The following is a 245,205-nucleotide window of genomic DNA, read 5'->3' on the forward strand; positions in this document are numbered from 1 at the left end:
GCCCTGGCCGGGAATCGAACCCGGGTCCCCCGCAGGCCAGGCCGACGCTCTACCGCTGAGCCAACCGGCCAGGGCCTGTATTAAACATGAACAGGTAGGGAGCTCAGTGGCAGACCACATGCTCTCAGAATGGAAACAAGTCCATTCACAAGTGCAATATGAATAATCAGCTTACCAGTGATCTAGTATGTGGTACTTTTAAAATCTTAATAGAAAAGATGAAAACTGTAAGGATTAAATCTGAGTTGATCAATTTTACCTAGTGTTAGTATCCCGGAAGAACAGAATGAGACTGTGCAATAAACAGTTGGGGGGGGGGGCAATAAACGGTTCGTAAGTAATCACTGCCACTTCTGCTGAACACCAAGCCCAGCTCTCAGGAGTCAAGGGCTGAGCCTCACTCTCTGGTGTCCTCCTTTATAAAGTAGAATGCAAAGTAGTCCCTTACCTCCATCAGTTGTCAGAGAGCTGCATTTCAAAGCTCCTTTTGGTTTCTGATTATGCAGAAGAGGGAGAATACAAGACAGAAGAAACACTCCAGGGACAGAAAGAGGAGTGGCAGATGTCAAGAGCCTCTTTAAGCAGAAATATTTAAAGTGAAAGAGACTAGGAAATGACCAAAATACTTGAAGTCTTCACAAAAACTAAATAGTATAGTAAAGCATCACAAACATTGTTGAAATGTTACTGGATTTTGTTAACACTGTCCCAGAATATACAGTGCAAGTAAATTCAACTAACAGAAGTAATCTTAGGAGTGAAGAAAAGATAAGACCTTGTACTTTCATTTATTCACTTTGTATGTAGACATTAGCCAACGAGCCTTTTGGAGAGCTGAGGAACAAAGCCACTCTACCCCCTGGAAGGCTATGTGTCCATCTCATTTATGGCCATCATACTGAGCATTTTGAGGTTCCATCTTTGAGTCCGAGCCAATTGATTTGATTCCAGCACCAGAGCCTTTATCACTTATCAGTGAATCAAAATTTCTATTAATGTTTATGTTTAAAACTCTTACACAGTTAGACTCTGTAAAAAAAATGACATGGCAAAAACCTATAATCTATTTGAACTAAAACCTGACTAGTGAATAGTTTTAGTGACTCATAGAATTTGGAGGAATTTGAGAATGGGAGGTTTCTTCTGGTTGTATATGAAGATTTATTTATTTATTTATTTATTTAGACAGAGAGAGTGACAGAGAGAGGGACAAACAGGGACAAACAGGGACAGACAGGAAGGTAGAGAGATGAGAAGCATCAACTTCTTGCTGCAGCTTCTTAGTTGTTCATTGATTTCTTTCTCATATGTGCCTTGAACCAGGAAGGGGGTGTCTACAGCAGAGTAAGTGACCCTTGCTCAAGCCAGCAACCTTGGGCTCAAGCCAGTGACCTTGGGCTTCAAGCCAACAACCTTGGGCTCAAGCCAGTGACCATGGGGTCATGTCCATGATCCCATGCTCAAGCCAGCAACCCTGTGCTCAAGCTGGATGAGCCCACACTCAAGTCAGTAACTTCGGGGTTTCGAACCTGGATCCTCTGCATCCCAGTCCAACACTCTATCCACTGCACCACCACCTGATCAAGCTGAGATTTCTTTTATTTTAAACAACATGATTATATCACTTAGATCATTCCTCCCCTTCATCCCTTTAGTATCCAGATTTCCTGTCACAAAATAGCCATAACAGCACTTTAGATTTTATTTAGGTATTTGATAAGCATTTTTTGAGTACTCATTTCATCCAATCTTTGATTTCTGAGTATTCACAGTCTGCTAAGGAATATGGGATAAATAGATTATGTCTATACAAAATGATGGAGATAAAAACACTATGCTATCTTAGCCCAGGAGAGGGAAGACTTCCCAGACCACAGATAGGATAGAATAAATGAGAATTACCCAAGTAAGAAAGGGAAGAAGAGTCTTTTGAGTCATAAGAAGCAGCATCTACAAGACATTAGAATTAAGTTCACAGAACTCTTGGGTACTTTGTTGCTAATTTAGCAAAGCCAGATCATAGCTGAGGGAGCAGGGACACGGTGAGTCAAAGGGTAGTGGCAAGAATAGCACTTCATTTATTGTTTTTTAAAAAATGGGTCATTAGGCCCTGGCCGGTTGGCTCAGTGGTAGAGCATCGGCCTGGCGTGCGGAAGTCCCGGGTTCAATTCCCGGCCAGGGCACACAGGAGAAGCGCCCATCTGTTTCTCCACTCCTCCCCCTCTCCTTCCTCTCTGTCTCTTTCTTCCCCTCCTGCAGCCAAGGCTACATTGGAGCAAAGATGGCCCGGGCGCTGGGGATGGCTCCATGGCCTCTGCCTCAGGCGCTAGAGTGGCTCTGGTCGCAACAGAGCGACGCCCCGGATGGGCAGAGCATCGCCCCCTGGTGGGCGTGCCAGGTGGATCCCGGTCGGGCGCTTGCGGGAGTCTGTCTGACTGCCTCTCCGTTTCCAGCTTCAGAAAAATACCAAAAAAAAAAAAAAAAGTCATTAAAACAATTTGTTGTTGTTTTTAAAAAAGGACTGAATAAAAAATATCAGATGTTTTATATGCAGTAAGGTTAAGTATTGGTATGTGAATGTGTTGTTTTATAGTTATACATATATGTGTATGTGTGTGTACTGGGTCATGATGTAAATTGTATTTCTTACTGTGGAATATGGTCCAAAAAGTTTGGAAATCACCACTTATACTATAGAGTATTTTATTTATAGTACGATATGAAGAGCTTTTAGGTATCCTGTTTTTATTACATGGCCCTGTGTCCATTTTTTTTTTTTTTCTTTTCATTTTTCTGAAGCTGGAAACAGGGAGAGACAGACAGACTCCTGCATGCACCCGACCAGGATCCACCCGGCACGCCCACCAGGGGGCGACACTCTGCCCACCAGGGGGCGATGCTCTGCCCATCCTGGGTGTCGCCATGTTGCGACCAGAGCCACTCTAGCACCTGAGGCAGAGGCCACAGAGCCATCCCCAGCGCCCGGGCCATCTTTGCTTGGCTGCGGGAGGGGAAGAGAGAGACAGAGAGGAAAGCACGGCGGAGGGGTGGAGAAGCAAATGGGCGCTTCTCCTGTGTGCCCTGGCCGGGAATCGAACCCGGGTCCTCCGCACGCTAGGCCAACGCTCTACCGCTGAGCCAACCGGCCAGGGCTCCCTGTGTCCATTTTTTATTTGTCGTTTACTCATTCTTCAAATATTTATCAAGTGCATATTTTATGCCCCATACTATAAAACTCCCTGAAAAGAGCACACAGTCTACGGGAGACAGACAATTAAAGAGTTAAGAATATCTACTGTTTATCACAATCCTCAAAGTATGTTTTGTGAACCACCTACTTTGTAGTTCCTAGGGAGAAATGTTTATTAAAACACAGGTAATGAATGGGTTGAGCACCAGACCTAGTGAATCAGAATCTTGGGGTGGGGCCCAGAGTCTTGCATTTTTAATTAGAGGTCCTCAAAAAAGTCTTACATTCAGTTTGAAAGAGATTCATTTTTTTTATTTTTTAAATTAAATTTATTGAGGATAACACTGGTTAATAATGTTATATAAATTTTTTTGTGTGACAGAGACAGAGAGAGACAGAGAGAGGGACAGACAGACAAGAAGGGAGAGAAATGAGAAACATCAATTCTTTGTTGTGGCACCTTAGTTGTTCATTGATTGCTTTCTCATATGTGCCTTGACCAGGGGGCTACTGCAGATGGAGTGGCCCCTTGCTCAAGCCAATGACCTTGGGGTTTTGAACCTGGGTCCTCCACATCCCAGTCCGATGCTCTATCTACTGTACCACCGCCTGATTAGGCTAACGTTATGTAAATTTTAAGATTAATTTTTTGAGTGCAGGCTGAAAGCCCATACTGTGTTCAGTGCATTGTGCTCAGCCACAGAGTCTTCATTTAGTTCTTTCAAGGACCCAACACTCTTGCTACTTAGAGCAGGGGTAGTCAACTTTTTTATACCTACCACCCACTTTTGTATCTCTGTTAGTAGTAAAATTTTCTAACCACCCACCACTTCCACAGTAATGGTGATTTATAAAGTAGGGAAGTAACTTTACTTTATAAAATTTATAAAGCAGAGTTACAGCATATAATAATAGTTACTTGCCCTGGCCGGTTGGCTCAGCGGTAGAGCGTCGGCCTAGCGTGCGGAGGACCCGGGTTCGATTCCTGGCCAGGGCACATAGGAGAAGCGCCCATTTGCTTCTCCACCCCTCCGCCGCGCCTTCCTCTCTGTCTCTCTCTTCCCCTCCCGCAGCCAAGGCTCCATTGGAGCAAAGATGGCCCGGGCGCTGGGGATGGCTCTGTGGCCTCTGCCCCAGGCGCTAGAGTGGCTCTGGTCGCAACATGGCGACACCCAGGAGGGTCGCAACATGGCGACGCCCAGGATGGGCAGAGCATCGCCCCCTGGTGGGCAGAGCGTCGCCCCCTGGTGGGCGTGCCGGGTGGATCCCGGTCGGGCGCATGCGGGAGTCTGTCTGACTGTCTCTCCCTGTTTCCAGCTTCAGAAAAAAAAAAAAAAAAAGTTACTTACCAAGTACTTTATGTCGGATTTTCGCTAAGTTTGGCAGAATAAATCTTTATAAAACAACTTACTATAGTTAAATCTATCTTTTTATTTATACTTTGGTAGCTCCACTACTACCCACCATGAAAGCTGGAATGCCCACTAGTGGGTGGTAGAGACCAGGTTGACTACCACTGGCTTAGAGCCTTCCCACATACTTCCCCAGTCTGGAGTTTTCTCACTCTTCTCTGGCCAATTTTAACCTGTTTAACAGGTGTTAGTTTAAATGGCATTTCCTTAGGAAGTGTTCCCTGATTCCTTAGGCTTGAGTTGGGGCTTTTGTTATATGCTCCCTTATGGCAGATATGCAACGGTTCTTTCCCTTCAAAAAAGTACTGTTAAGGAGTAAGGTCAACTGACAGGCTTCCGCTGTTGACGCCTTCATTTTCACCTCAGCTTTTGAGGGGAGGTTATGCTCTTCTCTGATGGCCCCAGCTGGTGGTGGTATAAGAACGTGACTTTTTTTTTGCCCTTTGTGTGAGTCCTATAATGCACAATCTTTACTCCAGAGCTCCCTGTTGGGCTGGCAAAGACTTTGACAGATCTGTGCTGTGTTCTTCATGGCTCCCCTGCCCTATCCGGCACCCTCCTTCTTCCTTTCGTAGGTCTTATTCCACAGTAAACCTTTTGCTTTCCTGACTCCATCTCAGCATCTACTTTTTGAATGATTCAACTGCCACATTTGTATTGGTATGCCTGGGAGACAAGGCTGAAGGGGGAAGGTGTGAAACCATGCTGTAGAGCATGGGTCGGGAAACTTTTTGGCTGAGAGAGCCATGAACGCCACATATTTTAAAATGTAATTCTGTGAGAGCCATACAACGACCCGTGTACATTAGGCATTATCCAATAAAAATTTGGTGTTGTCCCGGAGGACAGCTGTGATTGGCTTTAGCCACCTGCAACCATGAACATGAGCGGTAGGAAATGAATGGATTGTAATACATGAGAATGTTTTATATATATATATATTTTAGAATGTTTTATATTTTTAACGTTATATTTTTTTTTATTAAAGATTTGTCTGCGAGCCAGATGCAGCCATCAAAAGAGCCACATCTGGCTTGCGAGCCATAGGTTTCCAACCCCTGCTGTAGAGGTAAGCAAAGCTAGAACATGCAGGGTGTTATAGGCCATGCTAAGTATTTTTTACTTTACCATTAAAGCAGTCAGAAGTTACCACATGATTTTAGGCAAGTTTTGGAGGAGAGAGGAAAATGATCAATGTAAATTTAGAGAGACCAGTCTGGCTGTTTAGTGTAGGAAGGGCTGGAGGACTGTGACACTGAAGACAAGGAGATCAAAAGGCAGGCTATTACTTGGAGTGTAAGAAGAGGAGATGGTGGCTTGGACTAAAATGAATCAGAGACAATGAAGATTTGAGAGAATCAACCAACCAAACCAAACCAACAAAAAACCCTAAGTTGGTTCAATTTATAGACCAATTTTGGAGTAATTGGCATCTTAACAATATTAAGTCTTCTGATCCATGAACATGATATATGTCTTCATTTTCTTTTCTTTTCTTTCTTTTTTTTTTTTTTTTTTTTTTTTGACAGAGAGAGAGAGAGAGTCAGAGACAGGGGTAGATAGGGACAGACAGACAGGAAGGGAGAGGGATGAGAACCATCAATTCTTTGTTGCAGCACCTTAGTTGTTCATTGATTGCTTTCTCTTCCATGCCTTGACTGTGGGGCTACAGCAGACTGAGTAACGCTTTGCTCAAGCCAAGGAACTTGGGCTCAGGCTTGTGAGCTTTGCTCAAACCAGATGAGCCAGCGCTCAAGCGGTGACCTTGGGGTTTCAAACCTAGGTCCTCCGTGTCCCAGTCCAATGCTCCCCTGTGCCTCCTCCTGGTCAGGCTATGTCTTCATTTTCTTAAAGTCTTTTTGACTTTCTCTTAGAAATGTATTGTAGTTCTCAGTGTATAGGTTTTGCACATACTTTGTTAAATTTATACACAAATACATTATGGTTTTTGATGCTTTTAAAAATTGAGTCATTCCCTGGCCGGTTGGCTCAGTGGTAGAGCGTCGGCCTGGCGTGCAGAAGTCCCGGGTTCGATTCCTGGCCAGGGCACACAGGAGAAGTGCCCATCTGCTTCTCCACCCCTCCCCCTCTCCTTCCTCTCTGTCTCTCTCTTCCCCTCCCCCAGCGAGACTCCATTGGAGCAAAGATGGCCCGGGCGCTGGGGATGGCTCCTTGGCCTCTGCTCCAGGCGCTAGAGTGGCTCTGGTCGTGACAGAGCGACGCCCTGGAGGGCGTGCCAGGTGGATCCCGGTCGGGCGCATGCGGGAGTCTGTCTGACTGTCTCTCCCCGTTTCCAGCTTCAGGAAAAAAAAAAATTGAGTCATTTTAATATCATTTTTTTAAGTGAAAGGAGGGGAGATAGTGAGACAGACTCCTCCCTGCGCCCCAACTGGGATCCACCTGGCAATCCCTGTCTGAGGCCAATGCTTGAATCAACTAAGCTATCCTCAGCACTTGAGTCTGATACTCAGAACAACCGAGCTATCCTCAGCACCTGGGGTTGATGCTCAAACCAATTGAACCACTGGCTATGAGAAGGGAAGAGAGAAAGAAGGGGGAAAAAAGGGGGAAGAGAAGCAGATGGTTGTTTCTTATGTGTGCCCTGACCAGGGAATGAACCGGGGACATTCACATGCCAGGCTAATACTCTATCCACTAAGCCAACTGACCAGGGCCTTAATATCATTTTCTAATTATTCACTTTCCTTTCATTCATGGAGTTGATCTGATATTCTGAGGAACTGTGGGATTTATACTATGGGATTGTTTCAGGATCCTGCGCTGTCCCAGTTTTAGGAAGATGGTCTGGAGATTGGTTACTCCCTAGCCAGCAAGCCATTCTTTTATCATATTGCATAAAATTGGGTCATCAGAATGGCGCTGATGTGATGTTTTGGGTGGAGAGAATTGTTTGACAGGGGCCCTATAAAAAACTGTTTCCAGTACCCTGAACGTTTTAGGGTCAGCCCTGATGAGGGGTATGGATGCCCCCCTTTGAGGAGGAGAGACACAGCATATCAGGGGAGTTCTCTTCTCTTCTACATGATATCATTTATTCTGGCAAAAAGTACTATGCTCTGTATCTCTCTGAGCCCTGAGAGAAAGGTAGTTCACTAGGTTTCCCTGCCACTACCACCAACAAAGCCTCTGAAATGGGTTATTGTAGTAAAATAATTTATTTCAAAGTTACACTGTATCCGTGGTTTAAAAAAAAACAAACCCCTTCTTTCTACTTCAGTACACATGATAGTGTGACCAAAATGTATTTCAGAGAAATCAATTCCTTAACCCTGCAGTATATAGTCTGTTGCACCCTACTTATATATCTAAAGTATGGTCGGGTCCAATTGAGTCTTATGACTTCTCACTGGAATTTGGAGACTTTTGAAGTCTGTGAAGTTGTGTGAAGTTGAGATAGGAAGCATTATGAAAAGCTAATGTGAATGTTCTGTTTATTCGTTGCTTTTATATAATTTATTCATGCTGTTTTAGGCTAGCAAAACTATTCCAATGTTATTTTAGTATTTCTAATTAACCATAGTGAACATCACTGATGTGTGGCGGGGCCTCTCAACTGAAGGATGCCTTTATGCTGAAATCAGCACCACCCTGGCAGCAAAGGAAGAATTCTAAGCCTATTCTTCTGCTCTGATGAGTAGCTTTCTGGATTCTTACCTGCTTTTGTTCCTGGGAGGAAAGAGGTAGTGATTTTCTTTTTCTAGGTCTGAATATGTTTTCAACCTATATTTTATTTTATAATTTAAAATTTTTCGATTGGAGTTGACATACAATATCATATTAATTTCAAGTTTACAGCATAGTGGTTAGATTATGTTACATTTATGTAACTTACAAAGTGATCCTCCCAATAAGTCTAGTACCCACCTGACACCATACGTAGTAATTACAATATTACTGACTATATTCCCTACTTCAAATTATATTTTAAAATGTTGATTCTTACTGAACTTGTGGCCTAAAAAGCAACTATATTTGATATAATGACAAAGTAACTAGCTGGCTAGGTATTTTCTTTTTAATTTAATTTTTATTCATTGATTTTAGAGGGAGAGAGAGAAATATCATTTTGTTGTTCCACTTGTTTATGCATTCGTTGGTTGCTTCTTGTACATGCCCTGACTGGGGATCAAACCGGCAACCTTGGAGTATTGGGACGACACTCTAACCAACTGAACTACCGAGCTGGTGCTGGTATTTTCTAGTAAGGAACCCTGATCTACTCATGGTCAGCATTCCACTAATCATATGGGTAACAGGTTGAAAGGACATCTGCATGGATAAAAGTGAGAGAGTTATGGTTTGAACTTAAGAAAGATAACTAATTCACAATTTAATTTTAAATAGAGGTGGGAAGCTGTATAATATGGTTTGAGGGCCCAGAAAAGATACATTGTGAAATCTGTGAATCATCGTATATAACACAAGCCAAAAAGAAGGTAAGAACATACTCAATTCACAGATTCTAGATGCACTTTTTATAGTAAAATTTTTTGATATGTTCTTTGGTGAATATGTCCACTTTTCCTTCTTCAGGCTTCTCACTTTGGCCCAAGAAGAATAAGGAGCTTACCGTAAATACATGATCATTCTTAGAAATTTCACTTGATTTATGTGAATTGATTATGTTTCTAATGCTGCTTTTCCCATAGTACTATTTCTTCATTTCTGTTTGGGCCTAAAACACCTGATATTTATCACTAAGAATGACTTCCAGTAAATCATTTTTTTATATATAAATAAATTTTTATTAATGTTAATGGGGTGACATCAATAAATCAGGGTACATATATTCAAAGAAAACATGTCCAGGTTATCTGGTCATTCAATTATGTTGCATACCCATCACCCAAAGTCAGATTGTCCTCCGTCACCTTCTATCTAGTTTTTTTGGTGCCCCTCCCCCTCCCCTCCCCCTCTCGCTCCTTTCACCTCCCACCCCCTGTAACCACCACACTCCTGTCCATGTCTCTTAGTCTGTCTCTTAGTCTCATTTTTATGTCCCACCAATGTATGGAATCCTGCAGTTCTTGTTTTTTTCTGATTTACTTATTTCACTCCGTATAGTGTTATCAAGATCCCACCATTTTGTTGTAAATGATCCAATGTCATCATTTCTTATGGCTGAATATAATAGTATACCATGGTGTATATGTGCCACATCTTCTTTATCCAGTCTTCTATTTTTTTTTTACAGTGATTAAAGCCTTTAAGCAAACTCTTGGCCAGTACAGCAAGAATCCATAAAAGAGTAGTGTCCTTAACATGTTCACCAAGTCCAAATTGGCACCATCACCATTCCAAATCCCTGAAAATGCAACCCAACCCCAGTTCAGTCTGTTAGGAGCTGTCACAAGGAGCAGGAGTCAAGAAAAGTCCACATGGCACTAGAATTGTTTTCACAATTCTCTACTTTGCAGCTCACATCCAAGTCCCAATGACCGCTGCTTCTAGCTGGTAATGATTCAGGTAGACTGGAAAAGCCATCTGCAGCATGTGTGGAGATGGAGCTTCTGTTCTTCTCTGCCTGGAGAGATGAGACCAAGTTGCTTTTCCCTGGAGCTCTGCGACTGTGGCATGGTAAAGAGAACCTTGGGATACACTAAGCTGGGTGGCAAAGGTAGATTCATAATAGAAGGTGGCAAAAGGGGGAAAGAGAGCTCTAAACTAGGAGTAGGTCCCAGCCTGAAATATGAGTGGGGCATTGAGGTAGGAGGAATAAAGGAAACACTCTATATTAAACAAAGCAGCAGAAATTAGGACTATCAACACCCACAACAGAGATCTTCAAGGGAAGAATAAAAAACCTGACTATTCAGGCAATACAGCCAGTATTCATAAAAGAGTAGTGTCCTTAACATGTTCTTGGCCAATACAGCAAAAACCCATAAAAGAGTAGTGTCCTTAACATGTCCACCATAATTAAGTGGCCCTTGTGCAAATGAGATCAGTTTACCTGCTTCTTGGAAGAAATACCCTAGACTTGTCCACAGTGTCGTAGATGGGGCCAATGGCCTTCAGTGGCAAACCCCAGCATTCTGGGCAAGGTTAGGTCATAGGTTGCTGGAGCAGGGCTGGAAGAGACTGAACCCTCCCTTAGAGGAGCGAGGGGGAAACCTACCTTCCAGTGTCCCTTTTTCCTCACAGCAAAGGCATGTAAGTCTGGCAGGCTTTAGCTCAATGACCTTCCTTTCCACTATTGAAGCAGGACCCAGATGGCATCCTAATGAGACCCCTTTGGGGCGTTGGAGCCTTTAAGGGCATATTCTAAAAGCTGGTAGTTCACCTGATCTCTATTGGGCTTTTTCTGCCTCTTGGTATCTTAAAAGCCATGCTCAGAAGGTCTCGCTGAGGGGTTTGAGGATCCCCATCCGCCTATATAAACCTTTTCCATATATCTGGAGCTATTTGGAAAAAGACAAAACAGTGTTATTAGCTGGATCAAATAAAAGAAGGTAGAAGTTTGCAGGAGAAAAAGATTTGGTGTCTCCTGTTCATCAGCATTCAAAAGAAATTTAAACATTTTAAAGTAAAAAGCATGATATGGTAGACCCGTAGGAGTTCCAGGATATGACTACCCCCTTTTAAATTTTTTTAAATTGACCTTAAAATATTAGCTGGGTACACTTTAATAATACCTTGACTTTAAGGATTGTAAGAAATACACATAATTCGAAAGGTTTGACAAAATACAGCAAATGCTTTTGCTCTATATGCAGGAGCATTGTCAGTTTAACCAGTTTAGGAAATCCAATAATAGAACAATGCATACAGACAATGAGCTCATGCTTAGCAGCCTCTCCTGTTCTGACAGAGGTTACTATAAATCCAAAATAGGTATCCACTGTAACGTGGACATAGGACTGTTTGCCAAATGAAGGTATATGAGTAGCATCCATTTGCCAAAGTTGTCCTGGTAGGGGTCCTTGAGGGTTAACTCCAAATGAAGGGGCAGATTGTAGTATAGGACCCCTTGGACAGGATTTCCCAATCTGCTGTGCTGCTTCCTGAGAAAGTTGAAACTGTTTACACAGGGCTGCAGCGTTCTGGTGATGAATAGTATGAGACTGAATTGCTCGATCTGTCATGGTTGCTCCAAATAATTTTCTTTTGGGTAGCTTGATCAACAAGGGCATTCCCTTGTGCTAAAGCTCCAGGGAGTATGGAGTGAGCTCGAGTATGTCCTATAAAACATGGAGCTCTATGTTGACATACAAGTCTTTGAAGAAGGAGGAACTGCTGAAATAGTTCATCAGCATTTGTCCCTAAGACAGCAGTCTTTATAGTGGAAACACCATAAGTAAATATTTGCTGTCTGTATATAGATTAAAGGAGGAATATGGCAGATGAAAAGCCATGATAATGGCATATAATTCTAGTCTTTGAGCTGATTTTAAGTTGACAGTTTCAGTATAAAGTTGTCCATTGATTTGCAAGAGCGATTTGCCATTTAGTGGAAGTTTCCCAGAGCCATTGTTGTTGATCCTTTGAAAAAAGGAACAAAATAATTTTGAGGCTCAAAACCTATAAGCTGTAAGGGTCACCTATGCCCCTTGATAATCCAGGAGGCAACAAGATCAAAATATGTAAGTGTATTCCATGGGGTATTAGATGGTTCAATGTGCCCAAGCTGTAGCTGCTCTTGTACCAATTGAGCAGCTGCCCTAAGTTTCTTCTGAGAAAGGAGCCATTGGTCTACCCATACAGGATTATCTGATTTCCAAGTAATTGGGTCTGCACAATGCATTATTGAGATAGCAGGAGCTACCAAGGCCCCTATGCTAAATTTTGATATCCTAATCCACACCTTCTGGTATTGGGTGCCACTTCTATGGGAGTGAGAATTCCTTGCTGTTCTTTCCCTAGTCCCTTGGTGGGCAAAAATCCCCGATCAAACATCTGAGTACTGACTAAACCATTAAGACTGACAAGCAATGCTCCCATATTTTTCAAAACATCTCTACTCCACAAATTAACTGGCCATCCAGAGAGCACATAAGGCTTAAAAAATCCAGAATGACCTTCTTAATCTTCCCAATGTAGAAAACTAGAACTTTGTTGAGGGGATTTACTCTGCCCTATACCTTGTAATTCTGTGGCTGCTGCATGAGTGGGCCAGGAAGGAGGCCAATGTAGCTTAGCAATAACAGGTACATCACCTCCAGTATCTAAAAGTTCTTTAAATTTATGCCCATGTATTGTTAGTTCCATTTCAGGGCATTCCTGACCTATTTTTTAAAATCCAATTGGCAAAATCAGAGGAGCCAAATCACAAATTTTCTTGGGGCCCCTTTTGCAGGATGTGGCCTGAGAAGCAGAATTAGCATCCTTATACTATTCTTCTAACTGCCTGAATTAGCCGTGAGACAAATTCTTTTTTTTTTGGATTAATTTTAATGGGGTGACATTGATAAAATTGTCTTCTGTCACCTCCAGTGAATCTTAATAGCTGTATTTTCTTTAAACACCTTTCCCAAAAATTTCAGCCATTAGTTCAAAATCAGAATATTCTTCCTACATGGGGCAACTGAGACAAATGAAAACCTATTAGGTTCTCTTTTCCCAAATAAACTTCATGTCTCCTTATATTAGCAACATTAAAAATGTCACATTGGTGGCCCTGGCCAGTTGGCTCAGTGGTAGAGTGTCAGCCTGGCGTGCAGGAGTCCCAGGTTCAATTCCCAGCCAGGGCACACAGGAGAAGCGCCCGTCTGCTTCTCCACCCCTCCCCCTCTCCTTCCTCTCTGTCTCTCTCTTTCCCTCCCGCAGCCAAGGCTCCATTGGAGCAAAGTTTGCCCAGGCGCTGAGGATGGCTCTGTGGCCTCTGCCTCAGGCACTAGAATGGCTCTGATTGCGGCAGAGCAATGCCCCAAGATGGGCAGAGCATCGCCCCCTGGTGGGCATGCCGGGTGGATCCTGGTCAGGCACATGCGGGAGTCTGACTGCCTCCCCATTTCCAGCTTCGGAAAAAATACAAAAAAAAAAATATCACATTGGCTTGACCTGTTGTGGTGCAGTGGATAAAGCATCAACCTGGAACGCTAAGGTTGGTGGTGCAAGACCCCGGGCTTGCTGGTCAAGGTACACACAAGAAGCATCTATGAGTTGATGCTTCCATCTCCTCTGCCCCACCTTTCTCTCTCTCTCTCTCTCTCTCTCTCTCTCTCTCTCTCTCCTCTCTCTAAAATCAATAAATAAAATCTTTAAAACGTAACTCTAATTGAGAGCAGCATCTTCTTTCTTCCTTTGGATATTGTCTCCCTCCTGTGAACTATAATAAATCTCTTGCCTAAGCACTAAACAATACTAATGAAAACAATTTAAAAAGTCATATTGACTTGGGCCTGACCAGGCGGTGGCGCAGTGGATAGAGCGTCGGACTGGGATGCAGAAGGACCCAGGTTCGAGACCCCAAGGTCGCCAGCTTGAGCGCGGGCTCATCTTGTTTGAGCAAAAGCTCACCAGCTTGGACCCAAGGTCGCTGGCTTGAGCAAGGGGTTTCTCAGTCTGCTGAAGGCCCACAGTAAAGGCACATATGAGAAAGCAATCAATGAACAACTAAGGTGTCACAATAAAAAACTGATGATTGATGCTTCTCATCTCTCTCCGTTCCTGTCTGTCTGTCCCTATCTATCCCTCTCTCTGACTCTCTTTCTGTCTCTGTTAAAAAAATAAATAAAAAAAGTTAACTCAGAACATACTCCAAAAGCATATTCATATAGTAAAAAAAAAAAGAAAGTCATATTGACTTGGGAGTGTGTGACCTAATACTTGTGGGGACAGCTGGCAAGAGTGAGTACCATGTGTTAGTGACACTGAGCAATAGCTTTGTGCTGCCTACCTGTTTCTGCTAATGACTGCAGCCCAGAAGGAAGAACCAGAGAGGAGATCTTCCTGAGTGGTAATAAGCCTCTCTTTTTCCTCTTATAGCGGGGTAGGCAATGTCTAAGGCCATGACTTTTTTATTTTAAATTTCTTTCATTTTTTAGCCACTTTTGAGTTCAAAAGTGATTGACATACAAAAAGCTGTGCATTTTTAATGTATACAACTTGATGAGTTTGGAGATAAGTATCCATCCACAAAACCATCACCACAATTTATGTCATACTCACCATATCCATCATCTCCAAAGGCAGGACTCTGTGGAAACTAACCTTGTTTTGCTTGAAAACCTGGCAATAACCAGCACAGTTGGTCAGAGTGTTGTCCTGATATGCCAAGGTTGTGAGATCAATCCCAGGTTAGGGCACATATAAGAATCAACCAATGAATACATAAATAAGTGGAACAATGGAACAACAAACTGATATTTCTCTCTCTCTTTTCCTCTCTCTCTAAAAAAAAAAAAATCAGGTAAAAAAACAAACCTCATAATAACTCGCCTGGGGACAGATACCTTGTAAGGGGATGTCTATCTGTAAGAACAATCACAGTCATGCTTGGTTGCCACTAGAACCATGAGTAGGGTCAAATTTCAGTCTGCTCTAGGGAGTCTAGCATACAATATGACTCGGAAAGGTGTACCTAATACATTAAATGAATTATTACAAGGTTTAAGTGTTATATGTAGTATTAGTAGAAATATGTGTCAGAACAGATTGTAAATGCTAAATATAACTAGATAATGTCACTGATATGGAGTTGCTTGCTAGAGATTCCAGATTTACTGTGTTATTGTGCAAATGGAGCTTAATGGGTTGGATGAATAAATTTTTGACTCATTGGTGGCCTGTGTCTAATGAGGGATAAGATACTAGGGCTTCACTGGCATAAGGTAAAGAAGGGAATCCAAAGACCGAAGGAGATAGGAAGGCTAGAGTGGGTATGCCATGTGCAGACTGCACACTCATCCCCCACTTTAATACCTGAAGAGGCCTGGAAGGCACTCCTATCACTAAGGTATTGAAAAATACATTAGTGAGAAAGGAATACTAAGGCATTGAAAAACACATTCGAGAGGTCTGTGGTTGCTTTCCTTTGTGGGAAACGTGTGACCATGCAAGATGCTGCCATTGAGATGAACCCCCTGATTTCACTAGCTATAATGGGATCCCAAATAGCAGAGGTCAAGTGGCAGCACTTAACCATGAAAGACAAGGTGTGGGTATTTACTGTAAAGGGCAGCAGGGTTGTATCAGTAATAAGAATGCTTTGGCCCTTAGGGACCTTTGGTTGTGGCTAATTGATCATGATGTCCCTTGTAGTGAAATAGATGAACAGCCAGGTCTGTGTCTGATGGTCAAAACCCTGATTTGAGTTACCACAATAAAGAATCATCCTCTTGCTCAGTTTCTAGACTCAAATCAGTTCACGAACGTGGAGTCCTTGATTGAATGGGAGGCTTCTTTCCCTGGAGGAATGATCCTGAGCATTACTGCGTGAGCACATCGTAAATCTTCTTCCAGGCCTCGTCAAAGGTACCTTCACCCATTTGCAAAAGTGGCTGTGCACTGGAAAAAAAAAATCCAGATCTTTCAGGTATTAGTGCACGCTGCCTCTGAATTGAAACTAATTACTGGGGATCCAAAATGACACTGTATCTCACAGTGGTGGCTATTGTTGGTAGATGATAGATGGAGTCTTAGCCTAAGTTAAGGTGGGACCTGTTTGGTCCACAGAAACATCCTATGCTTATTTCCCTAGTTCTCGAATATCTAATTGGGGTAAACATATTTATGAGAGTCGTTGTTGTAGAAAGGCTGGCTAACCTTCTCTACCAAAATAGCAATATTGCATCTCTGTAGGTATTGCAGATATTAATGCTACCACCAAAGACCTAAAACATGCTGGGATACAGATAACTATCACATCTACATTTAACATACTTGTTTAACCTCTCCAGAAGTTGACTGGATATTAAGAGTGACTGTGATTTATCAGGTTAGGAGACAATACCATGAAAGGATGGGAATCTGTCTTATAGCATGCAGTATATACTTTGAAATAGAGACCGTTATACGGTGCTGTCTCCTCTATAACCAGAATTTGGAAATCAAGGGGTGGAAGTGAGGGTGGCTCCTCTCACAATTAATGCTTAATAACCAACTCACAGGAGTTTTTGCTTCCTCTTTCAACTACTTTGAGGTCAGCAGGTTTGGAGATATTTGTTTCTTACAGAGACTACAACAGTAGTTCCACTGAATTAGAACGTGAAACTCTATTTAGCTATTTGGGCTTCTTATGTCACTGAACCAGCAGAAAGATAAAAGAATTAAGATAAAAGAATTGGATCATTACTCACTGATTACCTTGGGCACATCAAGTTGTTGCTACACAGTGGAGCAAAAAGAATGATTCTGGAACCAGAGGATTCCCTGGGCTACTCTTAATACTTCTACAACTAAAATAAAGGTTATGAAAATCTACAGCAAATAAATAAATAAATAAATAAATAAATAAAGGCAGGACTATGGAGGACTCTTCCAGAATGAAGGTTCAGATCACCCTACTACATAAAAGACCAGAATAATTAAGTGTGGTTAGTGGAAGAAGGAAGTCGATGGCATCATGACCAATTATCAAAATGAGGACTGTAGAAGCTTTGTCTATTTTCTCTTCACTTACTGTGTATGTATTTATTTGCATATTTAACTTTTTTATTCTCTTCTCTCATTATTTTTCTATACAAAATGCTGAAGGTTAACTTTACAATTGTGTCTTTAGGTAGCAGAATAGTCAGTGAGACTGTGACTGAATTTGAAGAGTAATTAATATAGCCAATGATGAATATAGTGACTGTTTAGATTATGTTTCTCCACATTTGGTGGAGAGGTTGAGAATTTCACTTTTACAAAGACTAGCTATGGCCTGACCAGGCGGTGGCGCAGCGGATAGAGCATCGGACTGGGATGCGGAAGACCCAGGTTCGAGACCCTGAGGTTGCCAGCTTGAGCGTGGGCTCATCTGGCTTAAGCAAAAAGCTCACCAGCTTGGACCCAAGGTCACTGGCTCGAGCAAGGGGTTACTTGGTCTGCTGTAGCCCCCCCAGTCAAGGCACATATGAGAAAGCAATCAATAAACAACTAAGGTGTCGCAACGAAAAACTGATGATTGATGCTTCTCATCTCTCTCCGTTTCTGTCTGTCTGTCTCTATTTATCTGTCTCGCTGACTCTCTGTGTCCTTGTTAAAAAAAAAAAAAGACTAGCTATGTCTCATTAGGTAGAAAAATAGATTTTTTTTATTGTTGTATGGAAGTTTGAGTGTAGAAGGGTACATATGAAAGCCAAAACTATACAGTTATTAATTTATTGTATCTCAGATCTAAATGTAATATTTTTTGTCCCATTTTTTATACTGGACCCTGTAAATATTTCTATCTTGCCAGTTGGCTTGATATTAGCCTTTATCAATAGAGAGTTTTGGAAGGACATTGCGATGCTATAAGATAAAGATACTTCATTTCCTAATTCCAGTGAGCTGGTTTTTTCCCCCCAATTGATTGATTTTAGAGAAACAGGGAGAGGAAGGAGATGGGGTGGGGAGAGAAAGAGAGAGAGAGAGAAGCATTCATTTGTTGTTCCACTGGTTTGGGGTTCATTGGTTGCTTCATGTATATGCCCTGACCGGGGATTGAACTTGCAACCTTGGTGTTATAAGACAACGCTTTAACCGACTGAACTACCCGGACAGGGCCACAGTGAGCTGTTTTTTGACAACATGATAGATGCCTGGTGTAGTGTTAATCTCAGCAGTTCTCATGGATCAGCTGTGACCGGCATTCCATTTTTTTTTTTTTTTTTTTTTTTTTTTTTTTTTTTTTTTTTTTTTTTTTACAGAGGCAGAGATAGACAGGGACAGACAGACAGGAACAGAGAGAGATGAGAAGCATCAATCATCAGTTTCTCGTTGCGCGTTGCGACTTCTTAGTTGTTCATTGATTGCTTTCTCACACGTGCCCTGACCGTGGGCCTTCAGCAGACCGAGTAACCCCCTGCTGGAGCCAGCGACCTTGGGTCCAAGCTGGCGAGCTCTTTGCTCAAGCCAGATGAGCCCGCGCGCGACCTCTGGGGTCTCGAACCTGGGTACTTCCGCATCCCAGTCCGACGCTCTATCCACTGCGCCACCGCCTGGTCAGGCCCATATTTTTCTTACACCCAGCAGGCTGCTCTGACTGGTCAGCTACAACCAACCTGTACCCCACCCCAAGTTTATCAACCACCCAGTAATATAGTTCTACAGAGCATATCTAGCCTGCTTGCATAATTTAGCAAGTTTCTCTTCCATCTATTGGGCCATTCCTGTGAACCAGCTCTGATGGACCACCTGCAGTAAATTCCTTCACGACTTGCAGGCCTCTTGTTTCTGTGGCAGCCACACTCGTTCTGGAAAGGTCTGAATCTTAGCTCAGGAGTGGGACTCTTAGATCTTTGTTCTTTTCTTGTCCATTCTTTCTCAGCCTTAGAGATAGTAACTATTTTTGTACCTGTGACTTGTGCCTTAAGTCCTCTTTTACCCTTTTATTGTATTAGTTAACCTTTCACTAGTTAACAATTGTTTATGTTAAATTTTCTCTGTTCTAATTTTTTTTATTTTTTTTTATTTATTTTTATTTTTTTATTGCTCTCACTGGATGACTCAGTTGGTTGAAGCATTGTCCTGATGTGCAGAGGTTGTGGGTTGGATCCCCAGTCAGGGCACATACAGGAACAGACTGATGTTTCTGTCTTTCTCTCTCTAAAAGAAACTTTTTTTTAAAAGAGAGAAGAAAGGTGAGAGACAAAGACAGAGAGAGAGAAACATTGATTTGTTGTTCCACTTATCATGCTGTTATTGGTTAATTCTTATATGTGCCCTGACTGGGGATCCAACCTGCAACCTCAGCATGTCTAAATGATGCTCCAACCAACTGAGCCACGGCCTAAGTTTTTCTTGTTCTAATCACTAGTGTGTCTTCCGTTTCCCTGATGGTCCCTGACAGATAAAAAGTTGAATTCTTGTGCCCATATTAGCAGCTTGAAATGGAATTTCTGAGTCTTAGTCCTTTAATGTAAGATTTTAAATTGTTTGCATCTATTATCATAACTGATGTTTGTTTCTATTTTAGATACCTTGTTTTATGTGTATGTTTCTTATGCTTCCTTGACATTTCCTTTATTTAGTTTTTGGTCCTCTTATTAAATTGAACGTTCTATTCAAAAGGATAATTGGAACAGAGACAATGTACTTAGACTGATTTTTTATTCACTACTTAATTCTTTTTTTATGATTTTATTTATTGATTTTACAGACAGAGGAGGGGTGGGAAGGAATGAGAAGTATCAACTCAGAGTTGCTTCACTTTAGTTGTTCATTGCTTGCTTGTTGTATGTGCCTCAACCAGGCAAGCCCACAGATTTGAACCGGTGACCTCAGCATTCCAGGTTGATGCTCTATTCATTGCACCACCACAAGCCAGGCTCGGTGCTTAATTCTTTGTTCTTAACCTAGAAAGAACTCTGGACTAAGCACATAGGTTTAAATAATATATGCCATTTACCAATGATGTAACTTTGGGCTAGTCATTTAACTTCTAAATCAGTTTCCTCACCTGTAAAATATATATAAAAAAATTTAGGCATGATGGGTTAGCTCAGTTGGTTAAGAGCGTCCTCCCAAAAAAACAGTTTGCAGGTTCCATCTCCGGTCAGGGCACACTCGGGGAGCAACCAGTGAATGCATGACTGAATGGAACAACACATGAATGCTTCCCTTCCCTCTTCCTCCTCCCCCCTCTTTCCCTTCCTCTCTCTGTCTCTAAAAGAAAAATTAAGCCCTGGCTGGATAACTTATAGCTGCAGGTATAGGAAAAGTCTGTGTTGACTGTAAATTTTTTTTTTTTGACAGAGACAGGGAGAGGGACAGAGAGAGGGACAGATAGAAACAGACAGACAGGGGAAGCATCAAGTCTTTATTGCAGCATCTTAGTTGTTCATTGATTGCTTTCTCATATGTGCCTTGACGAGGGTGAGGGTGTGGGGTAGGGAGCTGCTGCAGAGTGAGTGACCCCTTGCTCAAGCCAGTGACCTTTGGGCTCAATCCAGTAACCATGGGGTTATGTCTATGATCCCACACTCAAGCTGTTGAGCCTGCGCTTAAGCTGGCAACCTCTGGGTATCTAGCCTGGGTCCTCTACTTCCCAGGCTGATGCTCTATCCACTGTGCCACCACCTGGTCAGGCTGTGTAGACTTTCTTAACATATGGGATATAAAAGAAATGCCCATCAGCCTGGCGTGCAGGAGTCTCAGGTTCGATTCCTGGCCAGGGCACACAGGAGAGGCGCCCATCTGGTTCTCCACCCCTCCCCCTCTCCTTCCTCTCCGTCTCTCTATTCCCCTCCTGCAGCCAAGGCTCCATTGGAGCAAAGTTGGCCCAGGCGCTGAGGATGGCTCTGTGGCCTCTGCCTCAGGCACTAGAATGGCTCTGATTGTGGCAGAGCAACGCCCCAAGATGGGCAGAGCATCGCCCCCTGGTGGGCGTGCAGGGTGGATCCTGGTCGGGCGCATGCGGGAGTCTGTCTGACTGCCTCCCCCATTTCCAACTTCAGAGAAATACAAAAAAAAAAAAAAAAAGCCACAAATTCCAAAGATTCCACCACCATTGCCAACTTTAAGAAGAAAGACTGATTATAGTAGCTATAGTGACGGTTACTTTTCTCTCATTGCAAGAAAGATCCTACTGAGGATCAACCAACTTAAATGCAAAATGATTAGGGATAGCAGTTACATTGGTAGTCCAAAGCAGGAACACAGCTACAGACTCTACAGGGGCTTTTGGCTGAATGATCAGAGGAAAAATAAAGAGCCTGACCGGCTGGTGGCAAAGTCAATAGAGCATCAGCCCAGGAAGCTGAAGACCCAGGTTGGAAGCCCCAAGGTTGCCGGCTTGAGCGCATGCTCACCAGCTTGAGTGTGGGGTCACCGGCTTGATGGTGGGATCATAGACATGACCCCATGGTTGCTGACTTGAGCCCAAGATTGCTGGCTTGAGCAAGGGGTCACAAGCTCGGCTGGAGCCTCCTGATCAAGGCACATATGAGAAAGCAATCAATGAACAACTAATGTGCTGCAACTATGAGTTGATACTTCTCATCTCTCTTTCCTTCTTGTCTGTTTGTCCCCCTCTCTCTCTCTTTCTTAAAAAAAAGAATAAAGAAATTTGAGATCTAAATTATTTGGTTCATAATCATACATGCCGAAGGGAAGAGATAAGAAACAGCAAGAAGAAGCTAGAATCCTTTTCCTGCACAAAAGATTCTGGATTTTTGCTTTTGATATGATCTCTCCTTTCTTTCTTTTTCATCCCTGAGATCTCTCCTTGACCTGCATTCTGTTTTCACTTGATGGACAGATTCTCAGGCTGCCCTCACAGCAAACAGAGCTCTCACTATAACATAGATAACAAAGATATTTGAGGAAGCAATGACATTACAAGCCTATGAACTTGAAGTGAAGAGGTGAAAACTTGGTATAGTACTTTTTGAATGATGTTGATTCTCATCTTAGAGGCCTCCTGGGTTGGTTTCTAAACAACAGTCCCTAATATAGCACTATTCAAATTGCAGTGGAATCTTATTTTATTATTACTCTTTTTTCTTAGAGAGAGAGGAAGAAAAATCAATTCGTTGTTCCACTTATTATGCATTTATTGGTTGATTTTGGTATGTGCCTTGACTGGGGATCAAACCTACAACCTTAGTGTATTAGGATGATGCTCTAACCAACTGGGCTCCTTGGCCAGGGCCTGCAGTGGAATTTTAAATCACAATGTGGTTGAAATTGTGTAAGTGTTGCTGCAAAGCAGAGTAAATTAAAGTTAACTATATTCTTTGAGGTATCAAAACCATATTTTTCACAGCATGTTTTAGAAGCAGTATATTGTGATTAAGGGCTAAGGTTTGGAGTCAGACATATGGTTTTGAATTTAATTTTGTGTGATCTTGGGCAGGTCAACAGACTCTTCACACCTTAGTTTTCTCATCTGAATAGCTGAAATGTTGTTGAACCCACAGGGTTAATAAAGTTGATTGACGAGATAATATAGTGAATGATTAGTATACTGTGGGGCACATAGAAAGTGCTCAAAATTAGAGACCTCTATGTAGTGCTGTGTCTCTACCAGGAAGAAGACATAGGTCCCAAAACCAAGGAATAGAAATAGGAGTGGCACCACTTATCAATCCCAATGACCTCTGAGGAATTTTGTGCTTCCTGTCTCCACAATACTAGGTTCGGCAGAGCTAAAGGTTCTGGTCCGTTATACCACAAATTACAGCTCCTACCAGAGACTGTGCACTGAGAGTAGCAGGTGAGAAGAGGATCCACCATACTGGCAGGAATCATTGACCCATTAGCAGAAGGAGGTAGTGTTCCTTTTACACAGTGGGTCAGGGAGGAACACACATAGAACCCAAGAGATCCACTTGAGTACTTCCTGGTACCCTCTTATCCCACTGTAACTGTGAACAGACATGTGAAACAATCCTGGCCTGAGACAGGTATGGATACTAAGGGCTCAGAACTCTAAGAACTGAAGGTCACACCAAGCAAGCTTGAAGACTTGCCTGCCGTGTGCTAGCTGAGGTTAAGAGGAATTCAGAATAGATAGTGGAGGAAGAAGAAGAGGAATACTAGTCATGGCCCCAAGACCAATGGTAGCAATGAGGGCCCTAGTTCACCCCACCAACCTTCCATTTCTTAGGTTCCCCTCAGAAGTAATGGAGAAGTAAATCTGTGAAGTACAAGGGTAAACTGTGGTATCCATAAAAATGCTCTTCTCAGATCTCTGGCTGTGGGGAACATACTTTATTGACCATCTCAAAAGTTGTGCTCTAAAATCCATTACTGCATTCACCCAGAGGCCACAGGTTGCTCCTCTGACCAAGTACAGAAGGGGGTGCTAAGGCAGGCCTTTTCCTGGGAGATGCAGGACTCCTCTGAAGGGTGACTTTGGTTTTGCCTAAATTTTTTAGAACTGCACTGCAGTCGAAGACTCTTTCTTCTATTCAACCTTCTTTCCTTTATCTGTGTTGAGGTCTGATGGCTCTCATAGTCTTCCCTAGATCCCAGCTCCTGCTCCATGTTCCCAGTCAAACATAACCTCTAATAAATCTCTTGGCCGTCTAGTCTTTCTTGACTAACACACTTCCCAAATGTCTATCAAAGAGAGATGGGGTAAACAGCATTTAGTACATTTATATAATGGAATACTACTCAGGATTAAAATAAAACAAATGACTGATACATGTAAATAACATAGATGACTCTTAAAAACATGCTTAGTGAAAAAAGCTAGACATAAAAAAAATCCATACTATATGAGTCCATTTAAATGAATAATGTGCATCTCTGGGGAAATGGATATTGATTAGAAAGAGGTACAAGGGAACTTTCTGGAATGACAGAAATGTTCTGAATTTTAATGTGTGTGGTGGCCTCATGAATGTGTACATATGTAAAAAATCATTAAGTTGTACACTTAAGATTTGGGCATTTTAATGCATGTAAATTATACCTCAATAAAGAAAAAATAATAAAGGAGATTTATTGGCTCATGTAACTAGTTGTTGATAGGCATAGAGGGCTTCAAGTTGGTTTCATTCAGCTGTTCAAAAATGCTATCAGAAATCTAGTTATTTTATATTTTTTCTATATGCCTTCTGATGTGTCAGCTTCAACTCAAGCCAGGCTTACCTTTATATTCGTAATATGTTGCCAACAATCTCTTTTTCTGTATCAGAGCACTAAGAGAAAGCTTCTATAAGCTCTCTTAAAAAGAGTAAGGATATTTCTTTCCTGAAAGTTGCTAGCAAGTCACAAATCTTATTGGCCTAATGGGTTATACTCATTCCTGAACCAGTCCCTATGGCCAGGGAAATGCCATATACTGATTGACTTACACCTGCCTATTCCTGAATGAATCACTTTAGAATGATGTATGGGGTTATTCCAATTGATTAGACAAGTTGGGGCTTACCCTTGGAGATAAATGCCTCTAATTTTATGGCTGTTCTCTACTATAAGAAATATGGCAGAGATGGATAATAGGTCCAATTAACTCAATATTGTTTTAATCATGGTTTTTCTTTTTCAAATATCTTGCCCTAACCCCATTTCATTCAGTATTTAATATATACCCAATTAAAGTTAACATTATCAGCTAGCTACATTTTAGAAGCCAAAGCTATCTTCTACATTTTGAAGTGGAAACCAGAATAAATTCCACTGTTAAATAAATAATTTTAGGTTGCATACAGTTTGCTTGCCAGATGATGCCTGAATCCTCATCTCTGGGTCTCACTCTATCCCTCATCCTCATCTTATCACTAATTTTTGTTCCATTCCTGGGGGGGGGGGGCTGAGGATGTTTCACAAATATAATTTTAGAGATTTGTTTTCAAGGTTGGCTGAAAATTTCCTGACATCAAAAGAGGTGTTGTAAACTGTCATGTAATCTTCCTGGTCATTGATTTTGGAATTCATATTTTCACGCTTGACATTGCAATGCTGTAAAAGAAGTACCGTTTGACTACCACAGTCTCTTTGAAATGGGTCAATTCTCTCATCAGAGGAAAGAGATCAGAGTAATACAGGCCTAGAGACACTGCCCATATGGTCCCTTGGTGAGAATTAGAGAAAGGCACCCAAATACGATCCTTTAGGTGTAAGGTTGGGCAAATGAAGTGCAGGTTGGATTCCAGCCTCTCTGCCCCTATGTCTGGATGTTCTATGCCCTCTAGGACTTTACCACTTCCTTCTCACATGTTGCCCCAGGTTCTATCCTTTGCTTCTAGGCTTATTCTCTTCCCCATTGATCCTGCATATTTCTGTCTGATTAATTTTCTTAAAATACTGTATTTTATCATGTTATTTTGCTCAAAACAGCTTCCTTTTGCCAACCTAAGAGAATTCAGATTCCTTAAGTTAGAGTGTTAAAGCTTTTCACAATGTCTCTCAAGTCTTCTTTACAGTCTTTTCCTGTTACTTCTCGCCACAATCTTTGTGTTCCAATTAACCTTGAGTACTTGCTGTTCCCAACCACATTTTACATATTCCCAGAAGTCTTATATAGTATGTCCTACCATCTGTGTTTATATATTTATATGTTTATTTGTTTAATGTTTGTTTCCTAAACTGGATTATAAGCTCCCCACTGTATGTTGACTTTAATATTTAAAGCATTAGAACAATTACATGAACGTCAACAAACCAGTATTATTTTAATCTGAACAAATGTTTAGGCTAATCTTGAAAAGAGTTGGCAGATGTCAACAACGACCTCACAACCCACAGTATTTACTGCACACAAGCCACATATTAACAAGGCCTTACTTGGGTCTCATTATTATTCTGCTTGTTCTTATCACAAGTCACCACTGCTTTTCCTTTTCCTTCTCATCTTTCTTCCTTTTCTTTGCCTTCCTCTTGTTCTTGCCCTCTTTTTTCCCTCCCTCTTTCTTTAACTTTTATTATTTGACTATAGCCAATGGAATGGTTCTCATGCTTCACTGAGAAATCTAACTGCCAATTCCCTTTATTACTCAATCTCATAGCCCATTTCCGGCCAAATTTGAGTCTTTGTCCAGGAGAAAATATATGGTTACTTTGATTCTATCAAAATCCTTTGGCTCCTGGGTGATACAACTATAGTATTGAAAGGACATGTCACTGGACTTAGAATTCAACAACATAGACTGGAGTTCTGGTTCTGATACTCATTTTCTAGTGACCTTGATTAAAGCCACAACTCTTCTGAGCCTTTCTTCATAGGTAAAAATGGGGAAAAAGGTGCTAGTCAATTAGGGATGTATAGTAGAGTGACTAAGCAGCATTTAGGGACCAAATGAAATTAGTATTCTTGGTCAGCGCAATTCAGTGAATTTTCTTTAGCAATGCTTTATTTCCTAGCTGGAAACTGTAAAGCACTGCATTGTTTTTTTTTTTTTTTTTTTTTTTGTATTTTTCTGAAACTGGAAACGGGGAGAGACAGCCAGACAGACTCCCGCATGCGCCCGTCCGGGATCCACTCGGCACGCCCAACAGGGGCGACGCTCCGCCCAACAGGGGGCGATGCTCTGCCACGATCAGAGCCACTCCAGCGCCCAGGGCAGAGGCCAAGGAGCCATCCCCAGCGCCCGGACCATCCCCGCTCCAATGGAGCCCCGGCTGTGGGAGGGGAAGAGAGAGACAGAGAGGAAGGGGGGGGGTGTTGAAGCAAATGGGCGCTTCTCCTATGTGCCCCGGCAGGGAATCGAACCCGGGTCCCCCACACGCCAGGCCGACGCTCTACTGCTGAGCCAACCGGCCAGAGCCGCACTGCATTGCTTTTTAAGTATCATTATTATTAGATGCCCTTGCCTCCTTACTTCTTGCAGGTTTCTCTGTGTCAATTTCTAGTCCCAGTTTAGGCCCATTTATGTTTTTTCCCCTGTTCTTTTTTTTTTTAATTTACGAGATATTTTTTAAAATTTATTATTAATTTTAATGGGGTGACATTGATAAATCAGAGTACATATGTTCAGAGAAAACATCTCCAGGTCATTTTGACATTTGATTATGTTGCATACCCATCACCCAAAGTCAAATTGTCTTTCGTCACCTTCTATCTGGTTTTCTTTGTGCCCCTCCCCTCTCCTCCCCCCCTTTTTCCTCCATTCTTTTTTTTATTTTTTTATTTTATTTTATTTTTTTACAGGGACAGAGAGAGAGAGTCAGATAGAGGGATAGATAGGGACAGACAGATAGGAACACAGATGAGAAGCATCAATCATTAGTTTTTCGTTGCGACACCGTAGTTGTTCATTGATTGCTTTCTCATATGTGCCATGACCGCGGGCCTTCAGCAGACTGAGTAACCCCTCGCTCGAGCCAGTGACCTTGGGTCCATGCTAGTGAGCTTTTTTGCTCAAGCCAGATGAGCCCATGCTCAAGCTGGCTATCCTGGGGTATCGAACCTGGGTCCTTCCGCATCCCAGTCCAATGCTCTATCCACTGCGCCACCGCCTGGTCAGGCTTTTCCTCCATCCTTAATGCTCAGAGTATCTTAAACAATCTAGTATCCTTCACTATGTTTAACTTATAATGCCTCACAGTTTATTTGTTTCTTTAAAAATGGCAAATATAGGCCCTGGCCGGTTGGCTCAGCGGTAGAGCATCGGCCTAGCGTGCGGAGGACCCGGGTTCGATTCCCGGCCAGGGCACATAGGAGAAGCGCCCATTTGCTTCTCCACCCCTCCGCCGCACCTTCCTCTCTGTCTCTCTCTTCCCCTCCCGCAGCCAAGGCTCCATTGGAGCAAAGATGGCCCGGGCGCTGGGGATGGCTCTGTGGCCTCTGCCCCAGGCGCTAGAGTGGCTCTGGTCGCAACATGGCGACACCCAGAAGGGTCACAACATGGCGACGCCCAGGATGGGCAGAGCATCGCCCCCTGGTGGGCAGAGCGTCGCCCCCTGGTGGGTGTACCGGGTGGATCCCGGTCGGGCGCATGCGGGAGTCTGTCTGACTGTCTCTCCCTGTTTCCAGCTTCAGAAAAATGCAAAAAAAAAAAAAAAAAAAAAAAAAGTAAAAAAAAAAAATAAAAAAAAAAATAAAAATGGCAAATATACCAGAAAACACAAAGTGTAGATTCATAGTCTATCAAAAAAAAAATCACCCTGCTACTGTGAGTACAAGGTAGATATTAATAAATATTCATTATATCAGTTTTTAGTATGAATAGGGTAGAAGTACTTTATTCAGGAAAATATTTTATGGGTGTTTTTTTTTTTTTTTTAATTAAAAAATATATTTTTAGCCTGACCAGGTGGTGGCGCAGTGGATAGAGTGTCGAACAGGGAAGCAGAGGACCCAGGTTCAAAACCCTGAGGTCATTACCTTGAGTGCGAGCTCATCCAGCTTGAGCACAGGGTTGCTGGTTTGAGTGTGGGATCATGGACATGACCCCATGGTTGCTGGCTTGAGCAAGGGGTCACTCGCTCTGCTGTAGCCCCCCACCTCCCGCACCCCCATCAAGGTACATTTGAGAAAGCAATCAATGAACAACTAAGGTGACACAACAAAGAATTGATGCTTCTCATCTCTTTCCCTTCCTGTCTGTTTGTTCCTATCTGTCCCTCTTTCTGTCTCTGTCTCTGTCCATATATATATATATATATATATATACACACACACACACACACACACACACACACACACACACACACATATTTAAATTTATTGTGTTGACATGGTTTCAAGTGTTCCACTCAATATAACAATATAACACCCTGTACACATTGCATTGTGCCCCCTATGCCCCATGCAAAGTCTCTTTCCAGCCCCATTTCACCCCCTTAGGTCCCCATCTGCCTACCTCCACCCACCCTTTCCCTTTGGCTGTTGCTACTCTGTTATCTGTATCTATGTGTTATGTATATATAATTTTGGCTAATCCCTTCACCTTCTTTGATCCCGTCCCCTCTTCACCCTTTCCTCTGACAACTATCCATCTGTTTCCTGTGACCCTGCTTGTTTCTATTTTGTTCTTCAGTTTATTGTGTTCATTAGATTCCACATATAAGTGAGATCATATGGTATTTGTCTTTCTCTTCCTGGTTTATTTCACTTAGCATAATAATCTCCAGGTCCATCCATGCTGTCTCAAAAGGTAAGATTTCTTTCTTTTTTATGGCTGTGTAATATTCCATTATGTAAATGTACCAGTTTTTTTTTTTTATCCACTTGTCCACTGAGGGACACTAGCACTGTTTCCAAATCTTGGCTATTGCAAACAAGGCTGCAATGAACGTTGCATATCTTCTCTTGAATTAGTGTTTTGGGATTCTTAGGATAAATTCCTAGATTCAGGGAAATATTTGTTTTTCCTACTGTGATCTGAATTGAGGCCACTAAAAACTTACAAGCAAAGTATTAGAATAGGTACCTAACAGGTTTCTGTGTGTGTGTGTGTGTGTGTGTGTGTGTGTGTGTGTGTGACAGAGACAAAGAGAGACAGAGAGAGGGACAGATAGAGAGGGAGAGACATGAGGAGCATCAATTCTTCATTGCAGCACCTTAGTTGTTTATTGATTGCTTTCTCACAGACCGAGTGACCCTTGTTCTAGTGAGCAACCTGGGGCTCAAGCTGGTGAGCCTTACTCAAACCAGATGAGCCGGCGCTCAAGCTGGCGACCTCAGGGTTTCGAACCTGGGTCCTCTGCGTCCCAGTCCTTTGCTCTATCCACTGCGCCACTGCTTGGTCAGGCCTAAGAGGTTTCTGTATCTCCTATTTCTCCCCTTTATAATAGGTTCTCCACATCACAGCCAGATCATTCATTTATTCATTCATGAAATATTTATAAAGGATTTATTATGTGCTAAGTACAAAGCACAGATTAATTTGGGCAAAGATATGAAAAAGTTATATTCAGTGTTACAATGCTATCTAGATGTCTAACAATTTTCACTGTGTTGGTTACCCATTGCCCATATCATATATTCAACTTTAAATTCCTTAACATGTTATTTAAGATTATCAATAATTTGGCTTTAGAAGACCCTCTGATCTTTATTTACCACTCTTTATAACCAGATTTATTTTTATTTTTTTAACCAGATTTATTTTTAACAATTTCATGAAAATGTTTTGTTTTTCAGCTTTTGGGTTTTTGCTGAAGTTGTTCAACCCAATTAAAATTCCCTCCTTAAGCTTTTGACCTATTTGAGTCCTACTCATGCTCCAAGATCTAGAGGAAGTAGTTTTCTCTCATAATTTCTACTCAAAGTGATCTTTCTTTTAATTCTCAAAGTAATTACTGTTCCTTCAAGTCACTTGACAATCCTCTGAAGCTATTGCTTATTTTTGTATTATTCTAGTCTGTTATTTAGCTTTTCATATGTTTCATCTTAATCTTGCCAACAAGGTGTTAAACTACCAAAGGTGAGATTGTTTCTTATTTAATGGTGTTTAAAATATCTAGTAATCACTAGGTCACAAAATAAATGAGGATAACAAAATATTTAGATCTTTTAAAAAAGATTCGTAAAGAAGACCCATATAAATGAAGACATATAGTTTATTTATGAAGACTCAATTATAAAGGTATTAGTTGCCCCTCAATTAATCTATAAATTTAATGTAATTTCAAGAAAAGTCCTTGCAGGGCAGAGAATAAATTATAGTGAAGAAAATAGACTAAAAAAAAAAAAGAGATCCTCACTCTGATAAAATTTATAATCAGTTGGGCAGTCTGACATTACACAAATACACAAAAATATGTGTGCAACTTGTTACAAATAACAGGAAGGTGTAAAAGGCTGAGTCGAATAAGGAAAAACCCCCGAAAGACTTAATTTAGATTAGGGACAGGGGATCAGAGAATGCTATAAAAAATCAGGCAAACTGTTCGTTTCCTAGGCTGTAAGCTGCTGAACCCTCCAGAGCCCTAGGAGGGTGCAGCGCTATGGAAGTTGAGATCTCGGCGCCCCACTGTCCAGTCAGGGGCTGCTGCGTCTCTGCTCGACTCTGCAGGCGACTGCCGACTGTATTCTACATCGCTGTGGCGCGGGGGAAGTTTTCATTTGAACTTTCCGATTTTTCCCTAGTCTCCTTCTAACACCTTTCTGCCAGATCTTCCGCTCGGCTGTGACAGCCTCCGGTTCCTAACCACAGGAACCTGATTTTGAGTTTTCTTTCTCCCTGTGCCCGCAAGCCAGAACTTCGGGAAGGCGGCTCCACGGATGGCTGGCGGCTCGGCCATTTCACTTGGCTAGACAGTGCACCCCTCTCTGCCCGGGCGGCAGGTGGGCTGAAGGCATGCGAACTGGCAAGGGTGCCCGGCGCTCCTCGCCCCTAAGTGGCCGTGGGCCTCACGCCAGCGCTCGGCGCGCGTTCCGGGCCGTCTGCGCCTGGCGCACGCCGCCGCCCTGCGCTCGCCCCCGCCCCTTCTCGCGCTCGCGGCGGCCCGGACAGCGCGCGCCGCCTCACGCTAGTCTCCGGCCAACCCCGTCGGCCTCCGCGGCGCGTGCACCGGACCGGCCCAGGAACCCCACTCTGGCCGGCCGGCCCGCAGGCTTGCTCGCCCCGCCCCCCGCCCCGGCTTCGCAGCTGGGCGCTTGCGCGGGGCGCGTGGCCGTGGCCGGGGTCTCCGCCGCAGTCGGTGCCGCCGCGGCCGCCTCAGTCAGTCAGTCAGTCAGTCCCCAGCAATGGCGGAAGGAGGTGAGCGAGAGGAGCAGTTCTCGCCGCCGCCAGTCTCTCCGGCCAAGCGCCTGTGCTCGTGGCCCAGCCCGCGGGCTCACCACCCCCGCGGTTCGCCCGAGGCGGCCAGCGGCGGGGTGGGGGGTGTCGGCGGTAGCTGCTTGCCCGCCGGGGCCCGCCCCCACCTGCAGCCCGAGTCCTTGCTGGACTGCGCCGCCAAGACGGTGGCGGAAAAGTGGGCGTACGAGCGGGTGGAGGAGCGCTTCGAGCGGATCCCGGAGCCCGTGCAGCGCCGCATCGTCTACTGGTCCTTCCCGCGGAATGAGCGGGAGATCTGCATGTACTCCAGCTTCCAGTACCGGGGCGGCCCCGGCGCCGGCGCGGCTGGCTGCGCCGCCGGGACTTCGCTGGCCGAGGAGGGTTCGTCACCTCCCCCCGGGGCCGCCGCTCCGGCCGGCTCCGCCCCCGGGACCGCCACGGCGGGGGCGACCCCCGGGCTGGGCGCTGGGGCCGCGGCGGCCGGCGAGGGGCTGCCGTTCCGCCGGGGCATCCGTCTGCTGGACAGCGGCTCCGTGGAGAATGTGCTGCAAGTCGGTAGGTGCTCGCCCGGCTCTGCTCTGGTCCCTGGCCTCTTCTTCCGCAGGTGCCTCCTCTCTGCCGGAGCGGTGGCCGATACCCCGGCTTCCTGCCCAACTCCAGTTTCCCTGCCCAAGGACAAACTACCCACGTAAAAACTTTTCTCAACGTTTCGTTCAGGTCTGCTGCTGCTCTTTCCCCACTGGTCCTCTCCGAGCCCCATTACATTTTGTTTGAAAAGCGAATAGGGCTCTGTTTTACTTTTCATTCTACACCTACACTAAAGGCAAATGCCTTTTTGGATGTAATAATTTCGGGAATGTGTTTTTCTAATTTAAGTTTAGAGAGAAAAGAATTGTTAGTGAATCTGGAGCAAGCTAGCCTTAATAGGGAATGTTTGAGGGACAGGCTGTCAAAGGCAGTCTATAGCCTTAGCAGATTGAAGCTGGTGTAATTAACTTTAAAATTGGAAAAAAAAAAATCAACAAAATAGCGCATTTCAGGCAGTTTAAATTTTTTTGCTTTAATATTTTTTTTCTCCTGGACCAGTGATACTTGGGAATCTGGGCTGCGGACTTAACAATAACCGAAGATGGAAATGTGACAGCTTCGCTTCTCTACACCCCCAACCCAAGGAATAAAAGCTATACAGTCTGGAGTGGGGGTGGGGTCTGTCTTCTTGTCACACTGGGGTAAATCAAAAGCTGGTTACATTCGGCTTTTCAAATGCTTCTAATTTAAGAAGTCTTCATATTTGCTTTTTGTTTTATCTTTTTTATTGTGGGAAAATAAAAAATGATTTCTTTTTCTTTTACTCCTCCAGACCTTCTAATCAGTTTGTTAATCTTGTTAAATATACAAATCAGTAGTTCTGATTTGTGGAATGGTTAGGGAGGAAGGGGGAAAAATGACATTGTTTAACATTGACTTGCTATGTGGAAAATTAAAGCATTGTTGTTTTTTATTATAGCATTTTGGAAGTGCATGTTATCTTCATGCATTCTATTGTACATTATATGCTCGTATTTACTGAAAAAAATACTGATTTTTGAAAGGAGTTGGAGAGAGGTTATTTTTAGAATTAAGAACAGGAACACACACACTCTGCAAACATCTAGTTTTCTTCTCCCCAGGTAAAGCTAATGTATTTGATTTATTTTTCCCTTTAAAGATTAGTACATTGTGGTGTCTCATATAAAGTAATCTATTTCTAGTTATTGAGACTTAGTTAATCCTGTGTTTCTTTTTAAAACAACAGTAGAATACAATTTGTTTTGCAGATGTGAAATGTAAATTTATCTAAATCTATCCTCTGTCAGAATACGAGTGGATTGAGTTTTATTTGAAAAAGGCTAGTCTTTTGTGTATTTGTGTGTTTTTGAAAGAATGAATTGAATAATCGGATAATTAAGATGTACAGCTTTAATGCAAATACCAAAAACATGAAAATGAATATAGTCATTTCTCTGTTAGTCTGTAAACTTTATTCTTTGTATAAGCAAAGATCAGTTAACTTTTAAGGTTATTTTGTAGTATTTTAAATTGAAAAGTGCCAATTTAAGTGTAGCTCTATAGTAAGAGATGGGTTTGAAAGAATTTTCAAACTTGAGGTGGCAAATGAGGGAGAGGAAAGGTTTTAAAGAGGTGTATATTTTGAAAGTGATGATAGGGTCAGGTTCCAAATGAAATCAGATTTTGTGGGTGGTCAGGTCATGTTTCCATCAGGTACTTTTATTATAGAAGAGTTAGCATGCTTATTGGGGGTGATGAACTTTTGTATGATAGTTTCGGAGACTGAAGAAAAGACATAAGGTTCTCATTTTGGATTTCATAGATGAAGGTAGGTAGGAGAATGAATTAATCACTTTTAGGTATGTAATGCTATTTGAGTTGTATAATCTTTATTCTGTCAATTTATGCTAGTGAGTGAGGAAGAAAAGGATATGCCATTCTGTATCATTATGAATTCTGTATCTGGCATGAACCACCACCGTTTTTTTTTTTGGTTGTTGTTGTTTTGATTGATTTTAGAGAGAGGAGGAGGGGAGTGGGGGAGGAGCATTCATTTGTTATTCACTTAGTTTTGTGTTTATTAGTCACTTTCTGTATGTACCCTGACCAGAATTGAACCCACAATCTCAGTGTTCCCAGACCACACTCTATCCCACTGAACTAATGGACCAGGGCCATGAACACCTTTTAATATGTAAAATTGAAGACTCATCCCTCACTTCTTATGCTTTGGGACTTAATCTAGAAGCTAGGTTTTATAAAATTATTGCCAAAAGTTAAGTGAGAAAGTAATTTAGAAAGCAACATAATTATCATGTTCTTCAGTTTATATCTTCACTTCAAACTCAATTTAATTACTAAATGGTGCTAATTAAGAATTCTACATTATTTCCTTGCTGTTTCCAAGGCATAGTTACAACCTCAGAATTGGGAAGTAAGTGAAGGCTGATGCTTTGGGAAGGAAGAGAAGAATTTCTCTAACATTTTATTTATTTATTTATTTATTTATTTATTATTTTTATTGAGAGAGACAGAGACAGACAGAAGGGAGAGAGATGAGAAGCATAAACTTGTAGCTGTGGCACACTAGTTGTTCACTGATTACTTTCTCATACATGCCTTGACCTGGGGGCTCCCCCTGAGCCAGTGACCGCGTGCATAAGCCAGTGATTTTGGGCTCAAGCCAGCAACCATGGGGTCATGTTTATGATCCTACACTCAAGCTGTCATCTCTATGCTCAAGCTGGTGAGCCCGCGCTTCAGCTGGTGACCTTGGGTTTTCAAACTTGGGTCCTCAGCATCTCAGACCGACACTCTATCCACTATGCCACTGTCTAGTCAGGCTCTAGCAACATTCTTTTAAAGAAAAGATTCCTTTTAAAGGGGATTTAAGTGAAGGAAACAAAAACACCTTAAAATAAAAATAAATAAGGCCCTGGCTGATTGGCTGTTGGGCAGATAAGTTATTTTTTCTCACTCTTATTGTTAAAGATGGCCACTGCCCTCATGTGGTATAGCTAATTGCCCTTCTTGCTTGGGAAGGGGTTTGGTTATGCTAATGTGTACTGGAGGAGAGGGTTGTCCCACGGAAAAGTTTTAAAAGGAGCTAGGAGGCCATTTTGGGGAGAGTGATCACATTCTTGTAGAGAGGAAGAGCCTATGTTGTAGCAGTGCAGGGAGGCCATGTGGAGGAGGCAGCCAAAATGGTGGAATGGTGAAGGAGAAGCCAGTTTGTGCAAGAGAAAGAGATGGGAGCAGAGGTGAATAAGACTGGTGAGGTGGAAGCCTTTGATTCTAGGAAAACTCTGACGAGTCAGTGGCTTTGGGAGCCCTGAATGGAAAGGGAAGTGTTTTCCTGCTATCTGTTTTTACTTGCTTGCCAAGTGTGAGTCTAGAATAAAGGAAAATGGACCACCAGTTCTTGGCTCCACTGTTTCTTTACGATTTCTCCAAATTAAATGCAAACCTGTGTTGGCCAGGTAGCTGTGATGGTGGCCACGGCTACTGGCCCTACCGTTGGCTCAGTGGTAGAGCATCTGCCCGGCATGTGGAAGTACTAGGTTTGATTCCTGGTCAGTGAACACAGGAGAGCCCCCATCTGCTTTTCCACCCCTCCCCCTCTCCTTCCTCTCTGTCTCTCTCTTCCCCTCCCACAGCCAAGGCTCCATTGGAGAAAAGTTGGCCCGGGTGCTGAGGATGGCTCTATGGCCTCCACCTCAGGCACTAGAATGGCTCCGGCCACAGTGGAGCAACACCCAAGATGGGCAGAGCATCGCCCCCTGGTGGGCAGAGCTTCGCCCCTGGTGGGCGTGCCGGGTGGATCCCGGTGGGGCGCATGCGGGAGTCTGTCTGACTGTCTCTCCCTGTTTCCAGCTTCAGAAAAATGAAAAAAAAAAAACAAAACTTAATGTGGGGAAAATTACTTAATTTATATGTAAGATACTCAGACACAGAAGGCAGTTGCAAACCTTTAAGGGGTAAGTGGTAACATTTTTTAGGGTGGAAACTTACCAGGTTTTAAAATTATATATTTCTTTTAAGCAATGAATTCTCTACCTCTGCCTCCTTACTAGTACATCACACATAACTTTTAGTAAATGTTTGTTGAATAGTGAATGTTAAATATCAGACATGTCAGTGTAATATAACTAAAAAAAAAGAGGAGCTTAATTTTTAATATGAACGTGGTATTAGAAGATATGAAGAAAACTCAGTGCATATAATGAACTGGTAGCATTAAGTGGTATGATTGTTACAGTGCGTGTGTCATTTACGTTGAACATCTGTTTTGTGGGAAGAATAATTTATCAGTTTCTTTAAATGAGAGCTTTAGGTGAATTCTTATTATAAATTTTTTATTTATTGATTAAAAAAATTTTTTTTTACAGGGACAGAGAGAGAGACAGAGAGGGATAGATAGGGACAGACAGACAGGCAAGAACGGAGAGATGAGAAGCATCAGTTACCAGTTTTTCATTGCAACACCTTAGTTGTTCATTGATTGCTTTCTAATATGTGTCTTGACCATGGGCCTTCAGCAGACCAAGTATCCCCTTGCTCAGGCCAGCGACCTTGGGTCCAAGCTGGTGAGCTTTTGCTCAAACCAGATGAGCCCGCACTCAAATTGGTGACCTTGGGGTCTCGAACCTGGGACATCCGCATCCCAGTCCGACGCTCTATCCACTGCACCACCGCCTGGTTAGGCTAGGTGAATTCTTATTAAAGGTGATTTTCTCAAGGATAGAGCTTTACATTTTTTTATTATTTATTTATTTTTAGAGAGAGACAGACAGGAAGGAAGAGATAAAAGAAGCATCAACTTGTAGTTGTGGCACTTTAATTGTTCATTGATTGCTTTCTCATATGTGCCTTGACCAGTGGGCTCCAGCTGAGCCAGTGACCTTTGCTCAAGCCAGCGACCTTGGGTTCAAGCCAGCGACCTTTGGGCTCAAGCCAGCGACCATGGGATCATTGTTTTATGATCCCACACTCAAACCTGCAAACTCGTACTCAAGCTGGTGAGCCCATGCTCAAGCTGGCAACCTCGGGGTTTTGAACCTGGTTCCTCAGCATCCTAGGTAGATGCTCTATCCATTGCACCACCCCCAGGTCAGGCTTCATATATCTCTTTTTATTTTTTTGTTTTTATTATTTAAAAAAGTTTTTAGAGGGATAGAAGAGAAAGAGAGAGATGAAAAGCATCAACTTGTAGTTGTTTCACTTTAGCTTTTATTATTATTATTATTGCTTGCTTTTCTAATGTGCCTTGATGGAGGAAGAGTGGAGGCTCAAACCAAGCCAGTGACCCCTTGCTCAAGCCAGCGAACTTCGGCTTAAGCCAGTGACCTTTGGGCTTAAGACAGTGACCTTTGGGCTTAAGCCAGCAACCTTGGGATCATGTTGATGAACCCGCTCTCAAGTCAGTGACCTTGTGCTCAAGCTGGTGAACTTGCATTCAAGCTGGCAACCTCAGGGCTTCAAACCTGGGACCTCAGTGTCCCAGGTCAGTGCTCTATCCACTGTGTCACCACTGGTCAGGCTAAAACAACAGAAATTTATGTTCTTATGTTCTGGAGGCTAGAAGTCTGAAATCAAAGTATCTTCAGGGTCATGCTACTTCTGAAACCTATAGGGAACCCTTCCTTGCCTCTGTGACATCTGGTGGTTTGCCAGCAGTCTTTGGCATTCCTTGGCATACAACTGCATAACTCCAATCTTTGCTTTTGTTGTCATAGGACAGTGGTCGGCAAACTCATTAGTCAACAGAACCAAATATCAACAGTACAATGATAGAAATTTCTTTTGAGAGCCAAATTTTTTAAACTTAAACTATATAGGTAGGTACATTCCTTATCGAGGTAGCACCTGCACGTGATATTTTGTGGAAGAGCCACAATCAAGGGGCCAAAGAGCTTCATGTGGCTCGTGAGCCGCAGTTTGCCAACCAGGGCCATAGGGCGTTCTTCCTGGGTGTCTCTGTCTTTACATAGCCATTTTATAAGGACAGTAGTGATATAGATTAGGGGCCCACCCTACTCTAGAATGACCTCATTTTAACTAATTTCATATACCACGACCCTATTTCCAAATAAACTCACAGTCTGAAGTATAGCTAGTGCTCGACTTATGACCACGATTGGTTCCGACAGACCAGTCGTAACACGATTTGGTTGTAAGTTGAGTAGGCTATATGTACAGTACTGTGAAATGTTATAAAAATCTTTAAGTCATATTTTATCATAATTTTCTTTCATTATTGTTATATATCAATTTTCTTTGTTCATTTTATGCCATTTGTATCATCTCTACACCATTTTGTTTCTTTTTTTTTTTTTTTTGTATTTTTCTGAAGCTGGAAACAGGGAGAGATAGTCAGACAGACTCCCGCATGCGCCTGACCGGGATCCACCCACCAGGGGGTGACACTCTGCCCACCAGGGGGCAATGCTCTGCCCCTCCAGGGCGTCGCTCTGTTGCGACCAGAGCCACTATAGCGCCTGGGCAGAGGCAAAGGAGCCATCCCCAGCACCCGGGCCATCTTTGCTCTAATGGAGCCTTGACTGCGGGAGGGGAAGAGAGAGACAGAGAGGAAGAAGAGGGGGAGGGGTGGAGAAGCAGATGGGCGCTTCTCCTGTGTGCCCTAGCCGGGAATCGAACCCAGGACTTCTGCACGCCAGGCCGATGCTCTACCACTGAGCCAACCGGCCAGGGCCTGTTTCTTATTTTTACATTCGTCAGGTTTAAGTAAAACACTGCATTACCAGTACAACTGGTTTAATATTTGCAAAGACAATTTCCTCTTGGTAGACATCTTGGGAGGGGTTTGATGAAAAATATCCAAGACACAAAACACAAATTGTTGTACCGAGTTTGGGATAACAGTTGAAATGGTGCATGCGGAGATGGTAGAGCTGCCGGAAGCTGGTCCGCACTGTCGTATGCCCAGCTGGGCAACGCTTGCGCTGCCAGACACGGAGCAGTCGTGGCTAGCGATTTTGGTCATAAAGTCGAATGGTCATAAGTTGCATAGGTAGTAAGTCTATCAGTATTTGTACTGGGGGTTAGGATTTCAACATACCAATTTTTGGGGGAACACAATTCAACTTATAAGAGCTTCTCATATTTGTTTTTGTTGCATAACAGAGCTTCATGTGAATTAAAATTTTTTTTACATTGGATAAAGCTTAAATTTAGAAATTAGCGTATTTATTTAATTAGGTAAGTATTATTTCAATTTAATTCCATTTGTGATTTTTTTAAAAAATGTTTATTAATTTTACAGAGAAAGAGAGACAGAGACAGATACATTGATCTGTTTTTTATATACCCTGACCAGGAATCAAACTGGCAATCTTTGTGTTTTGGGATAGCGGAGCTATCCATCCAGGGCTGCATGATTAATTATTTATTTTTAATACAGATGGAAAATTTTGACAAATAATTAGTTATTTAAAAGTTAAACTTGTTATTCTGGTTTATAATTTTTATAAAAAATGATAACTAAAAAAAATGATAACTGCAATCTAGCACTCACACATGGATGAACAGATTACTGTGGAATTTTTTTCATGCATACCATTTATAACTCATCTTTAGAAATAGGTAACCCTGAAAGCATATGAACCATATTTTACTCTGTTTCTAAACCCCAAGTTATATAGTTTAGGTTTAGGGTTTTTTAAAATATTTTATTTATTGATTTTATAGAGAGAGGAGAGAGATAGGCAGGGGAGTGAGAAGTATCAACTCAGAGCTGCTTCACTTTTGTTGTTCATTGATTGCTTGTAGTATGTGCCTTGATCAGGCAAGCCCAAGGCTTTGAACCAACAACCTCAGCATTCCAGGTCAATACTGTATCTACTGTACCACCAAAGGCCAGGCTAGAATTAAAGTTTTTATTGATAAAGACTATTATCCATTCCAGATTACTTTTATGTGAGTTTTCTACCTTGTGGTTTATTTCTTTCCTAATATAGGGGTCATGCCTTTGGCCACTTTTAGCCTATCATCAAGATAGTTCAGCAAAATCAGCATAACGAAGTGGAACAACTGAGTGGAACAACGAGTTAATGATTCTCTCTCTTTCCTTCTACCTCTCCCTCTCCCTCTCCCTGACCCTCTCCCTCTCCTCATTTCTCTCTCTGTCCCTCTCCCTGTCCCTCTTCCCATCCCTCTCCCTGTCCCTCTTCCCATCCCTCTCCCTGTCCTTCTCTCTGTCCCTCTCCCCGTCCCTCTCCCTGTCTCTCTCCCTGTCCCTTTCCCTCATCCTGCCCCTCTCCTTGTCCATCTCCCACTCTCCTACTCCCTTCTCCTTCGTCCCTCTTTGAAATCATTGTGAAAAAAATTTTAAATCAACTCATTTTAACATTAGTGTTATCACTATATTATTATATGCTAAATTACTCTGATACTTTTATTATAATGTGAAGCCAACTGATTCATTTTTGGTTCTTAATATTGAGAAAAATTTAGTCTCCCTTTTAGAATGTATAATGTGATATGCCCTATGTTTGTGCTCAGTAAATGTTTATTGAATGAATGAGATTTAACTTTTTTATATTTATGTAGTATGAGCATATCTTTTTATTGATTTGTATGTAACTGGAGCCTAGGAGATATACTGGCATTTTGTAATTTCTGGATATTCTGCTTTTTAAAACATTACATAGATTTAAACAGTACCCTTGAAGCTTATTTATTAACTGGTTGATTCATTCATTGAACATTTAGTCACTTGTTTAGTGTAAGGCTTAGTAAATAATTGTTTACTTGTTTTTGGTAGACTTCATTCCAAAATATGTTGTGTTTTCCTACCTTAGTCTATAAATGCAAATTGGACACTAAAGCCTAAGTTTCTAAGACCTACATCTTTGTGTAGGTTGGTTATTAACTGAGTGGGTATTTGACTCTTAAGAGATTCTCTGAAACCTGTTTTTGTGAGATTTTCTATATAGTACATATTTTGGTCATTTGCTTATCTCTCATTATAATGGAGTGATGAATGTGGAATGCAGGGCAGTATAACATTGTTACTTCTTTAAAATAGACAATTGATTCCTGATTGGTGGTGGTGCAGTGGGTAGAGTGTTGAGCTGGGATGCTGAAGTCTCAGGTTTGAAACTCTGAGGTTGCTGGCTTGAATGTGGATTTGCCAGCTTGAGCACGGGGTGACAGGCTTGAATGTGGTATCATCGACATGATCCCATGGTTGCTGGCTTGAGATCAGAGGTTGCTGGCTTGAACAGGAGGTCACTGGCTCAGCTGGAGACCCCCCCCCCCCGTCAAGGCATATATGAGAAGCAATCAATGAATCAATGAACAAATAAAGTGCCTCAGTTGATGCTTCTCATCTCTCTCCCTTTCTCATTCTCTTTGCTAACCACCCCCCCAAATAGACTATTGCTGACCAGTGGTGGTGCATTGAATGTTGGCCCATGACACTGAGGGCCCCAGTTTGAAATCCCAAGGTCACTGACTAGAGCACTGTCTCGACTTAAGTGCAGGCTTGCCAGCTTGAGCTCAGGCTTCCCAACTTGTGCATGGGGTCACTGGCTTGAGTTCAGGATCATTGACATGATCCCAAGATTGCTGGCTTGAGCCTAAGGTCACTGGCTTGGCTTGAGGACCCCTGGTCAAGGCATGTATGAGAAGCCATCAAAAACAACTAACATGAAGCAACGAGGAATTGATGCTTTTCTTGTCTTTCCTTTTCCCCCTTTCTGTCTCTAAAAAAAAAGGATTAAGTCAAAAGATAAAGTACCCTTCTTTCTAGGGATTTTCTTGCCTTAAGAACAGTTGTTTGTTTATGCCTGACCAGGTGCTGGTGCAGTGAATAGAGCATCGCACTGGGATGTGGAGGACCCAGATTCAAAACCCCGAGGTTGCCAGCTCGAGCATGGGCTTATCTGGTTTGAGCAAGGCTCACCAGCTTGAGCCCAAGGTCACTGGCTTGAGCAAGGGGTCACTCTGTCTGCTGTAGCAATCAGTGAACAACTAAGGAGCCACAACAAAGAATTGATGCTTCTCATCTTTCTCCCTTCCTGTCTGTCTGTCCTCATCTGTCTCTGTCTGTCCCTCTCTCTATCTGACTCTGTCACCAAAAACAAACAAACAAAAACAGTTGTTTGTGGCCCTGGCCTGTTGTCTCTGTGGTAGAATGTCGGCCTGGCATGTGGATATCCTGGGTTTGATTCATGGTCAGGGCACACAGGAGAAGTGACCATCTGCTTCTCCACCTCTGCCCCTCTCCCTTCTCTCTCTATCTCTCTTCCCCTCATGCAGCCATGACTTGGTGGAAACAAGTTGGCCCTGGGTGGTGAGGATGGCTCCATGGCCTTGCCTCAGGCACTAAAATAGCTCTGTGGCCAAGCAGCAGAACAACAGCCTCAGATGGACAGAACATTGTCCCGTAGGGGGCTTGCCAGGTGAATTCTGGTTGGGGCATGTGTGGAGTCTGTCTTTCTATCTCCCCACTTCTCACTTAAGAAAAATAAAAAAAAACCCAAAACAGTTGTTTGTATACTTATCATGTAGTGTGAAGGGAAATGCAAATTAAAACTCAATAAATAGGCCTTGGCTAGTTGGCTCAGTGGTAGAGCGTTGGCTGGTATGTGGATGTCCCAGGTTCGATTCCTGGTCAGGGCACATAGGAGAAACGACCATCTGCTTTTCCATCCCTCTTCCTCCCTCTTCTCTCTCTCTCTCTTCTCCACCCACAGCCATGGTTCAATTGGTTTGAGCACATTGGCCCTGGGCAATGAAGATGGATTCATGGAGCCTTCCCATCAGGTGCTAAAAATAGGTCAGTTGGGAGCATGTCCCCAGGTGGGCAGAGCATCGGCTCCAGATGGGGGATGCAACCAGGTTGCATCCTGGTTGGGATGCATTGTGTGAGTTTGTCTCTCTGTCTCCCTTCCTCTCACTTTGAAAAGAAGAAGAAAAAAAAAACTCAATAAGTTGAGTGGCTAAAAATAAAAGACAGATAGTACCAAGTGTTAGCAAGGATGTGAAACACCTAGCACTTTATTACCTTGCTGGTGGGACTGCAAAATCATACAGCAGCCACTTTGGAAAACAATTGTTTATAAAGTTAACCATACACTGAATCATAAGATTCAGTAACTCTATTCCTAGGTATTTAGAGAAAAGAAAATGTGTTCATATAAACACTTGTAAGAGCAGCTTTATTCAGAGTAGTTTTTTTAAAAAAAATTTTTTTAAGACTTCATTCATTTTAGTGAGAGAAGAGAGAGAGAGGAAGAAGAGAGAGAGAGAAAGGGGGAGGGAGGAGCAGGAAGCATCAACTCCCATATGTGCCTTGACCAGGCAAGCCCAGGATTTCAAACTGGTGACCTTAGCATTCCAGGTTGACACTTTACTCACTGCGTCACCACAGATCAGGCTTATTTAGACTAGTTCTAAACTGGAAACAACCCAAATGCCTATCAAATGGATGAATAGATAAGAAATTGTTTTGTAGCCATACAATGGAATATAAAGCAATTTAAAGAACAAACTATTGATCATTTAGCAACATGGATGAATCTCAAAAGTATTATGTTAAAAAAAACAACAAAGCCGCACAAAAAAGGAGTACAAAACAATTCCATATATATGAAAGTTTAGAAAGCCCAAAGCTGTAGTGCCAGAAAGTAGATCAGGGTTTGGTAGAGGAGAGGGAAGTAGGTCATGAGAAACTTTTTTAGCTGATAGAAATATTCTATATTATGATTATGGTAGTGATTTCACAACTGTATTCATTTGTCAAAACTTACTGAATTGTACTCATAAAATTGGTAAATTTTACTGAATATAAATTAAATTCAAAAATTTGATTTTAAAGGAAGGAATAGTAGGTTTCAATCTTGGTTTCACCTTAAAGTCGCCTGGGGAAATTTTTAAAAAGACCATGCCCAGGACTCACCTCAAATGAATTAAATTAGAATGTTAAGACTGGGACCGAACTTCAGAATTTTGAATGTTTTAAATTTTATTGATTTTAGAGACAGAGGAAGGGAGGGAGAGAGAGAGAGAGAGAGAGAGAGGAACATCAATCTGTTCCTGTATATGTCCTGACTGGCGATCAAACTGGCAACCTCTACCTGTCAGGATGATGCTCTAACCAACAGCTATCTGGCCAGGGCTGAACTTCAGAATTTTAGAAAAGTTTCTAGGTAGTTTTATGTGCAGCCAAGTTTGAAAAACACTGCTGTAGAAAAATAATCACCTTTATCATCAACATTTTAAAACTTAGTGTCTGCAATCAAAGAATTATGAAATATTTGTTACACAGATGCTATAATGTCATGTCAACTTTCTTTTCTACTTCAGTGTATTCTTTTTTACCTATCTTTAGGTTTATTAATGGATCTCAGGAAAATTATTCTTTTCCACTTAAATCATGTCTGTGATTAGGAAAGGTCTTATACACAAGTATGTAAATTCTTTGCTTTGTCACAATCAAAATACACTTGTATAAATGTGATACCAACATATTTTCTTCATGTTTACTCATTCATTCATTTGTAAAACGTAAATTTAATATTTGGATGTATTGTGAAAATTAGAACATAATTTCTGTATTTAAGGAGTGTACATGCTAGTATAGGAGATACATAAAAATAGCATTTAACACCATATTTTGTAATAATGGACGTAGTTACTTTGGAGACAGAGTAGGAAGAGATTAACTGGAGAAATGGTGACAGCTGGATATATTGTTCTGTTTTCATGTAATTATAAATATTAAAATATGTCTAATATTTAAAAAGATTGAAGACACTATTTTATTGCTTACAAGTTAACCCTTTATGAAATTTCTTCTGTGTTGACATGTCTATGCCCTATAATACTCTAGTCTAGATCTTAGTTGGTTGAAAGGACTACTGTTGGCAGGCAGGAGTATGACAAAAATATTACCATCAGATATTTTTACTTTTTTCTCAGAATAAGTGTTTTTACAGATTTGTCTTTAGAATAGCTTTATTATCTCTTATAATGCTTTTGAAAATTATTGCTTCTTTTGATATAGATATATGATAGAGCTAATCAGCAAAATATTATAGATTTTGCCTATTCAGTCATTATCTTGTGGTCTATAAGCAACAGGGAAATGTTATATCTTTGAAAGCCTTGGCGATATTTATATAATTTTTTCCGTATCTGTTCATTATTTTATTGATTGGAAGCCGATGGCATTAATATATTCAGGAAAAAACAGTCTAGTTTTATTTTGCTGAGATCTCTCAACACCTGACAAATAGACATGACTGGCAAGCATCATCAACATACATTGATGTTAACAATATAAAATATTTCTCCATGTTATGGTTCCCTATGGTGAAAAATAATCTTGCTAATCTTTTCTCTCACTTAATATTTTATTATTGTACTCTTTACTATCATATATATTTTCATATATCTACCATTTTTATTATCACTAATATAATATAGTATAATATAATCACATACATGCAAGTACTGTGCAACAGGTAGTCTCAGAATTCTGGTTCCTCAGTATGTCTCAGTTTCCTCAATTGTAAATTGACAGAATAATGGTACCAATGGTAATTACTTACTTTTTTTTTAATTTTGAGAAAAAGAGAGGGTAAGAGAAGTGAGAATCATCAACTCGTAGTTGCTTTCACTGTAGTTGTACGTTGAGCTTCTCATATCTGCCTTGAATGGAGCTGTGCCAGTGTTCCTTTGGTCAAGCCAGAAACCTTGGGCTTTTCATGCCAGTAACCTTTTGAGCTCAAGCTAATGAGCTTTGGGATCATGTGGATGGTTTCTCCGATTCAAGCCAGCAGGCTTGGGTTTTTGAACCAGTGACCTCAGTGTTCTGAGTTGACACTTGATCTCACTGTGCCACCACTGGTCAGGCACCAAAGGTAGTTTTGAGAATAAATTATTGTCAAATATTTAGGACAGTGCCTAGCATTTGTTAGGTACTATGTAAATATTTTCTATTATTGTACCAAAATTGTTGAAAGTATTATGTATTTGTTACCTTCTTCAATCTTCTCCCCACCTCTGAAGCCTTTTCAGTATGACTTGTGCTCTCACTATATTAAAATTGAACTCTTAAAGGTCACAAGTGATCTCATAATCGCCAAACACAGTATCCTTTTTCTAGTCCTCATCCTTCATAACCTCTGTATAGAATTTTCTGTAGTCTGCTGCACCTTCCTATTGAAATGCATCTTCCTAGATTTTTGTTTTACTTAACCTTTTTGGTTTTATTTCTACCTTTCTTCTTTATTCTCTTACCCCACAAAAGTAGGATGTGCCTTCTTGCCCAACTTTCTAATTTAGCAATCTCATTTATTTCTTTCTATAGCTTCAATTACTGTTTTATTAACATAAGATAGCATCATATAATATAGTGGTTTAAATTTTGTTTATAGCAACTTTGTTCCTTTTTTTTTTTTTAGAGCAAGAGAGGTAGATACACAGGAAGGGAAAGAGATGAGATCATCAACTTGTAGTTGCAGCACTTTAGTTGTTCATTGATTGCTTCTCATATGTGCCTTGACTGGGGGGGCTTGAGCTGAAGTAGTGACTTCTTGCTCAAGCAAGCAACCTTGGGCTTAAGCCAGTGACCATGGGATCATGTCAGTGATCCCACACTCAAGCCAGCGACCCAGCGCTCAAGCCATCGACCTCTGGGTTTTGAACCTGGGACCTCAGCATCCAGATCGTTGCTCTATCCACTGTGCCACCACAGTCAGGCTCTGTTCATTTCTAAGTGAAATCCTAAATGATATTCCAGTATTTGCAGCAGAAAAATTTGAGTTGTTTTGGGAGTAAGGGTAAGTCCAGGACTCTATCATCTTGACCTGTTTTTTTTATTTTGAATCCCTGATACACTTCCAAATAATCTTATTTGGGATTTGAAGTCAGAAGATCTGCCTTAATTTCTCATCTGTAAAAGTATGAGGATTTTTGTGAGATTCAAAATAAACTAATATATGTGAAAGTACTTTATAAATGTCACCATACAATATAATTGTTAAGTCTGCATCATTCTTTCTCCCTCTGGAATTCAAGATCAACATGTATATTTGCCTACTAGATATTTCTAAATGGATACCTTACTGGCCACTCAAAATCAACATGCTGTTAAGGGATTGATGTCCAGAATATATAAAGAACTTTTACAACTAAATAACAAAAAACAACGTGATTAAAAAATGGGAAAAGGTCCTGAATAAACAATTCTACAAAAAAGATGTGCAACCCAGGCCAGGTAACTCAATTGGTTAAGCATTGTCCTAATGTGCCAAGGTTGTGGGTTCAATCCCTGGTTAGGGCATGTAAAAGAGTCAACCAAGGAATGCATAGATAAGTGGAACAACAAACTGATGTTTCTCTCTCAAATCAATAAATAAAAATTAAAGAAAAAAGAAAATATACAAATGGACAGTAACCAAATGCAAAGATGCTTAACATCATTTATTATTAGAGAAATGCAACTAGAAACCACAATGGGACACTACTTCATACACATTAATTAGGATGGCTTTTATAAAAAACAACAACACCAACCAGGAAAATAACAGCTGTTAGTGAAGAGATGGAGAAATTGGAACCCTCATGCATTGCTAGTAGGAATATAAAAAAATGGTGCTGCTGCTGTGGAAAATTGTATGGCAGTTCCTCAAAATATTAAACATAAAGTTACTGTATGATCTAACAATTCCAATCCTTAGGATATAACTAAAACAATCGAAAGTAGAAACTCAAACAGATACCTGTATACCTGTGTTTATAGAAGCATTAGTCATGAGAGCCAAAAGGTGGAAACAGTACAAGTGTCCATCAACAGATAAAATGTGGTATATACATACAATGGAATATTATTCAGCCTTAAAAAGGAAGGAAATTCTGATATGTGCTACAACGAGGATGGACCCTGAAGACATTATATTAAGTGAAATAAGCCAGATATAAAAGGGAAAGAATTATATTATTCTATTTGTATGAGCTACCTAGAATAGGCAAATTCATAACGAAAGTAAAACAGAGATTACTGGGGCAGAGGAGAGAGGGGAATGGAGAGATATTTAATAGGTATACAGAGTTTTATATGGGTTGATGAAAAAGGTCTGGAGATGGGTAGTGGTGATGATTGTACAACATTGCAAATATAGTTAATGGTACAGAACTGTACACTTAAAATGGTTCAGTGATAAGTCTTATGTATATTTTGCCACAATAATTTTTTTTTAAAAAAAGGCTGCTTGTTGTATGATTTCATATATGTTAAATGTCCATAATAGGAAAATCCTAGAGACAGATAGTGGTTTCCATGGGCTGGAGGTAGGGAAAGTAATTGCTAATGGGTGTGCAGTTTTCTTTTTTTCCTTTTTTTTTTGTGTGACAGAGACAGAAAGAGACACAGAGGGGGACAGATAGGGACAGACATACAGGAAGTGAGAGAGATGAGAAGCATCAGTTTTTCGTTGTGTCACCTTAGTTGTTCATTGATTGCCTCCTCATATGTGCCTTGACTGAGGGACTACAGCAGAGCAAGTGACCCCTAGCTCAAGCCAGCGACCTTGGCCTCAAGCAAGTGACCTTTGGGCTCAAGCAAGCGACCTTTGGGCTCAAGCCAGTGACCATGGGGTCATGTCTGTGATCCGACGCTCAAGCCCATGACCCCACGCTTAAGTTGGATGAGCCTGTGCTCAAGCCGGTGACCTTGGGGTTTCAAACCTGGGTCCTCTGTATCTCAGTTTGACACTATCCACTGCGCCACTGTCTGGTCGGCTGGGGTTTTCTTTTGAGTAATGAAATGTTATAAAATTAGTGATGTTGCACAAATAGGTAAGTATACTAAATATTACTGAATTGTATACTCTGAGTGAATTTTATGAGATATGAATTATATCACAATAAAGTTGATATTAAAAGAGGAAGTATTCCAAATAGAGAAAAAAAACCTTCAAAGACATTCTGTTTATTAGGGAATGAGGTCTAAATTCCTAAGCCTTGTTTTTGGAGACCTGGGTTCAAATTCCTATTCTGTCACTTTCTTGCTGTATAACCTGGGATGACAAATTACTTAATCTCTCTATGCCTCAGTTTCTTCTTCTGTAAAATGGAGACACAGTACCACCTCAGAACGTTTATATAATAAAGTGAGAGAATGTATTCAAAGTCAGCTTGGGCCTGACCGGGCGGTGGCGCAGTGGATAGAGCGTCAGACTGGGATGTGGAGGACCCAGGTTCGGGACCTGGAGGTCGCCAGCTTTAGCATGGGCTTATCTGGTTTGAGCAAAGCTCACCAGCTTGGACCCAAGGTCTGCTGTAGCCTCAGGGTCAAGGCACATATGAGAAAGCAATCAATGAACAACTAAAAGTGCCACAACGAAAAACTGATCATTGATTCTTCTCATCTCTCTGTGTTCCTGTCTATCCCTATCTATCCCTCTCTCTGACTCTGTAAAAAGAAAAACAAAGCTTGGAATTTCTTATACATTGTATGATTACTAAGAATATTAGTTCTATTTCTTTTCTCCTTCCCTGCCTCTTATCAGTCTATACATTTGTTGTTAAAAGTGCTATTTCCTTATCTACTTAGCTGAAATTAAAAACTTTCCACTTTAGGATTAAAAAACTTTGGTACATATATACTATGGAATACTACTCAGCCATAAGAAATGATGACATCGGATCATTTACAATAACATGGATGGACCTTGATAACATTATACGGAGTGAAATAAGTAAATCAGAAAAAAAACTGAGATGAATCCATACATAGAAGGGACATAAAAATGAGACTCAGAGACATGAACAAGAATGTGATGGCAACAGGGGCGGGGGGGTTGGGGGAGGGGGGAGGGGGTGAAGAAGGAGAGAGGGGTTAGGGGATGGGAGGGGCATAAAGAAAACCAGATAGAAGGTGACAGAAGACAATTTAACTTTGCAGGAGGGGTATACAGCACAATCAAATGTCAAAATAATCTAGAGATATTTTCTCTCAACATATGTACCCTGATTTATCAATGTCACTGCATTAAATTTAATAAAAAATATTAATATTAAAAAAATAATAATAATAATACATCATGATCAAGTGGGATTCATCCCAGAATCTCAAGGATGGTTCAACATACGTAAAACGGTTAACGTAATACACCATATCAACAAAACAAAGAACAAAAACCACATGATCTTATCAATAGATGCAGAAAAGGCTTTTGATAAAATACAACACAATTTTATGTTTAAGACTCTCAACAAAATGGGTATAGAAGGAAAATATCTCAACATGATAAAGGCCAATTATGATAAACCATCAGCTAACATCATATTAAATGGCACTAAACTGAAGGCTTTCCCCCTTAAATCAGGAACAAGACAGGGTTGTCCACTTTCTCCACTCTTATTTAATGTGGTACTAGCGGTTCTAGCCAGAGCAATCAGACAAGACAAAGAAATAAAAGGCATCCATATCGAAAAAGAAGAAGTAAAGGTATCACTTTTTGCAGATGATATGATCCTATACATCGAAAATCCCAAAGAATCCACAAAAAGACTACTAGAAACAATAAACCAATACAGTAAGGTCGCAGGATACAAAATTATCATACAGAAGTCAATAGCCTTTCTATATGCCAACAATGAAACATTTGAGCACGAACTCAAAAGAACAATCCTCTTCATGATTGCAACAAAAAAAATAAAACTTAGAATAAAAAAAAAAACAAAAAAAACTTTCCACTTTAGTCCTATACATTATTCTGCAATTGTTTATTGAGTACCTATTATATGCTAGGCTCTGGTCCAGCCACTGGAGATGTGGCAGTGAATAAAGCAAAGTTCCTGCTTTCATGGAGTATACATTTTAATGAGGGGAGGACAGACAGCACTTTCCACTTTCAGCTTGTGTTATAATTATTTATCACAGGTTATTATCTTCCCTTCCAGTCTGCAAATGCTTACAGGTCAAGGACTGTGTCCTACAACATATTCAGCATCTAGCATAATATCTAGTAGGATTCATAATGGAGGTTTTTTTTCCTTTTTCTTTTTTTAGGTGAGAGGGGGGGAAATAGTGAGGCAGACTCCCACATGTTCCCAGACCAGGTGGATGTAAATACACCACACAACCCCATCTGGGGTTGATGCTCCAATACTGAGCTATTTTTAGCACCTGAGGCTGGACACACTCAGACCAGTGGAACTATCCTCAGTGCCTGGGGTCACATTTGAACCAATCAAGCTACTGGCTGCAAGAGGGGAAGAGGGAAAGAAGGGGGAGAGGAAGGGAGAGAGAAGCAGATGTTTGCTTTCCCTGTGTACCATGACTGGGAATTGATCTTGGGATGTCCATGTGCCAGGCTGACGCTCTATCCACTGAGCCACTGGCCAGGGCCTCATAATAGAGTTTTAAAAAGGTCTTTGTTTAATTGAATTGAAAACATTGTCTTTTCCTTTGTTGTGATTTTCATAATGGTGATTCCCAGCACTGGATGTTTTACACCTTACTCAAGTCACTTGTGGAACTTTGGTAAAATATAGATCCTGGGGTTTCACTCTTGAAATTCTAGTTAAGTAAGGTTGGAATGGGGCTTAGGAAGTTGTATTTAAAATTTTTTTATTTTTCAATTGTAGTCAAAAACTGTATTTTTGCCCTGGCTGGTTGGCTCAGCGGTAGAGCGTCGGCCTAGCGTGCGGAGGACCCAGGTTCGATTCCCGAACAGGGCACACAGGAGAAGCGCCCATTTGCTTCTCCACCCCTCTGCTGCGCCTTCCTCTCTGTCTCTCTCTTCCCCTCCCGCAGCCAAGGCTCCATTGGAGCAAAGATGGCCTGGGCGCTGGGGATGGCTCTGTGACCTCTGCCTCAGGCACTAGAGTGGCTCTGGTCCCAACATGGCGACGCCCAGGATGGGCAGAGCATCGCCCCTGGTGGGCGTGCCGGGTGGATCCCGGTCGGGCGCATGCGGGAGTCTGTCTGACTGTCTCTCCCTGTTTCCAGCTTCAGAAAAATGCAAAAAAAAAAAAAACAAAACCAAAAAAACCCCCTGTATTTTTGACAAAGTCTCCAGGTATAAATGTTTGGGAACCACTGCTTCATAGCACTTAAGCACAGTGGTTTACATAGAATGTGTTTGGTAAATGTTGGTTGAATTGGTTTATTTATATACTAGTTTGTTCCAAACCAGATTTGAAACTTGTGGGTCAAACTGAATTAAATGGAAAGATTGGATTCAGAAAAGAGTTATATGAAAAAATCATTAAGCTCAGCAATCCTACAATTTGCTGATATTAGGAAAATCTCTCATATCTATCCTTTGTTTTTAAACGCTAGTTCTTAATATAGTTTATTCAAAATAATTCTCTACATTTTAATAGGTTCATCGTTTTTGAAAAAGCATTGGAAACCCCTAAAAAGATTTACATCTCCATGAAGAGAAAGGGAGAATGGGTTGTGACATGTAGAAATTTAGTTTAACTTGTATTGTTTGAATTATTTTATGGTGAGGACCTATTTATATATTTCTATATAACAATATAATTAAAATAAGTTGAAAGACAGTATGCTTTATTCATTTGCATTTTGGGGGGGTCAACGTTATTTGTTTTTTAAGTTAACATGGGTTAGAGAGATGTCATCTTACCTTTTATAAACCTGATTTAGGTCACGGGTTCTTAACCTGGGATCACTAAATGACTTTTAGCGATAGATGAACTTCTGAAATTATTTTCAGATTTTACAAAAACATATGGACATTTTTGAGAGAGAACAGCCCATAACTATTATTTTATACTCAAAAGGATTCATGACTCAAATAAGTTTAAGAACCACTAATGTATACAAAAGAATCTCCTGTATTTGTTAAAAATTCTTCAATTAATTCCTCTATTGCCTTTGAGCCTTGATGTATATAATATGGATGAATGCATTAACCTTTCTTATTTACTCATTTTCAGGTTATGAATTGAATGTTACTTTATTTTCTTTTTTTTTTTTTTTCTTTTTTTTTTTTTACGGAGACAGAGAGAGAGAGTCAGAGAGAGCGATAGACAGGGACAGACAGACAGGAACGGAGAGAGATGAGAAGCATCAATCATTAGTTTTTCGTTGCGCATTGCGACACCTTAGCTGTTCATTGATTGCTTTCTCATATGTGCCTTGACCGTGGGCCTTCAGCAGACCAAGTGACCCCTTTGCTCGAGCCAGCGACCTTGGGTCCAAGCTGGTGAGCTTCTGCTCAAACCAGATGAGCTCGTGCTCAAGCTGGCGACCTCGAGTTCTCGAACCTGGGTCCTCGGCATCCCAGTCCGACGCTCTATCCACTGCGCCACCACCTGGTCAGGCAATGTTACTTTATTTTCTTAAAGGTTAACACAGATCTACTATTTGCTACTTCTACTAGTTGAATATTTCAGTTTTGGCATCTCTAATATATTCGTCCTATCTGCTATTTATCTAAATGCTACTGTATAAGTTGCTTTTTTTGTTTGTTTCAACAGAACAATGGTTTGACATTATTGTGCCATAAGCAGCTGAGCTTTAATCATTTGCCCTAGCTGGATTAAAGTAATGTCTTATGAGGTTCCTGAAGAGAGTAGGTCATAGCTACGTTTTTTATTGCATCCTCCTATGGAATCAGGTTTTTTAGGTTATGTTCCCTGGGAAATAGACTCTGAGATGGAGATTTGTTTGCAGAGGTTTATTGAGGAATAACACTTGTAATGGAGTGAGGGAAGCAAGATTGGGAGGGCAGAGAGAATGATGCAGGTGCAACAGTGATTTGAGTCAATTCTTTTTGGAACTCTGGAGCTAGGATGATACTTCAGAGTTTTCTGGAGTTAGATGTGGGCTGACCTGAGGGGGAGGCAGCATAACCTTGGGTGGAGCATTTTCTTTCTGTGGTAGAGATGGAGATGAACTCACATTTCTCCTTCCCAGCTGCAGAAAGTGCTTTCAGCAGAGAGCAGCTGTCTGCTGGTTTAGCATTTGCCTCCACTACAGAGAGCTGCCTCACCTGAGGTCACAGTCTTCTAGGGGCAGCTTGCAAGTAGCTGAGCAAGGTGCAGGTATAAAGCTCCAATTATTTCAGACTAACATGGGACTCTGACAGACGATACTTGCTTCAGAGAGCTATACTTGGTAGTTAGGCCTGTGTTGCAGTTTGACTTTTTCATCTTTTCTGTCCTGCTTCTGTTACCTTTCCTTCACAGGTGTTGATTTCTAAATAAGTACCTTGGATCCCAAAGTCCATTTCAGTGTCCGCTCAACCCATGATACTTTCGTTGATGGCAGTTTGTGGAGGAAGGCAGTTGTGAGTTGCTAGGAGCTAGCTTTCCTGGCAGTTAGAGGGACGAATGCCTTGATCCTTAAGAGGGAGTATCTGGTCGCTGCAGTCCTTGTGCAGCTTGGATTCATTGTAAATTCACTCCATGTGAGAGCAACTCACCCAGCATTCTGTTTTGTCACTTTTTCTGGGGATTTGCAAGAGTAAGATTAGTGGGCAAATTACAACTTTTGCCACTACAGCTAGTCTTCAGATCACAATTGATAACTCTTCTAATCTTCATTCTAGATTCCTGGCCAGAATCTCTACTTGTCTAGGTAGCTTACAAAATGTGACTGTCATGAGCCTAGTTACTATGCCCTTTTTAGGCCATGGCCACTGTATTTGTTCATTTACTGTTAACATTGAACAGGGGAGTACCAAGTCATGCTCCAGTGATAACCTGGGTGCTAAATATCATACATTTCCTGATGTTACTTTTCTTTGTGTTGGTGAATCCACCTTATGTCATAACCACCATATGTTGCTAAGGTAGCATATTATGCAACATTAAAATCAGGCCTATTATGTAGACTTTAAAGATTAAGAAAAATTGTTGAAATCTGCTTTATTAAAGTTTCTTTGATACATTATCTGGATGCTAATCACAGAGGTTTGTAGTTTTTACCTCTTGTGTTGTTTCTTGCAAATATTAATATCAAGATGTTTGCAGTTATTTAACCAAAATCTTTTGTTTTATTTTTAGAGTTTTGTAGTTTTATTTAGAATTTTATTTGGTAGTGAGTTTTTTAGTACCTACACCACATTACCTATTCACTTAGAGATTAGAATTGAAAAATGGAGGGTGTTGGTTTTAACTTACTGCAGTTTTATAGCCATCTGATAAATACGTCATTTGATAAATACGTCATTTGACAAACAAGACAATTTACCATTGCTGGAAGGTGTTAATAAGGAAGCTACCTTTCCTTCGCTTTGAGCCCAAGGCTGCCTGATAAGGCCTTGAAAACTGGAGTGTCAGCGGTGTCCCTGAAGTGTCTTAGTATTTTGGAATTGAGGGCTCTCACGGCAAGCTTTCTCTCTTTTCTTTTTTTTTCCTCAGCAATTTAGTAAAATATAATTAATATACCAGACCACCTACCCATTTAAAGTGTACAGTTAAATGGTTTTTAGTATATTCACAGATATGGGCAGCTATCACCAGTCAGTTTTAGAATATTTTTGTCATCTCAGAAGAAACCCTGTGCCTTTGAATATCACTCCTAATCCTCCCTTTCCCTCTAGCATGTATGCCACCACGAATTTCTGTCTCTGTGCCTATTCTGGACATTTTATATAAATGGAGTCATGTAGTATGTAGTCATTCGAGACTGGTTTCTTTCATTTAGCATAATGTTTTCAAGGTTCATCTATATTGTAGCGTGTATCAGTACTTCATTCCTTTTTATGGCTGAACAATAATCCATTATATGGCTCTACTGCATTTTGTTTATTCATTAGTTGTTGGACTTTTGAGTTGTTTCCTTTTGGTTATGATTAATGCTACCATGCAATCCCATACAAGCTTTTGTGTGGACATATCTTTTTATTTCCTTTGGGAATAGAATTGTTGGGTCATGTGATAACTCTAACTTTTTGAGGAACTGCCAAACTGTTTTCCAAAGTAGCTGCACCATTTTGCAATCTAACAGCAATGTATGAGGGTTCCAATTTTTTATCCTTGTCAACATTTGTTACCTATCAATCTTTTTTATTATTGCCATCCTACTGAAGGTGAAGTGATATTTCATTGTTGTTGGTTTTTATTTCCAGTTCCTTAATGACTGATGATGTTGAGCATCTTTTCATGTGCTAATTGTTAATTTGCATACCTTCTTTGGAGAAATGACTATTCAGAGCCTTTGCCCATTTTTAAATTGGGTTATTTGTCTTTTTATTGTTTAGTTGTAAGAGTTCTTTGAGATACTAGTCCCTTATCTGATATATGATTTACAAACATAATATCCCATTTTGTGGGTTGTCTTTTCACTTTATTTTATTTATTTAGTTTTTTTTTTTTTTTCTGAAGCTGGAAACGGGGAGAGACAGTCAGACAGACTCCCGCATGCGCCTGACCGGGATCCACCTGGCACGCCCACCAGGGGTGACGCTCTGCCCACCAGGGGGCGATGTTCTGCTGCTACCAGAGCCACTCTAGTGCCCGGGGCAGAGGCCAAGGAGCCATCCCCAGCGCCCGGGCCATCTTTGCTCCAATGGAGCCTTGGCTGCGGGAGGGAAAGAGAGAGACAGAGAGGAAGGCGGGGGTGGAGAAGCAAATGGGCACCTCTCCTATGTGCCCTGGCCGGGAATCGAACCCGGGTCCCCCGCACGCCAGGCCGACGCTCCACCACTGAGCCAACTGGCCAGGGCCTATTTATTTAGTTTTTTGAGAGAGGCAGGGAGAGAGAAAGAGAGAGAGGCAGGGAGAGAGAGAGAGAGAGAGAGAGAGAGAGAGAGAGAGAGAGACAGGAACATTGAGCTGTTCCTGTATGTGCCTTGACCAGGGAATCCAACCAGCAACCTCGGTACTCCAGGACAACACTCCAACCAACTGAGCTATCCAGCCAGGGCTTAATATTTATTGATTTATTTTATTTTATTTTTTTAAAAGAGATACAAAGAGAAGAAGGGAGAGGGAGAGCGGGAAGGGAAACATTTGTTGTTCCACTCAGATGTGCATTTTTTGGTTGCTTTCTGTATGTGTCCTGACTGGGGATCAAACCTGCAATCTTGTTCTGAGATGACATTCTTTACGGACTGAGCTCCCAGGCCACAACCTGTTTATCTTATATTTTAAATTTACAAAGTTATTTGAATAAGAATTATTTTCAGCCTAGCCTGTGGTGGTGCAGTGGATAAAGTGTCAACCTAGAATGTTGAGGTCGCCGGGATGACAAGTGATCAATGAACAGCTAAAGTGAAGCAACTATGAGTTGATACTTCTTGTTTCTTCTTCCCTCTTTTTCCTTTCTCTGTAAAATCAATAAATAAAAAAGTTTTTTTTGAAAGAATCATTTTTTAATGTTTTGTATTTGATATTCATTTTAAACATGAAATTATTAATAGTGCAAACATGTAACACATCATTCATTTTAAATAACACTTTGTAATTCCTTATTCAAATTATTAGCTAAATTTTGAATTCTTTTTTTTTTTCTGTGACAGACAGAGAGAGGAACAGATAAGGACAGATAGGAAGGGAGAGTTGTTCATTGGTTGCTTTTTCATATGTGCCTTGACCCCGGGAGGGCTAAAGCAGAGAGAGTGACCCTTTGCTCAGGCCAGCAACCTTGGGCTTCAAGCTAACAACCTTTGGGCTTGAGCTAACGACCTTTGGGCTCAAGTCAGCGACCATGGGGCCATGTCTATGATCCCACACTCAAGCCAGTGACCCTGCGCTCAAGCAGGTGACCTTAGGGTTTCAAAACTGGGTCCTCTGCATCCCAGTCCAACACCCTATCCACTGTGCCACTGCCTGGTTAGATAGGGACAGACAGACGGGAATGGAGAGAGATGAGAAGCATCAATCATCAGTTGTGACACCTTAGTTGTTCATCGACTGCCCTCTCATATGTGCCTTGACCGCGGGCCTTCAGCAGACTGAGTGACCCCTTGCTCAAGCCAGTGACCTTGAGTCCAAGCTGGTGAGCCCTGCTCAAACCAGATGAACCCGCGCTCAAGCTGGCAACCTTGGGGTCTCGAACCTGGGTCCTCCACATCCCAGTTCAAAACTCTATCCACTGCGCCACCGCCGGGTCAGGCTTGAGTTCTTTTAAAAACAATTATATATTTCTTGGTTGTATAAACTTACAGTCTTCTAATTTTAAAAACTTTGTAAATATTGGCATTTAATGTTATCTCACTTTTTGCATAACAATGGCAACACAATAATATTACTAGCTGATACATAGTGAGCATTTGCTATGTACGAGCACTGTGCTAAGTATTTAATGTTTTAACTTACTTAATTCTTGCAACAATCTTTTGAGGTATGTACTGCTGTTATACCAATTTTACAGATGAGGAAACAATGCCCACCTAAGCAAATTGTCACACAGCTAGTTAAGTGGTAGGTGGCAGAGCAAAAGTTAAAACACAGGCAATCTGGTGCCTGTGTCCAAGATCTTAATCATTAGGCTATATTCCAATTATGCATAGTGAAAAATAAACAACTTAAGTCTAAAAGAGTGATTTAAAAGGGTAAAAAAATAAGTTAAATGAAGAGGTTATATAGTGAAATTGCTTCCTTTTCTGTCCATAAATTAAAAAATTTGGACATAAGTTTTGTGGTAGCATGTGACAAATTTTTATTGCCTTTAATAACACCCACTCTTGCCTCCTACACTATTATCACATATTTAATGCACAGACTTAAAAAATACTAGATGATACTATTTCTAGACCTATTATGTATGCATATAAGATGAACTTTTTCTTCAGTAGTACAAAGAGGTTTAAATTGGTGATGTTTATAATTTTAACACAGGGAAAGAATCTGCTTTGCAGTAAAGATAGAAAAACCAAACAGATTATAAATGAGGAATATGCATGACCTATGGTGGCACAGTGGTAAAGTATTGACCTGGAATGCTGAGGTCGCCAGTTGGAGACCCTGGGCTTGCCTGGTCAAGGTACATATGAAAAGCAACTACTACTATACAAGTTGATGCTTCCTGCTCAACCCCACCTTCTCTCTCTCCCCTCTCTCTAAAATAAATAAATAAAATAAAATAGTATAAATAGGGGCCGTGGCCGGTAGGCTCAGTGGTGGGCGTGGGCTCAGTGTATGGAAGTCCCAGGTTCAATTCCCGGCTATGGCACACAGGAGAAGCGCCCATCTGCTTCTCCACTCTTTTCCTTCCCCTCTCTCTCTTTCCCTCCCGCAGCCAAGGCTCCATTGGAGCAAAGTTGGCCTGGATGCTGAGGATGGCTCCATGCCTCCGCCTCAGGTGCTAGAATGGCTCCTGTTGCAGCAGAGCAGTGGCCCAGATGGGCAGAGCATTGCCCCCTGGTGGGCTGGGTGGATCTTGGTTGGGTGCATACAGGAGTCTGTCTCTCTGCTTCCCTGCTTCTCACTTCGGAAAAATACCAAAAAAAAGTATAAATAGGGAATATATTATTGATTTTATTCACCTGATCTTTATTTGCCCATAGCAATTTAGATAGTTTCAGTTTCCCTTATGTTATAGAATTTGTTAGAAAGTAGTAGATTTTAAACAAAGGAAGAAAAGAGACAGTACATTTGGAAGTTTTACTAAGGAGTGGTTTATAAAGCTCCTTTTAAGAATGATTTGCATAATGCCTGACCAGGCAGTGGTGCAGTGGATAGAGCATTGGCCTGGAATGCTGAGGATCCAGGTTGGAAACCCTGAGGTCGCAGGCTTGAGGATGGGCTCACCAGCTTTAGTGTGGATTCACTGGCTTGAGCTTGGGGTTGTAGACATGATTCCGTGATTGCTGGCTTGAATCCAAAGGTTGCTAGCTTGAAGCCCAAGGTCACTGGCTTGAGCCCAAGGTTTCTGGCTTGAGCAAAGGGTCACTGGCTTGGCTGGAACCCCTGGTCAAGGCCTACATGAGAAAGCAATCAATGAACAACTAAAGTGCCACAACTGTGAGTTGATGCTTCTAACCTCTCTCACTTCTCCTCATCTCTCAAAAAAAAAAAAAAAAAAAAAAAGAAAAGAAAAGAAAAGAAAGAAAGAAAAGAATGATTTGTATGATGGTTGTAATCTGAATAGGTAGTTCATTTGGTAAATCCTTTAAATCCTATGATCCTAGAGGTTCTGGAACAATTGTTAGGACATGCTGTTGAAGAAAAGGGTGTGCAGCAATTTCTGTAACTCCTTTTATGGAAGGATATTTTCCCTAAAGTTCAGCTGCAGGAGGTAATGTATCTGAAGTGCTTGTTAAATTATCAAGTTCTATATTGATATTAGTAATAACTTGTGTAAGAACATATATAGTAAATATGTTGCAGAACTGTAATTTTTTTTTTCAATTTTCTAAATAGTAAACTATTCCTTTTTTTAAGAACATATTGTGTTCAGTTCAGCTCATCTCACTAAGAATATTTTTGTAGTACTAATTTGGCACTGGGTTCTTTAGTTATTATAATGTTGTTTATAACATATATGCGATTTGTTATAACTGATTTTGGTATATATCTCCTTTGGGCAAATTAACTTTCTTTTTTTTTTAAGATCTTATTTATTTATTTATTTTTAGCAAGAGAGAGAGAGAGGCATACAGAGAGACAGGGACAGACAAGCAGGAAGGGAGAAAGATGAGAAGCATCAACTCATAGTTGCAGCACCTAGTTGTTCATTGATTGCTTTTTCATATGTGCCTTGACAGGGGTTGGGGGTTGGAGGGTGGCACCAGCTGAGCCAGTAACCTTGGTCTTCAAGCCAGCAACCTTTGAACTCAACTATGAACTCAACGATCATGATGTTGTGTCTATGATCCCACACTCAAGCTAGTGAGCCCACACTCAAGCTGGTGAGATGTGCTCAACTCAGATGCACCTGTGCTCTACTCATGACCCTGGGGTTTCGAACATAGATCCTCTGCATCCCAGGCTGATGCTTTATCGACTGAGTCACCGCCTGATCAGACCCTTAAGATTTTACTTATTGATTGTCAGAGAGAGGGGAGAGGGGCTAAGGGTAGGAGTGGGAAGCATCGACTTATAGTAGTTGCTTCTCATATGTGCCTTCACTGGCAACCTCAGCATTTTAAATTGATGCTTTATTCACTGAGTCACCACAGGTCAGGAGGCAGATTAACTTTTTTTTTTTAGAGGAAAGTACAACTCTTAATATTTGCTCAACACAAATATGATCAAAACAAAGTCTAGAGTAAGTTTCTAATCACTATGTTTTTACACCTGAAGCTAATATAATACTGTATGCCAACTGTAATTGAAAAATAAATTTAAAAAACTTTTAAATAATCCCAAAGAATAACACATTTGGGGTTATACTTTGGATCATTTTTCCTTTATTTTGAAAATTACATGTGATGTGAGTACACATCTATAGGCATTCTTATAATTTGTTTTTTTTGTTTTTTAATTTAATTTTATTTTATTTATTCATTTTAGAAAGGACAGAGATAGAGAGAGATAGAGAGAGACAGAGAGAGAAAAGAGGGAGGAGCAGGAAGCATCAACTCTCATATGTGCCTTGACCAGGCAAGCCCAGGGTTTCGAACCGGCGACCTCAGCATTTCCAGATCGACGCTTTATCCACTGCGCCACCACAGGTCAGGCCTATAATCTGAATAGATTTTTCTTTGCATTTTGGATATGGATTTGAGAATATTTCAGGAAGAATTTTTAGGCTGAAAAATCCATATAATGAAAATTATAATTTAAAATAGCAGGGGAGTGAAAAAGGTAAATTGTTACTTGAATAGCCTTATTACATCTCAGATATTTTTTACTTTTTAAAAATTTTATAGAAACACTTCTAATTCCAAGTAATTGTGTAAAAATTTTGCTGAAATAATTGATCAGTTGGTTGTATTTCTTTTAAAATATATTTGTTAGCCCTGGCCGGTTGGCTCAGCAGTAGAGCGTCGGCCTGGCGTGCAGGGGACCCGGGTTCGATTCCCGGCCAGGGCACATAGGAGAAGCGCCCATTTGCTTCTCCACCTCCCCCTTCCTCTCTGTCTCTCTCTCTTCCCCTCCCGCAGCCAAGGCTCCATTGGAGCAAAGATGGCCCGGGCGCTGGGGATGGCTCCTTGGCCTCGGCCCCAGACGTTAGAGTGGCTCTGGTCGCAGCAGAGCGACGCCCGGGAGGGGCAGAGCATCGCCCCCTGGTGGGCAGAGCATCGCCCCTGGTGGGAGTGCTGGGTGGATCCTGGTCGGGCGCATGCGGGAGTCTGTCTGACTCTCTCTCCCCGTTTCCAGCTTCAGAAAAATACAAAAAATAATAATAATAAAATAAAATATATTGGTTAAATTATTCATAATTAAGAAAAAATGGTTACAGTGAAAAATGATATTTAATGCAGGCCCGATCTGTATGGCGCTTTGCATAAAGTATCGACTTGGAATGCTGAGGTCACTGGTTTGAAACCCTGGCCTTTCCTGGTCAAGGCACATATGGGCATTGATGCTTCCTGCTCCTCCCCCTCTTCTCTCTCTCTCTCTAAAAATGAATAAATAATATTAAAAAATATATTTAATGCAGTATTCTCTTTGCCCTTCCTTGATAGTATAGGATAATGTTCATTCTCACAAAGCCCCTTGTATTATGCTTTATTTCTTTATAATTATACTTTTGTGCTTTTGGATTCTTATGAGGTTATGGAATATAATAATATGACCTTCAATTTTATAGAAATAGACTGAACTGTATCTGAAAGAAGTGTTATCATCAGCAGAGTTCCAGTAAGAGAGGCTTTTATACAGTTAATAGGCTGTGAAACTGTTCAGTGGACTTTAGTTTTATAGACAGTATTTGTTTTAAATTAATTTTTATCAGATACATGCCATGGTAGACAATTCAAACTCAATTGACTTTCTGACCTTAGAACAAGAAATACTGTTCTAATACAGTGTAAACTAATTCTTTCTATATAAATTTAACTTTTTCAATCTTAGTTGCTGTGGTGTAGTCCTAGAGCTTCTTAAAAGGTATTATACAGAGGAAGGTACTGGGTGTTTTATTAATTGTTAAAAAGCTTGATTTTAGGAAATTAAAAATGTATATGGAGGAACATGAACCATTCTGAAAGCCAATATGTAGTATTTGTCCCATTAGCCGACTTTTTCAATAACTGATGTAACTGTTAATTGTTTAAATAAATCCTTGTGTTGAAATTTCTCAGTTCTACAGTATTAAATTTCTTTTTTTTTAAAAAACTGCATCTAAAGTAGATGTGAAAATATGTGATTTCTAAAAATAGATTGCTGTATTGTGAGGTAAATGTAAACTACTACTGTACAGGGCTAAATATTGGTAATTCTCCAATCATTTTTAATTTAATAAGTTATATCAGGGTCTTTGAGTATATAATGTGTCTTTCTAAAATTAAAACTTCTAATTTATGTAGTTACCTGTTATTAGAACCTCAATATTTACTTCCCAAATGTGATTCAGTGTTTTTGTGTGTAGGAGGGATTATGATCAAGCCCATTACTGTTGATGATTCAAAAGAATTATTTTCTACGCTAACTTAAATAGCTTGTGGTTTCTTAAAAATTACATGCCCATTAATTACAACAATACAATAAAAGTTCAGAAAAAAAAGGTAAAAGTCATCTGAACATCTTTCCAGACAGCTTTCTCAGAGTATGGGCACAGAGAATATGCATACAATTTTATATATGGTAAATAGGCTCATATATTATGTGAAGTCTTTTCGAGATGTTTGGGAACTTTTAATTCTAAAATAAAATAAGATTGTTTACATATACACACATGTATACACACACATAGATATTGCTGAGTTTTAGTATTTCATAGGCTAAGAGAACAATTTTCATGTTTTTTTAAAATCTCATGGCACATATAAACTAATTACTAAAATTATACAGCACATTAAAAATATGTATTATATTTTTTGTCTATTTGACCAAAAAAGATAGGTATAATTTTGATTCATTCATACCAAATGGCTATTGTGTTGACTATTGTCAGTTTTTTATTCGATAATTTAAGGGAAAAGAGGTTAGTGCTCCTGAGTAAATTTTCTTTTTTTCTTTTTTTAATTTTTTTTATTTTTTATTTTTATTTTTTTAGAGAGGATAGAGAGACAGAGAGAAGGGGGAGGAGCTGGAAGCATCAACTCCCATATGTGCCTTGACCAGGCAGGGCTTTGAACCAGCAACCTCAGCGTTTCCAGGTTGACGCTTTACCCACTGCGCCACCACAGGTCAGGCCCCTGAGTAAATTTTCAAGTATTGAATATTTTAAAAGTTCTTGAAAATTGCTGGTTTATAGGCATATTTGTGGAGAGATTAAAAACTGATAGTGCTTCTACTATACAATAGGTTTTAATAAATGTGTTTTAGTGCATACTGTGCATTAAATTTGGTGATTTGGGAAATGTTAAAGTATTCAGATCCTACCATCTAATACAGATTATGAGTATCATGAAGTTTTCTCATTTATTTGTTCATATATAATATGAGTTAAATTATTTGAGATTGTATATTAAACTTGTTTGTGGGCTGGACTGTGATAGGCAATTAGGGATATAAAGATAGAATGATTTAGATTTTGTTGACAGTAGGAAGCTCTTGGAGGTACCTGATTACAACTAGTGAAACTATGAAATATATTAGGAAATTTAATCTGGCAGTTCTCTGTCATTTGAGTTAAATAAAAAAATGACAATATAGTCTGGTGATAATAACATGGCCCTTAGAATTAAAGATATGAGGGTTCAAATTTCAACTGTATCACTTACCAGCTCCTTGGTATTGATTAAGTTGCTTATTTCCTTTAAGCAACATCTTTGTCTCTAATATGGGTTGTAATACCTACCTCTAAGAATTGTTGTAAAGACATTTAATAAGAGGTTACTATATATATATGCCAGGCTCTTTGCTAAATGTTTACATGAATTATCTCATTTATATGAGATTTTATGTTTCATAATCTTGTATGGTTGGATTTTGAGTAGAGGAATTCTTCAGATGATGTAGGGTTGGGGAAATGAATGTGAGAAGGACATTCCAAGTAGAAGGAATTAGAATTTGAGCTTGCAAATGTAAAAGGACGTATTTGAGACATGAGTGTCTGTGAAGGGAGATAGGAGTTGAAAGTTGGATTGGGGAGAATAAAGAATGAACATATTGGGTTGGGGAATAAGTTCGTAGCGTTTTTATATTTTATTTTACAACGATTTGTTTGCTGTTTGGCAAAGGGTAAGTATTCATTCGATAAAACTCTTTCTGCTCTACAAAACTATGTTAATTGTATTTTTGAGTTATTTAATTTTTTATTAGTTTTGAGGCTTAGAAATGGAATACCCAGAAGGCAAAAATCAACATTTTCGACACCTGCTCTTCTTTGCTTTTCATCGAGGTCAAAAAGCTGCCTAAGCAGCCCGGGACATTTGCGACATGTATGGAGAAGGTGTTATAGGCGAGTCTACAGCACAGAAATGGTTTGCAAAGTTCAAAAATGGTGACTTTGCCCTGGCCGGTTGGCTCAGCAGTAGAGCGTCGGCCTAGCGTGCGGAGGACCCAGGTTCGATTCCCGGCCAGGGCACATAGGAGAAGCGCCCACTTGCTTCTCCACCCCTCCGCCGCGCCTTCCTCTCTGTCTCTCTCTTCCCCTCCCGCAGCCAAGGCTCCATTGGAGCAAAGATGGCCCGGGCGCTGGGGATGGCTCTGTGGCCTCTGCCCCAGGCGTTGGAGTGGCTCTGGTCGCAACATGGCGACACCCAGGAGGGTCGCAACATGGCGACGCCCAGGATGGGCAGAGCATCGCCCCCTGGTGGGCAGAGCGTCGCCCCATGGTGGGCGTGCCGGGTGGATCCCGGTTGGGCGCATGCGGGAGTCTGTCTGACTGTCTCTCCCTGTTTCCAGCTTCAGAAAAATGCAAAAAAAAAAAAAAAAAAAAAAAATTTAAAAAAAAAATGGCGACTTTGACGTCGATGGCACGTGCCGCAGCAGAAGGCCTTCTGAATTCGATGAAGAACTGGGAAATGCTCGAAAAGAATGCCACAGTCAACAAGGAGCTCTACATTGCCCAGCTACACCGCGTGAATGAGGCTATTCGACTGAAAAGACCTGATCGACATGGTCAAACCATACTCCTTCACGACAATGCCAGGCCCCATGTTGCATAAGTTGTCAAAGCCGCACTCCAAGAGCTCGAATGGGAGGTCCTTCAGCATCCACCGTATTCTCCGGACCTTGCACCGACCGATTACCATCTTTTCCGCTCCCTGTCAAACCATATGAAGGGTGTTACCTTCGATAACAAAGAGGTCCTTAAAAACTGGCTCAACAACTTCTTTGACACCAGACCAGGCGATTTTTGGCAAAACGGCATCAACAAATTGGTCGAGAGGTGGGAAGAGGTTGTAAACAGCAATGGAGAATATATAATTGATTAACTTATTGATATAATTATTGTTTTTTGTTTAAATAAAAGTCTTCGGTAAAAACGCTACGAACTTATTCCCCAACCCAATAGAATAGCTATTGTAATAGAAAAAGGGAGAGAAGAGTGGTTAACCTGCCTGACCAAGCAGTGGTGCAGTGGATAGAGCATCGGGCTGGGACGCAGAGGACCCCGGTTCGAAACCCCAAGGTTGCTGGTTTGAGCATGGGCTCATCTGGCTTTGAACACAGGCTCACTAGCTTGAGTGTGGGGTCGCTGGCTTGAGTGTGGGATTATAGACATGACCCCATGGTTGCTGGCTTGAAGCTCAAGGTCTCTGGCTTGACCCCAAGGTTGCTGGCTTGAGTAAGGGGGTCACTCACTCTGCTGTAGCACCCCAGTCAAGGTATGTCTGAGAAAGTAATGAACAACTAAGGTGTCTCAACGAAGAATTGATGCTTCTCATCTCTCTCTCTTCTTGTCTGTCTGTCCCTATCCCTCTCTCTTTCTCTGTCTGTCACACACACAAAAAAAGTGATTAACCTAAGTTTCATTAGGTCTAGAAGTGGGAGAGTGAGATGAATTGAAAAGATAATTTCAGTGCTATATTTCCCAATACTTTCACTTTCATGGGTCATTGGAAAGATTTATGTTTTGCAAGAAAGGTGTATTTATTAGTAATCATATCACCATAAAAATTGTCAGTTGCATGCGATAACTAGTGCATGTTACATTGAATTGATGACTATTCTAATTCATAGTAGAAAAAAAACAAACCGAAAATCCCCTGAACTTACTAGCTTTTATAACCTTGCTGTTAGTATAATTACAATAGGGAAAAGTGAGCATACAATTCTTAATTAGTACTCAAGTTGAATCTAGCTTAAAAAAGGAAAATAAATCAACAAGAGGATCGATAGACCATAATACTTATTAATCAAGAGAATACACATTTTATTTTTTTAGATGAGAGGAGGGGAGATAGTGAGTCAGACTATGTGCCCTGACCAGGATCTACCTGGCAACCCTGTCTGTAGCCGATGCTCGAGTACCAAGCTATTTTAGTGCCTGAGGCTTACGCATTCCGACCAACCAAGCTATCCCCAGCATACTCGTGGTGGTGCTCGAATCAGTTGAGCCACTGACTGTGGGAGGGGAAGACAGAGAGAAGGCAGAGGAAGGGAAAAGCAGATGGTCGCTTCTCTTGTGTGTCCTGACTGGAAATCAAACTTGGGACGTCCATATGTCAGGCCAGTGCTCTATCTACTGAGTCACCAGCCAGGGCTAAGAATACACATTTTCTAATCAACCCATTCTATCAGTCTGATATGATAGATATCAGTCTGATATGATATTTTGGTCTCAGGATCCCTTTATATTGTTAAAAATTACTGAGGACTCCCAAAGAGTATTTGTTTATGTTGGTCATAGCTATCAATATTTACCATATTAGAAATTAAAATTTAAATGAAGGACCTGATTTAGGGAGCTCTCTCCAAGAAGGTGACATTTAAGCTGAGATCTGAATATTGCAAAATGATATCATTTGTCACTGTTTCCCAGTCAATTTGACAAATGAATCATAATTACATCTCAATTACTTTTCAAAATTGGAAAATAATGAAGTTTAGACTAGTCACAGAAACTTAAAAGAAAAGTTGACTAGCACACTTTAACGACAACAATAACAGATGACTAATATTTACTGATCATTTGCTATATGCTAAAAGTATTCTGTGCTAAGCGCTTTATAAGTTAATTCATTTAATCTTCATTGCAATTATAAGATTGATAATATTATCTCTGTTTTACAAATGAAAGAAATGAGATTTAGAAGACAATTAATTTGACTAGTAAGTTAAGGGAACAGACTGGGATCTACCTGCAACCCTCATCTGGGGCTGATGCTCGAATCAACTGAGCTAACCTCAGAACCCAAGGCGCCAAGGCTTGGACCAACTGAGCTGTCCTCAGTGCCCAGGGCCAACCAACGCTTGAAGCAGTCAAGCCACTGGCAATAGAGCGGAATAGAAAGAGAAGGGGGAGAGGGAAGGGAAAAGAGAGAGTAGGGGAAGAGGAAGGGGTAGAGAAGCAGATGGTTGCTTTTCATGTGTGCACTAACCAAGGATCAAACCCGGGATGTCCACAAGCTGTACTGATGCTTTATCTACTGAGCCAACCAGCCAGGGCTATGTTCTATATCTTGATACTTTTTAAATTTCATTTTTATTTTTATTAAAAACATTTCTTTATTTTATTTTTAGATTGTACATTGCAAGTGCATATAAGTAGTTGACTTTTGTATGTTCATCTTGAAGATTAGCCATCTTGCTAGGATCACACAGAATCCTGGGCTCCTTCTATACCTCTTGAAAATAGTGAAGTAGAAGTTTAGGTGATTTTATATATAAAGCAGAACTCTGAGTGTTTCCCTGGTTGCTGCTGATAGATTTATAAAGTATCAACTGGCAAGATCCTGTGGGACAAACAGAAATTACCTGACTTAATCTCTTCCAGCTCTCAAGAAAGTCACAATCTAGGTCATAAGACATACATGTAGGGTAATAATTATGATATAAAATAGAATGTAATAGGAATAATTGTAGAAATGTACTAAAGGATCAAAGAAGATGAGAATAATTGCAGAGGGAGCAGAAAGGAGCTGGAAGGTGAAACCTGCTAGAGGAAGGATAAGATTTCAACTAAGATGTGGTAGGAAGTGCATTTTAAGCAAATGAACATCTCTAGTTGGATACCTTTTTTCTACCCCAACCTTAGCATGTGTAAAGCCAAATATTTTCCATAAACTCCAGTCTGTCTCTGAATTTCCTTGTTTCTGATCGTTCTCCCAATACTCAGACTATAAACCTTGTAACTACAAAGGTTTTGCCTTTGTTTCTCTCTCCCTCTAAAATAATAACAACTACAATGACTACCAGTTATTGATTCATTGTAGTGAGCCAGACGCTGTGCTAAACATTTTACATACAAAATGCAAGTGGTATGAGCTGTCTTGCAAAATTCAAAAGTGCAGTTGCAGTCCATCTCTTTATTTCTCGGATTAAATTAAAACCGACCCACATGTTGAATATGCTATATTTAGCAGAAAGGTCAATACCACCCTTTCCCATGTAAAGTCTAAAATACAGGCATTTCCCTTTTCCTTGTATTGTCTGGAAGCTTCAAACATTTGTTCATTCCAAACAGAAGGTGTCTAATTCCCATTTCTAAGCAGGGAGAAATCTTGCTGATTCTCAGCCTGCTATTAGTGTTTTTCTTTGCTGCCAGGTGGTATAGATGGCATATACCTCCATTGTCTGGTGGTGTAGTCCCCACACAGCGAAATGTACTGGCCTAGCCTTTGGCAAAGGCTGGTTAGGTCCTTTCAGATGAGGATAATTTCATGGACAAGTTTACTCTTGTAGTGCTCCAGTTGACCCAGAATTTCCCTCTTTGTATACTTTTTGTTTTTTCCTTTTTCTTTTTTTTTTCTTTTTAATAATTTTATTTTTAATGGGGCGACATCAATAAATCAGGATACATATATTCAAAGATAACAACTCCAGGTTATCTTGTCGTTCACTTATGTTGCATACCCATCACCCAAAGTCAGATTGTCCTCTGTCACCTCCTATCTAGTTTTCTTTGTGCTCCTCCCCCTCCCCCTTTCCCTCTCCCTCTCCCCCCTTCCCCCGTAACCACCACACTCTTATCAGTGTCTCTTAGTTTCACTTTTATGTCCCACCTACGTATGGAATAATGCAGTTCCTGTTTTTTTCTGATTTACTTATTCACTTTGTATAATGTTATCAAGATCCCACCATTTTGCTGTAAATGATCCGATGTCATCATTTCTTATGGCTGAGTAGTATTCCATAGTGTATATGTGCCACATCTTCTTTATCCAGTCATCTATTGACGGACTTTTTGGTTGGAGTCCCTTCAGGCATATAACACAATCCATTCTTTTACGAGGCCCTGCTGTCACAGAGGAGTTGTGTCTAGCTGAGTATGGGTATCCTCTCATTGCAGAGACCATAATCAGTTTCTCTTTATGAGAGTCCCTCAAGAATTAATCACTTTTTTTCTACTATCCAAATACAGAAGGCCTCATATTGTGCCCCTTCCAGAAAGTCTTGGTTTTTTTGTTTAAGCCAGTTATTCCTCCAGGGTTAGAGGGATCTAGAGTATGGTATCTATTCTTGACTCTCAGAGTATTTTGCTAAACTAATTACTAAACAAATTTTTCTGCTTTTTATAATTACATAAAAATTAAACTGCTTCAGAGACTTCTTCTAGGACAAAGGTCAGTTTCTCTCTTTAAAACATTGATCACCTACAGTTCTCAAACATGGATGTGCTATTGCAAAGATTACATATTACTGGACCCTCAACTCCAGAGATTCTGATTGATTATATCTGACATGAAGCCTAGAAATTGATGTATTTTAACAAATGCCTAGTGATTATGAAGCAGATGGTCTACAGACCATCTTTGGGAATTACTATAGATTTCCAAAGATTCGCTCACACTCTTCTACTATGTACTCAGAATTACTTGTCCTTGACCTCCCTCCTCTTCCTTCTATCAAACTTTGTTCCTGCCTTGCACATGCACATTTGTATATCTGTTTCGATACTACCCTCACATCTGTGTGTGTGTGTGTGTGCGTGCGTGCGCATGTGTGTATATGTGGGTGGGGGTAGGGGAGTAGTATCCTCATTATTCTGCCCAAACTCTCTTTGTCCTTTAAAACTATATTCAGATGCTACCTTCTCTGTGACTCTCCCACATAGAAAGAAAAAGACTCCTTTTTTTGTGTGTACTTCTTATGTATTATAAGTAACAGTCTATGTTATGTTTGCTTATATTAGATTGTAACTTCTTTGAGGACAGGGATAGTGTGGGAGACAAATGACAGCAGGCTCTTAAATATTTTGGGAACTAGAATAGAGCCTAGAGTAAGTGATGTTTAATTTGAGACCTGAAGTTTGAGTGAGAGTTAGCCAAATTAAAAGGTATAAGGGAAACCTGACCAGGCAGTGGCACAGTGAACAGAGCATTGACCAGGGATGCTGAGGACTCAGGTTTGAAGCCTCGAGGTCGCCGGCTTGAGTGTGGGCTCATCCGGCTTGAGCACAGGCTCACCAGATTGAGCGTGGGGTCTCTGGCTTGAGCCCAAAGGTCACTGGCTTGAGCCCAAGGTCGCTGGCTTGAGTAAGGGGTTACTGGCTCACCTGGACCCCCCATGTCAAGACACATTTATGAGAAAGAAATTAATGAAAACTAAGGTGCCATGATGAAGAATTGATGCTTCTCATCTTTCTCCCTGCCTATCTTTCTCTCTCACTAAAAAAAAAAAAAAGAAAAAAGTATATGGAAATAAAGTAGTGCATGTGAAGTTCTATTTTTTATTTATTGATTTTTGTGAGATGAAGAGGTAAGGGGGAGAGAGGTGAGTTTTAGAGGCAAGAGATTGACATGTTTGAGACAAAGAAATTTAAGTTAGAGAGTTTAGCTATGGTCAGATCATACAGAGCCTTGTAAGAGTCTTAAACCAATTAGAAAGCTAACTCTGCAGTTTGGGGAAAGAGTTAGAATTAGGGTAAGAGTGGAAGCAGGGAGAGTGGGTCTTGGAAAAACCATAACTGTTAGAAATAATTTTTATCTGGGTTAGTGGAATCCATGAAAAAAAGTGATTTGGTTCTAGACATATATAGAAAGTAGTCAATATGCCTTGGTGATTGATTAGGTATGGAGAGGATTGCTGTTGAGGCAATAGAGACAAGGATGATTACTAGGTTTCTGACCTTTTGGTAGTATCATTACCAAGGTAAGGGGGCTGGAGAAGAGGAGGGAATGTATTTGGATGGTTGAGGGCAATTATTGGGTGGGAAAGATGTTGAGTTCCTTCTTCAATGTGTTGAATTTGAAATGTCTGTGAGACAAGGAAGTGTAGATAACAAGTGGAATATTTTTTTGTATTTTTCTGAAGCTAGAAACAGGGAGAGACAGTCAGACAGACTCCCCCATGCGCCCGACCAGGATCCACCTGGCATGCCCACCAGGGGGCGACGCTCTGCCTGTGAGGGGGCGATGCTCTGCCCCTCCGGGGCGTCGCTCTGCCACGACCAGAGCCACTCTAGCACCTGGGGCAGAGGCCAGGGAGCCATCCCCAGCTCCCAGGCCATCTTTGCTCCAGTGTAGCCTCAACTGCGGGAGGGGAAGAGAAAGACAGAGAGGAAGGAGAGGGGGAGGGGTGGAGAAGCAGATGGGTGCTTCTCCTGTGTGCCCTGGCCGGGAATCGAACCCAGGACTTCTACACGCCAGGCCGACACTCTACCACTGAGCCAACCGTCCAGGGCTAACAAGTGGAATTTTGAAGGAAGAAGAAGAGCTTTGATGTTGAGAATTGGGACAATAAGAGCTGAAGAAAACATAACAAGAATGCTTGACCATGTTGTGGGCCCAAATAGGTGAACCTGAATTTTCAAGAACACCAACCAGCCTGTGTATTTTTCATTCAACAGTTTGTAAATCTGGGTACAAGTATAGAGAACGTGGATTGTTCTAAGATTAATGTTTTGCTAGGTAGCTTTCAAAGACAGTTGAGTGACAGATTTAGGATGTTGACAAGAGAATTATTGTGGGTCAAATAAGTTTGCAAATACGATATATATGTTTTCTCCTTATAGTTTGCAATGGGTGTGGGAGATAGGCTGTAAGCAGGCAGGGTCCTTATAGCCTAAGGCTTAGTTTTAAGATTAAGCCTTTCCCACCCTTTTAATACTAAGATCTTTTCAAAGCTAAGTTTTTACCCACACCCTTGACTGTTGCATGATGTGGGGTGGTGCACTCTTATGAGGAATCCCATTTATGCCTCAGATAAGTGACTTTGTATCAGAGACTTTCTTATTTGTATATTGGCTTAAAGGCTTTAATTTTCTACACTATAAAATGAGACAGGAGTGGCAAGATGGCGATGGAGTAGACAGATGTAACAACTCCCACCTTCCAGAACCAAAGTGGATTACAACTTAATTTTAAGAACTATCATCTGGAAAAACCAACTTTGGACTAAACTAAGAGGACTCTTTAACTAAAGAACACTGAAGAAGCCACACTGAGACTGGTAGGAAAAGTGGAAATGCTGAGGAGGGCTGCGCAGCTCCCGGGAGCAAACAGCAGCCTGGAGGGACTTGCATGGCAGGAAGTGAGTTTAGTGGAGAGGGGAGGGTCCTGTGCCCTAGGAACAAAGCCCCAGCCTGCAGTCCCAGAGCCTAGAAGAGGTGTATGGACAGTATTTATCTGTGAAACAAGCCAGGATACTGTTTGTGAAAGAGAGACAGATTTCTCAGACCCTGGATTCTTCTTAAAGGGACCATACAGAAAACCTCTTTCACAACCACTCACCCAGGACTCTGGGGGATGGGGGGAGAGGAGAGGACTGGAGTAGCAGGAAGTGAGTGTAATCTAGGAGGCACAGGGAGAAACACTTTGAGGGACAGCCACCCTAACCCCTGGGCTGAGTCACCCCCCAAATCTAAAGTGAATATTTCCCCTGGGACCAGCAATACCAGCAAAGGGAAGCAGGACACCAGCCAAACAAGCTCTCCCGCGGTACTCAGAGCAGAGTCACTTAAAAGGAGAGAGCCATCAGGAATACAGTATTGAGTGCTAAGGGCTGAGCTGCATCGCCCCCACCCACACTGCTGAGGGCTTGTTGAAGGGCGAGCAGCGGCAGGACATGGAAGTGCGGTCCCATCAGCGGGGGTGGAAGCCAGGACGGCCATGACTGAGGCCTGGCATGAGCTCAGTCCCACCTGGCGGGGGTGGAAGGGGCACACAAAAGTGGTCCAACCTGGCTGCAGGCCAGGTGAGCAAGAGTGGTCCCACCTGCAGTCCCACCCCACAGGGGCAAGGTGAAAGCTGGGGAACTGTGTGCGTGGGTGTGCAGCCCCACCTCCTTGCAAGGGCTTGCCCCCAGTGCGTGAGTGCAGCCCCACTAGCAGAAGCAGGAAGAAAGCTGAGGAACCGGAGGAGACCTGCAGTTGAGCAGGGGTGCATAGCCCCGCCCGTGGAGCTGGGGCTTGTGACCCAGCTTACAAGCACAGCCTCCCCTGCAGGGGCAGGGCAAAAGCCAGGGAACATGCGGAGACACACAGCTGAGCATAAGTGTGCACCCCCGCCCACGGTGCTGAGGCTTGCAACCCCAGTGCAGCATGCAGCTCCACCCATGGGGGTGGGAGAAGGCTGAGGCCAGCCAGGGCTTGTAGCCCTGGCATGTGAACACAGCTCCGGCCCGTGGAGGTGAGGCAGAAACGGCAGCGACTGCCACAGCAGGCCAGCGCCAGCAACGCCCATACCCGAACGCCTGATGCAGTGGCAGAGGGGGTGGCGGGCCTGCAGACAGACCACACCTAGGGAACACAGAGGCCACACCCATTGACTCCTGTGTTCACACCCTTCTTATACACAGACAAAATGGGAAGGTAGAGAAATGCAACCCAAATGAATCAAGACAAATTCCCAGAAAAGGACTTGAATGAGTCAGATATAACCAAATTACCAGATGCAGAGTTTAAAATAATGATTGTTAGGATGCTCAAAGATCTTAGAACAAGAATAGATGGACATAACAAGCACCTAAAAAAAGAGATAGCAAATATAAAAAAAAAGTCATTGAAATAATAAAAAAGAATCAATCAGAAATGACATATACAATAACAGAAATTACCACAATGGAAGGAATTAAAAGCAGGATGGATGAAGCTGAGGATCTAATCAGTGAGTTGAAGGACAAGATAAAGGCATGGAAGCAGAGCAGCAAAAAGAAAAGAGACTCGAAAAGTCTGAGGAAACGCTAAGAGAGTTCTGTGACAACATCAAGAGAAATAACATCTGCATCATACGGGTTCCTGAAGAAGAAGAGAAAGAACAAGGGATAGAGACCTTGTTTAAAAAAATCATAGCTGAAAACTCCCCTAAATTGATGCAGGAAAAAGTCACACATGTTCAAGAAGCACAGAGAATTTCATTAAAGAGAAACCCAAAGAAATCTACACCAAGAACATCATAATTAAAATACCAGAGCTGAAATAAAGAACACTAAAATCTGTAAGAGAAAAGCAGTCTATTACCTACAGAGGAGCCCCCATAAGGATAACATCTGACTTCTCAACAGAAACACTTGAGGCCAGAAGGGAATGGCAAGAAATATTTAAACTAATGCAGAACAAGAGCCTTCAACCAAGACTTTTTTATCCAGCAAGGCTATCGTTTATAATTGAAGGAGAAATAAAAAGCTTCCCAGGCCAAAAAAAAAAAAAACAACCCATGAAGAAATTCATTACAACCAAACCAATGTTGCAAGAAATGTTAAGGGGCCTGTAGTAAACACAACAAAGGGGGGAAAGAATATAGTAAAAGAGGAATGTATCTTTAAAGAACAAAATGGCAATAAACAACTACATATTAATAATAACCTTAAATATAAATGGATTAAATGATCCAATCAAAAGACATAGAGTAGCTGCCTGTATAAGAAAACAGGACCCACACATATGCTGTCTACAAGAGACACACCTCAAAACAAAAGATGCGCACAGACTGAAAGTAAAGGGTTGGGGAAAAATATTTCATGCAAATGGAAATGAAAAAAAGTCTGGGGTAGCAATACTTATACCTGACAAAATAGACTTTAAAACAAAGAGATAAAGATGTTACTACATAATGATAAAAGGAGCAATCCAACAGGAAGATATAACCATTATAAATATCTACACACCTAATATAGGAGCACCTAAATAAATAAAGCAGACTTTGATGGATATAAAGGGCGAGATCAACAGCATTACTATAATAGTAGGAGATTTTAGTACCCCACTAACATCACTAGATAGATCTTCAAGAAAGAAAATTAACAAAGAAACAGCAGACTTAAAGGACACACTAGATCAACTGGATTTAATAGATAATTTTAGAACCTTTCACCCTAAAGCAGCAGAATATACATTCTTTTCAAGTGCTCATGGTACATTCTCTAGGATATCACATGTTAGGGTACAAAAGGGGTCTCAACAAATTTAAGACGATTGAAATCATACCAAGCATCTTCTCTGATCACAATGGCATGAAACTAGAAATCAACCACAACAGAAAAACTGAAAAATACTCAAACACTTGGACACTAAATAGCATGTTATTAAATAATGAATGGATTAACAGTGAAATCAAAGAAGAAATAAAAAAATTCCTAGAAACATGATAATGAGCATACAACATCTCAAAATTTATGGGACACAGCAAAAGCAGTCCTGAGAGGGAAGTTCATAGCATTATAGGCATACCTTAAGAAGCTAGAAAAAGCTCAAATAAACAACTTAACCCTGCATCTAAAAGAACTAGAAAAAGAACAGCAAGTAAATCCCAGAGGTAGTAGAAGGAAGGAAATAATAAAGATCAGAACAGAAATAAATGACATAGAGGTTAAAATACAATACAGAGGATCAATGAAACCAAGAGCTGGTTCTTTTAAAGGTAAACAAGATTGATAAACCTTTAACCAGACTCACCAAGAAAAAAGGACTCAAATAAATAAAATTAGAAATGAGAGTGGAGAAATAGCAACTGACACAGCAGAAATACAAAGGATTGTAAGAAAATACTATGAAGAACTGTGAAAATTAGACAACCTAGCTGAAATGGACAAATTCCTTGAAACATATAACCTTTCAAAAATCAATCTGGAAGAATCAGAAAACCTAAACAGACCAATTATATCAAATAAGATTGAAACAGTTATCGAAAAACTCCCAACAAACAAAAACCCTGGGCCAGATGGCTTCACAAGTGAATTCTACAAAATATTCAAAGAAGAACTAACTCCTATCCTTCTCAAGCTATTTCAAAAAATTCAAGAAGGAAGACTTCCAAGCTCCCTTTATGAGGTGAGCGTAGTTCTGATTCCAAAACCAGGCAAAGAAAGAAAACACAAAGAAAGAAAACTATAGGCCAATATCCGTGATGAGTTAAGATGCTAAGATCCTCAACAAAATATTAGCAAACTGGATCCAGCAATATACGAAAGAAATCATACATCATGATCAAGTGAGATTTATTCTGGGGAGGCAAGGCTGGTACAGTATTCTCAAATCAATCAATGTGACTCATCATATAAACAAAAGGAAGGAGAAAGACCACATGATAATTTTAATAGATGCAGAAAAAGCATTTGATAAAATCCAGCATTCATGATCAAAATTCTCAGCAAAGTGGAATACAGGGAACATACCTCAACATGATAAAGGCCATCTATACAGACCCACAGCCAAATTATATATTTGGTTAATGACATTTATCATTAAGCCTGATAAAATATTATTAGTTTTCAGTTAGTATTTACAGATTTTTGTGTTTTTAACAATTACATATTTTGAAGTTTGTTTTACTTTGTTACTACCTTAAATATCTGTGACCTTGTGGTGTGTTGATACAAATTGAAGGGAGAAAAATTAGTATAAATATTATAGGACAAGTACTATAAATATTATTTTAAAAGTGTCTATTCAGTGTATTATAAAAGGGCTCAATGTCTTCCTTTGAGAAACGAAGGGCCACTGAACATTATCTATATCCCAGGAAGGCTATCACTGTTGTAGCTTTGTCTATTCCTTTTAGAGAAACTTAATGATGCCCTGGGATAAGCAGTTAGCAAAGCTTTGGATTTCACAAAAGCCTGAATACATCTTTGATTGGTTATATTTTAAGGGAAATAGCCCACAGCATGGTGCCAGGCAAGTGTAGAGCCCAACCAATTTGATCCTCAAGCAGGGAGAAGAATTCTATTCATCATTAAGAGGTTAGATTATAAAATGTTATAATTATTTCAGCCTAAATTGGTTTAAAGCTATTTTATTTTTCAATAAAACCTTTTTAAATTTTGAGGCAAGAAGACAGTTTTCATTTTGATGACCTCCCTGCATTGTGTTTTTCTTCAAGTCTTCCCACCCTTCCCTGTGGCCTACTCTGTTTAGTGTTCAAATCTGAATCATAATGTGCATCTGGAGGGATCCTGTATCATGTGACTGACTAAAGTGTCTCATCATTTATTTACATTTTTGAATGTCTAATTTTGACATAGTATTTGCTTATATCATGAAGAAACTTGCTGTTGCTCTTGACTGTTTAAGAGGTGGGTACATATGTACAAATTTTTCTCTTTGTTGTCTATGCACAATTTTTTTGTTTTTGTTTTTAATTACAAAATCGAACAAAGAATGACAGCCACGTTGGATCTTAACAGGGATCCTTTTACTTGAAGGACCACTCCTATAATGAGTGATTTTTATTCAAGTGAATATTCATTTTTTTTTCCTTAGGTTTCCATAATTTGTATGAAATGACAGCCTGCAGACCATTTTATTTGATTGCAGTCCCTTCACCTAAATTATCTTTTATGTCTGTTTAAACTATGGACTTACCATATCCATCTTGACCCTCCTCCACATCTCTCTGTTTGTATTTTCTTTCATTGTAATTTTCCTCTTTTCTGTTCTGTGGGCATTCACAGATTGTTTTTGTAGTTCATTAAAAAGGGAGTGTGTTGTCTGGGTAGAAAATTACATTTGCATGCTTGAGAGAGGCCTAAGGGTTTTGTGGGGTTTGGCAAGTGTCCTGGCTTTTTTATTCTTTGGGGAGGGAGGAATGAGAAAAGGGGATAATAAGAAGGGATTTTGGGAAAGGAAAAAAAGAGTTGTTGAGGTGATTTCTTCTGGTCCCATATATTTCTTTCCATATTATATGCTCTGATTTTTTTTTCTGCATGTATAAACCACTTGACTAACAATGGAACAGATGAGAGACCTTTCTTTGAACTGTTTTTGAATGCACAGTAGAGTTATGCAAAGCAGAAACCTTTCCTGTAATGGTAATTGTACATTTTCTAGTGAAGCTGGCAAGTTGCTACATACATATATACATGTATATATGTATCTTTTTTTCTTCTCCTTTCTTGTGGTAATTGGAGGGGGTTTTATGTAGAGAAGTTGCATCTTGAATTAATATTACATTTCACCTAAACTGGTGTATCTACATAGAAGGTTAGCCATTGTTTGAATTAGTATTTCCTCCTTTCAGAATTTAGGGTTTTTTAAATGACTTTCCTAATTTTATTTTAATTATTTGTTCTATTAAACTATAGTTGGCATGCAATATATTAGTTCCAAATGTACAACATAGTGATTCGACATTTATATATCTTACGATATGATCACCACAGTAACTCTAGTAATCATTTGTCAACATGCAAAGTTAATATTGACTATATTCACTTTGCTGTATACTGCATTTCTGTGGCTAGTTTATTTTATAACTGGAAGTTGGTTCCCCTTATCACCTTCACCTTTCTACTCATCTCTTACCCACCTCCGCTTTTGCAACCATCAGTTTGTTCTCTGAGTCTGTTTTTGTTTTCATTTTTTTTAAAGATTACATATAATTGAAATTATATGATGTTTGTCTTTCTCTGTAAGTTATTTCCCTTGACATAATATTCTCTAGGTCCATCCATGTTATTGCAAATATCAAGCTTTTATTCCTTTTTATTGCTGAATAATATTCCATTGTACATACATACATCACATTTTTTATCCATTCATCTATCAGTGGACACCTAAGTTGCTTCCATATCTTGGCTACTGTTAATAATGCTGCATTGAACATAGGGGTGCATATATCTTTTTAAATTAGTGTTTTGGGGTTTTTTTTGGATAAATAACCCAAGTTTGGAATGGTGGATTTATTGTAGTTCTATTTATAATTTTTTGAGAAATTTTCATGTTTTCCATATGGTTGCACCAATGTACAATCCCTTCAACAGTACAAGAGTTCCCTTTTCTCCACATCCTTGCCAACAGTGACAGGTGTGAGGTGATATCTCATTGTGATTTTGATTTATATTTCCCTGATGATTAGTAATGTTGCTTCTTCTTCATCATCATCTTCTTCATCTCCATCTCCCCTTCCTCCCCCTCCTCCTTCATTATCTTCTTCATCTCCTTCTTCCCTTCCTCCTCTTCCTCCATCATCTTCTTTATCTCCTCCCCTTCCTCCTCCTCCTCCTTATTACTTCTTTGTTAAGTAATAATAATGGTAATTAAATATACAGAAATTAGAAAAATATAGAAAATATATAGAAATAAGTTAGGATATAATATTAAAAGCCATTAAGGCAAGTGAATAAGGCTATGCTCTCTGGGCAAGAGATAACCTAGTGTATAGAAATGTAATAGGCAAGACCATGCCTTCTGTGCAGGACCCAGTTAGTGTGTGTGTGAAATGATATGTAGATAAAAAGAGCTCCCTGTGAGGAACTAACTCCCTAAAAGTGGCTTGATGTGATAATCCTATAGATTAACACCTGTTAGAAGGCATATGCCAGAAAGGGTACTTAAGCCTACGGGATCCCAGCTGCAGTCAGTCGCCCAGATTCCAATGTTGAATGTGGATAGTCTCCGTGCCTCTCTGACCAAGGACAACTGAGAGGAACATGCCTTCAAGGCCCCATTAAGCTGTACCCAGTCACAGCATAGGATCTGTGAGTAATAAACTGCCTGTTTGATTCTTGCAACTAACTTGTGTGTCAGTTGTGTCTTTCCTCCGGTGGCTATTGGTCTCAGTATCAATAAATAGAATCCTCATAGCCACCTCAAGAGTGGTTTCAAAGAGGCCGCCAGCCCTGCTGTTAAGCAGTAGTGTCCCCCTGCACAGGGAAGTTGAATCAGCGAAGCCTGATCTACGTAGAGCTTGGGCTCTACTGGGACATTCTTCCTTCTTCTTTCTTCCTTTTCTTCTTTCTTCTTTCTTCTTCAGGTCCTTTAAGATTTCTTGTAATACTCGTTTGGTGGTAATAAACTCCTTTATAGCCTTTTCTCTCTGAGAAGCTCTTTATTTCTCCTTTGTCCTTGGGTTTTAAATGATAGCCTTGCTGGGTAAAGTAGTCTTGATTGTAGGTCTTTGCTTTTCATTACTTTGAACATTTCAGGCCAGTTTCTTCTGATCTGAAATGTTTCTCTTGAGAAATAAGCTGACAGTCTTATGTAAGTTCCCTTGTAGGTAACTTTAACTGCTTTTCTCTTACTGCTTTTAAGATTCTTTCTTTATTTTTAAACTTTCCACTTTAATTATAATGTGTCTTGGTGTGAGCCTCTTTGGGTCATCTTGTTGGAGACTGTGTGCGCTTCCTGGACTTGTGTGTCTTTTTCCCTCACCAGCTTAGGGAAATTTTGGGGGAAGCACCAGTTAGGTTCCTTGGCATGTGCAATAAATGGCCACTGCCCTAAAGCCAGAAAACTTGAGTCACTGATACCCACTTAGTTTAGACCTGGCCAAAGCAGCTGATGCCTCAGCTGTATGCCTCAGGACCTAAGTTCCACGTGGCGTGGCGGGGTGAGAGGGAGTCCAGATGGTGGGACAATTGCTTTCCCCCCACACTGATGCAACAGGGAGTGGAGTGTTCCACCCAAAAAAGATAGTGTTTGTGGTATTGGAGAATGACTCAGCACAGGGATCCTCAGCTGTTCCCCTGAGTCTCTCCCCATGAGCCACAAACCCCAGACTCTCCTCACATGACTCTAGTCTGCTCCACCCTCCCTTGCTGGAGCCCAGGGTGAGTGGCTGCGAACAAAATTTTGTGCATTGGCCCTTTAAGAGGGTGCATGTGTCTCTAGCCTTCTCTCCCTTGAAGACAGAAACCTTGCTGCTTTTCACAGCTGAATATTATTTGGGTACCTCTTCCAGGTTCTAGTGTCTGGGCTAGGAAGCCTATTTTGGTATTTAGGCCCCACACTTTTCAGGGGGAACTTCCTGCCCCTGTTTAAATTCTTTTGGATATATACCTGGAAGTTGGATAGGTGGATAATATGGTAATTATTTTTAAAATTTTTTGATGAAACTTCTCCATACTATTTTTCATAACGGTTGTATCACTTTATGCTTCCAACAACAGTGCCCAAGGATTCTAATTTCTCTTTATCCTCACTAAAATTTTTTATTTTCTATTCTGATAATGGCTCTTCTAATGATTGTGAAGTGGTCTCTCATTGTGGTTTTGATTTTTATTTCTTCTATGATTAGTGATATTGAGCATCTTTTCTTATATTTACTGTATATTTTCTTTGGAGACTTGTCTATTCAAATATTTGGCTCATATTTTAATTGGGTCATTTTATTGTTGAGTTAGTTGTTGAAGTTTCTTATATATTCTGGATATTAAGACCTTGTCAGATATAAGTATTTCATGATGTATATTGATGAGTTGTACAGTACTGTGATGTTACAATGGTTACATCACTAGGCAGTAGGAATTTTTAGCTCCATTATAATCTCATGGAACCACTACTGTAAATGTGGTGGGTCACTGACTGAAACATCATTATGTGGTGTATGACTGTAATATTATTATTATTATTATTATTATTATTATTTATGGTTGAACAATTTGTAGCTAACCAGTGCTATAAAAGTTATATACAATTTATAGAGAGAATAGAGATTTGTGTGACTTAGTTTCACAGAAGAACTGAATCTCAGTGGATATTAAGAATTTCTCGGAGATGACGTCAGAGTAATGGCGGGGTAGGAAGCGATACCGATAAATCTCCCCCAAAACTCAACAAGATCTTCAACCAGAAACAGAAAAACCTATACTTGGAGCTTCCAGATGCTTCGCAATACACCCAAAGGTATGATTGAGTGAAAAATTGGCTAAATATATAACCAAACCCCGAAGGAAAAAGGGAGTAAGAAATGCTCCGCCTTCCTCACTAACCTAAACAGGGCGGCTTTCTCTGGTAACTGTGAATATAGAAACTGAGGCGGGCAAAGGGGGTGAATAGATTCAGGCCGCCGCGGCACAAACGGCCGAACCAGGCTGTGGCATACAGATCCAAGCCGAGGAAAATCTGATCCTGTGGCAACCCGGGCAATACAAGCTAACACTCGCGCCAAACCCAAACAAAGAAAGACAAGCGGAGCGGCCATTTTACCCGGTCTCCTGGTCGGTGCGCAGTTAGTGGGCGAGAATTTCTTCCTAGGCCCCGAGAGTGGGTGCCCGTGTTGCCCCACGGAGAGGCAGGGTCAGAGGCCTTTCTGTGGGCCGAGGACAGAGTCTCTGGGCAGCCCCAGCGCCCTGGGAAAGCCACGCACGGGAGGGAGTGAGAACTACTTCCAACGGTGGAGATTTTCCGTGCTGGTGAGGGTTTCACTCAGAGGGAACCGCGGCCGGCCTCATATCCTGGTGTGCGCGCGCAGATAAGGAGTGAGCGATTCCTCCGAGTGCCTCCGCAGTGCGCGCCCGTGTTATCGCAGAGAGGGGCAGAGTCAGGGGCCTTTGTGTGGGCCAAAGCGGAATCTCGAGCCGCCCCAGCGCCTTGCAAAAGCCGCGCACGGGGACGGAGCGAGACTCAATTCCAACGCTGCAACTTTTCCCTGCGGTTGGGGGTTTCACTCAGAGCATGAGACTGCTGGCTGGATATCCTGGTCGCAGACAGTGAGTGAGAGTTTCCTCCAAGTGCCCCCCAGAAGTGGGCGCCCGCTTGTGTTACCGGACAGAGTGGCAGAGCCAGTGGTCTTTGAGTGGGCGGAAAGCCCGCCTGATTATGCTAGCAGCTCTGACTGACTGAGCCTTACCCAGAGCCCTGTGCTGAGTGGAAATAGAGTGGGGAGTTGCCAGCTCTTTGAGCCTCTTACTATCCAGGCAGAGGCAGCAGCAACCCCATAGCTGGATTATCAGGCTACTAATTGAGGAAGGAAAGACTAGGAGAAAGGCTCCAGGAACACGGACTCTCTCACTGTCGGAGCCTATAAATGCTAATGAGCCTTGACTCCCACGAGACTAAAGCACAATACATGACATTGCCATAGAGACTTATCAACTGCAAGCCTCTACCTGAGCGTGCCAAAGGGGCAGAACCCGGGGTACAGAGTCACCGACCAGGAAGAGGGAGAGAAAAGAAAAAGCAAGAAGATAACCTCTCAAAATCAAGAATAATCTGCAGACTTTATAACCTATCACATTTTATTATATTTGTTCGTTTGTTTCTCTTATCTTCATTCTTGATACTTTTTTTTCTTCCTCCAATTTGGCCGATTAACTCTCTACTGGTCTTACTCTCTCCTCTCCTTGAACTACACTACCCATAAGTGTAACATCTCCCATTATCTTTTCTCTTCTCTTCCTTTCTCTCTATGAGGGTTGCACTCCAAAACCCTTAACTCCCTCTCTCTCTCCTTTCTTTTTTCTTCTTTTAGTGGTTCCCTCTTTTTTTTCTCTCTCTCTCTTTCTTTTCTCCCTCTATATTAGTTTCTTCCTTTCTCCTTTACATCTCCTCTCATTCAAACCTCAATAACAAACAAATTATCTTATCTGGGACTCAAACCTATGTTTGTGGCATTTTGGGGGGGTTTTACTTCACCTTTTTAACTCACTAGCAGTGCTCCCATCCCTGGCTCTCCATATTATCTAGTTCTTGTTCCACTAAATACAATAGTAAGTTTTTAATTTGTCCCCCCATTTTTCCGTTTTCCTCTTATTCCTCTCATCATAACTCTTAGACAACCAACACCTAAAAGCAAATCATTTTATTCTTGACCCAAATTTTTTCCTTATTTGCTTTTTGTGGGTCCATACGCTCTTTTTTTTTTCTTTTTTCCTTTTTTTTTTTTTTCTTTTTTTCTTTTTTGCCCCTTTATTACTTTTCCCCAATTCAGGCCCTCCATCACAGGCATTGTTTGTTATAACTCACAGTCCACCACAAGATTTTCTCAAGAAAGAGGGGAGAGGAGAGGAGAGGAAAAAAGGAGGGGGGGGAATACTTTCCTTTTTTAAAAAATTTTTATTTTATTTTATTTTTCTTTATTTCATTATTAATTTTTTTTTAAAAAAACAACTCTTTTCGATTTTTTATTTATTTTTTATTTTTTTAACTTTTTATTTATTAAATCTCATTAATACTATCAACAAAACCACCCTCAGATGCCATTAAGGAAGAGAAAATCGAATATCATGGATACAAAAGAAAGAGAGGTAACACAGCTAGATGAGGAAAAATCTATGGAGAAAAAATTTAATATATTGGAAACCTTGGAGCTAAATGACAGAGAATTCAAGATAGAAATCCTAAAAATCCTCCGAGATATACAAGAAAACACAGAAAGGCAATATAGGGAGCTCAGAAAACAACTCAATGAACACAAAGAATATATGTCCAAGGAAATTGAAACTATAAAAACAAATCAAACAGAGATGAAAAACTCAATTCACGAGCTGAAAAACGAAGTAACAAGCTTAGCTAATAGAACAGGTCAGATAGAAGAGAGGATTAGTGAAATAGAAGACAAGCAACTTGAGGCACAACAGAGAGAAGAAGAAAGAGACTCAAAAATTAAAAAAAATGAGATAGCCCTACAAGAATTATCTGACTCCATCAAAAAGAATAACATAAGAATAATAGGTATATCAGAGGGAGAAGAGAGAGAAAATGGAATGGAGAACATACTCAAACAAATAATAGATGAGAACTTCCCAAGCCTGTGGAAAGAACTAAAGCCTCAAGTTCAAGAAGCAAACAGAACTCCAAGTTTTCTTAACCCCAACAAACCTACTCCAAGGCATATCATAATGAAATTGACACAAACCAACAGCAAAGAAAAAATTCTCAAGGCAGCCAGGGAAAAGAAGAATACAACATATAAAGGAAGGCCCATTAGATTATCATCAGATTTCTCAGCAGAAACTCTACAAGCTAGAAGAGAGTGGACCCCAATATTTAAAGTCCTGAAAGAGAGGAACTTTCAGCCACGAATACTATACCCATCAAAGCTATCCTTCAAATACGAAGGAGAAATAAAAACATTCACAGATACAGAAAAGATGAGGGAATTTATCATCAGAAAACCCCCACTCCAGGAATTACTAAAGGGGGTTCTCCAATCAGATACAAAGAACAAAAAAAAAAAGAGCCACAAGTAAAAGCTCCAAGAAGAACACAATAAAACCAAATTTAAACTGTGACAACAACAAAAAGAAAGAGGGGGAGAAGATGGAGATTAACAGTAGCAAAGGACGATGGAGTGCAAAAGTACTCACAAAATAGTTCGCTACAATGAACAGGGTAGGGACCCTTTTCATTACTCAAAGGTAACCACCATTGAAAAAACCACCACAGAAGCACATGAGATAAAAAAGATAGCAACAGAGGAAAGATGTATGGAATACAACCAAATAAAAACAAAAGATAGAAAAACGAAAGAGAAGGATCAAACAAGACACAAAACTAACAGAAAGCAAGATATAAAATGGCAATAGGGAACTCACAAGTATCAATAATTACACTAAATGTAAACGGATTAAACTCACCAATAAAAAGGCACAGAGTAGCAGAATGGATTAAAAAAGAAAATCCAACTGTATGCTGCCTACAGGAAACTCATCTAAGTAACAAGGATAAAAACAAATTCAAAGTGAAAGGCTGGAAAACAATACTCCAAGCAAATAACATCCAAAAAAAAGCAGGTGTAGCAATACTCATATCGGATAATGCTGACTACAAGACAGGAAAAGTACTCAGAGACAAAAATGGCCATTTCATAATGGCTAAGGGGACACTGAATCAAGAAGACATAACAATTCTTAATATATATGCACCAAACCAAGGAGCACCAAAATATATAAGACAGCTACTTATTGATCTTAAAACAAAAACTGACAAAAATACAATCATACTTGGAGACCTCAATACACCGCTGACGGCTCTAGATCGGTCATCCAAACAGAGAATCAACAAAGACATAGTGGCCTTAAACAAAACACTAGAGCACCTGGATATGATAGACATCTACAGGACATTTCATCCCAAAGTGACTGAGTATACATTTTTCTCCAGTGTACATGGATCATTCTCAAGAATTGACCATATGTTGGGCCACAAAAACAACATCAGCAAATTCAGAAAAATTGAAGTTGTACCAAGCATATTTTCTGATCATAAAGCCTTGAAACTAGAATTCAACTGCAAAAAAGAGGAAAAAAATCCCACAAAAATGTGGAAACTAAACAACATACTTTTAAAAAATGAATGGATCAAAGAAGAAATAAGTGCAGAGATCAAAAGATATATACAGACTAATGAAAATGACAATACGACATATCAGAATCTATGGGATGCAGCAAAAGCAGTGATAAGAGGGAAGTTCATATCGCTTCAGGCATATATGAACAAACAAGAGAGAGCCCAAGTGAACCACTTAACTTCCCACCTTAAGGAACTAGAAAAAGAAGAACAAAGACAACCCAAAACCAGCCGAAGAAAGGAAATAATAAAAATCAGAGCAGAAATAAATGAATTAGAGAACAGAAAAACTATAGAAAAAATTAATAGAACAAGGAGCTGGTTCTTTGAAAAGATCAACAAAATTGACAAACCCTTGGCAAGACTTACCAAGGAAAAAAGAGAAAGAACTCATATAAACAAAATCCAAAATGAAAGAGGAGAAATCACCACGGACATTGTAGATATACAAAGAATTATTGTAGAATACTATGAAAAACTTTATGCCACTAAATTCAACAACCTAGAAGAAATGGATAAATTCCTAGAAAAATACAACCTTCCTAGACTGAGTCAAGAAGAAGCAGAAAGCCTAAACAGACCTATCAGTAGAGAAGAAATAGAAAAAACCATTAAAAACCTCCCCAAAAATAAAAGTCCAGGCCCTGACGGCTATACCAGCGAATTTTATCAAACATTCAAAGAAGACTTGGTTCCTATTCTACTCAAAGTCTTCCAAAAAATTGAAGAAGAAGCAATACTTCCAAACACATTTTATGAGGCCAACATAACCCTCATCCCAAAACCAGGCAAGGATGGCACAAAAAAAGAAAACTACAGACCAATATCTCTAATGAATACAGATGCTAAAATACTAAACAAAATACTAGCAAATCGAATACAACAACATATTAAAAAAATAATACATCATGATCAAGTGGGATTCATCCCATAATCTCAAGGATGGTTCAACATACGTAAAACGGTTAATGTAATACACCATATCAACAAAACAAAGAACAAAAACCACATGATCTTATCAATAGACGCAGAAAAGGCTTTCGATAAAATACAACACAATTTTATGTTTAAGACTCTCAACAAAATGGGTATAGAAGGAAAATATCTCAACATGATAAAGGCCATATATGATAAACCATCAGCTAACATCATATTAAATGGCACTAAACTGAAGGCTTTCCCCCTTAAATCAGGAACAAGACAGGGTTGTCCACTCTCTCCACTCTTATTTAATGTGGTACTAGAGGTTCTCGCCACAGCAATCAGACAAGACAAAGAAATAAAAGGCATCCATATCGGAAAAGAAGAAGTAAAGGTATCACTTTTTGCAGATGATATGATCCTATACATCGAAAACCCCAAAGAATCCACAAAAAGACTACTAGAAACAATAAGCCAATACAGTAAGGTCGCAGGATACAAAATTAACATACAGAAGTCAATAGCCTTTCTATATGCCAACAATGAAACAACTGAGAAGGAACTCAAAAGAATAATCCCCTTCACGATTGCAACAAAAAAAATAAAATACTTAGGAATAAACATAACAAAGAATGTAAAGGACTTATATAATGAAAACTATAAACCATTGTTAAGGGAAATCGAAAAAGATATAATGAGATGGAAGAATATACCTTGTTCTTGGCTAGGAAGAATAAATATAATCAAGATGGCTATATTACCCAAAGCAATATACAAATTTAATGCAATTCCCATCAAACTTCCAATGACGTTTTTTAAAGAAATAGAGCAAAAAATCATCAGATTTATATGGAACTATAAAAAACCCCGAATAGCCAAAGCAATCCTAAAGAAAAAGAATGAAGCTGGGGGCATAACAATACCTGACTTCAAACTCTATTATAGGGCCACGACAATCAAAACAGCATGGTATTGGCAGAAAAATAGACACTCAGACCAATGGAACAGAATAGAAAGTCCAGAAATAAAACCACATATATATAGTCAAATAATTTTTGATAAAGGGGCCAACAACACACAATGGAGAAAAGAAAGCCTCTTCAATAAATGGTGCTGGGAAAACTGGAAAGCCACATGCAAAAGAATGAAACTGGACTACAGTCTCTCTCCCTGTACAAAAATTAACTCAAAATGGATCAAAGATCTAAACATAAGACCTGAAACAATTAAGTACATAGAAGAAGACATAGGTACTCAACTCATGGACCTGGGTTTTAAAGAGCATTTTATGAATTTGACTCCAATGGCAAGAGAAGTGAAGGCAAAAATTAATGAATGGGACTACATCAGACTAAGAAGTTTTTGCTCAGCAAGAGAAACTGATAACAAAATAAACAGAAAGCCAACTAAATGGGAAATGATCTTTTCAAACAACAGCTCAGATAAGGGCCTAATATCCAAAATATACAAAGAACTCATAAAACTCAACAACAAACAAACAAACAATCCAATAAAAAAATGGGAAGAGGATATGAATAGACACTTCTCCCAGGAAGAAATACAAATGGCCAACAGATATATGAAAAGATGCTCATCTTCTTTAGCTATTAGAGAAATGCAAATCAAAACGGCAATGAGATACCACCTCACACCTGTTCGATTAGCTGTTATTAGCAAGTCAGGTAATAGCAAATGTTGGAGAGGCTGTGGAGAAAAAGGAACCCTCATACACTGTTGGTGGGAATGTAAAGTAGTACAACCATTATGGAAGAAAGTATGGTGGTTCCTCAAAAAACTGAAAATAGAACTACCTTATGACCCAGCAATCCCTCTACTGGGTATATATCCCCAAAACTCAGAAACATTGATACGTAAAGACACATGCAGCCCCATGTTTATTGCAGCATTGTTCACAGTGGCCAGGACATGGAAACAACCAAAAAGCCCATCAATAGATGACTGGATAAAGAAGATGTGGCACATATACACTATGGAATACTACTCAGCCATAAGAAATGATGACATCGGAACATTTACAGCAAAATGGTGGGATCTTGATAACATGATACGAAGCGAAATAAGTAAATCAGAAAAAACCAGGAACTGTATTATTCCATACGTAGGTGGGACATAATACTGAAACTAAGAGACATTGACAAGAGTGTGGTGGTTACGGGGGGGAGGGGGGAATGGGAGAGGGATAGGGGGTGGGGAGGGGCACAAAGAAAACAAGATAGAAGGTGACAGAGGACAATCTGACTTTGGGTGGTGGGTATGCAACATAATTGAATGACAAGATAACCTGGACTTGTTATTTTTGAATATATGTATCTTGATTTATTGATGTCACCCCATTAAAAAAATAAAATTATAAAAAAATAAAATAAAATAAAAAAAAAAAAAAAAAAGAATTTCTCTGGATCGAGTGACGTCACGGAAATGGCGCCGTGAGCAGCGCGTCCGACAGATCTCCCCTAAATCACAACAAATTTATCAACTAGAAACAGAAAAATTTATCCTCGGAGCATTCCGGAGTTCCACACAAACTGAAAGCAAAAGGACTGTTATCACTTGAATCTGAGAGACAAGGGTGTGGAGGAAGCTACCGCAGCGACGTTCATTCAAGCCGCGAGGGAGTGCGCCTGAGTGCTATCAACAAGACCACCCTCAGATGCCAATAAGAAAGAGGAAATAGAATATTATGGATACAAAAGAAAGAGAGGTAACACAAATAGATGTGGAAAAATCTATGGAGAAAAGACTTAACATATTGGAAGCCTTGGAGCTAAATGACAGAGAATTTAAAATAGAAATCTTAAAAATACTCAGAGATATACAAGAAAACACAGAAAGGCAATATAGGGAGATCAGAAAACAACTCAATGAACACAAAGAATATATTACCAAGGAAATTGAAACTATTAAAACAAATCAAACAGAAATGAAAAACTCAATTCACGAGCTGAAAAACGAGGTAACAAGCTTAGCTAACAGAACAGCCCAGATTGAGGATAGGATTAGTGAAATAGAAGACAAACAACTTGAGGCACAACAGAGAGAAGAAGAAAGAGACTCAAAAATAATAAAAAATGAGAAAGCCCTACAGGAATTGTCTGACTCCATCAGAAAGAATAACATAAGAATAATAGGTATATCAGAGGGAGAAGAGAAAGAAAATGGAATGGAGAATATACTCAAACAAATAATAGACGAGAACTTCCCAAGCCTGTGGAAAGAACTAAAGCCTCAAATTCAAGAAGCAAACAGAACACCAAGTTTTCTTAACCCCAACAAACCCACTCCAAGGCACATCATAATAAAGATGACACAAACCAATGACAAAGAAAAAATTCTCAAGGCAGCCAGGGAAAAGAAGAGTACAACATATAAAGGAAGGCCTATTAGATTATCATCAGACTTCTCAGCAGAAACTCTACAAGCTAAAAGGGAGTGGACCCCAATATTTAAAGCCCTGAAAGAGAGGAACTTTCAGCCAAGAATACTATACCCATCAAAGCTATCCTTCAAGTATGAAGGAGATATAAAAACATTCAAAAATACAGAAAAGATGAGAGAATTTATCAACAGAAAGCCCCTACTCCAGGAAATACTAAAGGGGGTTTTCCAACCAGATTCAAAGAACAAAAGAAAACAACACCACAAGTAACAGCTCCACCAAGAACACAATAAAAGCAAACTTAAACTGTGACAACAAAGAAAAAAAAGGGGGGAGAGGATGGAGATTAACAGTAGCAAAGGACGATGAAGTGCAGAAATACTCATAAGATAGGGTACTACAATGAATATGGTAGGTACCCTTTTCATTACTTAATGGTAACCACCCTTGAAAAAACCACCACAAAAACACTTGACTTAAAAAGGTAGCAACAGAGGAAAGAAGTATGGAACACAAACAAACAAAAACAAATGATAGAAAAACAAAAGAGAAGAATCAAACTAGATACAAAACTAACAGAAGCAATTTATAAAATGGCAGTAGGGAACCCACAAGTGTCAATAATTACACTAAATGTAAATGGATTAAACTTACCAATAAAAAGACACAGAGTAGCAGAATGGATTAAAAAAGAAAATCCAACTATATGCTGCCTACAAGAAACACATCTAAGCAACAAGGATAAAAACAAATTCAAAGTGAAAGGCTGGAAAACAATACTCCAAGCAAACAACACCCCAAAAAAAGCAGGCGTAGCAATACTCATATCTAATAATGCTGACTACAAGACAGAAAAAGTACTCAGAGACAAAAATGGTCATTTCATAATGATTAAGGGGAAGTTGAATCAAGAAGACATAACAATCCTTAATATATATGCACCAAACCAAGGAGCACCAAAATATATAAGACAGCTACTTATTGACCTTAAAACAAAAACTAACAAAAATACAATCATACTTGGAGACCTCAATACACTGCTGACGGCTCTAGATCGGTCATCCAAACAGAGAATCAATAAAGATATAGTGGCCTTAAACGAAATACTAGAACACCTGGATATGATAGACATCTACAGGACACTTCATCCCAAAGCGACAGAGTATACATTTTTCTCTAGTGTACATGGAACAGTCTCAAGAATTGACCATATGTTGGGCCACAAAGACAATAACAGCAAATTTAGAAAAATTGAAATTGTACCAAGCATATTTTCTGATCATAAAGCCTTGAAACTAGAATTCAACTGCAAAAAAGAGGGGGAAAACCCCACAAAAATGTGGAAACTAAACAACATACTTCTAAAAAATGAATGGGTCAAAGAAGAAATAAGCGCAGAGATCAAAAGATATATACAGACAAATGAAAATGAAAATACAACATATCAGAATCTCTGGGATGCAGCAAAAGCAGTAATAAGAGGAAAGTTCATATCACTTCAGGCCTATATGAACAAACAAGAGAGAGCCGAAGTAAACCACTTAACTTCACACCTTAAGGAACTAGAAAAAGAAGAACAAAGACAACCCAAAACCAGCCGAAGAAAGGAGATAATAAAAATCAGAGCAGAAATAAATGAAATAGAGAACAGAAAAACTATAGAAAAAATCAATAAAACAAGGAGCTGGTTCTTTGAAAAGATCAACAAAATTGACAAACCCTTGGCAAGACTCACCAAGGAAAAGAGGCACAGGACTCAAATAAATAAAATCCAAAATGAAAGAGGAGAGATCACCACAGACATCATAGATATACAAAGAATTATTGTAGAATACTATGAAAAATTATATGCCACCAAATACAACAATCTAGAGAAGAAATGGATAAATTCTTAGAACAATACAACCTTCCTAGACTGAGTCATGAAGAAGCAGAAAGCCTAAACAGACCAATCAGCAGGGAGGAAATAGAAAAAACTATTAAAAACCTCCCCAAAAATAAAAGTCCAGGCCCAGATGGTTATACTAGTGAATTCTATCAAACATTCAAAGAAGACTTGGTTCCTATTCTACTCAAAGTCTTCCAAAAAATTGAAGAAGAAGCAATACTTCCAAACACATTTTATGAGGCCAACATAACCCTCATACCAAAACCTGGCAAGGGTGGCACAAAGAAAGAAAACTACAGACCAATATCTCTAATGAATACAGATGCTAAAATACTAAACAAAATACTGGCAAACCGAATACAATAACATATTAAAAAAATAATACATCATGATCAAGTGGGATTCATCCCAGAATCTCAAGGATGGTTCAACATATGCAAAACGGTTAACGTAATACACCATATCAACAAAACAAAGAACAAAAACCACATGATCTTATCAATAGATGCAGAAAAGGCTTTTGATAAAATACAACACAATTTTATGTTTAAGACTCTCAACAAAATGGGTATAGAAGGAAAATATCTCAACATGATAAAGGCCATATATGATAAACCATCAGCCAACATCATATTAAACGGCATAAAACTGAGGACTTTCTACCTTAAATCAGGAACAAGACAGGGTTGTCCACTCTCTCCACTCTTATTTAACGTGGTGCTAGAAGTTCTGGCCAGAGCAATCAGACAAGACAAAGAAATAAAAGGCATCCATATCGGAAAAGAAGAAGTAAAGGTATCACTTTTTGCTGATGATATGATCCTGTACATCGAAAACCCGAAGGACTCCACAAAAAGATTATTAGAAACAATAAACCAATACAGTAAGGTACAAGATACAAAATTAACATACAAAAGTCCATAGCCTTGCCTGACCAGCGGTGGCGCAGTGGATAGAACGTCGGATTGGGATGCAGAGGACCCCGGGTTCGAGACCCCATGGTCGCCAGCTTGAGTGCGGGCTCATCTGGTTTGAGGAAAAGCCCACCAGCTTGAACCCAAGGTCGCTGGCTCCAGCAAGGGGTTACTCGGTCTGCTGAAGGCCCGCGGTCAAGGCACATATGAGAAAGCAATCAATGAACAACTAAGGTGTTGCAACGCGCAATGAAAAACTAATGATTGATGCTTCTCATCTCTCTCCGTTCTTGTCTGTCTGTCCCTGTCTATCCCTCTCTCTGACTCACTCTCTGTCTCTGTAAAAAATAAATAAATAATAAATTTAAAAAAAAAAGTCCATAGCCTTTCTATATGCCAGCAATGAAATATTAAAAAACGAACTCAAAAAAATAATCCCCTTCACGATTGCAACAAAAAAAATAAAATACCTAGGAATAAACATAACAAAGAATGTAAAGGACCTATATAACGAAAATTACAAAGCATTGTTAAGGGAAATCAAAAAAGATACAATGAGATGGAAAAATATTCCTTGTTCTTGGATAGGAAGAATAAATATAATCAAAATGGCCATATTACCCAAAGCAATATACAAATTTAATGCAATTCCCATCAAAATCCCTATGAGATTTTTTAAAGAAATGGAACAAAAAATCATCAGATTTATATGGAACTATAAAAAACCCCGAATAGCCAAAACAATCCTAAGGAAAAAGAATGAAGCTGGGGGCATTACAATACCTGACTTTAAACTATATTATAGGGCCACGATAATCAAAACAGCATGGTATTGGCAGAAAAATAGACACTCAGACCAATGGAACAGAATAGAAAGTCCAGAAATAAAACCACATATATATGGTCAAATAATCTTTGATAAAGGGGCCAGCAACATACAATGGAGAAAAGAAAGCCTCTTCAACAAATGGTGTTGGGAAAACTGGAAAGCCACATGCAAAAGAATGAAACTCGACTATAGCCTGTCCCCATGTACTAAAATTAATTCAAAATGGATCAAAGACCTAAATATAAGACCTGAAACAATAAAGTACATAGAAGAAGACATAGGTACTAAAATCATGGACCTGGGTTTTAAAGAACATTTTATGAACTTGACTCCAATGGCAAGAGAAGTGAAGGCAAAGATAAATGAATGGGACTACATCAGAATAAAAAGTTTTTGCTCAGCAAGAGAAACTGATATAAAAATAAACAGACAGCCAACTAAATGAGAAATGATATTTACAAACAACAGCTCAGATAAGGGCCTAATATCCAAAATTTACAAAGAACTCATAAAACTCAACAACAAACAAACAAACAATCCCATAAAAAAATGGGAAGAGGACATGAACAGACACTTCTCCCAGGAAGAGATACAAATGGCCAACAGATATATGAAAAGATGCTCAGCTTCATTAGTTATTAGAGAAATGCAAATCAAAACTACAATGAGATACCACCTCACCCCTGTTAGATTAGCTATTATCAACAAGACGGGTAATAGCAAATGTTGGAGAGGCTGTGGAGAAAAAGGAACCCTCATTCACTGTTGGTGGGACTGTAAAGTAGTACAACCATTATGGAGGAAAGTATGGTGGTTCCTCAAAAAACTGCAAATAGAACTACCTTATGACCCAGCAATCCCTCTACTGGGTATATACCCCAAAACCTCAGAAACATTGATATGTGAAGACACATGTAGCCCCATGTTCATTGCAGCACTGTTCACAGTGGCCAAGACATGGAAACAACCAAAAAGCCCTTCAATAGAAGACTGGATAAAGAAGATGTGGCACATATACACTATGGAATACTACTCAGCCATAAGAAATGATGACATCAGATCATTTACAGCAAAATGGTGGGATCTTGATAACATTATAAGGAGTGAAATAAGTAAATCAGAAAAAAACAAGAACTACATGATTCCATACATTGGTGGAACATAAAAATGAGACTAAGAGACATGGACAAGAGTGTGGTGGTTACCAGGGGTGGGGGGAGGGAGGACATGGGAGGGAGGGAGGGAGAGAGTTAGGGGAGGGGGAGGGGCACAGAGAACTAGATAGAGGGTGGCGGAGGACAATCTGACTTTGGGCGAGGGGTACGCAACATAATTTAATGACAAAATAACCTAGACATGTTTTCTTTGAATATATGTACCCTGATTTATTAATGTCATCCCATTACCATTAATAAAAATTTATTAAAAAAATAATAATAAAAAAAAAAAAGAATTTCTCTGGATTTCTAAACAGATAGATCAACATATGCAAATTTCCATGATGTGAGGTTAGAAGAGGTAAGGAAAAGTCAAATAGGTTCCCTGTTTTTCTGTTTTCTCCCTCACAAAATAAGTAATTTGGAATGTGTTATCTCTAGAGTCCCTTCTAGCTCATACAGTCTATGATTTCATGCTGCTAGTGCATACAATTAAACAAATTACTGAGGCCCTGTAGGTACAGTCCTTGTCTATACAATACTAGAAATAAACTATGGGAAATGTGTCACTGTGTTCAAGAAACAAGGGTATAGCCTGACCAGGCGGTAGCACAGTGGATAGAGCATCAGACTGGGACGCGGAGGACCCAGGATTGAAACGCCAAGGCTGCCATTGAGCATGGGCTCATCTGGCTTAAGCATGGGGTTGCTGGCTTGAGTGTGGGATCATAGACATGACCCCATGGTCACTGGCTTAAGCCCAAAGGTTGCTGGCTTGAGCCCAAGGTCGCTGGCTTGAGCCAGTGGTCATTTGTTCTGCTGTAGCCACCCCTCCACCCCCCACCCCCGTCAAGGCATATATGAGAACGCAATCAATGAACGACTAAGAAGGCTCAATGAAGAATTGATGTTTCTCATCTCTCTCCCTTTCTGCCTGTCCCTAGCTGTCCCTCTCTCTGACTCTCTTTCTGTCTCTGTCAAAAAAAAAAGGGGGGGGGGGTTCGGCTATTGTCAGTTATAAATGAAATACAGTTTAAAAGTCTTTGGAGTTAGGGAAACTAGACCACCATTTTAATATTGTTTCTTTGGGATAGTAACTTTCTAATTAAATGTTTCATATAAAGCATTTGTTTAAAAATTGTGAATGGTCTGTTCAAATATATTCTAGAATGTCTTGTTCAGAAGAGAAATGATGGGTCACTTAAAAAAGTTAGAATCAGACTTGGAATGAGCTGTGGGTCTTAGAAAAAAGTTAATGAGTAATCTTTTGTATCTACTGCCAGTTAGCTTTTATAATAGTTCCAGCCTTCAAAGGACAGGAAGCAGCGATGAGAAGAATTCAAGAGAGAATTTTTATCCATTCTGGAAAAAAGCAGCAGAGAGTAATCCTAGGAAAATAGTGCATTTGTAAGCAGAATCTTTTCCTTTCTAATTTAGATTGGAAAAAAACAGGAAGCTGAAAGATGCTAGGACGGAAGTGAAATTGGAGTTAGGATGGCAGAATGAAAAATAGCCTTTAGTGGGACCCAGTAGTAGAACAACAACTAAGGAGTACTTTTAGCTTTTCCTTCCTATAAGCAAGAAGAAAAGTTAGAATTCTTGTTAAACCAGTGTAAAGCCAAGATTAAATCACAACACTGGAAGTTTTCTTATGATGAAGTACACAAGTGTGCTAGGTATTTTATTCAATTATGCTATGAATTGTGTGTTTTATACGGATGCCCCTTGTTGTATATTTACTATTCCAAAATAGTTTTTTATATTTATAGTTTAGGATACTTTTCTAAATTTAAATTTCTATTTATAAACTTATATTCAACTTCTACTTCATGTTGCCATTTAGATACCTCAGAAGCACATCACTTAAGGTATGTGTACCACTGATCTTATCCTATATTTTCTTCTACTCCTACTGCTAGCACAGCTTTTCTCCAACTTCTCTATCTCAAGAAATGGCACTATCATTCACCAAAGTACCCAACCCAGAAATCTGGGAGTCATCTTTAACTTTTCCCTCTTTTTTACCTTTAACATACAATCTGTCATCATATCATGTTGGTTCTACTTCCAAAATATGTATTATTCTGCTTTCATTTTCTCCCCTGGCACCAGCAGGACCTGACCCTGATCATCTGTTGCTTAGTTTCCCGCAAGAGTCTGCTTACTGTTTTTCTGATTTTCCTACTCCCATTCTTTTTTTTTTTTTTTTTAAGATTTTATTCATTCATTGATTCTGGTGAGAAGATATATATAGAGAAAGGCAGAGGGAGGAGCGGGAGACATCATCTAGTAGTAGCTGCTTCTCATATGTGCCTTGACCAGGCAAACCTGGGGTTTTGAACCGGTGACCTCAGCATTCCAGGTTGACACTTTATCCACTGTGCCACCACACGTCAGGCCTCCTACTCCCATTCTTTTTTTTTTTTCTTTTTTTTTTTTTCTGAAGCTGGAAACGGGGAGAGACAGACAGACTCCTGCATGCGCCCGACCGGGATCCACCCGGCACGCCCACCAGGGGCGATGCTCTGCCCACCAGGGGGCGATGCTCTGCCCCTCCGGGGCGTCGCTCTGCTGAGACCAGAGCCACTCTAGTGCCTGGGGCAGAGGCCAAGGAGCCATCCCCAGCGCCTGGGCCATTTTTGCTCCAATGGAGCCTTGGCTGCGGGAGGAGAAGAGAGAGACAGAGAGGAAGAAAGGGAGGGGTGGAGAAGCAAATGGGTGCTTCTCCTATGTGCCCTGGCCGGGAATCGAACCCGGGTCCCCCACACTCCAGGCCGATGCTCTACCGCTGAGCCAACTGGCGAGGGCATTGTTTTTTTATCATTATTATTATTTTTTGTATTTTTTTTTTTTCATTTTTTCTGAAGCTGGAAACGGGGAGAGACAGTCAGACTCCCGCATGCGCCCGACCGGGATCCACCCGGCACGCCCACCAGGGCGACGCTCTGCCCACCAGGGGGCGATAATCTGCCCATCCTGGGCGTCGCCATGTTGCGACCAGAGCCACTCCAGCGCCTGGGGCAGAGGCCACAGAGCCATCCCCAGCGCCCGGGCCATCTTTGCTCCAATGGAGCCTTGGCTGCGGGAGGGGAAGAGAGAGACAGAGAGGAAAGCGCGGCGGAGGGGTGGAGAAGCAAATGGGCGCTTCTCCTGTGTGCCCTGGCCGGGAATCGAACCCGGGTCCTCCGCACGCTAGGCCAACGCTCTACCGCTGAGCCAACCGGCCAGGGCTTTTGTATTTTTTCTGAAGCTGGAAACGGGGTGAGACAGACTCCCGCATGCGCCTGACCGGGATCCACCTGGCACGTCCACCAGGGCAACGCTCTGCCCACCAGGGGGCGATGCTCTGCCCCTCCGGGGTGTCGCTCTTCCGCGACCAGAGCCACTCTAGCGCCTGGGGTAGAGGCCAAGGAGCCATCCCCCAGCGCCCGGACCATCTTTGCTCCAATGGAGCCTTGGCTGCGGGAGGGGAAGAGAGAGACAGAGAGGAAAGCGCGGCGGAGGGGTGGAGAAGCAAATGGGCGCTTCTCCTGTGTGCCCTGGCCGGGAATCGAACCCGGGTCCTCCGCACGCTAGGCCAATGCTCTACCGCTGAGCCAACCGGCCAGGGCTTTTGTATTTTTTCTGAAGCTGGAAACGGGGTGAGACAGACTCCCGCATGCGCCTGACCGGGATCCACCTGGCACGTCCACCAGGGCAACGCTCTGCCCACCAGGGGGCGATGCTCTGCCCCTCCGGGGTGTCGCTCTTCCGCGACCAGAGCCACTCTAGCGCCTGGGGTAGAGGCCAAGGAGCCATCCCCAGCGCCCGGACCATCTTTGCTCCAATGGAGCCTTGGCTGCGGGAGGGGAAGAGAGAGACAGAGAGGAAGAAAGGGGGGGTGGAGAAGCAAATGGGCGCTTCTCCTATGTGCCCTGGTCGGAATCAAATCTGGGTGCCCCTCATGCCAGGCCGACGCTCTACCGCTGAGCCAACCGGCCAGGGCCTACTCCCATTCTTTTTTTTTTTTTTTTTAATTTTATTTATTCATTTTAGAGAGGAGAGAGAGAGACAGAGAGGGAGAGAGAGAGAGACAGAGAGAGAAGGTGGGGAGGAGCTGGAAGCATCAACTCCCATATGTGCCTTGGCCAGGCAAGCCCAGGGTTTTGAACCGGCGACCTCAGCATTTCCAGGTCGATGCTTTATCCACTGCGCCACCACAGGTCAGGCCCCTACTCCCATTCTTGATGTAGTCTATGCTGATTCATTTCCTACTCAGCAGCCAGACTGATCTTAAAATGTAATTTAAATTTGATCATGTTGGCAACCTATAAAATGGAAGAAAAATATTTGTAAATCATGTATCTGTTAAGGGCTGGTATAAAGAAACCTAAAAGTATAGCACATACAGTTATATATAGTACATAATACTTAATAATAAATTACTGTTATTGGTTTCTGTATTTACTATACTATTTTTTATTTATAAATTATACTTGACATTTAATATTATTTTATATTAATTTCAGGTGTACAGCATAGTGGTTAGACATTTATATAATTTATAAAGTAACTTCTTTGCCCCCCTAAGTCTGGTACCCACCCTCTAGCATCATAGAGATATTACAATACCATTGACTATTTCCCTGTCGTGCACTTTACATCCCCATGCCTATTTTGTAACTACCAATTTAATCCCTTCACCTTTTTCACCCAGCTCCCCAAACCCCCCTCTCATATGGCAACCAGGTTTGTTCTTTGATCTGAGTCTTTTTCTGTTTTGTTTGTTCACATATATTGTTCTTTAGATATAAGTAAAATCATATGTCTATCTCAATTTGACTTATTTCACTAAGCATTACTTTGTCGCAAATCGTAAGATTTCATTCTTATTTAAATTTTTTAAAAATTACTGATTTTAGAGAGAGGAAGGGAGAGAGAAACATCAATTTGTTGTTCTACCCATTTATGTACTTATTGGTTGATTCGTGAATGTTCCATGACTAGGAATTGAACCTACAACCTTGGTGCATCAGGATGATGCTCCAGTCAACTGAGCTACCTACCAAAGCTGCACCACACTTTCTTTATCTAGTTTTTTATTGATGGGCACTTAGGTTGCTTCCATATCTTGGCTATTGTAAATAACGTTGCAGTGAGCATAGGGGTACATATATCTTTTGGAATTACTGTTTTGTATTAAAATAAATACCCAGAAGCTGAATTGCTGGGTCATAAGAGAGTATACTTTTCATTTCAGGGACCAATATACTGTTTTCCACAGTGATTGCACCAATTTGCAATCCCACCAACAATGTGCGAGTATTCCTTATTCTCCACATCCTTAGCAACACTTATTTTTTGATTTATTGATGATAGTCATTTTGACAGATGTGAGGTGCTATCTCACTATGGTTTTAATTTGCATTTTTCTGATGATTAATGACATTGAGCCTCTTTTCATATGTCTATTGGCCATCTGTATGTCATCTTCGGAGAAATGTCTCTTCAGGAACTATGTTCATTTTAAATTGATTGTTTTTTTTGGTGTTAAATTGTATAAGTTCTTTATGAATTTTGGATATTAACCTCTTATTGAATGTATCATTGGTGAATATCTTCTTCTAGTTGATAGGTTGTCTTTGTGTTTTGTTGGTGGATTCGCTTGCTATACATAAATTGTTTAGTTTGCTGTAGGTCCTATTTGTTTATTTTTTCTTTTGTTTACCTTGACCAAGGAGATATGTCATAATAAAAAATATTATTAAGAGCAATGTCAGACTTTACTGTCTGTTTTCTTCTAGGATTTTTATGGTCTTGAGTTTTATAATTAAATTTTTAATTTCATTTTGTGTTTATTTTAATATATGGTAAAAGAAGTAGTCTAGTTTTATGTTTTTCAATGTATCTGTCCAGTTTTCTCAATATCTTTTATTGAATAGGCTCTCTTTACCCCTGTTGTATATTCTTGCCTCCTTTGTCATAGAGGTGTGAATTTATTTTTTTGCTCTTTATTCTGTTTCATTAATTTATGTCTGTCTTTATGCATTCCAGTACCATGCCATTTTGATTATTATAGCCTTGTAGTATAGTTTCATATTAGGTAGTGTGATACTTTTCAGTTTTTCTTTCTCAAGATTGCTGTGACTATTTGGGTTCCATGTATTTTTTTTTTCTGACAGAGAGTCAGAGAGAGGGACAGATTAGGACAGATAGACAGGAAGGGAGAAATATGAGAGGCATCAATTCTTCGTTGTGACACCTTAGTTGTTCACTGATTGCTTTCTCATATGTGCCTTGACTGGGGGGCTACAGCAGAGCGAGTGATCCCTTGCTCAAACCAGCGACTTTGGGCTCTAGCCAGAGACCTTGGGCTGCAAGCCATCAACCTTTGGACTGAAGCCTGACCATGGGGTCATATCTATGATCCCATGCTCAAGCAGCCACCTTGTGCTCAAGCTGGTGAGCCCGCACTTAAGCCAGTGACCTTGGGATTTCAAACCTGGGTCCTCCGAGTCCCAGTCCAACGCTCTATCCACTGCGCCACCACCTAGTCAGGCAAATTTTATAGTTATTTGTTCTAGTTCTGTAAAAAATATACTATTAGTATTTTGAAAAGGGTTGAATTAAATCTATAGATTGCTTTGGGTAATGTAGACAATTTAACAATATTAATTTTTCCTATCCATGAGCATGGTACATGTTTCTATTTATTTGTATCTTCCTCAGTTTCTTTGTTCAACACCTTATAATTTTCTTAGTACAAGTCATTTACCTCCTTGGCTAAATTTATTCATAAGTACTTTATTTTTTTGATGCAATTGTAAATGGTATTTTAGTCTTAATTTCTCTTTCTGATAGTTAATTGTTGGTATAGTGGTACCTTGAGATGAGACTTGAATTCGTTCTGTAACTGAGCTCGTAAGTCAGTCACCTCGTATATCAAACAAATTTCTCCCATTTAAAATAACTGAAATAGATTTAATCCATTCCAGCCCTGTGAAACCACCCCAAACCATCCTAAATTATGAAAAAAGACGTTTTTAATTAAGAAACACACATGTATACTTTACCAATGCATAACAAAATATATGAAATAAAAGAAAAAAGTGTTATTTAGTTCTGTATTCTTACCTTGGAGACAGATGAGTGCGGCTAATGAAGGTGAATGGCGGAGGAGGAGGGAAGGAGGAAGGGATGCAGGCACTGTAGACACGTAAACTAAAACTGCACTTTCTTAACACTAAATGTAAACTAAAACTGCATTTTCTTTAAACAAAACTAAAACTGCACTTTCTTTACTTAAAATGAAACCACAAAAACTTAATTGTAAAAATATGCACTTTCTTAACTTTAAACTTAACCTAAGCTTAACATTATGTATTTTTCATTTAATCATCACCTGTTTTTGCCTTTTTGGCTGAACTTTTGGCATTTTCACTTGCAGGACTTTTGAATAAAAATCTATCCAAAGAGGTTTGCTTTTACCTGCCTTTTAAAATGTTATGGAAATGTGACAAACAAGTGTGATTAAAAAGTGCTTAAGTACCACCAGTTGAAACTTTTTCTGGGTGTTTCTTTTCAATGAAACTTGAAAGCTTCTCCTACATTGCCAGCATGTCTTTTTTTTTATTATTTTTTTATTTATTCATTTTTAGAGAGGAGAGAGAGACAGAGAGGGATAGAGAGGAGAGAGAGACAGAGAGAGAGAGAGAAGGGGGGAGGAGCTGGAAGCATCAACTCCCATATGTGCCTTGACCAGGCAAGCCGGCCAGCATGTCTTTAATTTCACTTGTAGAAATCACTTCCTCCGACTCTACCTCCTCCTCACTACTAATCTCTTGCAGAAGCTCCGTATGTTGCATCATCTGTAGCTCCTTCAACTTCTCAGTTGAGAGTTCCTCTTCATGTTCCTCAACAAGCTTGTTTTCATCACCATCATCTACCTCCAGACCCATTGACTTTCTGAGGGACACAATCTCCTCCAACGCTTCTACCTCGGTCTCGGTCTCTGGTTCGAATCCTTCGAAGTCCCTGTCTGCAACAACATCAGGCCATAACTTTTTCCATGCCGAGTTCAAGGTTCTTGTAACCTCTTGCCATGCCAAGTTAATAATGCGTAAACATATCATGATGTTGTAGTGATCTTTCCAAAACTCTCGAAGGGTTAGAATTGTATTCTCAGTCATCTCAAAGCAGTGGCGGAACAAGTGCTTTGTGTAAAGCTTTTTAAAGTTGGAAATGACCTGCTGATCCGTAGGTTGCAAGATTGAAGTTGTGTTGGGTAGGAGGTAGAGAACTTTCACGAATTTGAACTCATCAAGAATGTCATCTTCAAGACCAGGTGGGTGGGCTGGAGCATTATCAAGGATTAGTAATGCTTTCTTTCATCAGGAGTTTATTTTCTTGAAGATATTTTTTCACTGCAGGACCAAAGACGAGATTTACCCATTCAATAAAAAATTGCTGCATAACCCATGCCTTAGCATTGGCATGCCACATAACCTGCAGTTTTTCTTTAAGAATCTTGTGAGTCTTAAAGGCTTGAGGATTTTCGGAATGATACACTTTATTTTACAATCACCACTAGCATTTGCACACAATACAAGCGTCAGACGGTCCTTTATGGGTTTATGGCCTGGTAGCTTCTTCTCCTCTGTAGTGATGAAAGTCCTCCGGGGCATTTTTTCCCAAAACAATCCTGTTTCGTCACAGTTGAACACCTGTTGGAGGATGTAGCTTTCCTTTGTGATAAGCGCAGCAAAACATGCGATGTACTCCTCAGCTGCTTTAATGTCAGCACTCACAGCTTCACTAAGCCTCACCACCGAGTGGATACCAGATCTCTTCTTGAAATTTTCAAACCAGCCGTGACTTGCCTTAAATGTATCTTCTGCTGCCTCTTTTGAGGTTGATGGTTCTTTCTTCTTCAAGTCGCTGTAAATAACACGTGCCTTTTCACATATTACAGTCTCCGTCACTGTATCTCCTGCCAGCTCTTTCTCTTTCACCCACACCAGCAGAAGCTTCTCCATTTCTTTATGGATATTTGTCCTTGATGGTACAAATTGTAGATGCATTGCGGTCGTACAGCCTTGCCAGTTCAATCACTCATACACCACGCTCATGTTTTTCTATTATTTCTTGCTTTACTTCTATCGACATCATTCTCTTCTTCTTCTCACCACTGTCCTTTACATTCACTTTCTTCGGCCCCATGATAGCACACAAAAAAAGTTAGTAAAAAATGCAAGAATGAAAAAAAATGCAAGGATGATGCAAGAACAAGTATAGCACACGAGATTCAACTTGATTCTGCAGGTAACACGTGAGAAAGAACGAGATGCTGGTATTGTGCTGCCGATACTGGACCCGTGCGCCAACGCGCCAACTAATAGCAGCTTCCCGAATCACAACTCGTATCTCGGAATTTCACTCGAATCTCAAACAAAAATACGGACCGAGTCGCAACTCGTATCTTAAAAATTTTTTTTGTATGTTGGTCTGCTCGTATCTCAAGGTACCACTGTATATAAAAATGCAACTGATTTCTGAATATTAATTTTGTGTCCTGCTACCTTACTGAGTTTATTTATCAGTTCTACTGTAATAATTTTTTTGTAGAATATTTAGGGTTCTTGCTATGTAGTATGATGTCATATGTAAATAATGACAGTATTACATCTTCCTTTCCAACTTGAATACCTTTTTTATTTCTTGTCTCATTGCTATGGCTAGGACTTGTCTGGCTTCTGGTGGCATAGTGGATGAAGCACTGACCTGGAATGCTGAGGTCACTGGTTCAGAACCCTGGGCTTTCCTGGTCGAGGCATAATATGACAAGCAACCTATGAACAGCTAGAGTGGAACATGTCCACTCTCATGTCCTCCTCTCTATGTAAAATCAATGAATAAAATCTTAAAATGAAAAATATAAAAAGACATGCTATGGCTAGGACTTGCAATACTATGTTGAATAAAAATGGTGACAGCAGATATTCCTGTCTTGTTCCTGATCTTAAGGGAAACACTTTTAGCCTTTTCACATTGAGGATGATGTTAGCTATGGGTTTATCACATATGGTCTTTATTATGTTGAGTAATGTTCCCTCTATTTCCATTTTGCTGAGAATTTTTATCATAAATGGATCCTGGATTTTAACAAATGGTTTTTGTGCATCTGTTGATATGATCATATGATTTTTATTTTTCATTTTGTTTACATGGTCTATTGTGTTAATTGATTTGCAGATATTGAATCAGTCTTGCATCCCAGGATTAAATTCTACTTGATCATGGTATATGATCTTTTCAATGTATTTCTGAATTTGGTTTGCTTCTTTTTTTTTTTTTTTTTTTGAGAAAGAGGAAGGAAGAAAGATGAGAAGCATCAACTCGTAGTTGCATCACATTAGTTGTTCATTGTTTGCTTCTCACATGTGCCTTGATCAGGGGTCCAAGGCAAGCCAGTGACCCCTTTCTCAAGCCAGCAATCTTAGGCTTCAAGCCAGCAAACTTTGGGTTCAAGCCCATGGCCATGGGATCATATTTATGATCCCATGCTCAAGCCTGATGAACCTGCACTCAAGCTGGTAAGCCTGTGCTCAAGCTGGTTACCTTAGAGTTTCCAACCTGGGACCTCAGCATCCCAGGTTATGCTCCGTCCACTGTGCCACCACAGACTAGACATTTAGGAGCTTTTTGGAAAGTACAGATGCCAGAGCCTCACACCTATTGAATTAAAGTCTTAGGTGAGGTTCAGGCATTTGTAACATTTAAAAACAATTGAACAAAACTCCATGGGTTGTTTTGATGTAGCACTAAGGTTAAAACATGGAATTCAGGATGAATTCTTAGTCTGGTATCCTAGTCCTCTATTCTCTAGCATCATCCTGCCTTGAGTTAATTTTTGTATGTGGTGACAAATAGCAGCCTAGTTTTATTTTATTGCATATGGCTTTCCAGGTTTTCCAGCTTTATTTATTGAAGAGGCTTTCTTTTCTCCATTGTGTGTTTTGGCTTTTTTGTTGAACATTATCTGCTCACATACCATATTTCCCCCCTGGATAAGATGCACCTTTTTTAGAAAAATTTGGGGTCTAAAAACTGGGTGCGTCTTATACAGTGGTTCTAGTTTTGTTTTGTTTTTTTACTTGCATTTCCCTCTTTTTTGCACTTGTTTTTGTGCTCATTGTTGAAGAAGACAGCGATTCATCATCCGACACAGATGAGGACAAGCTAATGAATGGGAGTTTTGACAGTGATGAGGAGTTGTGTGAATTTTATGATAAATAAAACTTGAGTTCAATAACTTCATGTAAACATTTTTTTTCAAATTTTGGACTCCAAAATTAAGGTGCATCTTATACATGTGGGAAAACAGTACATGTCAGTTTATTTCTGGATTCTCAATTCTATTTTACTAATATGTGTGTCTAGTTTTTTTTTGTTGTTGTTGTTGTTATATTTTTGCCAATACCATGCTGTTTTGATTATTGTCACTTTGTAGTATAATGTGAAGTCCAGAAGTATGATACTCTGGCTTTGTTCTTTTTTGTCAGGATTGCTTTGGCTGTTTGGAATCTTTTGTGGTTTCACACAAATCTGATTATATTTTATTACATATTCTTTTAAATGACATTGGGATTTTGATGGGGATTGCATTAAATCTGTTTATATACATAGCTTTGGGTAATATGGCCATATTAACTATATTGATTTTCTCAATGCATAAACACGGAATATCTTTTCATTTTATTGTGTCTTCTTCAATTCTTTTACTAATGTCTTGTAGTTTCCAGTGCATTGGTTCTTCAGGTTCTTTGTTTTCTTGATATTTTATTATTTTTGTTGCAATTGCAAAAAGAAGTGTTTTTTATTTCTTTTTCTGAAATTTCATTGCTAATATATAACAGTCCCATGGATTTTTACATTGTGTATCCTGCAACTTTACTATATTTGCTTATGGTTTCTAATAGTTTTTTTTGTGGAGTCTTTTTTAATTTTTAGTTTTAATTATTATTATTATTTTTATTTTTTACCAAGACAGAGAGAGAGTAAAAAAAGGGACAGATAGGGACAGACAAGCAGGAAGGGAGAGAGATGAGAAGCATCAGTTCTTTGTTGCAGCACCTTAATTGTTCATTGATTGCTTTCTCATATGTGCCTTGACCAGGGGGCTATAGCAGAATGAGTGACCCCTTGCTCAAGCCAGCAGCCCCGTGCTCAAGCTGACAACCTCAGGGATTGCAACCTGGGTCTTAGTCCAATGCTCTATCCACTTCGCCACCGCCTGCAGGCTAGGGTTTTCTATATAAAGAGTTATGTCATCTGAAAAAAGTGACAATTTTGTTTCTTCATTTCTAATTGGGATGGCTTTTATTTCTTTCTCTTACCTTATTGTTCTCTGACTAGGAATTCTAGTACTATCTTGAATAACAGTGGTGAAAGTGGGCATACTTTTCTTGTTCCTGATCTTAGAAGAAAAGCTTTCACTTTTTTTCACCACTGAGTTTATTAGTTGAGGGTTTGTCATATATGGCCTTTATTATTGATGAAGTATGATCCTATTATTTTCACTTGGCTGAGAGTTTTTATCTTAGATGAGTGCTGTATTTTATCAAATGTTTTTTGTGCATTTATTGATGTGATCATGTGACTTTTAGTCTTCATTTTGTTTATGTGACGTATCACATTTATTGATTTGCAAATATTTTACCAACCTTGCATGCATCCCCAGAATAAATTTCACTTGATCATAATGTATGAGTTGTTTGTGGTTGTTGTTTTTTGTATTTTTCTGATGTTAGAAGCAGGGAGGCAGTCAGACAGACTACCACATGCGCCCAACCAGGATCTACCCGGCATGCCCACAAGAGGTCGATGCTCTGCTCATCTGGGGCATTGCTCCACTGCAGCAGGAGCCACTCTAATGTCTGAGATGGAGACCATGGAGTGGTCCTCAGTGCTCAGGCCAAATTTACTCCAGTGGAGCCTTGGCTGCAGGAGGGGAAGAGAGAGATGAAAAGAAAGGAGAGAGGGAAGGGTAGAGAAGCAGATGGGCACTTCTCCTGTGTGCCCTGGCTGGGAATCAAACCCGGAACTTCCACAGGCTGGGCCGGTGCTCTACCACTGAGCCAACCAGCCAGGGCTAATGCATGAGCTTTTAAATGTATTTCTGATCTGGTTTGCTAATATTTTGTTGAGAATTTTATATAATATCTGTGTTCATCAGGAGTATTGTCCTTTCTTTGTAGTGTCTTTATCTGGTTTTGGAATTAGAATAATGCTTGCTTTATAAAGTGAGCTTGAAAGTCTTCCCTCCTTTTGAATATTTTGGAATATTTGAGGATAGGTATTAGTTCTTCTTTGAATGTTTGGTAAAATTTGCTTGTGAAGCCATCTAGTACAGGACTTTTGTTTGCTGGGAGTTTTTTGTTTTTTATTACTGCTTCTGTTTCATCGATTGTAATTGATCTATTTAGGTTTTCTGACTCTTACAGATTCCGTTTTAGAAGATTATATGTTCCTGGGAATTTATCCATTTTGCCCAGGTTGTCCATTTTCTTGGTGTATAGCTCTTCATAGTATTTTTGTACAATCTTTTTATAGTTCTGTGGAGGCAGATGTTACTTCTCTTTGATTTCTTTTTTTTAAAACAAATTTTAACACTTTTTTAAAAAGACTATTTATTTTAAAGAGGAGAAAGAGAGAGAGAAGGGCCTCGAGGTGGAGCAGGAAGCATCAACTCCCATATGTGCGCTGACCAGGCAAGCACAGGGATTTGAACCAGCGACCTCAGTGTTCCAGGTGGACACTTTATCCACTGTGCCATCACAGGTCTGGCCTTCTATGTATCTTTTGATCTCTGCTCTTATTTCTTCTTTGAAGACCCAGTTGCCCTTGATTAGCATATTGTTTAATCTCCACATATTTGTGGTTTTTACACTTTTTTTATTTTGCAGTTGATTTCCATTTTTAAAGTATTGTGGTTAGAGAATATGCTTGGTATTATTTTAATCTTCCTAAGTTCATTAAGGCTACTTTTGTGTTTCAGCATCTGATCTAGCCTCACAATGTTCCATGTACTCTAGAGAAGAATGTACAATCTGGTGTTCTGGGATGAAAGGCTCTATAAATATCAGTTCTGTTCATTTGGTCTAATATGTCATTTAAGGCTGTATCTTTTGGTCTTTTTGTTTTAGATAGATTAAGCCCTTTCAGTATTTTCTGTAATGAAGGTCTTGTGTAAATTTCCTCATCTTCTTTATATCTGGAAAAGTTTTTATTTTTCCTTACTGATTATCTGTTTGGATGATCTACCCATAGCTGTCAATGGAATATTTAGTTCCCCAATATTTTTGGTCATTTTATTCATTTATTTCTGTTAGTAGTTGCTTTATATATGTATTTTGGTACTCCCCAATTGGATACACATATATTGGTAAGTGGTATATCCTCTTGATATTTTTTTCTCTTTATCATTATGAAATGTCCATCTTTCTCTATTGTTACCTTTTTTATCTTGAAATCTACACTACTTTTCTCTGGATGTTGTTTACATGGAGAATCATTTTCCACCCTTTCATTTTGAGTCTGTATTGTCCTTGCAGCTTGAGATGTATCTCCTGAAGGCAGCATATGATTGGATTTTGTTTTTTGATACAGTCTGCTACTCTTTGCTTTTTTATTGCTCTGTTCAGTCTATTTACACATAGGGTGATTATTGATAAGGGATGATTTTCTATAGCCTTTTTATCTTTTGTTTTCTGGTAGTTCTGTGTCTCCATTGTTTCTTTTACCTTGTGTTTCTATTGTTTTAGTTTGGTAGTATTTTATTATTTTCCCCTCTGTTTCTCCTTTTTTATGTTATATGTCTGAGTTTTGAATTTTATTTTTGTGTGTGGTTACCTTTAGATTTATGCAAAAGAAAGTTTTATCTAGGCCATGGTCAGTTGGCTCAGTGGATAGAGCATCAGCCTGGAATATGGATGCTCTGGGTTTGATTCCCAGTCAGGGCACACAAGAGAAGCGACCATCTGCTTCTTTCCGCCTCCCTCTCCTGTTCTCTCTTCCTCTTCTCTCCCTCTTCCCCTCCCGCAGCCAGTGATTTGATTGGCTTGGTTGGCCAGCCTCAGGTGCTAGAAATAGTTTGGTTGATTTGAGCATCTGCTCCAGATGGGGGTTGCCAGGTGGATCCTGGTGGGGGCGCATATGGGAGTCTGTCTTACTATCTTCTCTCCTCTCAGTTAAAAAAAAAAAAAGAGGAAAGTTTCATCTATGCACTAGTCCTTTTTCTTCTGAATGCATCTTATCTGGATTCCCCTTCGCAAATTCCGACCTTTACCCCCTTCCCTTTTATGTTTTTGTTTGCACAAATTATCTCTATTTATACTATGAGTTCATTTCCAGATTATGGTAGCTATTTTTGTTCTCCTTTTTCATGTTTTATATCACTTAACCTTTATGTTATATTTAAGAGTATAATACTCTGTTCTGAAAAAGGGTTGCAATTTCCTGCATTTATCTGTTAGTAATCTTAGTCATAGTTTTGTATCCTTTAGTATTTTTGTTTCAGATAGATTAAGCCCTTTCAGTATATTCTGATGTGTAAACTCCCTCATCTTCTGTATGTCTGGAAAAGTTTTTATTTTTCCTTCATATATAAAGGATAATTCTGTTGGTTATATTATTCTTGACTGGTATTTTCTCTCTTTCAATAGTTTGAATATTTGATTTTACTCTCTCCCAGCTTATAGGGTTTCTGCTGAAAAAATTGATAATAATCTAATGAGATTTTTTTATAGGTTACTGTCTTATTTCCCTTGGCTTGAGTATTATTTCTTGTCATTAATTTTTGACAGTTTTAATATAATGTGCCTTGGAGAAGGCCTTTTGGATTGAGATAATTTGGTTCTGCTTGCTTCTTGGATTCTCTTTCTATGTTTTTCTTGATAAATCTGTTTAAAGGTCTATCAGAGAACCAGCTCTTGGTTTCATTGATTTTTTTTTTTTTGGACTCCACTTTTATTTTTTTATGCTCTGATATTTATATTTTCCTCCCATCTACTCACTTTTGGCTTCAAAGTCTATTTTGTTTCATACAAGTATTGGGACCCCAGATATTTTTTTTATATTCATTTGCATAAAATATCTTTTCTTTTTTCTTTTTACAGGTTATTTTTATTTATTTATTTATTGTATTTTTCCAAAGTGAGAAGCGGGGGAGAGGCAGACAGATAGACTCCCGCATGTGCCCGATAGGGATCCACCCAGCATGCCCACCAGGGAGCAATGATGGCCCCCTCTGGGACTTTGCTCCGCTGCAATCGGAGTCATTCTGGTGCCTGAGGCAGAGGCTGTGAAGCTGTCCTCAGTGCCCTGGCCAACTTTGCTCCATTGGAGCCTTAGCTGTGGGAGGGGAAGAGAGAGAGAGAAAGGAGAGGAGGAAGGGTGGAGAAGCAGATGGGTGCTTCTCCTGTGTGCCTTGGCTGGAAACCAAACCCAGGACTTCCACACGCCGGGCCAACGCTCTACCACTGAGCCAACTGGCCAGGGCCACTGAAATATCTTATCTCTTTATTTTCAGTTTCCATGTGTCTTTTTTTTTCTTTTTCTTTTTCTTTTTTAATTTTTTTTTGTTGTTGTATTTTTCTGAAGCTGGAAACGGGGAGAGACAGTCAGACACACTCCAGCATGCGCCCGACCGGGATCCACCTGGCACGCCCACCAGGGGTGACGCTCTGCCCACCAGGGGGCGATGCTCTGCCCCTCCGGGGGCGTCGCTCTGTCGCGACCAGAGCCACTCTAGCGCCTGGGGCATAGGCCAAGGAGCCATCCCCAGTGCCTGGGCCATCTTTGCTCCAATGGAGCCTTGGCTGTGGGAGGGGAAGAGAGAGACAGAGAGGAAGGAGGGGGGGTGGAGAAGCAAATGGGCGCTTCTCCTATGTGCCCTGGCCAGGAATCAAACCCGGGTCCCCTGCTCGCCAGGCCGACACTCTACCACTGAGCCAACCAGCCAGGGCCTGTGTCTTTTGATCTGAAGCGGATCTCTTGTAGACAACATATGTGTGAGTCTTGTTTTCTTTTTAATCTATTCAGCTACGCTTGTCTTGTCTTTTGATTGGAACATTTTAATCTATATACATTTTAAGTGATTATTGATAGGTACGTAATTATTGACATTTTATTATTTGTATTTATGCTATCTTTTTCCCCTTCTTTTTAAAGAAGTCCCTTTAACATTCCTTTTAATAATGGTTTGATGTTGCATGATGAACTCTTTTAGCTTTTTCTTTCTGGGAAGCTCTTTATTTCTCCTTCAATTTTAAATATTAGCCTTGCTGGGTAGAGTAGTCTTGGTTATAGGTCCCTGCTTTTCATCACTTTGAATATTTTGTGCCAATCCCTTCTGGCCTGCAAAGTTTCTGTTGAGAAATCAGCTGACAGTCTTATAGGAACTCCCTTTTAGGTAACTGTCTTTCTCGATGCTTTTAAGATTCTTTCTTTGTCTTTAACCTTTTGGTATTTTAGTTTAGCCATTTGTATGTTTATTTTCTTTGGTAGATTAAGGAAGTTTTTAGTCATTATTTCTTTAAGTATGTTTCCAATTTCTTGCTCTCTTTCTTCTCCTGGTATTTCTGTGATACGTATATTGTTATACTTAATGTTGTCCCAGGGGTCACGTAAACTATCCTAATTGTTGTTTTGTTTTGTTTTGCTGTTTAAATTGGGAGTTTTCTGTTACCTTGTCTTCCAAATCACTGATTTGGTCCTCTCCTTCATCTAATTTGCTCTTGATTCCTTCTAGTATATTCTTCATATCAGATGTTCACTCTTTATTTCTGACTGATTCTTTTTATGGTTTCTTTGTCATTTTTTTATGCTTACTCTCTTTTTGCTGAAATTCTCACTGAGTTCCTTGAACATTGTTTTAAGCAGTGTTCTGAACTCTGTATTTGGTAGTTTGCTTGTCTCCATTTAGTTTAGTTCCTTTTCTGGAGTTTTCTTCTGTTCATTCACTGGAACATATTTTCTTGTCCTCTCACTGTGGCTACCTGTCTGCATTTGTTTCTTTGTATTAGGTAGATCTGCTATGTATCCTGGTCTTGGCAGGGTAGCCTGATGTTGTAGGTATCCTGTGAGGTCCAGTGGCGCAGTCTCCCTGCTCACCTTAGACAGGTGTTCCAGGAGTGTTCCTTCTGTGAGTTGTATGTGTCCTCCTGTTGTCGTCAAGCCTTGAATGCTATTGGCACATCAGCAGGTGAGACTGATTCTCAGGCCAACTGGCTGTGAGGATTGGCCATAATGACAGACTATGAGTTGCTCTGCAGGGATTTAGCCCACAGAGCAGGATTTGCCTCAGCAGGCTCTGGTGCCTGTCAAGACCACCCTTTAGGTGTGCTGCTTTTGGAGCTTATCAGGTGGTGCTGTGTTATGGTCTGAAGCCTGCTAATTGGTGTGTTGGTTCTTGGGCCTCTTGGGAGGGTTTCTGGAATAGGCTAAGGTCAGCCTCTGCCTGTGACTGGCCGGGGGCTAGCTGATAGGAGCTTTGGGCCTGGTGTTACCTGGTTGGGGATACAAAGCAATCTGATTGGCTCAGTGGTAGAGCGTCGGCCTAGCGTGTGGAGGACCCGGGTTCGATTCCCGGCCAGGGCACACAGGAGAAGCGCCCATTTGCTTCTCCACCCCTCCGCCGCGCTTTCCTCTCTGTCTCTCTCTTCCCCTCCCGCAGCCAAGGCTCCATTGGAGCAAAGATGGCCCGGGCGCTGGGGATGGCTCTGTGGCCTCTGCCTCAGGCGCTAGAGTGGCTCTGGTTGCAACATGGCGACACCCAGGATGGGCAGAGCATCGCCCCCTGGTGGGCAGAGCGTCGCCCCTGGTGGGCGTGCTGGGTGGATCCGGTCGGGCGCATGCGGCAGTCTGTCTGACTGTCTCTCCCTGTTTCCAGCTTTAGAAAAATGAAACAACAACAACAACAACAACAACAACAAAACACAAAGCAATCTGAAATTTTTAGCTGCCTGTTCTGGATTTGTGGTATATGGGAGAGGCCATGCTGTGAACTGAGGCCAGCTGCCACCCATACCAGGCCTGGAGCCACTCAGCCAAAGCCCCAGTCTTTTAAAGAAAGACGGCAGCATAGGCTTAGGCCAGCTGCCTGCTGTTAAAAGAGCCTCTTGCAGTGCATGTGTTGGGAGGGGATGGGTCTCACAGAGTTATCAGGGTGGAGCAAGTGTTTACTAGGCTAATGCAGGTTTAGATTTGGCTGTGTGGGGGAGGGCTCAACTCAAGAAAGATGGTGTCTACAGGCTGGCTGTATTTGAGGAAGGCTCAACTGGGATAATAACAGCTGTCCCTCCGGTCCTCAACCTGAAGACACACACTTCAGTTTCACCTTGTATATCTCTTACACCCCTTGTGCCACTGTCCCTCTACTAGAGCAGGGTGAGTGCCTGTGAGCAAGTGAGTCTTTGTGCAGACCCTTTAAAAAGACACTTGGGTTGCCCTGGCCGGTTGGCTCAGTGGTAGAACATCGACCTGGTGTGCAGAGGTCCTGGGTTCGATTCCCGGCCAGGGCACACAGGAGAAGCGCCCATCTGCTTCTCCAGCCCTCCCCCTCTCCTTCCTCTCTGTCTCTCTCTTCCCCTCCCGCAGCCAAGGCTCCACTGGAGCAAAGATGGCCCGGGTGCTGGGGATGGCTCCTTGGCCTCTGCCCCAGGCGCTAGAGTGGCTCTGGTCGCGGCAGAGTGACACCCTGGAGGGGCAGAGCATCGCCCCCTGGTGGGCAGAGTGTCGCCCCCTGGTGGGCGTGCTGGGTGGATCCCGGTCGGGCACATGCGGGAGTCTGTCTGTCTCTCCCCGTTTCTAGCTTCGAAAAAAATACAAAAAAAAAAAGTCATAAAAAGACACTTGGGTTTTCAGCAGCCTTCTGTTTCACCCAGATGGAAAGAATTTCCATTGATTTTCACAGCCAGATATGTTGTGGGGGCTCCTCTTCCCAGTACTGGTGCTTAAGGCTTGAAATCCTGGTGTGGGGCTGGTTTCTCTCACTCCTCACAGGGGACTTCTGCAGCTGAGATATCCCATCCAGTTTTCACACGTGTGGGGGTGAGGGGTTGTCCTTTTCTCATCTCTTCCCCTCCTATCAGTCTTGACATAACTTCTAAATGTCCTTAGTTATAGGATTTCTGTTCAGCTAGTCTTAAGATGGTTCTCCAGGTTGATTATTCTATAATTTAGTTTTAATTTTGATATGGTCATAGGAGGAGGTCAGCATAGTGTTTACCTACTCTGCTGTCTTGACTGGAATTCTCTCACTATACTATACTTTTAATTATTATTTTAGAATGCATTCTTTCTACTTATAAAGGAAGAGTTTGCTATTAAACAGTATGCTGGATTCTGGCCAGTTGGCTCAGTGGTAGAGTGTCAGCCTGGTGTATGGATGTCCTGGGTTTAACTCCCAGTCAGAGCACCCTGGAGAAGCAACCATCTGCTTCTCCACTCCTCCCCCCATTTCTCTCTCTCTTCCTCTCCCGCAGCTATGGCTCGATTGGTTCAAGCAAGTTGGTTCCAGGCTCTGAGGATGGCTTTATGGCCTCTGCCTCAGGTGCTAAAAATAGCTCAGTTACCAAGCAACAGAGCAACAACCCCAGATGAGCAGAGCATCGCTCCATAGGGGGCTTCCCAGGTGGATTCCAGTTGAGGCACATGCATGAATCTGTCTGTCTCCCTTCCTCTCACTTAATAATAATAAAAGGTAGTATGCTATGTTACACTGGCTGCAGCTTCATACATCTCATGTTTACCATGTTTCCTTTTTATTATTATTGAATTTATTAGTGACATTGGTTAACATGATTATACAGGTTTCAGGTGCCCAATTCTATAACACATCTCTATACTCCATATTTTGTGTTTACCTCCCCCATATAGTATCTCTTGATTACATGTTTTCTATTATGTGATTTAATGTACAGTGTTTATAAATGTACAGTAATGTCGGCCTAGTGTGCGGAGGACCCGGGTTCGATTCCCGGCCAGGGCACACAGGAGAAGCGCCCATTTGCTTCTCCACCCCTCCGCCGCGCCTTCCTCTCTGTCTCTCTCTTCCCCTCCCGCAGCCAAGGCTCCATTGGAGCAAAGATGGCCCGGGCCCTGGGGATGGCTCTGTGGCCTCTGCCTCAGGCGCTAGAGTGGCTCTGGTCGCAACATGGCGACGCCCAGGATGGGCAGAGCATCGCCCCCTGGTGGGCAGAGCGTCGCCCCTGGTGGGCGTGCCGGGTGGATCCCGGTCGGGCGCATGCGGGAGTCTGTCTGACTGTCTCTCCCTGTTTCCAGCTTCAGAAAAATGCAAAAAAATAATAATAATAATAAATAAATAAATAAGTAAATAAATAAATAAATGTACAGGAATGTCCTAGGTCTTCAAATTCAGCCACTATTTACTCATTGACTCACCCAGAGCAACTGATTCCTAGTTCTGCAGGCTCCATTTATGGTAAGTGCCCTAATAGGTGTACCATTTTTTATCTTTTATACTGTATTTTTACTGTATATTTTCTCTGTGTAGATACACAAATACTATTGTGTTATAATTGATTGCCTACAATATTTCATAGTAACATGCTGTACAGGCTTGTAACCTAGGACAGTAGGCTATACCATATAGCCTTGGTATGTTTCTGGTTATACTATCTAGGTTTGTGTAAGTTCACTCTATGATATTTGTACAATGACAAAATTGCCTAATAAACCATTTCTTAGAAGATATCCCTGTCATTAAACGGTGCATGACTGTAATAATAATACCTTCCTCATATGGTTGTTGTGAAGATAAAATTAGTTAATATATGTAAAGAGTCTATAACAGTATCAGGTACATAATAAATACTGTATAATTACTAGCCATTATTATTAGTGCAGTGAATTGTGATTGTTGGATACTTGTCTTTTCTACTGATCTTTGAGCTCATCAGCTCACCAAGGTCAGAAATATTATATATAACTCATCTTTATAAGCATTACATAAGTTTCTAATGATGCTTATTATTTTGAGATAATTGTAAATTCATATGCCCTTGCAAGAATACAGAGAGATTCCATGTGCCCTTTACTTAATTTCCCCCAATAGTAACACTTTGCAAAACCATAAGCACAGTATCACAAGCAAGATATGACATTGATACAATCAAGATTCAAAACATTTCTGTCATCACAAGGACTCCACATATTGTCTTTTTATACCCACACTCACTTTATTCCTATATCCCCCACCAACATTCTTTACCCTTGGCAATCACTAATCTATTTTTCATTCCTATAATTCTGTTATTTCAAGAATGTTATTTATCAGAGCAGCCCAAGATGGCCGACTTGGAGGATCGGGTGTCGGATGAGGAGAAAATGATTCTGGATCTCCTGTAGCTCCAAGGATGTTGCTGAGGGCCAGTCAAAAGCAGTGACTCCCACTGGTCTTCGCCAGTTTCCGGCCTGTGAGTTCCAGGGCCCGTACGTCCTGCGGCCAGATACAGAGCATCAGTTCAAGACCTAACAACCATAGTTAGAGTGGTATCTTAAGGAAAGGCTCCTCACACCTGACCCAGCTAAGGCATAGAAAACGTTGTCACAAACAGCAAAAAGCAATAGCAGCAGACAAGTAGGCCACAGCAGATTACAAAGAGCTGAAGCCATCCCAGGAAGATTTAGAAATTACACAACTGAAAGCTGGAGTCAGACAACACCAACCGTATACTCAGCTACACAAACAACATATTTGAAGGAGCAGTCTATATTGAGACAAAATGGGAAGACAGGGAAGTGCAATTCAAATGAATCAACTAGAAGAATCCCCAGAAAAAGAATTGAATGAAATGGAAATAACTAAGATGCTGGATGCAGAGTTTAGAATAATGATTGTGAGGATGCTCAAGGATCTTAGAGCAACCATAAATAACAACATGAGCACCTAAACTATAAGATATCTGGCATCAAAAAGGACATTGAAATCATAAAAAAAGAATCAGACAGAAATGATAAACACAATTAAGACTACACTACAAGGAATGAAAAGCAGGCGAGATGAAAAAGAGGATTGAATCAGCAATTTAGAGGACAAGATAAGCAAAAGCACAGAAGCAGAACAGCAAAAGAAAAAGAAGATCAAAATGTCTGAGAAAACTCTAAGAGAGCTCTGTTATAATAGGAAGAGTAATAACATCTGCATCATAGGGGTTTCTGAAGGAGAAGGGAAAGAACAAGGGATAGAGAACCTGATTGAAGAAATCATAGCTGAAAATGTTCCTAAATTGATGCAGGAAAAAGTCACACAAGTTCAAGAAGCACAGAGAATCCCATTAAAAAGGAACCCAAATAAACCTACATGAAGACATATCAAAATTAAAAAACCAAAGCTAAGAAATAAAGAATACTAAAAGCTGCAAGAGAAAAGTTGTCAATCACCTACAAAGGAGACCCCAAAAGGATGACATCCGACTTCTCAACAAAAACACTTGAGGCGAGACGGGAATGGCAAGAAATATTCAAATTAATGCAGAACAAGATCCTACAACCAAGACTCCTTTATCTAGCAAGGCTATTGTTTAAAATAGAAAGAGAAATAAAAAGCTTCCTGTACAAAAAAAAAAACTCTCAAGGAATTTATTAAAACCAAACCAATGATGTAAGAAATGTTAACGGTCCTGTTGTAAACAGAACAAGGGGGGGGGCAGGGAATCTAGTAAAGAGGAATGTAGATTTAAGATTTTAGAAATGCATCCAAATTGAAAAAGAAGAAGTAAAACTATCATTATTTGCTGATGCTATGATACTGTACATAGAAAACCCTAAAGTCTCAGTAAAAAAAACTACTGGACCTAATAAATGAATTCAGCAAGGTGGCAGGATATAAAATTAATATTCAAAAACCAGTGGCATTTTTATACACCAACAATGAACTGTCTGAAAGAGAAATTAAGAAAATTCCCTTCACTACTGCAACAACAACAAAGAAAGTACCTAGTTGTAAATTTAACCAAGGAGGTTAAAGACTTGTACTCAGAAAATTATAAAACATTGATAAGAGAAATCAAGGAACATAATCGAATCAAAAATGGGCAAAAGAAATGAAAAGACACTTCAAAGAGGACATTCAGATAGCCAATAGGCAAAAGAAAAAATGTTTAACATCACTAATCATTAGAGAAATGCAAATTAAAACCACAATGAGATATCACCTCACACCAGTCAGAATGACACATTAACAAAACAAAACATAATAAGTGCTGGTGAGGATGTGGAGTAAAGGGAATCTTCCTGCACTGCTGGTGGGAATGCAGACTGATGCAACCACTGTGGAAAATGGTATGGAGATTCCTCAAAAAATTAAAAATGGAACTGCCTTTTGACCCAGCCATCCCACTTTTAGGAATATATACTAAGAACACCAAATAACTGATTCGAAAGAAGAAATGCACCCCCATGTTTATGGCAGCATTGTTTACAATAATGAAGATCTGGTTACAGCCCAAGTGTCCTTCAGTGGATGAGTGCATTAAAAAGCTGTACTAAGGCCCTGGCGGTTGGCTCAGTGGTAGAGCGTCGGCCTGGCATGCAGGAGTCCCAGGTTCGATTCCTGGCCAGGGCACACAGGAGAAGCGCCCATCTGCTTCTCCACCCCTCCCCCTCTCCTTCCTCTCTGTCTCTCTCTTCCCGTCCCGCAGCCGAGGCTCCATTGGAGCAGAGTTGGCCCGGGCGCTGAGGATGGCTCTGTGGCCTCTGCCTCAGGCGCTAGAGTGGCTCTGGTCGCAACAGAGCGATGCCCCGGATGGGTAGAGCATTGCCCCCTGGTCGGTGTGCCAGGTGGATCCCGGTCGGGCGCATGTGGGAGTCTGTCTGACTGCCTCCCCATTTCTGGCTTCGGAAAAATACAAAAAAAAAAAAAAAGCTGTACTACATATACACATGGAATATTATGGGACCATGAAAAATAAGGAAATACTACCTTTTGCAACAACATGGATGGACCTGGAAACTATTATGTTAAGTGACATAAGCCAGGCAAGAAATAAAAGTATCATATGACTTCACTCATATGAGGAATCCAATGAACAATGTGAACTGAGGAACAGAATAGAGGCAGAGGAGGGATCAAAGGGACCAGTGGGAAAGCGGACAGAGGGAAAGGGGATTAGAGGATGAGATCAGAGATGGGAAAGAGCTTGGTGAAATTATATATACATAACAGCGTTATAGAGAGCAGAAGAGCAAATCCTGGAGGAAAGCAGAGAAGGTGTTGGGGGAGGGGGCAAGAAGGATGTGAGGGGAATTTGGGGGTGCGGGAGGATGTATTTGGTGGGACACTTGAATCTATGTAAACACAATAAATTTAAATCAATAAAAAATTAAGAATTCAAAAAAATGTTATTTATATAAATGGAATAACAGTGTGTAATTTTTTGTGATTTTCTCTCTCTCTTTTTTTTAGGTGAGGGGAGATAATGAGGCAGACTCCCGCATGTGCCCCAACCAGAATCCACCTGCCATCCCCCATCTGGGGCTGATGCTGGAGGACTGAGCTATTTTTAGCACCTGAAGCTGATACACTCCAACAGAGCTATCCTCAGTGCCTTGGGCCACACTCAAACCAATTTAGCCACTGACTGCAGGAGGGGAAGAGGGAAGAAAAGGGGTGGGGGAAGCAGACGGTTGCTTCTCCTGTGTGCCCTGATCAGGAATTGAACTCAGAATGTCTACATACTGGGCTGACACTCTATCCACTGAGCCACTGGCCAGAGCTAATTGTCTCTTTTCATTCAGCATAATTCTCTGGAGATTTGTCCCAGTTGTTGCATCTATCATTTTAAAAATTATTGTTGAGTAGTATTCCATGGTATGGATGTATATACTAAACATGGTATGGATGGTACATGGTATCTATAAACATACTGACATTTAACTCTTTACTCATTTAAAGACATCTGAATTGTTTCTAGTTTTTAGGTATTATGAATAAAGCTGCTTTGATTATTCATGTGCATGTTTTTATGTGAACATAAGTTTTCATTTCCCTGGTATAAATACCTCAAAGTGTAATTGCTAGCTCATATGGTAGTTGCATGTTTAGTGTTTAAAGATTTTGCCAAACTGTTTTCCAGTGTGCCATACCATTTTACATTCCCACCAACTTATGGGTGATTTAATTTCTGTACATCCACTTTAGTGTTTAGTAATGTTATAATTTTTTTTATTTTATCCAATCTGATAGGTGTATAGTGATATATTATTGTGGTTTTAATTTTAATTTCCCTAAGGGCGTATGTTGCACATATTTGCCATCTGTGTCTCCTTTTTGGTGAACTCTCTCTTCATGTCTTTTGCCCATTTACTAATTGGACTTTTTTTACTCTTGAGTTTTAAGAATTATTTATATATTCTGTACTAGTCCTTTGTTTGGCTGTGTATGGTTTGCAAATATGTTCTCCTAGTCTGTAGGTTGTCTTTTCAATTTATTAGCAGGTTCTTTCATAGAATGAGTTTTTAATTTTGATTAAGTTTAATTTACAATTTTTCTATTTTTGTATTGTGCTAAGAAAGAGCTGCTTGCCTAGCTCTCGATCCTGAATATCTTTTTTCTAAAAGTTTTATATTTTTACATTTTGCATTTAAGTCCATGATCCAATTTAAGTTAATTTTGGTCTAATGTATGAGTTAAATAGAAGTTTATTATTATTATTATTTACCTATGGGTGGCCAGTGGTATCTAAAAAGACTTTTTCCCCTTCCATTGAATTGCTCTTGAACCTTTGTAAAAAAATAAGTTAGGATTATAGCAAAATTGAAGGAAAAAAGTTAATATATCAAAGTCAATTGTTTTCTTAGAGATCAACAATGAAGAATTTGATTTGAAATTAAAACACAACATCGTTTATATTAAACCAAAAAAAAAAAGAAAGGTATAAATCCAACAAAGTATATACCTGATCTATTTGAGGAAAATTATAAAATTCTGATAAAGCAAATCAGTGATAAACTAAGTAAATGGAGGGATATTTCATGTTTGTGGATAGGAAGACTTCTTAAGATGTTAATTCTTCCCAATTTGATCTAGATTCAGTACAATCCCAATCAAAATCCTTACAAGTTACTTTGTGAATATTGACAAACTGATTCTAAAGTTTATATGAAAAGGCAAAAAATCCAGACATCTTCTTAAAAAAGAACAAAGTCAGGGGACTGACTTTCTATTCTTAATCAGGATAGTATGGTATTGGCAAAAGAATAGACCCATCAATCACACAGATACATTCAACTGATCTTTAGCAAAGAGCAAGGCAATTCAATGGAGAAAGGATAGTCTTTTCAACAACTGGATAAATTGGACATCCACATGTAAGAAATTGATATAGTCAATGACCTAACTACAACTTCCATAAAAATTAACTCAAAATAGATCACAGAACTAAATATAAAATGCAAAACTATAAAACTTTTAGAAGTTACATATGAGAAAATCTAAGTGATTTTGAGATTGGCAATGTGTTTTTAGATATAAAATCAAAAGCACAATCTGTGAAAGAAAAAAATTGGTAAGATGGACATCCTTAAATTAAAATGTTTTGTGAAAAACACTAGAAAAAAATAGAGGAAAATTAAAAGAAAAACCACAGAAGCCTGACCTGTGGTGGCGTGGTGGATAAGGCGTTGACTTGGAATGCTGAGGTTGCCGGTTCGAAAAACCAGACTTGGAGAAAATATTTGCAAAAGATATACCTGAGAAGAACTGTTCTCAAAAATAAAAAAATACAAAGAACTCTTAAAAGTCAACAGTAGGAAAGCAAACAAAAAGAGCAAAAACCTAGTATCAACTGATGAATAAATAAACAAAATATAACATATCAATACAATGGGGAATATTAGTCAACAGTAAAAGGAGTGAAGTGTGTGGTTACTATCAAGAGAGAATATTTAGGCCCTGGCCGGTTGGCTCAGTGGTAGAGCGTCGGCCTGGCGTGCAGAGGTCCCGGGTTTGATTTCCGGCCAGGGCACACAGGAGAAGCGCCCATCTGCTTCTCCACCCCTCCCCCTCTCCTTCCTCTCTGTCTCTTCCCCTCCCGCAGCAGGGCTCCATTAGAGCAAAGATGGCCAGGGCGCTGGGGATGGCTCCTTGGCCTCTGCCCCAGGCGCTAGAGTGGCTCTGGTCCGACAGAGCGACGCCCTGGAGGGGCAGAGCATCGCCCCCTGGTGGACGTGCTGGGTGGATCCCAGTCGGGCGCATGCGGGAGTCTGTCTGACTGTCTCTCCCCGTTTCCAGCTTCAGAAAAAAAAAAAGAGAGAGAGAATATTTACAAATCAGGCATCTGAAAGGAGCTTAATATTTGGAACAAATAAAGAACTCATACAACTCAATAAGAGCAGCAACAAAAACCCTAATTTTAAAATGGGCTAAGGATTTGAATAAACATTTGTCCAAAGAAGATATGCATATGAAAGATGCTAAACATGATTAGTCACAGGTAAATGCACATGAAAATCACAATGAGATAACACTTTACACCCACTGGAATGGCAATAGTAATGTTAATAAAATAAGTAAATAAATAATAATAATAATATGTGTTGGTGAGTATGTGAAGAAATTAGAACCCTAATACACCACTGGTGTTATTATAAAAGGGTGCATATGGAATGGTACACCCTAAACTTATGTAATTTTACTAACCAATGCCATACCAATAAATCCAATTAATAATTAAATAAATAAATGAATAAATAAAATGGTGAAGCCATTATGGAAAACAGTTTGGCAGTTTCTCATAATATTAAGCCTAGAATGACCATATGAGTAGCAATTCCACTCCTAAGTATTTAACAAAAAGAATTGAAAATGTGGACTTAGATACTTGTACATCAGTGTTCTTAGCACTATTATTCACAATAACTAAAAGGTAGAAACAACCCTAATGTCCATCATCTGTTGAATGGTTAAACAAAATATAATATATTCATGCAATTTAATATTATTCAAAGAAGGAATGAGGTACAGATATGTTACAATATGGATGAACATTGAAAACATTATGCTAAGTGAAATAAGCCAGACACGAAAGGACATTGTATGAGTCCACTTATTTGATTTATCTAGAGTTGGCAGTTCCACAGTGATAAAAAGTAGAGAATACCAGTGGTTGGGGGAGTCAGGAATGGTGAGTCACTATTTGACTAGTAGATAGTTTCAGTTTGGGATGACGAAAAGTTCTGGATGTAACTAGGGGGGATTGTTGAACAACACTGTGAGTGTACTTAATGCCACTGAATTGTTCACTTTAAAATGACTAATTTTGTTATGTGAATTTCACATCAGTGTTTTAAAATTATTTTAAAAAGGAAGGGAAAAAAGAGTGAAGTGTTATTACATGTTAAAACAAGGATCACCCCTGAAAACATTATACTAAGTAAAAGACACAAAAAGCCATGTATCAGCAAAGAAGTTAAAAGCTATACAAGAACAGTGGGCATAAAGAGATGCTGGCCAATTGAGTACAGTAAGAATGTAATTTTGATTCAGAAGAGTTGCTGACACTAGGGATTTCTCCTCTAAAGAACTGCTTCTTGGATCCAGTGGATGATGTGAATGCATTTAGAACCCTGAGTGAAGACTTAATGAGAATGTATTCTATTTGTTTGGTGTTTGTATGGAATCAGGTTACTGAAGAATGTGAAAAAATGATTTTGCTCCAGTTTCTAAACAAAATGAAAAGCACTGTACTGATTGAATTTGTTTTGACATTCTTGTTGCCCCACACAGGTTAAGTTGTAAGATTGAAAAGAACAAAGCTGGAGGGTAATATGAGGCCTTGACCAAAATGCTGTAAATGTTAAAAATGGCACTGCATTCTTACTAATGTATGAAACCATTAAATAAAGAATGTTATGTGGGATATACATTCATCTCCATATTTAAAAGCTGTGTTAGAAATAGAATGTCTTGGGCTCTGGCTGGTTTGCTCAGTGGATAGAGTGTCGGCCCCATGTATGGACATCCTGGGTTTGATTCCCGGTCAGGGTACCCTACCCTCTCTCTCTTCTTTCCCAATTCCTTACCCACAGCCAGTGGCTCCATTGGTTTGAGCATTGGACGTGGGCGCTGAAATTAACTCCGTTGGTCCCAGCACATTAACCTCAGGTGCTAAAAATAGCTTGATTGATAGAGCATTATCCCAAGATGGGTACATGTGAGAGTCTGTCTCACTATCTTCCCTCCTCTTACTTTTAAATTAAAAAAAAAAGAAATAAAATGTCATGGAGTTAGGAAAGATGAGGATTAAGATCACCTGAAAATTAATCTTTTGGTTGCTATAAGAATTTGATTATAACAGCATGAGAAATATAGTTAATAATATTAGAATAACTATGTATGATGCCACTTGAGTACTAGATATATTGGGGAACACTTTGTAAAGTATATGATTGTCTAACCACTATGTTGTACATCTGAAACTAATACAAAATAATATTGGATGTAAACTGCAATGAAGAAAAAAACATAATTAAAAAAAATTTGATTACAGTTCATAGTCTTTTATACATAGTCATTTTTTTAGATCATTTGAGGTTAGGCTCTGCTTAAAATTAAGGGGTCTTTCAATATTAGACTAAGGGAACTAGCTATAGTTATAGTCAGAATACTAACGTAAAAACATTTTTGAGTACTTAGGGTATGCCAGACACTACTCTAAGTGCTGTGTATATTAACTCAGTTGTAATTTCAGTATATTCTGATTTCTTGGGTCAGTGCACACAGTCTCAGAAGTAGCCATAAAATCTTTTTCCTCCTGGAAAGGTGTATCTGGATAATTTATTTTTATTTATTTATTTTTTTTTTTGAGAGAAAGAGACAGGAACATCGAGTTGCTCTTGTGTGTGCCCTGACCAGGGAATTGAACTGGCAACCTCTGCACTCCAGGACGACACTCCAACTAACCAAGCTATCTGTCAAGGGCTTAATTTTTATTGATTTTTAGAGAGACAGAGAGAAAGGGAGAGAGGAGAGAGAAAAGGGAAGCATTCATTTGTTACTTTCAGTCATGCATTTCTTGGTTGCTTCCCATGTGTGCCTTGACCTGGGATCAAACTCACAACCTTGTTGTTCACTGACAGAGCTAACCAGCCAAGGCCTTGATGCTTTAAAATAAATCTGAATACGGGCCTGACCTGTGGTGGCGTAGTGGATAAAGCCTCGACCTGGAATGCTGAGGTTGCTGGTTCAAAACCCTGGGCTTGCCCCGTCAAGGCACATATGGGAGTTGAAGCTTCCTGCTCCTCCCCCCTTCTCTCTCTCTCTCTCTCCTCTAAAATGAATAAATAAATAAAAATAAATCTGAATACTATTTTGAAGACTCTCAAAAATAAATACTTGATCACTGAATATTGTGGTTGATCAAAAATAGCTACATGTATCTTCTTCCTCTTGAAAAGCAGTTTACTGTTCAATTTTTATTTTCCCCCACTGATGTAGGCTACTGAATGAAATAGGGTAATTTCTGAAATCATTTTACAATTATATGTTGTCCTTTCTCTGTTCAAGTCAATAACCCTTGTGGTAATTACTATCCTGTAACATCCATTTTGGCAACATGTTTATCTTGTATATGTGCACACTATTTCTGCAGAGAAGTGCCTAAGGAGTGTGATATTTTATTTTCCAATCTGTGTTCAAATCTGAACTAAGGAGCAGGCATCTGATCTGCAGTTCTGAATAAATTGGTTATCCATCAATATACAAGACAGCTTGTTCCCTAAGTCCTAATGCTCTGCAGAGTAGGTGAGGGGGGAAATGAAATCACTATTTTTAATGTGATTGTTTTATGCATGTTAGATTTTTAAGTGAAATTTCCAGACAAATTATTTGCATTTTGTCTACCTAAAATATTTATAAAATAACTAAAGAAAAATAACTTAGTCTTTTAAAATATATTCCTACTCCTTGTATTGAGATCTAATTAAAAGAGTTTGGAAAACTAGGTAATGCAAGGGCATTTCTGTAAGTGAATGCCTGAGCTTGGGAAGCCTCATTGTTCTTGAACTGGTTGTTGGTGCAGATGGAGAGTAGAGACCATTGCTTGCAGTAGCTGGTGCTGAGAAGGGCTGGAGGTTAATACAAGGAAAACCTCTTGATTTGCCAGAGGAGTCTGGGAGTAGAGCAGATGGCCATAAGAAGGACCCTCCAGCTTACTCAGCTGCTATGACAAGCTTAGAGTGACCTCTCTAATACAAACAAACCAAGTAGTTCTCAGGGTAATGGGGCATCATCATTTGTATTCCTCAATAACAATACTGTTCCTCACTGCAATCTTTCTCACCCACACCCAGTGTTGTGGGTACCATCTGCTTCTTGTGAACTTACATAGGTACTGGCCCTGGCCGGTTGGGATTGCAACTGAATGATACCTCTGGGAAATATGTTCTTTACAAATTACTTTCACATGAGTCTGACAGGCATATAAGTATTATTCTGGTTTTGGTTTTTTTTGCATAATTCAGAAACTGAGGCAAAGAGGAATTGAGGGGTACTGAAATTAGAATTTAATCACCCTGATTTCTGAGTTCTTTTTATCATAGTATGAGTCCACAGAGCCATTCTAGTGCTCTTGTTTAGGGTTTAGGAGTCCAGCTTTTGAATAAGGCTTTTTGGAAAGGAAATCAGTTATTATTGAGATGCCACTCTCACTGTTTTATGCCTTTGTGTGGCTACTGTTTTGCTAGGTGACAGAAAGGAGAAAGAGTGACTGCTGGTTTACTGCTGTGGCCTTCCAGGAGACAGGAATTAAGTGAGAAGATCTAATTTACAATGGTACAGTATCATTAAAACCACATTTATTGAAGAGGAAAGCATTGTTATTCAAAGGAGTTACCTAGTTTATATACTGCTCACAAAAATTAAGGGATATTTCAAAATTAATATGAAGTGGTTAAAAAAAGCATTTGATTTTTTTTTTATTAAACAAGAACATCAGAAAAGCAAACAAGTCAAAGAAAGTTGTTCAATTTTGCAAATGAGATGCAAAACCAACTTTTATTTCATTGGTGAAAATGCACTACAGTGGTCCCTCGTCTATCTCAGGGGTTGGGTTCCAGAACCCCCCCTCCCCCACGATAGGTGAAAATCCACGAAGTAGCGATCTTATATTTATTTTATTATTTTTATATATTTTAAGGCTTTATAAGCCCTCCCACACTCTTATAAACCTTTCCCACGCTTTCATAAACACTTCCTACACTCTAGAAAATGCTTATTTTACCGCAAAAATAATTAAAATAATAAATGTTAAAAAATACCTACATACCACAAAATCCCATGATACAGTGAAAAATCCATGATACAAAATTAGATATATACAATATAAAAATCCATGATACAGTGAGACCACAGAAAGTGAACCACAATATGGCAAGGGATGACTTGAAAGGCTGAAAGTACTGGAGTATCTGCACGTTCCCTGATCCCCTAATTTTTGTGAGCAGTGTATATTGTGTACACATACACACATGCATACTTAAACTGACTATAAGAAAAATGATAATTTCTGTAAACCACAGCTCTGCTTTCCCTGCCATTGGCTGAAATTACACTCATTTTCATTCATTAGCACCTGTTCATGAGTCTGGTGAATCAAAAGAGCAATGAGCAAAGTGGTTTTAATTGTCCAAGCTTTACGAGAGCCTTTCTTGCACTCAGAAACACAAAAGACTTTGAATAGTGTCAGAGGGCTGTACTGAGAAGTGCTTTCCTTTAGAACTCTCAGCAGATGATTCACTTGCTATGCTGATACATTGTCTTGTACAGATGAGTTCATGAGCCCATCTCCATTCCAACTGGGAAAGCACCACAGAGCAGTCAGTTTCAGTTGCCTTGAACAATTGCCCAGGAAACCAAGCAAATATCAGAGTTTACAGATTTGTCATTAGTGCATTTTTGTAGAATTATACTTGCTAATTACTTTTATAAAGTTTTATATACATAGTTTAAACTGCATAGTCATAGTCAAAGTAGTGAAGAACAAAGGTTCTGGAGCTAGATTACCTGTGTTCATGTCCCAATTCTAACTTTTTTTTTTTTTTTTTACACAGAGAGAGAGTCAGAGAGAAGGACAGATAGGGACAGACAGACAGGAACGGAGAGATGAGAAGCATCAATCATTAGTTTTTTGTTGTGCGTTTTGACACTTTAGTTGTTCATTGATTGCTTTCTCATATGTGCCTTGACCGCGGGCCTTCAGCAGACTGAGTAACCCCTTGCTCGAGCCAGTGACCTTGGGCTCAAGCTGGTGAGCCTTGCTCAAACCAGATGATCCCGCACTTAAGCTGGCGACCTCGAGGTCTTGAACTTGGGTCCTTACGCATCCCAGTCCGACGCTCTATCCACTGCGCCACCACCTGGTCAGGCCCAATTCTAACTTTTTACAGGTGGCGGAATTTTATTTATTATTTTTAAACTTTTTATTGTTCAGTTACAGTTAACATACAATATTATATTAGTTTCAGGTGTGGTTAGATATTTTTTGTTACTAAGTGATCATCCTGATAAATCTCGTACTTGTCTGACACTATGCATAATTAGAATATTATCAACTATATTCCCTATGCTGTACTTTATATATCCATGACTATTCTATAACAATCAATGAGTACTTCTTAATCCCTTCACCTTTTCTAGCCACCCTCTAACCTGTCTCCTATCTGTCAGCCATCAAAATGTTCTCTGTATCTGTGAGTCTGTTCTTTTCTGCTTGTTCATTTATTTTGCTTTTTTTACATTCAATTGTTGATAAAAATGTATTTATTGCCATTTTATTTATTTATTTATTTATTTTCATTTTTCTGAAGCTGGAAACAGGGAGAGACAGTCAGACAGACTCCCGCATGCGCCCGACCGGGATCCACCCGGCACGCCCACCATGGGGCGACGCTCTGCCCACCAGGGGGCGATGCTCTGCCCACCCTGGGCGTCGCCATGTTGCGACCAGAGCCACTCTAGCGCCTGAGGCAGAGGCCACAGAGCCATCCTCAGCGCCCGGGCCATCTTTGCTCCAATGGAGCCTTGGCTGCGGGAGGGGAAGAGAGAGACAGAGAGGAAAGCGCAGCGGAGGGGTGGAGAAGCAAATGGGCGCTTCTCCTGTGTGCCCTGGCCGGGAATCAAACCCGGGTCCTCCGCACGCTAGGCCGACGCTCTACCGCTGAGCCAACCGGCCAGGGCTATTGCCATTTTATTGTTCATCTTTTTTATCTTGTTTTCTTCTTAAAGGAGACCCATTAACATTTCATGTAACACTGGTTGGTGATGATGAACTCCTTTAGGTTTATTTTTGTCTGGGAAGCTCTTTATTTGTCCTTCAATTCTAAATGATAGCTTTGCTGGGTAATCTTGGTTGTAGGTCCTTGCTTTTTATCACTCTGAGTATTTCTTGCCACTCCCTTCTGGCCTGAAAAGTTTCTTTTGAGAAATCAGCTGAGAGTCTTATGTGACCTCCCTTGTAACTAACTGCTTTTCTCTTGCTGCTTTTAAGATTCTCTCTTTGTCTTTAACCTTTTGCATTTTAATTATGATGTTTCTTGGTGTGGGCCTCTTTGGGTTCATCTTGTTTGGGACTCTCTGCTTCCTGGACTTGTGTGTTTATTTCCTTCACCAGGTTAGGGAAGTTTTCCATCATTATTTTTTCAAATAGGTTTTCTATTCCTTGCTCTCTCGTCCTTCTGGCACCCCCATGATGTGAATGTTGATACACTTGAAGTTGTCCCAGAGGCTCCTCCTACACTGTTATCATTTTGCTATTTTGATTGGGTGTTTTTTGCTTCCTTATACAGTATTTCAAATTGCTGATTTGATTCTTGGCTTAGTGAACTCTACTGTTGATTTTCTGTAAATTATTCTTCATTTCAGTTAGTGTATCCTTCATTTCTGATGGGATTTTTATTATGGTTTTCATGTCTCTTTTTTTTGTGTGTGTATTTTTCTGAAGTTGGAAACGGGGAGGCAGTCAGACTCCCGCATGCACCCGACCGAGATCCACCCAGCATGCCCACCAGGGGGCGATGCTCTGCTTATCTGGGGCATCGCACTGTTGCAACCAGAGCCATTCTAGTGCCTGAGGCAGAGGCCATAGAGCCATCTTCAGCGCCCGGGCCAACTCTGCTCCAATGGAGCCTTGGCTGTGGGAGGGGAAGAGAGAGACAGAGAGGAAGGAGAGGGGGAGGGGTAGAGAAGCAGATGGGTGCCTCTCCTGTGTGCCCTGGCCTGGAATTGAACCCAGGACTCCTGCACGCCAGGCCGATGCTCTACCACTGAGCCAACCGGCCAGGGCCTTTTTTTTTTTGACATAGACTGAGAGTCAGAGATAGGGACAGACAGACAGGAAGGGAGAGAGATGAGAAGCATCAATTCTTCATTGCAGCTCCTTAGTTGTTCAGTGATTGCTTTCTTATATGTGTCTTGACTGGAGGGGCTATAGCAGAGTGAGTGACCCCTTGCTCAAGCCAGCGACCTTGGGCTTTAAGCCAGCGACCTCTGGGCTCAAGCCAGCCACCATGGGGTTATGTCTATGATCCCATGCTCAAGCTAGCAACCCTTTGCTCAAGTTGGTGAGACTCCACTCAAGCTGGATGAGCCCACGCTTAAGCCGGCAACCTCAGGGTTTCAAATCTGGGTCCTTCACATCCCAGTCTGACACTCTATCCACTGTACCACTGCCTGGTCAGGCTCCATATCCTTTTTTATGCTGTTGAAGTTCTCACTAAGTTCATTGAGAGCATCTTTATAACCAGTATTTTGAAATCTGTATCTAGTAGATTGCTTGGCTCCATTTGTTTAGTTCTTTTTTCTGGATTTTCTGTTTTTTCATTTTGGACATGTTTCTTTGTCTTCTCATTTTAGCAGACTCCCTGTGTTTGTTTCTATATAGTATTAGGTAGAGCTGCTATGTGTCCTGGGCTTGGTCAAGTGGCCTTATGTAGTAGGTGTTCTGTAGAGTCCAGTGGCACAGCCTCCTATCACCCAAGCTAGGCATACCAGGTGTGCCTTGCCCGTATCCCTGTGTGGGCTGTGTACACCTTCCTGTTGTAGTTGAGCCTGACTGCTCTTGGCACATCAATGGGAATGATTTACTCCCAAGCCAATCAGCTGAAAAGACTGGCTGTGACCACCAACTACCATGTGGATGATCGATCAGCTGTGCAGGGGCCTACCCCACAGAGCAGGACTTACTTCAGTGGGGCTCTAGTGCCTGCTAAGTTTTCCCCTTGAGTGTATCATTTTTGGAGGTGGCTGGGTGGTGCTTCGACATGTTCTGAAGCTGGCTGCTGGGTGTACTTTCTCTGGGGCCTCCCAAGAGGTGCAAACCAAGGTCAGCTGCCATCTGTGTTCTGCCCTGGGCCGCTCAGCATGAGATACAAAGTGGTCTGCAGATGACTGCTACTAGTGCTGGGTTTGAGGCCACTTAGCAAGAGGTACTAGGCATGCTGAGCACAAGTGATGCTTGTTTGAGCAATTTTAAGCAAGTCTGATGCAAGAGCTAACACAGGCCATTCATATGGAAAAGCCACTGGGCCTGCAAGTAGGGTGAGGTGGGGTTTCAGGGAATATAGGAGCGGAGGACAGTGTGAGCCAAGATGGTGGAAACATAGATAGGGTGCCTGCCTATGGGATCTGTGGGGAGAAGACTCAGAAAAGGTATAGTGGCCTCTGCCAGCATTTTTGTTTAGCAAAAAGCTGCCCCTTAAGCTCTCATCTTGATGACAGACAATTCATTTCCTCCATGTATGTCCCTGGTTCCTTGCAAACTGCTATTCCAGCACTGGAGCTCAGAGGGAGTGAGTCCAAGTAAGTCCATGGGCATGCCATTCAAGTGGAACTTCCTAGGATTCCAGCAGTTCTCTGTCTCACTGAGCCACTGGAACCTTGGACTGGAGGGCCTGGTGTGAGGTTGGGACACACCACTTTTCATGGGTGACCTTTGCAGTGGAAATATTCTTCCTGATTTTATTCACCACACACAGTGAATTTTTATTCACCATCCCATTCTGCATCTCCACCTCTCTGCCTCTCCTACTGGTCTCAATATGGCTGCTTCTTTAAATCCCTAGTTGTAGGGCTTCCATTTAGCTATATTTCAGGCAGTTCTGAATGATGGTTGTTCTGTAGTTTAGTTGTTATTTTGATGTGGTTATGGGAGGATTCAAATACCATATTTACCTATATCACCATCTTGACTGGAAGTCCAGGTTGTGGGATTTTAGACAAGTTCCTTTACCTCTCTGAGTCTCAGTTTTCTCATCTCTCTCTCTCTCCATAAAAAAAACAAAACAAAATACATGTGGTTTATTCTACCTGTTTCATTTTGCAAGTTTAGTAAAGCTGACTCAAACTACATGTTTGAATCATAGAAGACTTTGCTCTTTTTCTGGTAGCAGTCCAACCAGGTAATCTTAGTTTTACTTAGTTTTCAATGCTCCTAGGATATTTGGCTGTGTTACCACACCTCTGGCAAAATTCCTGAAATTACATCTAATAGAACATCTCTTTATAGCAATGAGACTCTTTGCAGGGATGTAGCATGTAATTACTTTCCTTCAGAGGAAAAGAAGCGTGGGCTAAGTTTATGGGTGTTTTGGAAAGGTCATCTATTCAAACAGCCTACAAAAGGAAAGAAGCTGCATTTAGAAAACAATGCCTCCCAAATCCACAATAGACTTTCAGCCTGGAACAAGGCTGCCTTAGACAAAAACAGGCAGTTTCTGGCCCTGGCCAGTTGGCTAAGTGGATAGAGCATCAGCCTGGCATATGGATGTCCCAGGTTCAATTCCCATTGGCACACAAGAAAAATGACCATCTGCTTCTCTCTTCCTCCCTCTCTTCCTTCTCTCCCTTTTCCTGCAGCCAGTGGCTTGATTGGTTCAAGCGTCAGCCCGGGGCACTAAAGATACCTCAGTTGGTCTGAGCTTCAGCCTCAGGTGCTAAAAATAGCTCAGTTGATTGGAGCATCATCCCCAGGTGGGGGTTGCCAGGTAGATCCCAGTCAGGGCACATGTGGGAGTCTGTGTCACTATCACTTCTCCTCTCACTTGAAAAAAAAAAAGCGGTGGGGGGAGTTTCCTACTATTGATGCATTTATTATATAAGTTAATTTATATAAGTGCCTAATTTCTTTACATATTCAGTTTTGGGGAATGCACCCGAAGGGGCTGTGTATAGGGGATCAAGTTTGAGTTTTTCATAGCTGGCACATTTACAAATAAGACAAACAAGGCAAATACAAACATACACACAAAGAACAAAATCCAATTCCTAAAGAACAACCAGACCAGAGATTATCACCCATGGATGCCTTGGATTGCTTCACAGGCGTTCCTCAACCCTCCAGAGTTATACCTACGATGGGCCTTGAGTCTGGTGTTCCAGAGACCTTTTCTGCCTGACCAACCTGAAACCAAGTGCACACCAGAACTGAAACTACCTATCTAACCACACTACACCCAAAACAGGAATAGAAACACTAATTATAGCAACCACAAGGGCTGACTTACCTGCCTCTCTCCTGAAGCACTGAAAGAAACAGGTTCAAGTGGCCATTCGACTTCACTGTCAAGGCAAGCCAGGCAGTCATCCCAGTGGTCAGTGGCAAGTGGAGTCTCCTGTAGAACAGATCCTTAGTCCAGCAGAGATGAAGGCAAGTAAGCCCCAGACAAGCTGCTGCCACACTAGGCCAAAAGGGAGTCCTTTTAAGAGAATTGCTAATTTTGTTACTGAACTCAAGGGGCTTGCTACTTGGGGTGTTCTATTCAAGGACAAGACATGATTATCCCAATGTAGTTTTATTTAAAGTATAGCTGCATTGGAAAAATATTGTGCTACATTTTAACATTTAGCAAGAATAGCATTTAGTAAGAACCACCCAGACCTTGTGACCCTTGTCCTATCTAACAAAAGTATTTGGTACATTATTCAGGGCTTGCCCAATGTTAAAGCACTTGAGGGTTTTTTCCCCATTGTGTATGAAGTGATAGGGCTACAAGGGGAGCAGCTGCCTGATTGGCTGTTTTCCTTAAAAGCCAGATCTGTACCAGGCCCACCTCCCCTGACTGCTTTGCACTAAAAACACATGCTGTAGGAAGGAAGAAAATATGGGCATTTGACCTTACATCGCTGTTGGAGCCACTAGCGATATAAACATATAGTTACTGTATGCCTGCCTACTCCCTCTTCTACCAGTTCATCCATGACTGTAATCATTTCAAGACCTACAACTGATAAAAGTCACTGCATTTGAATATTTGATTTTGCAGTGTATGTGTTTTCTTTTTGTATTTTAGGAAAATGCGAATAAAGGATCATCACAAAGATGATATTCAGGAGATCTTTGTCTATAAAGTAGCTGTTTTCCCATGTGTGCTAAGCAATTTTTGTGGTTTCTGTTGCTTTTTTTTTTTTTAATCAAGTACCCATTATACTCCAGGCAGTGAGCTGACCACTTGACATGCTTTCCCCCCTTTTTTTACAGATAACGATGTGAAGAGTCAGAGAAGGTGAGAGTCAAAATTTAAATAGCCTGACCAGCCAGTCAGTGGATATAGCATTGGACTGGGATGCAGAGGACCCAGGTTCGAAACCCCAAGGTTGCCAGCTTGAGCGTGGGCTCATCTGGCTGGAGCACGGGGTTGCTGGCTTGAGCGTGGGATCATAGACATGACTCCATGGTCTCTGGCTTGAGCCCAAAGATCACTGGCTTGAAGCCCAAGGTTGCTGGCTTGAGCCCAAGGTCACTGGCTTAAGCAAGGGGTCACTCGCTCTGCTGTAGCCCCCCAGTGAAGGCACATAAGAGAAAGCAATCAATGAACAACTAAGGTGCCACAATGAAGAATTGATGCTTCTCACCTCTCTCCCTTCTGCCTGTCTGGCCCTCTCTCTGTCTCTGTCACACACACAAAAAAATTAAATAAAAAATAAATCCACTCTGATGAAATAATAGATTGAGGCAAATGATTCTTAATGACTATTAAAACTATTAGATGAAAAGTTGACAAGAAATTGAATTTCAAAATTATTGGTACTGTGAGCTAGTGAGTGTAGGGATAACACTGCATAGTCTCATTGTACTACTCTGTGCTTTCCATGTCTTATGAGGTTACTTGCCTTTTAGGTATTCCACATGGTTACCACTTTGGCATTGTCCGTTTTAAGGAAGAAATGTCCTTATCTTCCTTGTTTTTACTCCTGTCCTACTTGTGGCTTTCTTTTGGTTTCTTTCATTTTATAACATTCACCTTACTCTAGATCAGGGGTAGTCAACCTATTTATACCTACCGCCCACTTTTGTATCTCTGTTAGTAGTAAAATTTTCTAACCGCCCACCGGTTCCACAGTAATGGTGGTTTATAAAGTAGGGAAGTAACTTTATAAAATTTATAAAGCAGAGTTACAGCAAGTTAAAGCATATAATAATAATTACCAAGTACTTTATGTCGGATTTTCGCTGTTTGGCAGAATAAATTTTTATAAAACAACTTACTATAGTTAAATCTATCTTTTTATTTATACTTCGGTTGCTCCGCTACCGCCCACCATGAAAGCTGGAATGCCCACTAGTGGGTGAGAGGAACCAGGTTGACTACCACTGCTCTAGATTGTACTGAAGTTAATTTGTAGACTTTTTTCTCACCACCTAGAAATAAAAATTTACTACAGAAGTTTTCAACTTATTTGAGTTTCTTTTTAACTTTTTTGAAACTTGTGATGAAAGCTATGGATTATCTCTCCAGAAAAATGTACAAACAAAAGTTTTCTTTTAATTTGAAAGAACTTGAGGGTAAAAAACTCTAGATTGTGTGTTCCTGAAGAGCAATACCTACCATATTTCCCATGTATGAGATGTACCTTAGTTTGGGGGCCCGAAATTTAGAAAAAAAGAAAACAAGCATAAAACAGCAGGAAATGCAAATAAAAAAAATTTGCAATGAGCATAAAAACAAGCACAAAAAAGTGGGAAATACAAATTAAAAAATCTACAACCACTGTATAAGACGCACCCAATTTTTAGACCCCAATTTTTTTTTTTAAATGGTGCATCTTATACATGGGGAAATACAGTATGTTGCATTGATCTGTCTTTGGCAGAGCCAACCATATATATACACTGTTCACAAAAATTAGGGGATATTTTATCTCTTAATATTCATTTTTATTATCCTCTAATTTTTTTGAGCAGTATTGATGAGATACTCAGAAAATAGTTACTGAATTAAATAATTGCAATGCAAAATGAAAATCTTCAAGTTTCTTACTACAGAATCTCTAACTATACTTTCTTTGTTTCCTTAGGCTTCCATCTCAGTGGCACAGTGACTGAGTTGGTCACTACTTCTGAACCAGCAATGACTTACAAAGTTGCAATCAGTTTTGATCGATGCAAAATCACTTCAGTGACATGTGGCTGTGGCAACAAGGACATATTCTACTGTGCTCATGTGGTAGCACTCTCACTGTACAGGATCCGTAAACCAGACCAAGTCAAATTGCGTCTTCCTATCTCAGAAACCCTTTTCCAGATGAATAGGGACCAGCTACAAAAGTTTATCCAATATTTAATCACAGCACACCACACTGAAGTTCTTCCCACTGCACAGAAACTGGCAGATGAGATTCTATCTTCAAGCTCAGAAATCAACCAAGTGAACGGTAATTACACAATATTTTTCTTGTTAAATATCTACTTTGTTGATTTATTGCATATTTAGAGGTTGGAATATTTTTGCAGTATAATCAGTTAATCTTGACTCATTATATCCAGCCTGTGTATTTAAACTCTTCGTTTCTTCAAGTACAGTGTGTCCATAAAGTCATGGTGCACTTTTGACCGGTCACAGGAAAGCAACAAAAGATGATAGATATGTGAAATCTGCACCAAATAAAAGGAAAACTCTCCCAGTTTCACACCTATTCAGTGCAGTTCAATGTGGGCTCATACACAGATTTTTTAGGGCTCCTTAGGTAGCTATCCCGTATAGCCTCTACAGACTCGTCACTGACTGATGGCCTACCAGAACGGGGTTTCTCCACCAAACTGCCGGTTTCCTTCAACTGCTTATCCCACTGAGTAATGTTATTCCTATGTGGTGGCGCTTCGTTATAAATGCACCGATATTCACGTTGCACTTTGGTCACGGATTCAAATTTAGCGAGCCACAGAACACACTGAACTTTCCTCTGTACCGTCCACATCTCGACTGGCATGGCTGTGGGCTGCTCCGCTGTATACACGGTGTTACGTCATCATCTGCGCATGCGCACATGCTGCCACATCATCCTACAGAAACTGAGAGGGTTTTCCTTTTATTTGGAGCAGATTTCACATTTCTATTGTCTTCTGTTGCTTTCCTGTGACCGGTCAAAAGTGCACCATGACTTTACGGACACACTGTAGTCCAATTGTCTACCTCAAAAAGGTTTTAGCCCTGGCTGGTTTGCTCAGTGGTAGATCATCGGCCCAGCATGTAGTCCCAGATTCGATTCCGGTCAGGGCACACAGGAGAAACGATGATCTGCTTCTCCACCCCTCCCCCTTCCCTTCTCCCTTCTTTATCTCTATCTCTCTCTTCCCTTCCCACAGCATGGCTTGGTTGTAGCAAGTTGGCACTGGGCACTGAGAATGGCTTCATGGCCTCACTTCAAGTGCTAAAATAGCTCGGTTGCCGAGCGATGGAGCAGAGCATTGCCTCAGAGGGGGCTTGCCGGGTGTATCCTGGTTGGGGTGCATGTGGGAGTCTATCTCTCTGCCTCCCCACTTCTCTTAGAAAAATATTTTGGCAGAAAAGGACAGAGACAGTTGGAGTTAAATATTGATCTAGTTTATAGACTTTATTTGTCCATGTAATTCCTGACCCCAGGAGCCCGGAATAGTTAAGAGTGAGAGAAAGCATACAAATTTTTTTTGTCTTTCAGTGAAATGAAGATTCCCTTGATATTCCAGGATCCTACCTACCATTAGGGTTATTCTAAAGAGCATCTGTTAGCATTGTGCTTATGAGCTATATAATGGGGGAAAGGCATGGATGGAGAAAGATATGTTCACTCATTTATTCAACAAGTATATATTGAGAAACCTGCTATGTGCAAGCAATAGTGCTGTTTGATGGGGGCATAAAGCAGACATGGTTCCTGCCTTTGAGTAGCTTATAGCCTAGTAGAAAAGACAGCCAACTCTGAAAGAAATGCTTGCTTTTATAATGAAGCCAGATTGTAGAGACTCAATCATAGAAAACCATTAACTGATTTTGAGAAGAAAAGCTATAGAGCCAACTTTTTCATTTTATGTTAGGTCCTACTATGTTCCAGGCATCACGCAGGTGACTTTATATATGCTAATACATTTAGTTTTCTCGTTCTTTTTTTTAAATTAAGTGAGAGGTAGGGAGGCAGATACAGACTACATGCATCCCGACTAGAATCCACCCGGTAAGCCCACTACTAGGAGATGCTCTGCCCATCTGGGGCCACTGCTCCATTGCTCAGCAACCGAGCTATTTTAGCACTGGAGGCTGAGGCCATGGATCCATCCTTTTTTTGTTTGTTTGTTTTATTTTTATTTTTATTTTTTTATTCATTTTAGAGAGGAGAGGGAGAGACAGAAAGAGAGAGAGAGGAGAGACAGAGAGAGAAAAGGGGGGAGGAGCTGGAAGCATCAACTCCCATATGTGCCTTGACCAGGCAAGCCCAGGGTTTCAAACCGACGACCTCAGCATTTTCAGGTCGATGCTTTATCCACTGCGCCACCACAGGTCAGGCCGTGGATCCATCCTTAGTGCCCAGGGCCAACTTACTGAAACCATTTGAACCATGGCTACAGGAAGGAAAGAGAGAGAGAGAGAGAGAGAGAAAGGGGGGGGGGGGTTAGAGAGCAGATGGTTACTTCTACTGAATGCCCTGACGGGGAATCAAACCTGGGACTTCCACACAGTGGGCTGATGCTCTACCACTGAGCCAACTGGACAGGGCCACATTTAGTTTTCAAAACTACCCTGTGAGGTAGGTGTTAAAACTATTACCATTTTGGGGGATTTTTCTTTTGTATTTTTCTGAAGTGAGAAGCAGGAAGGCAGAGAGACAGTCTCCCGCATGTGCCCAACCAGAATCTACCCAGCATGCCCACTAGGGGGCAAAGCTCTGTCCATCTGGGGCATCGCTCCATTGCAACTGGAGCCATTCTAGTGCCTGAGATGAGACCATGGTGCCATCCTCAGCATCAGGGCCAACTTTTTGCTTCAGTGGAGCCTTGGCTGCAGGAGGGGAAGAGAGAAACAGAGAGGAAGGAGAGGGGGAAGGATGGAGAAGCAGATGGGCGCTTCTCCTGTGTGCGCTGGCCGGGAATTGAACCTGGGACTTCCACACGCTGGGTCGACACTCTACCACTGAGCCAACCGGCCAAGGCCTTCATTACCATTTTATAAATAAGGAAATTATTTAGAACCCAGGTTTATCTGATGTCAGAACTTAAGTTTTTAGGCTTGTCTATACAACTTGTCTATTTTTAGAAGATAACTATGGTACTAGTGTGAAAAGAAGTATTTAGACCAGGTGGATGGCCTGTATAATACTGTAGTCCATGTGCCAAATAGCTCTCCCTTTCAAGTTTGTCCAATATAGCTAATCAGATCCTACACACAACATCACCACTCCTCAGAAACAAGGATAGCCATACAGACAGGCTTCCAGAAACTCTTGCCAACTAGCAGAAATAGCCTTCTATTGCTTTATAAAGCTCAAAGTTATAGGGTGTTACATACTAACTGAGATTTCTCTGAGTGATACTGTTAAATAGTAGTTCTTTCTGTCTCTTCTTACCCCACCCAGGGAGACTGTTCTACTTCTCTGGCCTCCTTAAGTCAAGAGTTCTTAGGGACCTGAGTTCTTCCCCTTCACCAAAGAGAAGTACACCCTGTACCCTAACAACTGGACATGGCCTGCATTCATGCCCCATTCCCACTAGTTTTTCCCCAGAAATTTTTGTCTATTTCCAAGCTCTTTTGCCTTTTTTTGAGTAGCCCACCTTGGTTCAGGACCTGTATTGTATCTGTCTTTTTCACCACCACTGTCACCAATGTAACCCCTCTTTATCCCTGTGCTGAAAGCAGCTTTTATCCATCCCTCATTATACCTCCCATCTCAGTATCTTATTATTTGTCTGAAATTAGGCTGAAATGATCACACCGAACTTGAGATATGATTCCCAGCCTTCCCCAGGAACTGCTACTTCTTTCTATTTTTAGTTTAGAAATTAAATTTAATGGGGTGACATTGATCAATAAGAGTACATAGGTTTCAGGTAAACAACTCTATAGCATTTCAACTGTTGATTGTGTTTTTTACCCATCACCCAAAGTCAATTCATTTTTCCATCACCATATATTTGTCCCTCTACTCCCCTTCTCCACAACCCACTCCCCCTGGTAATCACTTGACTTTTATCTATGTCCCTGAGTCTTAGTTTTATATCCTACCTATGTGGGAAATCATATAGTTACTAGCTTTTTCTGATTTACTTATTTCACTTAGTATAATGGAACCACTACTTCTATACCTGTGTTTATCTCACATGTACATTAACTTTCTACCCTAGGTTTCATAGTATTCCACAGGACCTTTTTAATCTATGTTTAATAACCAGGGCTGATATAGACAGTGATACTGATGAGAAACTGTTTGGCATCATCTAACTAAAAAGTTGAACATATGCATATCCTGTAACCCAGAAATTCTCCTAGCTGTCTGCCCCATGGAAATGAGTAGCATAATTTGTAATAGCCTAAAATAGAAATAATCCAAATGTTCATTGACAGTAGAATGACTAGCCTGACTGGTGGTGGTGCAGTGGATAGAGCGTTGACCTGGGACACTACACTGAGCACCCAGGTTCGAAACCCCGAGGTTGCCTGTTTGAGCGTGGGGCTCATCCAGCCTGAGTGCGAGGTCACTGGCTTGAGCATGGGATCATAGACATGATCCCATGGTTGTTAGCTTGAGCCCAAAGGTCTCTGGCTTGAAGCCCAAGGTTGCTAACTTGAGCAAGGGGTCACTGGCTTGGCTTGAGCCCTCTGGTCAAGACACATATGAGAAGCAATCAATGAACAACTAAAGTGAAGCAACTACGAGTTGATGGTTCTCATCTCTCTCCCTATCTTTCCTCTCTTTCTCTTTCTTGTGAAAAACAAAACAAAAAACTAGTGGAATGGCCAAAAAAAGATTCATCTGTAAAATGGAATACTTATACATCAATGAAAATAAGTTAAGAATTTTTAAACACAAAAATATGGATGAATCTTAAAAACATGATGTTGAGTGAAAGAAGCCAGACACAAAATAACTTTTAAAAAATATTTATTGCCGGTTGGCTCAGCGGTAGAGCAGAGCGTTGGCCTAGCGTGTGGAGGACCCGGATTCAATTCCTGGCCAGGGCACACAGGAGAAGCGCCCATTTGCTTCTCCACCCCTCCGCCACGCCTTCCTCTCTGTCTCTCTCTTCCCCTCCCGCAGCCAAGGCTCCACTGGAGCAGAGATGGCCCGGGCGCTGGGGATGGCTCTGTGGCCTCTGCCTCGGGCGCTAGGATGGCTCTGGTCGCAACATGGCGACGCCCAGGATGGGCAGAGCATCGCCCCCTGGTGGGCAGAGCTTCGCCCCTGGTGGGCGTGCCGGGTGGATCCCGGTCGGGCGCATGCGGGAGTCTGTCTGACTGTCTCTTCCTGTTTCCAGCTTCAGAAATATGCAAAAAAAAAAAATGTTTATTGTATTGATTTTAGAGAGAGAGAGAGAGAGAAACAGGAACATTGATCTGCTCCTCTATATGCCCTGACCAGGGATCGAACTGGCAACCTCTGTGCTTTGGGACAATGCCCAACTGAGCTGTCCATCCAGGGCTAAATAATAACTCTTATATGATTCTATTTGTGTAAAGTTTAAAAACAAGTTCATGGTGTTAGAAGTCAGGACAGTGATTAATTTGGGAAAAAGTAAAGGAGATAGTATTCTTTTTCTTGACTTTAGTAAGCTGTACACATATTTGTGCATTTTTCATAATTTATATTTTTATTTTAAAATTCTAATTTAATTTACAACATGTTATGTGTGTGTGAGATCATGTGTGTACAGGCAAAAAGACTGCAAAGAAACACCATAGTATTGACAATGATAATCTATGGTTGATGGAATTATAGCAGATTTTTATTTTCTTTATGCTTTAGTATATATTCTACAGTGTTATTTTTATAATTTAAAAATAGGATGTTTAAGAAAGAAAGAAATCTTAGCTATATCTTTGACTTGAAATGTCATCTGTGTACTATGACTCACAGATTTATTTCTCCAGCCCAGATTTTTTGAGCTTTAGACTCTATATCAAACTATTTCATATCATAGAGACATCCCAAGATTAATATACCCAAATATGAGTTTATCTTCTTTTCCAAACTTGTTTAATAAATAGCACCACCATCTAGCTGCTAGATCATGATAAGAGACTTTGTAGTCATCCCTAACACCTTTTTATTTCTTATAAGCCACATACATTCCATTGCAAAACCTGTTAACTTAACCTACTAAGTGTATTTCATCCTTTTCCACTTCTCTCTGTTTTTAGGGTGATTCTGCCATCACCTCAAGTCAAACCACTAGACCTCAAATCTCCCACCTAGATTTCTGTCATAGCCTCCTAACTGATCTTTCCATACCCACTGTTGCTCCCTTCTATTCCATTCTCCATACAGGCATCCAAAGTAACTTTTCTATACTATACTTTTCATCAGTATTGCTTCCTGTTTAAAATCTTTCAATGGTCTTTTGTTGCTCTTAGGATAAAATCCAAATTTTGTATGGCCTGCAAAAACTTACATGATCTGGCTTTTGTCTACATTTCACATGATATTTTCTCTCCTGGAATACTCTTTGTAGCCTCTTCTCCTTGTTATATAGAGGTATTTAATTACCACAATAACTTCCGACTTCATGCTTTTTTTGAACAAAAAATATACACAGTATTTTTTCCACACTCTGCCAGCTAACTCCTATTTATTCCTCAGACCTCTGCTCAGATGTCACTTTCTCAGGGAAAACTTGTTGACTTGTCTTTCTTTCCACACAAATATGTACTTCGTGTGATTTTTTTTTCCTTAACATCTCTGTCCCCAGCTAGTCTATTAGCTCCATAAAGAGAAGGAACTATATGATATGTCTGCTTTGTCCAGCACTATATAGTCAATATTTTTCACAGGCCCTGGTACATAGTAGGCTCTCAATAAATATTGGTTGAATAAATGAAAATGTCTTAGGAAATCCTCCTTGAGGCCTCTTGCCAATTTATGCTCTTCCAGGTGATTTTGATTTCTTCAGTTACACAAACGACTTATACTTTGTTACCCATATGCTTCAAATATTGACTGACTTTCTTTCTTGCAGCAACACACATTTTGGCAGCTCAGTTTCTCATCTCCTGGGCTCATTGAACGTCACCAAACATTTACACAGTTTACCTTCCTTTTTTCCTGTTAAATAAATCCTTTTTAAGTTTTAGGTGAAATTTTACTACTAGTAACACTCAAGGCTGTCTTTGCCTTACCCATGGCCTATCCGAGCTGTTTTCTATAGTCTGCACACTAGGCTATTTATAAATTATGCCTTATTTCTTCCATAGCTGCTGCCATTACCACCATTGTGGGCCCAAGAGATTCTCTGGTTTCCTCCATACCTTTTCCGATTCAGGGCATGTCATTGCACACTTCCAGTCAGTTGATTAAAGTCAGCTCCCCTGGGAGACTCGGCCCAGCTCCTACTTTTTCATATCCTAATTGAACCACGCAAGGGTCAGAACTGGTCTTTGAACCATCTCTTTCTCTTGCTTTTGGAGCACCATCACAGTTCTTTTCTCATCCTTATCCTTATCAACAAGGTACTCAGAGGCCTAGTTCTTGGTGTATACCCAGTTTATCTATTTTATCTCAGTTCTGTCTCTATAGAGCTACTGAAAACTAGAATCATTAAAGGTGAGACTGTCATCTGCATTTTTAACACAAACCCCAAATGATTATTCTGTATATTAACATTTTAGAATTACTATTTGTGAGAAAACTCTTATTTATTATCTACACTATGTGGAAAATATTGCAGAGAAAATATGTGGAGATATTACGGGTTCAGTTCCAGACCACCACAGTAAAGCAAATGTCACAATGAAGCAAATCACATGATTTTTTTTGGTTTCCTAGTGCATATAAAAGTTATTTTTTAGTCTAACCAGTGGTGGCACAGTAGATAGAGTGTCTACCTAGGAAACTGAGCTCCCTGGTTCAAAACCCTAAGGTTGCCAGCTTGAATGCAGGCTCGTCCAGTTGAGCATAGGGTCACCGTCTTGAGTGTAGGATCATAGACATGACCCCATGGTTGCTGGCTTGAAGCCCAAGGCCGCTGGCTTGAGCAAGGGGTCACTGGCTGGACTTTAGTACCCCAGTCAAGACACATATGAGAAGCAATCAGTGAACAACTAAGGTGCCACAACAAGAAGTTGATGCTCTCCATATCTCTCCTTTCCTGTCTCTCTCTCTCTCTTCTCATTCTTTCTCTCTCTTTCTCCCTCTCTCAAGAAAAAAAGTTATTTTTACATTATACTGTAGTCTGAGCGTGAAATAGCATTTTTTCTTTTTCTTTTTTTCTTTTTCTTTTCTGAAGTTGGAAACGGGGAGGCAGTCAGACAGACTCCCACATGCGCCCAACCGGGATCCACCCGGCATGCCCACCAGGGGGCAATGTTCTGCCCATCTGGGGCGTTGCTCTGTCGCAGCCAGAGCCATTCTAGCACCTGAGGCAGAGGCCATGGAGCCATCCTCAGTGCCTGGGCAAACTTTGCTCCAGTGGAGCCTTGGCTGCGGGAGGCGAAGAGAAAGACAGAGAGGAAGTAGAGGGGGTGGGGTGGAGAAGCAGATGGGTGCCTCTCCTGTGTGCCCTGGCTGGGAATCGAACCTGGGACTCCTGCACGCCAGGCCGATGCTCTACCACTGAGCCAACTGGCCAGGGGCATTTTGTCTTTTAAAAATGTACATACTGCCTGACCTATGGTGGCGCAGTGGATCAAGCATCGACCTGGAATGCTGAGGTCGCTGGTTCAAAACCCTGGGCTTGCCCTGTCAAGGCACATATGAGAGTTGATGCTTCCTACTCCTCCCTTCATTTCTCTCTCTCTCTCTCTCTCTCTCTCTGTCTCTCTCTCTCTCTCTCTCTCCTCTATAATAAATAAATAAATAAAATAATTTTTTTTAAATGTACATACCTTAATTAAAAAATACTTTTTTTCTAAAAACTGCTAATCATCATCTGAACCTGTTGGAAAAATGACACTGATAGACTTGCTTAGTGCAGGGTTCAAAAGCATAATAAAGTGAAGTGCAATAAAGTGAGATATGCCTGTATTCTATGAACAAGCATAGATGGAGAAATGATTTGGCTCTCTTCAGACACACCACCTTGCTTACATTCAAGGGCCTAAAACTAGCTGGTAGATTACAGCAATGTGAAACTAGAGGCCAAAATATGACCTTGTAATAAAAAATAGACTTTGGAGAGTGACCAACATATAGATCGTGGTTCATATATTTTCTATCTGTTATGTTACTTATCTGTATAAGCTTTAGGTTTTTTTTATTCCTCCATTTACTTATTTATTTATTTATTTATTTTTCTGAAGTGAGAAGCAGGGAGGCAGAGAGACAGACTCCTGCATGTGCCTGACCAGGATCCACCTGGTATACCCACTAGGGGGTGATGCTCTACCCATCTGGGCTGTTGCCCTTTTGCAACCATTCTAGTGCTTGAGGCGGAGGCCATGGAGCCATCCTTAGCACCTGGGCCAACTTTGCTCCAATGGAGCCTTGGCTGTGGGAGGGGAAGAGAGAGATAGAAAGGAGAGGGGGAAGGGTGGAGAAGCAGATAGGCGCTTCTGTGTGCCCAGGCCAGAAATCGAACCCAGGACTTTCATACGCCGGCTCAACTCTCTACCACTGAGCCAACTGACCAGGCTCTCTTTATTTCCACTTTAAAATTAGAATAATAATACTGACTCAGAGTTGTTATAAGAGTTCACAAGAATTCTCTCAACCGTAATCATTGAACAACTACTGTGTGCCAAGCACTGTTCTACACATTACAAATATACCAGAAAACAAAATAGTTTATGCCCTTAAGGAGCATACATTCTAGTGGGGATATGTATAAAAAGTGCTTAGACTCCACCATGTAGGGAACACACTATAAATGGTTATTATTAACAAATATTTAAGGATAAGGAGGAGTATATTTGTTTTGCTTTGTCACTGTTAGGATCCAGAGAATTATAGGATATATTATTTGCCCACCTGGAACTTAAATATGGATGGTCAATGAGACATATAATTGTTCATTTTATAAATATTAACTCAGTGCTATATTGAGCCAGGCACTATGATTTACAAATATGAGTCCCTACTCTTAAAAAAACCTTCAATTTAGTTGGGAATATAAGTAAAATGAAAATTTCAATGTAAAAAAAAATGCAACAAGACTTTAAGAGAAGTAATAATAAAGTGATCAGAAGAGTGTTACTGCCTTTATATGCACATGAACATAAGATGGACATACTTTGACAGGTGGCAATGAGGTATATGGCTAATTCAGTAAAGGGGTAAGAAAAGAGCCCCCCTGCCAAGTGAACTAAGCAGGAGATGAACCTTAGCAGCATTCACCTCTCAGACTTATTTTATGGTTTCCATTTCTCAATGTGGCCCTGACTAGAGCTGAAGTAATACTGACAGTGAGAAGTGTTGTTTTTGGCCAAAGAATAGTCTGCAGGGGAGAGGGAAAGAAGTAAAGGGAAAAAACATAACTTAAGTTATAAGGAAATGTTGATTTCTGGGAGCACTAAGTTTCTAGCTGAAACATAGCATAAATATAAGGAAAACAGGGCTATAAATGAAAGATAGGGCCTGTGCATGGCAGGCCTTGAATGCCAGGCTTGGCCTGTGAACTTAGTTTAGTAAAACTCTGTATGATCACTGAAGACTTTTGAATGGGGGAGTAATATGATCAGAACCATGGTTGGAATAATACATTTGAAGAAAAGTAGTATATAATAGATACCATAGTCGTCCTCCCTTATAAGCAATTTCCTTGTCCGCAGTTTCAGTTACTCATGATCAACTGCAGTCTGCAATATTAAATTGATAATTCCAGAAATAAATAATTCATAAGTTTTAAATTGCACACCATCCTGCTGTATCCTGCCCAGGACGTGAATCATCCCTTTTTCCAGCATATCTACACCATATACACTACCCACCTATTAGCCACTTAGTAGCTATCTTGGTTATATAACTGTCCTGGTATCACAGTGCTTGTGTTCAAGTAACCCTTATTTCACTCAATAATGGCCCCAAAGCACAAGGGTAGTGTGTCTTCAATTTGGATATGCCAAAGAGAAGCTGTAAAGTGCTTCCTTTTCATTAGTTACTGTTGTTGATCTTTCATGATGCCTAATTTATAAATTAAACTTTATTATAGGCAGTCCTGGCCAGTTGGCTCAGTGGTAGAGCATCGGCCTGGCGTGCGGGGGACCTGGGTTCGATTCCCGGCCAGGGCACATAGGAGAAGCGCCCATTTGCTTCTCCACCCTCCTCCTTCCTCTCTGTCTCTCTCTTCCCCTCCGGCAGCCAAGGCTCCATTGGAGCAAAGATGGCCCAGGCGCTGGGGATGGCTCCTTGGCCTCTGCCCCAGGCGCTAGAGTGGCTCTGGTCTCAAAGAACAACACCCCGGAGGGGCAGAGCATCGCCCCCTGGTGGGCGTGCCGGGTAGATCCTGGTCAGGCGCATGCGGCAGTCTGTCTGACTGTCTCTCCCTGTTTCCAGCTTCAGAAAAATACAAAAAAAAAAAATTTATTATAGGCTATATATGTATAGGAAAAAACATATATATATATATATATATATGTATATATATAAACCATATGTGTGTGTATAGTGTTTGGTACTATCTGTGTTTTCAGGTATCCACTGGAGGTCTTGGGACATATCCCTCATGGGTAAGGGGGGACAACTGTACTATAAACTGGAAGATCATATGTGTTAATTAGTATTTGTGAAATAAATGAATGTGCAAGCCTTCCTGATTCCCTGGGAAATAAATAAACTAAAAAAGTTTTGATATGCAGACCTGGGTTTCATTTAAACAGGGCTTTGATATAGGGAGAAAGAAAAAATGTAGACTAATTAGACATGACATAAATTTGCAAACTTTGCATGACCACACCTATAGAGTGTTGACCAATAAGCTATTGTCACTTGGAGGCAGATTTCTAAAAATGTATTACAGGACTGTGTCTTTGAGAAAGTGAGATAAGTTTCAGTTTTTATTCCACAAACATTTACTGGATGTCTGTCAGATTTACCAGCACTGTGCTGTAGGTGATTTAACCATTGATTCAACTTGGAATTCAACTGTGAGCAAGGAGGTAACAGGCTACTATGGGAAAAGGGTTTGTAAATAACTAAAACTGTGTTTTAAGTGATACTGTTGAGGTAACTTGAATTCAGTAACTGAAATGAAGACTACATTACAGGTGGTACATTTACACAATGGAATACTACTCAAACATGTCCAAGATATCAAAGATATTTTGAGTATAAAATTATAGGGCTTCCAGTCAAGATAGCAGAGTAGTAAATGTGGTATTTGCATCCTCCCACAGCCACATCAGAATTAAAATTAAACTACAAAACAACCATCATTCAGAACTGCCTAAAATTTAGCTGAACAGAAGTCCTGTAACTAAGGATATAAAGATGAAGCCATGTTGAGACTGGTAATTAGGCAAGATGCAGAATGAACTGATCCCATACCCATGTGTGGTGGTGAAAAATCTAGAGGGATATTTTGGCTGCTCAGGTCGTATCCTTAAGGGTGAGAGATCCCAACCCCACACTAAGCCAGCAGCCCAGGGTTCTATGCTGAGAGGGGAAGTCCCATAACTTCTGGCTGTGAGAACCACTGTGCTTGAGTGAGACAGAGGTTGCAGGAGTCTCAATCTTTGCTCTTACGAGGCCCATGAATGGACTTAGTTGGACTCACTTGCTTTGAGCTCCAGCACTAGGGCAGCAGCTCAAAAGGCACCAGGAACATAGGTGGAGGAATTGAATTATTCAGTGAGTGGGAAAGGCAACTTTCTCCTAGACAAGTGCCGGCTGAGGCCATTGTTCCCTTTCAGAGCCCTGCGCTACACAGAGTGGCAAATGGATGCCATATCTGAGTCTCTATCAACCTGGATAACACTGTTTTCCCTGCCCTGGTAATTCCCTGAGACCCTGCCTGACCCAACTTGCAGGCCCACCCAAGCCTTTTACAGGGATTTTTCCATTCAAATGGCCTGTCTTGGTTCATGATTTAGATGTTTGTAAAACTTCTCAAGGGTTCACAAACCCCAGAGAAGCAATGTCTTGCCTCAGTGTGCCCCATACCTCTTGCCAAGCAGCGACAACCCCAGCACCAGCAGTAGTACTCCTCGGTTTGCAGCTTGGCCTTTCCTGGGTTTCTCCAGGCCCAGCCCAGCACAAGCAGTGGCCATCTGCAGATTGCTTTGTACCTCATGCTGGGTAGCCCTGGGCAGTGCACAGGTGGCAACTGATCTTGGCATGTACCTCTTAAGAAGTCCAGAGCCAGTGTACCCCTTGGATAGCTTCAGACCATGCCAGACAAGAAAAAGAACTTTCCAGATAAGAATAAGTTAAAGGAGTCCATCAACACCAAACTAGTACTACAAGAAGTGTTAAAGCATCTTATTTAAGATTAGAAAAAGACAGATAAAAAATATGAGTAATAAAATGGAAGTAAATATGTATGTATCAACAATTACTTTAAATGCAAATGTATTAAATGCTCATTGGGAACCAGATTCCTGCTGAAGCAAGTTATGCTCCATGGGATCAGCCCCTACACAGCAGATTCTCCATTCTGGTCATGGCCAGTCCTCACAACCAATCAACCTGGGAGTAAATCCCTCCCATTGATATGCTAATAACAATTAAGGCTCAACTTCAACAGCAGGGAGTACACAGCCCACATAGGAAGGCACACCCAACTCCAGTGACTGGGGAGCTATGCCACTTGGCCCTGTAGTACATCTTCTGTATAAGGCCACTCTACCAAGATTGGAAGACGTAGCAAATCTACATAATCCATAGGAATAAACATAGCAAGCAGCTATAATGAGGAAACAAACATGTCCCAAATGAAAAACCGGACAAAACTCCAGAAAAAGAACTAAGCAAAATGAAGGCAAGCAATCTACCAGATGCAGAGTTCTAAGCACTGGTTATAAGGATGCTCAATGAATTTAAGGGAAGAGTAGATGAACTTATAGTAAGAATCTGAACAAAGAGATAGGGGGAAAAAATGGAGTTAGAAAACAAAAAAGAACCATGTAGAAATGAGGAATTCAGTAACTGAAATGAAGACTACATTACAGGTGGTACATTTACACTATGGAATACTACTCAGCCATAAAAAAGAAGGAAATCTTACTATTTGTGACAGCATGAATGGACCTGGAAATCATAATGCTAAGTGAAATAAGCCAGTCAGAGAAAGACAAGTACCATATAATTTCACTTATATATGGAATATAATGAACACAATAAACTAACAAACAAAATAGAAACAGACTCATAGAGAACAGACTGACAGCTATCAGAGAGAATGGGAGTTTGAGGGCTAGGCAAAAAAGGTGAAGGGATTAAGCAAAAAAAAATTATAGATATAGACAACCGTGTGGGGATTTCAGGAGGGAATGGGAATGGGGGAAGTGGAGGAGGGTAGAAGGGTGATAGATAGTGTTGGAAGGAGACTTGGATGGGGTGGTAAACACAATGCAATATACAGATAGTGTATTATAGAATTGTTCACCTGAAACCTGTATAGTTTTATTAACAAATGTCACCCCAGTAAATTCAATTTAAAAAATGTTTTAAAAATAGAATATGACTCTAGCTGGTTTGCTCAGTGGTAGAGCATCAGCCCAGAGTATGGACGTCCTGTGTTCAATTCCCAGCCAGGGCAAACAGGAGAAGTGCCCATCTACTTCTCCACCCTTCCCCCTCTCCTTCCTCTCTATCTCTCTCTTCCTCTCTCACAACCAAGGCTCCACTGGAGCAAAAGTTGGCTCATGCACTAAGGATAGCTCCATGGTCTCTGTCTCAGGTGCTAGAATGGCTCCAGTTGCAACAGAGCAATGCCTCCTATTGGGCATGCTGGGCGGATCCCAGTCGGGCACATGCAGGATTTTGTCTCTCTGCCTCCCCACTTCTCACTTCAGAAAAATACAAAAAAAAAAAAAAAGAGAATACATTAAGGGAATTAGCTGTAGAGTAGATGAAGCAGAAGATCAGATCAGTGATTTGGAAGATAATGAAGCAAAAAACACCCAATCAGAACAGCAAAAAGTAAAAATCTAAAAAAATAAATATTGTTTAAGGAGTCTCTGGGGCAACTTCAAGCATACCAACATTCACATTGTAGGGGTTCCAGAAGAGAGCAACAAATAGAATACCTATTAGAAAAACTAATGACAGAAAATTTCCCTAAGCCAGTGAAGGAAATAGACATGCAAAGTCCAGAACACAGAGTCTCAAACAGATGAATCCAAAAAGGCCCACACCAACATACATCATAATTAAAATGCCAGAGGTTAAAGACAAAGAGAAAAGCAGTTAGTTACCTACAAGAGATCTCCCAAAGACTATCTGCTGATTTTTCAACAGAAGTGACATGAGATATTCAAAGTGATGAAAAACAAGGACCTACACCAAGAATTCTCTACCAAGCAAAGCTATCATTTAGAATCAAAGAGCAGAAAAGAGCTTCTCAGACAAGAAAAAGTTAAAGGAGTCTGTCGCTACCAAACCAGCATTACAAGAAATGTTAAAGTGTCTTATTTAAGAAGAAAGATTAAAAATATGAATAATAAAATGGCAATAAATACATATCTATCAACAATTACTTTAAATGCAAATGGATTAAATGTTCAATCAGAAGACATGGTAGTTGATTGAATAACAAAACAAGACATTTACATGTGCTGTCTTCAAAAGGCTTCGGGTTGAAAAATGCTCACAATAGTCAAGATATGAAAGCAACCTAAGGGTCCATCAGTAGATGAATGGATAAAGAAGTGGTGCATATATACAATGGGATGTAACTCAGCCATAAAAAAGAATGAAATTTTGCCATCTGCAACAACATGGATGGACCTGAAGAGTATTATGCTAAGTGAAATATTTCAGACAAAGAAATGCCTGACCTGTGGTGGCGCAATGGATAGAGTGTCAACATGAAATGCTGAGGTTGCCGGTTCAAAACCTCCAGCTTGCCCAGTCAAGGCTCATATGAGAAGCAACACAAGTTGATGCTTCCCACTCCTCCCCACACTTTCCCTCCCTCCCTCTCTCTCCCTCCCTCTCTCTCCCTCCCTCTCTCTCTCCTCTCTCTAAAATCTATTAATAAAACCTTAAAAAAAAGTCAAAGACAAATGCCATATGATTTCACTTATATTTGGAATCTAAAAAACAAGCAGAACAGAAACAGTCTTAGATACAGAGAACATCTTGACAGTTGCCTGATGAGAGGAGGGATGGGGGAATGGGTGAAAAGGGTGAAGGGATTAAGAAATACAAATTGGCAGTTACAGAATAGTCATGGAGATGTAATATACAGCATAGGGAATTGTAGTCAGTAATACTGTAATTATGTACGGAATGAGATGGATACTAGATTTATCAGGGTGATTGCTTCATAAGCTATCTAAATATCTAATCATTTTGTGGTACATCTGAAACTAATATAATTTTGTATGTCGACTGTAATTGAAAAATAAAATTAGCCTGACCAGGTGGTGGCGCAGTGGATAGAGTGTCGGACTGGGATGCAGAGGACCCGGGTTCGAGACCCTGAGGTCGCCAGCTTGAGTGCAGGCTCATCTGGTTTGAGGAAAAGCCCACCAGCTTGAACCCAAGGTCGCTGCCTCCAGCAAGGGGTTACTCGGTCTGCTGAAGGCCCGTGGTCAAGGCACATATGAGAAAGCAATCAATGAACAACTAAGGTGTAGCAACGCACAATGAAAAACTAATGATTGATGCTTCTCATCTCTCTCTGTTCCTGTCTGTCAGTCCCTGTCTATCCCTCTCTCTGACTCACTCTCTGTCTCTAAAAAAATAATAATAATAAAAATAAAAATAAAAAATTATTAAAAAGAAAAATAAAATTAATTGAAAAGATTTATAAAATTAGCCTGACCAGGCATTGGTGCAATGGATAGAGCATTGGACTGGGATGCAGAAGACCCAGGTTTGAGGTTCCGAGGTTGTTGGCTTGAGTGTGGACTCATCTGGTTTGACCACAGCTCACCAGCTTGAACCCAAGGTTGCCTGGCTTGAGCAAGGTATCACTCAGTTTGCTGTAGTCCACCCTTCTCCCCTGTCAAGGCACACATGAGAAAGCAATCAATGAACAAGTAAGGTACCACAAAGAGTATTGATGCTTCTCATCTCTCTCCTTTCCTGTCTGTCTGTCCCTATCTGTCCCTCTCTCTGACTCTGTCACAAAATAAATAAATAAATAAAAAAGATTTATGAAATTCTATCAGGTTGTGTGCAACTTGGTCTGTGCTTTATGGGGCAGTTTTTCTAGAAATTTAGAAGTGTTGACTTCACTTGAGAAGCTACAGTTTTAGAGTGAAATTTAAAAACAGAATTTTTATTTTCTGAGAAAATATTCTTTATTTTAAAATAACACATGTACTTTAAAGCTTATTTGAACTCATAAAAAGGCAAAAAGAAGAAAAACATAAATGTCACCCTCCTAAGGAAAAAATCACTATTTTCATGTTCATGTATATTTCCTTCCAGGCTTTTTTTCCACGAGGATGGTATATGTTGATCTTAAAAGAAGATACAACTGAAATTTAAGTGAACATGAAACTAGCATTAGATCTCTTATATTTATTCTGGACCACACACTTTTAAAATCCCAGATTAAGGCAGAATACCCATCTGTGGTTTCTTTGTTTTTATTTTTTAATTTTAGTGAGAGGAGGGGAGGCAGAGACAGACTCCTACATGCTCCTGGACCAGGATCCACCAGCAAGCCCACTAGGGGGCGATGCTCTGCCCATCTGGGTTCCTTGCTCCGTTGCAACCAGAGCCATTTTTAGCACCTGAGGCAGAGGCCATGGAGCCATCCTCAGCTCCCAGGGCCAGCCTGCTCCAATTGAGCCATGGCTGCAGGAGGGGAAGAGGAGAGAGAGATAAACGAGAGGGGAAGGGTTGGAGAAGCAGATGGGCACTTCTCCTGTGCACTCTGGACAGGAATTGAACCTGAGACATCCACATGCCAGGCCAACACTCTGCCACTGAGCCAGCTGGCCAGGGCTGTGGTTTATTTGTTTTTTTATTTAAATATAGTTGGTATACAATATTATATTAGTTATATTAATTTCATATGTACAATACATAAGAATTTGACATTTTTTATACCTTACAATGTGATTACCTCACTAATTCTAAACATCACTCACTATGCAAACTTATCACAATGTTATTGACTGCATTCTTTTTCACCCATTTATCCCTTCACCCCTACCCCTCTGGCAGCCATCCCTTTGATCTCTGTTTCTATGAATCTGTTTTTGTTTTGTTAGTTTGTTTTTAGATTCCACATATCAGTGAAACCATAGAGTATTTGTCCTCTTTGTCTGACCTATTTCACTTAGCATAATACCTTCTAGGTTCATTCAGGTTATCTCAGATGGAAAGATTTCATTATTTTTTATTGTGGCATAATATTCCCTTGTGTGTATATACCACATCTTTTTATCCATTCATCTGTTGATGGACAGCTAGGTGCTCCCATATCTTGCCTATTGTAAATAATGTAGCAATAGACATAGAGGAGCACATATCTTTTCAAATTAGTGTTTTCATTTTCTTTGGAGAAATGCCCAGAAGTAGAATTGCTGAGTCCAGTGGTAGATTTATTTTTTGGGTTTTTTAAATTTAATTTTTTATTTTTTATTTATTGATTTTAGAGAGAGAGAGAGAAATGTCTATTTGTTCCACTTATTTATGCATTCCCAGGTTGATTCTTGTATGTGCCCTGACCAGGGATTGAACCTACAACCTTGACATATCGGAACAACACTAACCAACTGAGCTACCCAGCCAGGTATTTTTAGTTTTTTGAGGAATTTCCATACTGTTTCCCACAGTGGCTACACCAATTTACAGTCCCAGCAACAGTGCCCAAGTGTTCCCTTTTCTCTCCATCCTTGCCAACATGTTGTTTGTTGACTTTTTTATAATAGTCATTCTGACAGGTGTGAGGTAGTATATCATTCTGGTTTTGATTTGTGATGTTAAGCATCTTTTCATCTGTCTGTTGACTATTTGTATGTCTTTTTGAGAAATGCCTTTTCATGTCCTCTGCATTTTTTTTATTGGATTGTTTATTTTTTTGTTATTGAGTTGTGCAACACAGAAATACAAAGCTGGGGATGTCAACCCAGTACCTGGATATTCCAAAAAAGTAAAAACAAAAAAACAGCAGAAGGACCAGATGCAGAAGATATAGCCATTTATTACTCATCTTCCAGGGGAAGCCCAGTGGCAGCCAATCGGGCTAGTAAGAACCACACCTAAACAGCTCCCTTTCTCCTTCTTATACATTGTAGGAGAGAGGGGAGAGCACTACTGAAAACAGCAGAAAACACTCTGGCTTGTGTATGGGAAAGTCTGGCCTTCCCTTCAGAACACTTTGTGAGAACTTCCTGGGACCAAGCTGTGTTTCTCCCTCATTATGGCTGCTGGCCAGACAGCTATCTAGCATCTTGTAAGGGGAAAGGGTCATGTCCAGCATTGGCCCCGCAAGTTGTATGAGTTTCTTGTATATTATATTTTGGATACTAAGCCCTTATCAGATAAGTCATTTGTGAGTACATTCTCCCATTGAGTAGTTAGTCTTTGTTTTGTTGATACTTCCTGTTGCTGTGCAGAGACTTTTTTAGTTTGATGAAATTCCACTTGTGTATTTTTGCTTTTGCTTCTCTTGCTGTAGGGGATATATTCAAAAAGATATTTCTCAGACTGATGTCAAATAGTTTACTACCTATGTTTTCTTCTAGGAGTTTTATAGTTTCAGGCTTACATTTAAGTCTTTAATCTATTTTGAATTTATTTTTATATATGGTGTAAGAGAGTAGTCCAGTTTGATCTTTTTGCACGTATCAGTCCAGTTTTCCCAACATCGTTTGTTGAAGAAACTATTGTTACTCCATTGTAGATTCTTACCTTCTTTGTCATAGGTTAATTGACCATACAAGCGAGGGTTTATTTCTGGGCTCTCTATTCTGTTCCATTGATCTGTGTGTCTGTTTTTGTGCCAGTACCATACTGTTTTGATTATTATAGCTTTGAAATATAGTTTAAAATCAGAGAGCATGACACCTCCAACTTTGTTTTTCTTTCTCAAGATTGCTTTGGCTATTTTTGGTCTTTTGTGGTTCCACGTAAATTTTAGGATTATTCTAATTCTGAGAAGAATGCCATTGGTATTTTGATAGGAATTGCATTGAATCTGTAGATTGCTTTGGGGAGTATGGTTTTTTTAACAATATTTTTTCAGTCCAGAAGCATGTTATATCCTTTCATTTGTCTCCTAGTCAGTTTCTTTCTTCGATGTCTTATAGTTTTTAGAGTACAGGTATTTTACCTCCTTGGTTAGACTTATTCCTTGGTATCTCATTCTCTTTGATGCAGTTGTAAATGGTACTGTTTTCTTAACTTCTCTCAACTGTTTGTTACGAGTGCTTAGGAACACAACAGACCTCTGTATATTAATTTTGTATTCTGCTACTTTACTGAATTATTTTATTAATTTTTGGTGGATACTTTAAGTTTTCTATATATTCAATATCATATCATGTCATCTGCAAATGTTTTTGTATATTCTCACCAATTTCCCTTCCTGCTGAATGAGAAGCATGCGAAGTCAGGGAATTTATTTCACTGTTCCTGTTTCCTACAGGTGCCCCTGACCCCACAGCTGGGGCTAGCATTGATGATGAGAACTGTTGGCATTTGGATGAAGAACAGGTGAAAGAACAAGTGAAGCTCTTTCTTTCCCAGGGTGGTTACTATGGCTCTGGAAAGCAACTCAATTCAATGTTTGCCAAGGTAAAATATGAAAAGTTTCTTTTTTTTAAACTTTTTAAAGTAAACTGAGCTCACCACACTTTTGGCTTTGTGCATTATAGTCAGTTCACCTGCTCTAGCCGAACCAAATGCTTGAAAACTAATGGGAGACATTGATCAGAGCAGACCTGAGCAGATTGCATCCAGGGAGTCCTGATACCGCACCCTGTTATCCCTTTCTTCTGCTCCACTCTCTGATTGAGTTAACATTGCTGGGGTTTTAATAATGAAGACTTGAACTCAAGACTTCCCAAAACTGCCCGAAGAGGCCTGGAAGAGATTTTTGGTGCTGGGGGCTTTCTTTCCTTCTTTTAAACACATTTAGTAAAATACAATTCACATACCATCAGATTCACCCATTTTAAAGTGTACATTTCAGTGGGGGTTTTTTGTTTTGTTTTTTTTTAACAGAGACAGAGAGTGAGTCAGAGAGAGGGATAGACAGGGACAGACAGACAGGAACGGAGAGAGATGAGAAGCATCAATCATTAGTTTTTCATTGCGCATTGCAACACCTTAGTTGTTCATTGATTGCTTTCTCATATGTGCCTTGACCGGGGGCCTTCAGCAGACCAAGTAGCCCCTTGCTGGAGGCAGCGACCTTGGGTTCAAGCTGGTGGGCTTTTGCTCAAACCAGATGAGCCCGTGCTCAAACTGGTGACCTCGGGTCTCGAACCCGGGTCCTTTGCATCCCAGTCCGATGCTCTTTTCACTGTGCCACCTCCTGGTCAGGCTCAGTGGGTTTTAGTATATTCACATATGTGCATGCATCACCACAGTCAACTTTAGAACATTTTCATCACTTTAAGAAGAAAGCCCATGGCCCTGGCCGGTTGACTCAGTGATAGAGCGTCGGCCTGGTGTGCAGGAGTCCCAGGTTCGATTCCTGGCCAGGGCACACAGGAGAAGCGCCCATCGCTTCTCCACCCCTCCACCTCTCCTTCCTCTCTGTCTCTCTCTTCCCCTCCTGCAGCCAAGGCTCCACTGGAGCAAAGTTTGCCCGGGCGCTGAGGATGGCTCTGTGGCCTCTGCCTCAGGCGCTAGAATGGCTCTGATTGCGGCAGAGCGACGCCCCAAGATGGGCGGAGCATCGCCCTCTGGTGGGCATGCCGGGTGGATCCCAGTCGGGTGCATGCAGGAGTCTGTCTGACTGCCTCCCCGTTTCCAGCTTCGGGAAAATACAAAAGAAGAAAAAAAAAGAAAGCCCATACCCTTTAGTTATTCCCCTAATGCATTTCCCCTCCTCCAGCCCTAAGTAATCACTAATCTACTTTTTGTCTCTATAGATTTCCCTATTCTGGACCTTATTAGGAATGGAATCATATAGTATGTAGTCTTTTGTAACTGGTTTCTTTCACTTAGCATAATATTTTCAAGGGTCAGCTGTGTTAATAGCATGTATCAGTACTTCATTCCTTCTTATGGCTGAATAATATTCCACTGTATGGATACACATTTTGTTTTTCCATTTGCCTGTTGATGGCCATTTGGATGTTTTCCATTTTTTGGCTATTATAAATAATGCTGCTAGACACATTCTTGTACAAGGTTCTATGTGGACATATGTTTTCATTTTTCTCTAGGACATGGAATTGACAGGTCATACGATAACTCTATGTTTAGTTGTTTGAGGAACTGCTAAAATGATTTCCAAAGTGGCTGCAACATTTTACATTTCCACCAATGGTATATGAGGGTTCAGATTTCTCTATATTCTCACCAACACTTGTTATCTGACTTTTTGATTCTAGCCATTCTAGTGGGGGTGAAGTGGTATCTTATTGTGCACAGCAGGCTTTCTTGATACATGTAGAGAACTTGCTTACAAAACAAGAGGCTTTCTAAAGGCTCTTTGGAAATACCGTGCTTAGGTACTTCATCTTCTCCTCCCCGTCCTCTTCTTTCTTCTTCTACTTTTTTTTTATGATGAACAATCACCAACCTCTTTCCCCTCCTATGTGTCAGGTTCGAGAGATGCTGCGGATGAGAGATTCCAATGGAGCCAGGATGCTGACGTTAATAACTGAGCAGTTTATGGCCGACCCACGACTCACACTTTGGAGGCAGCAAGGAACAAGCATGACAGATAAGTGCAGACAGCTCTGGGATGAGCTAGGTAAGTCCCATATCTCAGAGAAATGGAGAAGTGCTATGTCTGTCCTACCAGCTGCTCCCTGGCAACAGTGTCAGTGAACATTGCTATCAGTCATTACATAGATCTTGCTGAGTGAACTTTAGCCAGGCTGGTGGAAGATTTAGGCTCTACAGAGGTTACCAGAGTAATCTGAACTCTTGTGTTGCTTCCACAGTCTTGTGGTTTGTTATTGAGTCTTCTGTTCCAGATGGTACCACATAGAAACCTTTGCTGAGAGAAAACTTCTTCTGTTGGCTTCTGTTGCATGGCACTAGCCTGGCTCTCCAAATACTTAGCCTCATATTTCTCCCTTTCCCTAGCTCTGTTCTTCTTTTTCACTCCTTGGCCTTGGACATCTATTCTTTCTCTTTACTCTTTTGTAATTTTTTTTATAATATCATGGCTTCAGAGCTTATCTTTGTAATGATCTCTGCCTCACCTTTTTTCCACTTATCTGAGTTCCAGCCCCCTATTAGCAGCTATTCTTTGATCATTTCAAGTGAAAAATCCCTTCATCACCTTAAGCTTGGGAAATCTAAAACGAACTCAGACCTCCTACAAAAAAAGTTCCCCTGACTCTGGCATTATCTCCACCATTCCTTACTAAATTTATTGTTGAGCACTTATTTTTCTTTCACTCCCTACCTCATCACCAACTTTATTTGATTCCCCAGTCTTCAAAATGCAGGTTAGTGTCCATTCTCACTTTTTATTTACCATCACCATTAGTCTCATTGGGGACCTTGGGACTTTTAGATTAAATTAGAACTGTGGCCTTCTGTTGCTCCTTCTCCTTAAGGCCATATTCATTGGTCATTATTTCTCTTTATCATTCCTTTGCTCCAGTGCCAGTTTGCAATGCTAAGACTCAACTCCTCTCCTTGTTTTCAGAATCTTCCAAACCTTTGACTCAATATCTAATCATGGGTTATACTGAAATAGTTCTATATGACATATTATAAAAGTTCTAATACAGCTCCTCGTTACTTCCTCTACCCCAGAAAGCAATAGCAAACTTCCTACTTGTATAAAATAGCACCACAAAAACTGCAGGTTAGGATTTTAGTGAGTTCTTCTGGACTGAAGCCCCTGAAACATATACAAATATTTTATAGTTAGCGCCAAAGCATTGGAGAATGAGGTTTAATGACTCTGGGACTATACCTGATTATTTTGGGGCTGCTAAGTATACAGTTTGGGTCTGGGTGCTAAGGCTTTTTGAAATCACCTGGAGCATTATGGCTTTGGAACTTTCATTAATAAGGAATAGCTACATTATTGTTATGTGCCAATCTCCATGTTAAAGTTTGTACTCACATTGTTTCATTTAATTCTCATAACAATCCTATGAGGTAATTAAATTATATATTTATTGCAAAGAACTAGAGATTGCTCTGGTTAGTTCTGGATACAGAATAAAGAATTATAGAAAACTTTCTGCTTTGACATAATCACACTTTTTTTTTTTCCATAGTGAGAGACAGACAGGGTCAGACAGATAAGAAGGGAGAGAGATGAGAAGCATCAACTCATAGTTGCAGCACCTTAGTTGTTCATTTATTGCCCTCTCATATGTGCCTTGACTGGGGGCTGTAGTCTAGCCAGTGACCTCTGGGCCCAAGTCAGCAACCATGGGGTCATGTCTATGATCCCACGCTCAAACCGGCAACCCCACACTCAAGCTGGTGAGCCCATGCTCAAGCCAGATGAGCCTGAGCTCAAACCAGCAACTTCGGGGTTTTGAACCTGAGTCCTCAGTGTCCTAGGCCCACACTCTATCCACTGCACCACCGACTGGTCAGGCCACACTTCCTGAAGTACAGGAATATTTCACTGTTAGTCTGTAGCTACTGGTCCAACCAGTTGTGACTAGGGTCACATGCATAATACATGGCAATTTAAGAACTGCTTCTAGACTCTTTCCTAAGAAGAAATGATAGGTGGCATAGACTTCCTTCCAAATTAAGATATTGGCATCTCTGGCACTGGATGCTTGGCTCAGTGGATAGAGCATCAGCCTGGCGTGCAGACATCCTGATCCCTGGTCAAGACACATATGAGAAGCGACCATCTGCTTCGCTTCCCTTCCCTCTCCCCCTTCTTTCCCTTTTCTCCTCTCGCAGCCAATGCTCAGCTGGTTCAAGCGTTTTGGTCCAAGCATTGGTGCTGAGGATAGCTTGGTTGATTTGAGAATTGGCCCCAGATAGGAGTTTCTGGGTGGATCCCAGTGGCGCGCATGTGGGAGTCTGTCTATCTCCCCTCCTCTCACTTTAAAAAATAAATAAAAATAATATTGGCATCTTCATATTTTTAGAAAAGAAAACTGAGCTCAGAAAAGTTAAGTATTTCATTCAGAGTCACACACTAATAAGTTGTGGCTCTAATACTGGAACCCCAGTCTGTCTGACTTCAAATAAAACATCTTTCTGTAGCATCTTCCTCAATTCTATCTCATTATGCCCTTTTTACCCCCACAGAGCAGGTTTCCTAAGAGTTTAAAATTAGCCTTCACAGTTAATTTCATCTGAGGCCTAAACCTCTTGGAGTGATTTTTATGACAACCATGGGATTGTGCTGTGGATTTGGGTTTGGTCTTTGAGGCTAAGTAGGTGAGAGGAAGTAAGTAGAGCTGACTCCTAGTGCTTTTAAAACTCTTGCACTATACTTAGGTTCATTTTGAAAAGCTCTTGCTTCTGACATTTTCATATCCAAGAAATTGCTATATCAATCTTCTTAAGCAACTGTCAGCATTCTGCAAAGACAGTGGTTCTCAAATTTCTATGAATCATCTGGAGTACTTGTTTTTAAACAAACTGTGGGATCTATCTCTAGAGTTTCTGATCTATCTCCAGGTTGGAGTGGGGCCTGATCATTTGCTTTTCTAACAAATTTCCAGGGGATACTAATGCCAGTATTCCAGAGAACCACTACACTAAGGGAAGCCTTACGAGATTCGATACTAGAGCATAGTGCTTTTATGCTTTCCCTAACTACTCTGAGGATTCCTTCCTGGTCACAAGGCCTGCTCACCTTTGAAGGGTCTAGGCAGGATTTATAGGAACTTAGAGAGTGGGCTCACTACTTCCAGTTTCTGAACCAGATAAAATAGAAGCTATCAGACTTGGAGTTTGCTCATATCCTCATATCTGTAAACATATGTTTTACTTTCTTTTCTGTTAAAATCTATAAAGTAACTCTGCTCCCATAAAAGGCCAGTCTTTACATATTTACCCTGGGTCCTACGCTATATCCTGTTCTCAAGAATTTTGCTCCTGCAGTTATCTCCTATCTCTGGCGTCATTAATTTCCCCCTCTACTGAGACAACCCCATCAGCATACAAATACGCTCTAATATCTTCAGTCTCAAAGAAAAGTACCTTTGATAATCCCACACTCTCCAATCATTACCCTATTTCTCTGCCCTTTAAAGCAATAATTCTTGAAAAACTGTTTGTAATCACTCTTTCTACTTCAAGGGTCTCCAAACTTTTTACACAGGGGGCCAGTTCACTGTCCCTCAGACCGTTGGAGGGCTGGACTATAAAAAAAACTATGAACAAATCCCTATGCATACTGCATGTATCTTATTTTAAAGTAAAAAAACAAAATGGGAACAAGTACAATATTTAAAATAAAGAACAAGTAAATTTAAATCAACACACTGACCAGGATTTCAATGGGAACTATGGGCCTGCTTTTGGCTAATGAGATGGTCAATGTCCGGGTTCATATTTGTCACTGCTAGCCGTAACTACTCCTCAGAGTAGTTAGGGAAAGCGTAAAATATGACGCGCTTCCGGAGCCGTGACGCGTGTGTCCTATGTCACCAGAAGTAGTACTGTACGTTAGCGACGCCATGCTTTGCGGCGCCGCCACATACAGTACTCCAGGAGCACAGGATGCGGATCCATTATCTCTTGAGCCCACTGTAGTTGAGCATCCATTGCTCATTGGTGCCACTGTACTGAAGTAGCTCTTGTCAAAGTCACCAGTAACTTCCATATTGCTAGATACAGCAGTCATTTCCCACTTGTTACCTTATTTGATCTCTTAGCAATTTTCAATAAAATTGACCATATCCTTCTTGAAACTTACTCTTTTGGCTTCCATAACACCACACACTCCTGGTTTCCTCCTATATTCCTAGCTACTTTTTTCTCAGTTTGCTTTGCAGGCTCTTCTGCTTTTCCTCAACCCTTCTAAATATTGAGTACACCACAGCACATACTTCCCTGTCTGTATTCTCTACCTAAGTGATCATATTCAGTCCCATGGCTTTAAATAACATCCAGATGCAGATAAGTCACAAATTTATGTCTCTATCCCTGACCTTTCTCCTGAACTCTAGGCTCAGTGTCCAGCTTCCTGCTATCTCTAAGAAACACTCAAACTTAACATGACCATCATGAAACTCTTAGTTTTCCTGCCGAAGGTTGATTTCCCCCTTCTTGTCTGCATTTGAGTACACAGCAGCAAGATATATCTAGTTGCTTAGAAAGAAAACCTAAGCATCATCCTTAGTTTCCTGTTTCCTACGTCCCACACCCAACACAAAACCGGTTGACTCTCAGTTAGAAGACTGAGATAATGTATATAGGCCCTCGATGTTTGGCTCAGTGGTAGAGCATCAGCCTGGTGTGTGGATGTCCTGGGTTTGATTCCCAGTCAGGGCCCACAGAAAAGCCCCCATCTGCTTCTCTTCCCTTCCCCCCCCCTTGCTTCTCTCTCTCTCTCTCTTTCTCTCTCTTTTTCTCTTTCTCTCCCCCTCCAGCAGCCATGGCTTGATTGGAGTGAGTTGGTGCTGAGGATGGCTCCATGGCTTCCGCATCAGGTACTAAGAAGAGCTCCATTGCTGAGCAACAGAGCAACACCCCAGATGGGTAAAGCGTCATCCCCTAAAGGGCTTGCCATGTGAATCCTGGTTCGGGTGCATGTGGGAGTCTATTTCTCTGCCACCTGCCTCTCATTGAATTTAAAAAAGTAAAAAAATAATGTATATAAGGTGCTTAATATAATGCCTTGCCCATAAAAAGAAATGTTATAGATATTATATTACTATTAAATTTAATATATAATAATTATGTAAATTTTTAACTTTCATTAGAGTTTTTTACCCTTTTTAAGTTGCTTAAAAATATGCTTTTGGGCCCTGGCTGGTTGGCTCAGCGGTAGAGCGTCGGCCTAGCGTGCGGAGGACCCGGGTTCAATTCCAGGAGAAGCGCCCATTTGCTTCTCCACCCCTCCGCCGTGCCTTCCTCTCTATCTCTCTCTTCCCCTCCCGCAGCCAAGGCTCCATTGGAGCAAAGATGGCCCGGGCGCTGGGGATGGCTCTGTGGCCTCTGCCCCAGGCGCTAGAGTGGCTCTGGTCGCAACATGGCGACACCCAGGAGGGTCGCAACATGGCGACGCCCAGGATGGGCAGAGCGTCGCCCCCTGGTGGGCGTGCCGGGTGGATCCCGGTCAGGCGCATGCGGGAGTCTGTCTGACTGTCTCTCCCTGTTTCCAGCTTCAGAAAAATGCAAAAAAAAAAAAAAAAAAATGCTTTTGGATATTGGTAACACAGACCCATGAGTGCTATTAAATGCAGGAAACTGCAGGATATTTTGCTTTAGCTCTTCCCTAGAGATGTGATAGCCTCTTGAGTGTTTTTGAAATAAATTCATAAGGCCTTACTAAGACAGAAAACTCATTTTTAACTTACAAGTGAAATTACATGTACTCACTTTCTAGAGATCCCCTTTTTATTTACTTATTTATTTTATTTTTATTTATTTATTTTTTTTTTTTAAAGAGAGGGACAGATAAGAAGGGAGAGAAAGTGAGGAGACAGGAGAAACATCAACTCATAGTTGCATCACTTTGGGTGTTCATTGGTTGCTTCTCATTTGTGCTTTGACTGTGGGGCTCAAGCCAATCCAGTGGTGCCTTGTTCAAGCCAGCAAACTTGGGATCATGTCGAGGATCCTGTGCTCAAGCCACTCCCCTAGAGTTTTCAAACCTGGGTCCTCAGCATCCCAGGTCAATGCTGTATCTACTGTGCCACCACTGGTCAGGCCTAGGGATCCCCTTTTTAATATTAAATGCCTAGGAAATAGGAACTCCTTGATGACTAGAATCACACCGTTTCTTTATCTCTTAAGCCTCTCTCAACTCAGTCTGTTTTCCATTCCTATAATCCTATTGATTTTGAAATTCATAAGGTCACTAAAATCCCTTTAGTTGCCAAATTTAATAGCCTCTTTTTAGTTCTCATTCTGCTTGTAAAGATTGAATGTGAAAATCTTTTATTTAACAATAAATGAAAAGCTACTTTTTTAACTGTAAAGTAAATGGTTGTTACTAATATTGATTCTACCACATTAGACATTGCTAATTGGTTCACCAATTTCTCCTGGTTCTTCTGTCTCTTGTCTTTTTCTTTTGTGCTCATTCCTTCTTCTCTGCTCATGACTTAAATGTTGATGTTTCCTCAAACTTCTGTTCTTAGTATTCCTCTCTTCTCATCCTAAATGATAAGGTTTTCTTATCTTTTTTGTGGACAGGGCTCTACCCCTCCCTGCATGAATTTTAAAAGAACCAGCAAATGGTGTAATACAGACACACCATAGGGGAAAAACAACAATGTGAAGAAAAAGTTTTTTCTCATGAGGTTTATATAGGCCTTTAGGATTCTAAAATCCTAAAAGTCGAGAAAGTATGATATACAGATAGTGTATTATAGAATTATACACCTGAAACCTATATAATTTTATTAACCAGTCACCCCAATAAATTTAATAAAACAAATTTAAGTGGAGAAATAAACTTTTATGACTTGAATATTTGTGCATCTTTTGTTTTTGTTTTTTTGCATTTTTCTGAAGCTGGAAACAGGGAGAGACAGTCAGACAGACTCCCGCATGCGCCCCACCGGGATCCACCCGGCACGCCCACCATGGGGCGACGCTCTGCCCACGAGGGGGCGATGCTCTGCCCATCCTGGGCGTCGCCATGTTGTGACCAGAGCCACTCTAGCACCTGGGGCAGAGGCCACAGAGCCATCCCCAGCGCCCGGGCCATCTTTGCTCCAATGGAGCCTTGGCTGCGGGAGGGGAAGAGAGAGACAGAGAGGAAGGCGCAGCAGAGGGGTGGAGAAGCAAATGGGCGCTTCTCCTGTGTGCCCTGGCCGGGAATCAAACCCGAGTCCTCTGCACGCTAGGCCGACACTCTACCGCTGAGCCAACCGGCCAGGGCTGTGCATCTTTCTTAATGCTTCATTGTCCCAAACTTTTTGCCTCCCAAACTTACATATTAAGGATTTCCTGCCGCCTGGTGTTTATAAGTGACACTATTATTGGTATGATCTCACAGTCCTTATAGAACTAAAAACTAACATCCTAGATTACAAAAATTTTCTATCAGAAGGAAAAAAACATCTAATGGATTAAATATTTAAGGAGACTAAGATGACTCCTCAGAGTGTCTTTGCCCTTTCCCCTGTTTAGGTATACAAACTCCCACCACCTCTGCCAAAGGGATTCCTATATTTACTTCTTACTCTTCTTTTTAAATAAAATAATATATACGCACATGTTAAAACATCAAATAATTTTACAAACTTTTGAACAGTATTCCCTGGCCCCATTCTCTCACATTGCCAGTTACCACTTCTTAGAAAGAATAAGTTTTACCTTTTTTAGTTGCTTTTTCTAATATGCCTCTACATTTCCAAATAGCTGTTCTTTTTTTTATTTTTAAATTCTAGATATCTTTTCTCTTCCTACAATGAAAAATGAGCATTTATCTTTGTAAGGGTCACACCCTTAGGATTCTTTACCAAATAGGCTTTCTCATTCTTTTCAGTATGGATAAGCTGAGAATGTTCCAGATCTTTAAGTTCTGCTTCCTTTTGGATGAACAGTTCTGTCTTTAAATCATTTCTTTCTTCTCACATTTTACTCTAAACAGTCAAGAGGAACCAGGCTGTTCTTTCAATAGTTTGTTTAGATATTTCCTCAGCTAATATCACTTGCAGGTTCTATCTTCCATGAAACACTAGGACATGAACATAATTTAGCCAAGTTTTTTGCCACTTTATAACAAGAAGTGCCTGCCTTCCAATTTTCAATAAAATATTTGTCATTTCCATCTGAGACTTCATCAAAATGGCCTTTACTATCCATATTTTTACCAGTGTTCTGTTCTTTTTATTCTATTTATGTATTCTCTAAGAAGATTGAGACTTTTTCTATAGCTCTTCTCTTTTCTTTCTGGGACCTCACCAGACTCATCGTTAAAGGTCTGTTCATAGCAGCATAGGCTTTCTCTAGTACGCGGCTCAAAACTCTTCCAGCCTTTACTCAGTTCCAAAGCTGCTTCCATATATTTAGGAATTTTTGTAGTAGCATACCACTTCTTGGTACCAATTTTTGTCTTAATCTGTTTGGGCTGCTATAGCATAATACCATTGACTAGGTGACTTATAAACAACAGAAATTTATTTCTTAGTGTTCTGGAGGCTGGGAAGTCCTATATCAAGTGACCAAAAGATTTAATGTCAAGTGAGGGCTGGCTTACTGGTTCATAGACAGCTATCTTTTTTCTTTCTTTTTTTTTTGTATTTTTTGAAAGCTGGAAACGGGGAGAGACAGTCCAACAGACTCCCGCATGCACCCGACCAGGATCCACCCAGCACGCCCACCAGGGGGCGATGCTCTGCCCCTCTGGGGCGTCGCTCTGTTGCGACCAGAGCCACTCTAGCGCCTGGGGCAGAGGTCAAGGAGCCATCCCCAGCGCCCGGGCCATCTTTGCTCCAATGGAGCCTCGGCTGCGGGAGGGGAAGAGAGAGACAGAGAGGAAGGAGAGGGGGAGGGGTGGAGAAGCAGATGGGCGCTTCTCCTGTGTGCCCTGGCCGGGAATCAAACCCGGGACCCCTGCACGCCCGGCTGACGCTCTACCACTGAGCCAAACGGCCAGGGCCCATAGACAGTTATCTTTACACTGTGTCCTCACATGGCAGAAGGAGTGAGGGATCTCAGGAGAGATCTCATTCTCATTGAGCCTATAGCACCCAGTACATAAACATATGTGCATATCAATAACTTCTTCCTCATTCTCTCAAAATAGTGATATTATGATATGAGGCTAAATCAGTGTTAAATAAGTTTACATTATTACATCTATAAAAATAGTATTTGTAGCCTGGCGTGGTGGCACAGTGGATAAAGCGTCAACATTGAATGCTGAGGTCACTGGTTCAAAACCCTGGGCTTGCCTGGTCAAGGCACATACAAGCAATCAATGAACAACTAAAGTGAAGCAACTATGAGTTGATACTTCTCGCTTCCCCCACCTTTCTCCTCTCTCTATAAGATCAATACGTAAAATCCTTTTTTTCCTTTTTTAAAAATCTTTTGTTGTTGTTGATTTTTGCAAGAGAGAAAGGGGAAGAGAGAAAGTGCCCTGACCAGGGACTGAACCATCAACCTCTGCACTTTGGGACAACATTCAAACCAATTGAGCTATCCCTCCAGAGCAATAGTAAAATCTTTAAAAAAGAAAAGAAAAAATAGTATTTGTAGTGCAGTCTTATAGTGTACTAATATTACATTTACTTTTTTTTTTTTTTTACAGAGAGACAGAGAGTGAGTCAGAGAGAGGGATAGACAGGGACAGACGGACAGGAACGGAGAGAGATGAGAAGCATCAATCATCAGTTTTTCATTGTGCATTGCAACACCTTAGTTGTTCATTGATTGCTTCCTCATATGTGCCTTGACCGCAGGCCTTCAGCAGACCAAGTAACCCCTTGCTGGAGCCAGCGAGCTTGGGTCCAAGCTGGTGGGCTTTTGCTCAAACCAGATGAGCCCGTGCTCAAGCTGGGACCTTGGAGTCTCGAACCTGGGTCCTCTGCATCCCAGTCTCTCAGTCCTACGCTCTAGCCACTGCGCCACCGCCTGGTCTGGCCACTTTCTTTTTTTTTTAATGGTTTAAATTTTTTTATTGATTGATTTTAGAGAGAGAGGAAGAGTAAGAGAAACATCAATTTGTTGTTTCATTTCGTAATGAATTTATGGATTGATTCTTTTTTTTTTTTTTTTTTTGAAGAGAGGCAAGGGGAAAGAGAGAAAGAGACAGGAACATCGATCCGTTCCTGTTTGTGCCCTGACCTGGAAAGGGAACTGGCAGCCTTTGTACTTCCGGACGATGCTCCAACCAGACAAACTATCTGGCCAGGGCTTAATTTTTTAAATTTATTGGTTTTTAGTGAGATAGAAAGAAGAAGGGAGAGAGAGGGGAGGGGGAAGGGAAGCATTCATCTGTTATTTCACTTAGTTGTGCATTCATTTGTTGCTTCCCATGTGTGCCCTGACTGGGGATCAAACCCACAACCTTGTAATTTCATGATGACACTCTGCCCAACTGAACTAACCAGCCCGGATGGTGGATTGATTCTTGTATGTGCAGTGACCGTGTATCAAATCTGCAACCTTGGTGTATCGGGATGATGCTCTAACCAACTGAACTACCCAGTCAAGGCTCACATGTACTTTTTTATACTATATTTTTTCCTCTTCATGAATTAATCATTGCTTTTTGTAGTTTGGCTTTTAGGAAGGTTGCAAATTTTTCTGTTGTTATTATTAATTTATCTCCAGGTTTTCCAATCTAAATGTAAAATCTTCATTTAATATTTAATCACATCAAATAATCTATCAATATTACTATTTCCTAGCAACATCCCTTCTGGAATCCTCTCTTTTCCTTCTCTAACCTGCTACAGAATAGTCATTGTAGCTATTGCTCTTCACTGGGACTTCCCTTTTCCTTTTTATTGTGTTGAACTCCATTTTCCGATCCAACATTCCCTTCCCTCTGGTTTTATTCTTACTTTGGTGGAGTACATCTTCCAGAAGTTTCCTAAAATAAGAATACATGAGAGATAAGTTTAAGATAAATTTTGCATTGCTGAATGTCTATATTTTATCTTTTATTTCATTTTATTTTATTGTTTGTTGATTTTTTTTTTAAGTGAGAGGAGAGGAGATAGTAGACAGATTCCCAAATGTGCCTCGGCCAGGATTCACCCAGCAAACCCACCTGGGACTGATGCTCGAGTACTGAGCTATTTTAAGTGCCTGAGACTGGCACGCTGGGACCAATCAAGCTATCTTCAGCACCTGGGGCCATGCTCAAACCAATCAAGCCACTGTCCATGGGAGGGGAAGAGGGAGAAAGTGGAGAAAGGGGGGGGGGGGAATAAGCAGATGGTTGCTTCTCATGTGTGCCCTGACTGGAGATCAAACCCAGAATGTCCATATGCCTGGCTGACACTCTATCAACTGAGCCACAAACCAGGGCCTCACCCTCAATTTTAAAAAAAATAATTAAAAGATTTTTAAATTACAGTTGATGTACAATATTACATTAGTTTCAGGTGTACAACATAGTGATCAGACATCTATACAACTTACAAAGTGATCACTCTGGTAAATCTAGTATGCATCTGACACCATATAATACTATTGACTATATTTTTTATGTGGTATTTTACAGCCTCATTACTATTCTTGAACACCAATTTGTACTTCTTAATCCCTTTACCTTTTTCACCTATCCCACCAACACCGCTCTCATCAGACAACCATCAAAATCTTCTTTGTATCTATGAATCTGCTTCTCTTTTGCTTGTTAATTTATTTTGTTTTATAGGTTCCACATGTAAGTGAAGTCACCTGGAATTTCTCTTTCTCTGTCTGACTTATTTCACTCAGCACAATACTCTCTATGTCCATCCTTGTTGTTGCAGATGCAAGATTTCGTTGTTTTCTATAGTTGAATCATATTCCATTATATATATGCAGCATTTCTTTATCCATACATGTACTAATGAACACTTTGGTTGCTTCCATATCTTGGCTGTTGTAAATAATGCTGGAATGAATATATGGTGCATATGTCTTTCCAATTTAGTGTTTTGGATTTCTTTAGATAAATACCCAAAAGTGAAATTGCTTCTTTGTCTTTTGTTCTAGACTTTGTTTTAAAATCTGTTTTGTCTGGTATAAGCATTGCTACATAACTGTTTTGTTTGTTTGTTTCTATTATCATGGGATAATCTTTTTCCATCCCTTTACTTTCAGGCTGTGTGTGTCTTTTGATCTGAAGTGAGTCTCTTGTAGACAGCACATGTAGTGTCTTGTTTGTTATCCATTCAACCACTGTATGTCTTTTGACTGGAGCATTTAATCCAGTTGCATTTGATGTAATTGATGTATATTTATTGCCATTTTATTATTAATATATACTTTTTAAAGATTTTATTTATTGATTTTATAGAGATTGGAGTGGAGTGAGAAGTATTAACTCATAGTTGCTTCACTTACTTGTTCATTGCTTGCTTGTTGTATGTGCCTTGACCAGGCAAGCCCAGTGTTTTGAATGGGAGATCTCAGTATTCCAGGTATACACTCTATCCACTGTGCCACCACAGGCCAGGGTATTATTCATATTTTTTATTTTTTATTTCTTCTTCTTATACTGGTTTGGTGGTGAAGAACTCCTTTAATTTTTTCTTGTCTGGGAAACTCTTTTTCTGTCCTTTAATTCTAAATGATAGCTTTTGTGGGTAATCTTGGTTGTAAGTCATTGCTTTTCATCACTGAATATTTTGTAGAGATTCCTTCTGGCTTGCAAAATTTTTATTGAGAAATTAGTTGACAGCTTATGGGAGCTCCCCTGTAGGAAACTTACTGCTTTTGTCTTGTTGCTTTTAAGATTCTCTGTTTATCTTTAACCTTTGGCATTTTAATTATGGTGTGTTTTGGTGTGGGCCTCTTTGGGTTTATCTGGTTAAAGACTCTCTGAGCTTCCTGGGCTTGTATATCTATTTCCTTTACCAGGTTAGGGAAGTTTTCCATTATTATTTTTTTCTAATAGGTTTTCTGTTCCTTGCTTTCTCTCTTCTTCTGGCGTGCCCATGATGTGAATGTTGATATGCTTGAAGTTGTCCCAGAGGTTCCTTATATTATCCTCATTTCTTTTTTTGGATTCTTTTTGCTGTTGTGATTGGGTGTTTTCTGCTTTCTTATCTTCCAAATCACTGATTTGATCCTCTGCTTCATGCACTCTTCTGTTGATTCCCTGTAATGTATTCATTTCAGTTACTTTAGTCATCATTTCTGACTGGTTCTTTTTTATGCTTTCTAACTCTGTATTTATGTTTCCTATATCTTTGTTGAAGTTCTCCCTGAGATCATTGAGCATCCTTATGATCAGTGTTTTGAACTCTACATCTGGTAGATTGCTTTTCTCCATTTTGTTTAGTTCTTTTTCTGGACTTTTGTTCTGTTCTTTCATTTGTGACATGCTTTTTTGTCTGCTCATTTTGGCTGCCTCCCTATGTTTGTTTCTATGTATTAAGTAGAGCTACTACACTTCCCGGTTTGGTAGAATGACCTTATGTAGTAGATGTCCTATGGGGCCCAGTGGCTTAGCCTGCCAACCTGGGCACTCCAGGTTACCCTCTCCCCTGTAGACTGTGTGTTTCCTTCTTTTGTACTCAAGCCTTGATTGCTGTTAGCATGCTAATGGGAGGGATTTACCCCAGGCTGATAGGCTGTGAGGACTACCACCACCACAGTGGAGGAGCTGCTGTGCAGGAACTGACCCCACAGAATAGGTCTCATTTCATCAGAGCTCTGGTGCCCAAGACTCTGCCCCTTGCGTATGTCTCTGGCAATAGTGGTTGTGTGGTGCTCCAGAGTGTTCTGAAGCTGGCAACCAAGTGCACTGGCTCTGGGGCCTCCCAGGAGGTACAAGCAAAGATCAGCTGCTGCCCATGCCCTGCCTAGGGCCACCCAGCATGAGTTCTAGAACAATCTACAAATAGGTACTACTTGTACTGGGCTTGGAGATGCCCAGGATAGGCCAAACTGCAAACCAAGGCTGGCTACCACTAGTGCCTGGCCTAGGGCCACTTAGCAAGAGGTATAGGGCACTCTGAGACCAGATGCTGATTGTTTGGGGTTTGTGAACCTTTTGAGAGATTTCAGGGAAGTCTACTGCATAAGCCAGGACAGGCTGTTTGCATGGGAAAGCTACTGGAAATGGCTTGGGTGGGCCCACAATTTGGGTGTGGCAAGATCTCAAGAAATCACCAGGCCAGGCAAATAGTATTGGCCAGGCTGATGGAGACTCAGATATGGCACTTACCAGTTTTGTGGTGGGGAGGACTCAGCAAAGGAACAATGGCCTCTGACAGCACTTCTCTCTGGGACAAAGCTGGCCCTTCATCCTTCATTTGAAAGCCAGACAATTTAGTTCCTTCATGTATGTCCCTGGACCCCTTTGAGCTGCTGCTGCACCAGAGTGAACAAGTCTGTATAAGTTTGTACAATGGCCTTTTAAGAGGAATGCCTGGGACTCTAGCATCCCCCACTCTCACTCTGCCACTATTTCTGCTGGTCTTCACATCCAGAAGTTTTGGGGACTTCTCTTCGTGGTACTGATACCTTGGGATGGGGGGCCTAGTTTGGGCAGGGACCCCTTGCTCCTCATGGGTGATCTCTGCAGCTGAGATAATCCCTTCCAATTTTTAACCACCACACATCGGTATAGGACCAATCCATTCCATGTCTCCACCCCATCCAGCAGTCTTGATGTGGTTTCTTCTGAATGTCATAGGTATAGGACTTCTCTTTAGCTAGACTTCAGGCAGTCTCAATGATGGTTGTTCTGTAATTTAGTTGTTGGAGGATATGAGTGCCACATTTACCTATTTGCCATCTTGACCAGAACTTGCACCCTAGCTTTCGAGTGATACTTTGATTGGGTGTAGAATTCTAGTTTGAAAACCATGTGCTTTTCTTTACAATTTCAAAGATATTTCTCCATTGTCCTCTAGTTTCTGTTAAGTACCAGACCATTCTGGTTCAGGAGAATGTTCTGTTTTTTCTCTGTAGAACCATATATTTTTTCTCTTGTCTCCATTAATCTGAAATTTTATAGGGCTTTCAGTTGCTGTTGTCTTTTAACTTAAAAAAAAAAATCTAATCTGCTTAGTACTTGATAAGCCCTCTCAAATGGCAGGCTATGTTTTTTAGTTTGAAACTTTTTCTTGAAAAAAATCTTTTTCCTCATCCTTATTTTCTCTCTGTCTGAAACTAGTCCTCTTATTTGGGTATTATCTTCTAAGTTACTATGCAGCAGGCTTAGAGGACCATCAACATCAGGGATAACAAAATAGAGGGTTCCAAGAAAGAATGCTCTAAGAAGATTATAAAATTGATAGATGATTTGATGGGACTGAACATATTGACTAGAGATTGATCCTCTAATTATTTTTCTCTCCTTATATCTATATCTTTCCTTTTTACTTATTTATTTTTGTGTTTTATCTTCTGAGATATTTTCTCAATTTTATCTTCCAACTATTTTGTAAATTTTAGTCTATTTTTGTCATATTTTTTTTTTTTTTAATTTTTTTTTTTATTTTTTTTTTTTTTTACAGAGGCAGAGATAGACAGGGACAGACAGACAGGAACAGAGAGAGATGAGAAGCATCAATCATCAGTTTCTCGTTGTGCGTTGCGACTTCTTAGTTGTTCATTGATTGCTTTCTCACATGTGCCTTGACTGTGGGCCTTCAGCAGACCGAGTAACCCCTTGCTGGAGCCAGCGACCTTGGGTCCAAGCTGGCGAGCTCTTTGCTCAAGCCAGATGAGCCCGCGCGGGACCTCGGAGTCTCGAACCTGGGTACTTCCGCATCCCAGTCCGACGCTCTATCCACTGCGCCACCGCCTGGTCAGGCTATTTTTGTCATATTTTTAACTTTTTGTTGCATCCTGTGCATATTTCATAGATGTAATATCTTCTCACTTCAAGACTATCGATTAAGAGTTTATTTTCTTCCTATTGTTTCCTTTGTTCTTTGTCCTTTATGTAAGATGTTTTCCTCATATAGCCAAGGTTCTTTAGCTGTACTTTGTTTTTTTAGCAACAGAGAAAGATAGAGGAACAGACAGGGACAGACAGAAAGGAAGGAAAGAGATAAGGAATATCAAATCATAGTTGAAGTCCTTTATTTATTCATTGATTGCTTTCTCATATGTGCCTTGACTGGGGGAGGGGGTTCCAGCTGAGCCAGTGACCTCTTGCTTAAGCCACCGACCTTGGGCTCAAGCCAGCAACCTTTGGGTTCAAGCCAGCGACCATAGGGTCATGTCTGTGATCCCATGCTCCAGCCAGTGACCCCGTGCTCAAGTTGGTGAGCCTGCGCTCAAGCCAGTGACCTTGGGGTTTCGAGCCTACCTTCTCAGTGTCCCAGGCTGATGCTCTATTCACTATGCTACCCCCTGGTTAGGCTAGCTATACATTCTTATGTAAAAGTAAGATACTTAAAAGTGAAAAAGGAGGCTCTGTGTATGTGTGTGTGGCCTTGTCAACTAGACAGCTTAACTGAGGATGATATGGTTGGGCTTTTTCATTGGAGAACCCTAACTATCAGTATCTGCAGTGTTTTACCCCCTTGTGTGGATTAGTTCCCCAGGAGGCAAATCCTCCAATTTCTTTATGTGGGTTATAAGCCTGTCACATCTTCTCAGAGCCAAGTGGGGAAAGAGTGTTGAGTGAGGGAGTATCCATTTGTTCAATATGTATAGCTTTTCCCTTAACTCCTTAGTTTTCAGTATGGAAACCTCACACTCAGCTGTATGTAGTAGTCCTAATCCAGATCCTCTCTGAATCAACCTTTCCAGGGAATAAAGCTCTGGTCTTTTTCCAGAAGAGGGAAGAAGGAGGCACTCAGCTACTTTGAATAGAAGAAATCTGGGAACCTTTGACAGACTTTTAACCAAGTCTACGTATTCTCAGACCCACTTTCAGTGGGGTTCTGGAATATGAATCAGTCTGCTTATGGGCTTTCCTAAGAGCTGGACTCATATTTCAACTTTGTCATTCTGCTAAGTCAGCTATCACTCATCCACATGATTTGTAGATTCCAGAATTTGTAGCTGTTCTCTTTCATCTCTTCCATTCTCCTCGGTGTCTATGTGAGTTTATGCCTGTTTTTATCCCTTTTCTTTCATTTCAGTGAGATCTCAAAAGAGAGTTGTGATAAACATATCTGTTTAGTTAGCCATCTTTAACCAGAATTAATTCCTGTTTATTCTTTAAGGCCAAATTCAGATGTCATTTCCTTTCTATTACTTACCCTGACTGCATGTGCAAAATTAATTGCTGTATCATATATATTCTCATAGGACTTTATATATGTCTATGATATCATTTATCAAGGTTTTATAATTATTTGGATGACTCCTAATTGCAATCCCCTTGAGAGCCATCATTACATGCTATTATTCTATTACCTAGTATAGTTTCTTTATGGTAGATTTAAAATTTTAATTGAGCCAATAGAAATGAATAATCATCATCTTCAGTTACCGTATTTCCCCATGTGTAAGACGCACCCTTTTTCAAAAAATTTGGGGTCCAAAAACTGGGTGTGTCTTATACAATGGTTATAGATTTTTTTACTTGCGTTTCCCACTTTTTCACGCTTATTTTTGCAATTATTGTTGAAGACAGTGATTTGTCATCAGATACAGATGAGGACAAGCTGATGGATGGGAGTTTTGACAATGATGAGAAGTTGTATGAATTTTATGATTAATAAAACTTGAGTTCCATAACTGTATGTAATACATTTTTTTTCAAAATTTGGGCCCCAAAATTAAGGTGTGTCTTATACATGGGATAGTCTTATACATGGGGAAATATGGTAGTATTTTAAATTGAGGATAAAATGGCCATTTAAAACATTTCTATTTGACTTCAAGGGGCCTTGAAATAGTGTCTGAACATACCAAAGGATGTTTAAATTGAACTACTATACAGTAAGATTTATTGCTAACTTGAGATTGAGACTCTATCTACAAGCCAACCTAGAGAAGAAGTGGGTTTGCTTGAAAAGAAAAGTGATATAATCAAAGAAACATTATCCATTGGTTATGTGGATTAAGTGATACTCTGCTACAGTGACAGAAGATGCAAGATTGTAGTAGTTTTAAGGCATCACAGTTTATCAGCAGTATCAAAATCCAAGTCCAAATAAACCATTTTCCCTGGAAAAAGGAAATACTAAAATTTTATTATGCACCAAGTAATATGCTAGGCCCTTTACAAATGCTACCTCATTTAATTCTCACAATATCCCTACAACATAGGAGTTTTTATGATCTTGGTTTTACAGTTGAGGGATTTGAATCTCAGTCCAAGGTCAGCTAACCAAAAACTGAAGCCTTTTCTGAACACCTCCCTTCTGGCCCCTGTCCTTATGCTAAATGCCTTTCCTCTGTGCTGCTCTTGTACCTGGACATATCTTTATCTCAACACTTACCTTATTCAAATGGCAGTCTGATTCTTTATCTTTCTCTCCCGCTAGACAGCTGCTCTAGCGGGAGCAGTGTCTTCTTCTTTAGTACCGAGCCTTGAACATGGAAACCCCTCAATAAATGTTTGTTGGACTAGAGATTCAAGCTAGGAAATCAAGCCCAAATCTATCTTGTTCCTTATCACAGGCACACATCCAGATATCAAGGTAGTCACCCTGTTTTGTTTTGTTTTGTTTTTTAATTTTTTATTTATTCATTTTAGAGAGGAGAGGGAGAGACAGAGACAAGGGGAGGACCTGGAAGCATCAACTCCCATATGTGCCTTGACCAGGCAAGCCCAGGGTTTCGAACTGGCAACCTCAGCATTTCCAGGTCAACGCTTTATCCACTGCGCCACCACAGGTCAGGCTAGTCACCCTGTTTTAATGAAACTTTGGGAAGGAAAAATAATCCAGTTCTGAACACTTTATCAGATCTCATTTTTTATATTGAGAAACACTGATGTTTTGGGAACTTTTCCTGCCAGCTAAAAATGGAAGAAAAAAGTAAGCTGACAAGAGTAAGGCTTATACATACATCGAAAAACAGATATGAAGAGTGTGGGTTGTTTTATTTTCCAGGGGCCTTATGGGTGTGCATCATTTTAAATCCACATTGCAAACTGGAGGAAAAATCCTCTTGGCTGCAGCAGCTGCAGAAGTGGAGTGACTTGGATGTCTGTCCCCTGGAGGATGGGAACTATGGGCATGAGCAGCCCAACATCACCAACGCCCTTCCCCAGAATGCCAATTACAGCCCAGGTGAGCAGATATCTTTTAAGGGTCTTTGTGCTTGTAATTCCAAAAGGTTGAGGAGAAAGCCCGAAAACAAAGATATAACTGGACAAAAATTTGGCTATCAGAATTGTCATCCTAAATAAGAAAACCCAGTTCTGTTGTTTGTCTTGAAAGGCAAAACTTTAAAAAGGTTATTTTTATCTCTGACATTGGGGATGCTATCTTTTTCTGCATCTAGAGTACCCTTACAGTGCCCAGCATAAATTCCTAGAGGCCTCTTCATGATTCTTCTTTACCCTTTAAGTTCTTTATGACTAATAAATCTTGGCTTATTTGGGGTTGGTTTTAGCTCGGAAGACCTACTTCAATGGAAGAATGGAAGGCCTCTAGAAAACAGATTTTTTTTTTTTTTCCTGAAGCTGGAAACGGGGAGAGATAATCAGACAGACTCCCTCATGCACCCGACCGGGATCCACCCGGCACGCCCACCAGGGGGGGCGACGCTCTGCCCACCAGGGGGCGATGCTCTGCCCCTCCGGGGCATTGCTCTGTTTCGACCAGAGCCACTCTAGCGCCTGGGACAGAGGCCAAGGAGCCATCCCCAGCGCCCGGGCCATCTTTTGCTCCAATGGAAGCCTCGCTGCGGGAGGGGAAGAGAGAGACAGAGAGGAAGGAGAGGGGGAGGGGTGGAGAGGCAGATGGGCGCTTCTCCTGTGTGCCCTGGCTGGGAATCGAACCCGGGACTTCTGCACGCCAGGCCGACACTCTACCACTGAGCCAACCGGCCAGGGCCTAGAAAACAGATTTTAAAATTGTCCTGACAGTTGGTTTTTTTAGTTTTCTCTGTTTTCCTCAAATGTTTATATAGCAAATAACTAGGAGGGGACATGCTTCCAAGTTATTGCTACAACCCTTGCCTCATTTTAAGACAAACCCAGTACAGTGGTACTGTACCCTTGGCATTTTGAGCCCACTGACCTACAATATCACTAGGCATTTGCATCAGTTTTAGTTCATCTAACTCAAGCTATTTGATGTTGGCAACTGATTGCTCTTTAGCCTATTGGGAACCTTTATTAGTAAGAGATTTTGATCAGACACTAACATGGTCCCTTTACTTTAGGTGATAAATCTGGCCCTGGCTGGTTGGCTCAGTGGTAGAGCATCGGCCTGGCATGCAGGAGTTCCAGGTTCGATTCCCGGTCAGGGCACACAGGAGAAGCGCCCATCTGCTTCTCCACCCCTCCCCCTCTCCTCCCTCTCTCTCTCTTCCCCCCCACAGCCAAGGCTCCATTGGAGCAAAGTTGGCCCGGGTGCTGAGGATGGCTCTGTGGCCTCTGCCTCAGGTGCTAGAATGGCTCTGGTTGCAACAGAGCAACGCCCCAGATGGGCAGAGCATCACCCCCTGGTGGGGATGCCGGGTGGATCCTGATGGGCGCATGCGGGAGTCTGTCTGACTGCCTCCCTGTTTCCAACTTCAGAAAAATACAAAAAAACAACAACAACAAAAAAAAACTGTACCATAATTGATTGTCAGCATATTTAAGGCAACTAAGGTAAAGAGAGGTGAAAGACTGCAGTTTTGCCACTTCTTTAAGTCACCGTTTATTGGCACTCATCTAACCTACAACACAGAAAGCCATCTTCGTAGTATTGGCTGTGAATTTGTATAGAGAGAATGAAATAAAATGCATATAAACACATGCCTCCAGTCTGGCATTTTCTTTCTTGACATAATATACTGTTGTTCTTTATTGTTTCTGGTTCTCATTTGAATATATTGCTTCCTCTGCTGTCTTTTAAAGTTGTGGCAGATTTATCTCTCTCCCATTGGACCTGGTGGAGCAATAGGCATCCTCCTTATTCTTCATTGCCATTTCCACATCAGTGTCCTTTACTCCCTCCTAAAATACTCCCAGCTCTAATGTTTATACCATCAAAATATGCTGTATGCTACTCTTCTGGTTTTGGTCATTTGTAGACTTCTGGATGAAATTCCCCTTATTCCCTGAAGATTTTTGACTATTGGTTCATAACACTACTCTCTGTCACTACTTCTTTCATAATTCTAAATGATTTCAGTAGCCACATAGTTGAGCCTTTCCTGCCTCTCAGTTCGTTGACCTCTTCTCTTTTAATAATCTCATCTTCCAACATAATTTAGCCATATAATCCCAAGATCTTACCCTAATCTTGTTATTACCAATAACTTTCTTAGCAGCTCTAATTACCATCACCAGTCTTGACTAGCTTATTTTTTTTAGTATCCCAATTGCAGTAATTCTTTGACCTGCTAGGACAGGGGTCGGGAACCTATGGCTCGCGAGCCAGATGTGGCTCTTTTGATGGCTGCATCTGGCTCGCAGACAAATCTTTTATTAAAAAAATAATAACATTAAAAATATAAAACATTCTTATGTATTACAATCCATTCATTTCCTACAGCTCATTCATGGTTGCGGGTGACTGGAGCCAATCACAGCTGTCCAGCGGGACAACACCAAATTTTTATTGGATAATGCATAATGTACACGGGTCGTTGTATGGCTCTCACGGAATTACATTTTAAAATATGTGGCGTTCATCACTCTCTCAGCCAAAAAGGTTCCCGACCCCTGTGCTAGGAATTTGTTCTCTCTTGATGGCTTCAGTTTCTTCCTTATCTAGATTAGATTCCTTGGTGCATCATTGTAATCACTCCCTTGCATACATACTCAATCCCCTCATTCCCTTTGTTACACTCATGTAGCAAATCCCTAATGTTAGTAGTTCAGTCTAACTCTCTGATAACTCGGTGCTCATACTGCACAGCTGAACATGGTGGAGAGGAGTACAACCTTTATAACTGGTCTTATTTTGAGTTTATGACCGCTAATCTCAAGTGGCTTTGTAATACTGTGTAGACTGGACATCCATTGTATTTCCCTAATCTATGCCTTGTTTCGCTCTTCTAAATTACTATTTTCCACCATCTTTTCACTAAAATTAAAAAAAAAAAAAAATTTCCCCGTATTGGCAAGAGTGAGGGAAGGAAGGCGTTGAGGGGAGAGAGAGAGAAAAGCATCAACTCTGTTTCACTTAGTTCCATTAAGTTATGCACTCATTGGTTGCTTCTCATATGTGCCCTGACCAGGGATTGAACCCATGACCTAAGCACGTGGGGATGACACTCCATCCACTGAGCAACCTGGCCAGAGCTCACTAAAACTTTTCATATTTCTCTTTCCTCACTTTTAGCTGACAGCCTTGCTTCCTATTCACTGAGAATATAGAAGCAATCAAGAGAATTTCCAAAGTTCTGACACCGCATTTGCCCCAGTCTATGCCCATCTACTGTACTTCTTCCACTAGTTTTGTTTGTTCTTTCATCTAAGTTCAAGCCTTCCACTTATTCTAGAGATCCTACTCCTTCTCTTATTTGGGACATCATTCCGGAATTCTTTCCTCTCTCCTGCACCACAAATTTTTGTGGATTATTCCTATGAGTATACAAGCACATTGTTTTATCTCTCATCCCAAATAAAACAAGAAATACTTGTGGCCCCATATGCCTCTCTGGCTATCTTCCTGTTTTTCTAAGGTAGTAGAAATAAACGCTAAATTTAAGAAAAGTAATTTAAAAGATAGTATATATTTACTATCTCTATCTCTTCTGCTCTTATTCTCCCTTGAATTCACTCTAGTCAGGCTGTCATCTCCTTCCACCCCTCCACTATTGAAACAGCTCTTGTACTGGTTGCTGATGTTAACCATTGATAAATCTATTGGTTGATTCTCAGTCATAATTTCTCTTTTTTTTTTTTTAGGTGAGAGGAGGGGAGATAGTGAGGCAGACTCCCACATGTCCCCTGACCAGGATCCACCTGGCAACCCCATCTTGGGCTGATGCTCAAGCACCAAGCTATTTGTAGTACCTGAGTCTGTCACCCTCCAATGAAGCTATCTTCAGAACCCAGGGCCACGCTCAAACCAATTGAGTCACTGACTGCAGGAGGGAAAGAAGGAGACAAGGGGGAGTTGGATGGGGGGAGAACCATATGGCCACTTCTCCTTTGTGCCCTGACCAGGAATTGAACTTGAGACATCCATATGCCAGGCCCAGGCCCTAGCCACTGAGCAGCCAGGGCCTTCACTCATAATCTTACTTGACCTATAAGCAGTATTTGTCACAATTTATCTGTCTTTCCTTGAAACACCTTTTTCATCTTATTTCCAAAACACTGCTCTCTCTTGGTTCTCCTCTTACTTCATTGGCCCCTCCTCAGTCTTTTTCATTATCTCCTCCATACTTCCCTACTTAAAATGCTGGAGTGTCCAGGGCTCAGTCATCAAACCACTTCTCTTTCTATACTTATTTCATTGCATTGTTTCAATAATCATCTATATACTAACAACTCCCAAATTTATACCTCCTGCTTAAGAGTTTTTCTCTCAACTTCATTGAGATGTGCAATGGCCTTTTAATATCTCCACTTAGATATTAATAGGCATCTCAGTAGGCTTTCTTACCCCTCAAGCTCCACCCAAGTATGCTCTTTCTACAGTCTAACCTATCTTTATATACCTATCTCTATATATGCCAAGTCTGTCTTAAAAACCTTGGGGTCATTCTTGATTTTTCCCTTTTTATTTCACCCCAGATCTAATCCATAAGCAAATCCTATTGCCTATTCTACAATAGATACTGTATATCAAGAATATATCTATCTACTCTCATTACTCCACTGTTTATTACTCTAGCCAAGGTACCGTTATCTTTCACAAATTATTGCAGTGGCTTCCTGACTACTCTTCCTGCTCTGCCCTTCCACTTTATAGACTATTCCCAATACTGCTTCCAGTTAGCTTTTTAAAATGCAAGTCACATCCTATTTCTTCAACAGCTCAAAGCCCTTCAGTGGCTCAGAAAGCCAAAGTTATCTTTCACTCATGGCCTGCAAGGCCCTTGTGATCTGCTCCCCAGTATCTCTCTGACCTCACCTCCTATGATTTCCCTGCTTGCTCATTCCATTCCAAGTACACTGGCCTCTTTGCTGCCCTCAAACACTCCAGGTATTTTCTCACTTCAGGATCTTAGTACTTGCTGTTCCTTTTGCCTGGAATGCTCTTCCCTTAGTTATGTCTTGCCTTTAGTTTCTTCTGATCTCTGTTCAAATGTTACCTTATTAACACCTGACCTGTTGTGATGCCGTGGATAAAGCATCAACCTGGAATGCTGAGGTTGTTGGTTTGAAATCCTGGGCCTGCCAGGTTAAGGCACATACAACAAGTCAACCAATGAAAAGATAGACTGAAGCAACTACTTCTTGTCCCCCACTCCTCTCTCTGTAAAATCAATAAATAAAATCTTTTAAAAATATGTTACCTTATTAGAGACCATTCTATATAAAACAGTTACACACGCCTAACACCAGCTTGCCTTTCTCCCTAACTCTGCTCTCATGTTTTTTTACATTTATAATCACCTGATTATATTTATTTAACTCTTTCTCCCCATTTGAATATAAAGGTCCCTGAAGGCAGGCGCTTCGCGTATCTTCAGCACCTAGAACAGTACCTTTCATGTAGTACGTACTCATTATTTGTTTTCTTAATGAAGTACAAAACATTGGAGCTTAACCCCACTGTAGGCTGAGCAGACCCTCAGTGGATTCTCACTTCAGGACAGGGGCTTAGACTGCAGCCAGTAGAAAAATCATTGTGTTGTGCTGAGAGACAACATGAAGGAGAAACAATTTCAGTAAATACTGTCAGTGCTGTTCTAATTTAATTCTCTTGAGCTCATAATCTGTGGAATATGTCAAATTCTAAAGAGATGACCAAATTCAAAGAACTTCTGATTAATGCATGTAATGCTGGTGGCCGAAGCCAGGCAGGTCCACATTGGATTTGAGCAGATAGAGGAATTGCGGAGCCAGAAATCATTGGGCCATTCCCGTTTAAAAGAGTTTCACAATGGCAAATGAGCAAACTGACAGGGGCACACCTCATCTCCGTGCAGCAGGCAAACAAATAGCAAAAACGGACCCTCACAGTAGCAGCCAGGCAATCCGTAATCTGCAATCTGCCCTGAGGGTAAGCACCCATAACCTTACATGGACTATACACACTTGGTGCTGCCACGTGCTCATACACCAGTCAGGAAAATACAAGGCAGCAAGCCTAACATACCTATTTTCCCAATAGTGAATGAATATGTTCATTCTTTTCATGCCCAGTCTGAATCTGCTGACTTTGCCTCCCAATTTTTTTGCACAGTCTCAGTAGATGCACACCTTATTTGGGCATCTCTGGAAACATCTGTGCAGGACTTCGTTTCTTCATCCTAAAATAGTTTCAACTGCTCTTAATTTGCCAGAGAGTCAGTTAAATAATATCTTACACTTTTTTGTATCTCCTTAATTCTCATTTCCATGAGTCCTGTGTCTACAGTTTATGGCAGTATATTTTCTGTCTTCCTACACACCACTCAAGAATTGAGCTACTTTGTCTGCTGTATTGGTTTCCCTGCAGCTTTTCCCTTGAAGAAAGATGGCTTGATAATACTCTAATGAGAAAAGAAGTTAATTAGTCTTTTGTCAGTATCAGTTTTTCTTTTCTTTTTTTTTTTTTTTGCATTTTTCTGAAGCTGGAAACAGGGAGAGACAGACAGACTCCCGCATGCGCCCGACCGGGATCCACCCGGCACGCCCACCAGGGGGCGACGCTCTGCCCACCAGGGGGCGATGCTCTGCCCATCCTGGGCGTCGCCATGTTGCGACCAGAGCCACTCTAGCGCCTGGGGCAGAGGCCACAGAGCCATCCCCAGCACCCGGGCCATCTTTGCTCCAATGGAGCCTTGGCTGCGGGAGGGGAAGAGAGAGACAGAGAGGAAGGCGCGGCGGAGGGGTGGAGAAGCAAATGGGCGCTTCTCCTATGTGCCCTGGCCGGGAATCGAACCCGGGTCCTCCGCACGCTAGGCCGACGCTCTACCGCTGAGCCAACCGGCCAGGGCCAGTATCAGTTTTTCTTATTGGAGAACAAGGCTGTAAGCCTGCAGTTACAGTGTGATAAAGATACCAGAATACACAGGGTTTCAGCTCTTTTTTCCCCCTAGCTTTTAATATGAATTTCATGGAAGTTCTCATTCTTACAAGGGTCATGCTGTAAATGAAACAGGTTATGGACTGACCAGGGAAATTATCTAACTACTTCTCTCTTCCTGTGACTTCTAGAGAAGCAGTTTGTATCTTCTTAATTGAACAGCCCAATATGATTGTTCCTGTTCTCTTTCATGTGGCTCTGGGTCCTAAGAGAAATTTTTTTTCTGTAAGAAATTGAAAGGCAGCAATATATCTCTGTAGAAAAGATATTTCCATAGAGGGCGCAAACACACTGAAAACTATCCAAAAACAGGTAACGCAAGAAACACCCAGACAGATGGCAGGGTGTTTCTGTTCCTCTGCCCACCTTCCTACCCTGAAGAAGACAGGAGTTAGAGCTTCAGATTACCCATCATTGAACTGCCTTATTTATTTCTTTCCCCAGAATCCTTATCCAGACCAAGAAGAACAGTATTTACTAGAGCCATCGAGGGCCGTGAATTGCATTGGCAAGACAGCCACCTACAGCGAATAATTAGCAGCGATATATATATAGCTCCTGTCTGTCAGCAGGAAAGTGAGAGACTACTCTTTAATTCCCAAGGCCAGCCACTGTGGCTTGGTAAGTGTACCTCTCCTCTACTCGAAGACTTTTGGAGCCCAGTCTCACCAGTTGGCCTGGGATGAACCATATGCATCAGAACCAGCAACACAACTACAATTTAGACAGTCTTTATGCAGATCTTTTGGGACCTGACTCAGGCTTCAGTATTTATGTGAATCCTGAGCCTTTGGCATATGTACTCAACTTAGGTACAATAACCTCAAATAGAGGAATATTCTGTATCCTAAATTTTGGGAGGGGAAAGGAGTTAATAAATCTCAAAGAGTACTACCAAAGCCATTAGACATCAATTCACAGGCTCTTATTCAGCAATTACTAAGCAGCATTACAGTCTACTCTGAAATTAGGTTTTGCTAAAAAGGCACTACATTTGAAACTTAAGTTACCCTGTGCTAGTAACTAGGGCACAATCTGCATTTGTCATGAAGCTTCTTCCTTTCCATCTTTACATAACAGAATATCTTTACATTTCCTTCATCATAACATAATAAAGCTGTTTCATTGTCAGTTTAAACCATCCTCTGGCCTTCTGTCAGTCTGTTTTTGACTCTGTCACAGGATGCCCATTACAAAATAGACATTCTTTTTAAATATATTCATTTTCTGAGTCTTACAATAATGATATACATTTTTATTATCTACTCCCAATTCCCTACCTCTGTCCTTCAGCCCATTATCTTTGTCTTTCTCAAGATCTTGCCGAATCTGGATATGTCCCTGTCTCTCTCTTGAAAGCCTTGGCCAAACTCACCATAAGTTGATACCTGAAGTTCCTTTTTATTATCTTTCCTCCTGTCTGATCCAACACTTCTACTTAAATCTAACAAGCTGCTGAGAAAAGACATACCTCATTAATAAACAAAGATGCAAATAAAAACAACATTGAATTACCATTTTTTTGATCATCAATGGTCAAGGATTTTAAAAATAAAGATAATTAGTTTTTGGTTGGAAGGGGTGCATGGAGATAGGTACTCTCATACTCCTGGTAGGTGTGTAAATGCTTACAGGCTTTCTGAAGGGTATTTCAGCAACACTTACTAAATGCCTTTAAAATATATTTATTCCCTTGATCCCAGAATTCTGCATGTAGGAATTTATCCTGAGCTATAATTATCTAAAAGATGCACAAAACTAGGGGATCTGTTAGAGCATGGTTATAAAAAATGTACAGATGAGAAAAATTGGAAGCAATCCAGTATCCAACAAGAGGGCATTGACTGACTCAGTGGATAGTATACATATTCAGTAGAGTGATCTGTAATCATTTTTAGTGTTAAGTATATTAATGCCATGGAAAAAATAGTTACATTGTATGAAGTGGAAAACCCCAGTTACAAAACAATAATTATAATATCATCTCATTGTAATTAAAATTGAGTAGAAAAGTCTGGATATACATACATGGAAGTGGAAATAATGCATAACTCTGGTGATTACTTTATATTTGTTAACTGTGTCTTCTAATTTTCTCCAATTATTTCTATAATTTTTAAAGTTTTCTTTAAATCACAAAATAAGCCATAAATCTCATTATAATCACTTGCCCATTTATAAGCCTTTGTTAGTTCTCCATTATTCCTAAGGTAAGTCCAAAATCCTTAGGATGGCATTCAAAACTCTTTACACTCTGAAGCTAGAAATGGGGAGAGACAGACTCCCGCGTGCGCCCGACCAGGATCCACCCGGCACGCCCACCAGGGGGCGATGCTCTGCCCATCTGGGGCGTCGCTCTGTTGCAACCAGAGCCACTCTAGCGCCTGGGGCAGAGGCCAAGGAGCCATCCCCAGCGCCCAGGCCATCTTTGCTCCAATGGAGCCTCCGCTGTGGGAGGGGAAGAGAGAAACAGAGAGGAAGGAGGGGGGAGAGGTGGAAAAGCAGATGGGCGCTTCTCCTGTGTGCCCTGGCCAGGAATCAAACCTGGGACCTCTGCACGCCAGGCCGACGCTCTACCACTGAGCCAACCAGCCAGGGCCGAGAGGTACATTTTATTATCCTATTTGTATGTCTCTTTCTATGCCATATCCTGAGATTTTAAGGTAGCTCTTTAAAGGTGATGCCTATGACTTACTCAACTTTATATCCTTAAAAGAAAATACAGTTCCTGGTACACAGTAGAGGTCAGGTTGAATTTGAGAAACTGAATGAACAGAACACAAACTTCCTTTCCCAAGCATAAGTTTTCCTGATTTGAAAATTTAACTCAAACAAAATATTTTCTTCTCATTTGGTAGAGCATGTGCCTACAGCCTGTGCTCGGGTCGATGCCCTGCGTTCCCATGGTTATCCAAAAGAGGCTCTCAGACTCACGGTGGCCATTATCAATACTCTGAGGTTACAGCAGCAACGGCAACTGGAAATCTACAAGCATCAGAAGAAAGGTACAATGACTAGGAGCCACCCTAATTCTTTTGGCTATTAGGAGCCGTGTTAACTCCTTAGGCTAAGGCTGATGAGGATCCTCGGGGGCTACAAGGTATAGTACTTAATGTTCATAAGGTTTCATGGTGTGGCAGAGGCTAGGGAATTCCAGATCATTTTACCTGCTTTGTGGAATGCCTCACTCTACCTCTGTGAATCTTTGTAAAATAGGAATAATAAAGCCAGCATGCCTCCCTCAGAGACATTTTAAAACTGTAAGGCTGTATCTAATATGTGTGCTGCCAGCAGGAGCCCTAAATGCAGACCACAAGTCCTTTCAACTGGCTGATATGCTTGTGACCAATCCTGTCAACCCAAGGCAAGACAATGAAGGGAGCTTTCTCTGAGTCTCAGGGCCAAGTCCTGAAAGAGACTAATGAGGAGACCCAGGCAGGGACAGAGAGCAATGTGTCTCTATCACTCTCTATAACTGATCTGCTTGTTTTCAGAACTGTTGCAGAGAGGAACCACTACCATCACAAACCTGGAAGGCTGGGTGGGTCACCCTCTGGATCCCATTGGCTGCTTATTTCTTACTTTAACTGAGGCCTGCCGCCTGAATGATGATAACTATCTGGAAATGTCAGGTACGAGGGTGGAGGGGTCAGCCTGAGGCAAGCCAGAATTGCCCTTGGTAGCTCTCTTCCTTCCTGCCAAATCTGTTCTACCTTCTCCTGCAGCCTTTTTTTTCCCCTCTTATCCAAATAGTCCCTCCCCTCAGGTTTCTTTTTTTTTTTTTTTTTTCTCAGGTTTCCTTAGGCTTCCTCTCTTTCCCTTCCCACCCTGTGGACTAGCTCTCCTGACCTACTCTTACATTTTACCTTACCACCTTCTTTCACTTCCCATGAATATCTAGAGTGTGATCCAAGGGAAATAAGTGGTAGAGATATATACTTCAAGAGTCAGAGGCCACGTCCTCAGAGCAATCTGGAAGTGGGAAAGAACTTCCATCAAGAGTATATGTATCCCTTGCAATTGTATAATACTCTCATATTTCCTTTCAGTGTTCTTCCTCATGATGGTTTTGTACCACTTTTACAAGTGAGAAATAGAAAGGATGTAACTCAGTAGCGTCTCAAAGTAGCAAGGACTAGAGACAGAATTGATTCTTCTCTCTCTTTTTTGCTTTTTGTTTTTTGTTTTTTGCAAGAGAGAGAGAGAGGCAGACAGAAAGGGAGAGAGATGAGAAGAATCAACTAATAGTTGCAGCACTTTAGTTGTTCATTGATTGCTTTCTTCATACATGCCTTGACCAGGATCTCAAGCTGAGCCAGTGACCCCTTGCTCAAGACAGCGACCTTGGGCTTCAAGACAGCCACTTTTAGGCCCAAGCTATGATTCGTCTCTTTTATGCCATCACTATATTGTATACATACAACTATTATAGTATTTAGCACATTGCATTACAATTTATTTACAAATGAGTATCTCTTACTAGGCTGTCAGGTCCTTGAAAACAGGAATTATGACTGACTTATCTCTGTGATCCCAGCACTTAGTGTAATATCTCCCATTTAATAGTCTTCCATAAATACTTAAGAGATGAAAGAAAAGGAAAAGAAACGAAACCAAAACTCTGACTTTTTTTTTTTTTTTTGTATTTTTCTGAAGCTGAAAACGGGGAGAACAGTCAGACAGACTCCTGCATGCACCCGACCGGGATCCACCCGGCACACCCACCAGAGGTGATGCTTTGCCCACCAGGGGGCGATGCTCTGCCCCTCCGGGGCGTCGCTCTGCCGCGACCAGAGCCACTCCAGCACCTGGGGCAGAGGCCAAGGAGCCATCCCCAGCGCCCGGGCCATCCCTGCTCCAATGGAGCCTCGGCTGCAGGAGGGGAAGAGAGAGACAGAGAGGAAGGAGGGTGGGGTGGAGAAGCAAATGAGCGCCTCTCCTATGTGCCCTGGCCGGGAATCGAACCCGGGTCCCCTGCACGCCAGGCCGACGCTCTACCGCTGAGCCAACCTGCCAGGGCCAACTCTGACTTTTAAACCTCCTCTTTTTCTGAAACTTTGAACCCAAAGGTGGAGCATATAAAGTAATAACATAGAAGTTGTAAGTGGGCCCTGTTCAGCTGGCCCAGTGGTAGAGTGTTGGCCTGGTGTGTGGATGTCTTGGGTTCAATTCCTGATCAGGGCACACAGGAGAAGTGACTATCTGCTTTTCTACCCCCCCTGCCCCTCCCATAGCCATGGCTCGATTGATTCCAGCATGTTGGCCCCAGACACTGAGAATGGCTCCATGGAGTCTTCATCTCAGGCTCTAAAAATAGCCCGGTTGCGAGCATGGTCCCAGATGGCAGAGCACTGGCCCCAGATGGATGGGGGTTGCCAGGTGGATCTCAGTCAGGGTGCATGTGGGAGTCTGTCTCTCTATCTCCCCTCCTCTCACTTGGAAAAAGAAAGAAGTTGCAAGTGTTATAAAAGTAATAGTTCAGTTGGGTGGATTCAAATCCAAGTTAGGGCTGCCCTTATCTTCCTTCTGGTTCCTTAAAAGGGAATCATCCTCCTTGGTCCGTTTCATCTGCACAGTGACTTGCATCTGCAAAACCTAAGGTTGTACTAGAGATTCACCACTGACATACATCAGGCCATGGAAATACCTAGGGCAATAAGAGTCTCTTTCCTTTAAGATGTTCACACTCTAGTAAAAGAGACACAAAAACAGATAATTATGGTGCTACATAATATGCTAGCAAAAAATTAGTATAAGATTTTTATATTATCCGAATTGGCCCAGCCAGTCAGATATTAGAAAGGAGATAGGAATCTGTGGCTCAGTTTTGTTTTGTTTTTTACTGCTGTGGGGTTCTGACTCAGCTTCCCTGTGACATCTGCTGCCCAAGCTATATTCCAAAGTAGGAGGGAGAGAGGAGCAACTGAATCCATGGGGCCTGACCTAAGGAATTTGGTGACCTGTTGCCCTCAGATATGAATGAAAACAGACCCCCTGTGTACCAGCATGTACTCGTGGCAGCAGGCTTCCCAAACAGCAGTGAGTCCTACCTATCATTGGCTTTGGAAGTTGCTCTGATGGGGATGGGTCAACAGAGGGTGATGCCTGAAGGCCTCTACGCACAGGACAAGGTATGCCGTAATGAGGAACAGCTCCTGACTCGACTGCAGGAGCTGCAGCTGGACGATGAACTAGTACAAACACTGCAGAAACAGTGCATCTTACTACTGGAAGGTAAGTAGAGAAGGGGCTATTGTCACAGTGTCTTTGGCCTGTGACTCTGGGTCCCCCTCTGTGATAGAGCACCAGTATAGAAACATTTTTGGCATTAAAGTGTACTAAAGGTTCTCATGGCTAGCAAACATGTGTAGGATCCTCAGGCTAAAGTCTAGGCTGGCAAATAGAAGCATACAGATAAATAACTGGCTGGCTTATCTTCTTCCTGCAGGAGGCCCCTTCAGTGGTCTGGGAGAAGTCATTCACCGAGAGAGTGTTCCCATGCATACTTTTGCCAAGTATTTGTTCTCAGCTCTGCTGCCTCATGATCCAGACCTGTCCTATAAGTTAGCCTTACGTGCCATGAGGTGGGTAGCCCTTTCCCAGCCTAGTTACCACCACCAAAGCAGAAGTCCTCGCTGCTCTTTTATCACTTTCTTTCTTTGTCTATCCTGTTACATCTGCCACCAAGCCTGACCTATAATGGCTTAGACATTTTCATGTGATCTAGAATTCCTATCTAGGATATCTTGTTGGTGACCCACTTGGCACCCTAGCTATACTCTTGTTGGGTCATCTGAGGAAGCCCCTGAGTTTTTAATAGCTATGAAGCACCCATGACCTGAGCCTTTCTGTTCTGGGGCCAGTTAGGCAGCCTGAGAATGGGTTTGAGCCTTTTCATAGCTCAACTGAGTCATGGCTCCCAGGAACAGGTCACCAGATGCATCTTGGGAGGTAAAAATAAGTCTTTCTATACCAAGACTTTAGAACAGTGAGCTATGGGCATCTTGTTCCCAAACTATAATAGAATCCTTGGTTCAGACATGTGGACCTCAAGAATGCAGCAAACCATATAGAAGAACTTTAGTTAGACCATGAGGTTGAGAGAGCTTCTTACCTCATCCAGAAAAGAACTGCTGAGGAGTCCTTGGGATATATTTCTTATACTTTTAAAAATAATCTTATGACTCTTGAACTACCTTTCAAATCTATATGCAGTGACTATTATGCTTGAGTTCTGCAAGGGCCCAGGCACTTACCTAATATAAAATGTACCCTATATTTTAAAGTCGTCAAAGTTCTTAGTTGACCCTTTCCTGCTCATTTACTTCCCTAAAAAGAATAATCTTTTCTAAGATGGGTCAGAATGGCAATGGTCTGGATGGTGGCTAATGGTTCCCCCTGGATCTTCTAGGTTACCTGTTCTAGAAAACTCAACTTCTACAGGTGACACTTCCCACCCTCACCATATGGTGTCTGTGGTGCCCAGCCGTTATCCTCGCTGGTTTACACTTGGACACTTGGAATCACAGCAGTGTGAACTGGCCTCCACCATGCTGACTGCTGCCAAAGGTGAGCATAGTTAGATCTTAGAATTTAGCACCCCCACTAAAGCAGCCCAGTCATGGCCCTATCAAGGGCTTGGGCTGCAGTCTCCTAAAGAAGAGAAGCTCTTCACTGTCCCTTGACTCTCAGACTTATGGGGATCCTCACTTTGATTGCTGCCATGAGAATGAGCACCTGAGTCTAGTCCAAAGTTTTACCCTACTTACTAATTATAGGATCCTGAGTACATGGAATGAGATCATCTTCAAGGTAAGTTCTAAATTTACTCATCCATATGATCCAAGTCCCTTCACCTTTCTAAGCCTCAGGTTCAAAATCTAGAAAATGGGGATTACTGTCAAGGACCTGTCAGCTTCCCAGGGCCATTGGAAGATTTAGTGAAGTGATGACTAAGATGGAGCTGCAGATCTCTTTACAGACATGAGAGTTTGTGGATTTTTCCAAGGCCCTGGTCAAAAGATAGGCAAAATGACTCTCAGACTTCCAAGCTCACATAATCTTTGCTAGCTATGGAGGTTTTACCACAAGGAAAATGAAAATAAGCCCCTGAGAAGCTATAATAAAATGCTAGCTACCAAGAACTGCAAGTATTTTTCTGATACCAGGTAATAAAGTAACTTTATGTTATAACTTCCTGTTGCCCCAAAACTACATTCTCATTTTAGAAAAGGTAAAAGACACAGATAGAGCAATATAAAAATGATTAATAAAGCAGAATACTTAAACAAAAGCTGTAATCAGGAAGTTTACAGAAAAAAAAAGGATATAGATGACTTAAACAATTAAAATGCCTGGTTTCATTTGAGAAATACAAACTAAAATTACTCTGAGATAACATTTTTCACCAATTTTATTAGCAAAAATCAATAAATTTTATAATCACTCATTCAGGGAGTCGTGGTGGCAGTGGTCTGGCAGCAAGTGTCAGATTCTGAGCAGGATGCTCAGGACAACTACTGATCCAAGTTGCTCAATGAACCTCAAGAACAAGAAACATGAAAAATCTATACCAAGGCACATCATAAACAAATTGCTTAAAACCAATGATAAAAGAGAAACTCTTACTTAGAAGCAACTATAGGGAATAAATGCATTACATAAAAGGACAAAAGATAAGGGTGAGAGCAAGTTTCTCATTAGAAGCAGTATAACCCAGAAGAGAGTAGAGAAAAAGTACTTTGTAAAAAACAGTCAACCTAGAATTCTAAGACAGTGAAAATATCTTTCAAAAACAAAGGTGAGGCCCTGGCGTGCGGAAGTCCCGGGTTTGATTCCTGGCCAGGGCACACAGGAGAAGTGCCCATCTGCTTCTCCACCTCTCCCCCTCTCCTTCCTCTCTGTCTCTTTCTTCCCCTCCCACAGCCGAGGCTCCATTGGAGCAAAGATGGCCCGGGCACTGGGGATGGCTCCTTGGCCTCTGCCCCAGGCGCTAGAGTGGCTCTGGTTGCGACAGAGCGACGCCCCAGATGGGCAGAGCATCGCCCCCTGGTGGGCATGCCAGGTGGATACCGGTCGGGCACATGCGGGAGTCTGTCTGACTGCCTCCCCGTTTCCAGCTTCAGAAAAATACCAAAAAAAAAAAAAACAAAGGTGGAAAAAAAGGTGAAATAAAAACTTTTTCAGAAATCACAATTGAATTAGAAATCAATAATAAAAAGCTGGAAAATCTAAAATTTTGGAAATTAAACCACACACTTCTAAATAACTCCCTGGACAAAGGTGAGGGGAGAACACAAGAAAATTAGAAAATGTTTTAAACTGAATGAAAATGAAAGCACAACATATCAAAATTTGTGGAATGTACCTAAAGCTTACTTAGAGGGATATTTTTAGCACTAAATGACTATATCTGAAAAGAAAAAAGGTTTCAAATCAGTAATCTCAGCTTCTACTTTAAGCAACCAAAAAAAAAAAAAAAAAAAAAGAACAAACAAAACCCAAAATAAGCAGAAGAAAGGGCCTGACCAGGCGGTGGTGCAGTGGATAGAGTGTTGGACTGGGATGGGAATGACCCAGGTTTGAGACCCCGAGGTTGCCAGCTCAAGCGTGGGTTCATCTGGTTTGAGCAAAGCTCACCAGCTTGGACCCAAGGTCACTGGCTTGAGCAAGGGGTCACTCGGTCTGCTGTAGCCCCACGGTCAAGGCACATTTGAGAAAGGAATCAATGAACAACTAAAGTGACACAATGAAAAATTGATGATTTTCATCTCTCTCCCTTCCTGTCTTTCTGTTCCTATCTATCCTTCTCTCTGACTCTCTGTCTCTGTCAGAAAAATAATAATAATAATAATAATAATCAGAAGAAAGGAAATAAAGATCAGGGCATTCATCAATTAAATAGAATATAGAAAAACTGGAGAACCTGACCAGCAGTGGTGCAGTAGATAGAGCACTGGACAGGGATGCACACAGGACCTAGGTTTGAAACCCCGAGGTCACCAACTTAAGTGCAGGGCTGCTGGCTTGAGCCCAAAGGTCTTTGGCTTGAGGCCAAGGTCACTGGCTTGAGCAAGAGGTCACTCGCTCTGCTGTAGCCCCCACCCTACCCCCGTCAAGGCACATAGGAGAAAGCAATCAATGAACAACTAAGGTACCACAATGAAGAATTGATGCTTTTCATCTCTCTCCCTTCCTGCCTTGTCTGTCACTGTCTGTCCCTGTTTCTGTCTCTCCCCCCCCCCCCGTGTCTCTGTCATAAAAGAAAAGAAAAACTGGAGAAAATCAGTGAATCCAGAAGCTACAGTTTTTTTTCTTTTTTTTTTTTCATTTTTCTGAAGCTGGAAACAGGGAGAGACAGTCAGACAGACTCCCGCATGCGCCCGACCGGGATCCACCCGGCACGCCCACCAGGGGCGACGCTCTGCCTACCAAGGGGGCGATGCTCTGCCCATCCTGGGCGTCGCCATGTTGCGACCAGAGCACTCTAGCGCCTGAGGCAGAGGCCACAGAGCCATCCCCAGCGCCTGGGCCATCTTTGCTCCAATGGAGCCTTGGCTGCGGGAGGGGAAGAGAGAGACAGAGAGGAAAGCGCGGCGGAGGGGTGGAGAAGCAAATGGGCGCTTCTCCTGTGTGCCCTGGCCGGGAATCGAACCCTGGTCCTCCGCACGCTAGGCCGACGCTCTACCGCTGAGCCAACCGGCCAGGGCTACGGTTTTTTTTCTGTTGTGTTTTTTTTTAATTTGAGAGAGAGAGAAAGGGAGTGAGAAGGAAACATTGATTTGTTGGTCTATTTATGCATCCATTGTCCTTGTATGTGCCCTGACCGAAGTTTGAACTCACAACCTTAGCATATTGGGACAATGCTCTAACCAACAGAGCTACCTGGCCAGGGCTCAAAACTGATTCTTTGGAAACTAAAACAAAATTGAAATCTGTCCAGATAATCAATAAAAAAAGAAGACAAAATTACCAATATCAAGAATGAGAAAGGTGACATCACAACAAATCTACACACATTAAATGATAATAAGGGAATATTGCAAACAATTTTATGCCAATACTGTAAATTCAATAACATAAATGAAACAACTAATTTCTTAAAAGAAACAAACTACCAAAGCTCACTCAAGAATAAATAAATATAAGCTAAAAATATATCCAAAAGAATTAAAAACATCATCTCTAACAGCTACTCATACTCCATTGTTCGTTGCAGTACTATATTCACAGTAACCAAAAGTTAGAAGTTACTCATATTCATCAACAGATGAATGGATAAGGAAAATGTGATATGTACACTCAATGGAATATTATTTAGGCATAAAAAGAAATGAAATTCTGATACATGCTACATTGATGAACCTTGAAAACATGCTAAGTGAAATAAGCCAGACACAAAAAGGACAAATATTGCATGAATCCACATATATAAATTAACTAGAGCCTGACCAGGTGGTGGCGCAGTGGATAAAGCATCGGACTGGGATGCAGAGGATCCAGGTTCAAAACCCCAAGGTGACTGGTTTAAGTGTGGGCTTATCCTGCTTGAGCATGGGCTCACCAGCTTGAGTGCAGGGTTGCTGGCTTGAGCCCAAAGGTCACTGGCTTGAAGAGTAAAGGGTCATTCACTCTGCTGTAGCCCCCCCCCCCAGTCAAGGTACATATGAGAAAGCAATGAATGAACAACTGAGGTACCGCAACGAAGAATTGATGCTTCTCATCTCTCTCTCTTCCTGCCTATCTGTCCCTTTCTCTGTCTCTTTCTTTCTCTCTCTCTGTTGCATGCACGCACTAAAAAGAAAAGAAAAAGAAGAGGTTAAATAGACAACTACACACATGACCCAGCCATTTCACTCCTAGGTATTACTTAGTATTATATTTATTTATTTATTTTACCTTTTGAACCCCTTGACCCATTTTTCCCACTCCACCCCCTGCCTCTCGCTCCACCAATCTGTTCTCTGTGTCTGTGAGATCAGTTTTTGTTTGTTTGTTTTTAGATTCCATATATAAGATCATACATTATTATTTGTCTTTTCCTTTCTTATTTCACTTAGCATAATATCCTCAAGGTTCATCAATGTTGTCACAAATGGCAGGATTTTTTTTCACAACTAAATAATTAATTGTATTTAACAGTGGGGTTGTCATAAGCCCATCATTACTTGAAAATATTGTTAATTTGAATATATATTTAATATACCTAACCTACTGGACATCATAGCTTAGCCTAGACTACCTTAAACATGCTCGTACTCTGAACACAATATCCAAAAAATGCTGGCAACATAGTACACTGTAGGTTATCAGTTGTTTACTCTTTGATTTGGGGCCTGATAGTGAGTTGCAGCTCACTGCCACTGCCCAACATCATGAAAGTATCATACTGCTTATTATTATCTGGGAAAAGATTAAAAATCAAAGTACAGCCTTGGTCAGTTTGCCTAGTGCAGCAGTTCTCAACCTGTGGGTCGCGACCCTGGCGGGGGTCGAACGACCAAAACACAGGGTCGCCTAAAGCCATAGGAAATACATATTTTAAATAATATGTCGCTTTACGCGACCCTGTGTTTTGGTCGTTCGACCCCCGCCGGGGTCGCGACCCACAGGTTGAGTACCGCTGGCCTAGTGGGTAGAGCATTGATCTGCCGTATGGACATTCTGGGTTTGATTCCCAGTCAAGGCACACAAGAGAAGCAACTATAGGTTTCTGTCTCCCCCTTCTTCCCTTCCTTTCTCTCTTCCCTTCTGGCATCCATGGCTTAATTGGTTCGAGCTTCAGCCCCAGATGCTGAGGATAGCTCAGTTGATTCAAGCTTCGGCCCCAGATGGGGGTTGCTGGTTGGGGCGCTTGCAGGAGTCTATCTCCCCTCCTTAAAAAAAAAAAATCAAAGTACAGTTTCTACTAACTGCATATCACTTTTACTCCACTGGGGACCATCTTATCTATATACCATGTCTTTATCCATTCATCCATTAATGGACACTTAGGTTGTTTTCATGCCTTGACAATTGTGAGTAATACTGCAGTGAACATAGGGGTGCATATACCTTTTCGAGTTACTGTTTTTGTTTTCTTTGACTAAATGCCCAGATACAGAATGGCTGGATTACTGATTTTCATTTTCCTGAAAATTAATGACACTGAGCACCTTTTCATGTACCTGTTGGCCATCTGTGTGTGTGTCTTCTTTGGAGAAATGTCTATTCAGATCTTCTACCCATTTTTTAATTAAATTTTTTCTTTTTTGAAGTTTTGTTGTATGAGTTCTTTATATATTTTTGGTATTAACTCTTTAACAGATATATGGTTTTGCAAATATATTTTCACATTCAGCAGGTTACTTTTCTTTTTGTTGATGGTTTTATTTGCTGTGCAGAATATTTAGTTTGATGTAGTTCCATGTGTTTATTTTTGCTTTTGCTGTTTTTACTTTTGATGTCAAGTTAAAAAATCATCACTAAGACCTAAATCAAGGAGCTTATCCTATGTTTTCTTCTGAGAGTATTATGGTTTCAGGTTTTATATTTAAGTCTTTACTACATTTTGCATTAATTTCTGTGTGTGGTGTAAGATAGTGTCCCAGGTTTATTCTTTTGCATGTGGCTGTCCAGTTTTCTCAACACAATTTATTGAAGAGACTGTCCTTATACCATTATATATTCTTGACTTTTTTTTTTTTTTTTTTTTTTTTCATTTTTCTGAAGCTGGAAACAGGGAGAGACAGTCAGACAGACTCCCGCATGCGCCCGACCGGGATCCACCCGGCACGCCCACCAGGGGCGACGCTCTGCCCACCAGGGGGCGATGCTCTGCCCATCCTGGGTGTCGCCATGTTGCGACCAGAGCCACTCTAGCGCCTGAGGCAGAGGCCACAGAGCCATCCCCAGCGCCCGGGCCATCTTTGCTCCAATGGAGCCTCGGCTGCGGGAGGGGAGGAGAGAGACAGAGAGGAAAGCGCGGTGGAGGGGTGGAGAAGCAAATGGGCGCTTCTCCTGTGTGCCCTGGCCAGAATCGAACCCGGGTCCTCCGCACGCTAGGCCGACGCTCTACCGCTGAGCCAACCGGCCAGGGCCTTGACTTTCATGTCATAAGGTAATTGGCCATATATGCATAGGTTTATTTCTGATCTCTCTATTTTGTTTCATTGATCTACATAGCTGATTTTATGCCAACACCATACTGTTTTAATTACTATAGCTTTATAAAATAGTTTGAAACCAAGAAGCATGCCTTCAGTTTTGTTCTTCTTTCTCAAGATTGTTTTATCTATTCAGGGTCCTTTATAATTCTATATAAATTTTAGGGTTATTTGCTCTATTTCTGTGAAAAATGACTGGAATTTTGATAAGGGTTGCATTGAATCTGTACATTGCTTTGCGTTATAGACATTTTAATAATATTCATTCTTCCAACCCATGAGCATAGAATATTTTTTATTTATTTGTGTCCAGTTTCTTTCCTTAATGTCTTGTAGTTGTCATTATATACTATAGTTCATTTACTTCCTTGGTTAAAATACTGCCTAGGTTTTTGTATGCAATTGTAAATATAATGTTCTCTTAATTTCTCTTTCTGGTAGTTTATTATTAATATATAAATGCAACAGATTTTTGTGTATTGATTTTGTATCCTGCAACATTACTGAATTAATTTTTAGGGGTTTTTTTTGTGTGTGACAGAGAGAGTTAGAGAGAGGGACAGATAGGGACAGACAGGAAGGGAGAGAGATAAGAAGCATCAATCATTACTTTTTCGTTGCAACACCTTAGTTGTTCATTGATTGCTTTCTCATATGTGCCTTGACCGCGGGCCTTCAGCAGACCGAGTAACCCCTTGCTCGAGTCAGCGACCTTGGGTCCAAGCTGGTGAGCTTTTTGCTCAAGCCAGATGAGCCCGCGCACAAGCTGGCAACTTCAGGGTCTCGAACCTGGGTCCTTCTGCTTGCCAGTCCGACGCTCTATCCACTGTGCCACTGCCTGGTCAGGCTAATTTTTAATTCTAATACTATAGTTATTGATGGAGTCTTTAAGATTTTCTATATATAATATGTCATTTGCAAATAGTGACAGCTTTATGTTTCCTTTCCAATTTGGATGCCTTTTATTTCTTTCCCTTACCTAATTGCTCTGGCTAGAACTTCTTATACTATGTTGAGTAAAAATGGTGAAAGTGGGCATTCCTTGTCTTATTCCTTTTCTTAGAAGAAAAACTTTCAGCTTTTCACCATTGAGTATGATGTTAGCTATGGGCTTGTCTTACGTGAACTTTTTATGTTGAGGTATATTTCTTCTATATGGACTTTTTTGAGAGTTTTTATCATAAATGGATGTTGAATTTTGTTAGATGCTTTTTTTTTATGTATTGAGGTGGTCATATGATTTTCATCTTTTATTTTGTTAATGCAGTGTATCACATTAACTGATTTGCAGATGTTGAACCAGCCTTGCATTACTGGAATATATCACACTTGATCCTGGTATATGATTCTTTTAACGTATTGTTGAATTTTGTTTGCTAATATTTTGCTGAGTATTGTTGCATCTATGTATATTAGTTACCTTCTTGTGGCATCCTTGTCTGGTTTTGATAGCAGGGCCTCATAAAATGAGTTTTGAAGAATTTCCTCTTCTGTTTTTTGGGAGTTTGGAAATATTAGTATTAATGTTCTTTGAAAGTTTGATGGGATGCACCAGTGAAGTCATCTTGTGCTAAACTTTTGTTTATTGGGAGGTTTGTGATTACTGATTCAATCTCTACTAGTAATTGGTCTGTTCAGTTTTTGTTTTTAATAACCAAAACTGGAAACAGTTTTCAAAATATCCATCAATAGGTGAATGGATAAACAAACTGTGATATTAACCATATAGTGGAATATTATACAATAATGGAAAGGGATGAACTAGTGATACACAGGACAATACGAATGAATTTCAAAATAATCATGCTAAGTGAAAGAAGCCAAACCAAAGGAAAAACTATACATACTGCATTGTTTCATTTATATAAAATTTTAGAAAATGCACACTATAGTGACAGAAGAAAGATCAGTGGTTTCCTGGGAGTGGAAGCTGAAGCAACTTAGGATGGAAGGGAGAAGAAATTACCAAGGGTCACAGTAGCAGAGAAAATAGAGTTAGTGCAGAAGCTCAATCAGATATATGTATGAGGTTTCTTTCTAAAGAATAAGGTAGAGGAATTAACACCACATATAACTTAAAATAACAGAAAGACAAAGTATTGGAGTTTAACAGAGACAAAAATGACCAGAACTAATGAAGAATAGAAGATTTTTGAGAGAGTAAAAAAATGAAGATGTTAACATGTCCATGATTGAATGGATACAATAATGAAGCAGTGTGAATATGCCACTGCCTGGTTTGCTGGCCATGAAACAAGCTAGAATATGTCATGAATGTCTGAACATTTAAGGTGAGTATAGACCAGGGGTAGTCAACCTTTTTATACCTACCGTCCACTTTTGTATCTCTGTTAGTGGTAAAATTTTCTAACTGCCCACCAGTTCCACAGTAATGGTGATTTATAAAGTAGGGAAGTAACTTAACTTTATAAAATTTATAAAGCAGAGTTATAGCAAGTTAAAGCATATAATAATAATTACTTACCAAGTACTTTATGTCAGATTTTTGCTAAGTTTGGCAGAATAAATCTTTATAAAAAAACTTACTATAGTTAAATCTATCTTTTTATTTATACTTTGGTTGCTCCACGACTGCCCATCATGAAAGCTGGAACACCCACTAGTGGGTGGTAGGGACCAGGTTGACTACCACTGGTGTAGACTGTCAGAAAATTGGACACCAAAATTAAAATAGCATCATGGTATAAAATTTCTGAACATATATCGTGAAGAAGCTTCTGTCATGAAGTAGACAAAATTTATATTGAAAAATCTGTAAAGAAAATTTTAATGAAAACCTTTGTGCCAAACATGAAACTAGAGTGCTGCTGAAACAGCTCTGTTCTGGCCTGTGTTCTTTTAGTTAAAAAATTAATAATAATTGATGAGCAAACGAGATTTTAAGGATTCTAAGCACAGGTTGAAAGTTCTGGGATGTCCCAATGCATCAGACAGTAAAGTTAGAAAAAGCCAACATCCAAGATGTTCCAAAGTTGTTCACAATTTATTTGTTGGTATACAAAGAACGATGGGTAAATAATCCAACTGGCTCAATAATCTTTGCCAATGACATGAGCTCATTGCACACAAGCTAGAATGGAAAGAAACAGTCTAATTATATTATTCTTGGACCACTATTCCACACACACTTCTTGTAACCAAGAAATTTTACTCTCAATGAAGAGACAATATAAATTTTTTTTATTTATTATTTTTTAAGATTTTATTTATTCATTTTAGAGAAGGGGGGAGAGAAGGGGGAGGAGCAGGAAGCATCAACTCCCATATATGCCTTGACTAGGCAAGCCCAGGGTTTGGAACCGGCGACCTCAGCATTCCAGGTTGATGCTTTATCCACTGCACCACCATAGATCAGGCTAAATATTTTAGCCTGACTGGTGGTGGTGCAGTGGATAGAGCATCAACCTAGAATGTTGAGGTCCCAGGTTTGAAACCCCAAGATCACTGGTTTGAGCATGGGATCATAGGCATGATCCCACGGTTCTTTCTAGTAGGGGGAAATACATAGAATCTGTGTATGCTATGCTATCACTTGTGGGGGGGTTTATTTTTATATATTTATTTATTGACAGAGACAGGGTCAGAGAGAGGGACAAATAGGAACAGGCAGACAAGAAGGGAGAGAGTTGAGAAGCATCAGTTTTTCATTGCAGCACCTTAGTTGTTCATTGATTGCTTTCTCATATGTGCCTTGATGGGGGAAGGGGGCTACAGCAGAGCAAGTCACCCCTTGCTCAAGCCAGAGACCTTGGGCTCAAGCCAGCAAACTTGAGCTTCAAACCAGTGACCTTTGGGGTCAAGTCAGTGAGCATGGAGTCATGTCTATGATCCCATGCTCAAACCAGCAACACTGAACTCAAGCTGGATTAGCCCACGCTCAAGTTGGCAACCTTGGGGTTTCGATCCTGGGTCCTCCGTGTCCCAGTCCTATGCTGTATCCACTGTGCCACCACCTGGTCAGGCTGTGGGGTTTTTTTAAAGGAGAGGAAATAGATCATGTAGTTCCTTATTATGTATAGAATATCTTAGAGGGTAATACAAAAACTGATAATATTGGTTCCATATGGGGATAGAAATGGGTGAATGAGGGACAAGAGTGAAGGGAATAAAGACTTTTTCATTATTTGTCTTTTGTAGCTCCTCAATATTGAATCATCTAAATATTTCTGAAATTTTAAATTATAGCACTGGCCAGTTGGCTCAGTGTATAGAGTGTTGGAACAGTGTGCCAACATCCCAGGTTCAATCCCCAGTCAGGGAACACATGAGAAGCAACCACCTGCTTCTCTTCCCCTCCCTTTCCTTCTTTCTCTCTTCCCCTCTTGCAGCCAGTGACTTGATTGGTTTGAGCATTGGCCCCTGGTGCCGAGAATAGCTCTGTTGATTCAAGCATTGGCCCAGACTGGGGTTGCCAGGTGGATTCTGGTCAGGGCACATACAGGAGTCTGTTTCTCTGTCTCCCCTCCTCTCACTTAAAAACAAAAAAATTTTTTTAAATTGTTTTAATTATAAATGTCAGTAGAAACTTCTCAAATTGAAATAGAGAAAAAAGAATGGGGGTAGGGGACCATACCAGAATATCTAAGAACCCTGGGATAATTAGAAATTATGTGCCTGACCTGTGGTGACACAGTGAATACAGCGTTGACCTGGAACTCTGAGGTCACTAGTTTGAAACCCCATGCTTGCCTGGTCAAGGTACATACTACTACCAGTTGATGTTTCCTGCCTCTTCCCCCTTTCTCTCTCTCTCTCTCTCTCTCTCTCTCTCTCTCTCTCTCTCCTCTCTCTAAAAATCAATAAATAAATTCTTGGGAAAAAATAAAAGGTGTATAACATATGCATAATAGGAACACCAGAAGGAGAAGAAAGAAATGAACAGAAGAAATATTTGAAGTAATAATAATAGCTGAGAATTTTCCAAAATTAGTGAAAGATACCAAAACATAGATCCAGGAAGCTCAAAGAACACCAAACAGTATGAATACCAAAATAAATTTCTCTAGACATACCACATTCAAACTGCAGAACACCAAGACAAAAAAAAAAAATCTTTAAAGAAGCCAGAGAACAAAATCACCTTACCTACAGAGAAACAAGGATAGAATTATGTCAATTTTACTACACAAACCAAGCAAGCAAGAGAAAGTGGAGTGAAATATTTAAAGTGTTGAAAGAAAAGATCACCAACCTAGAATTCAGTATTTAAATAAATTATTCTTCAAAAGTAAAGGAGAAATAAAGGCTTTCTCATAGAAAAATGAGGGAATTAAAAGTGGAACTGCCTTATGACCCAGGAATTCCCCTTTGGGAATATATCCAAAGACACCCGAAACACTAATTCAAAAGAACATATACACCCCCATGTTCACTGCAGCATTTATTTACAATAGCCAAGATATGGAAACAGCCCAAGTGTCCATCAGTACATGAGTGGACAAAAATGGTGTACATTTCACAATGAAATACTACTCAGCCATAAAAAAAGAAGGAAATCTTACCTTTTGTGACAGCATGGATGGACCTGGAGATTGTGCTAAAGGAAATAAGCCAGAGAAAGCCAAGTACCATATTATTTCACTTATATGTGGAATCTAATGAACAAAATAAACTAACAAGCAAAATAGAAACAGACTCATTAATATGGAGAACAGACTGAGAGCTGTCAGAGGGGATGGGGGTAGTGGGTCGGGTGAAAAAGGTAAAGGGATTAAGCAGAGAAAAAAATGTATAGACACAGACAATAGTGTAGGATTGCCAGAGGAAAATGGGTGGGGGAGGGGGAGGAGAGTAGAGAGGGATAGGTGGTAATGGACTGAGACTTGCCTGGGGTGGTAGACACACAATGCAATATGCAGATGATATATTGTAGAATTGTGCACCTAAAACCGGTATAATTTTATTAAACAGTATCACCCTAATAAATTGAGTTTTAAAAATTTTTAATGAGGGAATTTATTGCCAGTGGACCCACCATGCAAAAAGTCCTTTAGAGACCAGGAAAATCATACAGATATGAAACTCAGATCTACATAAAGGAAGAGTGTTAGAGAAGGAATAAATGAAGGTAAAATAAAACCCTTGGGTTTCTTAAATTTCTAATTGAACTAATAGATAATTTTTTGTTTAAAATAATAGCAATGTATTGGGTAATTATAGCTTAAATATAAGTAAAATGAATGACAGTAGTAATGTTACAGATGGTAGGGAAGAATTGAGAAGGCTGTCATAAGGTACCTTATGAAGTGGTATATTTGGAAATGAACTTAGATTACTTATAAAATAAGTAATTCTGCAATTCTAAGGTAAACACTAATTATTTAATTTTTATTTTTAAAGAAGGATAATTTTAGAATAATGTAGTTCATTTTAATATTAATTTTTAAAAGACATGTAATTGATATGAGAAGAGAAAATTCAATCATATAAAATGCTCAGTTTAAGCCAGAGAAAAGGCAGAAAGTGGGGAAAGTTTTTGAAAAGAAAGAAACAAAGAGCAAGTGCGATGAATATAAAATACTTAAAAATGTGGTAGATATTAAAACAACTATATCAATAATCACTTTAAATGTGATTGGTCTAAATATACCAGTTAAAGCAGAGACTGACAGTAGATTAAAAAAAGAAAAGCTCTATATGTTGTCCACAAGGAACCCACTTTAAAGACACCAATTAGCCTGACCTGTGGTGGCACAGTGGATAAAGCATTGATTTGGAACACTGAAGTCACCAATTTGAAACCCTGACCTTGCCCAGTCAAGGTACATACAGAAAGCAACGACTATGAGTTGATGCTTCCTGCTTCAACCCCCTCTTTCTCTCTTACCCTCTCTAAAAATCAATAAAATATAGGCCCTGGCCGGTTATCTCAGTGGTAGAGCGTCAGCCTGGTGTGCAGGAGTCCCGGGTCCGATTCCCGGCCAGGGCACACAGGAGAGGCGCCCATCTGCTTCTCCACCCCTCCCCCTCTCCTTCCTCTCTGTCTCTCTCTTCCCCTCCCGCAGCTAAGGCTCTGTTGGAACAAAGTTTGCCAGGGCGTTGAGGATGGCTCTGTGGCCTCTGCCTCAGGCGCTAGAGTGGCTCTAGTCGCGACAGAGTGGCCCCGGATGGGCAGAGCATCGCCCCCTGGTGGGCGTGCCGGGTGGATCCTGGTCGAGCGCATGCGGGAGTCTGACTGCCTCCCCATTTCTGGCTTTGGAAAAATACCAAAAAAAAAAAAAGTAAAAAAATAAATAAAATATTAAAAAATATATAAAGACACAGATTAAAAGTAAAGGACAATACATACAAAGGCAGAAGAAAGATAATTAATGAAAATCAAAGAAAAGAATTAGAAAAAGTACAACAATACAGACAAAGAAAGGTAAATAATGAAAATCAAAGATAAAAAGAGTAAAAGGAGGGGAATGAGTACCTAAATATAAGAGCTAAAAAATAAAAAAATAATAAAAAAAAGAGCTAAAGCCAAAAACATCATTAAAGAAAACATAGGAGTGCCCTGGCCAGTTGGCTCAGCGGTAGAGCGTCGGCCTAGCGTGCGGAGGACCCGGGTTCGATTCCCGGCCAAGGCACACAGGAGAAGCGCCCATTTGCTTCTCCACCCCTCCACCGCGCTTTCCTCTCTCTCTCTTCCCCTCCCGCAGCCAAGGCTCCATTGGAGCAAAGATGGCCCGGGCGCTGGGGATGGCTCTGTGGCCTCTGCCTCAGGCGCTAGAGTGGCTCTGGTCACATCATGGCGACGCCCAGGATGGGCAGAGCATCGCCCCCTGGTGGGCAGAGCTTCGCCCCTGGTGGGCGTGCCGGGTTAATCCCGGTTGGGCGCATGCGGGAGTCTGTCTGACTGTCTCTCCCTGTTTCCAGCTTCAGAAAAATGAAAAAAAAAAAAAAAAAGAAAACATAGGAGTAAATCTTCATGACCTTGGACTTATCACTGGATTCTTAAATATAACACCAAAACCACAAGCAACAAAAGAAAAAAGATAAATTAGATCTCATCAAAATTAAAAGCTTTTACCTGGAGATGTTTTCTCTAAACCTGTGTACCCTGATTGATCAATGTCACCCCATTAAAATTAATTTTAAAAAATTAAAAGCTTTTGTTCATCAAAGGACATTATCAAGAAAGTGAAAAGACAACCTATAGGATGGAAGAAAATATTTTTAAATCCTATATTTTATAATGACATATATAATAGTATAAGGAATATATAAAGAACCACAACTCAACAGAAAGATAAACAATCCAATTTTTAAATGAGCAAAAGCCTTGAAGGGAGACATTTCTCCAGTGAAGATATATAAATGACTAATAAACACATGAAAAGATGTTCATCATTAGCCATTAGGGAAATGCAAGCCAAAACCACAATGAGATACCCCTCCTCACTCACTAGGGTAGCTGTTATTATAAAATAATAAGTGTTGGCAAGGATGTGGAGAAATTGGAAACTTGTACATTGCTGGTGGAAATTTAAAGTGGTGCAGCTGCTGTGGGAAATAGTTTTATGGTTCTTGAAGTTTTAAATGGAATTATCATGTGACCCAGCAGTTCTGCTCACACACACACACACACACACACACACACACATATATATATATATATGAATTCCAAAAAGGAACTCAAACAGATACTTATACACCAATGTTCTTTGCAGCATTATTCACAATAGACAAAAGTTGGAAACAAACCAAATGTCTATCGACATTTGAATGGGTAATAAATGTGGTATATACATACAATAGAATAGTACTAAGTCATAAAAAGAAATGCTGTTCTGATATATGCTACATGTGGCAACCTTAAAGACATTATGCTAAATAAAATAATCTAGACACATAAGGATAAAAACTCTATGATTCACTTATATGAAATATCTAGAATAGGCGAATTTATTAAAAGATTAGAGGTAACCTGGGACTGAAGGGAGAGGCAATAGAGAATTATTGTTTAATGGTTCCAGAATTTCTGTTTGGAGTGATGGAAAAGTTTTGGAAATAATAGTGGTGATATTTGCACAACATGGTGAACGTGATTAGCAGCACTTAATTGTACACATAAAAATGGTTAAAATAGCCTGACCGGGTGGTGGCGCAGTGGCTAGAGCATCGGACTGGGATGCAGAAGACCCAGGTTTGAGACCCCAGGCTCTCCAGCTTGAGTGCAGGCTCATCTGGTTTGAGCAAAGCTCACCAGCTTGGACCCAGGGTCACTTGTTTGAGCAAGGGGCTACTCGATCTGCCTAAGGCCCACAGTCAAGGCAAATATAAGAAAGCAATCAGTGAACAACTAAGGTGTCACAACGAAAAACTAATGATTGATGTTTCTCATCTCTTCGTTCCTGTCTGTCTGTTCCTATCTATCCCTCTCTCTGACTCTCTCTCTGTCTCTGTAAAAAAAATAAAAATGGTTAAAATAGTTTTATATATGTTTTACCACAAATAATTAAATACATAAATAAATGAACAAGCAGCTGGACCAGGCAGTGGTGCAGTGGATAGAGCGTCAGACTGGGACACAGAGGACTCAGGTTTGAAACCCCGAGGTCACCAGCTTGAGCGTGGGCTCATCTGGCTTGAGTACAGGCTCACCAGCTTGAGTGCAGTGTCACTGGCTTAAACAAGGGATCATAGACTAACCCGTGGCTTGCTTGCTTGAGCCCAAAGGTAGCTGACTTGAAGCCTAAGGTTGCTGGCTTGAGCTCAAGGTCTTTGGCTTGAGCAAGGGGTTACTCAGTCTGCTGTAGCCCCCTGGTCAAGGCACCTATGAGAAAGCAATCAATGAACAACTAAGATGCTGCAACGAAGAACTGATGCTTCTCATCTCTCTCCCTTCCTGTCTATCTGTCCTTATCTCTCTCTCTCTCTGTCACAAAAATAAAACAACAAGCAAATAGATTCTAAGTACAAACACTGAACAGCATGGGTTTTCATTTTTACTTCATTACCTTTTAACACTCTATGACTAGCTTATGTGATTGCCCTTTCAAAATGTTTTCTACAGAGCCCTGGCTAGATACTTCAGTTGGTAGAGCATCATCCCAATACACAAAGGTTGTAGATTTGATCCCCAGTCAAGGAATCGATGTATCTGTCTCTCTCTCCCTTCCACTAAAAAAAAAAAAAAAAAAAAAATTACATGACTGGTGGTGTCACAGTGGATAGATCATCAACCTGGGACACTGAAGTCCCAGGTTCAAAATCCCAAGGTCGGCAGCTTGATTGCGGACTCATCCGGCTTGAGTGCAGGGTCACCACTTGAGTGTGGGATCATCGACATGACCCCATGGTCACTGGTTTGAGCCCAAAGGTCACTGGCTTGAGGCCAAGGTCGCTGGCTTGAGCAAGGGGTCATGGGCTCAGCTGGAGCCCCCTGGTCTAGGCACATATGAGAAAGCAATCAATGAACAACTAAGGTGCCTCAGCTATGAGTTGATGCTTCTCATCTTTCTCTTTTCTTGTCTGTCAGTCTCTCTCTCTCTTTTATTCCCACATATGCATGGGCTAATAAAAATAAAATAAAGATGAAGAAAAGTGAGAGATGTGTTAACTAATCTTATTATGGTAATCATTTGCAGTACATATATTAAATTACATGTACTCCTTAAACTGACACAATGTTAAGTTTGTTAAATATCAGTAAGCTTGGGGGGGGGATAAATTATCTAAGCTTCCACCTTCGAAAACTAGAAAAAGAAGAGCAATATAAGCCTAAAGCTAGCAGGAAAAATAATAAAAATTAGAGCAGAAATTAGTGAAATTTAAAATAGGAGAATAATAGAGAAAACTAATGTAAGCAAAAGCTGCTTCTTCAAAAAAAATCATTAAATTTGATAAACCTCTATCCAGCTAACCAAGAAAAGAAAGAAGAAATAAATGACTAATACCATAAATGAAAGGGGTCATCATTATTGATCCCATCAGCATTAAAAGGATAGTAAATGAAAACTATGAACAACCATATGCTCACAAATTTTATATTTTAGATCATTAAATTGACCAATTCCTTGAAAAACACAAGCTACTAAAACACACGTAGAAATAAATAATCTGATTTGGACTATCTATATTAAAGCAATTGATTCAATTTTCTTTCAAACAGAAAGCACTTGGCCCAGATGAGTTCACTGGTGAGTTCTATCAAGTATTTAAGGAAAAAATGATACCTATTCTCTACAGTCTCTTCCAGAAAATAGAAGCAGAGAGAATACCACTGAAGTAATTCAGTGAGGCCAGAAAACCAAGTAATGATAATAAAAGAAAAGGCAACTACAGATCAGTATCACCCATGAAGATAAATATAAAAATCTTCAACAAAATACTAGCTAATTGGAATCAACAAAGTATAAAAAGAATTATACACCATGACCAAGTGGGATTTATTTCAGGTATGCAAGGCTGGTTCAGCACTTGAAAATTAGTGTAATCCACCATATCCACAGGCTAAAGAAGAAAATCATAATTATATTTGGTATATATGGTGGATGCAGGAAAATCATTTGATCCAAATCTATACCTATTTATGATTTTAAAAACAAAAACAAACTCTCAGCAAGCTAGGAGTAGAGCAGAATGACTCAGCTTTATAAAGAACATCTGCAAAGCATCTATAGCTCCCTTGCCTGGTAGCTCAGTTTTTGGAGCGTCATCAACGCCTGAGCCCTACTGTTAACCTACTGTTAACTCAATGTGCCAGGTTTAATCCCCGGTTGTGTCACATGCAAGAGGCAACCAATAAGTGCACAACTAGGTGGATATTCCTTTCTTTCTCTCTGTATGTGTCTCTGCCCTCTCTCTTTCCCTTCCTTTCTCTCTCTCTCAAATCAATAAACATTTTTTAAAATGTAAAAAAATAAATAAAAGAACCTATAGCTACCATCATACTTAATAGAAACTAGATGCTTTCCCCTGACAGTCATGTATGAGACAAGAACATTCCTTCTTACCACTCCCATTCAGCACCATACTGGAATTTATAGTTAATGCAATAGACGATAAAGGAAATAAAGGGTATACAGATTAGGAAGGCAGAAATAAAACAGTCTTTGTTTGCAAATGACATGTCTATGTAGAAAATCTCAAAATAATCAATAGTAAACTGGAACTAAGAAGTGATTATACCAAGGATATAAGTTTAAGATACAAAAATCCATTGCTTTTCTATATACCAGCAATGGACAATTGAACTTTTAAATTAAAAACAAGGCCTGGCTGGTTGGCTCAGCAGTAGAGCATTGGCCCAGCGTGTGGAAGTCCTGGGTTTGATTCCCAGTCAGGGCTTACAGGAGAAGCACCCATCTGCTTCTCCACCCTTCTCCCTCTCCTTTCTCTCTATATCTCTCTTCCCTTCCTGCAGCCGAGGCTCCACTGGAGCAAAGTTGACCCAGGCGCTGAGGATGACTCTATGGCCTCCACCTCAGGCGCTAGAATGGCTCCAACTACAATGGAGCAACACCCCAGATGGGCTGGGCAGAGCATCACCCCCTGGTGGGCATGCTGGGTGGATCCCGGTCGGGCACATGCAGGACTCTGTCTCACTGCCTCCCGGCTTCTAACTTCGGAAAAATACAAAAATAAATAAATAAAAATTAAGATTTAAATAAATAGATGCTTCATATCTATATAGAGGAAGACTCATTATTTTTATGTAGATTCTTCCCAATTTGATCTGTAGGTTCAATACAATCTCAACCAAAATTCTAGCAAGTCAAACTCCTAAAGTTTATATGGAAAAGGAAGAGATCTTTAATAGCAAACACAATATTAAAGAAGAACAAATTTGGAGAACTAATACTCCCCAACTTTTAAGACATATGTAAAGCTATAGTAATCAAGACTGGTAGTGGCAAAAGAACAGACAAATGGGTAAATGGAACAGAATAGATAGCTCAGAAATATAGTTAACTGATCTTTGACAAAGGAGCAAAGAATAGTCTTTTCAACAAATGGAACTAGAAAAACTGGACATCCACATACAAAAAAATATGTATAGACACTGACTTTACACCTTCTATAAAAAGCAACTCAATGGATCATAGACATAAAGTAAATGCAAAACTATAAAGCTTACAGAAGATAACAGAAAATCTAGGTAACCTTGAGTTGGCAATGACTTTTTTTTTTTTTTTTCTTTTTTCATTTTTCTGAAGCTGGAAACAGGGAGAGACAGTCAGACAGACTCCCGCATGCGCCCGACCGGGATCCACCCGGCACGCCCACCAGGGGCGACGCTCTGCCCACCAGGGGGCGATGCTCTGCCCATCCTGGGCGTCGCCATGTTGCGACCAGAGCCACTGTAGCGCCTGGGGCAGAGGCCACAGAGCCATCCCCAGCGCCCGGGCCATCTTTGCTCCAATGGAGCCTTGGCTGCGGGAGGGGAAGAGAGAGACAGGAAAGCGCGGCGGAGGGGTGGAGAAGCAAATGGGCGCTTCTCCTGTGTGCCCTGGCCGGGAATCGAACCCGGGTCCTCCGCACGCTAGGCCGACGCTCTACCGCTGAGCCAACCCGGCCAGGGCAACTTTTTTTTTTTTTAATTTTTTTTTTTCTTTTGTATTTTTCTGAAGCTGGAAACGGGGAGAGACAGTCAGACAGACTCCTGCATGCGCCCGACCGGGATCCACCCGGCACGCCCACCAGGGGGCGATGCTCTGTTGCAACCAGAGCCACTCTTGCGCCTGGGGCAGAGGCCAAGCAGCCATCCTCAGCACCCGGGCCATCTTTGCTCCAATGAAGCCTCGGCTGCGGGAGGGGAAGAGAGAGACAGAGAGGAAGGAGAGGGGGAGGGGTGGAGAAGCAGATGGACGCCTCTACTGTGGGCCCTGGCCGGGAATCGAACCTGGGACTTCTGCACGCCAGGCCAATGCTCTACCACTGAGCCAACCGGCCAGGGCTGGCAATGACTTTTTAGATACAATACCAAAAACACAATCCATGAAAGAAAAAGTTAGGACTTAATTAGAATGAAAAACTTCTCAGTGAAAAACACTGTTAAGAAGTGAAAGGATAAGCCACAGACTGGGAGAAAATATTTGTAAAACACTTATCTGATAAAGGACTTGTAACCCAAATACACAAATAACACTTAAAACTTAACAATAAGAAAACAACTGAATTTTTAAAGGGACAAAGATTGAACAGATGCCTCACCAAAGAAGATATATAGGTGGCAAACAAACATGAAAAGATGCTCAGCATATGTCATTAGGGGAAAAGAAAGAAAACAAACGTGGGATACCACTACATACCTAATAGAATGGCTAATCAAAACCTAGACAACATCAAACATTGGTGAGGATGTGGAGCAACAGGAACTCTTGATGGGAATGCAAAAGGTGCAGCCAGTTTGGCAGTTTTTTACAAAGTTAGACATAGTCTTTTTCTTTCCTCCTTCTTTCCTAGGTGAGAGGAGGGGAGATAGACTCCTGCATGTGCCCCAATCAAGATCCACCCAGCAACTCCCATCTAGGGCCAATGCTCTGCCCATCTAGGGCCATGCTCACAACCAAGCTATTTTTAGCACCTGGGGTGAAGGCTCCACAGAGCCATCCCCAGTGCCTGGGGCCAACACATTCAAACCAGTCGATCCATGGCTGCAAGAGGGGAAGAAAGGGGTGGGGGGGGAGGAGCAAATGGTCTTCTGTGTGCTCTGACGAGGAATTGAACCTGGGACATCCACACACCAGGCTGAAACTCTAACACTGAGCCTACCATCCAAGGCCTAAAAGCTAAACATAGTCTTACTGTATGATCCAGCAATTGCGCACCTAGGAATTTACCAAAATGACTTGAAAACCTATGTCCACACAAAAACTTACACACAAATGTTTATAGCAACTTTATTTCTAGTTGCCAAAAACTGGAAGCTACCAAGGTGTCCTTCAAAAAGTAAATAAACAAACTGATATATCCATACAATGAAATATTTTTACCAATAAAAAAAAATGAGCTATCAAGCCACAAAAAGACATGGAACACCTTTTTTTGGGGGGGTTGTATTTTTCTGAAGTTGGAAACAGGGAGGCAGTCAGACAGACTCCCGCATGTGCCCGACCAGGATCTACCCGGCACGCCCACCAGGGGGCGAGGCTCTGCCCATCCAGGGCATCGCTCTGTTGCAACCAGAGCCATTCTAGCACCTGAGGCAGAGGCCACAGAGCCATCCTCAGTGCCCGGGCAAACTCTGCTCCAGTGGAGCCTTGGCTGCGGGAGAGGAAGAGACAGAGAGAGAGGAGGGAGAGGGGGAGGGGTGGCGAAGCAGATGGGCGCTTCTCCTGTGTGCCCTGGCCGGGAATCGAACCCAGGATTCCTGCATGCCAGGCCGACGCTCTACCACTGAGCCAACCGGCCAGGGCAAGACATGGAACACCTTAAATGCATATTGCTTAGTGAAGGAAGCCAGTCTGAAAATGTTATATACTATATAATTCCAAGTACATGGTATTGTATTTGGCAAAACTATTGAGATGGTGAAAAGATCAGTAGTCACAGGAAGAATGAGGAGAGGGATGAATAGGTAGGTATAGCAAAGGACATTTTTAGAGCAATGAATCTATTCTGTATGATAAGTAATGAAGGATCCATGATACTATATGCCTTTGTCAAAAAACAGACCAGTATAGGCCTGACCTGTGGTGGCGCAGTGGGATAAAGCGTCGACCTGGAAATGCTGAGGTCGCCGGTTCGAAACCCTGGGCTTGCCTGGTCAAGGCACATATGGGAGTTGATGCTTCCAGCTCCTCCCCCCCCCTTCTCTCTCTCTGTCTCTCCTCTCTCTCTCTCTCTCTCTCTCTCTCTCTCTCTCTCTCTCTCTGTCGCTCCCTCTCCTCTCAAAAAAAAAAAAAAAAGAATAAAAAAAAAGGACCCCAGAGAGCACGCTCTCTCTCTCTCTCTCCCTCCCCCCCCATATCCCCCCCCTCTCAAAAAAAAAAACAAAAAAAACCAGACCAGTATAACCACAATGGACCCTATTGTAAACTATGGACTTTAATAGGGGAAAGTGAATTGCGGAGCCGGTATATATGGGAACTCTCTGTACTATCTGCTCAATTTTCTGTAAGCCTAAAACTGCTTTTAAAACAGTCTATTAATTTTAAAAAATGGTTTTTAGAGATAACAGAGGACAAAAGGTAATCTCTTCCATGGTCCTGACACCCAAAGATAACTCCTACTAAGACATTTGTATATAAATATTCTATTCACTTTCTATTCCTAAGTATACATATATATACACTATATACACACTACTACTTATCTTTTTTAAATAAAAGTAGAACCATAGAATATTAGCCATACACAAATTGTTTATAATTTCCACAACAACCTTAAAAGGTTATTGTTTCCATTTTATAAATGAAGTAACAGCTGGTAAATGGCTAAACTAGGTTCAGTCTCCAATGTATTTTATTCCAAAGCCTATATATTCTTGCCATTATACCTCTTTGTAAAACGTAAGACCTACTTTTGTCCTGTCATTAACATTTACCCCTTTATAAGATATACCAATCTTTATACACCATACTGCCTTCATCAGTGACCTTTGCTTCTAATGGCATACGTGCCCTTCCTGTGGTGTATTCTTTAATTCTGTGCCCTAGTTCTTTGTCTAGAATCCTTGCCTAATGAATAGAAAGTGATAGCCCAGCTTCTTTTTGCTCCAGGGAGGCAAACAATAAGACTGGCATACTTTTTTGGCAGGAGTATGGGCTTCCTGTCTCCTGTATAAGTAGCTTTCCTAATTCAGGTATTCATGAAAATTATTTCTGAGATCTAAAGAGTCCGAGGGAAAAGAGGGTGAAGATGAGAGACTAATGAAAGGGTGAAGAGAAGTGAAATTCAGGTGGGTGCTTGGGGAAGGGAGCAACCTCCAGTTGGTTCAGTGGAGACAGAGCTTGATCATCTAGAAGGGTTGGTAGCATTCAGAAGCAGCCAGTTCAACCAGTACCTATTGTGATCAACAGACCATTCAGGTTATCTTTAAAGAAGACCCTGTCCCTGCCCTTCTCTTACATATAGGGGACACTTTGAGGCTCCGAACAATCCTGGAAGCAATACAGAAACACATCCATTCTTCCTCCCTCATCTTCAAACTGGCCCAAGATGCATTCAAGATTGCTACTCCCACGGACAGTAGTACTGACAGCACCCTGCTCAATGTGGCTCTGGAACTGGGGTTACAGGTATGGAGGAGTGGGCCATCCCAGCTTTAGGCTTCTGGCCTAGTGGCCGTTGATAGAACATAAGATCCCAGGGGGACTGGGGATAGGCCAAGTCTGGTTCTTTCTGTGTCCCCAGAACACAACTTCTAGCTTAGGCACAAGGTAAGAACTCTATATACCTGCTCCATTTTGAAGTTAAGTCCAGAAGCAATGTAGCTTTAGGCTCCATGGGGTCCCCATCTTCTCCCTACCCCACTCCCATTCCTCCAAGTCAAGCAAGGTGTGGTAAATTACTTTGTCAGAGGTCATCAGTGAAGCCTTCTTACCTGATTTGTAGGGGTGTAGGGTTGAAATTAAACAATCCTGTCTGTACTTATCAGGCAAGAGATGACTGTTTAAAGCACCAATAAATACTTGTTGCATAAAGGAATGGCAAGGGGAAGTGGAGAGAGAGAGTTCATAACAGTTATGCTTAACTCAGTAGGAATGAATGCCTCTTTTTTGCCCAGGTGATGAGGATGACCTTATCAACCCTGAACTGGAGGCGCCGGGAGATGGTGCGGTGGTTGGTGACATGTGCTACAGAAGTAGGTGAGTCTCCCATCTCCCTCTACCCCCAGAGTAAAGGAGTTCCTGAGCCCTACTCTTGGGACAGGACAACAAATCATTCAAGTCTCATTTTCCTATTACTGATGGCCTAAGAAAGGATGGGGCTACTGGTAGGAGATGGCCTGTGTTCATCCAGACCAGCCTGGCCCAAGTTCTGCCATCTCTGCTTGGACTATACCCTGATGTCACCAGCACATTGTCCCTCTGATCAGAGATAGCTGAGATGAGTTGTCAACCACCAGTACTCAAGTGCACCCTTGCAAGGTAGTTGAACTGGTGGTTTGGTCCCAGTCCTTATCTGTACTTCTAAGACACCCCAAACAACTTGGAGGCTCAGGACACCATCTATAGGCCAAAGCCCCAGTGCAGGACTCTACCCTGAGAGGCCCCACTTCAGCTAGAACCCCCAGGCAGATCTGCAACCCCTGCTTTGGGGTAGGCAAACCACAGGCTCCATGGCTTCATCCTTGTGAGGGCCTAAGAGCACCTGTTGAGATCTTCAGTCCTCTGACCTGGGGAAGGAAGGGATGGGAAGAGACCCAAATAGAGTCTAGATATCTGGGATGCTCCCCTTGCCCTGGTTTGCCTCAGATCATCTCACGGCTGCTGAGGAGAAGGGAGAACTCATCTCTGCAGGCCAAGTTCCCAAAATGGTAATCTGGGCAAGCCTGGATTGGGACCCAGATGCCCACAGCTGAGCTCAGGTTCTCCCTGACAGGTGTGCGGGCCCTGGTGAGCATCTTGCAGAGCTGGTACACACTCTTCACCCCCACCGAGGCTACTAGCATTGTGGCTGCCACCGCTGTATCCCACACCACCATCCTCCGCCTCAGTCTTGACTATCCACAGCGGGAGGAGCTGGCTAGCTGTGCTCGCACACTGGCCCTGCAGTGTGCTATGAAGGATCCACAGAGCTGTGCCCTGTCAGCCCTCACACTCTGTGAGAAAGACCACATCGCCTTTGAGGCAGCCTACCAGATCGCCATTGATGCTGCCGCTGGTGGCATGAGCCATTCACAGCTGTTTACCATCGCCCGCTACATGGAGCTCCGTGGCTACCCGCTACGTGCCTTCAAGCTGGCCTCACTGGCCATGAGCCATCTCAACCTGGCCTACAACCAGGACACCCATCCGGCCATCAATGATGTGCTGTGGGCATGTGCCCTCAGCCACTCTCTGGGCAAGAATGAGCTGGCAGCCCTCATCCCCCTGGTGGTGAAGAGCGTGCACTGTGCCACAGTGCTTTCAGACATCCTGCGGCGCTGCACAGTGACAGCACCTGGTCTGGCTGGCATCCCAGGTCGCCGCAGCTCCGGAAAGCTCATGTCCACTGACAAAGCTCCACTGCGCCAGCTGCTGGATGCCACCATCAATGCCTATATCAACACTACACATTCACGCCTGACACACATCAGCCCTCGCCACTATGGAGAGTTTATTGAATTTCTAAGCAAGGCTCGGGAGACTTTCCTACTGCCGCAGGATGGCCACCTGCAGTTTGCCCAATTCATCGACAACCTCAAACAAATCTACAAGGGCAAGAAGAAGCTGATGCTACTGGTGCGGGAGCGCTTTGGCTGAGAAATCAGACAGCTCACTGCTGAAGCAGCCTGGGCTCCCAGGCACCATCAGGTCAGGCCAAGGACATGGAAACATTTGTCCACCCTGAGACAACTCTATTATGCACCTGTGGCTGAACCAGAAGACCACAGGGCTAAGCATGGGGAGAGTCCAACCCTAGCCAATATGCCTGTCTTGTCAAGGTTCATACTATAGCCCAGTGTTCCTGTAGGAGCTGGGCCCAGCAGATTGATCAGAAACCCTACAACATGCCACCTCACGCCCCAAAATCCTGCGTGTCCTGGGCATTGGCCCCTCTCCCTTGGCAAACACAGAACACTGTTCCATCTCAGGGATTGTTTAACTAGAAAAACAGAAGCATTTATGGTACTGTAAATATTAGAGTATATGTGTGTTGCCAATTATGTTGTAAAGTTGTAACTATTTATAATTCTGGTTCTAATTTGATGGGTACTTGAAATAGCTGTGGATGGGAAAATAGGCTTGTTTTCTGAGGAGACTCACAACCATTTCTCAGGTTTCCCTTGCAGAGTATATGCTGTTGGCAGTGGAAGAGTGGAAATGGCAAGGAGAAAAAAATGGCCAGTTGGAATAAATCCCATGTCTAGTCTATGCAGAAACCCCAACCTACAGGCAGGACAGCTGAAGCCCCATGTTAGGTGAGGGGCAGAGCCAGGACTGGACTTAGACTTTTGCTGCATGAAGCCATGAGGATGCTGAAACTGTTGCTCCTGCCTCACACAGCCTCTCGGAGCTGCTGATAAGTGCAGGGAGAAGGTGAAGGTCTGGGAGGCCACTACGCTCATAATATCCACCTGCTATGGTCACCTTTGTGTTAGAATGTGTCTGGTTTCATCTTTAATTATGAGTGTGTATGTATATATATCTGTATGGCTAACTACATGTGTCTGGATGCATAGATCCATCTGTGCGTGCCTGTAAATGCACTCATGTTATCTGTCTGTGTGAATACATGTCTGATTGCTGGACTATGGGTTTCTGTGTGAGTATACACATTTGTGAACATGTAAGAATACTTATCGGTGTGTGTGTTCGTTTGTTGATGCATGTTTAATGAGTATCTGGGCACACAAGTGCATGTGTATAAAATTGTGTTTGTGTGTATGCCTGCTCTCCATGGATCTGTCCTTACCTATGTAACTGTATATTTCAACATGTATGTCTGAATTTGTATGAGCTGCATGAATGCGTCTCTTCTCTTTTTGCCAGATCTCTCTTCCCAATTTCTTAGTCTCTCTCACCAGCTAAACATGTTGCCCATCTGTGTGCCCCCTTTATTCTCATGTTGCCCATCTCTGTGTGCCCCCTTTATTCTCTCACCAAACAAGCTTCTAAGCATTAGTCTCTCTCTACCTAAGAATGGCTCCTTCACCTCCAGTTCTCAACCTGTACCTGATATCTTCCCCTGCCTCTACCTCAACGTTCCTCTGCCTGCTTTTGTCACAGTCCCATTGGTTACTGATTTAGAGGCTGGGGCTGGGATGCATTTGGCCTTTTCCTTTCTGATGTTTCTAGCCCTAGTGAGCAACCCATCTTAGACCTGCAGACCTCCAGTGTATGATGTTCCTGTTACCTTCCTGCCCCTATGCTCAGCCTGGAATTGTTATTGGAGGTAGCAAGAGCATTCAGAAGAGTCATTTGAATGCCAGTGTCTTAGTGCTTACTATTTTGTTTTAGTTCCCAAGTAGGAGATGGAGTATGATAAGGAAAGGGTGGTATAGCTAGAGTGTGAACTAAGGACCTGTCTGCTTTATTTTCCTTTTTTGACAGACTGTTTCTGTCATCATTTTTTCCCCTCCACACTAACAAGTAAGTTGTATTTGCTGTTTGTAGCTAATGAAGTCTCACTGTTCAGCCTGGGCACCTACAACCTCTCAGCCCAATAGGTTGGTTTAAAAAAAAAAAAAAGCCACTCCTATTTCTGTATCATGATTGCCATTTTTTTAGCAAGTATGTGAATTCACAGTACTTTTCTATAAATAAATCATGGATCAGAGAAAAGACCATTTTTGTAAAATCAGAAATTGTGTTCTCTCAATAAATGGGGCCCTTCTCTTTCTTCTGCACTGCCCTGTCTGGGACAGGGAGTTGGTTGGGCCTATAGCTCAGTGGGTTTCTAGTGGTACAAGGAGATGTAAAATGACAAATGAATAATTTGTGTTCCTCTTCAGAGCTCACAGGCAGCCCAGAGCCTTGTCTCAGGAAGTGGGTACCATCGTAATGGGCAGAAACACCAAGAACCTGAGAAAATTAGAGGTTATGCTCAGAAAAGAATGCAGAACAACCCTGAGCTCCATAGGTCCTTTTGGCTTCTCACCTCCATGAGGCAAGTCTAAGGCTCTAATCCGATACAACCTAGCTCTAAGTCTTTATGTTCTCCCATCTTTTGGTATCAAAACTGAAATCTTCTCGACTTCTCCCTGCTTACCTAGACTTCATCTTCCTTGACAGGCCTCTCTGAAATATTCTCGCCATCCTTGTGCCCCTCTCTGATCTGTACTCCCCTCCTGTCACACAAAGCCCTGTTAATTTGGCCTCATAAGCTGTAGGGAACCCATTTCTCTGCAAACATCACAGCTACAGTTATTAGGAAGCCCTACCCCAGCCCGCGTAGCTCTGGGGCTTGGAGAGCTGAGGACAAGGTGGTAGGGTGAGGGCCTTGACATCAAATCCTACAGTACATATTCCAGTAGCTGAGGTCCCATGACTTTGGGAGAGGATGCAGAAAGAGGCCCCAGGGAAGGAGCAGAGGCTAAGAAGGAACTGAGGATAAGGGTACCGATCTTTCACAAACAAAACTACATGCTTGACTCCAATTCTGGAACTTTTATTCTCCTGGAAACAATCTTCTGAGTTGGTGATTCTTAAGGGAAAAAAAATGTATGCTTAGTTCTGTCGAAGCACACGTGAGTATTTGTGCACAGCATCCACAAAGGCCCCTACATGTTCTGGGTCCATGTCAGGGTAAAGTCCATGACCCAAGTTGGCAATGTAGCGCTGTGGCCCAAAGTCATCCAGCATCTGCTGCACCAGCCTCCTGATCTCCTCCTGGGAACCAACAGGGCACTGGCTACAGGGAGGGCCAGCAAGCCTCTGTCCTCCCTGTACATAATAGTGACACACATATATCTATCTGGGCATGATTCTACTCAGTGTTATTCATTCAGTCATTGCCTAGGATGGGCCATGCACTAAGGGAACACAAATAAACAACAATAAAAAGAAATTTCTACCTTCCTAGAGTTCATATGATGTATATGGGGTAGAAGGGAGAGAAAGACATAAAAACACAGTAATACAAGCAATGGGCATGTACAGAGACAAACTTACAGACATATTTAGGGACCCTGATTTTACCTCAGGTGCATACAGGGCACAGGGGTCCAGGTTACCCTGCAAGGTCACATTCTTCCCCACACGTTCCCTAGAAGCAGAGTTGGTGCTATGTTCTTATGACTGCACATATGGCAACTGCACCCCTCCACCTCACCCTCTATTACTTACCGGGCTTTCTCTGGGGCTACTTTCCAGTCAAGCCCAACCACCTCATAGCCAGCCTGAGCCAACTCCTCCAGAGCAAAATGCCCATCCTTAGCAAAGACAATCTGGGAGAAAGAAAGGGCAGTTTCTGAAGCTACAGAGGGCCTTGCTATGCCCATTAGCCTATCTCAGCTGTACTTCTGTTGCCCTCCAGTGGTCACTTCATTCCATGCAGGACTTACCCTGAAAGTTCCAGTCCACATCTTCACACCCCATTCTTACCATGGGCACTGGTGCCAGGCCTGCCTCCTGCAGCCTGGCCTTCACTCGCTTGGCCACCTCACGGATGTAGGGCAGTGCAAACTTATTGAAGAGCTCTGGGCCAAGATGCCCGGCATGAGACTCAAAGAGCTGCAATGCCTACAGTTAGGGGGCAGTGAAGAAAAATACATAACACACAGGAAATATCTCACAGCCCACACACAGTATGTGCCTCAGTTTTCCCAGTGTGACTTCAATCCCTGATACTGCCTAAACCTATAAACCCAATCCCAGTAAAAAGTTTTGTCTTTTCCTCCAGATCCCAGGGCTAGCTTTGGTCTTTGAACACATGAAGCATTAAGCCCCCTTGCCAATGTCAGGGTGGACTCAGCTGTTCCAGCCATACCATTGCAAGCCAAGCTTCTTTCATGCCTGGTGTTAAGATACCTACCCTCTCAGGCATCAGGAAGTATATTTCTGATCTTTCTAGACTAAACCCCACTCCTGAATCTCCCTGAGGACTCACCTGGGCACCAGCAGCTACTTGTCCCACCAGATATGGTACCAGAGCATCAGTGAGGATACGAAGCAGCTGGTGACTGGCCTTCGGTCTCTGGTAAAGCCAGTACTTGGCCTTAGCCATAGTGCTTGAGCTGCCACCCTCAATCATGTATGTCATCAGAGTCCACTGCAAAAGGATACAAAGAGAATGTCACAGGTGTAAAAGTCTGGCTCTTCCTTCCCTTGTCTACACCAGACCTGCCAGAGTGATTTTCCCATGCCCAAACACCTGCCCTGTTATAAATTACCGGGGCACCGGCAAAGCCAATCAGTGGCACACGTCCCGCCAGCCGTTGTCGAGTGAGGGTGATGGCCTGAAATACGTAGGCCAGCTTAGAGGCCACTGCTACTGGATCCCGGAGACGCTCCAAATCCTGCTCGTCTCTTAATGGCTCTGGGAAGCTGGGACCTTTTCCAGGTACCATGGTCACCTCCATGCCCAAGGCCTGGAGGGGGAGAAAACATGTATGCTCCCAACCTGTAACCCCATGCCAGGAAAGAGGAAAAGGAAAATAAAGCTCAGCCGAACTCGATCTTTTTCAGCCTAAGTTTTTTCCTCTGTCCAGTGAAGATAAGTGTCCAGTTTGAACTTTGTCCACTCCCCTTTTCATCCATTCTAGAATCAGGTTGGAGCTGGTACCTGAGGTACAACAAGGATGTCGGAGAAGATGATAGCAGCATCCAAAGGGAAGCGACGCAGTGGCTATAGGGAATAGAAGACAGGTTGCTAGGTGGTGAGCAGAGGGCATAAATCCCTCCCCCTTTTGTAGACTGCTCACCTGCAGAGTCAGTTCACAGCAGGCCTCTGGGGATCGACAGGTGCTGAAAAAGTCCTGGGCAGCCCGAGTTTCCCTAAACTCTAGACAGAATAGGGAAGGCAGGGTTCAGCCTTGAGAAACCTCTAGAGCCCTCCTTTTGCCCTTCAGAGTTTTACCTAGACTCCCAGGCCCTGACCCTGACCTGGTAAGTAGCGGCCTGCCTGCCGCATGCACCAAACCGGAGTGTAGTCTGTATCTTCTCCCCAGGCTGCTCGCAGGAATGTGTCATTCTTTAGCTCTGGAAAGTCCTGGGGTCTGGAGATGGGGGTTGGGGGTTGGTGTCAATAAGCTAGGCTGAAGGTTGGGGAAGGCTCGGGTTCTTAAGGCGGATTCCGTCCAGCACCGTTATCTGCATTCTCCAGACTAGCTCCCAAACCATGGCTCCCGGCCCATTCTGTCTCCTCTCTGCCTATCAGGTGGTGCACAAGACTAGAAGGGCCCACGCTGGGGCCTCTACCCTACACATAGTCCCAGCTTCCCCAAGATCAAAGCCACTGGAAGGGCTTGAGGAGGGAGGGAGAAAAGCCCAGAAAGGATAGTTTGAGTCTGGACCAGAAAATCACAAGTACAGGGAAGTGTAAGTGGGCTGATTCCGGGTCTGCGGACTGGTCAAGGAGGGATCAGAGTTGACAGTCCTGAAACAGGCGTCCTAGTTGAGGATTAGAAAGTCCTGGGGGCACCCACCCCCTAAATGAAGGTCTGGCTGAGGAGCGCAGTCCAGCTAGGCGGACCCTGGGATGGTCTCAGAAATTCATGACGGGAGGATTTTCGGGATTCCGGACTCTGGGGTCTGGGGAAGGGCGTATAGGGACACGTCCCTCAACTTAAAGACGGGTCAGGAGCTCTCTGACCACACCGCGCCTGATGCAGAAAACTCACCCGAATCCGTCCGCCTCCATGACAAAAACTCTAACTGCAAGCTAGTTCTACTTTAACCTGAATTTAAGCCTGCCCCTCCCCAAGCTCCGCCCCTTCCTGAGCTGAGCCAAGGCGGTGGCCATGTTGGAAGTCACATGATCAGCCTGTAGGTTTGGCTGCCCCGCAGCCAAGGCTGCCGCTGGTAGGATTCTCTTTCTACTTCACTTTACCGTAAAGACTAGTGTAGAGACGCAGCAACAAACGAGCCCCCAAAAGAAAGTCTCTGTAAACTACATCCTAACCGAGGCTTGAAGAACTTGCCCTCTGATGGCCTGGCTTAACCTAAATCCCACTGTCCACGATTCTAACAATCTTATGCCTGGTCCAGCCAGGCAAAAAGTGGATTACGGAACCGACATGTACAGAAAAATGAAAGTATTAAATATTTATATTACCTACCAAGAGCCTTTAATACATGTGAAAGTTAGAGAATGAACAAAATAATCCCTTCCTTTAAGCAACTACAGACTGATGGGGGAAAAAGAGATATCAGCAATCACAATAATAAATGTTTTAAGAGGGAATGTTTTAAGAGGAAAAAACTAGAAGAAGCTAGCAAGGGCTCCTTTCCTGATTGGGGGAAGCAGTGAGGGTGTTCCAAACAAAGGGAACAGCAAGTGTAAAAAGACAAAAAAGGCAAAAGAGCAAATGGCTATTATGAAAACCAGGAGCTCAATCTGGTAGAATTAAAGAGGTTGGAGATGTCTAGAGTTCAGGTTACAGCAGGCCCTCTTAACGTGCATTTGTTCACTATATTCTGTAGTAGTGCGATAGCACACAAATAGCTTGGAGAAAAGGAAAGAGAAGCACCATATTCCCAATTTTCTAGGGAGAAAAAAAATGGAAAACTGTCAAAATTACATAGGATCATTTATCACTTATTTATTGATAACTTCAGTTGTTTGAGAACTGTATCAAACAAAGTTTCCACCCATGTCCATCACAGCTGACTAGATAAACAAAATGTTGCATATACATACAATAGAACATTATTCAGCCATAAAGAGTTTAAATTCTGATGCATGCTATAACGTTATAACATCATACTGAGTGAAATAAGACAGAGATAAAGACAATATTGTACCTATGGTTCTACCTATGTGAAATATCTAGAATAGGCAAATTCATAGAGGCAGAAAGTAAATTAGAATTTAGCAATGGCTGGAAGAGGAGGCAATAAGGAGTTAATTGCTTAAAGGGAACATAGTTTCTGTTTGGGATAATGAAAAAGTTTTGAAAATAGATTATTGTGCACTTAAAAAGGATTAAAATGGCAACTTTTGTTATGTACATTTTTACCACTATTTTAATTAATGTACCATATCATAAACCATTATACACTTTAAAGGAATGGATTGAATGGTATGCGAATCATATTTCAATAAAGCTTTTTTAAATGAGGAAGAGGAAACAGTTTCCTTTTCCTCCATGGTTATACTTCACCAACAGCCCCTGTCCATCTTTTTTGCCTCCTCCCTATCCATCTAGGCTTATCCTTTCATTTGGTTCAGAATTACTGGGAGAAACTAGATGATGATCACCAGTATCCTGGGATTTGGAGTAACAACCAGGATCAAGCCTGAGAGTCTCAAGACTCTTGTCAGTAGCAGGGCTGGAGAGGAGGAGGTTATTCTCCCAAACATTTTAGTCAGACTGTCCCTATGATAGGGAACCAGAGAGGATGTCCAGAAGCTGCCTGCCCATCTGGGCTTCTAATATGCCTTTTCTTGGTTTTGAGGCCCAGTGCCATTATTGCCTTGGCCTTCAAATAAGACCTTGCTTTGTGTCTTTCATTCTCCTTAGCCTTTACTCACTCTATCATAGTGTACATTTCATGCTTTTCAGCAGTGAAGTTTTCTGAACACAGTATTCAGAGCTATGTACATAAACCTAAAGCACGAGTGATATGTATAGGTTTCATGAACTGATTGTCATAACAAGTGCATTTTATAATTCAAATGATGTAGATTTACAATCTCTATGTTGTACCAATTTATTTATAAATGTGATTGTTTTAAAAGGTCTTTGTTCGTTTTTTTCCTATTTAGATAAATGATTTTCTGTTCACCTTTAAAAAAAAAAAAGGTTCTTCTGGCTGTTCTATGACTTGTTGCAAGGAGACAAAACAGGAGGCCAGAGGACCAGAAAAATGATAGCTGCAATGATCCAGGCTAGATTGGATGGTGGTTTGAATAAGGGTGGTAGCAGTGGGGATAAAATGGTAGTAGAAATGGGGAGAGTGAAGGGGAGATTGATCAGGTAGAAACTACAGGACTTAGGTCTTGTGGCTGAGTGGGAGGCACAGAGCTAGGTAAAATATGATTGAGGATTCGAATACAGAGGGCACTACAGCTGAGGTGAACTTAGTCCAGAACATACGGCGAAGGCTGGCCGAAGGAGGGGCACTGCTTAGTGGGAAGCTCAGACCGCCTTCGCGGCCGCTGCTCTAGGAGCCGGTCGCCGCAGGGCTTCCTTCTGCCGTTTCGCTATGGCGGGCCCGGGCCCCGGCGCGGCGCTCGAGACCCCACGGCAGCTGCTGGGCCGAATACGCTTCCTGGCGGAGGCAGCGCAGAGCCTTCGTGCCGGGCGGCCGCTGCCGGCGGCGCTGGCTTTCGTGCCCCGTGAGGTGCTCTACAAGCTTTACAAAGACCCGGCGGGACCGTCGCGGGTACTGCTGCCGGTGTGGGAGGCGGAGGGCCTGGGGCTGCGCGTGGGAGATGCGGGCCCGGCCCCCGGTACCGGCTCCGGACCCCTCCGAGCTGCCCGCAACAGCATCGAGCTCCGGCGCGGCTCTTGCGTGCGCACCACCGGCGAGGAGCTGTGCAACGGCCATGGGCTCTGGGTGAAGCTGACCAAGGTGCGCCCTGGCTTGCCCGGAACCCCGCAAAATCTCCCCGGGGCCTGGGAAGCCCCCTGGCTGTTCCCCTCCCCTCCCTATATTGAGCTGGCTTTGCGTCCAGTGCCCTTTGCCTTGGGCTGGGCAGGGCGGGCCGCTGGAAATGGCAGTTCCCTGACGCCTGCCCCCATCTGACGCATCCCGGCAGGAGCAACTGGCAGAGCACCTGGGAGACTGCGGGCTGGACGAAGGCTGGTTGCTGGTGTGCCGCCCAGCGGAAGGCGGCGCCCGCCTCGTACCCATCGACACTCCGGACCACCTCCAGCGACAGCAGCAGCTCTTCGGCGTGGACTACCGCCCGCTGCTCAGGTTTTGCGCTTGGAGGGGCGGAGCTATCAGTTGGCAGGGCCCCCAAGAGTTGGAAAGTTGTCTGGCACCGCCCATTAGGTAGGATAATGAGAGGGCAGGTTGCTAAGAGCAGTAAGGGGCGAACCCGAAGGTGTTGGGGTGGAGCTTCTGGTGGCACAGTTTGGAGGAGCTAGAGCTCTAGATAAGATTATATAGGCTTGAGGAGGGGATTGTCCTGCGCCCTCTGATGTCGCCACATCCGCCCCGACCCACCCTCACTGTCTGCCCACAGATGGGAACAGGTGGTGGACCTGACATACTCACACCGTCTCGGATCGAGGCCTCAGCCAGCCACGGCATACGCAGAAGCTGTGCAAAGGCTACTGTGAGTGAGCTGGGGTAGGATGGGTGGGAAGGGGCTCCACGTCTGGTCCTGACCTAATTAGGGACTTGGGATTGCTTAGCTATGTGCCTCCGACGTGGACCTACGAGTGCGACGAGGACCTGATCCACTTCTTATACGACCACCTGGGCAAGGAGGATGAGAACCTGGGTAGTGTGAAGCAGTATGTGGAGAGCATAGACGTTTCCTCCTATACGGTGGGTGCTGGGACTCCTCCCACCCCAAGCAAGAGGTAGTCACATTTTCCTAGATCCAGAACCCTCATCTCTAGAAGAGGGCTAAATCCGAATCCCCATAGGCCAGACTCGGTCTAGCCCCCCTACTTGGAAATCCTATAGAAGCCCCTAGACAATTCCACCCCTACCAGCTGCTCATTTAACCCAGATCCACTGCGTTTTCTCTCTTGTCCTTCCTGACCCAAGGAATACTCCCAGTGCAGGGAGTGGGGGTAAACACTTATTCCACCTCTCTGCCCTTCCCCAGGAGGAGTTCAATGTGTCCTGCCTGACGGACAGCAATGCAGACACCTACTGGGAGAGTGATGGGTCCCAGTGCCAACACTGGGTGCGGCTTACCATGAAAAAGGGCACCATTGTCAAGTGAGTGTGGTCTGAATAGGACAGGGTGGGTGAGCCTTGTGCCTGGGAGTGTCCATAGACCCATCTGCATACTGTCGTCCCCCCCCAGGAAGCTGCTACTCACAGTTGACACCACAGATGACAACTTTATGCCTAAGCGAGTTGTTGTCTATGGAGGCGAAGGGGACAACCTGAAGAAGCTGAGTGACGTGAGCATTGACGAGTGAGCAAGATGGCCTGGGTGGGAGGTGGTACATAATCCAAGCAGTGGGGTCTGACCCAGCATTGAAGATTGGGTAAGACCCCAGCAATCCCTGAAGGCAAGGGGTATCTAAAGTGCCTTACATCTGTCTCCTCAGGACCCTGATCGGGGATGTCTGTGTCCTAGAAGACATGACTGTCCACCTCCCAATCATTGAGATTCGTATCGTCGAGTGTCGAGGTAGGGCTTAAGGCTATAAGGAGGGAATTGGAACTCCAGTGTGTAGATGGGGGCTAGCTGACAGTAAGTGTGGAAGTGTGGAGAGAAGAGGATGGGCTTGGAGTTGAAATGAAGGTGATAGCTGAACTAAGTCCAGGATTTGATGCTTTGAGGCCTGAGCCAGGTGGAAGGTACTGAGTTATAGACCTGCCTTAAAGCCATGGAGATGGTTAGGCTCACCTGAAAGAGGAACTGAGTTGGGACCCTCAGGCATTCCACCAATTATAGTAGTGGACAAAAGGACCAACAGAGAATACAATAATTAGAAATAGGTGGCCCTGGACAGTTGGCTCAGTGGTAGATTGTTGACTCCACTTTTGGAAGCCCTGGATTCGATTCCCAGTCAGAGCACACAGGAGAAGTGACCATCTGCTTCTCCTCCCCTCCCCCATCCCCCTCTTTTCTCTCTCTCTCTCTCTCTCTCTCTCTCTCTCTCTTTCTCCCTCCCGCAGCCATGGCTTTTTTGATTTGAGCACATTACCCTGGGAGCTGAGGATGGCTCCATGTAGCCTCCGCCTCAGGCGCTAAAAATAGCTTGGTTGCAAGCATGGGCCCAGATGGGCAGAGCATCAGCCCCAGATGGGGGTCACCAGTAGATCCCAGTCGGGGCACATGCGGAAGTCTGTCTCTCTATCTCCCCTCCTCTCTTTAAAAAAAAAAAAAGGTAAGTAGAAAGGGATCTTAATGATACCAAGGAGGCAGTGGGCACAGTAAGTGAAAATGTTCTGACTCCTCACAGATGACGGGATTGATGTGCGTCTTCGAGGGGTCAAGATCAAGTCATCTAGACAACGGGAACTAGGGTTGAATGCAGACCTGTTCCAGCCCACCAGCCTGGTGCGATATCCACGCCTGGAAGGCACTGACCCTGAAGTACTATACCGCAGGGCTGTTCTCCTACAGAGGTAGCTGTGGTCCTGGGCCTGCCAGGCTCTTCCCTTCCCCCTATCCTGAGCCTTTTGTGTCTATGTGGAGGAGGCCCCCAAGGTCTTACACTGCATGTAAGCTGTTTTACTACAAGAGTCAGAGCAGCCCCTGGGTGCTGGCTGCTTCTATACCTGTGTGTTGGGGATTAAGGGGGGAGCTTACATTCATGCCCAAATCTTTAGCTTTAGTACCCTGTACCTACCCACCCTAGATTCATAAAGATCCTAGACAGCGTCCTGCACCACCTGGTACCTGCCTGGGACCACACGCTTGGCACTTTCAGTGAGATTAAGGTGAGCCTGGCCCATCTAGTGCTAGTCTTGGCAGTGGGCTCCTCCTTTCTGCTAATATGATCATTCACTCTTCAGCAGAGTTCTTAAAACCTACTTTAGGCCTGGACCTTTGCTAGGCTCTGGGTATATAGGAAGAAAGCCATGTGCAAATAGTCAAAATTTAGTCTTTGGGGACTATTTCCAAGATAGTGTGTAAAATACACAGGAGCTGGGGGAAAAGAGGAGACAGCATAGGTAGGACAGTTTGCATAAAAGGTGCATACTGGTAGTCACTAGCAATTCTAGATGATGATGTGATTATAGAGGCAGTGGGCAGGAAGCAGACCCTGGTAGCAGAGGGCACTGCAGGCCAAGCTATGGAGAAGGGACTTTGCCCCAGGTCACTGGACCCATTGGAAGAGTTTTCTTTTCTTTTACAGAGACAGAGAGACAGTCAGAGAGAAGGATGGACAGGGATAGAGAGATGAGAAGCATCAATCATTAGTTTTTTGTTGCGCATTGCGACACCTTAGTTGTTCATTGATTGCTTTCTCATATGTGCCTTGACCGTGGGCCTTCAGCAGACCGAGTAACCCCTTGCTCAAGCCAGTGGACCTTGGGTCCAAACTGGTGAGCTTTGCTCAAACCAGATGAGCCAACGCTCAAGCTGGCGACCTCGAGGTCTTGAACCTGGGTCCTCTGCATCCCAGTCCGACGCTCTATCCACTGTGCCGTCAGGCCCCATTGGGAGAGTTTTAAGTAAGGTAATGACAAAGTTGGATTCTTCTGTTTTAGAAAGCTCCCCCTGGTGGCTGGACTAAGGGAAGGACTGGAAGCAAGGACAGAGATGAATAGGCTTAGACTGGAACAGTAGAATTGGGTCCAGGAAATAGAGAAAGGTTGTAGGGCCTGGACAGAGGTTGACTGCCTGCCGGTCCTGCTCTGGCCACCTTTTATCACCAGCAAGTGAAGCAGTTCCTGCTGCTGTCACACCAGCGGCCAGGCCTGGTGAGCCAGTGCCTGCGTGATTCAGAGAGCAGCAAGCCCAGTTTCATGCCACGCCTGTATATCAACCGACGCCTTGCCATGGAACACCGTGCCTGTCCCTTAAGGGACCCTGCCTGCAAGAACGCTGTCTTCACCCAGGTCTGAACTACCTGGGGTGTACTGAGGGAGGGTTGGTAAGGGGCTTAAGGGGCTGGGCCAAGAGGAACTTGAGCAAGGTCTTTGGGCAAGAATGGGACCAGGTCTTGACACAGAATTTCTCCTACAACTCCCTCCTCTTTCCCCTGCCCCAGGTTTATGAAGGCCTCAAGCCCTCTGACAAGTATGAAAAGCCTCTGGACTACAGGTATGGCATGAGGGTAAGGGGCTTAGAGCAGACATGTACACATATACACTCAGGCACACTGCCTTTGGAACCCCTGATCATTACCCTTCTGTACCCCTACACCTGGCTGTTGTCTGAGCTGGTGAATCATTTCAAGTCCTGGTCCAGCATGACAGATCTCCTCCCCTATTTACAGGTGGCCCATGCGCTATGACCAGTGGTGGGAGTGTAAATTCATTGCAGAAGGCATTATTGACCAAGGTAAGGCCCTGAGGGAGGATGATAAGTGTCCTGCCCTAGTTAAGAGTGGTAGAGGCTTCTGGGGTCACCAGCTAACCAAGTTAAGGGACCTGCTTTTATTACCCCATTATGGGGGCTGGAGCTCTTGAATGCCCCAGCTGAGGGGATCTGTCTGTCATTTCAGGGGGTGGTTTTCGGGATAGCCTGGCAGACATGTCAGAAGAGCTGTGTCCTAGCTCGGCGGACACCCCTGTGCCTCTGCCCTTCTTTGTACGCACAGCCAATCAGGTAATCTCCCACTCCTACCTCCCAAGTTGTTTCTGCTGTTCTGTCTCTGCAAACCTCCCCAGTACCAGGCTGAGCTAGCAAGGAGGCAGAAGAGTGTCTGAGTTGCCCTGGGTAACCTCTGGACAGACAGGGAAGGGGGAGGAGCCATTATACATTCAGAGGGATCCTTCAGGGCCTCCAGTGGAAGGTGTTCAGGAAACTCTTTGGAGAATCTCAGGCAACAGTGTAGGTCCATCCTATCCCATGCTGACAACTCTGTCTGGGGGGGCAGGGCAATGGCACAGGTGAAGCCCGGGACATGTATGTGCCCAACCCCTCCTGCCGAGACTTTGCCAAGTACGAGTGGATTGGACAGCTGATGGGGGCTGCCCTTCGGGGTAAGGAGTTCCTGGTGAGTGACCCAATCTGCAGCGCGTCAGATCATCCTGGCCCCTGGAAGGAAGAAGGGCCAGCCAAATCTGGGTAGTTTAGGATGAGAAGAGATTAGTGAATATTTGTCCCATAGGTCCTGGCTCTGCCTGGTTTTGTGTGGAAGCAGCTGTCTGGTGAGGAGGTGAGCTGGAGCAAGGACTTCCCAGCTGTGGACTCTGTGCTGGTGAGTAGAGCTTGGAGCTAGTGTTTGCTCTGCCCAGCCCCCAAAGGTTGCTGTTCCCCGGGGCTGTTCTGAACCTTCTCCTACCACACACATGCTCCCTCTCCAATTCCATCTACTCTCATGCTTTCAACTACTATCTATATTCTGGTGACTCCTAAATCTTTACCTCCAACCCCAGCCTCTCTCTGAAGCCTGGGGCCGTATAGGCATCTGCGCTGTGGTGGCACACTACAGCACACTGCAACTCAGTCTACTGTCCTCTGGAGCTCTGCCTCAGAATGGCACTGCCACACACCCCTTCCCCTGCCAGGACCCTCAGGCCGCTCATTCTTCACTCCTCCTCCCTCACCTCTCAAATTTTGTTACATCTCCTGGAATCTGTTCACTTTTCCCATCTCACTATTTTCCCTGGTACAGGCCACCCTCCTTTCTGACCCAGCCACTAACTACAAAAGCTATAACCCTACCTAACCTGTCTGATCTTCAGCAGCCAGAGTAATTCATTTCACACTCCTCATTTAAACCTTTCAAAGCCTCTGCCCTGGGGTTAGGATAAAATGCAGAATCCAGAAAGGCCTTACATAATCCAGGTATATGTGGCCACTTGGTTCACATTCAGGTTCCAGCCAACCAGATTTCTTAGATCCTTTTCCAATATTCTCTCTCCTGACTTCCTTGTGGTCTAGCCAACTCCTAGCCATCATTTGGGTTTCTGCATAGATGCCATTTCCTCCAGGACACTTTCCCTGGGCTGCAAGCCTGATTTCATGTTGTCTTGCTGCTTTCACAGCCCTTGTACTGACCCCCTTACTTCCCTCATGACTGCATGGGGACTTCCTTGCCTGGATGTCTACCCTGCTTGCTTGTGAGCATCTCGAGGAAAAACAGGACTTTCCACATTAGAAGCTGATCTTCCTGCCTCTCTTCAACCCCTAGGTGAAGCTCCTGGAAGTGATGGAAGGAATGGACAAGGAGACATTTGAGTTCAAATTTGGGAAGGAGCTAACATTCACCACTGTACTGAGTGACCAGCAGGTGGTGGAGCTGATCCCCGGGGGTGCAGGCATCGTGGTGGGATATGAGGATCGTTCCCATTTTATCCAACTGGTGCAGAAGGCACGACTAGAGGAGAGCAAGGAGCAGGTACTGCCCGGAGGCCGGCAGAACAGAGAATTTTGGACAGCCCCTAATAACCAGAGCCCAGCCTGATAGGCCACCAGTACCCAATCTGACTTCCACCATCCCTCTGCCCCACATTCCTGCCTATCAGTGGAGGACACAGTTACCCCAATGCTGAGCAAAGCCCATGACCCCCATTAACTCCCCAAATGGAAGCCATGTGGCCCCATCACACACTGAGCTGGGAGTTAGGCCCTCTTCCCCAGGGAGGTCTTTTCCCTCCTCCCCAGGTGGCAGCGATGCAGACAGGTCTGCTGAAGGTGGTGCCACAGGCTGTGCTGGACTTGCTGACCTGGCAAGAGTTGGAGAAGAAGGTGTGCGGGGACCCAGAGGTCACTGTAGATGCTCTGCGAAAGCTCAGTGAGTGGGGGGCAGGGCAGTAGCAGGGCAGGGCTTAAAGGCTGTGTTTGTCAGGATATAAGAATAAATTCTGGCCTTGTCACCACCAGCCCGGTTTGAGGACTTCGAGCCATCTGACACACGGGTGCAGTATTTCTGGGAGGCACTGAACAACTTCACCAATGGTCAGTGGTAGAGGACAGAGTAATACCTGGGTTCGACTCCACTTATGGGATATCGAGCCAGGCTGGAAGTGTGGGCACTCATTTCCCTCTCCATCCAGAGGACCGGAGCCGCTTCCTGCGCTTTGTCACCGGCCGTAGCCGTCTGCCTGCACGGATCTACATATACCCGGACAAGCTGGGGTAAGTGGGGAGGGGAAGTCCAAAGGGGGTCTGAAGGGGTGATGGCCAGCCTTCTGCCCAGCTCCCTACACATACATGTCAGACCCATGCCCTGTGTTTCTACAATTCTTTCTGATCTGTGGCCTCTCCACGCCTTCAGCTGCGAGACCACAGATGCACTGCCTGAGTCTTCCACCTGCTCCAGCACCCTCTTCCTACCTCACTATGCCAGGTGAGTTTCCTAGGTTTGAGACCAGAGAATGGGGAGCGAGTGAAAGGTGACATCCTAAGGTGGATGAAGCGCTGAAGTGTACTTACTAACTGGAGCCCCATCGCTCCTGGTGGTGATGGGGGGCATCTACACCTGGCACTAACCAACTCCCTGTCTCCCCCACTTGCAGCGCCAAAGTGTGCGAAGAGAAGCTCCGCTATGCAGCTTACAACTGCGTGGCTATCGACACCGACATGAGCCCTTGGGAGGAGTGAGTTGGCGGCAGGGGCAGCTGCAGGCCGGCAGTGTCCCAGTCAGCCTTGCTAGGGCAAGACGCCTCACCTAGACCAGCTGGGCTCTGCGCTCTTGCTCTGGATGTGAGCTGATGCACTCAGAAAAAGCCAGCGTGCACCGCCCTCTGTGTGGCTGGAGTGGGGGTGGTGAGTTGACATTGGTGGCCTGGCCCCACAGATGCACAGGCCCTACTGTGCTCAGGCTTGCTTCAGTTATTCAGCCTTTGTAAGAGGGAACCTTCTACAAGCGCAGCATAAGCTGCCAGGCCTGAGTTACTTGAAGGAGGCCTTCTAGCTCCCTACCCGTGATGGACTTTGCTTCAATTTTTGGCTCCTCCTTTTCTTCTCCTGTTTTTCTCTGACTTCAGCCTGGACTCAAAACTAAAAACTATGGAGGGTGGTGGAGCCTCCTCCCCAAACAAGGTATCAGGCATGGGCAGGGAATGATGGTCTTCCCCCTTACTTACTTGCCCCAAGAATGAGGCAACAAGCGAGCACCCATCCTCATATACTGGTCTTTTCCTCTTCTCCCTCCATACCCGAGCTGTGAGCTCTCTCCTTCCTCCAACCCAGTGTCAATTAATGAAGTGCCACTACGCTCCCTGGCTTAGAACCTACATCACTCAGCATCCATCCTGACTGCCACTACTGCCTCACATTAATTACTTTGCATCACAGCCAGCCTGACTCCCCATCTGCTGCCTTGCTCCCAAAATTTTGCACAAGATAAGGCCACTTATGTCCTCTCTAAAATCTTCAATAGCTTCTCCTCTTTACCCAATTCTAAAATGAAGCCTAGACTTTAAACCTACTTCTAAGCCTTATGCACATCCCTGCCCCGCCTCTCTCACCCTTAAAGGCCTCCATGACACTCCATCAAAGAATGTCTTGCACATGGGGAAGTTGAATAAATGGGTGAATTCATTCTTTTAGGATGTGTTTTATTTGGCTCCTGAGGGACGTTAGAAAGGCTTTTCCAGGACTTGAGGATTGTGCCAGGAGCCAAGGAGATATGTGCCAGGTGGGAGTGGTGGGCTTCTTAGTAGCAAACATTAATCTGGAGCTGAGCAGAGAAATAAGGACCCCATTATTCAGAAGGGAAAAAAATAAGCTAGCCTGGCATCCTCTGTGATAGGTGTGGTGATGTGGAGGATGGGAGTCCTGAAGTCACGTGCCAGAGAGGGGAGGATGTGCCGCGGGTTGCTTCCACCACTTCCCCATGCCATCCTCTAGGATGTTCCCTGACGCTGCTCACGCTGGAAACTTCCAGTAGTGGTGCTGAGTCCCTCACCCAGAGGCCTATCTCCCCGTTAGTCTGAGTCGTACACCCCAGGTGAGCCTCCCCTCCCACCCAGCTCTGTTCTTCCCAACAAGCTTCTGCCCCATTTCCCGCACATCCAAGGCGTGCCTTCCTCTTTCTAGGAAAGACCTGGCTAGCGCCATCCTGCAGGAGGCAGTTCATTTCTGTGTCTGTTACCGGCAGGATGCGTCTTGGGTCCCCTCTTTTAACAACTTGGACTCGCATTATTTTGTAACCTGCTTTTCATTTAATCATTCATTCATTCATTCAGTGAATGCATCAAGCATGTATGTTGGGCACCATATTGGGTGCAATGGATCAAATGGTGGCTAAACAGATAATTTTTGCCCTCTTGGGATTTAAACTAATGGGAGAAACATATAGTAAACAAATAACATATAAACATTTAATAATGTGTGTAAGAGCTCCAAAGGAGACATGAAACTATCAGAGGACAGAACAGGATGATTCTAACCAGTCTGGCTGTCACTGGAATGCTAAATCCTGAGAGAACAACTGGGCACAAAGGCCAGCTGAGAAGCATGTTAAGTCCCATGTTACTGGAATGTAACAAAAAGAGAAGACTCCAGTTTTATCCATTTTGCAATGAGGAGCCAAGAGGGCATCAAGCAAGGGAAAGACATGATGAGATTCAAGTTCAGCAGCTGTGTAGAGAATAAGTTGAGAGGGAGACACTGGACACGCATAGTCCAAGCAGGATATGATGGTCACTGAAACCATTTTAATCATTATTTTTATTGACTGCATTGTGTTACATTGTAAGGAATTTTCATATTGTTTATTCATTTAAAACCCTCTACATTGAAGTTGTTTACAAGTTTTCGATATTGAAAACTACAAATGTTAACAATAAACATTCTCATGCATACATCCTTGTATACCTACTTGATTTCCTTAGAATAACTTCATAAAATCACTTTATCAAACTGCCAAATTGCAAAATTGTGTCTGTTTCTTAAACTCTTAACAGCTTTGGGTATGAACACTTAAAAATATTTTTTGTTGCCTGACCTGTGGTGGCACAGTGGATTAAACGTCACCTGGAACGCTGAGGTCGCTGGTTTCAAACCCTGGGCTTGCCCAGTTAAGGCACATATGGGACTTGATGCTTCCTGCTCCTCCCCCCTTTCTCTCTCTCTCTGTCTCTCTCTAAAATGAATAAAGTCTTAAAAATATATTTTTTTTTAAAAAATTTTTGTTAATGTGTAGAAAAAATGGTATAATTGTTATTGCTTTGATTATTTACTATATTGAGAATTGCGGTTTTTTAAAGATTTTATTTATTGATTTTACAGAGAGGAGTGGGTAAGGGAGCGAGAAGTATCAACTCTTAGTTGCTTCACTTCAGTTGTTCATTTATGGTTGCTTGTCATATGTCTTGACCCGGCAAGCCCAGGGTTTCAATCCGATGACCTCAGTGTTCCAGGCCAACAATCTGTGCCACCACAGGCCAGGTGTTGTTTTTCTTTATAAACTGCTCTTTATATATTTTTGTTCATTTTTCTATAACTTTGATTGTACTTTTCTTATTGCTTTATAACAATCTTTGCTAATAGTACTAAAATAATAAGTGCATAGTACTAACATAATAAGTACTAAAATAAGGCACTGTGCTAAGTGCTATACATTTATCTTCTGAACAACTCTATGAAGTAAGTAGTAGTATTATGCCCATTTCTAGATGAGAAACCTAGAGCAAAGATGAAATAAGTAACTTGCCCTAGGTCACATGAGTAGTAATTGATGAAGCTAGAAATTGGATGGTGCCTGACCAGGCGGTGGCACAGTGGATAGAGCATCAGACTGGGATGCGGAGGACCCAGGTTCGAGACCCCGAGGTCACCAGCTTGAGTGCGGGGTTTGAGCAAAAGCTCACCAGCTTGGACCCAAGGTCACTGGCTTGAGCAAGGAGTTACTTGGTCTGCTGAAGGCCCCCGGTCAAAGCACATATGAGAAAGCAATCAGTGAACAACTAAGGTGTTGCAAAGCGCAACGAAAAACTAATGATTGATGCTTCTCATCTCTCTGTTCTTGTCTGTCTGTCCCTGTCTATCCCTCTCTCTGACTCTGTCTCTGAAAAAAATAAAATAATTAATTAATTAATTAATTTGAAAAATAGAAATTGGATGGTGGTCTGCCAGCTCCAAAATCTGCTGATGTGGTAGCTAAGGTGCTTTTAATCTCTATGTTAACCCCTTTGTTGTGGCAGGTGTTGTAAATGTTTATCCAGTCTGTTCTTTTCCATCTAATTTCATAAATAGTCCTTCCTTATGTACAAAAAAAATTTTTTTTGGCCATCAATTTTTTTTTTTTTTTTTTTTTTTTTGGCCATCAATTCTTCATTGCAGCTCCTTAGTTGTTCAGTGATGTCTTTCTCATATGTGCCTTGACCTGGGGGCCACAGTGGATTAAATGAGTGACCCCTTACTCAAGCCAGCGGCCTTGGACTCAAGCCAGCGACCTTTGGGCTTAAGCCAGCGACCATGGGGTCATGTCTGTGATCCCATGCTCAAGCCAGTGACCCTGCGCTCAAGCCGGAGACCTCGGGGTTTTGAACCTGGGTTCTCAACATCCCAGTCCATTGCTTTATCCACTGCGCCACTGCCTGGTCAGGTCAAAAATTTAATATTTAGAATTCAAAATCTTTATGGAAGAAACCATGTATTATGTATATACCATGAGAAGGCAATATACTAGTAGTAAAGAGTGCATTCTCTAGAGTCAGCTTTCCTGTGTTCATACCCCAGCTGTTAAACCAGTGTCCTCAGCTTCCTTTATTATTTTTAAATTTTTATTCATTTTAGAGAGAGGGGAGAGGGATAAAAGAAAAAGAGAAGGAGGGAAGGAAAGGAAGCATTAACTCCCATATGTGCCTTGACCAGGCAATCTCATGGTTTTGAACCAGCAGCCTCAGCATTCCAGGTTGACACTTTATCCACTGTGCCACCACAGGTCAGGCCTCAGCTTCCTTAAGTACCCATCTTTTTACCATTAATTTGAAATGCTATCTTTTTTTTTTTTTTTTTTTTTTTTGTATTTTTCTGAAGTTGGAAACGGGGAGGCAGTCAGACAGACTCCCACATGCGCCCAACCGGGATCCACCCGGCACACCCACCAGGGGGGGATTCTCTGCCCATCTGGGGTGTCGCTCTGTTGCAACCAGAGCCATTCTAGCGCCTGAGGCAGAGGCCACAGAGCCATCCTCAGCACCCGGGCCAACTTTGCTCAGATGGAGCCTTGGCTGTGGGAGGGGAAGAGAGAGACAGAAGAAGGAGAGGGGGAGGGGTGGAGAAGCAGATGGGCGCTTCTCCTGTGTGCCCTGGCTGGAAATTGAACCCGGACTCCTGCACGCCAGGCCGACGCTATACCACTAAGCCAACTGGCCAGGGCTGGCTGAAATGCTACCTTTTTTACATATCATTTTATGCTAATTTTTTTTAATTTTTTTAATTTAATTTTATTTTTTTACAGGGACAGAGAGTCAGAGAGAGGGACAGATAGGGACAGACAGACAGGAATGGAGAGAGATGAGAAGCATCAATCATCAGTTTTTCGTTGCAACACCTTAGTTGTTCATTGATTGCTTTCTCATATGTGCCCTGACCGTGGGCCTTCAGCAGACTGAGTAACCCCTTGCTTGAGCCAGCAACCTTGGGTCCAAGCTGGTGAGCTTTTTGCTCAAGCCAGATGAACCCACGCTCAAGCTGGCAACCTTGGGGTCTCAAACCTGGGTTCTTCCACATCCCAGTCCGATGCTATATCCACTGTGCCACTGCCTGGTCAGGCTATGCTAATTTTTATATATAAGAAATCCTCATTTTGCCTAGTATAGTAATGTCAAAACTGTACAAATGACCCTGCAATTTGAAACCAAGCAAAGAGATCTTAATAATCAATAGGAAAAATTACTATTGTGCCGTGACCTATAAAATTTTTTTTAAAGATTTTATTTATTGGCCCTGGCTGGTTGGCTCAGTGGTAGAGCATCAGCCTGGCATGTGGATGTTCCTGGGTTTGATTTCCATCCAGGGCACACAGGAGAAGCACCCATCTGCTTCTCCACCCCTCCCCCTCTCCTTCCTCTCTGTCTCTCTCTTCCCCTCCCACAGCCAAGGCTCCATCTGAGCAAAGTTGGCCCGGGCTCTGAGGATGGCTCCATGGCCTCCGCTTTAGGCACTCGAATGGCTCCGGTTGCAACGGAGCAATGTCCCAGATGGGCAGAGCATCACCCCCTAGTGGGCATGCCGGGTGGATGCCAGTCCAGCACATGCAGAAGTCTGTCTCTTTGCCTCCCTGCTTCTCACTTCAGAAAAATACAAAAAAAAATTTATTGATTGATTTTTAGGGAAAGGAAGGAGAGAGTAAGGCAGGGGCAGAAGAAGGGCAAGGCACAGGAAGCATCAACTGGTAGTTGCCTCTTGCTTGTGCCTTGACTGGGCAAGCTTGGGGTCTCGAACCCGTGACCTCAGCATTCCAAGTCAATGTTTTATCCACTGTGCCACCACAGGTCAGGCTACCTTTAAAATTTTTTGTCAAACATTAAAAACACTGTCAGTTATAAATGCACAGGGAAATGAAAAAATGTAAACATGCTCCTTTTTAAGTTTGGATCAGCTGTCAACATTTTTTTCTTTGTACTGTTTTTAAAAAAAAAATTTTTTTTTATTGATTTTTTTTTTTAGAGAGAAGAAGGAAAGAGTGAGAGAGAGACAGGAACATCAATCTGTTCCCGTATGTGCTGTGACCAGGGATCAAACCAGCAACCTATGTGCTTCAGGACAATGCTCTAACCCAATGGTCGCAAACTCATTAGTCAACAGAGCCAAATATCAACAGTACAACGATTGAAATTTCTTTTGAGAGCCAATTTTTATTTATTTATTTATTTATTTATTTATTTATTTATTTGGTATTTTTCTGAAGCTGGAAACGGGGAGAGACAGTCAGACTCCTGCATGCGCCCGAATGGGATCCACCCGGCACGCCCACCAGGGGCGATG

The 245,205-nt window shown here is 41.6% G+C and overlaps 3 protein-coding genes across 4 annotated transcripts; 2 read left to right on the forward strand and 1 right to left on the reverse strand.

Annotated features, from left to right (window-relative positions):
• Window positions 1-31,632: 31,632 nt before the first annotated feature.
• ZSWIM5 (zinc finger SWIM-type containing 5) lies at window positions 31,633-224,185 on the forward strand. The gene is made up of 14 exons (XM_066269323.1): window positions 31,633-32,363; window positions 139,314-139,670; window positions 160,123-160,271; window positions 162,255-162,405; window positions 181,418-181,597; window positions 189,101-189,277; window positions 191,515-191,661; window positions 192,151-192,288; window positions 194,630-194,890; window positions 195,105-195,240; window positions 196,068-196,225; window positions 219,829-219,992; window positions 220,481-220,562; window positions 221,299-224,185. The coding sequence occupies exons 1-14, from the start codon at window positions 31,778-31,780 to the stop codon at window positions 222,159-222,161; spliced, it is 3,549 nt and encodes a 1,182-aa protein (XP_066125420.1). The 5' UTR covers window positions 31,633-31,777; the 3' UTR covers window positions 222,162-224,185.
• An 803-nt stretch (window positions 224,186-224,988) lies between these two features.
• Window positions 224,989-228,278, reverse strand: UROD (uroporphyrinogen decarboxylase). Of its 2 annotated transcripts, XM_066265031.1 has the most exons (10): window positions 228,182-228,278; window positions 227,445-227,557; window positions 227,264-227,343; window positions 227,125-227,187; window positions 226,733-226,930; window positions 226,450-226,611; window positions 225,945-226,082; window positions 225,687-225,787; window positions 225,540-225,606; window positions 224,989-225,230 (listed from the first exon to the last, which is right to left on the reverse strand). In XM_066265031.1, exons 1-10 carry the CDS (start codon window positions 228,199-228,201, stop codon window positions 225,069-225,071), a joined length of 1,104 nt encoding a protein of 367 aa, XP_066121128.1. In that variant the 5' UTR covers window positions 228,202-228,278; the 3' UTR covers window positions 224,989-225,068. The 2 variants fall into 2 exon arrangements, with proteins under 2 accessions (XP_066121128.1, XP_066121129.1); XM_066265032.1 differs by lacking the exon at window positions 227,125-227,187.
• Window positions 228,279-230,629: 2,351 nt separating this feature from the next.
• Window positions 230,630-241,075, forward strand: HECTD3 (HECT domain E3 ubiquitin protein ligase 3). The gene is made up of 21 exons (XM_066269357.1): window positions 230,630-231,077; window positions 231,265-231,425; window positions 231,697-231,789; window positions 231,869-232,004; window positions 232,291-232,406; window positions 232,495-232,608; window positions 232,745-232,827; window positions 233,606-233,771; window positions 234,005-234,086; window positions 235,029-235,211; window positions 235,364-235,416; window positions 235,592-235,656; window positions 235,820-235,923; window positions 236,195-236,314; window positions 236,429-236,518; window positions 237,455-237,661; window positions 237,928-238,057; window positions 238,147-238,221; window positions 238,320-238,401; window positions 238,541-238,612; window positions 238,782-241,075. Exons 1-21 carry the CDS (start codon window positions 230,709-230,711, stop codon window positions 238,864-238,866), a joined length of 2,586 nt encoding a protein of 861 aa, XP_066125454.1. The 5' UTR covers window positions 230,630-230,708; the 3' UTR covers window positions 238,867-241,075.
• The last annotated feature ends 4,130 nt before the right edge of the window (window positions 241,076-245,205 follow it).

The sequence above is a fragment of the Saccopteryx bilineata genome, chromosome 3 (assembly GCF_036850765.1).
Source record: "Saccopteryx bilineata isolate mSacBil1 chromosome 3, mSacBil1_pri_phased_curated, whole genome shotgun sequence".
Taxonomy (NCBI): Eukaryota; Metazoa; Chordata; class Mammalia; order Chiroptera; family Emballonuridae; genus Saccopteryx; species Saccopteryx bilineata.

What these genes read in the sequence shown, in the direction of transcription:
- UROD (XM_066265031.1), bottom strand. Translation starts at nt 228,201, where the DNA reads ATGGAGGCGGACGGATTCGG. An exon ending in ACATCCTTGTTGTACCTCAG is followed by an intron (nt 226,931 to 227,124) that starts GTACCAGCTCCA and finishes CTCCCCCTCCAG; the next exon opens with GCCTTGGGCATGGAGGTGAC. An exon ending in GTAGCCCCAGAGAAAGCCCG is followed by an intron (nt 225,607 to 225,686) that starts GTAAGTAATAGA and finishes CTCTGCTTCTAG; the next exon opens with GGAACGTGTGGGGAAGAATG.
- HECTD3 (XM_066269357.1), top strand. Translation starts at nt 230,709, where the DNA reads ATGGCGGGCCCGGGCCCCGGCGCGGCGCTCGAGACCCCACGGCAGCTG. An exon ending in TCTGGGTGAAGCTGACCAAG is followed by an intron (nt 231,078 to 231,264) that starts GTGCGCCCTGGC and finishes GCATCCCGGCAG; the next exon opens with GAGCAACTGGCAGAGCACCT. An exon ending in TCGTATCGTCGAGTGTCGAG is followed by an intron (nt 232,828 to 233,605) that starts GTAGGGCTTAAG and finishes GACTCCTCACAG; the next exon opens with ATGACGGGATTGATGTGCGT.
- ZSWIM5 (XM_066269323.1), top strand. Translation starts at nt 31,778, where the DNA reads ATGGCGGAAGGAGGTGAGCGAGAGGAGCAGTTCTCGCCGCCGCCAGTC. An exon ending in GGAGAATGTGCTGCAAGTCG is followed by an intron (nt 32,364 to 139,313) that starts GTAGGTGCTCGC and finishes TTGTTTCCTTAG; the next exon opens with GCTTCCATCTCAGTGGCACA. An exon ending in GAATGCCAATTACAGCCCAG is followed by an intron (nt 181,598 to 189,100) that starts GTGAGCAGATAT and finishes TTCTTTCCCCAG; the next exon opens with AATCCTTATCCAGACCAAGA.